Source organism: Oncorhynchus kisutch, linkage group LG26 (genome assembly GCF_002021735.2).
Source record: "Oncorhynchus kisutch isolate 150728-3 linkage group LG26, Okis_V2, whole genome shotgun sequence".
Lineage (NCBI taxonomy): Eukaryota > Metazoa > Chordata > Actinopteri > Salmoniformes > Salmonidae > Oncorhynchus > Oncorhynchus kisutch.
This window is the reverse complement of record NC_034199.2, coordinates 17,372,259-17,660,616: the sequence shown is the minus strand read 5'-3', so window position 1 is coordinate 17,660,616 and position 288,358 is coordinate 17,372,259. Positions and strand designations below refer to the sequence as shown.

Sequence of the window (288,358 nt, the reverse complement as noted above, 5' to 3'; positions counted from 1 at the left end):
TTGGTTACTGGCCCAATGCTCTTAACCGCTATGCTACCTGCCGCCAAAAGCTGATAGTATTTCAACCACATAAAATACGCATCCAAGCTGAATTAAAATATTATCAAAAACATGTTAGGTTTTCACAGATTTCTATTTTCCTTCCAGTCAAACTGATGTCATTTGGAGAACAAACAAAAAAAAACTATTTTTGAGGGGGTTATTACATTTTCTCCCAGGTGCCAAAACATATTTGCTCTGCAAAAGAAGGAGAGATCCACAAAATGTACATGTGAACAACACGTGAAACACACATAAACACATACTGTTATAGCATGCCAGACAGAGTGGTAAACCCATTGCTTGGAGCTGGAAGGTGGTGGGTGACCACATACTTTTTTTGCAGCTTAAACCGCTTACACGCACACACACACACACTCAATTAACCAAGGCGGTTGTGAGGGTCCCAGATGAGGCCCAGAGAGATGGCCAGAGTCCCCGAACTCGGGCCTCATAACCTGGGTCCCACTGACAGAAAGTTGGCCCCGTAAAGCTGGAGCTTGACGTGACACATCTCCGAATGGTCCAGGGCTCTCGTTAACAGGGTTCGGAACAGCTAGTACCACACCTTCCTGCTTGTGTTTGGGGAGCTAGCGTATCTGTCCCATTTGAGATACAGGAGGGGATTCCCTCAGGCTTCGGGTCAAACTGATATTGGAGTGTGGTGAAGCTCTTTTAGCATGGTTTCTAGAGTATATCTCCATCTGAATGACTCCTGATTGCAGTAATACAGTACATGGAAATGGTTGTTGCAGATGTCTTCTGTGGAACTGACAAATAATGGTTAACAAGGACCATAATTCCTTTCCATTGTTTCTATATTTTTCACTCCAGTGGTGTAATATGGTTCTTTAACAGCATAATTTCCTTCACTCTCTTATTTCATGATCTTGCTCTTTGGTGCTCTTCTTTGGGAAATTACAATCACTAGTTCTTTGTAGCATAAAAAAATCTAAAAGCAATTTAGAAAAGGTCTGACATTCTACCCACCACATATAAATAAAGAGGTTTGGACAATTATTCCCTTCCAGTATGTTTGTGTACCCTGCTCCTTTTTCTGCAGCCTGGAATGACCTGAAAGGAAGGTGGAAAAGAGACATGCTTCCAGACTTGGGCCAACTCCAAGGACCGAGGCTGTTTCAGGAAGGGAACACAGAGGAAAAGTCAAATGTATTACAAAGAATTAAACACATCTCCCTAAGATAAGACTGATAGTCTTAACCATTGCCATGGACAGAGCACATGAATGGAGAACTGTGCAGTCACCTGTGTTATGCATTGGTACAAAATGCTGTTGAAAAGGATTAGTGATACTTTAGTGATACTTCCTTTACTTCTGGCAAAGGGATGTAATTCTGTCCTTTCTCTGGTATAAGACCTATGTCATGTAACATTTCTCAATCCATTTTCAAATTTTTGTTCTTGGTAAGCACTAATGCACCTGAACTAATAAAGGGCTAATTAGACAGTTAAAATAGACGCCCCAAGGGCACAGCATTGGTGTCAATTGTTATTCAATAAGCCCCAGCTATTCTAGTGTTAATTAGCTGATTAGTTGAACCAGTTGTGTTAGTGTGGGGCCAGGTCAACAACAGTATGCACCCCCCCCCACTCCCAAGGAATAGATTAAGAAACACTGACGTAAAGTATGACCAGACAGTGTCTTATACTGTAGCAGAGCGGGAATCCAGATGGGTCCTCTCTTCCTCTGTTACCTGGCTGTGTACCTAGACAGGATCCATCTTTCCTATCCTTAAGTCCCCCAACTCCACTCCTTCTCCTAGCCTTCAGCACACATCCTTTCCCCGTTCCCTCTCCCTCTCTCTCTCTCTCTCCGCCGGGCCGATGCAGCAGTGATGACAATCCCAGATGTGGCTTAATAAATACTTGGTGGCCTGCAGCTTGAACCCCAGATTTTATTCAGGGCAGTTCACTGGAGATAGAAGTTCAAGGCATCCATAAGGGTTTGAGTTTTAAAGATGGAATATGTTTTTTAATGTCTCTCTACAGGAATAGAGTGTACGGAGGGACAGCCGCACGCCTGCATGTTTCGTATTAGGGACACATCATATTTTGTGTATTTTTATCAAGAGGATGGCCAGGCCGCCTCAGTTTGCTTACCGCATGCTCCCGCAAGCTAAAAATACCTTAATGCACACCAGTCAAGACCGCAGTACGCCCATCGCATGCATTGAAATGATTTAGCGTGTATCAACGTCATCAGCTGAAAAAATATGAGTTTTTGGACATGGCAAGATTATATAACACATGGCCTTGTAGCCTGTCAAAACTGGAGGCATGTGTGGCATATCTGGAGAAGGGAGAATGGATGTGACAATATTGTTGTTGTTTTGTGTGTGTGTGTGTGTGTGTGTGCATGTGTGCGTCTGTGTCCGTGTGTGCATGTGTTTATCAGCATCTGGTTATCTGATAAGTGTTAGACTTGGGGGAGAGCCCAACTGCCTCTATATCACATTTTTGCATTATATTCAGTCAACTTGACATATGTTACAGACACACACAGGGGCCTGCAGGACTGCATCTGGCTAGTGTTCAAGAGGTGGACCACCACTGCCGGTGCTCTTTCTCTCTCTCTCTCTCCTTAGGAGATTCATATGGCTTCAGAGGTCCTTTTCTGAACAGCATCGTCTTGAGATACGCCTTAAAGGAGGACAGAGACTATGCAGCCCTAATAGTGTCTGGAAGTGTGTTCCACGGCCATGTAGCCACCTCTATATAGTGCCATCTCTGCCCAAAACACCTCAGTTCCTCAGCTAGCTAGCTAGTTACCCCCCTGCAGTGCAATCACACATAACTTCTGCTAGGGCTAGTGGTGTAAGGGTTAGTTGAACTGGGAAGTGGACATGAAGCTAGGGTTATGGTTAAGGTTAGGATTGTGGTTGATGCTAAGGTTAAGGTTGAACCGGGATGTGGACATGAAGCTAGTGTGAGAGTGACGGTTAGGGTTGTGGTTGAGGCTAGTGTTAGGGTTGAATGTAGACATAAAGTTAGGGCTCACTTACAGTGCATTGGGAAAGTATTCAGACCCCTTGACTTTTTCCACATTTTGTTACGTTACAGCCTTATTCTAAAATGGATAAAATCTTTTTTTGTCTCAACAATCTACACACACTACCCCATAACGACAAAGCAAAAACAGGTTTTTAGAAATGTGTGCCAATTTATTAAAAATAAAAAACGGAAATATTGTATTTACATAAGTATTCAGACCCTTTACTCAGTACTTTGTTTGTATTTATTACAAGTCAGCAGCTACTCTTCCTGGGGGTCCAAACTCATCAAAGCTCCCACGTTACATATGAAACAAAATTTAAAACAATGAACTATGTTTGTACTGAATGAGCTAAAGATTTGTTTTAAAATCATATAACATCCCTAAACCACCACGTATCCACCACACAACATGTTCAATACCACATCACAACAGTATCACAATGTGTGCATATGCATGTGTCTGTACCTTTGTGTGTTTCTCACCACAGTCCCCATTGTTCCATGAGGTGTATTTTTACCTGCTTTTTAAATCAGATTCTACTGCTTCCATCAGTTACTTGATGTGGAATAGAGTTCCATGTAGTCATGGCTCTATATAGTACTGTGTGCCTCCCATAGTCTGTTCAGGACTTGGGAACTGTGAAGAGACAGATGCCAGGGTGGTGTTTGCAGATGCCAGGGTGGTAACAATGCAGGACACACGGTGGTGGTGGTGCTTTCATTGGACCTGAGCCCTAGGACCATAGCCCAGGATTACCTGACATGATGACTCCTTGCTGTCCCCAGTCCACCTGGCCGTGCTGCTGCTCCAGTTTCAACTGTTCTGCCTTCTTATTATTCGAACATGCTGGTCATTTATGAACATTTGAACATCTTGGCCATGTTCTGTTATAATCTCCACCCGGCACAGCCAGAAGAGGACTGGCCACCCCACATAGCCTGGTTCCTCTCTAGGTTTCTTCCTAGGTTTTGGCCTTTCTAGGGAGTTTTTCCTAGCCACCGTGCTTCTACACCTGCATTGCTTGCTGTTTGGGGTTTTAGGCTGGGTTTCTGTACAGCACTTTGAGATATCAGCTGATGTACGAAGGGCTATATAAATAAATTTGATTTGATTTGGTGGCATGTCTTGTAGTGTATGTATGGGTGTCCGAGCTGTGTGCTAGTATTTTAAACAGACAGCTTGGTACATTCAGCTTGTCAACACCTCTTACAAAAACAAGTAATGATGAAGTCAATCTCTCTTCCACTTTAAGCCATGAGAGATTGACATGCATGTCATTAATGTTAGCTCTCCGTGTACTTTTAAGGGCCAGCCGTGCTGCTCTGTTCTGAGCCAACTGAAATTTTCTCAAGCCCCTCTTTGTGGCACCAGTAGTCTAGGTGCGACAAAAGCAGTGCCTGTAGGACCCTGTTGATAGTGTTCTTAAGAAGGCAGAGCCGCTCTACTATTATGGACAGACTTCTCCCCATCTAAGCTCCTGTTGTATCAATGTTTTGACCATGACAGTTTACAAACCAAGGTTACTCCAAGCAGTGTAGTCACCTCAACTTGCTCAATTTCCACATTATTCATTACAAGACAAAGTTAAGGTTAAGAGCTTAGAGAATGATTTGTCCCAAATACAATGGTTTTAGTTTTGGAAAGTGTTAAGACTACCTTATCACTTGCTACCCATTTCAAAACTAACTGCAGCTCTTTGTTAAGTGTTGGAGTCATTTCAGTCTCTGTAGTAGCTGGCATGTATAGTGTTGAGTCATCCGCATACATAGTCATACTGGACTTACTCAAAGCCACTGGCATGTCATTAGGAAAGATTGAAAAAAGCAAGGGGCCTAAACAGCTACCCTGGGGAATTCCTGATTCTACCTGGATTATGTTTGAGAGGCTTCCATTAAAGAACACCCTCTGTGTTCTGTTAGACAAGTAACTCTTTATGCACAACATAGCAGGGAGGGAAAGCCATAACAAATACGTTTTTCCAGCAACAGACTATGATTGATAATGTCAAAAGCTGTCCTGAAGTCTAACAAGACAGCCCCCATAATAATTGTATCATCAATGTATCTCAGGCAATCATCAGTCATTTGTGTAAGTGCTGGACATGTTGAGTGTCCTTCCCTATATGCGTGCTGAAAGTCTGTCAATTTGTTTACTGTGAAATAGCATTGTATCTGGTCAAACACAATTTTTTACAGAAGTTTACTAAGGGTTGGTAACAGGCTGATTGGTCGGCTATTTGAGCCAGTAAAGGGGGCTTTAATATTAGGCTTTACTATTCTTGGGTAGCGGAATGACGTTAGCTTACCTCCAGGCCTGAGGGCACACACTTTCTAGTAGGATTAAATTGAAGATGTGGCAAATAGGTGTGGCAATATTGTCCACTATTATCCTCAGTAATTTTCAAACCAGATTGTCAGACCCCGGTGGCTTGTCATTGTTGATAGAAAGAAAAGAAATCACCTCTGACTTTACGGAATTCGAAAGTACAATTCTTGTCTTTCATACTTTGGTCAGATATACTTAGACGTGTAGTGCCTGCGTTTGTTGCTGGCATGTCATCCCTAAGTTTGCTTATCTTGCCAATGTTGAAACATCTTGAGCAGCGATTACATCCTCAAGTCTTCTCGGTTATGACGCTACAAGCTTGGCACACCTGTATTTGGAAAGTTTCTCCCATTCTTCTCTGCAGATTCTCTCAAGCTCTGTCAGGTTGGATGGGGAGTGTCACTGCGCGGCTATTTTCAGGTCTCTCCAGAGATGTTCAATCAGGTTCAAGTCTGGACTCTGGCTGGGCCACTCAAGGACATTCAGATATTTGTCGCAAAGCCAATCCTGCATTGTTTTGGCTGTGTGCTTAGGGTTGTTGTCCTGTTGGAAGGTGAACCTTAGCCCCAGTCCAAGCTCCTGAGCGCTCTGTAGCAGGTTTTCATCAAGGATCTCTCTGTACTGCTCTGTTCATCTTTCCCTCGATCTTAACTTGTCTCCCAGTCCCTGCCATTGAAAAACATCCCCACAGCATGATGCCACCACCATGCTTCACTGTAGGGATGGTGCCACGTTTCCTCCCGACGTGACGCTCGGTATCCAGGCCGTAGAGGTTTCATCAGACCAGATAATTTTGTTTCTCATGGTCTGAGAGTGCCTTTTTGCAAAGTCCAAGCAGACTGTCATGTGCCTTTTACTGAGGAGTGGCTTCCATCTGGCCATTCTACCATAAAAGCCTGATTAGTGGAGTATTTGGTGGTTCCAAACTTCTTCCATTTAAGAATAATAGAGGCTGCTGTGTTCTTGCAGACCTTCAATGCTGCAGAAATGTTTTGGTACCCTTCCCCAGATCTGTGTCTCACCACAATCCTGTCTCGGAGCTCTACAGAGAATTCCTTCGACCTCAGTGCTTGGTTTTTACTCTGACATGCACTGTCAAGTGTGGGACCTTATATAGACTGGTGTGTGCCTCCCATATCATGTCCAATCAATTGAATTTATGACAGGTGTCACACGCTGGTCTTAGTTTTTGTGTTTTCTTTATTATTTTGGTCAGGCCAGGGTGTGACATGGGTTATTTATGTGGTGTGTTTTGTCTTGGGGTTTTTGTAGGTTATGGGATTGTGGTATAGTAGAGTTGTCTAGGTAAGTCTATGGTTGCCTAGAGTGGTTCTCAATCAGAGGCAGGTGTTTATCGTTGTCTCTCATTGGGAACCATATTTAGGCAACCATATTCTTTGAGTGTTTCTTGGGTGATTGTTCCTGTCTCTGTGTTTGTTTGCACCAGATAGGGCTGTTTCGGGTTTTCACGGTTCTTGTTTTTGTATATTGTTCATTTTATCATCTTCATTAAAGATGTATAAAGATAACCATGCTGCATTTTGGTCCGATCCCTGCTACACCTCTTCAGAGGAAGAGGAAGAAAACCTTAACAACAGGTGGACTCCAAGTTATAGAAACATCTCAAGGATGCTTAATGGAAAGAGGATTCAGCAGAGCTCAATTTTGTCTCTCATAGCAAAAGGTCTGAATACTTATGTAAATAAGGTATTTCTGTTTTTTCTTTTAAATAGATTTGCAAAATTTCAACAACAAAAAAGCTATTATCAATTTTACGTAACAAAATGTGGAAAAGTCAAGGGGTCTGAACATTTTCTGAATGCACTGTATATTCCGATGTTGCTCTGACTAATTGACCCTACTTTCAAGACTTCGATGCACAGATTACACTCGAGAACAATTGTAAAAGGTTTTTACGCCAGCAAAAAGCCACACATCTAGTGTATCAGGGGGAAAAAACGACTGTTTTCCCAATGCCCCATTGTAGCTCCTATGTACGTCAATATGGTGATTTATTGACACGTTCCATTGTCTGTAAGGTAGTCGGTGTTTGGATTGAGAGAAAAAATGGGAACCAGTGCTCAAAGGCATAAACATTTACACTCTTGTTTCATGGAAAGGGTTTTTATAGAGGAAACGCCAAAGAAATCCCCAAGTAAGAAAGAAGACTAATCACTATGTGTTTCTCAGTGTAACAAAACATGCCATTGCCTAGGGACCTGCTCAAATGAAAACACCTTAAATGAGTAATACATTATTAGGATGTTTAATAAATATCACTTGATACATTATGATTAGATGCGTGTTTGTATGAGAACATTGGAATGACACCATGCTTGTAAAGTATAACCTTTTTAACTCCAATAACATTACACAACAGGATCCAAATCCGCAAAGAATGCCAAACAGGGTGTTGCATGAAATGTATCACCCCTGTATTTTCTCTGCCCCTGCAGACATGAACAGTCCAATCAGTCTAATGAGAATACACACATGGAATACAGCGCTGGGTCGAAATGATATTTGATATAATTTCTAATACTTTATCTGAGCTTGATTGAGCTTGCCCAGTACACTGTAATCAATAGAAACGTCCCAAGAGTGCAATCCCCGCCTTTTGGCACTCCAGGCAGGATTAACCCCTTACACTTGTGGGAATTGGCCTATATTGACAACGCTATATTTAAATGTTTCTAACAGACGAAATATGGAAAGCATATGCATAGCCATGGTAGCAATTTTAAAGGGAACAGTTTGGAGATTATGTGAAAATTATTAGACTAAAGGTGAGGAGACAACAGTTCACCTGAGACTGAATCCAAGCATTACATTGTTGATTATATGTGAATTTGACATTTACTGTTGTTTTCACCACATTTGTTGATAATGAACATTCAGTAACATGATAATAATATTATTGGGAAATTTGGAATAGGTGCAACATCAGACAAAATGATGACAAGGGTTTGAGTGAGAGGTCTAACTGGTGTTTCCAAGTGGTCACACCTCTCCAAAGTGTGCACAGCTCCTAAGTAACTTCAGTGCACTTTTATGTGTCAAGAAAGTCTTCATCTATAAGGTGCTTTTGAGGAACTCGAGCAAGCACACTTGTAGATGTTTTGTTTGGAACACAGCCCTGCATCCCCGCCTTTACACAATTACTGTTGTTGTTTACGCAATCCAAAACCAGTTCATTATAAATCAAAAACCTGGCTCAGGTGGGCATAATTTCCATTGCCAACATGACTAACTAAATCATAAAATACAGTGTTAGGCTTTCAGGAGGCAATTCAGAGAAGCAGATCGTAATTTTGGTGCACATAGAATGGAGTCATCATTGCAGTCTTCTTTGTCTACACCCATTAAACCCTTAGCCACACCCATCTCTTTAAGGATTCACATGTGAGGCATTTGCTAAACAGACTGATTAGTTTAGTAAACAACCTAAGATTTCAAGACTAAAAGTGTTGAAAGTACTAGCCTACAATATGGAAAAACTGCAGGTATTCCCTGGCCGATCTCCTAATTTGACTTTGGTGCAGGTCATGTTGTTCTTCACATTAGCATCTCTGATAAACACACACCATATCAAATCAAATAAAAAGTTGATTTGTCACATGCACAGGATAAACAACGTGTAAACAGAACAGTGAAATGGTTGCTGCATAGTAGCAATATCAAAAACAGAAAGTGTCCAGATAGAAATATTTTATAATTATTAGATGATGCTTACCTGACACACTTGTCTAAATTGATGGGTCATGTGAAGGAAATGCTATAACCAACCCCCAGACACATCTTGTTAAGTGCCTGGGTCACTATTGTCTAGACATGCACAAATGTTCATGAAGTACAATAGATGGCCGTAATCACCCCCAGACACACCTGGCTAACTTGATGGGTCATGTAATCACCTGGTGAAGTGTTTTGTTTAGACATGTAGTCAGCTAGCTAGCTAGGTAGCCAACCAGGTCCAATGTTAGCTAGCTAGCATTAGGCTGTAAATAAGAATACAAATGGATTTTGTAATAATATTACTACAGAGATCATACACATAACATTAGCAAGCTAACATCGCTAGCTAGTGAACTGTACGCTTAACTTGCAATGAAAACAACTTTCTGACAAAATGTGAAACTTATAATATTTCTGAAAGTAGCAATACTCTATACTCTTACATGGACGAACGCTACATGGCAGACTTGAACCATTTAACACCATTTTTTTTTTAGCTACATCTTGTTTGGTCAGCGCCGTGTCAAGTCACTCTGGTTCACACTGACCGCCACGGTGAAGAAATGTAATGTAACAATTTTATTTATATTTTCCCTGACACCCAAAAGTACTCGTTACGTATTGAATCGAATCAAATCAAATTTTATTGGTCACATAAACGCGTTTAGCAGATGTTATTGCGGGTATAGCGAAATGGTTGTGTTTCTAGCTCTAACTGTGCAGTAATATGTAACAATTTCACAACATGTACACAATATACACAAATATAAGTAAGTTAATGGAATTAAGAATATATAAATATATGGTTGCTTAGCAGGACACAACATTTTTCTAATTCACACACTTATCAAGAGATCATCCCTGGTTATCCCTACTGCCTCTGATCTGGCAGACTCTGTCATGTATACTCCCTCTCCGGCCTCTAGGTCATCAGGCTGCTGATTGTCCCGCACATCTGTCACCATCGTCTCACGCACCTGCGCCTCATGACACTCACCTGGACTCCATCACCTCCTTGATTATCTTCCCCATATCTGTCACTCCCCTTGGTTCTTTCCTCAGGTGTTATTGACTCTGTTTCATATTAGTTGTGTTTTGTGTTTGTTTTGTTTATTTTTTTAAACACTCATGCCCCCGGACTAGATTCCCGTCTCTAAGCGCACTCATTACAGACTCACTAAACACAAATGCATCATTTGTAAATTATGTCTGACTGTTGAAGTGTGCCCCTGGCTATCCGTACATTTTTTTTAAAACAAGAAAATCATGCCATCTGGGTTGCTTAATATAAGGAATTTGAAATGATTTATACTTTTACTTTTAATATTTAAGTATTTTTGCAATTACATTTACTTTTGATATTTACGTACAGTATATTTCAAACCAAATAGTTTTAGACTTTTACTCAAGTAGTATTTTACTGGGTGACTTTCACTTTTACTTGAGTCATTGTCTTTTAAGGTATCTTTACTTTTACTCAAGTATGACAATTCTGTACTTTTTCCACCACTGCGTGCAACATACGCCTAGTTTCCGGAAACGAGTCACATATGGGTATGCGTGTAAAGGGCTAATCAAACTCAGGTGTGTTAGAGTCCACACCCTGGTAACTCCATGTTTACCGTTGTGCGTACTGTATGCAGTATATCATGTACAGTTCAGTAGTCACAGTAAGATATTTTTTAAAAACCTGTTAAGGCTAGGGCAGAATACTGCCCCCGTTGGTGAAATGTGTGCCCATAGTAAACAGAAAAAAAATCTGTAAAAAATTGCTAATATATGCATATAATAAATATTATTGAATAGAAAACACTCTAAAGCTTCTAAAACCGGTTAAATTATGTCTGTAAGTAAAGCAGAACTCTCAGGGCACTCATTCTCCCAAACTCTCTCTTGTCATCCAAAAAGTTGGCCCAACTTTGACGTCATCGCCCCCACCCTTCCCAAGCACCTACAGTCCTGGGAACAGTTCCTATGCCTTCAGCGCGGTGTCCGCTTTCAATGGGGCTTCTCATTGTGTGATTCGCACGCTCCGAAACCTTTCGGTCGCGTGAGAAAACAGGTTACTCTCACGCGCATTCTGTCTTTCTTCCAAGATTGATTAAACGATGTGTGTGTTTCTCTTTGTCCTGAGAATTGCGGTGAAGCTATATAGCATGCTAACGCTGTGTTCTGAACCAAGTTTGACAAGTTTAGTCGACATATAATATGTAATTTCGACGTTTTGGTGCGAACTAACTTTACTTTTTGGCTGCATTTCAACCGAAATATGTCGTGTTTGATAACCGAAAGACACAGACTTCAAAACTAAAGCTGTTTTTGGTAAGTATAAACCCTGCCAGGTCTTCTGATGGAAGAACAGCAAAGGTAAGGGAACATTTATGTGTTAAATTTGGGTTTCTGTGGAGGAGCCAAAATGCTAATTCCTGAGCGCCGACTCACATTATAGCCTAGTGAACGAACTCTGTAAAGTTACAAATAAATGTAACACAGCTGTTTTATTAAGAAGAAGTGTATCTTTCTAAGTATATGTAGAACATGTATATTTAGTCAACGTTTATGATGTGTATTTCTGTTATCTGGCAGAGTTACCATAATTTCTCCAGGCATTGTTGTAGCATTTTTTAGCCATGACCTTCTATGTAAACCGTGATTTATGGATATAATTAGCATATTATTGAAAAAAACATAAATGTACTGTATAACATGTCCTATTCCTGTCATCTGATGAAGACTTTCAAAAGGTTAGTGAATTATTTTACTTTTAATCCTGCTTTTGTGATTGCATCTATTGTTCTACAAAATGGCTATGTAAATTAGCCTATCTTTGGTGGTGGTTTGACATAAATATGTGCTATGTTTTCGCCGTAAAACATTTTAGAAATCTGACTTGGTGGCTAGATGAACAAGGTGTTTATCTTTCATTTGAGCTATTGGACTTGTTAATGTGTGGAGGTTAAATATTTCTAAGAATATTTTTTGCGTTCTGTGTGCTACTGTGTCAGTTGAGCAGTGGGGGGAGGTGCCCTAGCGGGACGTGTGGTGCCAAGTAGTTTTAAGCAAGGATATATTTTTCCATTAGGTCAAATGGATGACCAGACAGAAATACTGAAACTAAACAGGAAATTAACCAACTCCTCTTTATCCACCCACATCCTTCATTTCTGGGGTTTGTTCACTTCCATATTTATCTTTCAGAGAGGCGGAAATGCGTTCAGTGAAATTAGCAGTGTGCTCAAGATAAATAAAGCATGTATCGCATGAAAGGTGAATGTTGTGTAAGAAATATGTCAAATGGCTGTTTGAAGGCTGTAAAATGCAATAGTAACAGGAAGTTCAAACCTACAGTATCATGATGTCACCTCTGGCCCTATACTGTCAGTCCGGTAAAGAGAGATAAGCTTAGGAACGCGGTGTGTGTGTCTGTGTGGGTGTCTGCATGCGTCTCTGTCTGTCTGTGTCTTATGTGCTTGTGTACGCATGCATGCATGCCTCTCTGTGTGTGTGTCTCCGTCTCTCTGTGTGTGAATGTTTATGTGTGGGTGTGTGTTTGTGTACAGAGTGTGCTTGAATGTCAACAGGGACGGCAAGAAATAGCCACATTTTCCAATGGAAGTCCTTTAAACCAACGATGCCCTCAATTTGTTTGGTAGCTCCTGTCAAACTAATGAGGTGAGTGAGTGAACAAGCCCTGGTGGACTAGGGGTCAGCCAAGAGCCAGTTCTGCTTCAGTGCCGTTCCTCTGTCCACCCCGCAGCCACCCCAACAAGACCTGGCACACACACATCACACCCGTCTGTCTGCCCCCACTCAACAGCATTCAACAGCATTCAAAGGTAGAAACTCATACATGCACACACATACACACACACTGTACAGCCACAGCAGGCACAGTGGATGCTTCAGTGCATGCGTCCATGTGAGTAATACTTTTAATTGTGGGTGTTGTGACTATATCTGATGCTAGTTTATTTCCTGGACCCTGTTCCAGGTATTGGGTCATTCTCACAGTGGGAAGCGAAATCTGTTTACAATTTAAATTCCTGGAGGGAGTCAACTTTTTTTTCTCACTTTGGTTTGTTTTCAAATATCAATTAGGAAATCTATATGACAAATTGGTTATGTTCACCATTTAGTGTGAGTGTTGTCATTTAGGAGAGACTTCAAACTCACTGGCTACATTTAAGTGAAGCTAGATTTCAAAAGGTTTTGGAATTAGTCACACAGAAATCCCACTTTCAGTGAACCTTTTGCAGTCATAACACACAGCTGTCAGGCTAACTTAATCCTGACTTCAAATTAAGAAGGTTCATGGTCTTTTTTATAAAAGATACAAGGTCTGTATTTAAACCTACAACAATTAAGCTGGACTTCACTGAGACCTGGAGTACTGACGCCCAATGGCTAATCAAAGCTACGGTTTTGACAGGTTAGTGATGTCAGTAGCCTTGGGGTATGTTGTGTTACTGAGACCGCTGGCTTGAATCTCAGGTCCATTGAAATATAGATGGTCACTAATATTAAAAGTGATCCATATCTCCCTTACAACCTTATTACAAACCCCCACAAGTAGACCCCAAACAAAGTCACACACTCACAGTGTCACAAACACACACTCAAACCTCTTCCTTCACGCACACTCATACACACACACTCACACACACACACACACACACACACACACACACACATGCATACATATGACAAATATACCCGTGCTCTTTGTGTAAAGAGCACAGGTATAATGCTGCCGGAGCCTGGAACAGCAGCTCTCCCTCACTTGTTTCAATTTGAGAATACACAGAGCTGGTAAAACCAATTTCTGGGAAATTAATTCTGATAAATTCAAAATAATAATATTTAATTACCACTAAAATTCCATGAAAAACTATAGAATAACAAACCAAATAAATATGTATAGCGGCCTAGAAGTAGGTAAATGGTGGTTCCTTCCCTGTCTTCTCTCTGGCGGTGGTGAGAATGATGAACTATATAGGCTACAGGTGCGCACTGCTGAGGTCCATCGGAAGCTTGGCCACTTTGGCCAATCAGAACGTCGTAAAATAATACAAATTATGTTCAGAAAGACACGGGGTCCGTGGACTTATCTACTGTCTCTAGTTTTACGTAGTGGAACCCCCCAGAATGATATGTGACCATTTGGTTACAGCGAAACCATTCTGCTGAGGACACACAAACCAGAGGAGCCTGACCATTTCTGGAAGTTCCTGTAGTCCTGCTTGCGATATTTAGCCTCTACATTGAACATTTGTTGAGACTAGTGGAGACTGCAGAAGGGAGGACGGCTCATAATAATGTCTGTAATGGAGTCGAATGGAAAGGTATCAACCACATGGAAACCACGTCTTTGATGTGCTTGATATCATTCCATTGACTATGTCAGGGTGGGGAATTGGGAATGTGAGTAGGGCCAAGTTAGAGGTAATAATGCATTTAGTTTATAGTTTATTGAGATGCATGAATACATCACACCAAAAATGTTGATTTATGGCTATTTTAATTTCCTGCATAATCCTGCAATTATACATAGTGATTTATGTTCACTACTTGATCAATTGATTTGATAGCATGTTTAATCTATTTACACACTGTATTATAAAGAAGCTTTTATTTTATTCTATAATAGGGTACATGGTTACCATGTGTTCAAGCTAATAAAATCAAAGTTTAATTATGATAGTGTGCAAGCTATGCAAAAATGCCTACTCGCTATAAAGCTCTCCTCGCAATGATAATGCAAGGATATTAAGCTAAACTCATCAAAAAATAGAAACGTCCTCTCACTGTCAACTGCGTTTATTTTCAGCAAACTTAACTGCAGCCGCTGTCTATTCCACAAGCTACCACCAGCTAATGCCTATTTACTCTGTTCCATCTGACTGCGTAATTCACTGTCTCTCAATTTATAAACTTGATCTCCACTATTAAAAGCATCTAGACATCATCTCACATCTCTTTTAAACTAGCATGTAGTTTTCAGCAGCGGGAGATTTGTATAAACCTTGCAGTCTGTCTCTCTGACATCCACCAACATTGTTTCAATATTCAAATTTGATTTCCAGCTGTTCCATAGTAATGAACGTGTCGGGAGTTGGGATGAGACAGACAGACAGGCAGGCAGCATTTCTCAGCCAGTCGAAATCATGAATCAGCTGGCATCATTTTTATGAATCTATACAAAGAAATGTCAATTGTAAAACGGTGAAACGAAACAAAGTGCAGCTAGTTTGCTGTCTTTCCAGCTTGTTTGAAGTGATTGTGTTAGGTGGGTAGTTGGCTAGCTCCTATGAACAACAGTGTCCTGACGAGTGAGCACATTTTCTATATCAGGCAAAATCGTGCCTCATTAGCGCATTATGGATGTATCCAAATGTCACTAGAAAACCGCTTAAACAAATGCAAATGATGCTACTGCATTGTTTGACATGACTGTAAGTTAGTCACAGTTGGATATCTAGTAAACGAGGGATAAGAATGTTGCGAGCCAGTATGGCAATGGAACATTTAGAACGAACAACTGCGTCGCGTCCATAGATACAGAACAAAAAGACTGAACAACTGGGTCGTGTCACTGGCAACCGAACCGATAGAATGAACGACCAGCCGTTTTGGGTAGCAACCCTAGATTTGTGTCTGGACTATATCTTGTGGAAGGATGAAATAATATAAATAAATTCATCAAAATAACACTTTTAATGAAAATGATGTCTATTTTTTTAAATATGTTGTTATCCCATAAAAATGATAATGCCGGTGTTTGGTGAAGCCAGTGTTTGAGGGATATATTGGGACAGTTTGCCAGCCCTCGACTTCATCTCAAGCCTAACAACACCCGTGCCAATATATCCTCCAAACACCGGCTTCGAGGGCATTATCACTTCAATTGCATAGTAGGCCTATACCGTTCCTGTTACACCAAAAGCACCTCCTTATTTCTAATGAGATTGTAGGATGGTTAGCTGAAGGTAAATAGTAAACAAAAACATTATCATGCTACATCTGTCGGTACAAACTTTGAGGAAATTCTGACAATAAAAACAAAATAAATTCACCTAAAACAATTGCACTACACCACTGGTGAGGAGAACATTACTCGCCCTCGTCCTATTCGTCATTGCGGTGAAAATGAGTCAACCCACCTGCTGGGGCTAACTGGGCATGTGAGACTAAGTCGACAGGTACAGAGGCCAAGGGGTCAGCCATCCAGGGTTGCACAGCTGTTTGTGCTTGTAAATTTATCTGAAATAGAAAAGACATGATGGATCTGGGGGCAGGACCTTTTACTACTGACCAATCAGTTCCCTCTGCTAAAATCACAGCAGCCGATTGCTGCAACCATTGGCTAGATTGTTCCATCAATGAAATCTCAGGAAGAAGCTACCCTCAGCACAGGAGCTGGAAGATGAAGAGAAGTAATTTTTCTACAAACTACTTCTCGGCCTGAAGTACTCAAATAAAATACAAATCTATCTACCTAAAGGTAATTGTCGCTTTTGTGTGTATATAAAAAAAATTGTGAATGTGAAATATAATGGTACTTTTCAGACGAACTCCAGACCAGCCATTGCATTGACAAAAGCTAACGTTAGCTAGCTGGCCTCTGACATTTAAACTAGCTTTACTATCTACTGGCTAGTTTTATCAGGAAGCTTTTGATGCAAGGGAACAATGTATATATTTGCTAGTTAACCATTTGATTGATAAAGTTGATAGCTATAAATGCCCTTTGCTGGCTAGCTAAATTTAAAATGCTGGGGGAAGCATAGCTAAATAGCAAATGCCCACCATCATCACTGTAGCTAATGTTAGCTAGTTTTCTAGAAAATAAAAACTATACATTTGCTAGCTATATTTTAGACTTGTTACAGTGACTTTTGAACACGTTTTGTCAAACTACTGTACTTCATTCCACTGTCTGTTCATTTATTAACTGGTGACTGAAAAAGTCAAGAAAAAATGCCCTTCCTGATTTCACAGCAAAAAATACTAGCTAGGCTATTGTGGAGAACACAATGTTTGGAGTACGAAATTATCAATTACAGGGGAATTTAACCCTGTGGGAATCTGGGCTTCTTTTCATTGTGTCCAAGGCATTTCTATGTCAGTGAGATGTGTTTCACACATAATTGCCTAGGAAAAAGGCATGTCTGGGCTTCATGTGCTGAATGATACACCCTATGATGGCTTCCGGTGTATTGATGTGGGTCGAGATCTGAAAATAAATGTAGTCCTGCTTTGTGGCATTTCACGAACGCAGCGAATGCCAGCACCAAGAGGGCAGATGACAAATACGGTGGCTAGCTAAGTAAGTCATTTTTCCTGCAAGCTACTTAGCTAGCTAGATAATTTTAGTTGATCTACTGAAATTCATATTGTTTATTTCTGGCTAACTTGTTACAGTAGGGGGACATCAAATTATAAAATTATCTTTCTGCTTGCTAGCATAGGTAGCTAGTTAGCTAGCTAGTCTAGCTAGTTAAGTTAGCTAAACAACTACAGGTAGCCATATCTAATACCAAAATCAGTAGAGGTTTTACAATCAGTGATCTATTGTATCTTGATTGTCTTTTAAGTCGTAGATATGGCTACTAAACAGCAAGCTACAATGTTACAATCAGCCACCTAAAGCTAGGTTTACCAGCAAATATTAGCCCATGACTGGAGTTGACTTGCTAGATAGCCTGGCACCTGCTAACTTGTTATGCATCACGTTTCGCGTTTGTAACCTATTAGCAAATATGTGTAACATCAGCAACTGTAAAAAAAAATACTAGCTAGCTATGTAACATAATTGATGAGGGGTGTCATTGTTTATGATTATAACTGTGGATGCATTTCAATCCCAATCTCAGCTAAGTTTACTAGCTAACAGTGAGGAAAACTAATATAATACAACAATCTGACTGTTGTAAAACTGATAAGCTGGTTTTGCTGTAAAAAATATTTGCCTGAGTATGCCTGATAGACATGCCTGTAGCAAGATACTGTCTTCCATCCTACTTACAGTACATGTACAAATTACCTCGACTAACCTGTACCCCTGCACATTGACTCGGTACCTGTACCCTTCCACCTCCCTAATGTCCTCTTCATCCTCCCCAGCCATGTCAAGGTCAGGGAGCAGGTGTGCTTCCTCGGTGATCCCTGGGGACATCAGGGCTGCAGTCTCTTGTGGTAATTAGCCCCACGAGCCAATCATGTCTGTGTCCTCCTTGTATTTCACTGGTGAGAGCCATTGCAATCCCAGCTCAACCAATCACAATGTGCTCTCCTTTCCCTGCCTAACCCATGATTCCTTCTCTCCAACCAATCAGAAATGTGGTCAATCACCTCAATCTTCACATCATAATGCTACCAGTAACCATGTGTCCATCCACAGTTTTATGCGTGTAAGATCATACCGCATATTTAAAAAATATCACAACAGCTGTGATGGAAACAGGAAGTTTTTTCGGACAATTTTACAAAATATAAAAACTTGCGTCATACTGCAGCACACCTTGCGCTCTGCTGTAGAATTCTATGGCACGTTATTTAATTAAGTGTCAGTCATTGTTGCCATTAATGCTAGTTTGACCACCAGAGGGCATCTTTGAGAATTTGAGAATTTAAAACCTTTTTTGAAAGAACATAGTATGTGGGATTGATTTCAAGAAATGTTGCTTAATTAATTTGCTTAATATTATGGTGTTTCTATTCCAAGAAAAACGACCCTCAGGGTTTCCGTAGAACATGATCCGTTGGGGGTAGGCTAAGGTACTAAGAGCAAAATTATCCTAACATTTCCACACCCTAATTGTAGTCTAACTCATACCCAAACGGAGATTCAATTAAAATAAAAATCTCATTGATTTATCCCTTTTCTTTTCAAGTGAATTGTAGAGTTACCTTCCATGACTGTATTTGTTAGTGACAGAGACATGGTTATTGAATTATTTCATTTCAATAGGCCTATGGTTTTCTCCAAGTGAGTATATACAATTGTTCCTTAATTAAAAGTTTTGAGATTATGCCGTGGGATTTAAGAGGTAATTTGTAGTTCAGTACGTTACCCTGCGTCACTGCTTCATTCCTCCAGACCACATCCTATTACCAGAATTTTAAGAAGCATTTTACTCTTCCGTTTCTTTTTTTAAAAACCTCCCTAGTACTTGCCGATGACAAGCATACCCATAATATGATAGAGCCACCACCATGCTTGAACATATTAAGAGTGGTACTAAGTGATGTGTTTTGTTGGATTTTCCCAAAACAGAACGCATTGTATTCAGGACATAACATGTATTTATTTACCACATTTATGGTAGGTTTACTTTGATGCCTTATTGCAAACAGGATTTGGAATATTTTGATTTTTGTTCACATTTATTTTTTATACAGGCTTCCTTCTTTTTATTCTGTAATTTCAGTTAGTATTGTGGAGTAACTACAATGTAGTTTATCCATCTTTAGTTTTCTCCCATCATGGTGAAATCAGTTTTCTCCTATGGTGAAATCCCTGAGCAGTTTCCTTCCTCTCCCGCAACTGAGTTAGGAAGGACGCTATATCTTTTATAGTGACTGGGTGTATTGATACACCATCCAAAGTGTAATTAATAACTTCACCATGATATTCAATGTCTGTTTGTTATTTTACCCATCTACCAAATAGGTGGCCTTCTTTGAGAAGCGTTGGAAAATCTCCCTGATCTTTGTGGTTGAATCTGTGTTTGAAATTCACTGCTCGACTGTGGGACCTTACAATTATCTGTATGTGTGGGATACACAGATGAGGTAGTCATACAAAAATCATGCTAAACACTATTGCACACAGGGTGAGTCCATGCAACTTATTATGTGACTTGTTATTAAGCAAATTTATACTCCTGAACTTATTTAGGCTTGCCATAACAAAGAGGTTGAATACTTACTGACTCAAGACATTTCAGTTTTGCATTTTAATTCATTTGTAAAAATGTCTAAAAACATAATTCCACTTCAACATTATGGGGTATTGTGTGTAGGCCAGTGACACCAAATCTCAATTTAATCCATTTTAAATTCAGGCTGTAACACAACAAAATGAGGAAAAAGTAAAAGGGTGTGATATTTTCTGAAAGCACTGTAGCCCAAAGGAATTCTATTGGCTTGTGTTTGTGTTTTCATAACGCACCTGCCTCCATCTGCCAACGCAATGAGACTGTACCAGTCTTCATTCAGTGCGGATACCAGCCTGCACGGTAACACGAGTTCAACATTAAATCCTAGATTTCAGGACGCCATGTCCTCTCCAGGCCCTTATTTAGCAGGGTCTAACGCCGGTTCCTCGATTACACTGGATCGTGATCGGGGGGGGGGTGAAATAGTGAGGGAATGAGAGCTGGGAGAGATTGACTTTGGGAGTTGGAGAGTAAAGGCTATGCCTAACCCTTCTTGCCTACGAAGCGTCTAGACGCAAATCATCGCCCAGGCCCGTCCCAACCCATATCGGTGGTCCTCCCTTCACCCCTTGGGTTCTGTGCGCCCCCTCTCTCATCCCCACCACCAACCCCCAAAATACCACTCACCCTGCTTACACCAATCACAACTTTCATCGCTACATTCTTTTCAGTGTCTGCAATGCCAGGAATGGGACAGACGGGTGATACTTTCTCCTAGCCAGGGAAGGGAATTCCCTGACACCAGAACCAGATAAAACCTTTGCAATGTGTGTCCAGGCCCACATCCTCTTACATACCTACTCACACAATCATGCACAAACACACCTGGTTTATAGTCTTGCATATACAACTAGGCTCCAGAGTGATATTACCTATTCAAAATCTGGTCATGCCCCTAAAGCATACTTGAGTGAAAACACTCACAGGTGAGAGAGAGAGAGGTAGCATGTCTTACAAAATCTCTGGTCACAAGATCATCACCTAATCAGATACCATAATACCTGGTATCTTTAGGAGAGGGAGTGGAGGACCAATGTTTTGTTTGTGTGGTAGAATGCAAAAGCTGTGCGGTAGGAGATCATGTGTCCTCTGTGACTAGAAATTTTCTGCGAAAACTATCCCCTAAACTCATTCACAAAACAAACAGACATACAGACAGACGGCAATAAATGGGAGTGACTGATGGTGCGTGAGGGTATGATGGAGTGTGAGAGAATGATGGAGTGTGTGTGTGTGTGTGTGTGCGCACGTCACTGATATCTCTGGGAAAGCGCTCTTCGCTCCAACCGGATCTCTGCTCGCAGATGCGTTTGCCTGTGGGACGGTGGGATGGGGGGGGGTTGACGGTAATTGTTGCAATTACTGTAAACAGGCACACTGGTATTGAGTTCTTCCTCTCTTGCAGTGTATTTCCTGGCCTGACAGGGTCCTTTGCACGTCAGAGGCGCCTGTGTGTGCGCCTGTGGGAGTGTGAATCCCTGTATATTTGTGTGTACTGGTCTGTGTGTGAGAGATACTGACCATCAGGCTGTGTGTGTGTGCATTTGTGCGTATGTGCAGGTGTGTGTGTGAGAGAGAGAATGACCTTCACACTGTGAGTCTTTCCGATAAGCTTTTCTGTCTGTGTATCTCACTATGTGTAGCTATAGATTTGGTGTGCCTACAGTACAAGTGTCCAGTAATCATACATTGAGCATATCCTTATTCAGTATCCAGATTCAGAGGTTAGGTTAATAGGATTTTCTGTTACGTCACCATACCTGCAGCATTCCACAGTCCTGATAAGCCATTACAATGGCTCATAACATCTGCCATGTCATGCTATTTGTAGCATAAATTCAGCTTTATGCCAAGAGCTTCAAGTGGTGGATATGGGCATCATTGTTCACCTTTGGACCTAGGCCACTGGTGACTGTTGGGGGAGACCCTGTCCCTGATCCCAACATGACTGGAACAGGCCAGACCCCTCCAGCTCCCAGCGCAATAAAATCCAGCTGATATCACAAGTGTTTCATTAACTTAATGAGCCCTCTTTCTTTCTCTTTCCATACCACCGAAAGCCAGAGAGTGTCAAAAACTACACAAATCCCCAACAGGAGGGATTGAGTGACACCAAGGTCCTGCCGGGTCTGTCAAGGTTGAGGTTAGCCTTTAACTTCACTAGGGTAGGGGGCACTATTTTTACTTCCGGATGAAAAGCGTGCCCAAAGTAAACTGCCTGCTTATCAGGCCCAGAAGCTAGGATATGCATATAATTATTGTCCGGGTTGAAATATTATTGATTATTTAGGCTAAAAACAACCTGAGGATTGATTATAAACATCGTTTGAAATGTTTCTACAAACTTTACAGATACTTTTGGGATTTTTCGTCTGCCTGTTGTGACTGTGTTTGAGCCTGTGGATTACTGAACAAAACATGGGAACTAAACAGACGTTTTAGGATATAAACAGGGACTTTATCGAACAAAACAAACATTTATTGAGTAAATGGGACTGGGATCATCAAAGGTAAGTGATTAATTGTATCACTATTTCTCATATGTGTAACTCCCCTACTTGGCTGGTAACTGTTTGTAATGATTTATCTGCTGGGTGCTGTTCTGAGATAATCGCATGGTATGCTTTCGCCATAAACCTTTTTGAAATCTGACCCCGTGGTTGGATTAACAAGAAGTTAATCTTTAACTTCTTGCGTCGAGCCATCCCGGATCCGGGATCGTGAATACAGCCTCAAGCTCATTACCATAACGCAACGTTAACTATTCATGAAAAGCGCAAATGAAATGAAATTAATATGCTAGCTCTCAAGCTTAGCCTTTTGTTAACAACACTGTCATCTCAGATTTTCAAAATATGCTTCTCAACCATTGCAAAATAAGCATTTGTGTAACAGTTCGCGCGGCTAGCGTAGCATTTAGCGTTAGCATCAGCAGACAACATTTTCACAAAAAACAGAAAATCATTCAAATAAAATCATTACCTTTGAAGAACTTCAGATGTTTTCAATGAGGAGACTCTCAGATAGCAAATGCTCCGTTTTTCCTGAAAGATTATTTGTTTAGGAGAAATCGCTCCGTTTGGTGCGTCACGTTTGGCTACCCCAATTTTTTTTTAATTCAGTCTTCAAAACGGCAAACTTTTTTCCAAATTAACTCCATAATATCGACTGAAACATGGTAAAAGTTGTTTAGAATCAATCCTCAAGGTGTTTTTCACATATCTCTTCATGATATATCGTTCGTTGAAAGCCTCCTCTCTCCTCTCAATCACTGGATGACTGCGTGCAGCTTGTAGATTACGCACCAATTTAGACAAAGGACACCGGGCGGACCCCTGGAAAATGTAGTCTCTTATGGCCAATCTTCCAATGATATGCCTACAAATACGTCACAATGCTGCAGACACCTTGGAGAAACGATAGGAAGGGCAGGCTCATTCCCGGCGCATTCACAGCCATATAAGGAGACAATAGAAAACAGAGCTTCAAAAATTCTACCCATTTCCTGGTTGAAGTTTCATCTTGGTTTCACCTGTAGCATGAGTTCTGTGGCACTCACAGATAATATCTTTGCAGTTTTGGAAACCTTAGAGTGTTTTCTTTCCAAAGCTGCCAATTATATGCATAGTCGAGCATCTTTTCGTGACAAAATATTGCGCTTAAAACGGGCACGTTTTTTTTATCCACAAATTAAAAGAGCGCCCCCTATATCCAAGAAGTTAAACTGATGTATAACACTTGTATGTTTTATGAATTTTTATAATGAGTATTTCTGTTTTTGAATTTTGAGCTCTGCAATTTCACTAGATGTTGGCCAGGTGGGACGCTAGCATCCCACGTACCCTAGTGAGATTTTAAGCTAATGGCTCTCCCAAATATCATGCCTTGGGAATTTTGTCAAACTGTCCCAATGCAAACAAATCATGGAAGAGGAGGTAGAAGAGGAGAGAGAGTAGGAGGTGGGACCAGGGTGTCCAAATAACCCCCTGAGGGGCTCAGAGCAGGGACTGGGGCGAGCTATGACTATTTGGACTGGGATCGTCTTTCTTAATAGGAATCCCGGTATTTCATATTTCACATAGCGTGGAGAGGAAGCCATGGTTAGGGTGGCGGTGCTAGAATGTACAGTATGCCCCAAGCATGAGGGTGTCACCTGGCCTGATGGGCATCGCCAGGTGGAGTACCCCTACAGGGGCAACCAGCTGCCCAGTGCCCTCATAAGCCCAGCTAATCAGTGTTGGCAATCTTCCATCTTCCTTGCCAACCTGACTAGGACATGTGCCAGCGGGGTTGCATCAGTATCAGGGGCAGGGAAGGAACAGTCTGTCCATGCTCACCCACCAGACCAATGCCGGTAATACAGTAGGACTCTGAGACTAGGGTCGGGTGTCAATTCCATATTTAGATTCAGGAAGTCAAGATGAATCCACGTACCAGGCCATTGGTTTAGTAGATCCAGCTAAATATGGGCAAGCCCAAATGAATGGAAACGATTGGCACGGTTGTACAATGCTTATCTTTTCTGACAGTATCTGATAGTTTTCCTCACTTTCTAATCAGCTACAGATTATGAGCTACAACGAGTAGGCTCTGAAGTCAACTGTTGACTTCTAACTTTAATAAATCTATTAGGGGTGGGAGGGGCGACAAAAGAGCAGCAGACACCACAACCTTCAAAGTCTTAACCTGAGTACCTGTTACAGCACTCCACAGCATGGCAGTGTAAGCTATACTATAGTCTCTCACGGCCTGATCGGTTGCTGTTGTCCGTATCAGTATGTGCCGTTCTCCTATTCAAGCTCTATCACCACCTTACACTCAAAGAGTGTAGTCAGACACCCGATATCCCCAGCCGTCACAGTTGACTGGCCAGGAGGAGGCCAATCGGCTACCCGACACCCGTGTCACTCGGATGGGATGATTGAGAGGAGGGAGCTCCTGGTATATCCAAAGCACGTAGGACTGTTGACTGTCCTCTGTTGCTGGGTGTTTACAATCTTGCACCAGGGTCAAAAGAGCAAACATTTGGCTAGAATTTTATAGTAGGTGGGTGAGTGAGGAGATTGGGGGGTTAGGTGATGTTTCTTGGAAATCGTGGGCTGTTCATCAAAGTTGATGTGGTCGTGAGCTTGTTGGTGTGGATGGAAGAGAAGGAGATCACCGAATATGGAGGTTAGGGATATCGAGGGATGAGGGAGAAAAACAGTGGACAGACTACAGCTAGATCTTAGTGAAGGGAGAGAAACAGAGAGGACAGAGGTTAAAGATTAATCATGATACTGTCGAGGACTAAGCTCAATGAGCATTCAGTCTACACATTCACATTTGCTTTCCTTGAACTTTGCCCACATTTGTTTTGCTCCCTTAACACAAGGCTCTCTCAAACAGGTGTGTGCGAATGCTGAGTGAAGCAAATCTGTAATCCACTTGTTCGGGGCTCGTCCAGGATGGCCAACTGGCTGCCAATTTTGTTCCAAAGCCTGACCATTTGAGGGATTGGAGGGGCAAGAGGGGGGCTTGAAGGCCACATGCTAGCCCCCCAACTGCACATTGACAGGCACCAGTCACGTAACAACAATCACAAACACCACTGCCCAGCCTAACCCCTCATGACCCCCTTCGAGAACCTTCTAACCCCATACAACCCTACAGCCATCTGGAGGTGCTGGAGGGCGGTGTTGATTGGGTGGGGTGGATTGGGGTGAGGTGTGGTTATGGGTAAGGGTGGGGATTGAAAAAAACGAGACTGCCAATAAAGCACCCGACCCAGATAGGGTTATGGCTCCTCTGCCTGTGAATGATATCTCTGATGGGGGACAACTGAGACTAGACGTGTATACTGTATGTGTGTTCCAGATCCCTGTTTTGGGGGGGGATGGTCCATTGACAACAAGTGTATGGTGTGTGTCATATGCTTTGAGTGTGTATGACATGATAGGTGTGTTTTCTCCATCTACAAGGTTCCCTCCCGACAGGGGCTCACTCAGGTGTTCTCTCTCCCACCCTCCCCCTCTTCTGCTCTCTCTTGTGGTGTGGTCAGAGGTTGGACCTTCTCTGGTTATGAAGAGCCACAACAGTTTGTGCAGGCATTTGTTTCACCCCAGCTCTGATTCAAACACACTTCATTCAGATAATTGCAATGATTTGAAACTGGCATGACTGCATGCTCTAAACTTAAGCTTGCTGATATCAACCCACAGCAAGTAAAAAGTATGTTTGATTTGGGATTAGTAAACTGGTATACTTATCAAGTATCAACTGTATATAAATCAGGTGTGTTGAGTTGTCACTGGGCAGGAATAAAATCCTGCACACACTGCGGTTCTCCAGGACCCAAAGTAGGCTGTACTTAGGGCTAGATTCAATCAGATTGGAGCTAGCCGACACCAGCAAGCTGTTGTTTTGACATGTCGGGGGTGGAACTGCGTTAGAGATGCTCCCGGAATTATACATATCCAGGACATTATAATTGGCTGCAGGGAGTAACATTAGTAAACATCTCATGCAGCCTTGTTTTACAAGTTTGAAAATTGGAAATACAATTTGATATGACTTGATTTGAATGTGTTGTGTAATTCACACCTTGATTAGGCTGATAGAAATCCTCATTATTTTGTTGAATGATTTTCAATGTGAGTATCATTATTTTTATATAACCTACACTTTCTCATATTGAACTTCTAACACTGGTGGAATGTGTGGTGGCATCGGTGACAATGACCACAATCAGCCGCTCACCGATTTTGACAGCTCCAACACAGTTACACCTCAGACACCGTCAAAACACCAGCTATGCAGGTGGTGGCTAGCGTGGGTTAACGCTTGATCTGATGGAATTTAAGCCTTGGACTGGGCATCTGCAGTAGGCTACTTTCTCTAAATAACAATAAAGGGCAGTAACAGAGAGACTATCGAATACTGTCTTATCTCATACTCTTGCACTCTTCCATGAATCCAAAAGACCAAGCAGTTCAAGCAGGGCAGGGTCCAGGTATAAGTGACCCCTGGGCGCTAGGGGGTTTATTTATTGGTAAGTTCGTCTAGCCAGCTATCTCAACTTGTTCTAATCATGGCCGAATACTGATCGGCACACAGGGCATGTGCCCAGGGGGCCTGACCTCCAGGGGAACTCCATTGATTGTGTTAGTCACTCTTACTCAAATATTATTAACAATTGAAGGAAATTTGCTCTAAAATGGCAAAAATGTCTCTCCACCCCATGGCAAAGTGGTTTAAATTTCAGGAAATTAGCTTTCAAATGGCACATTTCTTCTCTCAGCCCCATGGCAAAATGTGTAGAATTACAGAAAAAATTGCTTAAAAATTGCAAAAGAAATTGTGGTGTAGTGGGGGCTATACGCAGGTACATGCTGTATCCCCAAAACATGTCAGTGGGCATAGCATATACTCCGTTCTTAATCCCCACAGATGCATATCAAAGTTGTGTAGTGGAGTTTTATACACTGTATCAATTCAATAGTACAACAGAGAAATCATACACAATCGCAAAGGATGTGAAATATTTCACATGCGCGCCTCACACACAGCCTAGTTTCAGCATAATATCATCAGGCAGCAAGAGCACGCAGCTCTGAACTGGTTGTTGCATGGAGCAGAAGAACAACATTGGTAGCCGGTAAGTGTAGGTAGGAAAGATCTTTTCAACTTGTGATATCGAGGCGAAGTGAAGTCTTGGTTGAATCTTTGCATGCCTTATTCAGTCATCATGCACTGTTTGAATTAACATTTCTAAAGGCTTTCCCACCAAAAAACTTCAAAATAAATGTTTATTGCAACGTAGGCCTACCTACTTTTAAGATGGTATTAAAATGGCACTGGAGGGGATGGGTGCTGGTTTATGGGCTCCTAACCCATTGTGCAATTCTATATTTTTTTCACATTGTTTAACATTTTTTGTACATAATATTTCTTACACTGTCTCTTATGACCGTAAAGAGTTTCAGGACATCAAAACAGCGATTACTCACCTCGGGCTGTACAAAGATTTTTTCTTTAAATAATCGAAGGCGCAAGATTTACCGCTCCTCCCGGACCAGGCCCAAATCCCTGTCATTCGCATGAAGAGGAGACGCGAATACAGGATAATTAATTGGCGAGTGGATAATCCACCTTTTCCATCCATCCTACTGGCAAACATATCAATCACTGGATAATAAACTGGATGAGCTCCATTGGAAACTATTCTATCAACAGGACATTAAAAACTGTAATATCTAATGTTTCACCGAGTCGCGGCTGAACAAAGACATGGATAATATACAGTTGGATGGGTTTTCCATGCATCGGCAAGACAGAACAGCAACCTCCAGTAAGAGGGCTGGTGTGCGATCTCTAATATTAAGGAAGTCTCAAGGTTTTGCTCTCCTAAGATAGAGCACCTAATGATAAGCTGTAGACCACACTATTTACAAAGAGAGTTTTAATCTTTTCCCAACCAGAAGTCATGGATTACAGGCAACATCCGCACTGAGCTAAAGGGTAGAGCTGCAGCCTTCAAGAAGTGGCATACTAGTCCAGATGTTTATAAGAAATCCCACTATGCCCTCCGACAAACCATCAAACAGGCAAAGCGTGAATACAGGACTAAGAGAGGAAATAATAAATAATACTAACTGAATCCTACTACACTGGCTCTGATGCTCGTCGGATGTGGCAGAGCTTATAAACTATTACGGACTACAAAGGGAGACCCAGTCGCGAGCTGCCCAGTGACATTTTCAAACTCTCCCTGACCGAGTCTGTAATGCCTACATGTTTCAAGCAGACCACCATAGTTCCTGTGCCCAAGAATGTGAAGGTAACCTTCCTAAATGACTACTGCCCCATAGCACTCACATCTGTAGCCATGAAGTGCTTTGAAAGGCTGGTCATGGCTCACATCAACACCATCATCCCAGAAACACTAGACCCACTACAATTCACATATTGTCTCAACAGATCCACAGATGATGCAATATCCATTGCACTCCACACTGCCCTTTTCCACCTGGACAAAAGGAATGCTGTTCAGCATTCAACACCATAGTGCCCTCAAAGCTCATCACTAACATATGAACTCTGGGATTAGACACTTTTTTTTTGCAACCAAATCATGGAATTCCTGACGGCCCACCCCCAGGCGGTAAGGGTAGGCAACAACACATCTGCCACGCTGATCCTCAACACAGGGCCCCATCAGAGGTGCATGCTTAGTCCCCTCCTGTTCACCCATGCATGACTGCATGGCCATGCACGACTCCAACACTTTCATTAAGTTTGCTGACAACACAATGGGGGTAGGTTTGATCACCAACAACAATGAGACAGCCTACAGAGAGGAAGTCAGAGACCTGGCAATATGGTGCCAGGACAACAACCTCTCCCTCAATGTGATCAAGACCTAAGAGCTGATCGTGGACTACAGGAAAAGAGGGGCAGAGCATGCCCCCATCCACATCAACGGGGCTGTAGTGGAGCAAGTCAGGAGCTTCAAGTTCCTTGGTATCCACATCACTTACAAACATCACGGTCCAAACACACCTAGACAGTAGTGAAGAGGGACTGACCTCCCTCAGGGGACTGAAAATATTTGGCATGGGTCCTCAGATCAGAAGTTGTACAGCTGCACCATCGAGAGCGTCCTAACTGGTTGCATCACCGCTTCATATGGCAACTGCTCGGCATCCAACCACAAGGAGCTCTAGAGGGTAGTGCGTACAGCCCAGTACATCACTGGGGCCAAGCTTCCTGCCATCCAGGACGTCGATACCAGGCGGTGTCAAAAGGCACAAAACATTTTCAAAGACTCAAGCCACCCTAGCCATAGATCGTTCTCTCTGCTACCGCACGGCAAGTGGTATCGGAGTGCCAAGTCTATGTCCAAAAGGCTCCTTAACACCAAGCCATTAACACCAGTTAATCAAATGGCTACCTGGACTATTTGCATTGACCCCTCCACATTGACTCGGTACTGGTACCCACTGCTAATAGCTTTGTTTTGCCAACTCTGCCATCACATGCCATCATTTTTCTCCTGCTGTGGTTTAAGCATTGTCGTGGGCTGAGAATATATATTTTTTTTAGTTTTTAAATTTAGAAAAGTGTGGTTTTGAGAGTAAAAACCTGAAAAACAAAGCAAAACACAGCATTTTTCACACACGGCACCTTCCCTTCTCTGGGCAGCCTATTTTTTTTGGGGGGGGGGGGGGGTAACTTTAGACTGTACCCACTTCTCCAGGCACCAGTACACCACTGAGTTCAGGCAGTTCAAGCAAAACAAACATCGCACAAATCCCAAAAGTTACCTATCATAACCAGGAACTGACATTAATTGAAGGAAGCTAATTGGGTTGCGCTATTAAATAATTACAATGTTGTGTTTCTCAGCAATTTCACTTCTCTTATTTATGGAAGGAGGGGAAAAAAAACATCCCAAAGGCAGAAAAATTTAAGCCAGGCACGCATGTGAGGCTTTGCAATAACATCCTGAAGCATGTATTTTTTGTCAGGAAGTACTAGAGACAGCTCAGGAGGGCCTTGCTGTCCGGACCAATGGCAGTCAGATGGTTTAGGGAGCGTTGGATGGAAACTTTGGATATGGAGTGACTCATATATGCCAGTCTCTCAGGATGGACAGCGAGGGGAACAGTGTCACTCACACCTCCGGAACACACACACACACTGCTGGGAGAATACACAAAGACGCACACACACACACACACACACAGACATACACAAGTTTGAGTAATAATATGGCTGACTTGTATGCACGTACTGTACATGATGTCTTAACTTTCTGCTATCACTTGATCAAATGACAGCTGTGTTAGGCAAGAGTTACATAGTGTCCTCCATTCTTTAGCACGACTCAAGGTCTCTTGAGCCTACCATGGCTTATACCAATGGCAGTCCCTGATACAAAGAAAACAACCTTGAGAGCAATGAGTTGTTATACAACACTGCTCTTCGAAGGAGAGACTTCTCTGCTTCAAGACGTGCCATGTTTTCATGTGTGACGACGGACAAGAAGCTTTACTTTAGCAGGAAACGGGACACCTGTTACCCCCGTGCCTAGATTACTGCGCTCAGGAACCAGACGAAATATTGATTTTCCGATTTTCCTCCCTGGCGCACAAAGCCCACTTAGATTAAATGGGGTTATCCCCCACTCCTGCCCCCACCCCCATACAGGCCGCCTAATGCGTCCCATCTTGTCATTTGGACCACCTGCTGGGAGCAAATTGCCATTTTCCTCTAGTCACATTGATATTCTGGGGGGGAGGGGGAGTTCATCCTTGAGGCGGAAAGCCACGCGTAACCTAGTGTTCATTTCTGTTTTACTTTTCCCATCAGCCTGTAACTTGGTGGTTGAGTATTGTATTGTTCAGAATTTAGAACTCAATTCATTCATTCAGAAATTAACTCATGCACACTCCCACTCTCACACACACACACTTTTGCACCCGGAGGTACTTTTGCACCCGGAGGGACTTTTGCTTAATCTTGCACACGGAGGATGGAAAAAAGGAGAAGCCTTGTCCCTTATGCTGATAACTCCTTCCTGACCCTTATATATACATACATGTAAACACCTACACGTGCATGCACACACACACTGCTCGCCACACACACATATACACAGCCACACACACACACACACACACACACACACACTTGATGAGTACTGGCTCTAAGCGTGATTGCACAGCCTTACCACCGATCATCACTCTCTCTCTGGAAGAGAAACAGTGACATCAAGAGGCCTGGGGAGTGTGTTACAAGTCCAAAATGGTTAGGATAATTTGTTGGTGCACAATGTGCAATTCAGCTTTGGTTCTTCATTTCAAGGTGCTTTTTCAATGTTATATGTACAGTTAGTTTCAAAATATTAGCAAAATGTTAACTTTGGTGGACTGGTTTGGTAACCCGAAATGTGTGCAATAAGAAAGGACTGGACATCATTGTAAAGGTCTCTAGCAAAGTAATTGAAATGCAATGGGCAGAGAGAGCAGTGACACAGTTTACAAGGGGGAAACACTCACAGAATATAGGTGGTCAGGCATCGGCCAGGTAGAGGAGTTGGGATTCCCTGGCTTGGGTCAGGAGATAGCCTGCCCTTATGTAAACAACATATGTGATATTTCACATGTCCCTGGAAAATCATAGTGTTTTCAACATACATGTTTGACACACAATAAGATTGTGTACGTGTATTCATACAGTAACTATTACCAACACATCCTCACCTGGGATTTGAACTCACAACCTTTGAGTTACCAGCATGCAGATCTTCCTGCTATTCCTACACTTTTGACTTTAACGTAAATCTTAGCTTTGTTGATAATACACTCAAGAAAAACTATTCTATTTATCATAGGGATTCAGGAGTCACATTTAAACAGAATAATATGCCCCAGCAACATTGAACAGAAAATCCTCAAATTGCTGAAATAAGTCAACTAAATCAATGATGAGAGAATAGTCAGATTAACTGATAACTAAAAGAGCAGCACAGATGGCACTCTTTTGCTAAGCGCAGATATGTATTATAGGTAATGAATCTGGACTGCTGTCTTTATCGCGCAGCAGAACGATCAGTGTACCCCTAAATCCAGAAGTTGTGACTTCAAATACCAGGTGGGGTCAGGGTTCATATGATCATATTGATTTAAGATGTTTACACTATTTTAGATGAACAGTGTACCACTTACTTTAAATACCCTTATACCATGTCATTGCTTTCCTTAAGAAAAAAATAAATGTTTCATGTGCAGTTTCACATATGGATATCAAATAGGCCTAGATGTTGTATAACGGCCTTATTATAAAATTGATTAAATACTTTCCCCCCCCATCAGTCAACACACACTACCCCATAATGAAAAGCAAAAACCCATTTGTAGAAATATTTGCAAATGTATAAAAAAAATTGACGTAAGTATTCAGACCCTGTGCTATGAGACTCGGAATTCAGCTCAGCTGCATCCTGTTTCAATTGATCACCCGTGAGATATTTCTACTTGATTGGAGTCTTCCTATGGTAAATTCAATTGATTGGACATGATTTGGAAAGGCACACACCTGTCTATATAAGGTCCCACAGTTGACAGTGCATGTCAGAGCAAAAACAAAGCCATGAGGTCAAAGGAATTGTCCGTAGAGCCCTGTGACAGGATTGTGTCGTGGCACAGATCTGGGGAAGAGTACAGTGGTTCCTCCTTTAAAAGGAGAGTTAACACCTAGCTCAGCTATTAGACTATTCTTTAGTAAAAGTTGAATAGTCTATTGTTCAGCTATTAGCCCTCCTCCTCAACTTGCAACAAATTGCTGTTCCCATCTCATTCAGGGTAGCCTAGTGGTTAAAGTGTTGGACTAGTAACTGGAAGATTGCAAGTTCAAACCTCCACGGGGACAAGGTACAAATCTGTTGTTCTGTCCCTGAACAGGCTGTTAACCCATTGTTCCTAGGCTGTCATTGAAAATAAGAATTTGTTCTTAACTGACTTGCTCAGTTAATAAGGTAAAATCCTTTCCCTCTTCACGTGTCATCATTCTGCTCCTGTGTGGCTCACATGTGGGTGTGCTGGCAGGACATCTTTGGTTGTGCGTGAATTCTGCATACAGTTGCATGAAGGTGTGATTATTCACAGGAAAATTGTTATATTCTATGGAGCTAGTCTTTTTGTCAATCCAAAATAATTGTTCTGAAAGCAACTGTTTTCCGACAAACAAAGGAAGTCAAAGGCCACACCTATGAAGATGGCATCTCAGGTAAGCAGCACTGGTATTGGCGTATCCTAAAAATGACATCTGCTGCTTTAGATTGAACAGTCATATCTCAGTTATTGTTTTCATATCTATAAAAAAATATGCTGTTTTCTTTCCTTTCAGAGAGCGAGCTGACCAAGGTGTCAAATGTACATATTGCCAGATGTTCACTGTCCGAGGAACAGGCCGTGGAAGCTGTATTGCTGGCAAAAGTGTCCATAACCGGAGGTAATTAAACTGTTCTGTGTTCTTTTTCTCCATCTCTGCCTGTCTTTTTGTACATGGAACCTGTCTCACAGCTGCTAATTTTCAGATTTACACCACATGAACACAGCCATTTTCACTGGACTATCTGTTGCTGCCAAGTCATGATTTCCCTGGGGGTTAGCTTTGCCAAGTGTTAAAGTCAAAAAACCAAGTGGTGAGACACATAGCCCTCTATATTCAAATGTTTCAGGTACACTCTGATAGGTGTCTGCGTCACATACAGTATCTTCTATTGACATTATGTTCTATTGTTTGTCCTCATGTGTCTGTTTTTCAGCATAAAGTACTCTGTAGCCACTTAGTGTGTACACCAGGTGAGACCACACACACACAATAACAGTTTCTCTTCTTCACTCCATCCCTCTCCCCCTTCTCCCTAAATCCTCTAGGTTATATCAGCTGTTATGGTGAACCCCTCCTGCATCTGAACTGGCTGACAGAGGGCACAGCATGATCATAGGTGAGATGTCACTTGGTCAGGTCAACAGGAAGTATTATTAAAGAGATGCTTTACATTGAAATAAGAATACATTGTAATTTTAAAAATGGCATAATCTCTGCATGCATCTGTCACTCGTCTGCAGGTATGTTTTGATGTGAGTGAGGAAGCCAGTCCCGTCTTCGCCACCTCACCCGCTCTTAAGATAACCTTACAGGGCCAACTGGGGGCCCAAGGCTGGTTAGGAAACACTACAATTGTGATGAACTGAGAGAATATTAGGGTAGCACTCTAATTCATTAATCATATGTTGTCTGCCGCTGTTCTAACCTCTTTCCCTTTCTGTCTTCTACACCTTTCTCCCCACCTCGTCTTTCTTCCTCGTTCTATAATGCACATCATATGTGCATTGAAGTACAGATTGAACTTGTATTTATAATATTACAATTATCATAATTATAATGCATTCATGTATTTATAACACCTGGATAATGAACTTCTTTCAATAAAGAGTTTCACATTCTCCACTGGTTGAAATTAAGTATCTGAAATTGTAATTAAACACTGTTGAAGTGTATAATTGTAATTCATACATGCAGACACAGCATCATTCAAATAATGGAGTTTAATATGACTGAAAAAGATACCTGAAGATACCTGAATCGCACCTTTATTTGCCAAGGAAGAGTACATCAGTGAATGTATTCAATGTACAGGCTACAATGTGGGAATCTCAAGGGTGGTAATAACTACAGTACATGTGTATGTAGGACTAGCATCCTTGGCACAATATATTCTACTCTATCCATAGGCTTCATTAATGCCATTCAGACTTGAAGTTTATACAACAACTATAATAGCTGAGGTTCATAGATTGGAATGAATATTAGTTCAGAACCTAACGTTTTAAGCTCCATACACAGATCGACTACACACTGTAGCTAGCTACACATCCATAGGCATACAGTTATTTTTATCCTCCACTACACAATAGGCAAGTAAATAGTCAGCTAGCTATGTTACTTCAGCTGCATTGCAAGGCAAGCTTACACAATTGTACATTAAATTTGCAGTAAGTGCTTTAGCTAGTTTGATTTTTTACATCCCCTGTTTCACAAGATGACAGCCTGGTTTGCTGGTTTTCTCAGGAGTCCCTAAAACATTAAACAACACGAATTACAAATTCATTATCCTAACACTAGCTAGCTGGCTAATGTTATCTAGTCAGAACTTGCTAAATAGTGATTTTCGTAAATTAACTTCATGACAAAAAAATATGCACAAACGTTTGTCTCAAAATTAACTAGCATATTCCTCACAGTTGTACATTTTTTGCTTGATTGGTCATATAAAACCTTGCATACCCAAATGCATAATGAGTGCTCTAACTCCCCCTTGTGATGGTCTGGAACAAAGCCATGACGCTGGGTACCTATAAGACCCGCGGTGCAAGCTCGCAACTTTTAAAGGAGGGGAACCACTGTACCAAAAAATGTCTGCAGCATTGAAGGTCCCCAAGAACACAGTGGCCTCCATCATTCTTAAATGGAAGAAGTTTGGAACCACCAAGACTCTTCCTAGAGCTGGCCAAACTGAGCAATCGGAGGAGAAGGGCCTTGGTCAGGGATGTGACCAAGAACCCAATGGTCACTCTGAAAAGCTCCAGAGTACCTCTGTGGAGTTGGGAGAACATTCCCAAAGGATAATCATCTCTGTAGCACTCCACAGATCAGGCCTTTATGGTAGTGGCCAGACAGAAGCCACTCCTCGGTAAAAAGCACATGACAGCTCTCTTGGAATTTGCCAAAAGACACCTAAAGACTCAGACCATGAGAAACAAGATTCTCTGGTCTAATGAAACCAAGATTGAGCTCTTTGTAGAACTGAACTGTAGAACTGAACGCCTTCACCTGAAATGTGTCTTCCGCATCAAACAAAACCCCTCTGAATCAGAGAGTTGCCGGGGGTTGATGTCTTAATCAACAACCACATCTTCAGCGCCCAGGGAACAGTGGGTTAACCGCCTTCCACATGGGCAGAACAACAGATTTTGACCTTGTCAGCTCAGGGATTCAAACCAGCAACCTTTCGGTTAATGGTCCAACACTCTAATCACTTGACTACCTGTCACCCTGAATGCCAAGCATCACGTCTGGAGGAAACCTGACACCATCCCTATGGTGAAGCATGGTGGTTGCAGCATCATGATATGGGGATGTTTTTCAGCACCAGGGACTGGGAGACTAGTCGGGATTGAGGGAAAGATGAATGGAGCAAAGTACAGAGAGATCCTTAATGAAAACCTTCTCCAGAGCACTCTGGACCTCAGACTGGGGCGACGGTTCACCTTCCAAAAGGACAACGACCTTAACCCTTGAGCAGTCTTAACATTCTGTATACCGCCCTTGTCACAAGGGTAAAAAAAAAGAAGAAAGTAGCAGAAATACACAAAGTTTGGAATGCATTTTATTGAAGGGAAACAATATCAGTCTTGAACGTTTTTGGCAACATAGTGATAGATTCTTATATACTGTACAATGAGGAATTCAACCACAAAATACTAGTCTTCTCCCCTTTTTTTAACCATTGCCCCCACCCACAAGGTGTATAAACAACAATAAATATGAATAAAACAAGATAATAGATACAAAACAAAAACGTGAAGAACATAAATCAATCAACTCTAATTAGCACATGTAGGACAGTATGTAAGTCTGTGTGCATGGACTTTGCAGATGTATTTCTCACATTTGCAGCAGATAGTACTTGTTTTTACAATCCTCCTTTGTGGGGCAGAATTGGCATCTCCTCCTCTTGCCTGCCCCAGCTGCAGCTTCAGGTGTATCAGGACAAGATTCAGCCCCCTGAACAGCTTTCACATGCATTGCAGAGGCTGCTGTGCGGTGGATGCGCTTCCTTCTTTGAATGTGTGGGGTTACACATGCCTTTCCCAGCTGCTCCAGGAACACACTCCTCTTGTTCCGCTTATCAGGCATCCAGGTAGGATTGATCTTGTTCCATATCACGAAGGCATTGTATGAGGACACATAAATGATGTTATGGAAGAGGACCAGGGGCCAGCGGGCAGTCATCCTCCTGCAGCTGTAAGCTCCAATCACCTTGTCCAGGTTGTCCTCACCTCTTTTGTTGTGGTTGTAGTCCAGGGTGATGGCTGGCTTCCTGCCCTCATGATCATTGATCTCAGCTATTTCGTGCAGTGTGCTCAGGGGGACCGCATTCTTGTTCCTCTTTGGGATGTAAAAAACTAGAGTGGTGGTGGGGGCGAAGGCAAAGTTTGAGAAGGCCCCCCTCTCTCCCCCTTGTTGCGAGGAGTGCAGGAGGGACCTCAGGCTTGTTCTTTCTAACTGTGCCAGCCATGGTGATCTTCCTCTTCAGGAGCTGCTGGCTGAGTTCAATCAGTAGCACACATTATATCAATTTCTCTCTCTCTGTGTGTGTGTGTGTGTGTGTGTGTAAATTATTTTAAAACTGTCGGATCAAAAATGAACCTAAGACAATCTTTGTACCCTGGTGGTGTACAGCTTTCATGGAAATATGAAAAAAGGTGATGTTTCACTTTTTCTAATGTTGGGGTCACTCTAGGAAAAGTAATCAAATGTCAAGTTGAAAAAATAACATTTTGGGGTTTTCTCTGCTGTTAAACATAGTGGTGGGTCATTTTGACACTTAAGACAACACAAGGGTTAAGCAGACAGCCAAGACAACACAGGAGTGGCTTCGGACAAGTCTCTGAATGTCCTTGAGTGGCCCAGCCAGAGCCTGGACATTAACCCGATTTAACATCTCTGGAGAGACCTGAAAATAGCTATGCGGCGACGCTCCCCATCCAACCTGACAGAGCTTGAGAGGATCTGCAGAGAAGAATGGGAGAAACTCCCCAAATACAGGTGTGCCAAGTTTGTAGCCCCATACCAAAGAAGACTTGGGGCTTTAATCACTGTATATTGTGGTGTAGACGTTGAAGTTTTGTTATCTGTATTGCCTCAGTGTTTATGTTTGTTGGTTGTGTCATATGTTCAGGGGGTTCCCCGCAGAAGTAGTCCATCTTTCTATTTTTGTTTATTGAAATATTGTAATATGTACTGAAATTGTAGTTCTTTTTTTTTGTTGTAATTTGTGAGAAAAAATATCTATACATTTTTATCAACTGTCAGACAAATAAAATGTTTTTATTTTATTATATATTTATTGTATGTGCATCAAGATTGGAGCCAATTCCAAGTTAATTTGAAATTCAAATGAAATTCTTGATTTCACTAATGTGGATATTGCACGTTATAATGAACTAAAATATTAACGTAACATGTAAAGTGTTGGGTTTCAGGACCTCCACATCCGGCTTTTTCACCTGCGGATCGTCTGAGACCAGCCACCCGGACAGCTGATTAAACTCTGGGTTAGCACAACCAAATTATTTCTGCAAACTGTCAGAAATCGTTTCAGGGAAGCTTAACGGTGTGTTCGTCATCCTCACCAGGGTCTTAACCTGACGGCAGTTCGGCATCATAACCAACTTCATTGGGCAAATGCTCACCTTCAATAGCCTCTTGCACACTGGAGAAGTGTGCTCTTTACAGATGCATCCCGATTTCAACTGTAATGGGCAGACAGCGTGTATGGCGTTGTGTGGGCGAGCGGTTTGCTGATGTCAATGTTGTGAACAGTGTCCCATGGTGGTGGGGTTATGGTACAGCAGGCATAAGCTGCGGAAAACAAACACAATTGCATTTTATCAATGGAAATTTGAATGCACCGAAATACTGTGATGAGATCCTGAGGCCCATTGTTATTTTTTTAAATATTTTTTTTAACCTTTATTTAACCAGGTAGGCAAGTTGAGAACAAGTTCTCATTTACAATTGCGACCTGGCCAAGATAAAGCAAAGCAGTTCGACAGATAAAACGACACAGAGTTACACATGGAGTAAAAACAAACATACAGTCAATAATGCAGTATAAACAAGTCTATATACAATGTGAGCAAATGAGGTGAGAAGGGAGGTAAAGGCAAAAAAGGCCATGATGGCAAAGTAAATACAATATAGCAAGTAAAACACTGGAATGGTAGTTTTGCAATGGAAGAATGTGCAAAGTAGAAATAAAAATAATGGGGTGCAAAGGAGCAAAATAAGTAAATAAATTAAAATTAAATACAGTTGGGAAAGAGGTAGTTGTTTGGGCTAAATTATAGGTGGGCTATGTACAGGTGCCATTCATGCCATTCATTCGCAGCCATCACCTCATGTTTCAGCATGATAATGCAAGGTCCCTTGTCGCAAGGATCTCTATCTATACACAATTCCTAGAAGCTGAAAATGTCCCTATTATTTCATGGCCTGCATACTCACCAGACATGTCACCCCATGTTTGGAATGCTCTGGATCGACGTGTACGACAGAGTGTTCCAGTTCCCGGCAATATCTAACAACTTCACACAGCCATTGAAGAGGAGTGGGTTAATATACCACAGGCCACAATCAAAAGCCTGATGAACTCTATACAAAGGAAATGTGTTGCACTGCTAACGATGGTCACAACAGATAATGACTGGTATTCTGATCCACATCCCTAACTTTTTTAAAGGCATCTGTGACCAACAGCGAATCTGTATTCCCAGTCATCTGAAATCTGTATATTAGGGCATAATGAATGTATTTAAATTGACTGATTTCCTTAAATGAACTGTAACACAGTAAAACCTTTGAAAATGTTGCATTTATATTTTTGTTTCGTGTACAGTTGAAGTCAGAAGTTTACATACACCTTAGCCAAATACATTTAAACTACATTTAAACAGTTGTTCACAATTGCTGACATTTAATCCGAGTACCAAATTCCCTGTTTTAGGTCAGTTAGGATCACCACTTTATTTTAAGAATGTGAAATGTCAGAATAATAGTAGAGTATGATTTATTTCAGTTTTTATTTCTTTCATCACATTCTCAGTGGGTCAAAAGTTTACATACACTCAATGAGTATTTGGTAGCATTGCCTTTAAATTGTTTATCTTGGGTCAAACGTTTCATGTAGCCTTCCACATGCCTCCCACAATAAGTTGGGTGAATTTTGGCCCATTCCTCCTGACAGAGCTGGTGTAACTGAGTCAGGTTTGTAGGCCTCCTTGCTCACACATGCTTTTTCAGTTCTGCCCACAAATGTTCTATGGGATTGAGGTCAGGGCTTTGTGATGGCCACTCCAATACCTTGACTTTGTTGTCCTTAAGCCATTTTGCCACAACTTTGGAAGTACGCTTGGGGTCATTGTCAATTTGGAAGACCCATTTGACCAAGCTTTAACTTCCTGACTGATGTCTTGAGATGTTGCTTCAATATATCCACATATTTTTCCCTCCTCCATGATGCCTTCTATTTTGTGAAGTGCACCAGTCCCTCCTGAAGCAATGAACCCCCACAACATGATGCTGCCAACCCCGTGCTTCACGGTTGGGATGGTGCAAGCCTCCCCCTTTTTCCTCCAAACATAAAGATGGTCATTATGGCCAAACCGTTTTATTTTTGTTTCATCAGACCAGAGGACATTTCTCCAAAAAGTACGATCTTGGCCTCATGTGCAGTTGCAAACTGTAGTCTGGCTTTTTTTAATGGCGGTTTTGGAGCAGCTGTTTGCCTTTTAGGTCATGTCGATATAGGACATGTTTTACTGTGGATATAGATTCCTTTGTACCTGTATCCTCCAGCATCTTCTCAAGGTCCTTTGCTGTTGTTCTGGGATTGATTTGCACTTTTCGCACCAAAGTACGTTCATCTCTAGGAGACAGAATGTGTCTCCTTCCTAAGCGGTATGACGGCTGCGAGGTCCCATGGTGTTTATACTTGTGGACTATTGTTTGTACAGATGAACGTGGTACCTTCAGGCATTTGGAAAATGCTCCCAAGGATGAACCAGACTTTTGGAGATCAAATTTTTTTTTTCTGAGGTCTGGCTGATTTCTTTTGATTTTCCAATGATGTCAAGCAAAGAGGCACTAAATTTGAAGGTAGGTCTTGAAATACATCCACAGGTACACCCCCAATTGACTCAAATGATGTCAATTAGCCTATCAGAAGCTTCTGAAGCAAAGACATAATTTTCGGGAATTTTCCAAGCTGTTAAGCCTACCCCCTACTTTTTCGAACATTCTGTTAAAAATCGCGCAACATTTCGGCGTCCTGCTACTCATGCCAGGAATATAGTATATGCATATGATTAGTAATGTGTGGATAGAAAACACTCTCACGTTTCTAAAACTGGTTAAATCACGGCTGTGACTATAACAGAGCGTCTGTTTAATCGAAAAGCGCAAGAAAAACTGATCACTGAAAACTGGAAAAAATATCCGTGCGCCACTTGCATGAATTGTTTAAGGGGCACGAAATTAAATGGGGCCGAGATTGCAAGTCCTACAGCTTCCACACGATGTCGCCAGTCTTGTCAATTGCCTTCTCGTTGTTTCTTGGTCAAACGAGGTAGAGAGACCACTTTCCATCCGGTCTCCGACAGGAAGTTTTGGAAGAGCGATTTCGGAACATGATTTGAAATCGTGGAGCTATTGAATACACATCGCCCTGTGATCAATTTGTTATATTATTAACGTTTACTGATACCTAAAGTTGGATTACAAAAGTATTTCAAAGTGTTTTGTAAAGTTTATCGTCGACTTTTTTAATTTAAAAAAATGACGTAGCGTTTTGAAACTGTGTTTTTTTCTGAATCACACAGTTTCCATAGATTGATATTTTGGGTATATATGGACCGATTTAATCGAAAAAAAAGACCCAATAGTGATGTTTATGGGACATATAGGAGTGCCAACAAAGAAGCTCGTCAAAGGTAATGGTCATTTTATATTTTATTTCTGCTATTTGTGTAGCGCCGGCTACGCTAATTCTTTTGTTTACGTCGCATTCAGGTATTTCGGGGTGTTGCATGCTATCAGATAATAGCTTCTCATGCTTTCGACGAAAAGCATTTTAATAATCTGACTTGTTGGCTAAATTCACAACGAGTGTAGCTTTAATTCAGTACCCTGCATGTGTGTTTTAATGAACGTTTGAGTTTTAACGAGTGCTATTAGCATTTGGCGTAGCGCATTTGCATTTGCTGATGGCTAGATGAGACGATTGCGTCTCGGGTGGGCTTAAGAGGTTTTAAAGGCACAGTCAACTCAGTATATGTAAACTTCTGACCCACTGGAATTGTGAAACAGTGAATTATAAGTGAAATAATCTGTTTGTAAACAATTGTTGGAAAATTACTTGTGTCATGCACAAAGTAGATGTCCTAACCAACTATAGTTTGTTAACAAGAAATTTGTGGAGTGGTTGAAAAACAAGTTTTAATGACACTAACCTAAATGTGTGAAAACTTCTGACTTCAACTGTAGATTTGAATTTTAACAATGTTCATATTTTGAAACTGGAATTACACTGTTTGGACTTTTGGAATTGATTTGGAATTGTAAAAACATTTCATTGTTGGAATGTCATATTTTTACATTTCCCAGTTAATGGAATTAATGCACATAAAATATAAAGAATTGACTGTTATTTTTTTAATCATTTCAACCTGTATTCATATATTTCCAGCATAGCTAGGGTGTCTGAACAGTGACATTTTTATTAAAATTTGAATTTCTGAAATTGTTGGAGAAGTAGAATTCAGAGGAATTCAGAGGAAGTGAATTATCAATTAATTCAAAGACTGACCTGAAATTTTAATTGAATTCAATTTAATTTACAGGGAGGGAGAATTGAATTAGAATTAAATTTGTGGAATTGATCCCAACATTGTCAATATACTATACAGGTATATTTTCCCTTTTTTCAAACCTCAGGCATTACAAGACTGCATCATATCTAATTTGAATATACAGTACTATCAAATAAATAATTACTCAATTTTAAAAGGACTACATTTGATTTTGTAAACAAATTATATCTCGATGATTACATCAGTGCTGTTCTCAAATCAAATGTTTTGTAAGTACAGTAAGTAGCCTTGGTTTGTGCGAGCCCATTCGGCTCATATGAGCAGGAACCTGTTTCTGTAGCAAGAGGCAGCTTGATGTACACCCCCTGGACAGAACACTAGTCTTTTGCAGGGTCTTGCCCATAATAATTTTCCTTAATAATGCTAAGTGCCAAGCAGGGATGCATCAGACGTTCTATATACGTCTCTCAGAACTGTTATCTGAACTGTACACCATAACGCATCATAAACATGATTTTGCAAGATTAATAATGATTGAAGCCTAGTGAATGTATGAATGAATGCAATCATAGCTAAATACACTAGACAAACCATGTCAAATGTTTTCTGTCATTATGGAGTCTGGCCCATGAGACCTGCTTGCCTTCTACCACTAGGGTCTTAAGCCACAGACTTAATAAATCTACTTGGCACCACACGTCCCGCTAGGGCACCTCCCCCCACTGATCAACTGACACAGTAGCACACAGAACGCAAAAAATATTCTTACAAATATTTAACCTCCACACATTAACAAGTCCAATAGCTCAAATGAAAGATAAACACCTTGTTCATCTAGCCACCAAGTCAGATTTCTAAAATGTTTTACAGCGAAAACATAGCACATATTTATGTCAAACCACCACCAAAGATAGGCTAATTTACATAGCCATTTTGTAGAACAATAGATGCAATCACAAAAGCAGGATTAAAAGTAAAATAATTCACTAACCTTTTGAAAGTCTTCATCAGATGACAGGAATAGGACATGTTATACAGTACATTTATGTTTTTTTCAATAATATGCTAATTATATCCATAAATCACGGTTTACATAGAAGGTCATGGCTAAAAAATGCTACAACAATGCCTGGAGAAATTATGGTAACTCTGCCAGATAACAGAAATACACATCATAAACGTTGACTAAATATACATGTTCTACATATACTTAGAAAGATACACTTCTTCTTAATAAAACAGCTGTGTTACATTTATTTTTAACTTTACAGATTTCGTTCACTAGGCTATAATGTGAGTCGGCGCTCAGGAATTAGCATTTTGGCTCCTCCACAGAAACCCAAATTGAACACATAAATGTTCCCTTACCTTTGCTGTTCTTCCATCAGAAGACCTGGAAGGGTTTATACTTACCAAAAACAGCTTTAGTTTTGAAGTCTGTGTCTTTCGGTTATCAAACACGACATATTTCGGTTGAAATGCAGCCAAAAAGAAAAGTTAGTTTGCACCAAAACGTCAAAATTACATATTATATGTCGACTAAACTTGTCAAACTTGGTTCAGAACACAGCGTTAGCATGCTATATAGCTTCACCGCAATTTTCAGGATAAAGAGAAACACACACATCGTTTAATCAATCTTGAAAGAAAGACAGCATAGGCGCAGATTGCGCGTGAGAGTAACCTGTATTCGCGCGCGACCGAAAGGATTCGGTACGTCATTAATCTCGTGAGCGCGCGATTCACACAATGAGAAGCCCCATTGAAAGCGGACACCGCGCTGAAGGCATAGGAAGTGTTCCCAGGACCGTAGGTGCTTGGGAAGGGTGGGGGCGATGACGTCAAAGTTGGGCCAACTTTTTGGATGACAAGAGAGAGTTTGGGAGAATGAGTGCCCTGAGAGTTCTGCTTTACTTACAGACATAATTTAAACGGTTTTAGAAGCTTTAGAGTGTTTTCTATTCAATAATATTTATTATATGCATATATTAGCAATTTTTTACTGATTACTTTTCTGTTTACTATGGGCACGCATTTCACCAGTATTCTGCCCTAGCCTTAACAGGTTTTAAGGTCCAAATCAGCAGTTTAAAAAAAATCTCAATATCAAATAATTTCTGGGTAACAATTAGGTACTGTGATTGTTTTCATTTTAATCTGAGAAAATAAACAAAAATAGCTTCTTAGCAAAGAGCAATTTCACAAGCAAGAATTTTGCTAGGACTGTCTGGGCGGGGAGGGGAAAAATGAAAAGTAGCTGCTGTTGTCAGAAAGGTTTGAAACTCTCTTTCTTCATAGTCTATTTACTAATTTACTGACTGGTGATGTCACCAGACAGGCCAAACTCCATCCCAACAAAACAGGCTGACATTTTCAAACAGCTCTTACACTAAAAAGTCATTATCATCATTTTATAAAAATGGACAGTGTTATTCCAACCTCATAGTGTGGAAAAATATATAAAACACAGAACAATCATGTTTTTGACTGCATTGGGACTTTAAGGTACTGTGCCTTGGGAAAGTATTCAGACCTCTTGACTTTTTCCACATTTTGATAGGATACAGCCTTCTAAAATTGAATAAATCTTTTTTTCTCCCTCATCAATCTATACACAATACCCCATAATGACAAAGCAAAGACAGGTTTTTAGAGATATTTGCTCATTTATTAAAAATTAAAAACTTAAATAATACATTTACATAAGTATTCAGACCCTTTACTCAGTACTTTGTTGAAGCAACTTTTGCAGCGATTACAGCCCCGAGTCTTCTTGGGTGTGACGCTATAAGCTTGGCACACCTGTATTTTGGGAATTTCTTCCATTCTTTTCTGCAGATCCTCTAAAAATCTGTCAGTTTAGATGGGGAGCGTTGCTGTATAGCTATTTTCAAGTCTCTCCAGAGATGTTCGATTGGGTTCAAGTCAGTAATCTGGCTGGGCCTCTCAAGGACATTCAGAGACTTGTCCCGAAGCCACTCCTGCGTTGTCTTGGCTGTATGCTTAGGGTTGTGGTCCTGTAGGAAGGTGAACCTTCACCCCAGTCTGAGGTACTGAGCACTCGGGAGCAAGTTTTCATCAAGGATATATCTGTACTTTGTTCCGTTCATCTTTGCCTCGATCCAGACTAGTCTCCCAGTCCCTGCCAGTGAAAAACATCCCCACAGCATGATGCTGCCACCACCATGCTTCACTGTAGGGAGGGTTCCAGGTTTCCTCCAGACGTGACACTTAGCATTCAAGCCAAAGAGTTCAATCTTGGTTATTTCAGGCCATGTTTCTCATGGTCTGAGAGTCTTTAGGTGCGTTTGGGCAAGCTCTCGTTTGCCTTATAGGAGTGAGGAGTGACTTTTGTCTGGTCACTCTACCATAAAGGCCTGATTGGTGGAGTGCTGCAGAGATGGTTGTCCTTCTGGAAAGTTCTCCCATGTCCACAGAGGAACTCTAGAGCTCTGTCAGAGTGACCATTGGGTTCTTGGTCACCTCCCTGACCAAGACCTTTCTCCCCCGATTGCTCAGTTTGGCCGGGCGGCCAAAGTTTGGAAAAACACCAAGGTGGTGGTTCCAAACTTGATGGTTCCAAAAATGATGGTTCCAAACTTTTCCATTTAAGAATGATGGAGGCCACTGTGTTCTTGGGGACCTTCAATGCAGAAGAACATTGTTAGTACCCTTCACCCGATTTGTACTTCGACACAATCCTCGGAGCTCTACGGACAATTCTTTCGACCTCATTGCTTGGTTTTTCTCTGACATGCACTGTCAACTGTGGGACCTTATATAGACAGGTGGACTCCAGTCAAGTTGTAGAAACATCTCGAGGATGATCAATGGAAAAAAGATGAGCTCAATTTCAAGTCTCATATCAAAGGGTCTGAATACTTATGTAAATAAGGTATTTCTGTTTTTATATTTTTCATACATTTTTTTTTACATTTATGCTTTGTTATTATGGCGTATTGTGTCTCGGCTGCTGAGTTTTAAAAAATGTAACCAATTTTATAATAAGTAATGTACCAAATGTAATGTACCAAATGTGGAAAAAGTCAAGGGATCTGAAATTTTCCGAAGGCACTGTATGAACAACGATTTAATTTAACATAGTCTGCGTTAACATAGGCAGCCCAATTCTGACCTTTTTTCCACTACACACAGACCAGCCTTGGAGGCTGCAGGTGAAACTGCTAGCGTTGAGGCCCACCAGTCGTCAAGGCCTCTAAGTACACGGATCAGCTTGGAAGGAGCCTGCATTGTGTTAATTAGATTCAAAGATATATTTATCTCACCAGCCAGCTAAGTGTAACTTAGAGCTTGCTCAATGTTTTATAGAAAATAGGTAGCCAAGCAGTTTGTAACTGTTGTAGCTGTGCTTGCTGCATCATGTAGTTAAGATGAAAAACATTAGCCCAAATAGCCAGCCATATGCAACTAGCTACCTAGCTATCTAGCAACCCAAGTTACCTAATTTGAAAAGATAACTAACCAGGAAAGCAGCTAGCTAGTCTAAATATAAGCTTGTATCATTTGGAATTAGTCTCTGCAAATAGTCATGATATCTCAGTGCTTTTGGACACAAACCTTTTTTCAGCTGCATCAGTTGGGCACCTCCGCATAAATGATCTAAACATGGGTCTTGCTGTCCCTCTGTCTGCAATTTGAATTTGATTGGCTGATGGTAAAGAATGGGCGCGCCAGGCACCTGTACCGCTTGTGCACTGATTCCTGGATGGTGATTCCTGTGTTTGACCACCCTTACAGAAAAACCACAAAACCACAGGAATGTCTCATGTGATCACGTGTAATCTGATTTTGACGTTAATGTGATAACATGTGTCAACATTTTAAAAGGAACATGTGAAAACATAATCACATGTGGGATAAATGTGACAACATAGGGAGGCAACATTTCTAAATGTGATACAATGAAAACTTTTCACATTTCACATTTCTTTTCAACTTTCACATTCAACTGCAAATTTGATTTCGACGTGAGTGTTTTTCACACGTGAAAAAGTAGTGTTAACATTATGTATAGCGTAGAGAATTATTGTACCATCTAAACTGCTGTGAAATACATTTTCATTAAGCCAAAATACTGTATTTTCAGCTGTTTAACGCTGGTGTCCAAAACCGAAAGTAAAATACCTAAAATACGAAAATTAAGAATGGGAGCCATAGAAATAGAGTATATAGAACACATATACGGCTTCTTATACTTGCTGTCAATGAGAATGACAGATCTATACTCACATATTTCTTTGTGAATTTGAGCGGCTCGGACAAAAAGTTACATATTGCAGCTTTAACCGCAACATTTCTCCCAGTTTTCACCATCATTGTAAAGTCCTATTTATTTTGTTGCATTCAAAGTAATTTATTTAATGTGATTAGTGAATGAATTTGTCCGTCCCTCATTTTAAGGTCAACCCTGTTATGTGAATTGAACTCTTTTTAATATGGTGAAACTATACTTTTTTTACATGTCAAAAGTAACATCTAATAGTCAAATCATAGTGTAAAAGCAGGTGAGCTGGTTCTACTCTTTTTGGAAATGTTCTGGTGTTGTTATGGTGGAAACTAATCAGCCTGAGCATAACACATCAACCCTGTTACCCATAGATTGGTAAAGCATTTCTATTTCATTTTTGTTGTTGTTGTGAAACTTGCATTCAATTACCACAAAGGGATTTATGACAAACTTTTTTCTGTCAACCCTGTTAATTTATTTGGCACTTAATAGGCACTTACTATAGTACATTTTTGTATGTTAAAATGGGAATGCCCTTTGAACCCTTGTTTTTTTATTAAGTTGAACATGTGCTCTCTATGACAGAATGTCTAGTAAACGTGTGCTCTCTAGTACGCGTTTTTAGTTTACTCTAATAACCTTGTTGCTATCTGATTTGAATTTGATTGGCTGATAAGAAAGAATGGGCTGCATGGTATGACGAAGTGACGCGTACAATGTACATATTAGGACATACATCAGATGGGCTCCTGAGTGGCGCAGTGGTCTAAGCCACTGCATGTCATTGCTAGAGGTGTCACTACAGACCCTGGTTTGATTCCAAGCTGTATCACAGCCGGCTGTGATTGGGAGCCCTGTAGGGCAGCACACAATTGGCCCAGTGTCGTTAGGGACTGGCTGGGGTAGGCTGTCATTGTAAATAACAATTTGTTCTTAACTGGCTTAGTTAAATAAAAATGTACATAGGTTAAACATAGCTATTTTGTGGGTCCTATGTAAGAAGTAATCGTGGTCCAGGAGTGTGTTAACAAAGGTCAGAAGTTATTATTACTTTTTCATATGAACAGATATCCTAAATGTGAATAGACATTAGACAAGCACATAACATTCCCAAGGATGCTTTAAACATGGAGTGATTTGTATTACTTTTTAATGTGTTTTTTTTCTTCTCAGAAACAATAAAAGCCATACTGTAAAGCAAATCAAAATACATAAAGGTTCTGTACAGGCATAGTAGCACATTCACACATTTTAAGTCTAGGCGATTTCCTCAAAGTGGGCACACACATCAAAGGAGACGTCCTACACAATTGGTTTTCGTTGACAAACATTCATTTTGTGGTAGAGGGTGATTTACTCCACAACCATTTATCACAGGTTGATCATACACAAATGCAGAATCTACCATGTTTTTTTGCCACATATATTGTTACAGTTGTGACTATCAAACACAATAAATACGATTCAGTTCAAACGGAGGGATTCTCATTGAAGAGGAGTGAATAGTTGAACAAGCAAAGAAGCCACGGGAGAAGACAGTTGAGCTTGAACAGAAAATACCTAGTTGATACAAAACATTGAGTTAAAAGAAGTGGACTGAACATGCAAACTATTTCTGTGTATTTTGACATGACAGAATCCCATTTATAAGTGCAATGTATTTTATTTTTTTACTGGAGTATATTTGACCATTGAGTTACGGCTACCCTGCTCCAAACAATTGAATTGAAGGACATTCACGAAATAAAAACGGCAAAATATTGCCCTAATATTTGGGCATAAAAGTCTTCCTCATTCAGTAAATGATCATTTAAACTCAGCACTGCCCATTTGAGTATTGCGTGTCTACTAAAGGCCATTGCTGAAATCACAGTTGAAACTCTACAGTAAAAACACAATGGGTAGTCAAAATGTGTTTTACCACAAGAGGGCAGTAGGCCCTATATAACAAAATGTGGAATTGCTCAGGAAAATAATTCTGGTGGAGATTTACTAATAAATGTTAGATTGAGGATGTAATCAAGGAAGTAATATTTAGCCTCTAAACCTTCTGAGAACATACACAGCAAGTCTGTTTACATGAAGTAGTCATTTCAATCATCTCACTGTTTTGCCAACTACAAATGGGTGTTGATATTTCACATGAAAATATTTGCGTTTAACTCTGACCATTCCATTTTTAGGCTGTTTCATTTGGACATGAGCGTAAAATGTCGTCTCCATTTAGGATGAATCCATGACTTTTGCAACAAAGAACTTTCCTAGCCGCTCTTTCTCCCAACTAACAAAGGACGTTTCCTACAAAGACAAAGTAATGCAGTGGAAAAACATACTCAAAACAACAATGACAAGCTTTAAAATGCATACACTTTACATCACATATATTTTGATGCACTTTTTTAAAACTCTTTCAGTAATCTTGATGTAGACTATACAATATATGTATACAAGTAATATGAGTTAACATAGAGCGACAGAGCAAAAAAATAAATATTTTGAGTTTTATATATATCTATATATGTATATAGCTTACTTGTGGGTATGATGTGGGTGTTACAAGTTTGACAGGCTGATGTGTAGGGATAGTGGCCTTTCTCGATCTAGACTAAGATGGTTGCAAGGGTAGAATATCTGCAAACTTCCAAAGGAGAAGAGAGAGAGAGAGAGCTTGATGCTGTAGCAGTGACAACCTGGGACATAAGCTCTCATTGCCCAAACCCGTCCGCCATTCAAAAATCAGCAGTGAACTCTGTTCTTCCATGATGCTCATACATGCACAGAGAGGAGTGGCAGTTTTTCAATGTTAAAGACACAAAGGGTAACCATTCAGCCTAACCAACATTTCTCCATAGAGGGGTGCATTGCAGGTTGGTCTAATAGTAGGGTAACAGCAGATTTCAGCTACCAAAGATATTATGGGGTTAAAATACCACTGTGTAGGTGAATAGTTGGACTGAACTGGACAAGCTTCTATCCATCCTCCATCCGTTAAACAGAAGAGGGAAAAAGAACAATGGAAGTTGGAGGAGAACAGTGTGTTTGCCCATTACAAATTTGGTCTGTATGTAGAAGAGAGCAGGTATGCTTCTTTCTTTCTCTTTCCATTTTTTATTACAGAAAGCAAAAAAACAAAACAAAACAAAACAAAACAACATTTCAGGCCCCAAGTCATCCACGCCTTACCCAGAAAGCACTCCGTGATATTTACATTAACTCAACTCACCAGCATGCAAAAATGTCCTGGAATACGCTTTGCGAAGAAGGCAAAGATGCAAACTCTTTAAGAATAACATACATACAGTATCAGTACTTGTATATAGAAAGTAGATGTAAATGATTTTTTTTTTATTAACACATTTTTTTTTACAAAATATAATTTCCAACAGACCTTCCGACAGTGGAATACTCACCCCTGGCTACTTAAAAAAAATCTTTGGTTGACCAGTCCAAACGCCTGATAGCTTAACACTTCTACGTCACACAACCTTACTTCTTCTTCTCTTTTTTTAACGAACCATGCTCACTGACATCATCATTGACATAAATGTATCCTTCCTGTTCTTGTGTTACCCTGCTAGAGAGATCACAATGGCCCCCCAAAGCCAACATCCCACATAGCCACAACCACAAAATGCACTTCCTCTATCCCCCTAGTTAGCGCCACACAGGAGTCCTTCCAAGAAGAACACTCACAAGTAAAAGACAAGATCAGAAGGAAAGAGGTGACACATAAGATCAGAACAAAATAATACAAACAAAATCCAAAATGGAACATACATTTCCTCTGTGGTTAAAAAGAACAAAAAAAACAGGGGTCGTCAAAAGTTCAGCTCATTGTTTCTGCGAGCCGATCATCACCTTGGAAACAAAGTTCACGATAGCGCTGGCGGGCTGATCGGGGTCCATCTCAGCAAAGAGGTGACTGACGTTGTCAGTTGTGCTTCCTTGCTTCCGAGCCACGAACCCAAAGAACCTAAAAAGAGAAGGGAAACTGTCAATGGGTCTCCTCCAATCAGTATCTTCTGTTTGGCTCGTTCTGAGTCTGAGAGGACTGGATTGGTGAAATGAATCTGTAGGACATTATATGAATCATATATGGAAAGTGTGTGTGTGTGCACCAATGGGTTTGAACCCTGGTTGTCTTCACATCACAAAACTGTGTTAGCCCACTGAGCTAAAGCCTATTACTTCAGGCCTTAGGCAAGTTAACTCATCACTCAAGCATGGTCCACCCACTTCCATTATCATTAATGCTTTTCTGTATACATTTAGATATATTGTTATGCTCCATTTTTGTTTTTTCCATCTCTATAGTTATGTGGTCAATCTCTAGGGGGTAAAGACACACCATGCCACTGTTATCATTTTTACTTATTTACTGCATTGATGTAACCAGGGCCTGAAACTAACTTTTTAGTCTAGGAGCCAGTGATGTAGCCATATTCTCAGGGTATATTCAACCCACCTTCATCAATTCAGAGAAGATTTTGAGAACTGTCTTAAACTGAATAAGAAGGTACTTTACATACTACGTGCATTTCACATGAACATGCATCTGAAATCAACATTTTGGACCCACAGCCAGTGTTGCTGCTTTACCAGCCACTCAGACAGCTTTTGTCTGGAGCTACACTTCTGGTCAAAAGCTTTAGAAAACCTACTCATTCAAGGGTTTTTATTTCATTTTTACTTTTGTCTACATAGAATAGAATAATGGTAAAGACATCAAAACTATGAAATAACACATATAGACTCATGTAGTAAGCAAAAAAGTGTTCAAAATATATTTTTCTTTGCAGCAATGCGACCATGATTCAGGCAGTCTCCTCTGAACAGTTGATGTTGAGATGTGTCTGTTACTTGAACTCTGTGAAGGATTTATATGGGCTGCAATTTCTGAGGCTGGTAACTCTCATGAACTTATCTTCTGCATCAGAGGTAACTCTGGATCTTCCATTCCAGTGGCGGTCCTCACGCGAGCCAGTTTCATCATAGCGCTTGATGGTATTTGCAACTGCACTTGAAGAAACTTTCAAAGTTCTTGAAAATTTCCGAATTGACTGACTCTCATGTCTTAAAGTAATGATGGATTGTCATTTCCCTTTGCTTATTTGAGCTGTTCTTGCCATAATATGGACTTGGTATTTTACCAAATTGGGCTATTTTCTGTATAACCTTGTCACAACACAACTGATTGGCAAATTAACTTTTAAGAAGGCACACCTGTTAATTGAAATGCATTCCATGTGACTACCTCATGAAGCTGGTTGAGAGAATGCCAATAGTGTGCAAAGCTGTCATTAAGGCAAAGGGTGGTTATTTGAAGAATCTCAAATATAACATATTTAGATTTTTTTTTAAACCTTGTTTTGGTTACTACATGATTTCATAGATATTATTTCATAGTTTTAATGTCTTCACTATTATTCTACAATGTAGAAAACAGTAAAAATAAACCCAGGAATGAGTAGGTGTTCTACAACTTTTGAACGGTAGTGTATTTTGCTTGCCCTGGCTGTAAACGACAAATGTCTTATATTAATGATTATAATAATGTCATAGTGTTTGTCTACTTGATATACTGCCTTTAAAGACAAAGGAGTTTAATCCAATTGTGCCCTAAGTCTCATAACAGTAAATTCATAGGAACTATGATACCGGAGTTTAAAACCTCAAACCATGACATGTTAAACTCTAAAGGTGTGACTGCCAACATTTTGTTGGCATAACCTGCCCAGTCACCTATCCGTCCATCTATTCCTCCTCTCTGAATTATTGGTGGGGTACCTACAACCTTTCTTGTTTCCCCTCATATCATGGCTGAGCTCCAAAATATCGCCTTTCATTTGGCGCAGGTCAAGAACTGATGGTAAGTGAAATGTTTCTCCCAAAGACCATGGAGGTCAAGCTAAACAACTGATCTACCTATCCCTAGTTCTAACCAGTGAAAACCATCCTCGGACAACTAACTGAAAGTATCAAGCACCTCCACCGGTTAGCTAGTTTGCTTAACTTTATTCAGTGGCAAACGTTGCTCTCAGTCAAAGTGGTTGGGCTATAAACAGTATATGCAACTACATAAATAAATATACTAGGTTTAGGTGTATGGTACTCAGGTGCATGTATACTTACTTGGCTGTGCCCCCTTCAGGTTTGTTCCACCTGTAGAGAGAGAAATAAACAGTATTCTATCAGGTAACATTTTGTATGATGTATTCATGACATATAATATTATGAGGTCAAAGGCCCCATTCCTTTAAAAAAACAGAGATTGCTGCTTTTCGATTACTGGGTTTAATGATGAATGATGATTGGTTAAAACCGCATTCCAGACGGTGTCTATTCCACAAGTTACCACCGGCTAAATCTATGACATTAAATTGCCTATTTACTCCGTTCCATCTGACGTCCCAATCCACTGTCTCATCAGCCCAGCCAGGCAATTTAGAAACTTGATATCCACTATAAAAAGCATCTAGACATTATCTCACATTTCTTTTAGTTTTCAGCAGCGGGAGATTTGTATAAACCTTGCTGTCTGTATCTCTGACATCTGCAACATTGTTTCAATATTCAAATTCCATCTACAGCTGTCTCGTAGTAATGAAGGTAGGGGTCGGGAGTTGGGACGAGACAGACAGGCAGGCAGCATTTCCCAGCCAGTCAAAATCATGAATCAGCTGGCATCATTTTTATGGATGTATATACAAAGTAATGTCAATTGAAAAAGGTCAAACGAAACAAAGTGGAGCTAGTTTGCAGCTTCAATTTGAAGTTATTGTGAACAACAGTGTCCTGACGAGAGAACACATTTTCCTTGACAGGCGAACTCATTAGCTCATTGTTATGGATGTATCCAAATAAATGTCACTAGAAAACTGCTTAAACAAATGCAAATGATGCTACTTTGTTGTTATTCTGGCTGCACTGTTTGACGTGTCTGTAAGTTAGCCGTAGTTGGCTAGCTAGCAAGCAAGGTATAAGAACGTTGCCAGACAGTATGGCAATAGAACATTTAATACGAACGACTGGATCTCGTCCATAGATACAGAACAAATAGACTGAACGACTGGGTCATTTGACCATCCGGCTTGGGTAGCAACTATAGATTTGTGTCGGGACGATCTGTGGATGGATGAAATAGTATGAATAATTTCATTGACATATTTTCTTTAAAAACATTATTTGAATCATTACTTGAATATGCTGGTAACCCGTTGCATAAAAGTGATAATTCCATCAAAGCCAGTGTTTTGAGGATATATTGGCATGGTTTGCCGGCCCATAACTTCATCTAGGGCCTAACAACACCTATGCCAATATATCCTCCAAACACCGGCTTCGAGTGCATTGTCACTTAAGTGGACTCACTTTCTCTCCTGAGGGTCGATATCACAAAATGTGACAGTGTTGATGGGGTAGTGGCGCCGGAAGAAAAGCCTGTAGGGAAAAACTATGTTTCAGCACATTGCAATATAGCAATTCATAGGCTACTGCGTAACTAGCTACTACAACGCAAGTTGGATTGAACAGAGGCATAAATTGTAACCCTCGGTCAGAGTGAGCTCTATCTGGAAGTCAGTTTCAAATATGTTTTATTGTTGGGCAGAATTACAAATTCAATATACACTCTTGTGGTTATTCTCTATTTCATACACAAATGCCTGTGCATCCTACTCACTTCCTCTGGTTGTCGGTCAGGGTGATGCCTTGGGCCGACACCTTGAAGTGCACGATGGTTGCGGTGGGCGGGGACACGGCAGCCACCGTCTCCGAGATGGCCTTGGCGACGGCCTGCGGTCCCGTCAGAGACTCCATGTCCACCGAGTTGATGTACAGCACGTTGCATGCTGGGAAAAGAAGAGAGAGGTGTAGCCAATCAGAGACAGTGCATTTCACACTGGAAAGAGGCGAGAAGTGATGCCATGGGCTGTCTGGTTCTTCAATGATACAACAGATATGGGTTTTGTTGTATTGTTTTCTGTTGTGAAGTGACATGATCAATAGTTTACAATTGTTTCATGTATAGGATTTATCATGTATGCTTATGATCAGAGAAACATGAAAGAATCTATTACAAAACTCCATTCATCAGTGTATACTATGTAGCACAGCAGTTTAATGCAAAAAAGCAATCGTACATTCTTGACAGTTTTCAATGCAGTTAAGGGAATCATTTCATACATGTAGACAAGACATATATCACATTGGTATTAGTGGGTTTTAGGTCTGCACCTCAGCAGATATAACATTTTTAAAAAGACATCTGTATTTCCATGCAACACATTTCCATTGCTCTAAGGACGGCACATGCATTCTGGGACAAGGCTGGGGAAAAAAAAGACATCGGACAGAAAAGCTGGACAGGTGCATTGTTGTTGTCTATTAGATGGAGAAAGAGACAAACACACAGGCGCGCCCACGCACACTCACGCACACTCATGCACAGACTTCTGAGGTAGACATCAGGGATCTGGGCTAGAATGCAGCAGTCAGGGACCAACAGTCACATATCAGGAAGACAAATTAAAACGAAAGGACACAGGGTTTACCATGGGAGTCAGCAGGGGCCCTCTGCCCTATAGTGACACAGAGGTGATGTCACCAGTGGGGGGAGAACAGTGGAATGGTTCAGATTATGTCACAACAAATAAAGTCATTTCGATTATCTTTCTGTTACGTAATGCTCAGCAAAACTGCTGACTGAGCTATTGCTTCTTACCGGCTCCTTGTTTGAGGAGTTCAGCTGCTGGGTTGGTTGGTGTGGCAATATCCGGCACATCCTCGTGGATATCTGAAACACAACAGAAGCAGATTCTGCAGAAATTCCTCACACCACATTGTTGTATGTATCCATGTACATATTCATTCAAGAATACACGCACGCACACACACACACACACACACACACACACACACACACACACACACACACACACACACACACACACACACACACACACACACACACACACACACACACACACACACACACACACACACACACACACACACACACACACTCTCCTGGCCTCACCTCTGGTAGGTATGACCAGTTTACAGGGCAGGGCCTGTGGAGTCATGGCGTGCTGGTACACCAGAGCGGACAGACATCCTAGAGAGACACCAACACAAAGAGAGATTAGTATTAGCCGTGCCAACAGGACAAAGATTCTATAAAGATTACATATCCTGATCCAGACATGTAGATCACACACCCTGGACCCACACTTTCACACATACCCCATTCCCACACTCACACACCCATGGTGCATTTCCACTATGGATTTACCCCACTGTTTTACCAAAAAGCCTCATACTTTTGTGTTATTAACTCCACGGCCCAGCTCCTGGGACTCACTGGGCCATGCTCCTGGGACAGTGGACCTGCTCTGACTTGGTGCCAACGAAAGGCTGTTGGGGCATTTCAGGTGGCATTAACATACAGGTAACAATCACTAATTGTGAACATGGGTTTATGCCTTCCGACATTTAACACCTTCCCACAACTGTTTTAATTAAGCAGAGGTTGTTGATTCTGCCCTTCACAAGTCCTCACTCTCAGCCCTAGCTATGGAAACACTATTTCCTTAGTATAACATCAGGGTGTATATTGTAACACTTGTGTTACAGTCAAAAATCAGCAACAGTGTCTAATTTAACCCCACATCCCTCCCTTTAGAAAATTATCTGTCACGACGTGGCCCTTTTGAGTAGCTGTTCATGTTAAAAGCATTAGCATAGTTAGCATAGTGTAGTTATCAACTGTATTACAGTGAATCCTCTCTTTGTCTACCAAGCCGTCATATCGGCTTATCCCACTAGGGACTTTCAGTGTATTTTGTCAGTAACCAATGCTAGGGTTGCTAGGGTTCGTGCAGATATCCAATGATTTGTGACATTCAGAATATGACTGATGAAGTAATAATACATTAATAAGTGATTGTAATCGATAAGATATGAAAATATCTGAAGAATTATATTCGGGAAATTGTAACTCTATAAACAACAGTTTCCTGTGGTGCCCCGACTTCCTAGTTAATTACTATTCCGTGATTCGTTGAATTTCATTGATAATATACAGTCTTCACATTTAATGACGGCAAACGCTACGACAAATTCAATAAGTAGTCTAGAGGATAAGGTTACTTCAAGAGGCCCATTTTTAGACTGATGCTGGCTGACTTGTTAAGTCATCCCTAAATGTATTCTTGGGCCAGTAGCCATCTTCCTGTGGTTCTCAGTAAGAGGAGTCTAACACACACATGCATACAGTATTTCATATCTAGATTTGACACTGTGAAAATTGCCTTCATTTAACAACAGCTCAGATGTGGGAGGGAAGGTCGCTAGCTACCAGCTCTGGGTTCAAATACTATTTGAAATAAAGATTTCAAATAGTATTTGAACCCTGGTCTGGAGCTAGCTAGTCTCCCCCGCACCTTCTCAAGATGATCTTACACAAGGCTCCTGTAGCCGCATGCTTTGCAGCTTACGTAGTACGCCACCCAGCCCTATGTTGTCATACTTTTTTTGATCTTGCTATCATCCTTTTGCACCCGAAGGATGGGGGGAAAAAAGCCTTGTCCCTTATGCTGATAACTCCTTCCAGCCCCTCATTTATACACATGCAGTGGTGTAAAATACTTTAAAGTACTATTTAAGTATTTTTGTGGGGTATCTGTCCTTTACTATTTTATTTTTTTGGCAACTTTTACTTCACTACATTCCTAAAAACAATACTGTACTTTTTACTTCATACATTTTCCCTGACACCCAAAAGTACATTTTGACAGGAAAATGGTCCAATTCACACACTTTTCAAGAGAACATCCCTGGTCTTCCCTACTGCCTCTGACCTGGTGGACTCACTAAACACAAATGCTTCGTTTGTAAATGATGTCTGAGTGTTGTAGTTTGCCCTTGGCTATCCGTCAATAAAAAACAAGAACATTGTGCGTTCTGGTTTGCTTAATATAAGGAATTTGAAATTATTTATACTTTCACTTTTGATACTTACAGTGGGGCAAAAAAGTATTTAGTCAGCCACCAATTGTGCAAGTTCTCCCACTTAAAAAGATGAGAGAGGCCTGTAATTTCCATCATAGGTACACTTCAAATATGAAAGACAAAATGAGAAAAAAAATCCAGAAAATCACATTGTAGGATTTTTTATGAATTTATTTGCAAATTATGGTGGAAAATAAGTATTTGGTCACCTACAAACAAGCAAGATTTCTGGCTCTCACAGATCTGTAACTTCTTCTTTTAAGAGGCTCCTCTGTCCTCCACTCGTTACCTGTATTAATGGCACCTGTTTGAACTTGTTATCAATATAAAAGACACCTGTCCACAACCTCAAACAGTCACACTCCAAACTCCACTATGGCCAAGACCAAAGAGCTGTCAAAGGACACCAGAAACAAAATTGTAGACCTGCACCAGGCTGGGAAGACTGAATCTGCAATAGGTAAGCAGCTTGGTTTGAAGAAATCAACTGTGGGAGCAATTATTGGGAAATGGAAGACATACAAGACCACTGATAATCTCCTTCGATCTGGGGCTCCACGCAAGATCTCACCCCGTGGGGTCAATATGATCACAAGAACGGTAAGCAAAAATCCCACAACCACACGGGGGGACCTAGTGAATGATCTGCAGAGAGCTGGGACCAAAGTAACAAAGCCTACCATCAGCAAGGGCATTGAAGATGAAACGTGGCTGGGACTTTCAGCATGACAATGATCCCAAACACACCGCCCGGGCAACGAAGGAGTGGCTGCGTAAGAAGTATTTCAAGGTCCTGGAGTGGCCTAGCCAGTCTCCAGATCTCAACCCCATAGACAATCTTTGGAGGGAGTTGAAAGTCCGTGTTGCCCAGCAACAGCCCCAAAACATCACTGCTCTAAAGGAGATCTGCATGGAGGAATGGGCCAAAATACCAGCAACAGTGTGTGAAAACCTTGTGAAGACTTACAGAAAACATTTGACCTCTGTCATTGCCAACGAATGTATATAACAAAGTATTGAGATAAACTTTAGTTATTGACCAAATACTTATTTTCCACCATAATTTGCTAATTAATTCATTAAAAATCCTACAATGTGATTTTCTGGATTTTTTTTCTCATTTTGTCTTTCATAGTTCAAGTGTACATATGATGAAAATTACAGGCCTCTCTCATATTTTTAAGTTGGAGAACTTGCACAATTGGTGGCTGACGAAATACTTTTTTGCCCCACTGTAAGTACATTTGAGCAATTCCATTTACTTTTGATACATAAGTATACTTAAAGCCAAATACTTTTAGACTTTTACTCAAGTATTTTACTGGGTGACTTTCCCATTTACTTGAGTAATTTTCTATTAAGGTATCTTTGCTTTGACTCAAGTATGACATTTGAGTACGTTTTCCACCACTGTACACATGCAAACACACACACACACACACACAAACACACATGGAATGTGGTCTGCGGATTAAATTAGAGGGGGATACATTTGAACCATACTAAATTACTTTAACTGATCCCATACTATAATTAGGATTACACATGATGGGCTGGGAGAACGGATACTCTTTCAAAGGCTGGGACACGGGGAGCACAGAGGGGATCAGAGTCATTAGACCAACACAGCCAAGAGTAAGAGTTAGTCACCCCAACCACATCATGAACCTCATGTCTGGAGTGCACTCCTCCCCCGTTACACAATCTGAGAAACAAGCCATGTTGTTGTCAGAAGGACCGGTTCTGATAGGTCTGAAAAAAGATTCTATCAACGTTCTTGAATCCTTCTGTCCTCTCCCCACTTCCCTCTCAAAACGTCAGAGTGAAGCGAGGAGAGTATTGGGGGAGAATATCCGTGCAGAAGAAGAACCTTGGATCTCCTCCTCCAATGCTCTCCTCTCTTCCCTCTGTGTGTGTGTGCACATAGCCGCGGGTAATAGGGGTTCTGAGGGTGCTGTAGCACCCCTTGAAAGATAGGAAGAAACATTTTTTTTAAATTGGGGAAAAATCATTTTGTTCACAAAAGTAGTGCACTAGGCCTTTACTATACCTGTATTAGCAGACCCATATAGCTGTCTGTAGTGCTGGCCCTCCAAAAATGTCAGCACCCCCCATCAACAAAATAAATCACAGCACCCGCACCCCCAAACTATATACTGCAGCTATGCGCATGCATATGTGTGTGTGTAGAGGGTTAAAGGTGACTCACCAAAGTAAGGTTCGTTGGGACATCCCTTCAGCTTCACTCCCTTAGGACTTGTCTCAATCAGGAAGTGCCTCACCAGCTCATTAGTGTTGTCACCAGCTACAGGGGCACCCCAAGGGCAAAACAATATAGGGAACACAAAAGAACAACACACCGGTGAGCCCATTTATGGTATGTAGACATCACCTTATATGGGCAGGTATTATATATTATAGTTTTTATAATGACTTCTTTCTTTACCCCACCTGACAACAGGCCAAAATAGAGACTAAAATATGATTTTTAATGGAATGTTCTAGGATGAGCTAAGTGGCTAGTTAAGATTGGCCTCTTGGCAGAAAAATAAACTGTGCTTACAACATTCTCCTCCCTTCGTGTGTGTGTGTGTGTCCATGCGTGCACAGTGTTGACCTAGAACATTCTCTTCCCTTTGTGTGCACACACAAAAAAATGAGGTTTACTCAAGGGTTCTTTGGGAAAGGTGATGGTTCTAGGTGTAACCATAATGACTTTAGCTCATCAATGGTTCTTTACAGTTCACAAAAGGGTTATTTGCTCTTTTAATGATAATTAAAACGTAGGGGAGGTGGCTCACTAGAATATTTTGGGGCGTGGTTTGCGCTCAGACCTTTTTTGTGCAACCGTGAGTGAAAGTGTCATTCCAGTTGATCTAATGTGTTATGTTATCAAACATTATGGCCAGTGATGGTGTCTTGTGAAAGACTGAGAACAGTTGTGTCAATTGAGAACGGTTCACTAAATCAGTCAGTGGTGCTAAAATTCTCTCCTCCCGAACCACCAGCTGTGCCAGAGGTACAGTAGCTCACTTGATTCAATGTGTCAATTAACACAATAACACCTACGGAATTTTTACATTATAATATGGCCCACCAGAATATAAATCTCTGAAAAGTATCTAAAACAAACTTTTCAGATTGAGAGATGTTCTTTAAAGAACCATTCTCCATAAAGGTTCTGTAACTGTAGCATAACCCTTTTTTTGGTGCTATATATAACCTTTTTAAATAGTTCTTTATAGAACCTTCGAAAGGGTTATTTATAGCAGCATACTGGTTCCATTTAGAACCTTATGAGTATGGTTCTTTACAGAACCTTCAAAAAAAGTGTTCTATAATGCATCAAAAAGGGTTCTGCTATGGTTACAAGCCAAAGAACCCCTATCTGGTACTATTAAGAACCATTTTGTTTGTGTGTGTGTGTGTGTGTGTGTGTGTGTGTGTGCGCGCACAGGAAGACATGTGCAGGCGTCCACGTGTGTAGAGGAGACATTCCAATCCACTCCCAGTTATCCCTGCTCTTCTAGGTGTTATTGGAAACATCACAGGCACCTCATACCTTAATGACAGTACTAAGACCCAGGGTATATGTTTAGCAGTGCTGATCGACTGTACAGCCAGACTCTGCTGGAGTAACGATATGCTTTCATCGGGCCCCTCAGAAACACATGATCCACTTCAGAGTTTGTTGATTGATTGATTTAATACGTGAGAGTATGTGAATGTCATACAAAATGTGATTGTTCTTTGTATGATTTCACTGTGGACTGTATGTGTGCTTGTGTGTGTGTCTCCTTATATGTAGGGCCACAAGATGACACAACATCACAGAGGTGTAGAGGGCTAATATAATTTTCCATCAGCAATTACAGGTACAGTATATGAAAGCTGGAGCCCAGTTGGTGATCTAGTACATTTTACGTTTGAGTAATTTAGCAGACGCTCTTATCCAGAGCTATTTAAAGTTAGTGCATTCATCTTAAAACAGCTAGGTGAGACAACCACATATCACACTGATGTGTTCATAACAAGTGGAAAACTTGGAAGTACCTTTCTTGGTCTGCTGTACAGTGGGAGGAGGAGAGGCCACTTTCATGGCCAGGCCATAGGCCCCTCGGAAGGAGTGACTGTCCCGAATAACAAAGGCCCCGGGCTCTCTCTCTCTCAGCAGGCTGATGGCTGCAATACACAATAATACATGATTCAATAAATTAACACTTTATGTATCCCCTCAGGGGAAAGTAAGAAAGTATTGCCAGATCATACATTCCTTTGGATATAACACAGAGAGGAGAAGAAACAAGGACAAGGAAGAGGCAAGGAGAGGTCTTTGGGGGAGAGAGGGAGGGGTGAAAAATGATTCTGAAGAGGTGAAACGGGGAGGGTTGAAGGGCGAGGAGAAATAAAGGGATAGGTAGGATAGACATGGAAGATGGGGGGAGGGAGAAGGAGGAGAGTGGGAGTCGGAAGGGAGTGAGGAGGAAACTTTCCTTGAAAGGAAGGAAGGAAGACCTTTTGTGATCCCATATTTCAATGTAACTACGGGGGGGGGGAGTTATTAGCTGTTGTCTTGTTCAACAAAACAACATGTATTGCATCTCTAACATGCAATTCTATGTATCCCTATATGTCAAAATATGACATTTCATAGACTCTAAGTACGGTAGATATACATTACATGCAGATGTTCCCTAGCCACTTAGATTAATGGAGTACATATGGTGTGTGTGTGTGTGTGTGTGTGTGTGTGTGTGTGTGTGTGTGTGTGTGTGTGTGTGTGTGTGTGTGTGTGTGTGTGTGTGTGTGTGTGTGTGTGTGTGTGTGTGTGTGTGCGCGCGAGTGTGTGTGTGAGCGTGCGTGTGTGTGTGTGTGTGTGTGTGATGTCATCGCAGCGGAGCATGTGCTTGTGTTTAAGGCTATCTCCATTGACATTTTATTCATTTAGCAGACGTTCCATCCCAGATGATCTAATCCAATAAGAGAGTGTGAGCAGAAGCAGATGTAGGGGCCAACAGCAGTGACCTCACAGTGAAACATACAACAGAAGAGAACAGAATAGGGTCATTTAGGACATCTGTGTGTGGAGAGGATGTGTCAGAAGAATCCAAAAGGGTTTACATCAGACACACTAACTCTCTCCTGGTTACTAAATAAATAACATTCTCGGTCACATTTGACCTTAAATAGGTCTTATGCTAGAGGAACAACTAGTGGGATATCCAAGGTAACTGTTCTGTGACAAGCTAGTATCTACACTCTTAGAAAAAAAGTTGCTATCTAGAACCTAAAAGAGTTCTTTGGCTGTCCCAATAGGATAACCCTTTAAAGAACCAGTTTTAGTTCCAGGCAGAACCCTTTCCACAGAGGGTTCTACATGGAACCCAAAAGAGTTCTACCTGAAACAAAAAAGGGTTCTACCTGGAACCAATAAGGGTTCTCATATGGGGACAGCTGAAGAACCCTTCCCGGAACCTTTTTTTCTAGGAGTGTAGTACATACCATTACACAGCAGTTACTACTTAATACTCAAATTCGTTCCTATTTTCTTGGGAAACTGAATTATCATAAAACCTACTGTATGTGTTACCTTTAATCTCTTCCCTCTATGACAAGAGGCACAATTACCTTGTTCACGGGAGATATCAGGCTTGTACCAGAACTTGGAAGTGTCCTGAACAAACTTTACATTCAGCCTGGTCTCGGGACTCCCGTCTAAGAGAAGAAAGAACGAGTTGTGTTGAAACCATGTGTAGATTTAACCAAAATCATTTAGCCATTTCACCATGTGAATAGAGGTATGTTTATATGATACTTTGTAAATGCTGCATGTCACATTACATTGAATCAAGTCCAAAGTCTCAGTACCCTTATTTATTTTTACCTTTATTTAACCAGGTTAGACTCGTTGAGATAAAAAATACATTTTTCAAGAAAGACCTGGACGAAGACAGCAGCAGTGATGCTTTCGTGAAGGTTCATCCTGACCAAGACCAGATAATCCAATCTACATATCAACTGGACTTCCAAACAGTACATTAACAGCTCCTTATTGTGTAGAGATTAGCGAATCTGCGCTATTAGCAAGTTAGCTCCTAGCGTCAACCCTCGCAAACACGCCAGTATCTCTACCTCTCACAAAAACACAGGTATCTGTATCTGTGACCATATTAGTAGTTGCTGTTTTAACTCTTCTCCCAGTATACTCCAGAATGGAGCTTTGAAACCACTGCAGATGCAGAAATGGCTGCCAACCAAGGCTCTGGGCCAGATGCCAGTTCTATCTGAACCTAGCATCTGGGACTGGCTGGGCTGCCTGGGAGATGCATTCATTCCTTCATCTGCTCTGCAATGTGTTTATGGAGAAAGTAAGTGTGTCCAACTTATAAACCGCCTGCTCAGCTAAAACCATGCAAGTATGACCGCATTCACTTTACTTCACTATACTTATGCTGGCTCTACTCACTTCGTCTGCTTTCACAGAAAAATGTGTGTATGAAAACAGATGTATGTACATTGTACTTATATAGTTAGGTACTCGCGCAATTATAGTTTAGGTATGCATTGTTACATATGTACTGGCAAAGAATATACCCGTTTGCGGTTTGCATAAGTTTCATAAGCAATGTATTTGTAAAATAAATATATACATGTTTTAGAAAGAAAAGCACATTTTTTGTCCATTAAAATAAAATAAAAATGATCAGAAATTCAGTGTAGACATTGTTAATGTTGTAATGCTCCAGATACTCAACTAGCCTAAAGGAGAGTTTTATTGCTTCTTTAATCAGCACAACCGTTTTCAGTTCTGGAATGATAATTGCAAAATAGTTTTCTAATGATCAATTAGCCTTTTAAAATTATAAACTTGGATGGGCTAACAGAACGTGACATTGGAACACATGATGATTGATGATAATAGGTCTCTGTACGCCTATGTAGATATTACATTAAAAACCTGGCGTTTCCAGCTACAATAGTCATTTACAACATTAACAATGTCTACACTGTATTTCTGATCAATTTGATGTTATTTTAATGTTGTTTTTTTATGTCGCTTTTCTTTCAAAAACAAGGACATTTCTAAGTGACCCCAAACTTTTGACCGGTAGTGTAAATTGTGGCCAAACACATATCATACGTTGAAATATAGTTACTGAGAAGGTAAAATCAGCTTATTAAGTTGTTATTATCATGCAGTTTCACGTTAATTAACCGCTTTAAAGAATATACAGTGCCCTCCGTAATTGTTGGGACAGTGAAGCATTTTATCTTCTTTTAGCTCTATACTCCAAAAGTTTCTATTTGAAATCAAACAATGACTATCAGGTTAAAGTGCAGACGGTCAGCTTTAATTTGAGGGTATATCGGGTGAACCGTGTAGAAATTACAGCACTTTTTGTACATAGTCCCCCCATTTTAAGGGAGCAAAAGTATTGGGACTAATTGACTTACATGTCTATTAAAGTAGTAAACATTTAAGTATTTGGTCCCATATTCATAGCACACAATAATTTATTACATCAAGCTTGTGACTCTACAAATTTGTTGGATGCATTTGCTGTTTGTTTTGGTTGTGTTTCAGATGATTTTGTGCCCAATAGAAATACTCAACTTTTTACTACTTTAATACACATACACAGTACCAGTCAAAAGTTTGGACACACCTACTCACCTACTCAGTTTTTCTAAATTTGTACTATTTTCAACATTGTAGAATAATAGTGAAGACAACCAAACTCTGAAATAACAGATATGGAATCATGTAGTAACCAAAAAAGTGTTAAACAAATCAAAATATATTTTAGATTCTTCAAAGAAGCTGCCCTTTGCCTTGATGACAGCTTTGCACACTCCTGGGATTCTCTCAACCAGCTTCCCCTGGAATGATTTTCCAACAGTCTTGAAGTACTTCCTGCATACGCTGAGCACTAGTTGACTGCTATGCGGTCAACTTCACTATGCGGTCCAACTCATCCCAAACCATCTCAATTGGGTTGAGGTCAGGTGATTGTGGAGGCCAGGTCATCTGATGCAGCAATCCACCCTCCTTCTTGGTCAAATAGCCCTTACACAGCCTGGAGGTGTGTTGGGTCATTGTCCTGTTGAAAAACCTTTTATTTTTTACCTTTATTTTACTAAGTCAGTTAAGAACAAATTCTTATTTTCAATGACGGCCTAGGAACAGTGGGTTAACTGCCTGTTCAAGGGCAGAACGACAGATTTTGTACCTTGTCAGCTCGGGGATTTGAACTTGCAACCTTTCGGTTACTAGTCCAATGCTCTAACCACTAGGCTACACTGATAGTCCCACTAAGCGCAAACCAGATGGGATGGCATATCGCTACAGAACGCTGTGGTAGCCATGCTGGTTAAGTGTGCCTTGAATTCTAAATAAATCACAGACAGTGTCACCAGCAAAGCACCCCCACACCATCACACCTCCTTCTCCATGCTTCACAGATGGAACCACACTTGCAGAGATCATCCGTTCACCTACTCTGCATCTCACAAAGACAAGGCGTTTGGAACCAAAAATATCAAATTTGGACTCATCAGACCAAAGGACAGATTTGCATCGGTCTAATGTCCATTGCTCGTGTTTCTTGGCCCAATGAAGTCTCTTCTTCTTACTGGTGTCCTTTAGTAGTGGTTCCTTTGTAGCAATTCATCCATAAAGGCCTGATTCACAGAGTCTCATCTGAACAGCTGATATTGAGATGTGTCTGTTGACATTATTTGGGCTGTAATTTCTGAGGGTGTTAACTCTTCTTTTCCTGTGGCGATCCTCATGAGAGCCAATTTCATCACAGCGTGTGATGCTTTTTGCAACTGCACTTGAAGAAACCTTCAAAGTTCTTGACATTTTCCAGATTGACTGACCTTCACATCTTAAAGTAATGATGGACGGTCATTTATCTTTGCTTATTTGAGCTGTTCTTAACATAATATGGACTTGGTCTTTTACCAAATAGGGCTACATTCTGTATACCACCCCTACTTTGTCACAACACAACTGATTGGCTCAAATGCATTTAGAAGGAAAGAAATTCCACAAATTAACTTTTATCAAGGCACACCTGTTAATTGAAATACATTCCAGGTGACTAACTCATGAAGCTGGTTGGGAGAATGCCAAGAGTGTGCAAAGCTGTCATCAAGGCAAAGGGTGGCTACTTTGAAGAATCTCAAATATAACACAATTTGATTTGTTTTACACTTTTTGGTTACTACAAGATTCCATATGTTTTGTTTCATAGTTTTGATGTCTGCACTATTATTCTACAATGTAGAAAATAGTACAAATAAATAAAAACCCTGGAATGAGTAGGTGTGTCCAAACCTTTGACTGGTACTGTATGTGAATTTGTCCCAATACTTTTGGGGGGACTACGTACAAAAAGTGGTGTAATTTCTAAACGGTTAGCCCAATATGTATGAAAATACCCTCAAATGAAAGCTGCCAGTCTGCACTTTAACCTCATAGTCATTGTTTGATTTCAAATCCAAACTTTTGGAGTATAGAGTCAAAATAAGAAACAAATGCCTTACTGTCCCAATAATTACGGAGGGCACTGTATCATCCTTGAGAATACACTGATCTTCACTTCCTGTTTCGCTGGGGATGTCAGTGCTAGTTGGGGTGCTCTTTGCTACAGTAGTAGCTACGTTTTAAGAGGGTTTTCAAGGTGGTCTTACCAGACATGTTAAACTTGGAGAAGTCGGGCAGTGTTTGAAAGTAGCTGGTGCTGGGTGTGCTCCCTCCACTCGACATAGGTGAGGACATTTTCCCGTTCAGCGTCCCGTAAGAGAGCCCCCCGTTGGGCCTCTCCCCGCTCGACATGCGCCTCTTCTCTGGCAGCTGGGGTTGAGCCTGCGCCGGGGGAGCCGGGCTGCCCTGCCTTAGCCCCATCATCATCCCCCCGTCCAGGTAGCCCGCAGGGGAGAGGGGGAAGGAGGGCGTGGAGGGTGGGTGGTATCCTGAGGAGCTGCTCTGTCGGGACAGGGTGCCGTGCCTCTCGTCCGGGGTGGTGTAACCGCTACTATGCAACATAGGGTGTCGGTCCAGACTCGGACTGCATTGTGACATCTGGCCGAGGGACGGGTGGTGGTCCAGCACCGGACTATTACCACTGCCCTGCTGGTGGGTGAGGGACGGCTGTCGACTCAGCACCGGACTGCTCTGGATACTGCTCTGGATAGGCTGGCTGTAGGTGAGGGAGGGCTGGCGGCTGAGCACGGGGCTGCCCTGGGAGGCCTGCGTCAGGGATGGTTGTCGGCTCAGGACAGGGCTCCTCTGGGGCATGGATGGCTGTCGACTCAGCACTGGGCTGGACTGTGTCCCCTTGGAAACACACGGGTTATAGTGGTGGCGGCCCAACACAGGACTTCCCGCCATTACCATCCCAGGGATCCCAAACTCCACAAAGCCATTGGCAGGAGAGGGCTGGTGGCCCATGACAGGGCTGCCGTGATTGGTGGGCTGGTGCCGATGTTGGAGAGAGGGGCTGTTGGAGTCGTGATGCAGTGTGTGGAGACTTCCTGATCCTGGCGAGGGGTGGACAGCCAAAGGGCTTTCCCGGGGGGATACCTCCGGCTGGGCCTGGGGAGGGCTGGGGTCGGTGGAGATGTAGCTCCCCATGAGGCCATTGGGACCTAGGTAGGAGGGCGTGGTGGTTGGGGAGCACAGGTAGGACAGGTTGGCTGAGTTGGAGCTCGGGTAGGAGGGGGTAGGGGTACCCTGGGCTTGAAGGAAGGGAGATGGGGTTCCCAGGGCCTGGAGGTAGGGCTTGGGAGTAGCGACAGAGGTGGGAGTGGGGGTGGGGGACGCGCCCTCAGAAGGCTGGAAACGGAAGCCGGAGTCACTGGCCGCTTGCGAGGGGATGTTTGCACTGCTGTCAGCCAATTGGTGCTCTCTGAGGGAGAAAGAGAGATAGAGACACTTAAACACAGTGTATGGAAAGAAGACCACAGTAGAATTAACTAAATGCAGTATTAACACCTATGGATCCCTTGCTATCTGTAAACATATATTATATTTCAGGAATACTGGTTCCTTACCAATGTCATGTAGTGTAACCAGTGTATGTTTAATGTCATTTAATACACACTCATTGACCAATTTATTAGGTACACCCATGAAGTACGGTTTGGATCCCCCACTGACTCCAAAACAGCCTGAATACTTTGGGGAATGGAAACATTGCTCAATTGGTTTAAAGGGATCTAACGTGTGCCAGGAAAACATACTCCACACAATTACACTACGGCCACCAGCCTGTCGCATTGACACCAGGCATGATATGGCCATGGCCTCATGCTGCTTACGCCAAATCCGTATTCTCCCATCAGCATGACGCAACAGGAACCGGGATTTGTCAGACCAGGCAATGTTTTTCCACCCCTTAATAGTCCAGTTTTGGTGATTGCGAGCCCACTTGAGCCAAATCTTCTTGTTTTTAGCTGAAAGGAGTGGAACTGGGTTTTTTTGCCCACAGGACTGCTGCCGACTGGATGTTTTTTGTTTGTCGAACAGGAGCCCAGGAGGCCGGCCGTTTCTGAGATACTGGAACCGGTGCACCTGGCACCAACGATCATACCACGCTCAAAGTCGCTTAGGTCACACGTTTTGCCCATTCTAACATTCAATAGAACAGTAACGGAATGCCTCGTTGCCAGTCTGCCTGCGTTATATAGCAAGCCAGTGCCACGTGACTCACTGTCTGTAGGAGCGAACCATTTTCGTGAACGAGCGTACCTAATAAATTGGCAATTGAGTGTATGTATTAATGTTGTTTGCTTCGTACTCACCCCTCTGAGCTGTGGATTGGGCTGCTGCTAGACAGTGGGGGGTTGAAGGTTGGGGCAGGGTCAGTGGTCGTCTGTCTGGCCAAGATCTCTCTTGGAGGGGTGAGGGTCACAGGTGACCCTGGTGGTCCCCCGCCGGCCACCGCTGATCTGGCCACCGACTCCACGTAGCTCCGCGGCTCTGAAGAGATACAGACTTGGCCATTAAGTGTGATTTAATTTCAGTGTGTACTGTCGTTCAGGTGAAGTTGTCTTCACAGGATGGCTGCACTTTCCCCCTAAACAGTGACAATTCTGTTCTTGTGAACATGCCATTATCTATCAAATGTGTTTTCTTCACTGAATTCAGGAGTAGTGAGTTGTTTGGATATCAAGATTTACTGTACTTTGGGTATACACTGAAATATTATTGACATATTATTACTGACATATTATATCTTTAATATAATACTTAAACTCCTACAAATGGGACTACAGAGTTCAGAGTTAAGCAGTCCAGAGAACCTACGAAGCAACGATAGGCTTTAGGCTGTCGTTAAATTATTCCTCCTTCATTGAAATGATCATATTCAAGTCGTCAGCTGCAGCGCATCAACCAAACTGCAGCATCTTCACCGTTTCCCCATCAGGAGCTTGTCAACAGTGTGTTTGTCAAACAGACCTGCTTGTATGTACTCAGAGACATGTTCTATTGCCCCCTCGACATTCCAATGATGTCCACAAGAGCCTATCAAAAGCACAGTCTGCTAGATCTGAAACCCACGCTAGACAAGAATCTTCTGGAGGGAACAGTATTGCCCACAATGATGACTCCATGGCACATACAGTGACTGAATGGAGCAAGAGGGATGGTGACCATAACAGCAATGAGCAAACACAATACGGAACAAAGAAATGGAGAAAAAGTGCATCGTTGTAAGGAATTGTAAAGTCTCAATTGCGAAATAACACCTGAAATGGGTGGAGGACAGTTGGATGGGAGAAGAGGGAGAAAAAGAATGAGGCTCTGCGGTTGTCTATGACAAGGGCTCTCTGGGGAAGTAAAAAAAAAAATGCTTGATGATTGGGCGATGTTCTTACCTTCCTCGCCCTCACTATTGTCAGCGTCTGAGGCGCCGTGACGGACGGAATTCAAAGAAAAAAAGTGAAACAAAGAGTCAAGAACAAGAAGAGCGAGATAAAGGGAGGGTTGAAAGGAATGAGAAAGGAGGAAGAGGATGATAAGTAGTGTAAGGTAGCCAGAGAAGGTAGGGGAGGAAAAGAGGTTCATGGGAGAAAGAAAGAAGACAAAGTATGATGATGTGATAGATGGTGTAGAGAGGGAAGAAAATTTGTCAAAGTTATATTCAAGCATCTGTAGCTTAACTACAGATGTGTGTGTGTGTGTGTGTGTGTGTGTGTGTGTGTGTGTGTGTGTGTGTGTGTGTGTGTGTGTGTGTGTGTGTGTGTGTGTGTGTGTGTGTGTGTGTGTGTGTGTGTGTATAAGTCAGCGCTGGAATAGTCAGCGCAGAAGGAACTACTGAGCAGTGGGGTCCACATTTCGTGAGCCAAGTCAAACATCCCTCCGAGAGCCCAAGCACCTCATCCAGTAATGAGATATTATTGCTCCTGCCTCCGCTAGAACCAAACACTCCATAAAGGCTTAGAGTAGACAATAAAAAAGAGCGCATGTTCAAAGGAGTCATTTGTTGAAATTATATTTCTGGGGGCTCTCTCACATTTAGCCTGTCGGCTGTGTAAATATGGGACACGTCGCTTTGAAGAATGGATTAACATGCAACCCTATGAAGGTGAGCCATAAATCAAGCTTTCATTCACATTCCTAGGTCACTAAAATCAACCCCAATATAACCACATATGATACAAAAACACTGCTCAATTTACAAGCACTGGTGATCTCACTGGTGAACTGTTTCACAGAAAATGTATCTCAAGCTAAAGCTAGGTTTCTATGCTAGCCTTTCTAGCCCTCAATGGAATGGTGCTAGCTAGCCACACTCTCTAGATTTAGCCCTATGCTAACAATCGTTGAGGCCTCAAGGGAGTAGATAGATGCTATGTTTACATTTTAGCACTTTGCTGCACTATATATATAAAAGTATGTGGACACCTCTTCAAATTAATGTATTCAGCTATTTCAGCCACTTATTGTATTCAGCTATTTCAGCCACACATGCAATCTCCATATATAAAACATTGGCAGTAGAATGGCCTTACTGAAGAGCTCAGTGGCTTTCAACATGGCACCGACATAGGATGCCACCTTTCCAACAAGTCAGTTCATAACATTTCTGCCCTGCTAGAGCTGCCCCGATCAAATGTAAGTGCTGTTATTGTGAAGTGGAAACATCTAGGAGCAACAACGTCTCAGTCGTGAAGTGGTAGACCACACAAGCTCAGAGGGATGGGACCCCATCAAACACCTTTTGGATGAATTGAAACGCCAACTGCGAGGCGTTTTTTTGTTAAACTTTATTTAACTATGCAAGTCAGTTAAGAACAAATTCTTATTTACAATGACTGCCTACCGGGGAACAGTGGGTTAACTGCCTTTTTCAGGGACAGAACAACAGATTTTGTTTTACCTTGTCAACTCAGGGACTTGATCCTGGCTCACCGCTCTAACCACTAGGCTACCTGCCACCCCAACATCAGTGCTCGACCTCACTAATGTTTGTGGCTGAATGTAAGCAAAGCACCCGCAGCAATGTACCAACATTTAGGGGAAAGCCTTCCCAGAAGATAGGTAGCTATTATAGCAGCAAAGGGGGGACCAATTACATATTAATGCCCATGATATTGGAATGAGATGTTTGACGAAGCAGGTGTCCACATACTTTTGGTCATGTAGCATATGTATGTATTACAATATTATCAGAAAAAAATCATTATTCTTATACATGCGTTGGATAAAGCGTCTGCTAAATGGCATATATATTATTAGCATACACTGAAAAAATATATAAACAAAACAATTTCAAAGATTTTACGAGTTCATATATGGAAATCAGTAAATTCACTGGGCCCTAATCTCTGGATTTCACATGACTGGAAATATGCATCTGTTGGTCACAGATACCTTAAAAAAAAGGTTGGTCAGAAAACCAGTCAGTATCTGGTGTGACCACCAGTTGCCTCATGTAGCGCAACACATCTCCTTCGCATAGAGTTGATCAGGCTGTTGATTGTGGCCTGTGGAACTGGAACACGCTGGCGTACGCATAGACCCAGAGCATCCCAAAAATGCTCAATGGATGACACGTTTAGTGAGTATGCAAGACATGGAAGAACTGGGACATTTTCAGCTTCCAGGAGTTGTGTACAGATCCTTGCATTATCATGCTGAAACATGAGGTGATGGCGGTGGATGAATGGTACGACAATGTGCCTCAGGATCTCGTCACGGTATCTCTGTGCATTGAAATTGTAATCGATAATACGCATATCCGTTTGCTGCCGTAGCTTATGCCTGCCCATACCATAACCCCAGCCCACCATGGGGGCACTTTGTTCACAACGCTGATCAGCAAACCACTCACCCACAAGCTGTCTGCCATGTACAGTTGAAACCGGGATTAATCCATGAAGCGCACACTTCTCCAGTGTGCCAGTGGCAGTCGAAGGTGAGTATTTGCCCACTGAAGTTGGTTATGACGCCGAACTGCAGTCATGTCATGGCCTTGGTGAGGACGACGAGCACACAGATTAGCTTCCCTGAGATGGTTTCTGACAGTTTGTGCAGAAATTTGTTGGTTGCGCAAACCGACGTTGGAGGCGGCTTATGGTAGAGAAATTAACATGAAATTCTTTGGCAACAGCTCTGGTGGACATTCCAGCAATCAGCATGCCAATTGCATGTTCCCTCAAAATATGATACATCTGTGGCATTGTGTTGTGTGACAAAACTTCACATTTTAGAGTGGACTTTTAGGTCCCCAGCACTGTGTAATGATCATGCAGTTTAATCAGCTTTTTACTATGCCACACCTGTCAGGTGGATGGATTATCTTGGCAAAAATAAATGCTCGCTAATAGGGACATAAACACATTTATGCACAACTGTCACGGCTGGCTGAAGGACTGGACCAAGGTGCAGCATGGTAAGCGTACATTTTTACTTTATTTAAAAATGACGCCGACAAAACGAAGAAGAAATAAACAACCGTGAAGCTTTGGGCTATGTGCCCTGATCAACTACAAAGTTAACTTCCCACAAAACAGGTGGGGGAAAAGGGTACCTAGGTATGGTTCTCAATCACGATAGACAGCTGTCCCTGATTGAGAACCATACCAGGCCAAGACATAGAAATACAAAACATAGAAAAAAGGACATAGAATGCCCACCCTAGTCACACCCTGGCCTAACCAAAATAGAGAATGAAAAGCCTCTCTATGGCCAGGGCGTGACAACAACATTCAAGAGAAATAAGCTTTTTGTGCATATGGAACATTTCGGGGATATTTATTTCAACACTTTACATGTTGCATTTATATATTTTTTTACAATTTGTATATTTGTATATTTAAGTACATTTACACATACCCAGAATTTACCTTGGTGATATGGTGCTGCTAGCAAAAAAACAACATATTGAGACAGACTACAGACAAATTTACACAAAGTTTACATACAATATACTAACTAGATGAAGTGAACATAGCACTGTAAGATTATGCTAACATGCTAGAGGCTACATTATGCTATGCTTACAGGCTCTTCAAGCCCATGAGTGAAGCACAATGGCTAACAGGCTAAGGAGTGCTTGCTCACCTGAGCCACTCTGGTTGAGGTGGATCTCAGCTGGGTTGTGGGGTTTGAGGCCCAGGGCAGAGAGAGGGGTCTTCATCAGGCCTGGAGGGGAACGAGCTTGGCCTAGCAGGAAAAGAGCACAGCATGACTTAGCATTTAGCATGCTTCACTACAACAGTCTTAGCAGCAAACACCTGTGATGTTCATGTTGTAACTGTGTATGTGTGTGTGTGTGTGTGTGTGTGTGTGTGTGTGTGTGTGTGTGTGTGTTAGCTGGTTTGGGTCTATGTAAGGTATGTAACGGTGACTAACCCCATTCCGTACAAATTTGCACCACCGCAGCATTCAAACGAGGCTGCAATGAAAACTAATGGGACTGTAGCAAATGTATTGGCATCAAAATCTGGGGTGTGAACTAAGTTTTGATTCAGCGTTGATTTTCATGGGAATGGATTAATAGTATTCGAGAAAAGACTAACAAAAAACAGATCCCTCTGACGTGTCACGACGTAACGTACAGCATTTGGAACTCATTCGGTGTCGTACAGCCTCTTTCCACCAGGTGTAGCCCTTCTCTAGCTATATTGTTTCATTTACATTTTAGAGGTGATAAGTTGGACAAATCGGGTGACAAAAGCAGTTTCCCCAAACAACATATCTCCCCCCTTTCATTATCATGCAGTAGGTTTCGCATCCCCACCCGCCATTTTTAAAAAGACCAGACGGAACGCATCGCGTTCTTCAATCATGCAGAGACGGACAGCATGGAGGTCTCGTCATTGATTTTGCTAGAAAGGGGAGAAATTGTGCTTTACAATGGTATTCATGTCACAGTTGACCTGGAAGTATTACGTTTTTTGGGCGGTAAAATAAGGTAAATTGTACGGAATAGCGCAATGTTCAAAAGTGTGTTAGTTACCGTTACATGTATTCAATTGATAGGGCAATTTTTTAATTCCTGAATTCCAAGACAGGTTGTTCATTGCTGCACATGTTCTATGCCTCATATATAGGACTGACTGAAATGTGTAGCATGGAAATATTAAGGAATGTTTTCCGGGACCTAGAATAACACTAGTCCAAGAAGAAAAAACATGCTCAACAGAGAATATTGTTTGAAAGTTATTTTTTGTCCAGAACTAGGCTTAATCTGGGTCCGGAAACCAAATGTGTGTGTATACATATGGTACATACAGATGCTGAGCTGTCAAGACATCATAACAACAGAATGTGACACAGTGACACACGACAACATGGGTGATATCATGACGGACACAGCTAGATGTGGGAGGGGTGTGTCCATGCCTCGTGCTCTGTGGGAGGACCATGCAGGTGACCTATCACACTGTGACCAGCCTCTGAGCGACACGGTCACAACAAACATGGCAGGATGTAAGCAAAGGTGCGCCATGCACACATATGTAAATAACAACAGTAACTCACTGACATATGTATAAAAGACAAGCCTTATGTGGCTTAACAAATAAAGATGCTTGGGAGAAGTCGGTGCGTAGCAAAACAACAAAGTGATGTTAAAAGGAATACACACATGACAACAGTCACATGGAGAGCAGTACCTTAGGAGAGTGAGGCTTAGTTATTTTGAAATATGTGTGTTTGTGTGTGTGTGTGTGAGAGAATTAGTGTGGGTGAATACGTGTGTTTCCTTTATATGAGTAATTTAGTGTGGATCTCAAGTCTAGAAGGGGCTCTTGTGTCTTAAGAGGTACTGCTCTCCAGAGGCATGCTGGGTAGAGCCGTGCGGGGGGGGGGGGGGGCTATGATAGGCAGAAGGGGAGAGCTGGAGGTAACTTCAGGGTCGCTGAGCCTGGGCCAAGAAAGCCAATGTGGTCAACAGTGGGACTAGGGACGTGCATCATCCTCCACTTACCAAAGAATCCCAATCAATTCTTTGTTCTGTGTGGCAACCTAAATGCCTTACAATGTGATGGATCGTGTTGGGCAAATGCTTTTCATGGGAGGACACTCTAAAGGTCTAGAGCTGAGAGGGGTCTGTGGATGTGCCGGTGATAGGGATCTGGGTAACCCTAAGCGCTGGTCCATCAGCTTTCCATAACCCGAATTGTAACATTACCAATGGGAGTGATGATTCTAAACTGATACAAGGCCAGACTTGCAGGGCAACAGTTAACCACACCACTAGCTCCATAAAGAGAAAACCAACACAGCCTCCTATCTCGCAGTAAGTAATGTTTAGGGTTAGGGGCTAGAACGTCAGAGATAGACAGGGACAGACATACCCAGGGCTCCACCAGTCTATCTAAGTATCTGTTTCAGTTTCTATTCAAGACATCAAGTGTCAAATTAAGTTGAAGCATATTGAAAGTGGGATGCATACTTGAGTAGTAGCATACTACTAGTAAATCCCTAAATGCTGGTAGATGCATGTAAGTGGATGCATACTTGACTAGAATCTTCTTACATGGACAGAGATATCATAAATCGTCATGGTTTAGCCAGGAAAAATAAGTACTCAGTGCATTCCCGCTTTGCATGGAGTATTTTTTTTTGGGGGGGGGGTAACACCTTTGAGGGCGGTAAAAATGCTATGGGCTTTTTATGGGGTGTTTTTAGGGCTTTGCCCAGGGGGAGATGAGGTAACTCGTAGAGCTGGCAACTGACATGGTATTTGAAGGGATAGTTCACTCCATAATTTGTCAAGCGCTTGAAACCACAACTCACGCTATTGTTTCTGTGTGTAGATGCAGCTCAATGCCTTAACCCAAATGAATGTGGAAGATAGGCACTGAATAAAATCAAAAAATTAAACAGTGCCCATCTTTCATATGAAATGCGTGCCTACTAAATGTATCAGAAGACTGGTGGGATCCCAGGATATGTTGATCTGTAGATGGCAGCACATTCTCTAAACCCACTGAATTACTGCCTGGAAGGCAGGAGAGAAGTGTGATTCTTGTCTGATAGGATGACTCAGACTTTTCTATGAGCCGACACAATTGCAAACAGTGTGGCCTCTCAGACAGTGTGGCCTCTGCAGTTATTAGGATCTATCCTGCACTTCCTACAAATCTGTCTGAATGGGTTTGAAATGGATTTTGTCACGTGGGAAATATAGTTTATTGCCCTACATCTAAATGGGGTAGAATACTCGGGATTAGGAGATGTAGTCTATTATTTATTTTGAGAAGAAGAAGAAGAAGAAGAAGAAGAAAAATGTTATGGTCCAAGAATTAAAACCAACCAGACAGCGCTAGACTAATGCCACCATGACGTTATTGACCATAATATCAGTTGTATAGTTTCTACACTCTGAACCTGTACATGCCTGAATAAAACATGGTATTCTCATGTCCTATAATATCCTAGAGAGTTAAACTTTTGAGGTTTTCCCGATCAAGTCACATGGTAATGTAACTCCTGGTTAATTATTCCTGTAAATAACATCCTACTCCCTTCTTGGATAAATGTATTTAAATATGATCTCTGGTAAAAGCCTAAATTCCACTGAGTTCCACAGCGCCTACAGCCAGCCAGAGGGGAGACTTACACAGGTTGAAGTAAGGGGTTTGCGGCGAGATGGGGAAGGCAGGGGTTTGGGGGAACACCTCACCACCAACAGTGGGCGTGGGGCTGACGGAGCCACCTTCCAACTCCTCAAAGGCCTCTCTGTAGCTGTGCATGTGTCTCTGATGGAAGAGAAGACAAGGAAACACACACACACACACACATTCACGCACACACAACCAATATGTTAGTATTCATTATGGTCATCCTAATCATATATCATCCTATGTGAGACACACTAGAGAAGGTTGAGGCTGTGGGCAGAGCATTCTACCTCTTTGGGCCGCCCCCCAGGATTCAGATTTAAGGTGTTGACGAACTCCGGCGAGACACAGCGAATGGGGGAGCGGACTGGGGGTTCGTAAGAGAAGTTTTCGTCGTGGCCATTGTGGCATTGTCCTTCGCTGGTGGTGCGGTGACGGGGCAGGGCCAATGTCTCGTCCAATGACATCCCATGGGACTGGACACCTGTCCAGATCATACAGGGGTCACATTTTGTCAGAACAGTGTTTTGTAAAAAAAGAGAAAAAAAAAATATCATGCTGTATCATGTATCAGTATCATGCTCTTTGAAACACAATTTTTTACTTCAAACCAGCAATGTCTTGCACAGCCTTTAAATCCACAGAAACATCAGAATAAGGAAACAGTCACAAAGTGTTCAAAAGTGAACAGTAAGAAATGGCAAAGCTGAACTTTCAACATGCTACTTGATGTTGAACACTCTAACCAGAACTTTTCTCATTAAAATCAGGCACTCTGGATTGTTTGGAGGGGAACAGTAGGGATCAATGTTCTTGTTGAATGTCACTAGATTATCAGGAACTCGCAGGTACATCAGTGAAACAGTATAAATTTGTAATTATTGTTATCTGGGTAATACTCTGTGGCGGTAGCTAATGTTTTGGATGAACCTCAAAAGGCCCAGTAAACTCATTACAATGAGTTGGTTTGGAGGGAAAGAGAGGAAGCTGCCACTGCCAGTGTAAGACAAAAAGGATTTGCGTAAGATCTTATCTTAATGTGTTAGTTACTGCATGGAAACTTGTTTTTGTTCATTGCTAGTCAGAGACTTTGGGTTAATGTAAGCAAACTACACATTGGTTTTGTATCGTAGCCAGCCTTTCTTAAAAATATGTTTAACTTTTACCCTAGGTTCTTCAATTTTAAGGTAAAGATTATTCTCTTGGAGGGTCATTGAAAATTGTGCATAAACACGTTTTATGCAATGTACTCTGTAGCTAGCGCTGACTGTCTGCAAAAACAAACTATTCATCTGATTCATGGATTCTCCAGGCCTGAAGTTCTGACATACCCTCCCAAAGATGGAAAAGCATGCAAACACACCCTAGTTCGAGAGCTGAACGTTATGGAAACAGTGAAAAATATTTACAAGCCCTAGCTCAGCCTCTTTTGGCAGGATAAACCTGGGGGGGGGGGGGTGCGGCGAGTTAGAGATAGTTTCCCGCAGCTGCATGCTAATGCTAAGAGGCTAATAGTTACTGTCAGAATGGAGATGGCCTCTTTGGTCACACAAGAGTCAGACATGCCTTATGTGTTTACTCCAAATAATATCCATGACTGTGATGAAGCATATCCATATTCCACAATTGCTAGAGGTTAAACTGAACGTAAAAACTACAGAGAGATTTTGGAGGGAAAAAGTGGTATTAAAGGAGAGCAGTCTTCTAAGAGGTTAACTAACTTCCTGTCTGTCTAGTGCACAACAGTGTATATACTGTATATCAACAGAAATCTAGTGTCACTAAGTGTGCTTTGTTGGATCCCAATTTACAGCATAACAAAACAGTATCATGACAAGATCCAAGTATAGGCCTAAAACGCCAAACCTGCACACATGCCATTCATATGCCCATCTTTTTACGTTCTTGATTTGCCTCCAATGGAGCTGCTTCAGTCATGTCACATGTCTAGGCTGGGCTCTATTTTGATTTGTGGATCGAAGAGGGGCATTGTTGGATAAATCCTAAGCACTGGCACGTGAATGGCAATGGGCCTGGGATACAGCAAAACAGATGGACCCAGGATGCACTGCTCTACAGCAGAGCCTGTCAAACACTGTATCGTTGCCCTGGAGATGGCTAATAGCTTCCAGCTGTTACAGCAGAGATTCCCTGGACTGACATATCTGGGGAATTGTTTTGTTTCCCCCCCTTGTGTTTCAAGCATATAAACACAAATATATATATATATTTTTACATACTATAGGAAATGTTATCAGGAAGGGGCTATCGTTCTCTTCATCTCCATCCATCGCTCCAGTGAGGGTGGTGCGGAAGGGTTATCTGGGGTGAAATTAATCGGAATTCCCTTCAAAGAAATGTACTGAATAGATTGGAAACAGATCTACGTATGTATATAAATACCCAAATAGAGTGTTTTTTTTCCAGTAGACCAGGTCTGACCCCATTCTAAACGGTCTACACCGGGAATGTCCGGTCTACTCATGCTCCATCTTTGCTCCAAGGCCTGAGTTGTTGGAAGTGAAGCCATGTTAATAGAATGGATGTCATTGTGGTCATTCATTACGGTCCTTGAACTTCAAGGACTACTCTGGCTTTTGGGAGTACAGTGCAGTACTGCAGTCTGGATATCATTCCAGGCCCCTGACAGAACAATACAGTCTGCGTCCTTGTCTATCTCTCCCAACGGACAGATAAGGCCTTCAGAATATTTCAAAAAGGCAATCTTCCCCCTAGATTTAGTGCCCTTTGTCTGCGATGATAATATTAAAAACAGAAAGGGAAAAAGAGCAGCCTTGAAAGAGGCCAGTGTCTCCTGGCCTTGGGTATTGTTCCCTGGCTTTGGCACACAATATCTTGTGACATACACTCCGCTGCGAGTCCGCACAGAGCCATCTTTGTGCTTCCTCATCTCGTTCTTGTAAAACTTAAACATTAACCCAAATGCCATTTTTGGGTTGGGTCGATTCCTTAACCTTAAAAAATAAATATCAAACTGTCCTCTCCATCAATCACAGATGAAGGACGGTGTATTGGAAAAACTGGACATTAGAGGACATTGTTTGTTCTGTGACATAGCGAGAGAGACAACCAGAGGGAGGGAGTGAGGAAAAGAGAGCAAGGGAAAGACAGAAAAAAATTAGATAGATAATGAGAAAGAAAGAGAGTAAGGTAGAAACGGACAGAAAGGGCATAAACAGGAAGCAACAAATGCAAACAGCAAACTCAAACTGGCAGGCAGTGCCATGGATAGATACTCAGAAAGGTTGGTTTTGAAGAGGAGTCAGTGACAGGGGAAACAGGGAAGGAGAGGAGGAGGGGAACGAACCAGAGAGGGAGAGGGAGCGACGGTGCTCAGACTGGCCTCGCATTCTGGCTGAGTACTCTGGGTAGGTAGAGTAGGGGCATGATTGTAGTCGGCAGGAGAAAGAGGAGGATGAGGATGAAGATGAAGAGGAGAGAGAATGATGGAGAGATAATGAGATCGTCCACAGAAAGGGATAAAATAAATGAAGAAAACAGGTTATTTGCTAGTTTATGAAAATATATATTTTTTAAATCATAATCGCTTACAGAACAATGGAAATGTCAAACATCTATGATAAAAAAATTACTAAGAAATATCAGAAATAAGAACCAAGTGGACATGTCACATATGTTTCGGTGGACAGCTGCCTGTACATGTGGACAAAGTGGGCTTGTATCTCCTGACAACCACAAGATGTGATAAGGAAAGTCTACTATCAGTTGCCTTGAGCTGTCCAGAGAAGCAAAGTGCTTGTGTGACAAGTAACTAACAAGGACAGAAGGATCTCCCTGCTCGCTTATATTATTCCTGCTTTTTATTCTTCCAGCTTGTTTTTCTTTCATTTCCTTTATGTTGTTGTTTGACTGTAAAGTGCTTTGCATTTTTTTATGCACTTTATTTAAATTATATTTAAATTGATTTGTCTATAAAATCACAATAACAGCACTTTCGCTGTCTGGCCATAATGGGGTTTCACTGAAACCAATTTCAGAACCAAGAAGATGTATTTCACCATTACTGTGAGAGTATCTTTCTTGGACTTGTTTTCAGAGATGTCCCTTCACAGCTTGGCAATGTGATTCTGTACCACTACTTTTTGATTTATGACAGGTTTCCACACTGCGGACCTGTGTGTTCGGTTACGCCAGCGAACTTCCTCCATTGGAGACAGCTCATAACTGTCACGAGATAAGATGCACTGAAATTGTGCAGTTTGGAAAGGTTGTCATTTGCTGCGGTATATATGGTACTGCAGGTTGACGCAGGCTTGATTTGAAAGGTAGATGGGTTGTTCTCCAGGAAAAGGGTTGGCCACCAATATACATGCCGAAGAAGTGCATTAAAATGGTTTCATGATCTCACTGACAGTGTAACCTTGTCAACATGTGTTTGTTGGCATACTTTTGCCCCACTTGTCATAAAAATGTTTGTGTGGCCTTATTAAGAGCCATTTGCCCTGTAAAGTCCTTCTAGCTTCACATAAGTATCCTCCTATTGGACAAAAGCTTAGTTCTCTTAGCACTATTTACATGAAAAACAACATTATTTTACCAGGGTGCTAGATGCTTTAAGCAATGAACCATATGTACTAGTAGGTGTGTCCTCCATCTTGGGAGCAGTCAGTTCTGGGAAGCCTCAGTGCTTAATACAGTGTAGTGCAGGGTCTTACGGGGGATCCTCGAGCTGAGGCACTGTGTGTACAATGGCTTCATTGTGACCTCACAGGGCTCATATCAACGCCAACGCAGCCCATCATAAGGGCAGAGCTTTGAGCCAGGAAAAGTCAAGCCCGGCTCACAATGGATTTTCTGAGGATTTCATTTGTTACTCCGGGGGTTTTACAGTTCCATGTTGTACTGAGAGATGGTGTCTGTGTGGGCTGTTCATCTCTTTGTGCAGTAAACAAACTTGTTAAAAAAACTAAGTTTAGGAAAGAAAATGTAATAAATGCTCTGTTTTGGGAGAAAACTATCAAGATGTTCTCTGTTTGAACTTCATACATATTCATTACAGCTTTTTGTTTCTTTTTTAACATCCTAATATATCCTCGACTTGAGAATAACCTTCCTGTTTCCTTTGTATATTAAATCACACCTATATGCCAATGACAACACATGAGATCTGCAGTCTTACCTGCCACGCGCTGGGCTACTAAGCCCTCCACGTTGAATACTTCATCAGGCTCGGCATCTCTCAGCTGGGGCAATGAGGAGATGGCACTGAGACTCTGCTGGAGCTCTGGGGACAGGGACGAGGTCATTGTGCTGGGGGGGTACGTGTTAATGGGCTTCAGCTGCAGCTGGCCAACGGTAGTGGGGACCTGGGTGGGAGAACTGGTCCAGGCTTCCCCTTGGCTGGAAGGTTCAGTGAGGAAGCCAGGGACGGAGACTACAGTGGGACCAGGCTGGTAGATGGCTGTGGGTCTCTGGATGGCAGAGGGCTCTGGTGACGTGGACAGCTGGATGGGGGAGGAACTCAGCGGGACATTGGCAAGGCGAGGCGCATGGCTTCCCGAGATAGCTGAGTCGGCCTGGTAGGAGGGTCTGGCCTGGGTCTGGGAGAAGGATGGTTGCATGGTCACCACCACCCCATTATCCCCTGGCGGAGCGCTCAGGGACTTGGGCACCTTCCCCAAAGGACAGCCTGGGTCCAGGTCTAGCATCAGCAGGTTGAGGGCCTCAATGGACTGCTCAATCTCCTGCTGCGAGGCAGTCTGGTGGTGGGGGAACTGTGGCAGGCTGTGGTGGCTCTGTAGAGGCATGGAGGGTGGAAAAGGGCCAAAATGGACGCCGTCCATCACCGGCTCCTCTGGGACGCCATATTGCTGCCACACATTGAGCCCCCGTTGGACGGCATCACGACTACTGGTGGTACGTGCTGGAGCTCTGGGGAGGTGTTTCTGCTCTGCACCGAACGACTGCGAGCGATACAGGTTCCCGTTTTGGCTGAAAATGTAATCGCTCGCCGGGTGGATGGACTCGCCTGTCCCATCCTGAGCTGAGGATAGGCTTCGCATCAATGTGACGGGAACCTGAGCGGCCACATCCTGTGAGCGTATGGCGACATTGATGACAGCATTTTCCGGGGGGATGCTCCTCTCCAGATAGGTGACCTCGTGCTGCCCATTGATGACCGTCTCAGCCTGATAGTAGAGGTCTGCCGGTGTAGCTCTCCCTTCCAGGGACGACAGGGTGCCCAGGCTATCCATGCTGTTGCCCTCCTGGCTGGTAGGCAGTGCCACCTCGTCATCCAGAATATCCGTTTCCCTGTCCATTCTGCTGTTGTGGCCGTTCACGTGAACTTGGGCCGGCACCAGGTGAAGTATTCCTCCTCCTCCTCCTCCTCCTCCTAGTCCTATACTTGTCCCTCCACCTGATGGGGAGGACAGGTAGCCCTGGCGGTGCATGGGGCCCTCCAGGCCGCTGAGCAGCTGCTCCAGCTCCTGCTTCTCCTGGGGACTGATGGGCTGGACGGCCGGGTCCGTGCCCGAGTCTGCAACCTTTTCCTGGGTCGCTGGTGGCTGGCTCACTGCGGGGGCTGCTTGGGGTACTTGAGCTGCTGCTGCCGGGGCTGGCTCATCGGTGCGGTCAGTCTTGATAGAGGCGGTGGAGTTGCCAGAGTCGCTGCTCATAGACAGGGCTTGGTCGACCGTGGGAAGGACCTGGTCGACGGCAGGTAGGACGTGTTCGGTGGCGGCAGGCGAGAGGCCGTTGGCAGTAACCGAGCCTTCGATGGACTCCTTCTTGCGAACTTTAGCGTAGAGGCTGCCGTCGAGAGGGCCCTGTGTGTGTATGACGTCTGGAGAGAGAAAGAGACGGAAAGAGGGTGTTTACAAAGAGGGAAACAACACTGTACAGTATATTATGTACAATGGTCATCATTCATTCAAGCCAGTACACACAAAAATGTCATCAGTCAATGTATATCATTCAAAGTTTTGTGGACATTTGGTACAGCGAATATCATTACTTTTCAGCAACACAGACCTGTAATACCGATAAAGCAACTAAATCCAGTATAATTGAGAAAGCGAGAAAGGGAAAGAGCAGGGAAGGGACAAAAGAGAAGTAGGTGGGGAAAGTGTAATTTGTCAGTGTGCAGGCGATGCCAAAACAGCCGCAGTTAAACTGAATACTGGCACACTTCTGCCTATTTTACCAGCCTCTCTCTGACAGGAAATGAGAATGGGGCTGTGGCATGCGCTGTGGAAAATAGGATGAAATCACAGAAGCCTGGCTTGCACTTTCTCAAGCCAATCACCGCCACCTGAAACACATTGGAAATTAGTTTGTGTTTGTATACAGAGTATGTTATGTATTATCTATGTTAATGCACATCACCCGGTTCTGATGGAAAAAAACTGGCATGCTGACGATTGAGTTATTTTACAGAATGAGCTCAGAGAAAAGCAATGGATCATTGGTACATCATCCTGGAACACACAACTACACTTAAACATTAACGGATGCAGACATGCGCAAACACACACACACACTCACACACACGGCAGCCCCACCCCCTGTCCAGGGGACCTCCCAAGAGGTAGAGGGAGCCCCATCCAGAAGCACTGAGTCATCGTGGAAAAACTGCCTCACTAAGTAAGTAAGCCCTGAAGGCCTTTCCTGCCCCCTAGGAATAGAAGCAAAACATTTCCTACCACAGACAAAAAACGCAGAGAAAGACACACAACTCTAAATCACACGTACGCCATTCACTATTGTGCAAATGTGGACAAACACATACACACACACACACAAGTGCAGACACACACACACACAGACACACACACACACGCCCTACACTATTCCCATTGATTCCTTATGGTCAGGTCAATGTCACAATACATCAGTGAAGGGGATGACCACCTAAAACTACCAGTGGCAAACTGCTCTTCACAATGCCCACAGCAGCTGGCTCTATGCAGCATGACATTTAAACTGCCCTGCCATGCAAGCTCACATTGGGAACCACAACGCCAACAGTGCCATACAAAGATTCATATTTAGTCTCCCTTGGAGGAAGACAATGGAAGTTCAATGAATAATGCTTCTTATTACAACATATCATTAAAAAGCAGCACATTTCAGCATTCCAGCCTCCATCAGAGGGCATGAAGTGAGCATCGACAAAAAGTTATATCTGATTAAGCTTCTAGCTCCTCACCCCACACAGTTCCCATGAAGCTTTACAGGCTGGCGAGACAGCAAAGCCTGTATGGGTGAAACAGCAGTGTGTGTGTGTAGGTGTGTGTGTGTGTTGTGTGCGTAGGTTTTGTACATCTGGAAACAGCAGTGCACAAACAGAGCATGCCATTCTAAAAAAAAACAGTGTGAACATCACGAGCCTTCAGAAAACCTTCTGTGAATGGTTCTCTGTGAATTCCATTGAAGTCCATAGACCGGCTCTGTTGTTGTTGTTCAGCTGATCTATGAGGTTCTGTAACGTTTCCTTCAACAGATCTAGTATAAGATTCTCCTATTCCCAATCGTAACCTTAAACATCAGGAAACATCTGACCCTGTTTCAGTGGATAAGTGCAACTTCTACCTACTCTTGTGACGTGACCTTTGACCTTGTGTCCCCTGAAGCCACATCCTGCCAGATGCTACAGGTCACCTGGTGAGGACCATAATGCCCTGGTTTGACCTTTGAACCGGTCTCTGTGGGTTGACCCACCCTTCTCTGCAGGGTTGCCCATAAATCACTGCAAGGTCATACTTTTTCCCTCTATTATACCAGACTAAGCGCTCTAGTTTAACAAACCTAACGTAATGGTCAATCTAAGCGCAGTCGGTAATGCTATAGGTTCAGGGGTGAGTCAGACATCTTTGATATTTTCACTATCACAGTTATCCGCACACTTGCTGGCATTGGAGTGAAAGGGCTGGGTTTTGATGAATAAACAAGTTATGAGTGTGTGCAGGTTGGCCCCTCGCTGGCCCCTCGCTGGCCAATCAGAACGTGCTCCATGGCAAAATATGTGGTTGCTTCAGGTTGTGTGTATTTACAGACTTTTATAAATAAATTGCCTTTGAATCAACTTAAATTCCAATGTTATAGTTTGTTAAATGGCTTACAGAAATGAAATAACAAAATGTAGACCTATCCCATCTTTTCTAAATAGGTTAACGTAAAACCATTTAGTCCACATTGTAAGTACACGCATTTCTTCACACTGATATAGGGCTTGGCCTTTGGCATTGTCAATAAGCGAGATTCAATGAATTACTGATTACTGATAAGGCCTAAAAAGAGAACTAATCATTGTAATCAAATTATAAACAAAACAACAACTTGTTTTAAATACCTACAGGCACCATCATTTCTCCCTGTTGTCATATAATATTCAAACAATGCAGACTATGGAGGGTTTTACACACATCCAAATCGGGATCATTGGGTAGATAAAAAAAAGCCTTCGTTGAGAGGATGGAAGGCTATGCTTGGTTTTAATCAAATAAATATTAAGTATACAGACACCAAAGCACACCAAGGCTACTCTTGTTCCATGCGCATGTGGGCAGTATGATTCACGGCTGGATAGTCTCCTGTCACAATCCATGCCATAATCAACTGTGTTACTGCAAAAAAAACAGCTTTTGGTTGGTCTTAAATATCCCTATCAGAAATTAGCACTTCAGATCATGTTTTTAAGGACACACCTCCAATATTTCCACCCCGTCATCTGAGCGCTAGCGAGCTGATATAAGACTGGTAAATTACCGAAACTGGTGATAGGGTTTGAAAATGCCAGTGAGCCAGTTTTTACATGACAAAATTGCAAACGAACATGCTTTTCACACTAGCACCGCCTTAACGCCAAACGAAAATAGAGCCCCTATGTTAATCCTTCTCCTGTCTTTAAAGGGAAATTCCACCACTTTTCAACCCCCTTTTCATTATCTCCAGCCCAATACCAGTGCTTACATGTGTGAAAACAGTGCATCTATACATTTTAAAAACAGAGATTTTCATACACTATGAGATTCGTGGTGACATGGTGACATCCTCCCTATGGCTATAAATGCTTTGCAGGTTTTGAAAACCGCCGTGATGTCACAGAGAAGCATTTTTTAGGACTGTCTTTTTAACCACAGATCATAGAAAGGCGCCCTTTTCACATGTAGACACTGGTATGGTGCTGGAGAGAATGAATATGATGTTGAAAAGTGACGGAATTGCCCTTTAAGGTACAATCTGAATCTGGGATCTGAGAATCTCTTTAACGATCATTTCAGTTCATAGAAATGGGGTTGGCATTTTGCTGAACAACTTCAAACGTTTAAGCTTTAAACACAAGGACCCTGTGAAACTGCACTAAATAAGCTTATGTCTCTTTTCAAGGTTCAGGCTGATGTCTCGACAGCCTGCTTGTTTCCTTTCACCGGGCCTAGGCCACAGTCCAGGACTTCCTTTAAGAGCAGCATTCCTTGGAAAAAGGGATTATTTTCCCCATCGTCTACTCTGTTGCCGTGGACGACATCTTCCTTGACTGAGAAGTCTGGAAGGTTCTAGAGAAATAACTTAAGAATAAAACAGGCATAACATCTTCTACCACACAAAGAAAGTCACAGATATTGCACTCTGAATGGCCAAACTGACACAGTTGGCCGCATAAATACCTTTGTTGTCCCTCCGGCAGATGCAAACAGAAGAGTAGCAGACACCAATGTCACAGTGAAGTCTCCCAAAACTTGAGCTACAACTTCAACCCAGACGTCTGACCCTGACTGAAGAGTTCAACTCATAGACTGTGGTGCAAAACCAAAGAAAGGCGTCATCATCATGTCTTTATTTACCTCTTAGTGTCCCTTCTAAGGGTCAAGTGACCACATTAAATGGGATACGCACACATACGTATATGTCCTACAGACATAGATGTCCTGAAAGATGAGTAGCTCTTTGAGTAGATCTGTTTTAGCACCTTTTTTTAATCACCTGCTTACGGCCAAATGTGACACAACTGGCAACCGAGAGTAAATCAACTGGTGCAGCTCAACACATCATCCCTGAACAACCAGTATTAATAGTGAAGACGGACACACATGGCAAATCACTTGGGAAGGAAGTTACTTGTAGGTTCCAGATCTTTCTTTCAGCGAGTTTCCGATGTTACAAAATAGAAGGAATTCCAAAAGCACAACAGAGAAAGCGTGAAAGGAGCTCCCCTACCTTTGTGAATGCGGCCGTTGGTACAGTCCAGAGAAATATGGGAAAAGCCCTAGTGCTACCCTAAAGCGGAGCCCCCGGAGCAGAACATTGCGGAGCTGAATAGGGGGGATTCTCTTGGCTCAGGAGGCTAATCGTGTTGTGAGAGGCGCTGCTGTTGTGGACTAGTGGTGACTGGCTGACTGTCTAAGCTACTCTAAGTGAGCTACTGCTGTGAAGTCCCATGAACCTTTACAACAGTCTCTGTGTGTCTGTGTGGGGAGAGGGGCAGCCACACACACCATAGTATGTGTTTGACTGAGTGACATCACTTCTCTCTCTCCCTCTATTTCCCTCTCTCTCACACACACACACACACACACACACAGTCAAGAACCGAGCCACAGTCAACACACACAGAACCCCCCCCCCCCAACCCCCCCACCACACAAACAGACACTACTGTACACCTCCCACATCCCACCCACCCACACATTGAAATGAGCCACTCCTTATGTTGGCTCCTGTCACAAACGTTCATGCAATGGAAAAGAGCCACTAAGTCCAATGACTGACATTTTACTAGCTATCTGAGCCAGCACTAGGGAATAGAAAAAAGCTGTTCCTGTGAAAGAAAGAACCACACCCTGCATTGGGCTGGGAGGAAAGAATGAGAAGGAAAAGAAAGAGCGAGGAAAAGGTGATGAGCGGGGGCGATGAGAAAGAACCAGAAAAGAGAGATGAAGGTGAAAGTAAGAGGTGCTCAATAGTATCTGATCAGGGTGCAGGGTACCAATGAGATGACGGCACGGACGCACACACACACACACACACACACACACACACACACACACACACACACACACACACACACACACACACACACACACACACACACACACACACACACACACACACACACACACACAGCCTTTGCTTCTGCACATTCTAGTTTTGTTACATACACACAGAGTGCACTGTTATTTCCTTACTAAGCTCAAACTCTTCTGTTTGAGCTGCCGTCTTACTTAGCCATCTCTTAGGCATATCACAGTGGATTTATTGTGGAACAGAGAACAAACATACTTCTTCTCTCTTCCAATCTGATAACATACATGAAACTAAGACGAGACTCAGCGGTAAGCATAACTAGCCAACACACTAGTTCATGTGCTGATAAAACCTTGATACGCTAACACAGCACATTCAGCAGCAACAGAACACGAGGTACACAACATAATGTCAAATCGGAATCAAGACAGTCCCCTTCTCTTGGTCTCCCTCCTCTGTGTCCGATTTTCTCTCTCTTCCACTCTCTCATCATCATCAGCATTATCATTCATCATCCTTGTACAGGTCTGCGCTGCTCAGTCCACTCAGAGTTAATAATGACGATGGCAGACTATTCTAAGCTATAAAGTAAGTGCTGAAGATTATTCTAGGCTAAGATGCTCACAGGTCAGATTTAGCCATGCTTTAGTTCTCCCTCCTCAAGTTGTATATTAAGGGTCTTAAATTTAGGATAGTCACAGTAGCAGGAGGGGGGGGGGGGGTCAAATTCCAAACAGAGATAGAGAATCTACAGCCTATTTCTGTTTCTGTGTTTTCTTGACTCCCTCACTGCAGGAGGCAAATGCCTTTCTGTTTGATCATACCCATATTTGCAGGGGCCCCGTCATCATTCCTGACACCTTGCTCTGCCTAATTTCCCAGCAGAGAGATCGTGCCATGTCATATGACCTGTCTGTCTCAAAGTATTTGTCACCACATGATGTATGTATGTGTGTGTCTTTGATATCATGCTCCCTCTGAGATCACATCTCAAACTACTGGAAGTTAATTATTATCTTTCTAACCTCTTCACTCCGGGAGACCTTTACACAGATCTCCCATCGCTGAAGGTGACATCACATACAATGAAAACATATTTACCAGCCCTCCAGTTAACCTATTTGTGAGAAAGTTTTCCCATCACCGAAGGCAAATCTATAATCCGGAATGCCTTACCAGTTGTTTCGGGCTACACAATGTGTGAACTATGGTAGAAATAAACATTTAAATGCACATTTTCAGAAGCTCACTTACTAGTCCAAGCGAGATTACCGCATGATCCGAGATGGCAGTTCACCTTCAGGGAGATATGGTGTGAATTCAGTCAACTCAGGAAAAGTTGGACATAAACGTTTCTTTTCACACATTGTATAGCCTGAAAGGACTGGTAAGGCATTCCGGAATATAAATTTGCCTTCGGTGACAGGAGAACAGTGTGTCAAGATACACGTCCTCCGGAGCGAAGAAGCTATGACATACTTAGCTAATAATTCTAATGTCCTGTTTTGACTTGGATGTGAAGGTTTAGAGGTTCTGTCTTCCAGATGCTCCCCCAGTGTTACCTTTGACCCCGCTGTGTAATTGTGTGTGTGTGTGTAAATACAATCCAACTTCCAAACAAACCAGAACTATCGTGGAGGGTTCACGGTCCACTGGCCACCAGTGCTACATAGAAAATAATGTTGTGATGATGACTGCGTTCAGTGAGAACATAACCTTGGGCACTAATGGAATCAATCAACGGAGTTTAGAGTTTGGCATTGAGCCAAGCCATTCCAAGCCCCCCTAGAGAGCAGGCTACTTAGATCCCTACCTGTACATGGAGATGTTTTTGGCACAGGCTATATTTGGACAGAGTTAATGGCTGAACTATTGACTGGGCCTTCAGTGGCCATTGGCAGGTTTTTGTGAAACGCCGCTGTAACTGTTAAGCACAAGGGCAGATCAGGAGGGAGGACAATATGGTTACAGAGTGAGGAACAGATTTGGCTTTGAATTTACAGTAGATTAAATCCAGTCCACTTAAGTTAGGACAGAAGCCTGTGTGAATCAGATGCCTTTGCAAAACTGGGGCTGACTTCTGCTGAGTAAGTCCCTAGAGCATCATGCCTCTAAAGCCTTGCTGTATCTCCCGAAACACTTACTGTGCTGTCAGCAAAGAAGCCCACTCGGTGCTAATGGAGGCTTTATTTCAAAGTGGAGGACATTGAAAATACATCAATGATGGCTCACCTTCTAGATCTATGAGACAGCACTTGGAAAACGTGTTTGGGGTTTGGAAAGACAAGGTCTTTACAAAGGGGTTTCTTATAGAATGGTCAGATACCTTCAGTCAGTATTCATCTGCTGTATTCATCTTCCCACACACACACACACACGCACATGCACACACACACGCACGTGTACACAATCATGCGTCACAGCCACAGTCTCTCTCTCTATGTAGAGCTACGGTTTCACTCTGGATTAAGTTTTTTGTCTAAGGAAAAGCAATCAAGCTCCGTTCAACTCATAGCGCTGCATGGGAAAAGCCTGAGGCCCATTTGAGGCGATGCTTTGATCGGCTCGCCGTGGCTGGGACTGTGGTCTGGAGAGGACCCAAGGAGGACGAGCAGCCACTCATTCCACATCTCCTGCCTAGAAGCCGACTGAGGTTCATCCCTACTCAAAGCCATCAGACCCATTAAGTGCTGTTCAAATCAACTTCATTCTCTAACAAAAAGAGTACACTTGGTCAACATGTCCACTTTTGAAAGGCATCATTTCCATACACACAGCTTATACCATGATAGTTACCCTTGACATAGGCCTGTGTAATAGTGATAGGGCCCAATAGTGTACTTTGAAATTTGCAGAGAACCCAGTTACAGACAATCCACTCCGGCATTCAACTAAAAAGGACGATTTCCTCATGAAAAGAACCAAACAAAGTCCCATTTCCTCCATGGCTCCTGCCTGTTCAACTGTGGTCCCTCATTACTTCAGGCACATCATTGGACAGCAATTAAGCCATTCAAAGGACCCTATGCGGTGAAGCTGACAGAGGGAGACACGGCCATGACAGACTGTTGGCTGTGTGCGGTGTACGTACGGTGTGTGCGTCGTATGGTGTGTGTGTGTATGTGTTGCCAGGCTGTTGGCTGGGTGCAGCATGGGTGGTGAATCAGCAGTTTCTATTGTCCTAATATAGAACTAATTCCTCGGGCTCAGACTAGCTGGCCTTGTTCAGTTAGGGGGGGGGGGGTAAGAAGCGGATTCCATATCTTCATATGTACACTGTATGTTGTGTTTGAAGTGATGAAAAAGTTATGTTTCATGTTGGTCATTGTCTGTGACTGTGTGTAACCTGTTAAAATAAAACAGGGATGTTTTTGTCATGCGGGTGATGTGTATCTGTGTTAGATAATGTCCAGTGACAGAAAACAGGAAAGAGGAGGACGAGATAACCAAAGGCTCTATTAAGATAGAGTGATGGCAGTGTCGGGTTGCAATCCCCCGAGGAGCCCAAAGGATGTGTGTGTATGTACGTGTGCTTGTGTGGGAAAAAAATGACAAAATTGTCATACTTAATAAAGTCAAAGTAAACGCTGAACATCTAATTCCTTATATTTAGCAAACTAGATGGTACGATTTTCTTGATTTGAACATTTACAGACAGACAAGCGCACACTTCAACATCATTTACAAATGTGAGTCTGTCAGATCAGAGGCAGTAGGGAAGACTATGCATTATATTAATAGGTGAACCATGTTGCTGTCCTCCTGCCTGAGCATTTGAAATGTAATGAATACCTTTGTGGATCAGAGTAAATTTATGGGAGTAAAAAGTACATATTTTCTTTAGGAATGTAGTGGAGCAAAAGTTGTAAAAAAATATAAATAGTCAAGTAAATTACAGATACCCCAAAAAAACTACTAAAGTAGTACTTTAAAGTATTTTTACTTAATACTTTACACAACTGTGTGTGTGTGTGTGCATATGGCTATATGTTAAAACAGGGCTAAAGTGTAACATTGATGAAACATACAGTACATGCATGCTACTATGATTGTGTGGTTGCACATGTGTGCGGGTCTATGTTTGTGTATGTGTTGTGTATGTGTACCTATACCTCTTATCTGTAACCAAACAGTAAACCTTAGCCCTGTGTTTACCCATACCCAGCTCAGAGGGTTGCCTATTCAACAGGCTAAGTGACCCGTGCAGTATGAAGGGAGAGGAGGCCTGGGGAGCATCAAAAAGAAACAAGACAGTGGTGGCCAATAAAGAAAGACAGGGTGAGTTGCTGGTACTATCCTCCTCTTTTCCTCCTCCTCCTTTCCGCCCCTCCACCCACACCCATTTCCCAGAGGTAGTTAAGCCCAAAGGCAAACAGTGTTATGCCGTGAGCTGAGAGAGAGAGAGAGAGAGAGAGACTGTCTGGACACCAGCTGGAGTCAAGCTGTGAGCATGAGGGACCAATCAATCATGCACATTAGCACCTGCTAATAAAACATTAGCATCTGTGGCTAACGGCTAATAGCTATTGGCTAACAGTTAGCATTGTTTCTCTAAGACCGGCCTGGGTCTTCAGTTAGCCACTCCAGTGCCAGACATGCATGTCCCCCAGCACTGCTCACTCACTAAAACACCACACCAAATCCCCAAAGGTAAAAAAGAACTGTCCTAGAATAGGAGATATAGCTTTAACCCAGCAGTGGACCCGACCCTCTAAAACACTATTCCCAATCAGGCTCCATGTGCCACAATGCAGAAAGGCTCCATTGCTATGCCCTAAACCAGAGACAAATGGGAACAATGGACTCCACATAAGACACTTTGTTGTGCTTCTGTGTCTGTCGTCTTCTCCTAGAGGGCATTATTATGTCCTGGTCAGTTACGCAAGGGCCAATCCACAGGTGTGCAAGGAGCGGGGGATACACAAACTTGGGGGGCCCATGCACCGGTCATTGATGTCAATTTTCTATTTATGTAATAAATCATTTTGACAGTAACCCTCCAAAAAGTAATTCATAAACCTTTTTAATTTCCATATGTACTAGGAAGCTAAGTATTTGTTTCTTGGGCAAGAATGTGATGGATCAAAGTGCCTCAGGCCTTGAAAAATCTATAATTGAACTGATTGAAAGTAAGGGGATATTGGTGAACAAATACCATGGTCAAGGCTACGACGGCACCAGAGGTTACTCAGGTGTTCAAAAGCTCATATCAGACCGAGAGTCTAATGCTTCTTAGGTCGCTCTTTATGAGTTTAGAAAACGATCTCCCCCGCAGAAGTAGCAGTTAAAGGGATGGGTAAAAACAGCTTGATTACCATAGCAACATCATAGGAAACAGCTTGATTACCATAGCAACATCAGGGCGAACAGCTTGATTACCATAGCAACATCAGGGAAACAGCTTGATTACCATAGCAACATCAGGGGTGCAGCTTGATTACCATAGCAACATCAGGGAAACAGCTTGATTACCATAGCAACATCAGGGAGACAGCTTGATTACCATAGTAACATCAGGGAAACAGCTTGATTACCATAGCAACATCAGGGAAACATCTTGATTACCATAGCAACATCAAGGGAACAGCTTGATTACCATAGCAACATCAGGGAAACAGCTTGATTACCATAGCAACATCAGGGATGTTTGCGATTTTGCGATTTTGTTCATACTGGTGAACCGCCGTTGGAGTTGTCATTGCAATATAAACAGTCCATTATCTTTTTATGAAAGTTTTAGCAGCTAAATAACACCTAAATACTCTATATAGCTATAGATAGTAGGCTACACAACATAATGAAGCATTCCCTAGTAAGATAGTGTTTTGAGGGGACTGACTGTATTACTTGGCATTAATAGACTGGTTTCACGCACAAAAACGTTCTATCAAATCTGGGAGAGAGGACAAAAACATGCAGGCTCATGTCATGCAGGTTCAGGTAGGCTATACAGGACATCTATACAGAACAATCTATTGGCTGCTGATTAGTATGCTGTTGTACCAAACATTTATTATACAATCTGTAATGTTTGAATTTCCAACTTTAATTACTGAACAAGTAATTACATTTTTGCCGCCAACCAGCAGTCTAAATGGCAAACTTGCGACACCATGTATAGCTTCTTGAAATTATGTTAGGCTTAACATGAGAAAATGCAGACCAAATAGGCTTACCAATAAACATTTATCCATCAGCTAAAGTAAAGCTATAAGCTACATGCCCTGGCACCACAGAAAGCCCATCATCGATTCGATGGGCAGCCGCATAGACATGTCGCATTGTCAGCACCATGGACAGCGATTGGTAGTCAATACTTTGTGAGTGACTGTCTGGCTGACGCATAACATTTATTTTAGGGAGGGGGAATGAGGGAGGGAACACTGACCTTGCGGGGGGAAACTGTGTTAAGGCAGGGGCCCAACCGTCTTGAGTTTGGAGTCAAAGCAAAGAAATCCCCAAAGCCCCAAACAGACTGACTGAGACGGGGTAGTTTTGTTTCCAACACAAAGTCAAGAAAAAGCTAGGCGGTTCACCTCTCTGTGTCCTGTGAGATTGAGAAACACTGTGTCCACACAACACACATATCAATGAGATTTAATGAGAAACATTTAGATGAAGGATACAATGCTCTGCATAGTGAGATGCTGGTCAGATGCTGCTATATTCAGGAGAAGTATGGGTTGAAACAAGCTATCATATAATGTACATTATAAACTGGATGGTTCGAGCCCTGAATGCTGATTGGCTGACAGCCGTGGTATACCACGGGTATGACAAAACAGTTATTTTTACTGCTCTACGTTGGTAAACTGTTTATAATAGCAATAATGTTAAAGTGTGTAATGAATCATCTGGAGCAGTGTTCTATCATAGACACAGCATACTGTACATCCTGCGTGTCTACAGCCTACATCAACCTCCAGTCTCTACAGCCTACATCAACCTCCAGTCTCTACAACCTACATCAACCTCCAATGTCTCTACTGAAGACGGTGATGTAATACTAGTACCATAATGTAAGCCCGGGAGATGGAGAATAAACATTGTAACACTATTCACAAACGCACGCGCACACGCACACACAAAGCTTTCACGTTTCCACAATAGCAAACTTAAGTAAAGTTTGGGATTAACTTTAAATGGTTGTCACTAGAGAAAAAAAATGACGCTGTGATAAGATGAGAATTTCTCCCAGCAATGTTTTAGATTGACGCACTCTAAGTAACATCTATCTAATTGTGATGTTAAAATGCACTTTCAATTAAGTTTACTTTGATTCAATTTAAAAGTTCAGATGTTGCACTATGCACAGCTGGACGAAGTCTCAATCTAATTTTGTCTGATTTTGCATTCAAAAAGTCAAAAGTCCACATTCAACGTTAGATGACATTCTACATTCTACGTCAGCATTCAGTTGAATCATATTGAATCAGTTGAATCATATTTGTCTGAAAACAACCACAGGAGTAAACAAACTTGTTTTTTTTGTGAGACAAAATCGGAATTCAAAAGAAGCACTCACACAGGCTTGTAAAGACACAAACAGTACATAGCCTACTAAACCAAAAACTCACTGGTACAAAAACATCACCAAGTAGTTGGCGATTAAGAAGCCCGATGTCAATAAGTAATTCAAAAGTCTGTCAAGTGAGGACAATGTTCCCTATGTTATTCCCCGTAGAACTAAACGTTCACTACTCACTTGTTTTTGTTGTTGTTGTTTGTACAGTTTTTCTCTACAGTCAAATGTTCAGCCCTTTGGTCTGGTAGAACAAGTCCGGTCTTGACCATTGGAGGATGTCAACAGAAGAGAGTGTAACACAACTAGCCAACTCCAAGCAGCTCAGTGCCTGTTCATCTGTCTGCACTGAGCAGGATCTAAAACACACACACATACACATTCTGCATGCTCTGTCACTCCCCCTGTTACGACGCACCGCACAAAGGCCTACACAGGAGTGTGGAGGAGTGTGAGACTGTGTGTACTTGGTGACAGAGGAGATTGCGTTATAATTGGACACACACACACTCATCGCCCTCTCACCCTCAACTATTCTAGAAATGTTGTGGGTTGTGCAATAGCCAAATATGGTAGTTGAAGTGACAGTTGGATAGTAAACAAGACTAAGGAATTTTAGAAGACCCCTTGCTGAATCCTACAATGACACACCTTACCTCCATCAATCTCACCCATCTCAAACTACCTCTCACATAAGATCAGGAGAACATAGGAAATATCTCTTCATACTGATTGAAAGGATTTAGATAAATCTGTTGATATTATTTTGATGTTGGGGCTCAAATGAGTCATGTGGGCTGCATGCAGTACATAAAAACATAATAGTACGTTCAATTCAACGGAACCGGTGCTGTACTGAACCACCAGTTGAAAAACGGGGAGGGGTTAGGTTGTGGCTTTAAAATGCCCCTCTGCAAGCCCTTAAAACACGTTTCCCGGCACACCCACTGAACAGAGCAAACATACCTCAAAGTCTATTCAAGAACGTACAAGAACGTTTTGGGGAAACATGACGTTCAGAACAAGTCGTTCCGCAGCGTAGCAAAAGTTCAAGTGAACTGAACGCACCCGTAATCTCATTTATGTTGAGACATGTTGAGGGTAGGTAGCAACACATCTGCAACACTGATCCACAACACTGGAGCTCCCCAGGGGTGCGTGCTCAGTCCCCACCTGTACTCCCTGTTCACGCATGACTGCATGGCCAGGCACGACTCCAACACCATCATTAAGTTTGCAGACGACACAACAGTGGTAGGCCTGATCGCCGACAACGACGAGACAGCATATAGGGAGGAAGTCAGAGACCTGGCCGGGTGGTGCCAGAATAACAACCTATCCCTCAACGTAACCAAGACTAAGGAGATGATTGTGGACTAGAGGAAAAGGAGGACCGAGCACGCCCCAATTCTCATCGATGGGGCTGTAGTGGAGCCGGTTGAGAGCTTCAAGTTCATCGGTGTCCACATCAACAACAAACTAGGATGGTCCATACACACCAAGACAGTCGTGAAGAGGGCACGACAAAGCCTATTCTCCCACAGGAAACGGAAAAGATTTGGCATGGGTCCTGAGATCCTCAAAAGGTTCTACAGCTGCAAAATTGAGAGCATCCTGACTGGTTGCATCACTGCCTGGTACGGCAATTGCTCTGCCTCTGACTGCAAGGCACTACAGAGGGTAGTGCGTACGACCCAGTACATCACTGGGGATAAGCTGCCTGCCATCCAGGACCTCTACACCAGGCGGTGTCAAAGGAAGGCCCTAAGAATTGTCAAAGACCCCAGCCACCCCAGTCATAGACTGTTCTCTCTACTACCGCATGGCAAGTGGTACCGGAGGACAAAAAGGCTTCTCAACAGTTTTTACCCCCAAGACTCCTGAACAGGTAATCAAATGGCTACCCAGACTATTTGCATTGTGTGCCTCCCCCAACCCCTCTTTTTACGCTACTGCTACTCTCTGTTCATCATATATGCATAGTCACTTTAACCATATCTACATGTACATACTACCTCAATCAGCCTGACTAACCGGTGTCTGTATGTAGCCTCGCTACTTTTATAGCCTCGCTACTGTATATAGCCTGTCTTTTTACTGTTGTTTTATTTCTTTGCCTACCTATTGTTCACCTAATACCTTTTTTTGGCGCACGTGACAAATACATTTTGATTTGATTTGACATTTGCCTCCCCTAAAGGCCTAGCTACAGGCTAGTCGGTGAAAGCTAAAATACCTTTAGCATAGCTAGCCGTGGGATTGTTTTTGAGTTGAGTTTCACAGGGTAACATTGATTGCAGTGATTGAAGAGTAATGAAATTTATTTTATTTTACCGTACTGTGTTTTGTATTTCAGAGAAAGTATTTTGTAAGAGGTGCCGGTACTCAAGTAGTAGAAAATATGTGGTGATAAACCACTGCTTTGAAGTGACCTGCAGGATTGTGGCCCTGAAAGGGAAGACACTAGCCTTGAGAACATCTAACAAGCAGAAGAGCAGCTGTTAGCCTGTTGGCTGAAGCTCGGGGTCATGTTCAGATAGAAATTTCACAAATAGAGTGGACATGATGCCTTACTCCACAGATTAGAGAGGCATGTCTGATCTACCCAATATATTTCTATCTGAACTAGTATACACAGCGGTGTGCTCTATTGAACACAGCCTTGGTCAAGGTCAGTCAGTCAGTGGACATGACTTGATACCCAGCTAGCACATTTGGTTCCTTGGAAGTTGTGGGAACATGTGTTTTTGGTTTCCCATTGGTTCTGGGAAGGAAGCCATAAGTTTCCTGACCGGTAAAACTGAATGTATGGGAATGTTAATGTTTAGGTTGCAAGGAAGTTCTGAGAATATTTTACTATGGTTCTCTGAAAGTTTTCTTGGGAGGTTTTATAAAAATTTTGAGAACGGAAATTATAGGTTATTTTAAGGTAATTAAATAACGCTCTGTTTGCATTTTCAATAAGACCTGCAGAAAAAGTTATGCTGAAATTCCCACAGAAGAATGTTGTTTCTTAAAAAATTCCTATGGATATCCATGTTTTTTTCAATTTTCGCCTAAATGACATACCCAAATCTAACTGCCTGTAGCTCAGGCCCTGAAGCAAGGATATGCATATTCTTGGTACCATTTGAAAGGAAGAGTGACTGTAGGAGAATATGACACAATAGATTTGGAAGAAGAAAATACAAAGAAAAAACCAACAGGTCTTTTTCTACCACCATCTTTGAAATGCAAGAGAAAGGTCATAGTAATAGCCATCACTCTGGTTGTACTTCTTATAGTGTCCACAAGATGGGAGCAGTGTATGTGCAAAGTTTCAGATGGATAAATTGAAAAAAAATTGAACAACAAGACTTTTTGTGTCAAGTTCCCAGGTACATTTGGGCAAATCGTGAATGAGACATTAGCATTCATATTCCATTTTTCTGCAAGAATATCGTGAAATCTGTATACTTGGACTTTGATTTAGCTTTCCAAGTATAAGTAGCCATATTATAAGTTCAACATTTGCAAAACAACCAGTTTCATTGACTTCAAAACTCTGTGTCCAAAAGGAAAAGGCATGCTGTCGAAGGTTAGCGAAAAGGCATGCTGAAAAGGTTAGCGCCTCCCGTAAAGGCAACTCCCGTAAAGCCCAGCTCATTGGCTATCTAACTAGCTCTGTTTGACCCCGATTGGTGCTTATTTGACGAAGATACAGACCTTCAAGTGATGGCCGCCCGCGTCATCGGCGTGGCATGAAGGTGTCGCTCTCTGACTAAATATGGTGTCCTATAGGATATGCTACAACCCTAATGAAATAGTGAAGTCTTGTTACCTTCTAGGATCTCTGAATGTGATTTGACTAGTTCAAACAGCTTTTAGGGTGAGATATTCACAGATTTCTTTCTTTGAAAATTGAACGAGTGGAAATACAAAATCGATTGCGTGTGCTATTTGGACCTTTTTAGGATATGATCAAGAATTTATTCTAACAAAACGATACTTCATGTTATCTCTGGGACCCTTTGGATGATAAGTCAGAGCAAGATTTCAGAATGTAAGTACACATTTCACCTTCAGTGGTGAATTTATCATACCGATCCCGTTGATAAAAGTGTTTTGTTGTTAGGAGCTCTCCTCAAATAATAGCATGGCATTTTGTTGCAGTAATAGCTACTGTAAATTGGCCAGTGCAGTTATATTAACAAGAATGTAAGCTTTCAGACGATATGAGACACTTCTATGTACCGACATTTGTTGTTACTCGAAAATCTGTCCTGTTGACGGAACGCGGATACGTTTTTCTTAAGTTTTTCTTAAGGTTCTCTGAATGTTCTGACTAAATAGAAGCATGAGGAACACTGTAGAAAACGTTATGCTGAAGTACTGGAATTCCCACCTAAGAAACATTCGGTTCTCATAATGTTATGTGTTACCTGGGTAACCTGCACCATTCCCAGAACGTTGTGGGAAGGATGTTTCCGCAAAATAACCATTGGACAACCACGCTCTCACCAATCTCTAAGAAACATATGGTTCTCAGAATGTTATGTGCTAGTTGGGTAGCCTATTCCGTTTAGTACCCTCATGTGTCTATCCCAAGGTTGTGACAACCCTTTACCCCTAGGAAAAGGTTTCGGTCCTGGGGCCCCCCTGGGTGCACGTTGTGTTTTTTGCCTGATTCAAATAATGCCCTCAAAGCCGGTGTTTGGAGGATATATTGGCACGGTTTGCCGGCCCTAGATGTACCAATCTATTCTCCAAACACCCTGGCTTCGAGGGCATTATAACTTTAATACCACGGGTTACCAACATAATCATATTGATTGACATATTTTCATCAAAACACGTTATTTTGATGAATTTATTCATACTATTTAATCCTTCCACAAGATATAGTTCCGACACAAATCTATGGTTGCTAACTAGCCGGCTGGTCGTTCCTTCTATTGGTTCGGTTACCAGAGACAAGACCCAGTTGTTCAGATGTTTTGTTCTGTATCTATGGACGAGACCCAGTCGTTTGTTCTAAATGTTCCATTGCCATACTGGCTAACAAAGTTCTTATCATTTGCTTGCTAGCTAGCCAACTACTGGCTAACATACGGTAATGTCAAACAATTAACAACAGTATCTGCCTTTGCATTTGTTTTAGCTGTTTTCTAGTGACATTTATTTGGATACATCCATAACAAAGAGCCAATGAAGCACGATCTCGCCTGGCATAGAAAATGTGCTCTCTCGTCAAGACACTGTCGTTCAGAGGAGCTAACCAGCAACACAGCTAACACAATAACTTCAAACTGAAGCTGGAAAGACTGCAAACTAGCTGTACTTAATTTTGTTTGACCTTTTTCAATTGACATTTCTTTGTATATATCCATAAAAATTATGCCAGCTGATTCATGCTGTCTGTCTCTGGCACAGAAATGCTGTCTGTCTAGTTCCGACCTCTATGTTCATTACTATGAACAGCTGGAGATCGAATTTGAATTTTGAAACAATGTTACAAATGTCAGAGAGACAGACAGCAAGGTTTATACAAATATCCGCTGTTGAAAAGTAAATGTTAGTCTAAAAGAAATGTGAGATAATGTCTAGATGCTTTTTATAGTGGAGATCAAGTTTAGAACTTGCCTGGATGGCTGATTAGACAGTGAATTGCAGAGTCAGATGGAACAGAGTAAAGAGGCATTTTAACGTCACAGATTTAGCCGGTGGTAACTTGTGGAATAGACTCCGGCTGGAATGTGCTTTTAACCAGTCAGCATTCAGGATTAGATCCGCCCATTGTATAAGATGTGTACATGCCACAGTATCCCATCTTAGATCATCCTAGATTTCTCATAACCGGAATACAAACCTTTTCAGGTTATTGTAAATGGGATATGTCTATATGAGTCAACTCCAAAAAAATTATACTTGAGTATCCCGAATAATAACAGGATATTGGTGTGCATGTAAAACATGGTCAATGAGCTCATTTTCAATGGCCTACCCTTACATCCATCTCGCAGTTTTAAGTCAAAGGCTTGGAGATACATTGGGCAAGACAGATGATGTCTTACATCCTCAGAATGGAATGAATAGTTATTGTGTTGAATGAGTGTGTGTGCGCGCGTGTGCACTGACAGATGGACACAAGCACGCAAATACACACACACACACACACAAGCTGCAAGAGGAGAGCTGGACCCCTCTTATATTTCTGTGACACCTATTTAAAGCTGTAGATGGGTGTGACGGTGTGAGGGGATGGACATTTTATGGCCAGAGTGATAAAGAAGATAGTCATGGGCATGACCTCTGCCCTCCCATTTATTCAGAGGACCAAGAAAAGGAACCTGGGAAAACATGTAGGAATGCTACGAGAAAGGGCCAGAAACTGAACAAAAACTATTTCAGAGCTCAGTACAGAGTTATCTTGGATGATCAGTAATAATGATCACACACTGAAAAAACTGAAATCTATAGATACCCTAGCAGTCTGTCACATGTGTATTTCTGTTCCATATGATTCTATATGAATCAGCAGTAATACTGTGACAGGTATTATATCCAAATGTATAATTCAGAGACAAACGACTAGAAAATGAATATCAAACTTGATTGATTCATTGATTGATTGACATATTTGCAACAAGCGATTGGAGAATCACAAATTCTGTCTCCAATAGGCAGTGTGAGAGAATATTTTGAAGACTGAAAGAAGAGAATAACAACAACCCTATCACACCCACAGGATGCAGCGCTTCCATTTTGGGCCGTGTGCAAGTATCAGTTTGGTCAGAGAGTGACCATCACTCCAGGATTAGGAATATCAGGAATGTTATGTTGCCTGTTGCTACACCTCAGAATGTCTCACCCTGGGAATCCTGAAGAGCTGGACATGTTTAACTATTCTTGTGGGGAATAGTTAAATAGTTAAGTCCCCACAAGAATAGTACAAAAACAAAAAATGGACCAACTGCGGACATTTTGTTGGTTCCCACAAGGTCAAATACTATTTATAGGGTGTTCAGGGTTAAAGTTAGAATTAGTGTGAGTGTTAGAATTAGGTTTAGGGTTAGTTTTAGCGTTAGGAGCTAGGCTTAGGTTTCAGGTTAGGGTTAAGGTTAGGTTTAGGGGTTAGGGAAAATAGGATTTTGAATGGGACTGAATTGTGTGTCCCCACAAGGTTAGCTGTACAAGACTATGTGTGTGTGTGTGTGTGTGTGTGCGCTCCTGTTGTTTCATAGTCCACCAGAAATACCAGAGGAGTGTAAATGTAACTGAAGACATATCTTAGACATGACTCCATAGCCATGCCTTCGAGTGACTGCCTGTTTACAAGGCTTGTTAAGGTAACAACCTGCCTGCCTAGATTCTACCTGCCTAGATTCTATAAGTCTCTGGAACTCTATGGGAGGGATGCGACACCATTCTTCCATGGGTAATTCCATCATTCTGTGTTTTGTTGATGATGGTGGAATCCGCTGTCTAAGGTGCCGCTCCAGTATCTCCCATAAATGTTCAATTGGGTTGGCATATGGTATACATTGTTTTCATGCTCATGAAACCATTCAGTGTCCACTCATGCCCTGTGGATGGGGGCATTGTCATCCTATGGGGGCATAGCCATGGTAGCCAAAATAATGGCCTGCCCAGCATTTTTATACATGATCTTAAGCATGATGGGATTTTAATTGCGTAATTAACTAAGGAACCAAAATACATTGACTCAAGTGTTTCCTTTATTTTGGCAGTTACCTGTATCTTATCAATGTCCCCCGAAAGGCAAAGAACAGCAAAAAATAGCCAAGGATTAGAGAGGGTAAGACCATCTTATCCACTAGATAAACAGACTCTTGGAACTTGGTTCTGGTCATTGTTTACCAACAGGTAACATATCTAGATCTCACACAACTGGAACCTAAGCATAAACCTCAGGTTTAGAGGGGCATTTCAATTTCAACAGAATTTACTGAATTATGTAGAAGGCAATTACTTCAATAGATGGCTTGCATGACACAAGTCCTCTGTGACCTGGGGTTGACCTGCCTAGTCCTGGAGATTAGAGAGATGAACGTGTGTGAATGTCTCTCAATTCCATTAAGGCTTTGACAGAATATCTATTTTCTCCCTCCCTCCCTCCTCCTTTCTCTCAAGCACACAGCAAACACCAAAGGACACACAGCAGACTATGAAGGAGTAGACACAAACAGCCTTTTGTTTTGTGTGAGTGTGTGTGCATGTGTGTGTGCGTGTCTGTGAGTTTGGGACAACAGTACGTCTTGATGCTTGAGATTATAGTCGGGTTGGCTTGTGTGTATGTGTGGCCATACATGCTTGGTTAACTTCTGAATGTCCCTCCTGGTCATTTGAAATTAGAAAGAAACATGGATTGTGGGGGTGTTAAGAGCCAAAGTCATTAACAACTCCTGGACTCAGACTTTAAAACAGGGGGAGTGTTGTGTGGGGGAGTAAGTGAGTGTGTGTGTGTGTTTGTGTCCTGGCTGTAGACAACGTGTGCATGTTCTTATGCAAGACCATCAACAATTGATATTAGAGGTCGACCGATTAATCGGTATGGCCGATGGCCGATTAATTAGGGCCGATTTCAAGTTTTCATAACAATCGGTAATCTGACTTTTTGGACGCCGATTCTGGCCTAATACATTGCACTCCATGAGGAAACTGCGAAGCAGGCTGCCCACTTGTTACACGAGTGCAGTGTCAAAAGGACCTTGTGGCTGCAAGGAGACAAAGTAAGTTGCTAGCTAGCATTAAACTTATCTTATAAAAAACAATCAATCTTAACATAATCACTAGTTAACTACACATGGTTGATGATATTACTAGGTTAACTAGTGTGTCCTGCGTTGCATATAATCAATGTGGTGCCTGTTCATTTATCATCGAATCACAGCCTACTTCAACTTTGCCAAAAGGGTGATGATTTAACAAAAGCGCATTTGTGAAAAAAGGACACTCGTTGCACAAATGCACCAAACCATAAACATCAATGCCTTTCTTAAAATCAATACAAAGTAGTATATATTTTTAAACCTGCATATTTAGTTAAAAGAAATTAATGTTAGCAGGCAATATTAACTAAGGAAATTGTGTCACTTCTCTTACGTTCAGTGCAAGCAGAGTCAGGGTATATGCAACAGTTTGGGCCGCCTGGCTCGTTGCGAACTGTGAACTAATTTGCCAGAATTTTACATAACTATGACATAACGTTGAAGGTTGTGCAATGTAACAGCAATATTTAGACTTACATGCTGACAGGACATGTCGCATGCTCGAGCGTCGCAAAATAAATGTAGGAATCCATGTTATTCAATTATTGCACCCACACTGCTCACGCGCGCCAACAAGCGTCTGCGATGCCAAGGGCAAAAATAGAACTCCTTTCTATTTCTGACGCAGATCCCGCTGAAAGTCCTGACTCTCCCATCTCCTCATTGGTTTATAGAAGCAGGTACCCACGTGTCATCTCCTCATTGGTTCTATCCACATGGGTGATTGAAAGACGAACTGTTTTGCCGGTAGTCGGGGTAATACTGTGAAAGTTTAGAAGCCATTCACCATATACAGTGCCTTGCGAAAGTATTCGGCCCCCTTGAACTTTGTGACCTTTTGCCACATTTCAGGCTTCAAACATAAAGATATAAAACTGTATTTTTTGTGAAGAATCAACAACAAGTGGTACACAATCATGAAGTGGAACGACATTTATTGGATATTTCAAACTTTTTTAACAAATCAAAAACTGAAAAATTGGGCGTGCAAAATTATTCAGCCCCCTTAAGTTAATACTTTGTAGCGCCACCTTTTGCTGCGATTACAGCTGTAAGTCGCTTGGGGTATGTCTCTATCAGTTTTGCACATCGAGAGACTGACATTTTTTTCCCATTCCTCCTTGCAAAACAGCTCGAGCTCAGTGAGGTTGGATGGAGAGCATTTGTGAACAGCAGTTTTCAGTTCTTTCCACAGATTCTCGATTGGATTCAGGTCTGGACTTTGACTTGGCCATTCTAACACCTGGATATGTTTATTTTTGAACCATTCCATTGTAGATTTTGCTTTATGTTTTGGATCATTGTCTTGTTGGAAGACAAATCTCCGTCCCAGTCTCAGGTCTTTTGCAGACTCCATCAGGTTTTCTTCCAGAATGGTCCTGTATTTGGCTCCATCCATCTTCCCATCAATTTTTACCATCTTCCCTGTCCCTGCTGAAGAAAAGCAGGCCCAAACCATGATGCTGCCACCACCATGTTTGACAGTGGGGATAGTGAGTTCAGGGTGATGAGCTGTGTTGCTTTTACACCAAACATAACGTTTTGCATTGTTGCCAAAAAGTTCAATTTTGGTTTCATCTGACCAGAGCACCTTCTTCCACATGTTTGGTGTGTCTCCCAGGTGGCTTGTGGCAAACTTTAAACAACACTTTTTATGGATATCTTTAAGAAATGGCTTTCTTCTTGCCACTCTTCCATAAAGGCCAGATTTGTGCAATATACGACTGATTGTTGTCCTCTGGACAGAGTCTCCCACCTCAGCTGCAGATCTCTGCAGTTCATCCAGAGTGATCATGGGCCTCTTGGCTGCATCTCTGATCAGTCTTCTCCTTGTATGAGCTGAAAGTTTAGAGGGACGGCCAGGTCTTGGTAGATTTGCAGTGGTCTGATACTCCTTCCATTTCAATATTAGCTCCTTGGGATGTTTAAAGCTTGGGAAATCTTTTTGTATCCAAATCCGGCTTTAAACTTCTTCACAACAGTATCTCGGACCTGCCTTGTGTGTTCCTTGTTCTTCATGATGCTCTCTGCGCTTTTAATGGACCTCTGAGACTATCACAGTGCAGGTGCATTTATACGGAGACTTGAATCCACACAGGTGGATTGTATTTATCATCATTAGTCATTTAGGTCAACATTGGATCATTCAGGGATCCTCACTGAACTTCTGGAGAGAGTTTGCTGCACTGAAAGTAAAGGGGCTGAATAATTTTGCACGCCCAATTTTTCAGTTTTTGATTTGTTAAAAAAGTTTGAAATATCCAATAAATGTCGTTCCACTTCATGTTTGTGTCCCACTTGTTGTTGATTCTTCACAAATCTTTATGTTTGAAGCCTGAAATGTGGCAAAAGGTCGCAAAGGTCAAGGGGGCCGAATACTTTCGCAAGGCACTGTAAGTTCAAAGATGAAAAAGCCTGGAAGGAGGAGAGATGACTAGAAACAAATCAGTTTTATGTGTGGTTTAATTGGTGGAGTAGAGGAGCTTGTGCATTTCAGGTAAAATAACACCCCAATGTTTATGTCCCAGGACAAATTAGCTAGCAACAGCAAGCTAGCTAAATAGGACAAATTAGCTAGCAAGTGCAAGCTAACTAGCTAAATTGCCATACATGTTTAATTATTTTCGACCTGTCCCCAAATTAATGTCATTGGTTCAGTTGTTTTTGCTATTTTAACCTGTGTGTCGTGATCGCGTTTGGTGTAGGGGGACAACATAAATTTATGCACGATAGCGCACGATGGCGCACGCGCGCAGCCAGTTTGGGTTCCAGTTTGGGTTCCTGGTGGGTTGCCACCAGATCGATAAAATACGGAACGGTTCCGTATTTCACTGAAAGAATAAACATTTTGTTTTCAAAATGATACATTTCCGGATTTGACCATATTAATGACCAAAGCTCGTATTTCTGTGTTTATTATATTAGAATTAAGTCTATGATTTGATGTGTGATAGAGCAGTCTGACTGAGTGGTTCTAGGCAGCAGCAGGCTCGTAAGCATTCATTCAAACAGCACTTTACTGCGTTTGCCAGCAGCTCTTAGCAATGCTTGAACCACAGCGCTGTTTATGACTTCAAGACTATCAACTCCCGAGATTAGGCTGGCAATACTAAAGTGCCTATAAGAACATCCAGTAATCAAAGGTATATGAAATATAAATGGTATAGATAGAAATAGTTGACATGTCATAATTCCTATAATAACTACAAGCTAAAACTTTTTAACTGGGAATACTTAAGAACTGGGAATATTGAACCACAAGCTTTCATATGTTCTCATGTTCTGAGCAAGGAACTTAAAAGTTAGCTTTTTAAATGGAACATATTGCACTTTTACTTTCTTCTCCAACACTGTGTTTTTGCATTGTTTAAATCAAATTGAACATGTTTCATTATTTATTTGAGACTAAATAGATTTTATGTATTATATAAAGTTAAAATAAAAAGTGTTCATTGTTCATCCAGTATTGTTGTAATTGTCATAACTACAAATATATACATTAAAAAAAAATCTGCCGATTACATCGGTATCGTTTTTTGGTCCTCCAATAATCGGTATCGGTGTTGAAAAATCATAGTCGGTCGACCTCTAATTGATATGCAAGACCATCAACAATTCATATGCAAGACCACCAGATAGTTCTGGCCACGCAATATGATTAGTTGAGAGGAGCATGAAGCTGTGGCAACCAAAACCATAGCATGAAAACAGTGTACATCCGGGAAAAGGGAGACCTCCAGTAAGCATGCCAAGTGTTAGTACTCACCATCCATAGTGTCCTCACAATGCTGATTGAAGTTCTCATTGGAGTCCCAGCGGATTAGAGCATCTTGGGTATTGTAGTCCACTGAGACCGTGGGCCCATTCTCCAAGTGGTCCATACCTGGGAGAAAAAAAAAACATTAAAAGAAGAGGTCAAACGTCTTAATTCAGGTGACTTCTTTCTGACAATGAATTACCAGAACATACTGTACTTTATCATTGACCAAAGCTATTCTCATAACATAAGTTATGTATGTCAAGTTCAACACATTTCTCTTTCTAAATGAGCTTTCATTTGCTTGGAGAAAATGGAGGCCAAAAAAGAGAAGCAGGTATGCTTACCATGGATTTTTTCTGGTCCAAAGGAAAATACAAATTCCACCTTTCCAAAATCCGGGAATCTGTCATCTGGTTTGAGGATGAGATAAAAAAAAACAAAGACAAGAGATTTCAACTTATGAATGTAATGAATGTACTGGCAAATACGCTTATCAAATAGGTTTAACAGATATTGTATGCATTATGGTTTGTTTTCTGGACATTTAGGAATGTCTTTACCCTTGAAGGTCTCGTCCAACTCGTCCTTCCCAAAGACGATTCCCAAGTCATGCACAGCGCAGGTATGGAACTGCACCCGGAATATCACATCCCGCTGTGGGCTTCTGAAGTGCTTGTGGTAACATTTCAGCTGGAGGGTACAACAAGATAAATACTGTATTAAACGAGGCCTTTCTGGTTTAAGGAACACAGACTTTTTTGGAGTCCCAAAAATAGACATTATCAAGGCTTTCGTAGATTTCACGATCCTCAAGTCACAAAGATCACCTAGAGACCTTAATTAACTTTCTGTTGCAGACTTCTGAGGGACTCCATTGTACCGGGCAAACCATTTTCTTCTGTCAGATGGCATCATTCTGTCTAGCAAATCGTGGAACTCAGACTGACACTCACTGGCTAGTGGCTACTACGACAAAACATGCTCGATCAGAATAGCAAACTTGTTCCCAGTTAACAGCTCAGTGCTAGCATGTTTGAATGACCATTAGTGTAGCTACAGTAGTTTGCCAACTTGCTGATGAAGTTGTATTGCATCAAAGTTATGGGACTGTTCTAAAAATAAAAAATAAATCTGCATGTGCAGAATCTGACTCTAGTTTTTTTCATTATTGGTAAGATTAACTCTGACACTTTGAGGATGAAAGGGGGTCACCTTGGTAACATAATGTTATGACAGCGTATTGTAGCCAGACTACATTTCTTTATCTATAGTGTCTGCGAGTTATCAGACAGATCAGTGCAGACGGCCATCTGACGTAAGACAATGTTGGGCAAACTAAAACTAAATCCAGAGCAGGACCCAGAGCAGGACCCAAGTCTGCAAGCTACATGTCATTGTGAAATACCTGTGGATAACATACCAGCTAGATTCACAGCACAATCCTGTTTCAGGGAATTTGGCAGTGTGCTAGAGAAAGCAGTTTTGTTTTTATATATAGCCCTGTAAATGTATGGCTTGCCTTCCCAAACAAAAGCACTATTATCCAGACCATTGCTATCCACACAAGAGCCTTTTAAAGCCTTGTAAACCCTACACAGGAAACTCTTCACTCTCTACCCCACTGTGATTCACCCTGGCTACAGGTTGGCCAGAACTTTTACAAGGACCTCACATTTACAGGTATACAAGGAATATTTAGCTTTTGTGCTTAGCCCAAACGAAACACTGCACAAACAACTGTGGCAGAGCTGGGCTTGGAAACTGGAGTAAGCGTACTGAACACCTTTAAGGGTATACAGTAAGCCTGAAGAACACTTCCATTTGTCTGGAATTATTGTTTATTTAGCCTCATAACCCTGATAAGATAAGTGTCATGTTCATTAGGCACACATGGGAAAAAAATGACTGAAACAGGGAGGAACAACAAAGACTTGTCCAATTTGGTTTTCAGTTGCAGAGCATTCAAAAACCCTTTCCATTGCATGGCCTAATCAATGTCCATGATTACTTAACTTACTTTGAGACATTGTTGGCCATAGACAGCCACTGTTCATCATGGAACAATATGCTTTGGTGTAAATGTTACACGTCTAGTCTGGTTAAACCAAGCTGAATGCTGCACTCAACATAAGTGAAGTGAAACCATGATGAGCACAGGGTTCAGTCTGGTTATTGTCCTAGACACATGACGGAAACAGTCACTTCCCCGGACAAGCCTTCCTTCGCTGTAATTAAGGCTATTGGGTTGAGGTTGGAGGAACTAAAAAAAGAGCAGGATTTTATTTGCAGAGACAGAAGCAAAACAAACAACTCTAGATGAGGAAAGTGGGGGAACTGAGCCAAATGGCCTGTGGCTTCATGAGATATGTATACCTCCCATTGGGGGTCTATTTAAGGGGGGGTACCATACTAGTGAGCCAAGTTTGAGGAGAAGCAGAAGAAAAACACAATGACAAACTGATTCCGACTGTCCTTCAAGATGAAATATGTACAGTGCCTTGCAAAAGTATTCACCCCCTTGGCATTTTTCCTATAATGTTGTATTACAACCTGTAATTGAAATGGATTTTTATCTGGATAACATGTCATTTACATAAACAAAATAGTCCAAATTCGGTGAAGTGAAATTAAAAAAATTACTTGTTTCAAAAAACAAAACAAAAATTAAAAACTGAAAAATTATTTGTGCATATGTATTCACCCCTTTGCTAGTAAGCCCTTAAATAAGATCTGGTGTAACCAATTACCTTCAGAAGTCACATAATTAGTTAAATAAAGTCCACCTGTGTGCAATCTAAGTGTCACATGATCTCAATATATACACCTGTTCTGAAAGGCCCCCCTTTCTTCAGAGGCAGGGACTGGGAAACTGGTCAGAATTGAAGGAATGATGGATGCCGCTAAATACAGGGAAATTGTTGAGGGAAACCTGTTTCAGTTTTCCAGAGATATGAGACTGGGACGGAGGTTTACCTTCCAGCAGGTCAATGACCCTAAGCATACTGTTAAAGCAACACTCGAAGTGGTTTAAGGGGAATCATTTAAATGTCTTGGAATGGCCAAGTCAAAGCCAAGACCTAATAGTTATGCACACTCAAGTTTTCCGTTTTGTCTTATAAAACATATTTTGCATTTTCAAAATGGTAGGCATGTTGTGTGAATGATTTAAAAAAAAGATAAATAAATAAATGATAAAAAAACATTACAAATATATTTTAATTCCAAGTTGTAAGGAAACAACATAGGAAAAATGCCAAAGGTGTTGAATACTTTTGCAAGCCACTGTACAATACCCCATAATGACCCCATATTTTTATTTATAAAAAAACTAAACACATTTACATAAGTATTCAGACACTTTACTCAGTACTTTGTTGAAGCAACTTTGGCAGCGATTACAAATTCAAGTCTTCTTGTGTTTGATGCTACAAGTTTGGCACACGTGTATTTGGGGAGTTTCTCACATTCTTCTCTGCAGATCCTCTCAAACTCTGTCAGGTTGGATGTGGCGCAATGCTGCACAGCTATTTTCAGGTCTCTCCAGAGATGTTAGATCGGGTTCCAGTCCGGGTCTGGCTGGGCCACTCAAAGACATTCAGAGACTTCTCCATTCCTGCATTGTCTTGGCTGTGTGCTTATGGTCATTGTCCTGTTGGGAGGTGAACCTTCTCCCCAGTCTGAGTTCCTGAATGCTCCGGAGCAGGTTTTCATCAAGGATCTCTCTGTACCTTACTCCATTCATCTTTCCCTCGATCCTGACTAGTCTCCCAGTCCCTGCTGCTGAAAAACATCCCCACAGCATGAAGCTGCCACCACCATGCTTCACCGTAGGGATGGTGCCAGGTTTCCTCCAGATTTGACGCTTGGCATTCAAGCCAAAGAGTTCAATCTTGGTTTCAATCTTGGTTTCATCAGACCAGAGAATCGTGTTTCTCATGGTTTGAGAGTATAACCCTAACTCCAAGCGAGCTGTCATGTGCCTTTTACTGAGGAGGGTCTTCCGTCTGGCCACTTTACCATAAAGGCCTGATTGATGGAGTGCTGCAGAGATGGTTGTCCTTCTGGCAGGTTCTCCCATCTCCACAGAGGAACTCTGGAGCTCTGTCAGAGTGATCATCTGGTTCTTGGTCACCTCCATGACCAAGGCCCTTCTCCTCCGCTTGCTCAGTTTGGCCAGGCGGCCAGCTCTCGGAAGAGACTTGGTGGTTCCAAACTTCTTCCATTTGTGTTGTCATGTGTTGCTGCCATGCTATGTTGTTGTCTTAGGTCTCTCTCTATAAAGTGTTGTTTTGTCTCTCTTCTCGTGATGTGTGTTTTGTCCTATATTTTTATTTAATTTATTTTTATTTTTAATCCCAGCCGCCGTCACTGTAAATAAGAATTTGTTCTTAACTGACTTGCCTAGTTAAATAAAGTTTAAATAAAAATACAATAAAAAAAATGATGATAAAGTCCACTGTGTTCTTGGGGACCTTCAATGCTGCAGATATGCTTTGGTACCCTTCCCCAGATCTGTGCCTCGACACAATCCTGTCTCGGAGCTCTACGGACAATTCCTTCGACATCACGGCTTGGTTTTTGCGCTGACATACAGTACACTGTCAACTGTGGGACCTTATATAGACAGGTGTGTGCCTTTCCAATTCATGTTCAATCAATTGAATTTACCACAGGTGGACACCAATCAAGTTGTAGAAACATCTCAAGGATGATCAATGGAAACAGTATGCACCTGAGCTCAATTTCGAGTCTCATAGCGAAGAGTCTGAATACTTATGTAAATAAGATATTTCAGATTATTTTTATACATTTGAAAACATTTCAAAAAAACTGTTTTTGCTTTGTCTTTATGGGGTATTGTGTGTAGATTGATGATAACTTTTAAAATGTAATCCATTTAGAATAAGGCTGTAATGTAACAAAATGGGAAAAAAGCAAGGGGTCAAAATACTTCCGGAAGGCACTGCATATATATACTACATAGCCATAAGTATGAGGACACCTGCTCATCGAACGTCTCATTGCAAAATCAAGGACATTAACATGAAGTTGGTCCCCCTTTTGCTGCAATAACAGCCTCCGCTCTTCTGGGAAGGCTTTCTACTAGATGTTGGAACATTGCTGCGGGGACTTGCTTCCATTCAGCCACAAGAGCATTAGTGAGGTCAGGCACAAATGTTGGGCAATTTGGCCTGGCTCGAAGTCGGCGTTTCAATTAATTACAAGTTGAGGTCAGGGCTCTGTGCAGGCCAGTCAAGTTCTTCCCCGCCGATCTCTCGATAAACAATTTCTGTATGGATCTCATTTTGTGCCCAGGGGCATTGTCATGAAGAAACAGGAAAGGGCCTTCTCCAAACTGTAGCCACAAAGTTTACATTTCACATTTTAGTCATTTAGCAGACACTCTTATCCAGAGCAACTTACAGTAGTTACTGCATACATTTTCAAAGTTGGAAGCAGAGAATCGTCCAGAATGTCATTGTATGCTGTAGTGTTAAGATTTCCCATCACTGGAACTAAGGGGCCTAGCCCGAACCATGAAAAACAGCCCCAGACCATTAATTCCTCCTCCACCAAACTTGGCACTTTGCATTCGGGCATGTAGTGTTCTCCTGGCATCCGCCAAACCCAGATGTGTCTATTGGTCTGCCAGATGGTGATGTGTGAGAACGTGTTTCCACTGCTCCTGAGTCCAATAGCGGCGAGCTTTACACCACCCTAGTTTACGCTTGACATTGCGCATGGTGATCCTAGGCTTGTGTAAGGCTGCTCGGCCATGGAAACCCATTTAATGAAGCTCCCAACAAACAGTTCTTGTGCTAACGTTGCTTCCAGAGTATTAAGTGCTGCAACCGAGTACATATGGAATGCATTTCCAACAGTCTTGAAGGAGTTCCCACATTTGCTGAGCACTTGCTGGCTGCTTTTCCATCACTCTGCAGGCCAATTAATCCCAAACCATCTCAATTGGGATGAGGTCAGGTGATTGTGGAGGCCAGCTAATCGGATGCAGCACTCCATCACTCTTCTTCTTGGTCAAATAGACCTTACACCGCTTGAAGGTGTATTTTGGGTCATTGTCCTGTTGAAAAATACATGATAATCTCACAAAGCGCAAAACAGATTGGATGGCGTATCGCTGAAGAATGCTGTGGTAGCCATGCTGGTTAAGTGTGCATTTAATTCTAAATAAATCACTGACATTGTCACCAGCAAAGCACCACCATACCATCACACCTCCTCCTCCATGCTTCACGGTGGGAACCACACATGCTGAGACCATCCGTTCATCTACTCTGCGTCTCACAAAGACACAGTGGTTGGAACCAACAATCTCAAATTTGGATTCATCAGACCAAAGGACAGATTTCCACAGGTCGAATGTCCATTGCTAGTCTTTTTTGGCCCACGTAAGTGTCTTCTTATTATTGGTGTCCTTTAGTAGTGGTTTCTTTGCAGCAAATCGACCATGAAGGCTTGATTCACACAGTCTCCTCTGAACAGTTTATGTCGAGATGTATCTGTTACTTGAACTCTATGAAGCATTTATTTGGGCTGTAATCTGAGGTGCAGTTAACTCTACTGAATTTATCCTCTGCAGCAGAGGTAACTCTGGGTCTTCCTTTCCTGTGTGTGTCCTCATGAGAGCCAGTTTTATTTTTGTGGGTTTTTGAAATTTTCCAGATTTACTGACCTTCATGTCTTTAAGTAATGATGAAACGCTGTTTCTCTTTGCTTACTCGAGCTGTTCTTACCAAGAGTGTGCAAACCTGTCATCAAGGCAAAGGGTGTCTACTTGAAGAATCTCAAATATAAAATATATTTTGATTTGTTTAACACTTTTTTGGTTAGTATAAGATTCTATATTTGTTTTTCCATAGTTTTGATGTCTTCACCATTATTCTACAATGTATAAAATACTAAAAATAAAGAAAAAGTGTTTCCAAATGTTTGACTGTTACTGTATGTATATATGTATTTATATATATATATATATATATATATATATATATATATATATATATATATATATATATATATATATATATAATGTTTTTAAGTAAAATGTTTTTGTATTTTTTTTATTAATTGAAGTGTTCCACACAAAGAGCACAATGCACAAAAACCTGGTCCTGAGTCAGTCTCCATGACTACAGATGGAAAAAAGTAAAGTAATAAAGCAGAAAAGTGTTTTCAGTCAATGTTATATTCACAGGCATCAGCATCCATTAGGGTTCCATTATTTAGCAGATACAATGTACGCTTTAGCTGAAGCATCTGCCAAAGTATCTGTTTTGGGGCCAAGTGATATTGCCTACGGTAAGTGCTGCTTTCAAATTGCTTTGACACAAATTATGTCACCAATGTGCATGCCAAATCAATCGGTGCCTTATAGAACAGGCAACTGAAGCTATATGCTTTTTGTCTGTGCTAAAGACACATTTTCATTGACTTGTAAGGAACATTTACAATAAAGTATTCTTATTCTTGCCTTAAAACTCGAGTGCAATTGAACTATAATATTTCCAGCATCGTTTTGAAGGGGAAGTAAGTCATTTTTACATGCTAGCAATTTGAAAGCAGCACTTATCGTAGGCAACATCACTTGGCCCCAAAACAGATACTTAAAGCGTACATTGTATCTGCTAAATAATGGAACCCTAATGGATGCTGATGCCTGTGAATATAACATTGACTGAAGTAGTCATGGAGACGGACTCAGGAGCAGGTTTTCATGCATTGTGTATCAATTAATAAAAAATCATATTACTTAAAAAACATATATATATATATATATATATATATATATATATATACACACTACTGTTCAAAAGTTTGGGGTCATGTCCTTGTTTTTGAAAGAAAAGCTGATTTATGTCTATTAAAATAACATCAAATTGATCAGAAATAGTGTAGACATTGTTACAGCCTGCATACTGTGTGTTATAGGGGGTAGTGGGCACATGCCAACTGTCCTTACCTCTAGTTTTTACAGCATTGCTGCTTTCATGAATGGGGCCTATTAAAGCATTAGGGACAAACATACTGTATTTGCACATAATGTAAAGCATTTGGACTCAATGTGGTTCAAATAAATTGCATTCCCCAACAGAGGTCAATCCACTATCCTCTCATTTGAGGGGGTTAATACCGTAATAAACACTCCCAAAATCCATGTACAGTACACTTCTCCATGTCACTCAGTGAAGAGCTGATGTTCCTTACCAGAATGTCCCCCTTCAGCAGCAGGCCAGGCTCAATAGTGATGCAGATGCTGGTCTGGCTGTCTCCCTGGACATTACTGTAAACACACATAGAGAGCAAAAGAAGGGTTACTCTTGTTAACACAACATCACACCACATGATGCACATTATCATGGTACAATTTAAAGGCAATGCTACCAAATACTAATTGAGTGTATGTAAACTTCTGGGAATGTGATGAAATAAATAAAAGCTGAGATAAATCATTCTCTCTACTATTTTTCTGACATTTCACATTCTTAAAATAAAGTGGTGATCCTAACTGACCTAAGAAAGGGAATTTTTACTAGGATTAAATGTCAGGAATTGTGAAAAACATTTTAAATGTATTTGGCTAAGGTGTATGTAAATTTCCGACTTCAACGGTATGTCTCTTTTATTTGTAGTAATACTTGGGAAAATATTTCTTACATATTAAACATGTTTTGCTGAATTCCTGGTAATTTTACAATATTTTTTTAAACCAAAAACTAAAATGTGCCTGTTGCCGTCTCCTGACCTACACACGCACGTATGCACACACCACAGGAGGTTGGTGGCACCTTCATTGGGGAGAACGGACTCGTGGTAATGGCCGAAGAAAAATTAGTGGAATGGTATCAAATACATCAAAACACATGGTTTCCATGCATGACGTCCTCCCCTCAGCAGTCTCCGCTTGCACACACACACACCAGATATACAGTACATGAATATACTATACATTTGATAAATACATAGACTAGGAAGGAAGGACATGTAAAGTGGAGGGGACCATGTAAGGAGTGCCACCTGGAGTGCCCTCATTTGTCCTGCCATCTGTGGGTATGCCCTCCTGTATGCTCAAACATCTGCACAAAGCTGTATAATTCATCATTTCCTGCCTGGGTCTCTGTAGGGGTCCTTCAGCAAGGCCCTGGGGTGTCCACACACATCCAAGTCTGCTTATTTCACTGGCTCCTCCAGTTACTAATAACACTACTACTGATCATAACACCAGGCTGGAACATCGTGGGCTGGGGAACTAGAGACGGGGGCTGGGGAACGAGAGACGGGGGCTGGGAAACTAGAGACTGGGGCTGGGAAACTAGAGACTGGGGCTGGGAAACTAGAGACTGGGGCTGGGGAACTAGAAACGGGGGCTGGGGAACGAGAGACTGGGGAACTAGAGACTGGGGAACTAGAGACTGGGGCTGGGGAACTAGAGAATGGGGCTGGGGAACTAGAGACTGGTACTGGGGAACTAGAGACTGGTACTGGGGAACTAGAGACTGGGGAACTAGAGACTGGGGCTGGGGAACGAGAGACTGGGGCTGGGGAACTAGAGACAGGGGCTGGGGAACGAGAGACTGGGGAACTAGAGACTGGGGCTGGGAAACTAGAGGCTGGGAAACTAGAGACTGGGGCTGGGGAACTAGAGACTGGTACTGGGGAACTAGAGACTGGGGCTGGGGAACTAGAGACTGGTACTGGGGAACTAGAGACTGGGGAACGAGAGACGGGGGCTGGGGAACGAGAGACGGGGGCTGGGGAACGAGAGACGGGGGCTGGGGAACGACAGACGGGGGCTGGGGAACGAGAGACGGGGGCTGGGGAACGAGAGACGGGGGCTGGGGAACTAGAGACGGGGGCTGGGGAATGAGAGACGGGGGCTGGGAAACTAGAGACTGGGGAACTAGAGACTGGGAATCTAGAGACTGAGCTGGGAAACTAGAGACTGGGGAACTAGAGACTGGGGCTGGGGAACTAGAGACTGGGGCTGGGGCACTAGAGACTGGGGCTGGGGAACTAGAGACTGGGGCTGGGGAACTAGAGACTGGGGCTGGGGAACTAGAGACTGGTACTGGGGAACTAGAGACTGGGGAACTAGAGACTGGGGCTGGGGAACGAGAGACTGGGGCTGGGGAACTAGAGACAGGGGCTGGGGAACGAGAGACTGGGGAACTAGAGACTGGGGCTGGGAAACTAGAGGCTGGGAAACTAGAGACTGGGGCTGGGGAACTAGAGACTGGTACTGGGGAACTAGAGACTGGGGCTGGGGAACTAGAGACTGGTACTGGGGAACTAGAGACTGGGGAACGAGAGACGGGGGCTGGGGAACGAGAGACGGGGGCTGGGGAACGACAGACGGGGGCTGGGGAACGAGAGACGGGGGCTGGGGAACGAGAGATGGGGCTGGGGAACGAGAGACGGGGGCTGGGGAACTAGAGACGGGGGCTGGGGAATGAGAGACGGGGGCTGGGGAACTAGAGACGGGGGCTGGGGAATGAGAGACGGGGGCTGGGAAACTAGAGACTGGGGAACTAGAGACTGAGCTGGGAAACTAGAGACTGGGGAACTAGAGACTGGGGCTGGGGAACTAGAGACTGGGGCTGGGGCACTAGAGACTGGGGCTGGGGAACTAGAGACTGGGGCTGGGGAACTAGAGACTGGTACTGGGGAACTAGAGACTGGTACTGGGGAACTAGAGACTGGGGAACTAGAGACTGGGGCTGGGGAACGAGAGGCTGGGGCTGGGGAACTAGAGACAGGGGCTGGGGAACGAGAGACTGGGGAACTAGAGACTGGGGCTGGGAAACTAGAGGCTGGGAAACTAGAGACTGGGGCTGGGGAACTAGAGACTGGTACTGGGGAACTAGAGACTGGTACTGGGGAACTAGAGACTGGTACTGGGGAACTAGAGACTGGGGAACGAGAGACGGGGGCTGGGGAACGAGAGACGGGGGCTGGGGAATGAGAGACGGGGGCTGGGGAACGACAGACGGGGGCTGGGGAACGAGAGACGGGGGCTGGGGAACGAGAGACGTGGGCTGGGGAACTAGAGACGGGGGCTGGGGAATGAGAGACGGGGGCTGGGAAACTAGAGACTGGGGAACTAGAGACTGGGGAACTAGAGACTGAGCTGGGAAACTAGAGACTGGGGAACTAGAGACTGGGGCTGGGGAACTAGAGACTGGGGCTGGGGCACTAGAGACTGGGGCTGGGGAACTAGAGACTGGGGCTGTGGCACTAGAGACTGGGGCTGGGAAACTAGAGACTGGGGCTGGGAAACTAGAGACTGGGGCTGGGAAACTAAAGACGGGCTGGGAAACTAGAGAATGGGGCACTAGAGACTGGGGCTGGGAAACTAGAGACGGGGGCTGGGAAACTAGAGACGGGAGCTGGGGAACTAGAGACAGGGGCTGGGAAACTAGAGACTGGGGCTGGGAAACTAGAGACTGGGGCTGGGAAACTAGAGACTGGGGCTGGGAAACTAGAGACTGGGGCTGGGAAACTAGAGACTGGGGCTGGGGAACTAGAGACTGGGGCTGGGGAACTAGAGACTGGGGCACTAGATACTGGGGTACTAGAGACTGGGGAACTAGAGACTGGGGAACTAGAGACTGGGGCTGGGAAACTAGAGACAGGCTGGGGAAATAGAGACTGTGGCACTAGATACTGGGGTACTAGAGACTGTGGCACTAGAGACTGGGGCTGGGAAACTAGAGATGGGCTGGGGAACTAGAGAGGCTAGCTAAACATAATTATGTGTGGCAAGCTTACAATGGATTTACTTGCGGGGGCAAATGTGTGTGTGTGATATTATTATCATTGAGCCATTGTAACCCTGCAGACCCAGGCATCTGGCCAGTGTTGTGTGAGTGAGAAAACGGAGACTGAAGGTGTGTGTGTGTGTGTGTACTTACTAGATCCCAGATGTGTAGACTGGCTGCATGGCTTGGTAGATCTTGAGGAAAGGGCGGCATCCTGAAAAACCATCACAGAACATTGAGTAAAAACAAGCAGGTGTATGTGTGTGTGTGTGTGTGTGTGTGTGTGTGTGTGTGTGTGTGTGTGTGTGTGTGTGTGTGTGTGTGTGTGTGTGTGTGTGTGTGTGTGTGTGTGTGTGTGTGTGTGTGTGTGTGTGTGTGTGTGTGTCAACTTTCACCTCCTTTGGACTCAAAGTTGGGGATGCCGTGCATGATGACATGGTGAAGGAACAGGGGTTTGTTGTTGATCTTGATATGTCCTGAAAGAAGACCACTGAAGTACTGTACATACCTGAGAGAGAAAGAGAGAGAGACAGACAGAGAGCGAGACAGAGAGCGAGAGAGAATTCAGAATTTCAATGTTTTGTTAACAGAGGAATCAGCATGCCATTGGTGTACACTGGACAGTGTGTGCATGTAAACATGTCAAGTAGATAAATGGAGATTCTATCTCTAGGTATGACCTTTGCAAAGAAAACAGCAGACGCTTACATCATACTCATTCACTTATGACTTTCAGTCTACAGATGGATCTCGACAAATTAGGATGCAAAAAGGAGGAGGCCTCCGTTGCCCCTCTAAAAAAGACAACAAACTGAAAGAAAGAGTAGGAGAGTGGTTGAGACAACAAGGTGAACTTAAACCCACTAAGATCTGGGCGTAACTCATAAAGAGAAAATTAAACAGGAAATGGTATTTGGGTCAAAGAGGTAGTAGAGGGGTCGGACAGGAAGTGGAGGGAAACTGACCTCTTCTGAGATGGCTGACCCACAGGAAGTACTTTGTCTTCATAGAACCTCTTCATGGCAAACCTGTCCAGGGCCTGATCAGCACTAAGCAAACAGAGACACACATCTGGTTAGCACCCGTACCCTGCCTACCGCTCAGTCATATCTTCACACCTCTTCAAAGGACTCTATTTTGATCATGTTAAAAAAAAGAGAATGTGACCCAAATACAACCAATAGCAGATTGAGGGAAAAAGCTGGTACTCTGAGAACATTGGACCTTTACGTGAACTCAGTGTTGTGTTTCTTTGTACTGTATGCCATTGATGGAATTAGGGCCTGCTTTGTGGAAGAAGTCCTGAACACTGGTGCACAGTTGGAACATGTTGGGTGGGGAGGGGGAATGTGATGATCGGCGGATAACATGAATCTTGTGACTCTTCATCATCTGTTGATTTGTTGACCGCCCTACTCTGCTCTAATTTACTCTTTCTCTCTCTCACTCCCCTCTCTCTCTCTCTCTCTCTCTCTCTCTCTCTCTCTCTCTCTCTCTCTCTCTCTCTCTCTCTCTCTCTCTCTCTCTCTCTCTCTCTCTCAGTACCCTCTCGCCTCTTTCTCTCACCCTTCTCTCTCGCACTCTCTCTCTCGCCTCTTTCTCTCAGCCTTCTCTCTCGCTACCTCTCTCTCTCTCTCGCACCCTCTCTCTCTCGCACCCTCTCTCTTTCTCGGCACCCTCTCTCTCTATATATATCTATCTCGCACACTCTCTCTCTTTCTCACACCCTCTCTCTCTTTCTGTCACACTCTCACACCCTTTCTCTCTCTCGCACCCTCTCTCTCTTTCTTTCAACCTCTCGCACCCTCTCTCTCTCTTGCACCCTCTCACTTTCTCGCACCCTCTATCTCGCAAACTCTATCTCTCTCGCACCCTCTCTCTCTCTCTCTTTCTCGCACCGTCTCTCTCTCTCTCTCCATCTCGCACCCTCTCTCTCTCTCTCTCGCACCTTCTCTCTCTCTTGAACCCTCTCTCTCTCGCACCCTCTCTCACTCTCACACCTTCTCCGGCACCCTCTCTCCCTCCCCCCGCACCCTCTCTCTCTCGTAACCTCTCTCTCTCATATCTCTCTCTCTCTTAACCTCTCTTTCGCAACTTCTATATCTCTCGTAACCTCTCTCTCTCGCACCCTCACCCGCATCCTCTCTCTCACACCCTCCTTTTCCCCCTCGCACCCTCTCCCTCTCTTGCACCCTCTCTGTCTTGCACTTTCACCCTCTCTCGCACCCTCTCACACACCCTCTCTCACCCTCTCTCTCTTGCACTCTCTCTCTCTCTCTCGAACCATCTCTCTTTCGAACCATCTCGCTATCTCGCACCCTCTCTCGCACCCTCTCTTGCACCCTCTCTCTTTCTCGATCCCTCTCTCTCTCTCAGATCCTCTCTCTCTCTCTCTCACACCCACTCTCTCTTTCGCACCCTCTCGCACCCTCTCCCGCACCCTCTCTCTCGCCTCTTTCTCGCACCCTCTCTCTCTCACCTCTTTCTCTCACCCTTCTCCCTTGCACTCTCTCTCGCCTCTTTCTCACCCTTCTCTCTCGCAACCTCTCACTCTTCTCGCACCCTCTCTCTCTCTCTCTGTCACCCTCTCACACCATTTCTCTCTCTCGCACCCTCTCTCTCACACACCCTCTCTCTCTCGCTTTCTCTCGCACCCTCTCTCTCTCTTGCAACCTCTCTCTCTCTCGCACCCTCTCTCTCTCTCGCACCCTCTCCTGCACCCTCTCTCTCTAGCACACTAACTCTCTCTTTGACCCTCTCTCTCTCGCACCCTCTCTCTATCGCACCTTCTCCCGCATCCTCTCTCTCGCACCCTGTCTTTCTCTCACACCTTCTCCGGCACCCTCTCTCCCTCCCCCCGCACCCTCTCTCTCTCGTAACCTCTCTCTCTCATAATCTCTCTCTCTCTTAACCTCTCTCTCGCAACTTCTATATCTTTCGTAACCTCTCTCTCTCTCGCACCCTCACCCTCTCTCTCGCACACACTGTCTCTCACACCCTCCTTTTCCCCCTCGCACCCTCTCCCTCTCTTGCACCCTCTCTCTGGCTTGCACCCTCTCTCTCTTGCACTTTCTCCTTCTCTCGCACCCTCTCACACACCCTCTCTCACCCTCTCTCTCACACCCTCTCTCTCTCTCGCACCCTCTCTCTATCGCACCTTCTCCCGCATCCTCTCTCTCGCACCCTGTCTCTCTCTCACACCTTCTCCGGCACCCTCTCTCCCTCCCCCCGCACCCTCTCTCTCTCGTAACCTCTCTCTCTCATAATCTCTCTCTCTCATAATCTCTCTCTCTCTTAACCTCTCTCTCGCAACATCTATATCTTTCGTAACCTCTCTCTCTCTCTCGCACCCTCACCCGCATCCTCTCTCTCGCACCCTCCTTTTCCCCCTCGCACCCTCTCCCTCTCTTGCACCCTCTCTCCCTCCCCCTGCACCCTCTCTCTCTCGTAACCTCTCTCTCTCATAATCTCTCTCTCTCTTAACCTCTCTTTCGCAACTTCTATATCTCTCGTAACCTCTCTCTCTCTCTCGCACCCTCACCCGCATCCTCCCTCTCACACCCTCCTTTTCCCCCTCGCACCCTCTCCCTCTCTTGCACCCTCTCTCTTTCTCGATCCCTCTCTCTCTCAGACCCTCTCTCTCCCTCTCTTGCACCCTCTCTCTGGCTTGCACCCTCTCTCTCTTGCACTTTCTCCTTCTCTCGCACCCTCTCACACACCCTCTCTCACCCTCTCTCTCACACCCTCTCTCTCTCTCGCACCCTCTCTCTATCGCACCTTCTCCCGCATCCTCTCTCTCGCACCCTGTCTCTCTCTCACACCTTCTCCGGCACCCTCTCTCCCTCCCCCCCGCACCCTCTCTCTCTCGTAACCTCTCTCTCTCATAATCTCTCTCTCTCATAATCTCTCTCTCTCTTAACCTCTCTCTCGCAACATCTATATCTTTCGTAACCTCTCTCTCTCTCTCTGCACCCTCACCCGCATCCTCTCTCTCGCACCCTCCTTTTCCCCCTCGCACCCTCTCCCTCTCTTGCACCCTCTCTCCCTCCCCCCGCACCCTCTCTCTCTCGTAACCTCTCTCTCTCATAATCTCTCTCTCTCTTAACCTCTCTTTCGCAACTTCTATATCTCTCGTAACCTCTCTCTCTCTCTCGCACCCTCACCCGCATCCTCCCTCTCACACCCTCCTTTTCCCCCTCGCACCCTCTCCCTCTCTTGCACCCTCTCTCTTTCTCGATCCCTCTCTCTCTCAGACCCTCTCTCTCTCTCTCTTGCACCCTCTCTCTCTCCCACCCACTCTCTCTTTCGCACCCTCTCGCACCCTATCCCTCGCACCTTCTCCCGCACCCTCTCTCTCAAGCACACTAACTCTCTCTTTGACCCTCTCTCTCTCTCGCACCCTCTCTCTCTCTCGCGCACCTTCTCCCGCCTCCTCTCTCTCGCAGCCTCTCTCTCTCGCACCCTGTCTCTCTCTCTCTTTCTCTCTCTACCCCCCCCCCATCTCTCTTGTGTATTGTGCCATTAAGTCTCATGGGCTATATGTTCACCTGGCTGATATGTTGCTGTAATGCATGTATGCTGCCACCACCACTCCTGTTCGCCCTCGGTTCCCCTGCAGAAAGAACATCAAATAAGGATTAGCAATCAGGAAGTATTGCTTTGATTTATTGGTCATTCAGAAGATACAGTTGAAGTTGAAGTTATTTCTTTCATCACATTCCCAGTGGGTTAAAGTTACACTCAGTTACCTTAAATTGTTTAACTTGGGTGAAACGTTTCAGGGAGCTTCCCACAATAAGTTTGGGGAATGTTGGCCCCTTCCTCCTGACAGAGCTGGTGTAACTGGTGGTGTAAGTTTGTAGGCCTCTTTGTTCCCACGCACTTTTTCAGTTCAGCCAAAAACATTTCAATAGGAATGAGGTCAGGGCTTTGTGATGGCCACTCCAATACATTGACTTTATGTATGCTTGCGGTCATTGTCCATTTGGAAGACCCATTTGCTACCAAGCTTTATTTAACTTCCTGATTGATGTCTTGAGATGTTGCTTCAATATATCCACATAATTTCCCTGCCTCATGATGCCAACTATTTTATGAAGTGCACCAGTCCCTCCCTCAACAAAGCACCCCCACAACATGATGCTGCCACCCCCGTGCTTCACGGATGGGATGGTGTTATTCGGCTTGCAAGCCTCTCCCTTTTTCCTCCAAACATAACGAGGGTCATTATGGCCAAACAGTTCTATTTTTGTTTCATCAGACCAGAGGACATTTCTCCAAAAAGTACAATCTTTGTCCCCATGTGCAGTTGCAAACCGTATTCGGTCTTTTTTTAATGGCGGTTTTTGAGTAGTGGCTTCTTCCTTGCTGAGCGGCCTTTCAGGTTATGTCGATATAGGACTCGTTCTACTGTGGATATAGATACTTTTGTACCTGTTTCCTCCAGCATCTTCACAAGGTCCTTTGCTGTTTTTCTGGGATTGATTAGCACTTTTTGCACCAAAGTACGTTCATCTCTAGGAGATAGAACGCGTCTCCTTCCTGAGCGGTATAATGGCTGCGTGGTCCCATGGTGTTTATACTTGCATACTATTGTTTGTACAGATGAACGTGGTACCTTCAGGCATTTGGAAATTGCTCCCAAGGATGAACCAGACTTGTGGAGGTCCACAATTCTTTTCTGAGGTCTTGGCTGATTTATTTTGATTTTCCCATGATTTCAAGCAAAGAGGCACTGAGTTTGAAGGTAGGCCTTGAAATACATCCACAGGTACACCTCCAATTGACTCAAATGATGTCAATTAGCCTATCAGAAGCTTCTAAAGCCATGACTTAATTTTCTGGAATTTTCCAAGCTGTTTAAAGGCACAGTCAACTTAGTGTATGTACACTTCTGACCCACTGGAATTGTGATACAGTGAATTATAAGTGAAATAATCTGTCTGTAAACAATTGTTGGAATAATTACTTGTGTCATGCATAAAGTAGATGTCCTAACCGACTTGCCAAAACTATAGTTTGTTAACAAGAAATTTGTGGAGTTGTTGAAAAACAAGTTTTAATGACTCCAACCTAAGTGTATGTAAACTTCCCAAGTCAACTGTATATATTGGGAAGGAGACAATTGCCTGAGAACGCCATCTACTGTCTCAGAGCAGCATAAACAGTACAAAGCCCTGATACGTTTGTATGACAGCTGCAATGTTTCTCAATATGCTTGTGAGGGCTTTAGATAGAGTACAGTATCACTGTCTCACCTTGTTGTGTATCACCACCACATTGTGACTGTCTGCGCTCAGCCAGGTGTCCATGGCCTTACAGATACTGCAAATCTTATCGAGGGCAGGAGCGTGGTGGTCTGGCCAGCCAAAGTCCAACACCTTTGGATTGAGCTGGTTGATGTCATACCGTTTCTCGCTGAGGTTGAAGAGCTGAAAAAGTTTCAACGTTACAATATTTTCTTTTCCATTTCTTTCTTTTCTTTTTACTCTACTGCGAAACAAACACTTTTCCAGAGGGGACTGATCCCCTTTAAGCCTATGTATTGGTAGGGCGAGCTGATCCTTGATCAGTGGGGCAGCCCTTACTAGGTAGTTGTCTTGGTGTTTGGAGCGCAACATGGAGGCCACCTCGCGGAGGTTTGAGGCGTAGCTGGTCTCCTCCACGCAGCTGGGGAAGGAGACGGAGATGATCCGCTCTGTGATGTAGACCAGGTCCACCTCATAGCTCTCCTCCAGGGCCTGCAGCAGACTCACACTCCTGGGGTAGGGAGAGGGGAGGGGAGAGAGACCAACTGTATTTTTTACACTTTCCATGGCAATAAAGCTTTGCAAATTAAATTACTAAATTACAGTAAGGGAGGCAGGGTAATGTCAATGTCAAGTCAATTTCAATGACAAGTTGAAAATAGTTGACTTAGAGCTACTTTTCTGTGTGTATTGCATTGGTTTGGCAAAATTAGATTGTTCCTTCAATGCCAATAAAGTGTATTTAGAATGTAATACAGAGAGAGAGAGAGAGAGAGAGAGAGAGAGAGAGAGAGAGAGAGAGAGAGAGAGAGGATCAAGATAAAGACAGAGAGAAAGAGACTGTCTGCTATGAAAAGTGCTATCCATAAAACCCACTATCTGCAACTGACTGAATACCGGCCAGAGTCTTTGTTAAATCCCATTTCTTAAGGACATGACATCACTAAATCACTGTGGGGTCAGGGTAGCCTCCAAACTCCAACAGCTGTCCAGTACATTAAACACACACACGCACAAAATGCAGTACATTAAACATGTATGTTTCGCTTGGGAGCCGCTCGGACGAAAACAGTGGAAAGAGATTGATTCGAGGGATAAACAAAGCCTGATATGAAACTATTCCGCATTCCGTGAGTGTGAGCCTCAGCAAACCAAACAAAACATTTTGCTCAATCGCGAAGAATGAGTTGGGGCAGAGCGGCCACATGCCTTTTCCCCAATGTGATGTGTCCGGACTGCAATCGGGAGCAAGCCTGAAACTGACTGGGAGAGCATATGGCTCAGAGAGAGCGATTGAGCGTCTACTAGAAATATTTCCCACGTCTCAACTCTGGAATGCCGATTTGGAGGATATTGCTCATGTGTCTGCTACCGGGAAATACACTGGTTTAACAGTGCAAACATGTTGTACATCTGGCACTATGAGAAACCACCTTATTAGTCAAAAGAAATACTAGACAAAGCAATATATCAAAAAGGTTCTCTGCTAAACAAATATACTGTATGATTCGTCCTCTCTCACTCTCCCTACTCTTATTATGTGCTTTATACACTCTCTTATCTTACTATATTTCAGTCCCCCTCCCCCATAGTCTCGCAATTCTCTCTCTCCTACTCTCCTTGAGGGTATACAGCTTATAGAGTTGCGGTTTGGGTCTCCTCCAGGTACACCAGCATGCACTGGGCTCCAATCTGCTTCTCATCAGCGCTGCTTTAGCTACAGACCAGACCGACAGCCTTCACTTTATCAGTCCAGCGCATATCTCGCTGCGCTCAATTACGCAGCTGCACTGATCGCATTTACGCATTTGAACAAACATAGCCGGTGGAAAAAATAGCTCTGCTATTGCCACTGCAGATAACACGTTCATGATAGACATCCTACATAGTGTGTGATGAAGGTGAATATGTGTGATAATAATTGTGTGTGTGTGTGTATGTTGCTTTGACGGCAATGTGGCGAGCCAGAGGGAGCACATGATTGGTTGATTTTGTTTCTCAATGTTTTATACAGCTGCATCATTATTAAAAACATCACCTCTGCTGTATCTTTGTCTTGTAGTATATGCTAGTAAGGCACAAAACTGACAACATATGTTATGCCAGGAAGAATCTTACATATAAAAGAGTAGGCTAGCTATATATCTGCACAACAGCTTGGCTAGGCTATTTCCAGGGCTTGCTGGTTAGCTAGGGGTTGTTCCCTTGACACAAATGGATAATATCAACTTCTGTTTGCTGCATGCCTCTCTCACAATGCACTGCTTCATATTTGGAGCTCCGTAAAAATGTCTAACAAATGGTCTCGGAAATCTCAAAAAAGTACACAGCAGTGCTATATTACATTGCTGCTTCACCCTATGATGTTAATGCTTTTCTTGGCAAGGAAACAAAAGAGTCCTGTATCCAAAATAAGCTCTGCACATTGATAGCTGCTACAGAGACAGACCAATAGGGTCTAATAAAATGGACGCAAGCCTTGGTTGACATCCTTGGTGGGGTTAATGTGAAAAACGTATAGGCCCTGTCAGTAAAACATGGGATAAGACCTGCTATCCTACAGATGTCGGATCTTAATATGACCCATTTCGTCGCAGGAGGATTTTAATGTTCATTTAATATTTAGAATTGATAGCCAGCGGGCAGCTGGAAGCGGTGCTTGTAGGCTATACAATAATTTAGACTGCAGATCCACTGGGCGTCAGTTCAAGTAGCCTATGTAGGCTACGTGCAGGCTACAGCGTGTCTCGTGTGAATTCGTATGTGGATTATAATAAATTGACAATATTTGTAGGGGGTAGACGTATTTTTCATAAGGGAATATATATATATTTTTTTACATCAATTGTTTTATTATATGTTCAAGGCAAGCAAGAGGCTAAATAAATTCATGGTTATCTCAGTGCCTGTTTGTCCAGTAGGATACAGCTGCTAACAACTGCGCACATATGCCAGAGTGGGCATGGGCATAGGTTCAAATCCAGTCTACTAATACCCTTAAATATTTTGGAGGAAGTAGTACTTTTGTAGTTACTCTCTGTGCACTGTACTTGCACTCGTACTGAAGTAATTTCTGATGGAAGTAACTTACGTTTTACTCCGTTACAACTTACCAAATATGTCACTTTAGTTACTTAGATTTATATTATTATATTGTTGCTGTCGGATTAAATACTCCTAAACCAAATGTTGTGATATATATTTATTTTCATTAATCGATATTATTGGTTTCCCTTTTTACGTCTGTACTGTATGAACGTTTCACAACCCCTTGACCAATGAAATGTAGTCAAAATATCTTGTCATCAAAACTCTTCATGTCCCTCGGCTCTCAACATTGTCCGTCAAACACAGTTTCATCTCCGCCATGGCTCTTGAAGTGAGGCACATATTTCTTGTCTTAATTTTTGTCCTCAGATTTATTTTTCTTGGGTTCTTAGCCAGACTCGATCAGAGGTAAGTCACACTTTAACTACCTTCTGCCTTTGTGATATATATTTCTGGAGTAAGATAAGAATTTCAAAGATATCAGTCTGCTGTTGAAATTGTGTTTTGAGGATATCAAATGGCTAGTTAGAATCTGACAGAAAAAGTTGATTCTCCTGTTTTTAGCTTCTCATACGATCTCTGTCCTGAGCACTCTGGAGCAGGTTTTCATCAAGGATCTCTCTGTACTTCATCAAGGATCTTCATATTTCCCTCGATCCCAAATACTCTCCCAGTCCCTGCCACTGAAAAACCTCTCCCCCAGCATGATGCTGCCACCACCATGCTTCACTGTAGTGATGGTGCCAGGCTTCCGCCAGACGTCAGTGACGCTTGGCATTCAGGCTAAAGAGTTCTATCTTGGGGAAGGAATACTTTACAAATGCACTGTACTTGAAATTATATCATTCTACATTAGGTATATATCTGTCAATCAACTGATGGCCCAAATCAGCTCATCAATTTAGTCAGGGAAACACAAACAGTAGATTATTGTGTTTCACACCTTTTATGTGACTATTGATAGGCTAACGGATAGCCTACAAAATGTAGCCTATAGGAATATAATGAATTAACAATGGGCCAATTACAACCATCGATGGCACTTGATTATAACCAATTGATGTCTCGTTAAACCATCAATATGCACTAGATTCACCCGCACAGCTGATCTCAATTGCAACCATTATTGGTCACTTCTACCACTCCCTAAAAGGTGATGTCAGTGTTACCTTAGTAAGACATTAGTATACAATGACGAGATGCTCATGTCTCCGCCCTAACAATATGAACCATCCCAAAGGCAGGAATGCAGGCGACAAGCTTAGGTCTGCATATCAAGACCATAGAAACGGTTTGGGCTTATTTGGCAAGAATGACCCATCTCGCTTTGCCTCTTCCTCTCTGCCTTAGTCCTGCTCAAAACCAAAGTCTTTCAAGATACGTTTGTCCTCTTGTTGGTATTATCAATGGAACAATGTAGTCCTTTTGGAACAAAGGGCAATTTGTCTATTTTACATGCATTCTGTACAATAGAAATGAAGTATTTCCTTGTTTACCACGGCAATCTATTGTGACACTGTATGAATGAAAACTAATATTGGCGTACTGTTATTTTATTTGTTTACTATTTATGTTATCTAAAAGTGTCTGGTATGCTAATTTCTTATCAAGAAAAATAAGAAATGACCCTTGCCTGTCCATATTTAAAATGTCTAACTACATCGAGTCAATTTGGAGACTGCATTATTTGTGCCAGAAGTACTCGGGCCAGAATTGAACCCACACAAACACGCTAGGCCTACAGTATATGTGTGCGCTGAAGGCAGTGGCCCTAATTGCTAAACCACCCCAGGCCACAATTGAACTGAATTTTGACAGTTAATTCGTAACCTTAGGATACACTAGACACTTGTATGTCGTAGCCTAGTGGAAACCAATAACTATCTTGTGTTGTTAAGCTATATTTTACTACAGGTGTTGATGTGTATGGCTGAATTTCAGATACATTTTTGTTCATTTGAATGTTGCAGTAATAGGACCTAGGCCTATTGAGAGCAAGAGAGAACATTCTTTTAAGATAGAGAGCCCTGATCCCAATGACTCGAATGCTCTCGAATGGAGAGAAAGAGAACTGTACATTTTTAGCCAATCACAAGGCTCACTTGAACTTCCTGATTCATCAGCAAAATTCTCCAAAACAAAAGAGTGATCAAATTAAGATCCGACATCTATACTGTGCGTGGGAGCGATTCAATGAGAAGGAAAGAGTGAGCCGTAAAACTACCTGCACGGAAAGATCCCTGAAGAGTGAGTCTACTTTCATATTTTCATTGCATCCCCCTTTTCATGGTTCTTCATATTGGTGAAAGACAGGATTTAAACCGTTTCGAAGTCCCTGTGTGGGGACTTGGTTTCCTCGGAGGGAGGAGGGAGGGAGAGGAGAGGACAGGAGAAGAGAGAGGAGAACCTTGCAGAACACCATGTGATAAAAGGGTCTTACCTTGATGATCTGCGTCGAGACTCCATACTCTTTGTGGACTTTGTTGAACCCTGAAACAAAAGCAGACATAGAAGCCATTATAGTGAAAATTCTTAATAAGGAGACTTAAGAGTTAGATATCAAACCCAACATACAGTTAAGCTGGTTGACAGCGAGAAAGACCAAGCACCCAAAATACCCTTGAACTCATAAATCACCAAAAGCATTTCTTTCGCACAAATTATTTTGGTGTGTGAACACATGTTTTGGGGCAGATCCAGGGGCAGTTATTATAATTTACAACAAATGGTTATTTCCCGAAATGGATTTGAAATTATTGTTTTTTACACACACACAGACACACACACACAATAAAAGTGAAGAATACACACAAACAATGTATCGTAAGTAGATGAAGAATACTACAACTAAGAGCAAAACAGTCATAGACTAAGAATCATCATTATCATGCGAAACACTCTCATTTCCCCCCAACACACAATATAAGAGAGGACTGCATTGTACAGTAAGTAGTCTCTGTTTTTACTTTTTACTGTCTTTGTTTTTACTCTCTTTGGGCCAGTTTCCCAGACCATTTAAGTGTTACAGTACTATACACATTACAGGTATAACTATAACGGCATTTCTATGGCTGCCCTCCCATCCACTCCCATAGAGTTCAAAGATCAGAGAGACTTATACACTCCTCTTGGGAAGGGGGAGGCAGGGTCACATGAGCTCAGGTGAAGACCTGATGTTATCTATCATCATCCATTTCTTCAGTCTGGCTGAGGGTTTGGCGATATGGCCAGAATATCATATCACTGTATTTAAAAAAAAAAATGGATAGTATTACTGTATTTGACACTATTTTATGTTTTTGAAGAATAAACGTTGTACATTTTCTTTATGATAGTCCGTAACCCTAGGGTGGCAACACATATACTCTAAGTGATTTGAATGGATATTTCTCCATTCTGATTGTTTTAACTTCAACCCCCCCCCCCACCCTCTTGCGATTTAGAGCAAAACACTTGGGTGAACTGTTGGAATCATGGAAATAGAATGACTATTCTAATTCTATAGTTAGAATATAATAGTGAGCACTTTGAATAGAGTGTTGTTTGACATGGCAATGGATGAGTTAATGTGACAGGGTAGGAACTAAAGTGTTGATAAGTATTTCCTAGGGGACCCTATAATCTTTCTCTCTCTTAGCTACTTCATGTAGCTAACATATTCTTGCTCTGTGTATTCCTCTTTGATTTAGAAGATACTGTTATACAAACAACATGATGATTTAAGTCTACACCTTCACTGGTATTAATAGGCTGTATAGCTCAATATGTTTGTGCTTACTCAGTACATTTATTAGCTAGCTAGATATTAGCATTAGTGCTAACAATTAGCATTGCACAAGATTCAGGCCCAACTTGCCAAGAAAGGATAAACTAGCTGTTTGCAGATGTAAGAAACAAACTAATAGTGTCATTATAGAACGCTAGTGGATTTATAATAAGAAGCAAAGTGAAAACAGCATCGTTGTCATCGACGTTGCATGTGCTGCATTGACCATGGAGACTGAACGCAAGAGTCTCGTGGTCTAGGAACAACAAATGCACTCCTTGAGTGACAGGGGGCGTGGCTAGGTCTGTGTGGAAAGCGCCATGGAGAGAGAGAGAGCCGAGAGAGATGACTCAAGTAGCGAAGTAAATTATAAACATGGACGATACACGGCGTATCACATTTAACAAACGAAACACTCAAATACCCTTATAGAGGATAAAGTAAAAAACCTAAACCGGTCCCTGCATTAATACCGGTATATCATAAAATACGGTATACTGCCCAGCTCTAGTCTGGCTAACCACACTAGTTCTTAGATCTCTCTTTCTCTCTACCTCTAACTCTTCTCATCTTCTCTCACTCTCTTTCTCTCCAACCCTCTCTCTCTCATTAGTACCCTGCAGAGACAATTTGTTTTGACAACTTCTATCCCTTATTCCCAAGGCCCTTTTCTTTAACAAGTCCCCCGCGTACACATGTGGCTAGGCCGATTGTAGCGACACAAAGTGTAGCCCCAACATCTGTGTCTCTCTCTCTCTCTCTCAAGCTAAATGCTTCAGTATGTCGGAACGCAGGACGGCTATTCAAGTGGAGAGAGAGAGAGAGTCGCTAGAGGAGGACAGAAACAAATGAAAGAGAGAGAAAGAGAATGAAAGGACTATCTTGGGTAGGACAGATGTAACCAACAAGGCGGACCAAAACAAACAGTCTAGCCTACAGCTTGATGACTAAAAACTAAGAGAGACACTGTAAGACTGGGGACGTTGAATTGTGGGAAAGTGATTGGTTCCTAATTAGTCAAAAACAATGACTGTACAGTTTTATGAGTGTGTGTGTGTGTGGGGGGGGGGGCTGTTCTGGTGACATTCCAATACATACAGGCCTAAGTGAAATAAAAGTCTACCTATTTCCAACATTTCCTCATCACAGAACAACAACCAACTCCAAATCAAATGTCCAGACAATGTTCACTTCATCATACTCCAATCACCCCCCCCCCCCACCTATAACCCCTTGAGCAACAACTAGGAGGAGGGTGGGTTTGGGGAGGTAGCAAGTGGGGGGTCTCCATGGAACCCTGATCAAAACCATCTGGGAGCCTGGCTTTACAAGCAGGCCTTACAAATGAACCAACAGAAAGAAAGAGGTGGGGAGAGAGGGAAAGGATGGGGGCTGGTAGGTCTAAAAAGGGAAATAAAAATAAAAGTTTCACAACAAAATACCCGAGCATGGGCAGAACAGGAGGAAAGATGGGAAAACTCAGACGAAAAACAAAGAGACACAAGACAAGAGAACGGGTCATTCGTGTAGCCTACCTCGCTCCCTTCACAGGTACCCCAACCCTCTCCCTCATCCCTTCCCTCCATTCCTTCTTTCCTACCGTCCTAAACAGGTAGCCTGTACTCCATCGCCAAGCCCCCCGTAGGGAGGACAGACGTCTTCGCAGGGACCCTCCCCGGTTCATCTCTGGAGAGGAGTGAAAGTCTCTCTCTCGCCTTCTCTTCCTCTGTCCTTCTTTCGCTCTCCTGTTCCACCCTCGTCCACAAAACTCTCCCTTTCTCTTCCAATGGAGGAATAAAGAAGAAAAAAGGTTTCCGCTATTTCGGTCGAGAGGTTCCAACGGGGCACCACATGCCTATAGCCTCCACCAGACTCCACAGAGTGTTTGCTCTCGTTCTCTCTGGGTTTGTTTTCTCCCTCTTTCCCTCCTTCCCTCCTCTCTCTCTCTCTCTCCCTCCCTTTCTCACACACACACATCCTTGCCCCCCTTTCCCACTCCAAACCACTCTTCCCTCCTTCCCTCTCCCTCTGTATCTCTTCATCTTCCCCCTTTTGGTCTCTACCTCTCCTCCCTCTCTCCTCTCTTCCATGCTGTGATTTTGTAACACTATGCCCCCATGTTCTTTCCCTCCCTAGGGTTAGACCCCTGTCAGCTGACATGCTGCCTTCACCCACTCTCTTCCTGCTCTTCATTAACCCCACTCTTTTCTTTCTCTTCATTAACCCCACTCGCTTCCTGCTCTTATTTAACCCCTTCCTGGCTGTGTGTGTGTGTGTGTGTGTGTGTGGTGTAAATCATGGAGTGTCCTCTTACTTGTGTGACAGGACATCCGTATAGTTCTTGACAAGGGTAAACTAACTAACAGTCCAGACTGTCACAGGCCCAACTGAACGAGGTCAGAAACAACAGCAATACCCTTTGGCTTGACATAGAAATCACAGATGACCCCTATCTTGACCTAATCTCCCATGCTGTGATACCTCACTAGAGTTCTTCAATTATTGTTCAGCAGCATTTGTCTAGTCATTGAGCTTATGTCCCAGTCCAAGTAAAGAGGGGAAAAAACAGATGACAAAACACTAACAACAAAACACTAACAAAACTAGGACAGAGAAGTGGGTATTGCACATGTAATCATATGATAAGCTCTGATAGACTGAGGGGCCCAGGAACACTAGTGAGACTGAAAGACGTCAGTGTAACCACAGAGCTAATGCTCATGACCGGCCCTAGGAGCTACGTGTTGCAGTACACGTCCCATGATGCTTTGGGCTTTGGCAGACACTTTCTGTTCATCTGTACAGACTTCAATTATGCCCTCAGCTGGAAAAGTCAGACTCAGTATGAATCTGTGCATTGTACTATAAGCAATACGGCAGACGTGCACACACACACAGAGATACATACACACATATACCCACAAACCTTCCCCCCCACACACAACCTCCCACCTCACTCAACAGCCATACTCCCCCAAACTCGTCCACAAAACAAAGACAAATGGAGCCAAAAGGTTGACCACCTCCTCATCTCTCCTCATCCCTCCTCCTCAGACAGACACAGATCCTCACAGTCCATTTGTTTCAGAGGGATCTAACCCAGGATGTGCATCAGTCAGTAGATCAGGGGGATTTGGCCCACAGTGAGGCCATTAAATTAAACACGGGATGCCAGTGGTTTAAGCCCCCAACATCAATGATTGAATCATAGCTATCTGATTACATCTGAGCTTTAGCAAAATCTAAATGCATATTTATGGCCAAATAGGATTCCGAGTTGTAATAGTAAGTGTGTGTGTCTGTGTAGTGTTGTGTTTGTGCGTGCGTATGTGTGTGTGTGTGTGTCTGTATGTGTGTGTGTGTCAATTTGTTTGATTAGTGGGAGAAATACTGTAGACAGAAGATAAACTCACTCTGTTACCTGTGAAATTGTGAAATGTACAGTATGTATGTACACACATAGAAGTACACACACAAGATAATGGCTCACGTACAGTACATACGGTACATTAAGCATTTCCGATTATAACTGACTGCAGAGTCCCAATGGAACAAAGATAAAGTCTTGCATCAAAATTATACGTTCATCCATGTTTCTCAACTATCAAATTTCGAGAGTTGTTGCAAAAGTCAAGGGATTTTTTAAAGATAAGGGTCAAGGTTTGGGATAGGTTTTAAGCAAAAATCTCAAAACAACATTTTATCACTGGATTCAAACTTGCAACCTTGGTAATCAGAGGCAGATGCTTACACCCATCTTCCATCCCTGTCCACAATCCCTGTAGCAAATCCGAAGGTAATACCCTAGTGGTCAGTTTCCATGTCAACTCCCAATGTCCTCAGACGTGGATGGACGTCAAATACTGACTTGTATCGCTGGTGACCTGGCTGAGATAAATAGCATAAAAGTCTGCAGGCATGCACAAACACACACACACACACACACACACACACACACACACACACACACATAGCTCTGGATAGTGCTTCATTTTCCTCCTTAAATATGGGCTGCGTCTTGGCTTGGGTCATTCAACTTTCTAGAGTTTTCCCTGTTAGTTAACACTATCAGTGTTTCCATTTACTGTGGCAATTGTGATCAAATCACTGCAATATTAGCCACTTTCAATGCAACATACTGAAACATAACGAGCAATGCAAGAGATTTTGTTGAAGGCACAAGGTAACGGACTAGAATTCTATTGCGCACGACTCAGCCCGTACTCTACACAGACCGATGCGGCATAACTAATCAGAGCTACGGTAGGCTTACATCAAATCAAATCACATTTTATTTGTCACATGTGCCGAATACAACAGGTGCAGACCTTACCATGATATGCTTAATTACAAGCACTTAACCAACAATTCAGTTTTAAGAAAACAGATTTAAGAAAATATTTACTAAATAAACTAAAGTAAAATGAAAAAATTTAAAAGTAACAAAATGAAATAACAATAATGAGGCTTTTTACAGGGGGTACCGGTACAGTCAATTTGCGGGGTACAGGTTAGTTGAGGTAATTTGTACATGTTGGTAGGGGTAAAGTGACTATACATAGATGACAAACAGCAAGTAGCAGCAGTGTAAAAACAGGGGGGGTGTCATCAATGTAAATAGTCCAGGTGGCCATTTCATTAATTGTTCAGTAGTCTTATTGCTTGGGGATAGAAGCTGTTAAGGAGCCTTGCGGACCTAGACTTGGCGCTCTGGTACCGCTTGCCGTGCGGTAGCAGAGAGAACAGTCTATGACTTGGGTGACTGGAGTCTTTAACACTTTTTTGGTCCTTCCTTTGACACCGCCTGGTATAGAGGTCCTGGATGGCAGGAAGTGTGGTCCCAGGGATGTACTGGGCCGTACGCACTACCCTCTATAGCGCCTTACAGTCGGATGCCGAGCAGTTGCCAAACCAGGCCGTGATGCAACTGGTCAGGATGCTCTCGATGGTGCAGCTGTATAACTTTTTGAGGATCTGAGGACCCAATGCCAAATCTGTTCAGTCTCCTGGGGGGGGGGGTATTGTTGTGTCCTCTTCACAACTTTCTTCGTGTGTTTGGACCATGATAGTTTGTTGGACACCAAGGAACTTGAAACTCTCGAGTTGCTCAACTACAGCCCCGCCGATGTGAATGGGGGCTCAACTACAGTCCCTTTTCCTGTAGTGCACGATCATCTCATTTGTCTAGCGAAAAATATACCATTTTCATAAATGGATCGGTGCCATTTACTTTGAACTGGACTGTTTACAGCTGTGGTCGTGAGTAGATGCGCTTGTTTTGAGATCAAAGCAAGATCTACATGTAGCCATGTGTGTGCATTTTGTTCATATCCTTTGCTAGTTAGTGAGTTATTAGCCCAGCTATAGATCATTTGTAGTCAACAATAGGGAATTGATTGCTTCCTATAAGAGCACAAAACAATTTCTAGACATCTTTGAAAAGCAAGTCAGATATAGAGCTTTTTTTTGTCTTAAAGGGGCAGTGTTGTATTTTGAGACAGGCTTGAATAAGCTAAGTAGCCAATAGACAGAGGGTAGCATCATTTGTCTGATTCTCTGCAATAATGGTTTGGGAATAATAATACATTGTATTTTGTAAAGTGGTTTCTTGCATCAAACAACACAACAACATTTTCAGTCACCTCCTTGTCTGAAGGACAAGTGGATAAACAGATGAATGCCCTGCATGTTTTTCAAAAGTCTCATGGAATGTAGGTCTACATTGAACACCACACATTGGCTGCTACTGTAGGCTGAATGATATAACAGCTATTTCCATGATAAAATGTTATGGGAGGCATTTTCTCCATAGTTTTTTTATGGTAGGCCACTCTGGTAGTCCTACATTATGATCAAATAGCCACAGTAGTCTACTTGGCCACTGTTAAAACTGTCACTTAAAGCAGGTACAGCCCCAGTGTTCACAATAAAGTGCGCTAGAAGTTGCACAGAACTTCACAATGTTCAATTTTGCACTCAGCAGATGTGCAATTTGCTCAGTGCCTAAAAAAAAATTGAGGGAACATTAGTCATAAGTCCCCATCTGTAACATGATACTTCCCTTCTCAGACTAAATAAGACCCATTCCAAACCCAAAAGGAAACGTGTCATAGGCAACCTATGCTGTATGCTTGGCTATAATACTTGCATGGCTGGCTCTGTACTGGATACTGAATAGACCATAAAAAAAACATACATTCACAAATGCAAACATACAACACACAACACAAATGTAGTAGTAGCAACTAATACAGACAGTCTCTCTCATTGTATGTGTGTGCACGTGTGTGGGTTAGTTCATGCATGTGTGCGTGTGTGTGTGCGTGCATGCATGCGTTCGTTCGTTTATGCATGTGTTTACATATGTGTGTCTGTGCGTGTGTGTCTGTGTGTGTGCACATGTTTGTACGTGTGTGTGTGTAACAGCAGGACAAAGCTCAAAGTGTCTCACTACCCCCTGAGGTTGTGTGGTCAGTGATACACCATCATATGGAATTCAGCTGAAGAGAGACTAAACGTTTATTTGGATCAACGCAGAGTGCAATTACTCATACACAGCTGTGACTGGATCACCGTGTGTTTGCATGTACACTGCATATTGCATTCATTTGTTCAGTTTCTTTGTGTTTATGTGTATTTCGTTATGTTCTTTTATGAATGAACACAATAGATGAATGTGTATGTACAGTACCAGTCAAAAGTTTGGACACACCTCCAGGGTATTTCTTGATTTGGACTATTTCCTACATTGTAGAATAATAGTGAAGACATCAACACCATGAAATAACACATGGAATCATGTAGTAACCAAAAAAGTGTTAAACAAATCAAAATAGATTTTATATTGGAGATTCTTCAAAGTAGCCATCCTTTGCCTTGATGACAGCTTTGCACAATCTTGGCATTCTCTCAACCAGCTTCATGAGGTAGTCACCTGGAATGCATTTCATTTAACAGGTGTGCCTTGTGAAAAGTTCATTTGTGGAATTTCTTTCCTTCTTAATGCGTTTTAGTCAATCAGTTGTGTTGTGACAAGGTAGGGCTGGTATATAGAAGATAGCCCTATTTGGTAAAAGACCAAGTCCATATTATGGCAAGAATTATCATGTTTTAGGGAATATCCAGATGCAGACAGTGTCGAAGTAACAAAAGTGTATTAAAAAGTGTATTACTAGAACAGGGGGCAGGCAAAACGACAAGTCGAGGGCAGGCAGAGGTCAGTAAAGTCAAAAGTCCAAAAGGTACAGACCGGCAGGCAGTCTCAGGGTCATGGGCAGGCAGAGGTCAATAAAACAGTATGGTGTGAAAAGGTACAGAATGGCAGGCAGGGTCAGGGCAGGCAGAGTGGTCAAAACCGGAAAAACTAGAAACAGACAGGGGCAAGGGGAAAACCGCTGGTAGGCTTGGCGAACAAAACGAGCTGGCAACAGATAAACAGAGAACACAGGTATAAATACACTGGGGATAATGGGGAAGATGGGTGACACCTGGAGGGGTGGAGACAAGCACAAAGACAGGTGAAACAGATTAGGTTGTGACAAAGAAGAGCTCAAATGAGCAAAGAGAACGACAGTCCATCATTACTTTAACACATGAAGGTCAGTCAATATGGAAAAATATTCAAGAACTTTTCAAGTTTCTTCATGTGCAGTTGCAAAAACCATTAAGAGCTATGATGAAACTGGTTCTCATGAGGACCACCACAGGAAAGAAAGACCCAGAGTTACCTCTACTGCAGAGGATAAGTTCATTAGAGCCTCAGATTGCAGCCCAAATAAAGAAACCACTACTTAAGGACACCAATAATAAGAAGAGACTTGCTTGGGCCAAGAAACACGAGCAATGGAAATTCGACCTGTGGAAATCTGTCCTATGGTCTGATGAGTCCAAATGTGCGATTTTTGGTTCCAACCGCAGTGTCTTTGTGAGACGCAGAGTAGGTGAACAGATGATCTCCTCATGTGTGGTTCCCACCGTGAAGCATGGAGGAGGAGGTGTGATGGTGTGGGGGTACTTTGCTGGTGACACTGTCAGTGATTTATTTAAAATTCAAGGCACACTTAACCAGCATGACTACCACAGCATTCTGAAGTGATATGTCATTCCATCTGGTTTGCACTTAGTGGGACTATCATTTGTTTTTCAACAGGACAATGACCCAAAACACACCTTCAGGCTTTGTAAGGGCTATTTGACCAAGGAAGGTGATGGAGTGCTGCATCAGATGACCTCCAGAATCACCAGACCTCAACCCAATTGAGATGGTTAGGGATGAGTTGGTCCGCAGAGTGAAGGAAAAGTAGCCAACAAGTGCTCAGCATATGTGACTCACCACCTGGATTCGGTATTATGTAGCAACATTAGATTTTTTTTTTTACATTGAATAAAATTAGAGACTCATAGCTCCAAAATGGTATATCATACACTGCATTTGAGGAAACACTGGGAAAGTAATTATGCTTTGAAAATTGATCAACTTAAACTCACTTTTGAGAAAACCGTCATTCAATGTTTTTGTACAACTATTGGAGAGCCCAATAGTTTGTCAAATCAAATCAAATTTTATTTGTCACATGGTTAGCAGATGTTAATGCGAGTGTAGCGAAATGCTTGTGCTTCTAGTTCCGACAATGCAGTAATAACCAACAAGTAATCTAACTAACAATTCCAAAACTACTGTCTTATACACACAAGTGTAAGGGGATAAAGAATATGTACATAAAGATATATGAATGAGTGATGGTACAGAGCGCCATAGACAAGATACAGTAGATGGTGTCGAGTACAGTATATACATATGAGATGAGTATGTAAACAAAGTGGCATAGTTAAAGTGGCTAGTGATACATGTATTACATAAAGATGCAGTAGATGATATAGAGTACAGTATATACGTATACATATGAGATGAATAATGTAGGGTATGTAACATTATATTAGGTAGCATTGTTTAAAGTGGCTAGTGATATATTTTACATCATTTCCCATCAATTCCCATTATTAAAGTGGCTGGAGTTGAGTCAGTGTGTTGGCAGCAGCCACTCAATGTTAGTGGTGGCTGTTTAACAGTCTGATGGCCTTGAGATGGAAGCTGTTTTTCAGTCTCTCGGTCCCAGCTTTGATGCACCTGTACTGACCTCACCTTCTGGATGATAGCGGGGTGAACAGGCAGTGGCTCGGGTGGTTGTTGTCCTTGATGATCTTTATGGCCTTCCTGTAACATCGGGTGGTGTAGGTGTCCTGGAGGGCAGGTAGTTTGCCCCCGGTGATGCGTTGTGCAGACCTCACTACCCTCTGGAGAGCCTTACGGTTGTGGGCGGAGCAGTTGCCATACCAGGCAGTGATACAGCCCGCCAGGATGCTCTCGATTGTGCATCTGTAGAAGTTTGTGAGTGCTTTTGGTGACAAGCCAAATTTCTTCAGCCTCCTGAGGTTGAAGAGGCGCTGCTGCGCCTTCTTCACGATGCTGTCTGTGTGGGTGGACCAATTCAGTTTGTCTGTGATGTGTATGCTGAGGAACTTAAAACTTGCTACCCTCTCCACTACTGTTCCATCGATGTGGATAGGGGGGTGTTCCCTCTGCTGTTTCCTGAAGTCCACAATCATCTCCTTAGTTTTGTTGACGTTGAGTGTGAGGTTATTTTCCTGACACCACACTCCGAGGGCCCTCACCTCCCCCCTTTAGGCCGTCTCGTCGTTGTTGGTAATCAAGCCTACCACTGTTGTGTCGTCCGCAAACTTGATGATTGAGTTGGAGGCGTGCGTGGCCACGCAGTCGTGGGTGAACAGGGAGTACAGGAGAGGGCTCAGAACGCACCCTTGTGGGGCCCCAGTGTTGAGGATCAGCGGGGTGGAGATGTTGTTGCCTACCCTCACCACCTGGGGGCGGCCCGTCAGGAAGTCCAGTACCCAGTTGCACAGGGTGGGGTCGAGTCCCAGGGTCTCGAGCTTGATGACAAGCTTGGAGGGTACTATGGTGTTAAATGCCAAGCTGTAGTCGATGAACAGCATTCTCACATAGGTATTCCTCTTGTCCAGATGGGTTAGGGCAGTGTGAAGTGTGGTTGAGATTGCATCGTCTGTGGACCTATTTGGGCGGTAAGCAAATTGGAGTGGGTCTAGGGTGTCAGGTAGGGTGGAGGTGATATGGTCCTTGACTAGTCTCTCAAAGCACTTCATGATGACGGAAGTGAGTGCTACGGGGCGGTAGTCGTTTAGCTCAGTTACCTTAGCTTTCTTGGGAACAGGAACAATGGTGGCCCTCTTGAAGCATGTGGGAACAGCAGACTGGGATAGGGATTGATTGAATATGTCCGTAAACACACCATCCAGCTGGTCTGCGCATGCTCTGAGGGCGCGGCTGGGGATGCCGTCTGGGCCTGCAGCCTTGCGAGGGTTAACACGTTTAAATGTTTTACTCACCTCGGCTGCAGTGAAGGAGAGGCCGCATGTTTTGGTTGCAGGCCGTGTCAGTGGCAGTGTATAGTCTGCCTGGGAGCAAGACATCCTGGTCCGTGACGGGGCTGGTTTTCTTTTTGTAATCCGTGATTGACTGTAGACCCTGTAGACCCTGCCACATTCCTCTTGTGTCTGAGCCATTGAATTGAGATTCTACTTTGTCTCTATACTGACGCTTAGCTTGTTTGATTGCCTTGCGGAGGGAATAGCTACACTGTTTGTATTCGGTCATGTTACCGGTCACCTTGCCCTGATTAAAAGCAGTGGTTAGCGCTTTCAGTTTCACGCGAATGCTGCCATCAATCCACGGTTTCTGGTTTGGGAATGTTTTAATCGTTGCTATGGGAAAGACATCTTCAACGCACGTTCTAATGAACTCGCACACCGAATCAGCGTATTCGTCAATGTTGTTGTCTGATGCAATACGAAACATATCCCAGTCCACGTGATGGAAGCAGTCTTGGAGTGTGGAATCAGATTGGTCGGACCAGCTTTGAACAGACCTTAGCGTGGGAGCTTCTTGTTTTAGTTTCTGTCTGTAGGCAGGGATCAACAAAATGGGCGGGGCAGGGCCTTATATGCGTCGCGGAAGTTAGAATAGCAGTGATCCAAGGTTTTGCCAGCCCTGGTTGCGCAATCGATATGCTGATACAATTTAGGGAGTCTTGTTTTCAGATTAGCCTTGTTAAAATCCCCAGCTACAATGAATGCAGCCTCAGGATGTATGGATTCCAGTTTGCAAAGAGTCAAATAAAGTTCGTTCAGAGCCATCGATGTGTCTGCTTGGGGGGGAATATATACGGCTGTGATTATAATCGAAGAGAATTCCCTTGGTAGATAATGCGGTCGACATTTGATTGTGAGGAATTGTAAATCAGGTGAACAGAAGGACTTGAGCCATGTTTCCGTGAAGCAAAGAACGTTACAGTCTCTGATGTCCCTCTGGAATGCTACCCTTGCTCGGATTTCATCAACCTTGTTGTCAAGAGACTGGACATTGGCGAGAAGTATACTGGGGAGTGGTGCACGATGTGCCCGACTACGGAGTCTGACCAGAAGACCGCTACGTTTCCCTCTTTTACGAAGTCGTTTTTTTTGGGTCGCCGGCTGGGATCCATTCCGTTGTCCTGGGTGAAAGGCAGAACACAGGATCCGCTTCGCGAAAGTCATATTCTTGGTCGTACTGATGGTGAGTTGACGCTGCTCTTATATTCAGTAGTTCTTCTCGACTGTATGTAATGAAACCTAAGATGACCTGGGGTACTAATATAAGAAATAACACGTAAAAAAAACTAAAATCTGCATAGTTTCCTAGGAACGCGAAGCGAGGCGGCCATCTCTGTCGGCGCCGGAAGTTGTCTATACCCATTCAGCATTGTTCACACCCCTTTAAGTCTTAGCTCCTCCCATTTATTAAAGTGTTGATCCAACCATTCTGTACTAACTTGCCAGCTACTTCCAGACATCTAAGAGAGAGAGAGAGAGAGAGAACAGCTCACGGAACATTAATCGCCCTATCGCGTTCAGAGCGCACACTGGACGCTCTACCTAATAAGTAGGGTTGTTCAGAAAGCTCTGACCTTGCAACTACAGTCAAGCACCCATGCGAACTGGCTAACATTGGCTCGCTACTTCCAGACACATAACAAATGTATTTTTATTTTTTTGAATTTTACCCCGTTATCTCCCCAATTTCGTGGTATCCAATTTTTTAGTAGCTACTATCTTGTCTCATCGCTACAACTCCCGTACAGGCTCGGGAGAGACGAAGGTTGAAAGTATTGCGTCCTCCGATACACAACCCAACCAAGCCGCACTGTTTTTTAACACAGCACGCATCCAACCCCGGAAGCCAGCTGCACCAATGTGTCGGAGGAAACACTGTGCACCTGGCAACCTTGGTTAGCGCGCACTGCGCCCGGCCCGCCACAGGAGTCACTGGTGCGCGATGAGACAAGGATATCCCTACCGGCCAACCCCTCCCTAACCCGGACAACGCTGTGCGTTGCCCCACGGACCTCCCGGTCCAACCCAGAGTCTCTGGTGGCACAGCTGGCGCTGCAGTACAGCGCCCTTAACCACTGTGCCACCCGGGAGGCCCCAGAGAACACCCACACTGACCATTTTACTCACCCTAGCAGAGCTGTTTAGGCTTTTTTCATGTTATCCAGAGCGTTGGTGACTGTAACTGTGCTCCTGGCAACAATTGAATGATGCTTTGTTGCTGACGTTTACTGACACCAGACATATTCAACGGGTTTTGAGCGTTCAAAAATGCATAAGTTATTCTGCGCTCTGGCACACTAAGACGAGAGTCTTTTGTTAAGAAATGTAGCTAGGTAAATAATGAATCCCAATGCATGACATAACGTTAGTTAGCGAGCCTGCCAACTAACGTTAGTTAGCTAGCTAACAGTACACTTGAACTAAAATGAAAATACTTTGTCAAAATTAGAGTGGAGTCTTTTGTTAAGACATGTAGCTAGCTAGCTAAACAGCGGGAAGGTTGCACTTTTTCTGTGTTTAAACCAACTGGGCTCATAATTAACAATTGTATTCGTATTTACAGATGGCATACAAGTTTGATATTAAGGCACATGAAAAGTCACATATGCCAAAAAACGCATTATGTTAAAAAAATATGTTTACATTCAAACAGCTCTCCTCTGAAGTTGTGACTTGCGACATACGCCTAGTTTCCTGAATCGGGTCACATATGTGGGAACGCCTTCCAGACTGTTGGAAAATCATTCCTCATGAAGCTGGTTGAGAGAATGCCAAGAGTGTGCAAAGCTGTCATCAAGGCAAAGGGTGGCTACTTTGAAGAATCTCAAATATAAAATATAGTTTGATTTGTTTAACACTTTTTTGATTACTACATGATTCTATATGTGTTATTTGATAGTTCTGATGTCTTCACTATTATTCTACAATGCATAAAATAGTACAAATAAAGAACCCTGGAATGAGTAGGTGTGTCCAAACTTTTGACTGGTAATGTATATTTTGCATATATCTGTTGTTTTTACCTGAGCAACCAAAAGCCAAAAGTATTGTGCATTGTTAAGAGCTTAAAGTCTTGTATATCACAATGATAATAACACAATGGAGCAAAAGCATTCTTCATCCTACCTACTACCTGGCATGAGGACTCCTTGCTGTCACCAGTCCACCTGGCCGTGCTGCTGCTCCAGTTTCAACTGTTCTGCCTGCGGCTATGGAAACCTGACCTGTTCACCGGACGTGCTACCTGTCCCAGACATGCTGTTTTCAACACTCTAGAGACAGCAGGAGCGGTAGAGATACTCTTAATGATCGGCTATGAAAAGCCAACTGACATTTACTCCTGAGGTGCTGACTTGCTGCACCCTCGACAACTACTGTGATTATTATTATTTGACCATGCTGGTCATTTATGAACATTTGAACATCTTTGCCATGTTCTGTTATAATCTCCACCCGGCACAGCCAGAAGAGGACTGTCCACCCCTCATAGCCTGGTTCCTTTCTAGGTTTCTTTCTAGGGAGTTTTTCCTAGCCACTGTGCTTCTACACCTGCATTGCTTGCTGTTTGGGGTTTTAGGCTGTGTTTCTGTACAGCACTTTGAGATATCAGCTGATGTACGAAGGGCTATATAAATAAATTTGATTTGATAAATTTGATCCCTCTCTTAACGGTTTGAGTTGTTTAAGCTAGAAAAATGAAATAACACACACCCAACCAAATAGAATATAAGATGCAGCTCAAACTCACCATAGTCTCTACATACTTCAGGGGTATGTCGTTACCAGGTGCCTAAAAGAGTAATGGGAGAGAGAGCGAGAAAGAGAGAGAGAGAGAAGGTGAGACCACTGTAAATACAGTATACAACCTGCAATGGGGAAGCTTGGTTGTGATTATACCTTTTGTAGACTGTTTGCATTAGCACTGTTTTATATACACTATATCCTTGCTATGGGGGGAGGAGGGGGCAGGCTGTATCACATCCGGCCGTGATTGGGAGTCCAATAGGGCGGCATACAATTGGCCCAGCATCGGATTTGGCCGAGGTAGGCGTCAATGTAAATATCTTGCCTAGTTAAATAAAGGTTACATAAAAAATGATTCCACATGTGTTATTTCATAGTTTTGGTGTCTTCACTATTATTCTACAATGTAGAAAATAGTACAAAATAAAGAAAACCTTTGGAATGAGTAGGTGTGTCCAAACTCTTGACTGATACTGTATTTGTTTTAATAGAACATTTTATACATTTAAAAAACAAATATATATTTTATATATAATTTTATTTAAAAAATGTAACCCATTTTTCTACCCAATTAGTAAATACAGTCTTGTCCCATCACGTACGGACTCGGGAGAGGAAAAGGCTGAGAGCCATGTGTCTTCCGAAAACACAACCCTGCCAAGCTGCACTGCTTCTTGACACACTGCTCGCTTAACCCACAAGCCAGCCGCACCAATGTGTCGGAGGAAACACCATACAACTGGCGAACGGGTCAGCGTGCATGCGCCCAGCCTGCCACAGGAGTCGCTAGATCGCGATGGGACGAGGACATCCCGGCCCGGCCAAAACCTGCCCTAACCCGGACGACGCTGGGCCAATTGTGCTCCGAGTCTGGGTCTCTCTGACATGGCCGGCTGTGACACAGCCCGGGATCAAACCCGGGTCCCTAGTGATGCTTTAGACCTCTGTTTCACTCGGGAAACTCTGTAAATACACAACTTGAAGCAACCACATATTTAGCCATGGAGCAAGTTCTGATTGGCCAGTGAGGTATAAAGCCTTGACACAATTTGTTCATTTATCAAAACCCAGTCGTTTTGCGTCACCACCAGCTACTGCGCACATAATTTCAGTTGTGAAAATACAGATACGCACCCTCAAATCTGTAGCGGCACCGCCAGCACCAAGTTTGTTAAAATAGTGCACTAAGAGACACATCTCTTCTGTTAGCCCAGCCCAGAGACCATCTCCATCCCCACTGCTGCAGCACACCCATCACAACCATTTACAGCCATGGAGAGAGTGAGAGAGAGAGAGAATGAGAGAATGAGAGAGACAGAGAGCGAGAGAGAGAGAGAGATATGTCCAAAAACATTGTTTATTTATAATGACCCAGGCCTCAAGGAATCCATGATGTCATTGGTCAGGGTGGCTCTGGCTAGCTTCAAATTGTTAGAGTGATATGAGGAGCCAAGGAGAGGGACGATAGCCTATATACACACAAACTAAGTAAGAAGCCCGGAATTCAATAGTAAAGAGGTGCGTATCAAAACCTTCTGCGCTGGGTTCAAAAAACTAGGACTTGGAACGATATGGGATGTATGATTCAAATGTATAATACAGCTACAGACACAACCACGAAGGATATGTGTGCATGTGTGCAAATTATCCGTCTCATTGACTCAAAGGGTTACAGTTAGGGGTTCATAGTTCACAGAACAGAACAGAACAGTTCTAACACTAAGGGAACAGTCCAACACATAATTTGGGGAGTATAGCCTACAAATCCCACCAAGTTCAGACAGCGCCTGAAAGAGACAATACTTGGTCCGGCGTGGATTATTTGGCAAGACTGTAGGGCTAGCAATACCATGGTTGAGGGTTCATTTGCCACAAGGATCACATACACGTACAAAAAATGTATGCACTGTACTGTAAGTTATTTTGGAGAAAAGTATCTGCTAAGTTTAGTTTAGTTTATTAGTATCCCCATTAGCTATTGCGCGTACAGCAGCTACTGTTCCTTGGGTCCACATAAAATGTACAAATACGTGACAAAGTACAGAGACAACAAGAGACAACAAAAATACTATTTACACAGTATTCATATATACATATTCATATTATTATATACAGTACAGTTGAATTAGATATTTAGAAAGAGGAGAGGCACTGGGGATACAATACACTACATGACCAAAAGTATGTGGACACCTGGTCGGTCGAACATCTCATTCCAAAATCATGGGCATTAATATGGAACAATTGGATGAACTGACTTGTTGGAAAGGTGGCATCCTATGACGTTGCCATTTGAATGTCACTGAGCTCTTCAGTAAAGACATTGTACTGTCAATGTTTGTCTATGGAGATTGAATGTCTGTGTGCTCAATTTTATACACCTGTCAGCAACGGGTGTGGCTGAAATAGCTGAATCCAATAATTTGAAGGGGTGTCCACATACTTGTGTATATATAGTGTATGTTAAACTTGCTTCTGCCGCAGTAACCTCTGGTGGTAGAGGGTTCCACGATGACACGCCTCTATACAACTGGGCAACGCATTAAATCTGTTTTTGGTTTGGGTACCGTGAAGAAACTGGTATGTCTGGTGGGCTATGTATGTCTGTTTAAAGTGCATGCAATGCCATGAGGGATACCACACTGTACAAGCTTCCATTGCATAATACTCTGTAGTTCTATTGGATAAGTAACTCTCCAACCATGTGATACAAGTGGTTAGGCATTTTCAACTCACAAATATTTATTAAAAAGACCAGAAGAGAAGTAGTCAATTTCTCCACAACCCTCAACCATGCAAGACTATCATGCATGTTGTAGATGTTAGTTCTGTGTGTGGAGATAAGGGGAAGGCGTGCTGCTTTGTTTTAAGCCAGCTGCAGCTTTGCTAGGTCTTTCTATGCTGCACCCGACCATATTACCGGACAGTAATCAAGATGGGACAAGATCAAAGCCTGAACAATTAGTACAGTTGATCTTTGTGTCAAAAATGCAGAAGAATATTTTTATAACAGACAAATCTCTCCCCATCTTCACAACAACTTTGTCAATATGACTTGGCCATGATAACTGACCATCTTGTTCAATGGTTACACTCTTTCTCCAGTTGAGGTTTAGGTCCAAGAGAATGCTTTGAATCAAAACAATGCTTTTGGTTTTAGATGTATTTAAGACCAGTTTATTGTTAATTACACATTCTAACACTGACTGTAACTCCTTGCTAAGATTCTCAGTGAGATCATTGGCTGAAGGTGCTGATGTGTAGAGTGTGCAAACGTGTAAGACAAGTGGCAAATCATTTGTAAAAATAGAGAAGAGTAAGAGCCCAAGGCAAGTGCCATGAGGGATACCACACTGTAAAGCGTCCATTGAAGAATACTCTCTAGTTCTTTTGGATAAATAACTCTCCAACCATGTGATGGCAGGTGATGTAAAGCCATAAATAAGTGAGATTTTCTTCAATAAGAAATTATGATCAATAACATCAAAGGCTGCACTGAAATCTAACGATACAGAATATAACACCATAACCCAAATATGAGGAAAAAGCCAAAAGATCAAAACAACAAACTACAAATAATAAAATACACTACTGATCCAAATGTAGGAGTGTCACGCAATCTCTGGTTGGCCAAGTTGGCTAAATTGTCTCCTCTAGTGAGAAGGCGTGTCAGCTAGGGGAAATTTATTGGTAATGGACAAGAAAACACGTAGTGATCCTCGCAACAGTACAACTGGTCTGTGAATTTGTATCCAGGCCAAATTCCATGGCCAGACATTTTCTTCCCAAAACAACATTTGGCCACACCGCCCTATTGTAATAGAGAGCCTGGAGTCTAGTTACCGAACAAAGGCCTGTGTGAGATCATACTGTACACACACATACTGTAAACATCTGTGTGTGTACAGTACACATGCTTTTACATGGTTTTCATTGTGTAGTGTCACAGTATGTAGAGGTCCAACTCACAAAACACAGCTGGTTAGTAGAAAGACAGATGTGGAATGGCAGTGAAATGGTATTCTAGCCATAATGTTACACCGTGAAAACTATGACAAAACAGACAGAGGCTCGGTATGAAGTCGAAAGTTAGATCGAAAGGTGTGATGTCATAGACTGGGTTTATTGTGTCTTACAGAGGAGTTGGGACAACATAGACTGGGGGTATGAGGTCATAGACACTGAGCTGGAAGGTTAGAGGCAGAATATATGATGTCAGAGAGACTGTTGGTATGATATCATAGAGACTGTGTGCATGGTCTCATAAACTGAGAGTGCAAAAGGTCATAGAGACATGTGGGTATGAGATCATAGAGACTGATAGGGTATGAGGTCATAGCGACTGAGTGGATATGAGGTCATAGAGACTGAGTGGGTATAAGGTCATCATAAACTAGATTCAGCCGTGGGCCGATTTGTTATTTCGCGGATGGTCATAATGACAATAATTTGTAGACAGCAAATTGACTGCAGAAGTCCAAACAGATATAATATTTGAGTAAAACATAATAATTTCAAACCTTGCTTACATTTGTAAACGATCACATAGATTATGTGTGGGAATACTTTGGAACAGATTTCCTAAATTAAAATAACTTGCTGGTGTTCTTACAGTTTTTTATGTCCAACAATAAATAACTAAAATATACAGTATACATAAATTTTTTTGCTCAGAAAACATTGCGGGCCAAATAAAATCACACGTGGGCCAAATTCAGCCCTCTGGCCACCAGTTGAGGAACCCTGTCATAGAGACTGAGGGGTATGAGGTCATAGAGACTGAGTGGGTATACTCCAAGTCGATTTGAATGTACTAATAAGAAATTCCCCTCAACCATGCCCAAAAATTGAGGAAAACAAATATTTTTCCCCATTCATCCCCACTGTAAAAGAGCCAACTTCGTCGTCAATTTATTTTGTTCTGCAGAAATAGCAAAACACGCCAAAAAAAGCTGCTGTGTTGTTCAATGTACGTAACCAGCTATGTGTGAAAACATTTCATCACAGGTAAGACAGTTAACAATTTTTAGCTGTATCGTCCGTTTGTTTGTGCTATTGGTCTTGGCTAGCTTAATGTTCTGGTAGGTAGCTAGCTAGCACTCACTCATGTGGCTGCCAGCACCATCATGAAAAGGGGAATGAGGGATACCGGTACAACATTAAGTTTTTCAAAATAGTGAGAAAAGTCAGGAGCAGGCAGTGTTAATAAGTCATCTTTAGACATGTTGTACTTTTCATAAATGCAGTTTTGTAATTTACTAAAACAAGCAGACAATAAAAGTGCGTTTGGAAAAGGTCAAGTTTTTGCTGTGAGCCAATGGGGTGACCTAGGTAACCACATATTGTTTTCTCCACAGGCGGGAATGGCCGCGACGTTCTGTCTAATACCGACTGGGACTATGAGGTCAGAAAGACTGAGTATGTATGAGGTCAAAGGGTCATATAGACTGAGTGGGTATTAGGCCAGAGAGACTGTGGGTATGACGTCATAGACTGAGAGGGTATGAGGTCAGAGAGACTGGGTGGTTATAATGTTAGAGAGTCTAGAGACTGAGTGGGTAATAGGGTGTCATAGAGACTGAGTGGAAGGTCATAAAGACAGAGTGGATATGAGGTCAGAGACTGATAGGATTTGATGTCATAAAGACTGAGCAGGTATGAGGTCAGAGAAAGGCCTGGACACCTGACTTAATCACATGCAATTGCAGTGTGTCTGTGATAAGTGTGTCTGTGACATAAACATGTAAGGCCAGTATTCAGTCCATGTGCAACTCACATGGACTGTACATAGAGCCTCCTTTGATAGATTCACATAACTCAAATAATTATAAGTCACCCTTGGAAGCGCCCAAGAAGAAAGGTACAGTGTAGGGAGTTTCCCAGTGTGAGGACACAAATATACCTAAACAGTCTCCTTGGAAATGACACACAGCTAAATATAATCACCAGGCCAGCTCATTTAGATGCCACATCGCTAGCGAATTCAGCTAGAGATGGTCAGTCTGGATCCAAACTAGGAGCTAAACTTTGTGTGTGTGTGTGTGTGTGCTGTGGGCAGACTCATGGTCCAGGGTATGTACTACATCTCTCATCTCTTTCTCCCTCCTTCCTCCCTGCTCTCCTTCCTCCCTCCTTCCTACTCTCCTTCCTCCTTCCTTCCTACTCTCCTTCCTCCCTCCCTCCTTCCTCCCTCCTTCCTTCCTACTCTCCTCCCTCCCTCCCTCCTTCCTACTCTCCCTCCTCTCTCCTTCCTTCCTACTCTCCTTCCTCCTCTCCTTCCTTCCTCCTCTCCTTCCTCCCTCCCTCCTCTCTCCTTCCTTCCTAATCTCCTTCTATCTTTATTATATCCCTATATGGTCACCTCAATGTTTTTTCTAGACCATGGTGCTCTTTTGAGATTTCAAAATACATACTGTACCATCTGCGTTGGTCTATGTTTTATGAATACATCCTGTACAGTCACAATACATAAAAACTCCTCATGATGCTGTGTGTATATGTGTCAATTGAACTGTTGATACTAAAACCTTGATTGCCAATTCATTTTGTTTTTGGTCTGAGCAATGTCGTTCCCAGTTTTCTTTAATGAAAAGGAGAGATGAAAAGCATGGGTGAATGCAGAATCACAGGCTATTTACCCCTAAATCATTTTGGAAAGCCTAATTTGCGAAGTTATGAAACACGTCAAAACGTATATGTTTTTTAAGGGTTTTCACATTCTTTGCATGACATTCTACAGATTTATGCCCCAATGAAAATTCCTCAATCCATGCAGGTTCAAAAATGTATCCCATCAAGGGAGCATGTGCTTTCCTTTACATTTATTACTTGGGATTGGAGAAAATGGCCTGTTTCATTCTCACGTGTTCTCCCATAATCATTTGTTTCTAGACAGAAAGCAGTATAGTTATGGTAGAGAGGGAAAATGTACAATCGACGAGTTGAGTAAAATGATCTAACGCTACACTGCCTCCTGCTGGTGAGGATAGGAACTGCAGCCTAAATACAAAGCAAGGCTACTGGAATTGGAACCAATCTCTAGTGTCAAACTCATTCCATGGAGGGCCGAAAGTCTGCTGGTTTTGGTTATTTCCTTTTAATTTGTGTTCAAAGAAGACTCAGACAACCAGGTGAGGGGAGTTCCTAACTAATCATGACCTTAATTGACCAATCAAGTGCAAGAGAGGAGTGAAAATCTGCGGACAATCGGCCCTCTATAGAATGATTTTGACACGTGCTCTAGACCCTACCCTCTTGACAGTTGTGTAGATCTGAAAGGATTGGATGGGTGTATTTTATGGCAGAAATGTCACCTGTCAGAACTACATGAAGTGTGTACTGGGGTTTACCGTCTAGGGGCTGTCTGGACAGCCTTCAATGTTTTAAAAATAGAACTTTAACCCCCCTGCCAAGCATGCTTTCTTAAACCACGGAGCTCAAGACATCTTTCAACTTCTCACACATGAATACACTTTTATTTATGCTTCTGTCAACAACATTGAACATTTACCTTAGTTTTGGCACAATCATGAGGGAGGCAACAGAAAGAAACTGTTTGTTTACTAAAATAAGGACAGGATGGCTGTTTGGCAGGAGACAAAGTAGATGTGTGTTCCCTGTCAAAGCCCTCTTATGTCTGACACCTAAAAAGGCAATGCTGTTTCGCCTGTCTCAAAGCTGCATCCAAGCCAATTACAGGTTGATTTAAAACCCTAGGTTGACGTCCAGACAATGCGGAATATGTGATGATTAATAAATAAACAGCCCTTCAAATTCCTCATGGACTGTTAAGGGAGCTACCTGGCACTGTCCCCAGTGTTAATAATATAATAGTTGGTGGGCGAATATCACACACATACTGCACACATACTGTACACATGCTCAATTCCATTTCCACAAACAACCACATACAGAAAATTCAAGAAAACGTTTATTTCAAGCAAGTGAATGGAGACAGAGACAAACACTTATAAAAAGTAACACACAGGCACAAGCACAGACCTATAGGTACAGTCGCTCTGACAGACACAAATTTAAACATGCAAACATACATTTTAAATACACACACATTCCCCCCTAACACACAAACTGTATCAACCCCAACACACACAATTTACCCACACACGCAAACATCTGCTAGTCTCCCATGCTTAGCAGCCCCATCTGCAGCATTTCACAGAACATGGTTTAGAAATGTAAACATAAACGATGATGGAGAGAGGAGGGGGAGGTGGGCTCCCTGGTCTTTAGCTCCCACTCATACACAATTCAGGGCCTACGATCTCATGGTGGGTTTCTATGGAAACAATCCAATGCTGGAATTCAAAACTGAGCCACGCAGAGCTGTGGGAACCTTCTGAGCCAGCAGTGTCCATAAACGACCTCTGACCTCTCTCAAAGTTTGCACTAGGACCCGGACGGATGGAGGTCACACGCAGGCCAGCCAGATCGACCCATCCCAAATGGACTCTTCAGCTCTCTCTGTTACATAACACATGACATTCTGGTATGCACGAGAGACTAGGGTTCTGTGATTATAAACAACTGTGGGGGACGACAAAGACACACCCGTGGGGACGGAGTGATGCTAGTCTGCTCATTCTCACTCAGTTTGGAATGTGTTCTCGCTTTCCTCTCTCTCTCTCACCCTTTCTTTCCCTTCTCTCTCCTGTCTCATGTCCTATTATGGCTAACAGGGTTCGGTCACTGATACCACCACAGCATACACAGATGATGACGTAACCCAATGGCCGACGAGGACTTCCATGACTTCCAATCTGAGCCAAAACTATGAGGGCTCTGTGTTTTCCCCCATTGTTTGTTTTCCTGTGTACAAATATGCCTAGCTGTCTTTCGCCTTGTATATTTGGACGGGTCAAAGAGAGAGTGAATCAAAACGTTCCTGAAGAGAACAGTTCTACACGCAACTCAGTGGAGTCCAGCTGTATCCATATACTACACAAAGCACACCATTGGCTGTTTTACCTAAACTCTTGTCCTCCGGGGACTTTCATTTTTGAAGTCAAGGCACTTATTGTGAAGAAAAACAAGAATGCTAACCAGAAAAATCTTTCATATGGCCTAGCTTCAGCTGACACATGCACATTAACACACAATCAATACTTGTCATCAATACTGGTCGACATCTTTCAGTTCATTATATAATGTGTATGTACAGCTGGTAAAAAGAAACATCCATCTTTCACTTGGCATATACAACATGGATGGCCAACCTTACGTGGTTCCCATGTATATGCACATGCCTACGAGATAGGAATCACATAATATTATGGGATACTTGGTCCTGTCCTGTATACAGAACGTAATATGGCATATCAGCCAAGTATGTGCAGCTGTAAACACTGGGCTAATTGAAAAGATCTTGCCCATCTCTGCGCCACAGTTAGAGTCATTACACAGCAATGCACTGGCACAATTCCCCAGCCGTGGTTTGTGTTGGTTTTGTGTGTGTGTGTCTGGATGACGTAGGTGTCGGAGGCATTGACTGAGAACCAGCTTTGAGTCGATGCAGGTAAACACAAGCCTGAGGGGATTGTATAAAGGTGTATGTGAATCGTTACGTGTGTGAGTGCTGCATGTGTATGTATGTCTGTGCGTGTTTCAAACCTAAAACCAGTTTACTATGGCTACTTTCTGCTCTCTCTCTCTGTCTCTCTCTCCATAATCTCTCTCTCTCTCTCCACACTCTCTCTCTGGGAAATGAAATCGCAGGCCCAGCGTAAGTTAACATGAGGGCACGTCTCAGGAATGTACTACCCAGCATGCCCCACTCTACGCCACGCACCTCCAAGCATGGGAGCATGGGAGTCCTGCTGGGGGAGCTATCGCCTCATCACTCACTCTGAGGACATCCTTATCGCACCATGATCAAACCAGAGCTTCCACAAGACAGCTCACATTGGACACCCCACTCTCCAACACACTGGAGTCCACAGAAATGGATTGATGCTATTGATCTCTATGCTGTAGTGTCGGCTCTATAGGCTACATCCCTTTGCTGGTTACATCCTAACTATGTACTTCTCCCTCACATAGGGTACTGTACTTTCAACTCATGACTTCACTATATGGACCTCACTCTCACACACTCTTCCAAACATGACAGTCACAGCATCTGCATAGTGCCTTCGTGTACAACAAGTTAAATACTCATATTCTCTGGTGTGTGTCTCCCAACACACCAAATCACTAGAATCACAATAAGTGACTTTATATGTAAAATACTATGTTAATTGAACCCCTCATCATTTTAGACATGAAGCGATTTATGGTGATCTTCCCTCTGTTCTGCACCTAGACAACACGAACTGTCGAAATCAGTTCTCTCTCTCTCGCCCTCTCTCTTTCTTCTAGAGGTGAGGAATTCACCAAACATGGAGCTGCCTGGGATGGGAGGAGAGAAGCATCCTTCAGCCAGAGAGCAGCCAATGGCTGAAAACACACACACACACACACACACACACACACACACACACACACACACACACACAAACACACGCTACTATTTTACTTACCTATGGCTCATACAGTACCACTGTGTATAACAATCAAACAGCACATTTTAGTTCTTCCCAACCTAATAACAAATAATTACGTTTTGAGAACGCTAATAAACTGCCATGACATGGAGTGGAATGCAGTGTTGTTTCTGCAGGGTTCTGTTAAATGTATGATCCAGAATGGAAAAGAGGGGTGAGTATAAGAGGTACAGGAGCGGTGTTTTATCAAGAAAAGTGGTGTGGGGGTGGGAGGTGGGAAGTACAGCCCTAAGAGGGTAATCCCTCAGCAGCTATCCAAAATACTGCAGAGGTCCACTTCCTCCACACACACAGACGCACACACACACACATCAAACGTAAAAGAAGTAGCCAATCATGAGTCATGTAGCAATCACTCTGAAATCCATCACTCTGCCTAGTTAGAGACTGCATAGCCTACTTACTCATGCAATGAAGCAAATTCAGAGGGAGAAAATAATGTATGCAAACCAAACATCTGTACAAGCAAATGGTACGAGTGTGAAGTTGTGGTATTTTCTCCTGTTTCCTGCTCTCTGTAAGGCCCTTTCGTCCAGCTGGACTCAGTTTCCTCTGGTAAATACTGCCACTGTTGTCCTTGAGAACCATATTTTGTTTTCACAACACAGCTGCTGTAGGCCTCCTGAGTAGCTTGCCGCTCTGTGTGTGTGTGTGTGTGTGTGTGTGTGTGTGTGTGTGTGTGTGTGTGTGTGTGTGTGTGTGTTTTCATGCGTGTGTGTGTGTGTGCACTTTTTCTCTTCTCGGTCGTAAAAAGACCATATGTCAGTGAATGTTTTACATCTTAGCTAATTAACGTTTAAGTGAGCAATCAGCAAGATGTTGGGTGTGATGTCTACCTCTGGGGTGAGTTGTCTTGGCATAGGGAGAGAGAGAAAATTACATGGAGGGCCATTTCACAAAGTGAAACTCCCCTGTAGATGACATACTGGTGAAGGAAAATAGATGAACCCCCTACTTTTGCCCTCAGAACAGCCTCAATTCATTGGGGCATGGAGTCTACAAGAAGTCGAAAGCGTTCCACAGGGATGCTGGCCCATGTTGACTCCAAGGCTTCCCACAGTTGTGTCAAGTTGGCTGGATGCCCCTTGGGTGGTGGACAATTCCTGATACACACGGGAAACTGTTGAGCGTGAACAACCCAGCAGCGGTGCAGTTCTCGACACAAACCGGTGCGCCTGGCACCTACTACCATACCCCGCTCTTGCCCATTCACCCTCTGAAAGGCACACGTACACAATCCATGTCTCAATTGTCTCAAGGCTTAAACATCCTTCTTTGACCTGTCTCTCCTTCATCTACACTGATTGAAGCGGATTTAACAAGTGAAATCAATAAGGGATCATTGCTTTCACCTGGATTCACTTGGTCAGTCTTTGGCATGGAAAGAGCAGGTGTCCTTAATGTTTTGTATACTCAGTGTACATTGCAGGCCGCTCTGATTAGAGTAAATGTATACACGGAACGTGCAGAGAGGGCAGATAATTCCACATCCAACAGAGAATCTCAAACCCAGACCAAAAAAGGTAATGCAGCAACATGATGTTGTTTTTATTGCCCTTGCTCATTCGCTGGATTCCCAGAACCCATTCCCTGGATGTTTGGATGGCATTCTGAAGAAGAGATTACTCCACAATACATACATGGACACACTATTACTGACAGATTTACATTGAGCAATATATATATATATATATATTTAAAAAAAATCTTACCAGCTCATAGTTAGTGGCAGGAACACAGGACGAAGACACCTGGAAAAGAAAATGAAGAAAATGTTGTATGTTGCAGATTATGCATAAGCGCATACAGTATACAGACAGTTGATACCTGATTTAAACTCTCAAAATTTGACCTGTGTGATCCTGAACATTAGTCCTTTGTTTTTACTGTATGCTTCAACATAGTATATAGTACATTTCCCAAAACTAGTACATCTTATGAATGTGTATCAATGTGTCTATAGGTATATCACAGGAAGAATATGACAATACCCTAGTAATCAAAATGTCTTAACAGAGATACAGACAACAAACCTAAGAGATGCTGTACAGTTCATTTTAGAATAAAATGATTGGCCCAGGCTGAGAGGCTGGGAAAAGAGAACAATACGTTAGCATTGAGCTCTGTGCCAACCTCAATGGACAATATAATAACAATTTCCAACTGTGTAACAGTATGCAACAAGTGAAAGGTAGCCTAACTGCTAACTCCTAACAGCAGTTAACTAGCTTATCTTAGCACCAGAAAGTCAATGATGTTTAAAGGCGATTGTGAAGCCTACTGGAACCCATGATCAGCCAAGGTTGGCGCTAACCTCTAATCCGATTAGCGCTCTAATGGCTGCGACAATCAATCCCAGAGTTCCCGAGCAGAAGCACGAGGACTGCGAGGGGGTAAACAGGAAGAGGATAATAACGAGGGACTCAAATAGAACACTGAGGTGAACCGTTTCCACATGAGGAACATCAGCCAAACAGTAAGTTGTCAGTGATGTTCCCTTCCTAAAAAAAGTCAATCTTTCACTTATTTTTCAAACAAAAGACTATTGTTAGGAAAGGCTAAATTAGAAGCAGGAGACAGTAACTCCGATTCAATCAGCTGTTGACCTTTTTCACTTGCTCATCTCTCTATCTCTCTTTGCCTTACACCCCCCCCCCCCCCCCCCCACACACACACACGTTCTCTCTCTTGCTCTCGTAACAGGGCCGCCCGTCAATGCTGGACCACTATCTCTGTTTTAGTGCTAAAAGGTCAGCTGTAGGCTATCGGGGCTGTTAGCCTTTAAAAGCCCTGTCATACACAGAGGCAAATCCTTGACTAATTGTCCCTTGCGGTGTGAACAGAAGACTTATGGGTTCTTGGGGTCTGCTTTATGTTTACGCTAAAGCTAGCACATTCCTTTCTGTCCACATAAAAAGCCTGAACAGTCTCTAACAGTCCACACCAAAACTCCCCAAATGTTGCTTCAGGCAATGTAAAGCACCGCAAATAAATACAATGGGACAAATCTGTCACGGCAGAGAGTAAATCAAGGATTATCCATTGCTAAGCCCATACAGTGGTTGATCTGCAATTCTAATACCGAGCGTGCTACTTCTTTGTACTGTAAGCAAAAGCCTCATTCCATAGCGCAGTTGTTTTCACAATGCATGGCAGCAACGACTCAATGCTTAACTCTCTCTATTGTGTCTGTTTCTGATTTCTTTGTTCATAAATCAATGGAGTTTTATTCGTGAATCTATAAATGGAATGTGCAGATTTTCTAAGCTGACTAAGGCATTACCTTAAAACGTTGGGACAGTGAAGGTATAACTGCGACAGTGGTCACTAATTTGCAGTGAAGTTTCACAAACGCACAAGAGGCCTACACAAATTCACCTGAGTGCCCATTGGTCCTTACAACAAAGCAATCTCAAGATCTTCAGGGAGCTCAAAGTCAACTGGATGTTTTCAAGCTAGAAATTCACACTGGACATTGCTAGTGTGACTATACAGCCAATACACACGTTGATTCGATCAAGCTAAAAGCATCACTGGACGGTAGCCATTGGGGTGTGAGTCGGCTTAGTGGATTCACAAGGTTGTATCGGATGCGTGGGTCACGTTGGGTCATCAAAGTCCTTGTCGTTTTGGAGGCCGTTACTCAAAACCCTGATGGAATAGAGGAATGCGGACTGTAAACAGGAAAGCATTGCTATCTGATACCAGCAAAAAGAGGTGCATAGTAGTTAGTTGAGCATGTATAGAATGTAGCATTTGTCGGGAACTATTTAAATACAGTGTAAACCAAAATAAATGCTGTATCTCTGACTAATGACTGACTGTAACCAGATAAATCAAGTAGCATGAGGACAGCTCCATGGAATGCCACTTGTCTCTTGGGAAAAGCTGCAGTTATTATTTAGAGGTGCTGTGAGTTGACAAAGTACAGTATCTCAGCCTGGTTCAAGTCTCCGCACTGTTACCCTCCTCAAATCACCTCAACCATGCCTGCCCATGTCTGCACCTCACCCCCCAACCCTCCCGTTCACTCCACACACTGACAGCTGCCCCCTCCATGCCTCTCAGCTCATCCAAGGACTCCAAGGGGCCTGGGGAATGTCTGAGCCCCGCTGAGGTGCCTCCTCGCTGGGCCTGGCCCATCTCTTCACATGGCCCCCACATCACCCCCAGGCTCCTGCTGCTAATAGTTAAGTCCACCTGCAATCAATAACCACTCCGACACCTTGTGGGTTTCACCCGAAATTCCCGCGCATTTCCACTTGCCCTGCAATCCTCCATGACCCTCCCTGGAGTGAGGAATTTTAAGGTTCGGATTGGTATCAAGGATGTGCTTATCGAGGTTGCCGTGAATGGCATATGCTGGTGGGGGAATGGAAAGTGGTCTTTGGGATCGGTTCACAAATCAGTAACACTTGACAAGTGTGTTAATTCCCCGTACTGGCCAATTATTATAACGGCGATTCTGATCCAACCATTAGTTCAATATGTAGCTAGCTGTAGAAGGCTAATGATAACTAACTAACGTTGCTTATGAATGGAAGTTAGGCTAGCGACCAAGCATTTTAGCCAGGTAGCCTAGGACAACAAAAAATAAAAGTATGTACTGTATGACAGTGATAGACCGTTTTGTCAACATGAAAGAGAAGAGGATGGCATTGACGTTTCTCTACAAGTAGGGTGAGTCAACATGTTTTTCTACGCACACACATGCAAGCAAACATAAATCAGAACCATGGACATCCACATCATATTTAGGTTATGTTGATTAGACTAAATTGATGTGATTTGATGATGTTGAAATGTTGATGTTGAAATGTTGCTTGAATAGTGGAGGCAGCTCCATTTTTCTTTGCAACTTGCGGTAACTCTCCGTGGTTCTAAATCAATAGTTGTTAGGCATATGAACTAACAGGTTATAGAGCAAACAACACAATTATCACAACACATTCAGTGTTGTATTATGGCTTTTTTTCAGGGGGGACTTGGCTTCCCCAGTGATTTTAACCACTCACCGCTACTGACAGGCTGACCAATGCACTATGAATCACAATGAATTCCTGTGTGACAAAGTTCAATGATGGCCCTCAGCAAAACATTTATTAAACATGAATGCAATTTAATGGATTTTAACACAGCTGGAGGTGGAGGGACATAGACTTACTTAGTGAGTAAGTTCGACAAAAGACCAGAAGAAAAGGTAGAACAATTGACACAAAGCCAAAAGGGCATGCATGTGGGTCTATTCAAACACTCCCTACAGCAAAGTGATGGCATTTCAGATGTGAGACAGTGTGTATGAATTCCAATGGGATGACGACATTTGGACTAATAATCTTGTAAATGCGTAATCCTTGACCCCTTCGGGCTCCTTACTTGGCCACAATAATGAGAACCCACAATAGGCTAGATTGAGACAGAACGGAAGAGGTCTACCCATAAAATAACTCAGATTCTACCCTAGGTAGCCATTTCCATTCAGTTGTACTCTTGGCTTTAGAGGCCAACTGTAGCACATAGTTTAGCATGCATTCTGTAGCCTGGCAGGTGGTCAAAGAATAGGCACAGAGACTGTTAAGAGAAGGACCAGGTGAACACTTAGCATTGGGCCCACCGCAGGTCAAACCGTGGGTAACCGCACCGAGAAAATATTAAACTGACACTGAAAACTAGAAGTAAGTAAGTGCAGAAGAGAGGGAGAAATGAGTAAAAAAGAGTTGGAAATGTGAACAGATTTGCAGGTGGAGAATGGTAAGGTGTGTCATAAAGAATGGAAGGAGAGCCTCAGTGAGCCTCCAGGTGACTTTGAGAATACAGGTGAATAAATATAGTTGCATTCATAATGATAAATTAAAAAATATGTCATACTGTAGAGCAGGGGTATTCAAAGTCGGGGTCGCGACCCCATAAGTGTCAAGGCTGTGGGTAACTGGTGAAAGTAGTCAGGCTCAGGAGAGCGGAGATACGTGGACAAGGTATGTAATACAAGATAACACCAGTATAAACACAATACAAATGTGCGGGAAAAATACCGGTACCACGAAATAAACGGGCGTAATTACAAAACCCGGCAACAAAATACCAGCCGTCAGTAACAGCCTGAACAATAGAACAAATACGCACACAAACATGGGGGAAACCAGAGGGTTAAATAATGAACATGTCATGGGGGAATTGAAACCGGGTGTGTAGAAAACAAAGACAAAACAAATCGAAAATGAAAAGTGGATCAGCGATGGCTAGAAGGCCGGTGACGTCGACCGCCGAACGCCGCTCGAACAAGGAGAGGGACCGAATCCGGCGGAAGTCGTGACAATAAGGGGGAAACGAGGTGGGGTCGCCCCAAAAAACAAATAACTACATTTTATGAAGAGTTCAGACTATTGTATGGGACAATATACAATGTTTTTGAGAAACGCAATTCGACAATTATTTTGAGTAAATGTATTTATTGGTTGCTTTTCATTTTGACAAGAGATTATTTGCTGATGTAAAAATCTAAATTTGCAAATGTTAAAGTTGTATCATTAAATATGGGGTGGGGTCGCAAAGAAATGATTTGGTGGAAAAAATGGGATCCCCGCCGAAAAAGTTACCTTCTTTTCTCTTTCTCTCTCTCTGGTTACTTTCTATCAGGACATTGTCATGCCTTTAAGGACCTGGGTAACAGTTTCAAGTGGAGTATACAAGTACTACATTTACAGTGGTGGAAGGAGAGGAGGGACAAAACGTTTCCAGTCCACTTTAGTTAGCATGGGGGAAAAACATAAAGCCTTTGTCAGTGTATGGGTGCAGGGCCTCACCCAATGCGGTACGGATCTGCAATTTGTATTCCTTATTACTGTACAGAGTGCCATGACCGTGTGTTGATGCCATCGAATGTGTACGAAGAGGTGTAATATAATCAAGGGTAATTGTGTTGTTGCATTCTGTACATGCTTGTGTTAACAACATTAAATCACGGTCAATTTCCCGCAGACAAAAGTCCATGGCTAATGGCTCTGTCAGTACTGGATATACAGTCGTTCCTTGCTTACAGGGGAGGATGTACAAACATTGTATTGTGTTGAGCTACTACAGATAAACTACAATAGATAGATTTGACTTATCTGGTTATTGATTTTAAAAAACTGTTTAGGATTGCTCAGTTTGGGTTGATGGCTCGGGATCATGGCCTAGCTTGCGTTGATAGTCCCGCAGCCACAAGTGGTCAGAGAAAATAAAGTAATCAATCCTTCTCTTCACAAATTGTTTGATTGTGGCAGTGTGACAGGTGAGCTGCTTGTGCACTCCAGGCTACCATTACAATGTAATGAATCAATCGTGGTGGGTCAGGTGAATTTCCACAGCGACAAAAATGGGGCATATCACCACTCAAACCTTCAATCCTCTGGCACTGGCATAAACACAAGGCCGCTCCTGAGTGCTTTAATGTTTACCCAGACCCAATACATCTATGCATCTGGCAATTCCTCATAGAAATATTCAGTGTGCAAATTCAATTTACTTGGCGTAACCAATAACAGAGGGCTTTCCGTAGCAGGGGTATCTTAGTTTGCAAGATTCTGTGTTAGTTTGGACTTATTGGGTATAAACAATAGAGGAAGGAATGAAGTGGAATCGCTGGCCCATGTGCCAGTGCCCATTCCCCCTTCAGAAAATTCCGTCTGAGCAACAGCTATGCGTTCCTTTCTCTTTTTTCTTTCAGTGTGAAATGTCGAACATCTTTAGCTGACTGCCAAGCTCTGATCCATCCCACACTGACTACATAACATTGTTTCCCTTCTCAAAATGTATTTAGCTAGTATTTTTCATATATATCTTATTCTCACTTTCTATCTACAAAGGAACTAAATATACTTTCCTGCAACCGGCCTCACCCAATGCGGTACGGATCTGCATTTGCGGTACGGATCTGCAAGTTTTATTCCTAATTACTGGAACTTCCATCAGAAGCAAGCCAGCTAACTAGCTTCTAGTCTTTGTTAGCCAACGGCTAGCGGTCTTCACCTTTTTCTCGGTTACCAGCCAGCCAGCTTTAGCTCAGCCAGCCTTAGCTCGGACAACACCTGCCAGTCTGCACAGTGCGATATCAACCCAGAGCATATTGGACTGATTCTCTCAACCATATCACCGGATTCCTGCCACTCTGGATCAATACACCGGATTATTGCAGCTAGCTAGCTGCAAATGAGTGGCAACTGTTAGCTAACGCCTCTGTCCTGAAACAATCCCAGCTAGCCTTGAGCTAGCCTCGAGCTAGGCCCATATACCAGCTAAATCTAGGGCTAAAATACCTCCTTTGCCTATAGGCCTAGACCATTTATTGTCGACACGGACCCTGCCGATCCATTACGACTGGACTGCCGACGTGATCACCCGATGTGGTCTCAACAGGCTATTCTATTACGATGTCGCCGAAGAACCATCTCCTAGCCCCTGAACGCTGTGTCCTCTGCTTGCCTAGCGTAGTAGTGACTAGCGAATGGCACCCTGACTCACCTATTGACCTTATGATCACTCGGCTACACAGCTAAAGCCCCCTGGACTGTTTCAATAACATGGTACCTCATTTTGTTTACCTGTTGGCCCCAGGCTCAAACTCAGGTCCTGTATGTACCTAACTGACCCACTCTGCCCATTCATTGCCATTTACCCGTTGTTGTCTTAGCGCTCCTGATCAACACCTGTGATTGCTTTACGCCTCTCTCTAATGTCAATATGCCTTGTCTACTGCTGTCTTAGCTAGTTCTTATTGTTTATTTCACTGTAGAGCCCTCAGTCCTGCTCAAAATGCCTTACATAGCTCTGTTGTCCCACCCCACACACATGCGGAGACCTCACCTAGCTTAACTGGTGCCTCCAGAGACAAAACCTCTCTCATCGTCACTCAAAGCCTAGGTTTACCTCCACTGTACTCATATCCTACCATACCATTGTCAGTACATTATGCCCTGAATCTATTCTACCACGGCCAGAAACCTGCTCCTTTAATTCTCTGTCCCAAACGCACGAGACAACCAGTTCTTATACCCTTATCCTACTCCTCCTCTGTTCCTCTGGTGATGTAGAGGTTAACCCAGGCCCTGTAGCCCCCAAATCCACTTCTATTCCCCAGGTGCTATTGTTGGTTGACTTCTGTAATCGTAAAAGTCTTGGTTTCATGCATGTTAACATCAGAGCCTCCTCCCTAAGCTTGTTTTATTCACTGCTTGAGCACACTCCACCAACTGTGATGTCCTAGTCATGTCTGAATCCTGGCTTAGGAAGGCCACAAAAAATCCTGACATTTCCATCCCCAAATACAACATTTTCCGCCAAGATAGAACTGCCAAAGGGGGTGGAGTTGCAATCTACTGTAGAGATAATCTGCAGAGTGCTGTCATGCTATCCAGGTCTGTGCTCAAACAGTTTAAGCTTCTACTTTTAAAAATCCAAGTCTCTTGCCGCTTGTTATAGACCCCCCTCAGCCCCCAGCTGGGCCATGGACACCATATTTGAATTAGTTGCCCCCCATTTATCTTCAGAGTTTGTACTGTTAGGTGACCTAAACTGGGATATGCTTAACACCCCAGCCGTCCTACAATTTAAGGTAGATGCCCTCAATCTCACACAAATTATCAAGGAACCTACCCAGTACAACCCTAAATCTGTAAACATGGGCACCCTCATAGATATCATCCTAACCATCCTGCCCTCAAAATACACCTTTGCTGTCTTCAACCAGGATCTCAGCGATCACTGCCTCATTGCCTGCATCTGTAATGGGTCCGCGGTCAAACGATCACCCCTCATCACTGTCAAACACTCCCTAAAACACTTCAGGGAGTAGGCCTTTCTAATCAACCTGGTCCAGGTATCATGGGAGGATATTGACCTCATTCCGTCAGTAGAGGATGCCTGGTTATTCTTTAAATGTGCTTTCCTCACCATCTTAAATAAGCATGCCCCATTCAAAAAATGTAGAACTAAGAACAGATAGAGCCCTTGGATCACTCCAGACTTGACTGCCCTTGACCAGCATGAAAACATCCTGTGACGTACTGCATTAGCATCCAATAGCCCCCACAATATGCAACTTTTCAGGGAAGTTAGGAACCAATATACACAGGCAGTTAGGAAAGCAAAGGCTAGCTTTTTCAAACAGAAATGTGCATCCTGTTGCACAAACTCCAAAAAGTACAGGGACACTGTAAAGTCCATGGAGAATAAGAACACCTCCTCCCAGCTTCTCCCAGCTGCCCACTGCACTGAGGCTAGTAATCACTGTCACCACTGATAAATCTGAGAATTTCAATAAGCATTTTTCTACAGATGGCCATGCTTTCACCTGGCAACCTCTACCCCGGTCAACAGCTCTGCACCCCCCACAGCAATTTGCCCAAGCCTCCCCATTTCTCCTTCACCCAAATAGCTGATGTTCTGAAAGACCTGCAAAATCTGGAAACTTACACATCAGCTGGGCTAGAAAATCTGTACCCTCTCTTTCTAAAATTATCCGTCGCAATTGTTGCAACCCCCATTACTGGCTTGTTCAACCTCTCATTCATATCGTCTGAGATCCCTAAAGATTGGAAAGCTGCAGCGGTCATCCCCCTCTTTAAAGGGGGAAACACTCTAGACCCAAACTGTTACAGACCTATATCTAGCCTTTCTAAAGTCTTTGAAAGCCAAGTTAATAAACAGATCACCGACCACTTCGAAACCCACCGTACCTTCTCCGCTATGCAATCTGGTTTCTGAGCTGGTCATGGGTGTACCTCAGCCACGCTAAGGTCCTGAACGATATCATAACCACCATCGATAAAAGACAGCTGTGCAGCTGTCTTCATCGACCTGGCCAAGGTTTTCAACTCTGTCAATCACCACATTCTTATCAGCAGACTCATCAGCCTTGGTTTCTCAAATGACTGCCTAGCCTGGTTCACAAGCTACTCAGATAGAGTTCAATGTGTCAAATTGTCTGGACCTCTGGCAGTCTCTATGGGGGACTCTTTTCTCTGTATATATCAATGATGTCGCTTTTGCTGCTAGTGATTCTCTGATCCACCTCTACGCAGACGACAACATTCGGCCCTTCTTTGGACACTGTGTTAACAAACCTCCAGACGAGCTCCAATGCCATACAACACTCCTTATGTGGCCTCCAACTGCTCTTAAATGCAAGTAAAACTAAATGCATGCTCTTCAACCGATCGCTGCCCGCACTCGCCCTTCCGTCTATCATGAATACACTGGATGGTTCTGACTTAGAATATGTGGACAACTACAAATACCTAGGTGTCTGGTTAGACTGTAAACTCTCCTTCCAGATTCACATTAAGCATCTCCAATCCAAAATTAAATCTAGAATCGGCTTCCTATTTCTCAACAAAGCCTCCTTCACTCATGCTGCCAAACATACCCCCATAAAACGGACTATCCTACAGATCCTTGACATCGGCGATGTCATTTACAGAATAGCCACCAACACTCTACTCAGCAAATTGGATGTAGTCTATCACAGTGCCATCCGTTTTGTCACCAAAGCCCCATATACTACCCACCACTGCATCCTGTATGCTCTCGTTGGCTGGCCCTCGTTTCATATTTGTCGCCAAATCCACTGACTCCAAGTCATCTATAAGTTTTTGCTAGGTAAAGCTCCGCCTTATCTCAGCTCACTGGTCGCCATAGCACACACTCCAGCAGGTGTATTTCACTGAAAGAGCCAACTCCTGCTTTGGCCGCCTTTCCTTCCAGTTCTCTGCTGCCAATGACTGGAACGAAATGCAAAAATCACTTATATCTCCCTCACTAAATTTAAGCATCAGCTGTCAGAGCAGCTCACAGATCATTGCACCTGTACACAGCCCATCTGTAAATAGCCCACGCAACTACCTCATCCCCATATTGTTAAAATATTGTTTTGCTCCTTTGCACCCTAGTATCTCTAATTGCACATTCATCATCTGCACATCTATCACTCCAGTGTTTAATTGCTAAATTGTAATTATTTTGCCACTGGCCTATTTATTGCCTTACCTCCCTAATCTTACTACATTTGCACACACTGTATATAGATTTTTCTATTGTGTTATTGACTGTACATTTGTTTATCCCATGTGTAACTCTGTGTTGTTTGTGTCGCACTGCTTTGCTTTATCTTGGCCAGGTCGCAGTTTTAAATGAGAACTTGTTCTCAACTAGCCTACCTGGTTAAATAAAGGTGTTCTCAACTAGCCTACCTGGTTAAATAAAGGTGTTCTCAAATGACCTAACTGGTTAAATAAAGGTGAAATAATAAAGAAATAAAAAACATTTAGCAACACTGAAGGGCCAGGCAAGGGGATGGATGTGAGTAACATCTGAGAGAGAGAGAGAGAGAGAGAGAGAGAGAGAGAGAGATAGAGAGAGACAGGGACAGGCAGACAGACAGAGAGAGAGAGACAGAGAGAGAGACAGAGAGAGAGAGCGCACATGGCAGAGGGGTGAAAGAGGGGTGTGGAATAGAGCAGGCTTTGACACACTAATTCCCTGCCATGTTTATTCTCCCTGGCGAGGAGAGGCCTGCTGCGTCTTCAACAGGGCCGCCTGTTCATTCTCACTCCATCTTTGTTTGGCAGAACTACTGTCACACGGCAGAGAAGCTATGCCTTGTTTCTTTTGTTCCTGCACAGTGAGGTCACACTTCCTCCAGACTCTTCAATGTGACATGTGGGATCAAGTCTTATTTACCAATGAGGTGATTTGCACATTGCCATGTTTTTATTGTTTGGCAAATGGCCAAGCATTGAGAACCCCATGGAGACAGTGAAAGAGGGGAAAAGGGGAGGCAGAAACAAGGAGAGCAAGAAAGTGGTAGCCTGATCACAGATCTGTATGTGTGGCCATAGGAGTTGGCAAGACAGCACAAACTGATCTGGGAACAGGCTAAAAAGGTTGGTTATTGCTTAGGATACAGATAACAGAGGGGAAGGTGAAGGTTCATCTCCAATCACGAGGGAGACTTGTGTGTATGAGGGTAATAGTGGATTCCTGCCATGAAACAATATCAGAGTCACAAGTTATTTGAACATGACCAAGCAATGGAAAAACATAATGCCCATATGATCAAATGTAAGAAAGTAAAATGCGATAGGTACGTGTATGAGTATTTCGTTGTAGTACACCTTATTGTAAAATTGCAATGTATTGTATCGTGTTGTAGCTTATCATAATATGTGTAAGTCTAAGTCTATTGGGATATGGCAACATTAGATTACTCACCCTTGGTTCCCCTGAGCTGACATACAGTACTATAACTCAATTTGACTATCATTGCCTTAGTCAAGCCTTGGAAAGCAATAGTTATTTTGTCTCTCAGGGAGCTGTGGCAGGCTGAGACAGGCTAGCACTGACAGGCAGGCAGCCTGGCTGGCATTTAGCACATTTGTGGAGAAGAGTTATGGGGATACAGAAATCCCCTTCGCGGGCAGGTGGGCTGGTTTGATGCTCCGGGTCTAGTTTTGGAAACACGGTGACAGCAGACTAACTGGCACAAAACATGAGTTATCTCTCATTGGCGTCTGAGGTCTCTGGTGAGATAGATGGGTGAATGTCTATGTCTTTCTCTATCCCTCATACAGACATGGGTGCGCCACACGACAAAGACACGCGTGCATACACACATGCTGAATAAGTACAAACTGTTCACACACACACTCCCTTATAACCACAATTTTGTTTGCACACAATCGCTCAGAATTGCTGATGTGCAAATAAATAAGTCCATAATTGACTCCATTAGAGCAATATTGATACAGTACATACACATCTCTGGGACGCCAACTGCATACCTTCGCTCAAATAAGCATTAATCACCGCAGTTTCATTCCAGAGCCAATATTGAAATGTTAGTGAGCAGTGCAAATAAACTCTTCCATTTGGGGAACATAGAAAGAGTTACACTTTTCAGTAAAGTTTGTGGGGCCTGTCTCTGTTTGTGGTTCACTTTATGGAGTTTGGAGAAAACACATCTATGCTACACAGACACACACACAGAAACACACACACACAGAAACACACACACACAGAAACACACACACACAGAAACACACACACACAGACACACACACACACAGAAACACACACACACAGAAACATACACACACAGAAACACACACACACAGAAACACACACAGAAACACACACACACACACATACACAGAAACACACACACACAGAAACACACACACACACACACACACAGAAACACACACACACGCACACACACAAACACAGAAACACACACACACAGAAACACACACACACACACACAGAAACACACACACACAGAAACACACACAGAAACACACACACACACAGAAACACACACACACACACACCGAAACACACACAGAAATACACACACACACAGAAACACACACACACGCACACACACAGAAACACACACACACACAGAAACACACACACACACACACGCATATACATGCAAACACAATGTACAGCATACCTGCTTGCACACTCAAAGACTAATACTGTCATTGAACTTTTTATACAAGTCTCCATTTCTGCTCCTGGAAGGTAAATCATAACATTGTACTGTATGACACTGTTGCCAATTGTGACTATAATATCGCAGCCGAATGTGAGGGCAAGAGTCTATGTCAACCCCAGTTTCTCTGTTGAAGATCAGTTGACTGCTCCATGCTGGCTGCATGACCAGCCCTGTAGTTTTAGTGCTACTGGTCTGGATGGAGAATATTTGCAGCATGGAAGGATCCAGACCTGGCAAGGTATTTCCTGCCTTTTTTCCAATACTAAAGTCCCTCCATCAATCAAGGTAGAAAAAGCAAACAAGAACACAAGGGCTTTCTGATGAAACCGTGGAAACAGCTAGGGCCTGCATTCCATAAACATTCCACAGGGAGACTGAGGGCCGGATAAGAGAGAGTGAGAGAGAGAGAGACCTCATGGGAGGGGATGTTACGTGGAACACAGCCCCCCTTCCCCGCACTAAACTGTTGGCGCGCACCCATGGTTCCCAGGGAGAGAATATTTCACATAGCGTTCGGGGAGTCGTCTGGAGTTTTGGGAGGAGTAGGGGTGGGGGATGCACATGCTGGCTGATGATAATGATGGGTGGGATAGGGACAAAGCAAGAGGGTACCTACCTTCTACCTAGCCTCTCTAGCCTTTGCAAGAAAGTGATAATGTATATGGAGGGGCTAAGGGTCTATACAAGGGCATTGGCAACATGCGGGCAAGTGATTTTATTTGGCCCCCTAAAATACATATTTTTTTTTTTTATCATTATGTTCCGGCACCTTGACCATCTGCTCCAGACAAAAACTGCTGAACAAAAATATAAACGCAACATGCAACAATTTCAAAGATTTTACTGAGTTACAGTTCATATAAGGAAATCAGTCAATTGAATTAAATTCATTAGGCCCTAATCTATGGATTTCACATGACTGGTAATACAGATACGCTACTAATGGTCAAAGATACCTTGAAAAAAATAGGTGGGGCCGTGGATCAGCAAACCTGGTGTGACTACCATTTGCCTCATGCAGCACGATACATCTCCTTCGCGTAGAGTTGATCAGGTTGTTGTTTGTGGCCTGTGGAATGTTGTCCCTCTCCTCTTCAATAGCTGTGCGAAGTTGCTGGATATTGGCGGGAACTGGAACACGCTGTCGCACACATCGATCCAGAGCGTTCCAAACATGGCCTCAAGATCTTGTCACGGTATCTCTGTGCATTCAAATTACCATCAATAAAATGCAAATGTGTTCATTGTCCGTAGCTTAACCCCAACGCCACCATGGGGCACTCTGTTCACAACATTTGACATCAGCAAACCGTTCGCTCACACGCCCACACGATGCCATGTATGTGGTGTGCGGTTGTGAGGCAGGTTGGACTTACTGCCAAATTTTCTAAAATGACATTGGTGGAGAAATGATAGAGAAATTAACATGGTTAATAATTAACATTCTCTGGTGGACGATCTTGCAGTCAGCCTGCCAATTGCACGCTCACCCTCAAAACTTGCGACATCTGTTGCATTGTGTTGTGTGACAAAACTGCACATTTTGGAGTGACCTTTTATTGTCCCCAGCACAAGGTGCACCTGTGGAATAATCACGCTGTTTAATCAGCTTCTTGATATGCCACTGCTGGCAGGTGGATGGATTATCTTGGCAATGGAGAAATGCTCACAAACAGGGATATATACATGTATGAGAGAAATAAGCTTTTAGTGTGCATAGAACATCTTTTCAACTCATGAAACATTGGACCAACACTTTACATGTTGCATTTATATTTTATAACTATAGATTCAAAACAATCACTGTACACCAAAACACAATGTTCAGGACATAACCACCATGAATGTGATCTTATATAGTTTCTATTCTACTCCCTGGGGTCGTCAGAGAAGTCACTTTCAATAAGCATAATGGTGCAGTCATGTGAGCCGGTCTCCATATTTGACTGACGGTGTCCCAGGAGGGTCAAACAGGGCCGTGGATGACTCAGTTCTACTACGGTGGTGGGATGTGGTTGAAGAGACAAAATACAGCGAGCCATTGATTCTGACAGAACTGGCAACCGACAGGGCTGCCATTTTACTGTAATCAACGGGGACAATGTTACCCGCAGCCGCAAATGTAAACCCCCTTGTCAAGTTTACAGGCCGCGGCAAATGCTGGGATTGCGAACAGAGGAGCGGAAACAGGGTCTCGTTCTCCTCTTTTATCCCTTTCCTTCACTCCCTTCCAGCAGCAACCACTGGTCAATAAAGAGCCGTTATGCGAGGCGAGACCGCCGTCTTAATTGCATGGAGGCATTTTGGAGAAATCAGCTATTATTAAATGTCTGGGCCCCATTAAGGGGTATTATAGGGTCTCTGGATGGCCTTAGTCTTGAGAAGCTGGCATGACACTAGACTATGTTGGTGGAGAACCGTGAGACGTTTAGATCACATTGTGCACCATGTGTGACTAGAGTATAGAAATAGGATGAGATTGAGCCCTGACACTGATCTAAGGTCAGTTTTAAATTGTGCTATGTACAATTTGTTACTTTTACAAGTCATTGGGCAATCTTCATAACATATGATGACGATGGGGCTGTAGGCAATATAATTACTTCAGTCCTGCTCTTCTTTTAAGTGTTACCAAAACACACACCTGTAAAGCATACCAGACAACACATGGCATGACATTAATTTGCACAATTACTGTCGCTATGGATTTTTTGTTTGTTTGTTACAGTACACCATTCTCTTGAACAACATAGCATTATTATACTTTAAAAAAAAAACATTTTCATTACCTTTTCATAGACACGTGAGTGGGCATATTTTGGTCACAGTTGGCTTTTCACTGTTTAACTGGCAACTCTTAGTCATGAGTTATCGTGACCTTCTTTAAGGTTACTTTGCCATGAGATGTTCTGACCCTCTGTCAGGTGACAACTGAATGGACAACTATTCACTATGCCCAAAACAACACACAGGATGTTTTCACCCAATCTCCTTAACAAACCTCCCTTTAGGGTCGGTCAACAGTTTTACTGTAGAGGAACCAAAAGTCTTTAAAGTAGCCATGTGTAACATTAGCTTATCCCCCTTCAAGTATATGGGGCCTTCAGAAAACATGGCCCTGTGCCCTCAAAGATTTTATTCATCTCACTAAAAGCCAGACTGTAAACAATTAACCGTTGACACATGTATTAGTGCAGTGCTAATGTCTGCCTCATAACGTGTGCCAACGTTAAAGCAGCGTTGAATCTGATGGAGTGCATACCGAGGCTGGTTGTGTTTTTCAATAAACTGGGCACAGTATATGATGACGTACACTGTCTGATGTGCTGTCGTTTCTTGTCTCTCTCTGGAACAATATCGACTTCAGGCCTCAAACTCAAGCCAATGTGTTTACTTCTCCTTTGTCCTTTCCTTCTAATCAGCAACTTAGAATAGAACAGTCTCCCCCGAGCCAATCAATGATTGTACAATAATATATCAATTACGTGCCACAGAGGAGAAAAAACAGACTCTGTTGTGGCCCTTGCTTGCTCTCACCTTTGGAACCCTACAACTAGCATTTTAGCACGTTAGCACCTTCTGTGTGAGTTTCCCCGTATGATGCAGAGACTCACACTTTTGGTCTCTGGAGAGAAACACATGTTGAACTAATTTAAGGGGACACTATGAGGATATGCATGACTTCCATATGGACAGGCATGACTGTCTCTGAATCTCTTTAAGGAAGGGTGAGGAGTTATAGAGGCTTAGATTGTAATCTGATCCCTGGGTTAAAAAGACATTCCCCTACCAGTAACTATGTGGGGGCCAGGTGTCCACTAGTGACAGCAGGTAGTTGTTGGAGAGGTCTCTCGTCAAACTGTTCCTGTAAACCAATCACAGTGTATCTGGCTTATAACTTTAAAGTGCTGGAACATGTTTAAAACAGGAACAGAAAAAAATAACTCCTAAATAACTTCTACCAGATCATAACAAACCGTATGTTTTGGATGATTTACCTAATGTTGATAATAGGATAGCACTATGTTCTGTAGAGACATTCAAATGGTGGACCGTTATCTTTCCTGGAGAGGGATTGAAACACATCCACACGCACAGACTGCACCGAAACATAGATGACAGACGTGATTAGCCATCACACACAGTACACTTGCACGCGCTTCAACACACACACAGAAGCTGTACTTATGTTTACCATCTAGGAAGAGGAAAATAACACGGTGCGGGAGGGGAGGAGGAATGAAGCTGGTGCTGCTAAAATACACAACAGGAATGTAAACAAAGTGGTGCCGCACAAGATACGGTGTTCCCGTTTTACAGATACGGAGTGAGGGTCTACAGATGTAGGATCTTAATTTGAGCCAGTTTGCTACATTAGGAAAATAATCCTGCACTAACAATAATTATTATGTAAATTATTATGTGGATTATAATTGATGTACATTTTTGTAGGGGTTGATACATTTTTCCTAACGGATAATCTCATTTCAAAGTGGAAATTCTAAGCTTTAGAAGCCTTTCTAAACCTCAAATACACTACAAGTTTAAAATGTCCTGTCCATTGCAGGAAAGTTCTCCAGCAACAAGGCGATCAAATTAAGACCCTACACCTGTATGATAAACTCTTGTTCCCCTGATTGCAGTGTGTGTGTGTGTGTGTGTGTGTGTGTGTGTGTGTGTGTGTGTGTGTGTGTGTGTGTGTGTGTGTGTGTGTGTGTGTGTGTGTGTGTGTGTGTGTGTGTGTGGGGGTGTGCGTGTGTAGGGCGGCACACAATTGGCCCAGCGTCATCCGGGTTTGGCCGGGGTAGGCCGTCATTGTAAATAAGGATTTGTTCTTAACTGACTTGCCTAGTTAAATAAAGGTTAAATAAATAAAAAATTATATTAATAAAATGAAATGCAACAAACCCCAAAGTTCCATAATGGGACATTTTTAAACAGACATTCATCAAACAACATTCCTTACCACACAGTACAAAGCATTGCTCTGCCAAAATCCTCATCCAAATGTTTTAGGGGCAGAGTAAAATGGTGGACCTGGAATTCTAAAGTGCTCTTAAATCACAATTAGAGGCAAGCAGCGCAAATCAGAAGAATGCTCTACATTCTACAGGATCTCAGTATACAGTCTATGTGGTTATAGGACATGATGTGAGACATTTTCACACACACACACACACACACACACACACACACACACACACACACACACACACACTCTCTCTCACACTCAAAACTCACACACCCCTTCATCACCCGCTCTCGCTCTAAAACGCAACTCTACTATTCATCTGTTTCCCTGGCTCGCTCGGTGATACAGTATTTTGTTGCATGGGGACATCTGTCGTGACGTGTCCGATGTGGACTGCAGCAAAGCTTGGCTAACAGACAGAACGTGAAAATAAATATGCTTCTACGACAAAACTGAAACCAAGTCTCTCTCGGGTTCCCTGCCAATGTATGCTATAGGTACTGTATTCCCACACAAAACAAGCTTCATCCCAATGTTCTAGTGAGACAATCCATATTGGTTCACATTTCTCCTGGCCATACATTACCAAGGAATTCCTGATATGGTGAGGCAAGCGGGGAGGAATTCTGTCCAGGACTGGGCTAATAATGGGAAGAAGCAAGAGGAGGAGAGATACATGGAGACTGATGAACAGGGGTGTGCCACACTCAAACACAAACACACACACACAACCACACACACACACACACACACACACACACACACACACAACCACACACACACACACACACACACATCCGCACACACACACACAGAATGTTGTATACATTACCTCTGGGATGTCTTTAAGAGCAAACACTGCTCATTTCCCACGAGCTCCAAACTCACTGATGAATACTCTCTCAGTTTTCTCCCTATGCTGTTGCTCTTTCCCCCCCCAATTTGAGGCAAATTGGATGCAATTGCATCTGCTATAAGAGCCAAAAATTCCCAAACTGCTGTTAGTTTCTCACGGTTGAGACAGAGTGACTGTGGTTATTATTGGACAGGGAGCAGGGTCAGGGTCTAGTGTTGGGTGCTGCGTGGACACACACACACACACACAGCTCTGACTTCTCAAACAACATACACACATACACAGCTTATACATTTAAGGATAATGACTTCATGCAGTATGTCTCACCTCACAAGCATTATAAGGTATTATTTATATATATATGGATGGACCCACAACTACATATATGGAGCCTCTTAGTCAAAAGGGGAGTGAGCTACAGTAGAGGCAGAGATAACGGTACAGGGGAGAGGCAGGTCCGGCAGCACATGCAGACCCAGACGCACACACACAAACAACCCTCAAGGGGAACACCTATTGCCCGCCACTTACAGCCATATTTGTCATTCCTGTCAGATACACACATAACTCTCCAACTTCCCCTCATTTTCTCTAACACACACCATCAAAGAAGACTCACACACACATACACACACACAAAAGATCCCTCAGTGAAGGGAGCAAAAGCCATTTTATGTCCTGAGAACAAGCTCTGAACAGTTTGACAACACGGGACCACCCAAAGCATGCTAAATGGACCATAACAAGATGGTACCAATAAACTAACTACTGTCTACCACATGGAAGTGCATGTAGTGAACTGAAAGGTGATTCTCTATTTCACATGGACAGTACACACACTCCTGTTCCCTTCTCATTCTGTCTCATTATTCTCGTTATGCCTGTCTGTCTGTCTGTCTGTCACACACACATCTGAGAGCACTTAGAACTTGCTGTTTCTTTATGCAGAACAAGCAAACACAGTGTGCCACTGCCAGGGGTTGCTATTCCATTCACCGCTGGAGTTGCACAACCTAGACCGGAGACTACCTAGCTGAAATCCCAGACATAACTACCAGGTAAACAAGCGCTCTCCTCACAAACGAGAGGAGCGTGGGACCAGCCTGTTCTTCTTACCTGATACACAGCCGTAGCCATCCTCTCTCACTGTCTCTCTCTCTCCCTCTCTTTCACTCGTTCCTTCTTTTGCTGTTTCCACGTTTAGTGCGACATCGTCCTTTCTTTCAGTGTGCAGAGAGGCAGAGAATAGCTTGCTTTGTCGGCGTGCACACTAGATGGGGTAATCCAAAGGCTGCCTACCTAGGCTGGAGAGATGGTGGAGGTGTGTGTGAGAGAGAGAGAGGTGTGTATTTTTCTGGCTTCAAAAGGCTCCAAGCTAATAGCTCTGGCTTTTCGTTCCTTTCTCCCTCTTGCCAGAAAAATGAGCATAGAAATGTCTCAAGTCTCTTTATACGGTCAAGTGCCACGAAGAGGGCCAAATAGTGAGCCCTAACACCCAAGATCTGGAACAGCACACTGCAGCACTCAGCACCAACAAATTGGGAAAGTCTCGCTGCGGGCTATTGCTAATCCCCCCTTTCTCTCTCTCCGCTCTCTCGCTATTTCTCTCCTTGCTCTCCTCCCTCTCACTTAGTCACTCCTTCCTCCTTTACTCTCTCTCTCGCTCTGAGCACATGCTCGCAAGCAAGGAGAGAGGGAAAAAAAACATCAGAAGTATATCTAGGTAAATTTCCCAAGGAGTGCAGGGGTTGGACTTGAGCTTGACACAAGACGAAAGCCCCCTTTTTTTCTCCCTCACGTTGTTATCAGGTTCTCGGGTTACAGGTTAAATACGAGTTGACAAGCTCATGTCTTGCCTCTCTCTCCCTCTTTCACACACACATTCACATTCACAGACACAGTCACAAACACACACACACACACAAACTGAGAAGCTTCAGAAAAGCTCCAATATCCCTTGAAACAATAGTTTAGTCCTGTAGGGTCTTTCAAATGACTAAAATAGAGCCTGTGTAGTAATAATAATGGACCTACATTCATACAGATGTTGTTTACTGTATCCAGCTTGCTAATAATCACCTAAATGAAAGATAGACTACCAGGGAGCGTATAACGTTTTTTTTAAATGATGGATAGAGGATACTTTTGGGGAAATTTTGACGCAGAGGAAATATTACACATTTTCAGTGCATCCCCCCAGACCTCATTGAAAATCAAATGTGGCAAAATGAGTTTGTCACCCCTGGTTTAGTCCCTTGTGTTCTAGTGATCTATTGATACTATGATTCTGTTTCATAAGGAAACAACAACAGACTTTCAGCTACTAAACATTGTGATTTACATTTAATGTAGTGCTTTTTCATGAAATCTAGTCAAAAATCTAAATCAAATTAGTGACAATTATCTACAGATTAAGGTAGCATAGAATACAGATAAACTTTAAAGCACCCCCCAACCCCCCAGAGGAAGTTGCTGCCACTATTTCACCTGTCCTAGAGAGGAAATCCACGTTAAGGTTTCACCTCAGACAAACTACTTATTCATGAATTGGGTGTGGTAATTTCCACAAGGAAATGATTTCCACAAGGAAATTATGGCACTGACAGTAGTCGTTGTAGCTAGCTAGCATGCTAACCTTATCTAGCTAGCTAGATTGCTAATCTTATCTAGCTAGCTAATGTTATCTGTTGTTGCTGGGTTTTGACTTCCTCATCTATTGTTATCTCCAACGTTTTCGTATCTTCTGTACATTGCAGATGTGAATCCGCCATAGAAATAGTTTGAAATAATAAAATGAATCTCCGGTAATATGGATAGTCATGCAAAGATAGCTGATATGCGTTTTTCGACATTGTAAAGGACAAGGTGCAACCTTTGGTAGGTAAGCTGTTGGTAGGTTTCGGCCACGGTACAGCAAAGCCAAGCCAGCCCATGCAGGATTAAATGAGAGGTAAAACCCTGAAATTAAACAAATGTAGGCTGAAAATAATTAGTATATCATATCACAGGACAAGACACCGCATTCACATGGAATTGCACAAAGTGCACAATTCAGATTTGTCACTTCAAGCCCAAATACAGTGGGGAGAACAAGTATTTGATACACTGCCGATTTTGCAGGTTTTCCTACTTACAAAGAGTGTAGAGATCTGTAATTTTTTATCATAGGTACACTTCAACTGTGAGAGACGGAATCTAAAACAAAAATCCAGAAAATCACATTGTATGATTTTTAAGTAATTAATTTGCATTTTATTGCATGATATAGGTATCTGATCACCTACCAACCAGTAAGAATTCCGTCTCTCACAGACCTGTTAGTTTTTCTTTAAGAAGCCCTCCTGTTCTCCACTCATTACCTGTATTAACTGCACCTGTTTGAACTCGTTACCTGTATAAAAGACATCTGTCCCCACACTCAATCAAGACTCCAGCCTCTCCACAATGGCCAAGACCAGAGCGGGTGTAAGGACATCAGGGATACAATTGTAGACATGCACAAGGCTGGGATGGGCTACATGACAATAGGCAAGCAACTTGGTGAGAAGGAAACAACTTTTGGTGCAATTATTAGAAAATGGAAGAAGTTCAAGATGAAGGTCAATCACCCTCAGTCTGGGGCTCCATGCAAGATCTCACCTCGTGGGACATCAATGATCATGGGGAAGGTGAGGGATCAGCCCAGAACTACACGGCAGGACCTGGTCAATGACCTGAAGAGAGCTGGGACCACAGTCTCATTGAAAACCATTAGTAACACACTACCCCGTCATGGATTGAAATCTTGCAGCGCACGCAAGGTCCCCCTGCTCAAGCCAGCGCATGTCTAGGCCCGTCTGAAGTTTGCCAATGACCATCTGGATGATCCAGAGGAGGAATGGGAAACGGTCATGTGGTCTGATGAGACAAAAATAGAGCTTTTTGGTCTAAACTGTTTGGAGGAAGAAGAAGGATGAGTACAACCCCAAGAACACCATCCCAACCGTGAAGCATGGAGGTGGAAACATCATTATTTGGGGATGCTTTTCTGCAAAGGGGACAGGACGACTACACCATATTGATGGGAGGATGGATGGGGCCATGTATCGCAAGATCTTGGCCAACAACCTCCTTCACTCAGTAAGAGCATTGAAGATGGGTCGTGGCTGGGTCTTCCAGCATGACAACGACCCGAAACACACAGCCAAGGCAACTAAGGAGTGGCTCCGTAAGAAGCATCTCAAAGTCCTGGAGTGGCCTAGTCAGTCTCCAGACCTGAACCCAATAGAAAATCTTTGGAGGGAGCTGAAAGTCTGTATTGCCCAGCGACAGCCCCGGAACCTGAAGGATCTGGAGAAGGTCTGTATGGAGGAGTGGGCCAAAATCCCTGCTGCAGTGTGTGCAAACCTGGTCAAGAACTACAGGAAACGTATGATCTCTGTAATTGCAAACAAAGGTTTCTGTACCAAATTTTAAGTTCTGCTTTTCTGATGTATCAAATACTTATGTCATGCAATAAAATGCAAATTAATTACTTAAAAATCATACAATATGATTTTCTGGATTTTTGTTTTAGATTCCATCTCTCACAGTTGAAGTGTACCTATGATAAAAATTACAGACCTCTACATGCCTTGTAAGCAGGAAAACCTGCAAAATCGGCAGTGTATCAAATACTTGTTCTCCCCACTGTATATCATACTTGACAAAAATTATAACTATTGACTTCAATTGTTGAGCAACATCATGGGTAAGCTCTGGCCATCGTCTTTCAGCTGGAAAAAGTGGATTTCTACTGGTGTGGGCTTTTAAGCCTACAGGCGAAATAAATAATAAGCATAGTATAGGCAAAGAACCACAATGTCCAAAGCGGTGAGTCGACACATAACAGTAATATGTTAACCATCCTTATGTTGTAGTAGCTGTCATATCCTTTGACAATAACAATGACATCATATTTCCATAACCTCAAGAGTATATTTGACAACTACAACAAACAGTAGTCAACTCTCAACAAGCACGCTACCACTTATGCTTATATGGCAGACATTTTGGAACACACAATTACACTATGTTCCGCATGGAAAGATTGACCATCTTCTTTGAAGTTGGGTCGGAATAATTACATGGCAGCACTTTCAAAGTAACACCTAGGCTAGGAGTTCATTCCTGCAGTTGTGTTCACCAGATGCCTGTTCTGTATGTGTTGTTTAATCCACAATTAATGACAAGGAGTAGGAAGGAAGGAAGGAAGGGTGGGTGGGTGGATGGGTGGGTGGGTGAGTGGATGGGGGGAGGACACAATGCTTGTTGTATTAGCAACAAAACAACATGGTGGTTTACGTCAGCTAGCTAGCAAATACCATCATGTACAGTAAAGTAAATGAACGGACGAGACTCAATGGGTCTGGGAACTTCCCTGGTTTTTAAGGAGTGTGAATGTGTGTGAAGGCTATTCATAGGTGTGTTCAGTATCTTGGTGAGGTATGTGCAGTGTGTGTGAGAATATGCCTGAGTTAAGTGCTAATATGTTATGGGTCTGGCATATTTCCTGTGTCCTGGTTTTTATTAGCTGTATTATCCCCTTGTAGCTGCCTGTAATCAGCGCTGACACTGCCAGGACTCACCGTCAGGGAGGGAGGTGTCTGATGGGAGAGGTACAGTACAGTACAGCATCAGGGAAGAAAATACCAGTGTGCTTGTGGTGTGAAGGTATGAGCAAACAGACGCCTGCCGGAGCAAAATAGAATAAAGATGTGCATCCCACAGCTTTGCATTCCTGGAATGCCATCGAGAGGAAACATATAGAAACAGAATGACTAGACTAGACTAAACAGATTTATATTAGGAAAGTAAGACCATAGAACCTCTTGCTACACATCACCAGAACATCTTGCTACACATCACCAGAACATCTTGCTACACATCACCAGAACATCTTGCTACACATCACCAGAACATCTTGCTACACATTACCAGAACATCTTGCTACACATTACCAGAACATCTTGCTACACATTACCAGAACATCTTGCTACACATTACCAGAACATCTTGCTACACATCACCAGAACATCTTGCTACATATCACCAGAACATCTTGCTACACATCACCAGAACATCTTGCTACACATCACCAGAACATCTTGCTACACATCACCAGAACATCTTGCTACACATCACCAGAACATCTTGCTACACATCACCAGAACATCTTGCTACACATCACCAGAACATCTTGCTACACATTACCAGAACATCTTGCTACACATCACCAGAACATGTTACTACACATCACAGAACATCTTGCTACACATCACAGAACATCTTGCTACACATCACCAGAACATGTTGCTACACATCACCAGAACATCTTGCTACACATCACCAGAACATCTTGCTACACATCACAAGAACATCTTGCTACACATTACCAGAACATCTTGCTACACATTACCAGAACATCTTGCTACACATCACCAGAACATCTTGCTACACATCACAGAACATCTTGCTACACATCACAGAACATCTTGCTACACATCACCAGAACATCTTGCTACACATCACCAGAACATCTTGCTACACATCACCAGAACATCATGCTACACATCACCCGACCTTTTTATGACACTATCATAACAATAATGTGAGGTTTGTGGATTGAACTGATTGGGTAAAAGATAATATAATTAAATAGAATATTTATTTTTGTTCATTGTCAAATGGAAATGTGTCTTTTATTGTCGACCCCCTTGACACTGCACACATACATATTTCTCCAAGATGGCGTAGCAGTCGGACGTGTGTGTTTGTCTTTGTCTTATCCCGTGTCTTATCCCATGTAAATAGACAGGTTTTTTGGGATATATCTTATTCTCACTTTCTATCTACGAACTAAATATACTTTCCTGCAACCCGCCTCACCCAATGTGGTACGGATCTGCTATTTTATTCCTTATAACTGGAATCTCCATCAGAAGCTAGCCAGCTAACTAGCTACTAGTCTTTGTTAGCCACGGCTAACGGTCTTCACCTTAAGCTCGGTCACCAGCCAGCCTTAGCTCGGACAATACCTGCCAGTCTGCAGAGCGCAATATCAACCCAGAGCATATCGGACTGCTTATCTCTACCACATCACCAGATTCCTGCCGCTCTGGATCATTACACCGGATCATCTCAGCTAGCTAGCTGCAAACGAGTGGAAACTGTTAGCTAACGCCTCTGTCCCGAAGCAAGCACCAGATAGCATTGAGCTAGCCTCGAGCTAGGCCCATATACCAGCTAATTCTAGGGCTACAAATCCTCTTTTGCCAATTGGCCTGGACCATTTATTGTCGACATGGAGCCCCGCCGATCCATCACGACTGGACTGCCGACGTGATCACCCGATGTCACCGAAGAACCATCTCCTAGCCCTGGCCCGCTAGCTTTCTGAACACTATGTCCCCTGCTTGCCTAGCGTAGTAGGGACTACCGAACAGCACCCAGACTCACCTATTGCTGCTCTTTTGACCCTGTGATCACTTGGCTACACAGCTGATGCCCACTGGACTGTTTCAATAACATGGTACCCCATTTTGTTTACCTGTCGGCCCCAGCCTCGAACTCAGGTCCTGTATGTACCTAACTGACCCACTCTGCCCATTCATTGCCATTTACCCGTTGTTGTCTTAGTTCTCCTGATCAACACCTGTGATTGCTTTATGCCTCTCTCTAATGTCAATATGCCTTGTCTACTGCTGTCTTGGCTAGTTCTTATTGTTTTCTTTCAATGTAGAGCCCTCAGTCCCACTCAACTTGCCTTAGATAGCTCTTCTGTCCCACGCCACACACATGTGGAGACCTCACCTGGCTTAACTAGTGCCTCCAGAGACAAAACCTCTCTCATCGTTACTCGACACCTAGGTTTACCTCCACTGTACTCACATCCTACCATACCCTTGTCTGTACATTATGCCCTGAACCTATTCTATCACGCCCAGAAATCTGCTTGTTTGATTCTCTGTTCCCAATGCACTAGACGACCAGTTCTTATAACCTTTAGCCGTACCCTCATCCTACTCCTTTGGTGATGTAGAGGTTAACCCACGCCCTGTAGCCCCCAGGTCCACTTCTATTCCCCAGGCGCTATCATTTGTTGACTTCTGTAACCGTAAAAGCCTTGGTTTCATGCATGTTAACATCAGAAGCCTCCTCCTTAAGTTTGTTTTATTCACTGCTTGAGCACACTCCACCAACCCTGATGTACAAGTCGTGTCTGAATCCTGGCTTAGGAAGGCCACCAAAAATTCTGACTTTTCCAACCCAACTACAACATTTTCCGCCAAGATAGAATTGACAAAGGGGGCAGAGTTGCAATCTACTGCAGAGATAGTCTGCAGAGTTCTGTCATGCTATCCAGGTCTGTGCCCAAACAGTTTGAGCTTCTACTTTTAAAAATCCACCTTTCCAGAAACAAGTCTCTAACTGTTGCCACTTTTTAAAGACTGGGCACGGGACACCATATGTGAATTAATGAGAATTAATTTCCCCCATTTATCTTCAGAGTTCGTACTGTTAGGTAACCTAAACTGGGATATGCTTAACACCCCAGATGCCCTACAATTTAAGGTAGATGCCCTCAATCTCACACAAATTATCAAGGAACCTACAAGGTACAACCCTAAATCCGTGAACACGGGCACCCTCATAGATATCATCCTGACCAACCTGCCCTCTAAATACACCTCTGCTGTCTTTAACCAGGATCTCAGCAATCACTGCCTTATTGCCTGCGTCCGTAATGGGTCCACGGTCAAACAACCACCCCTCATCATTGTCAAATGCTCCCTAAAACACTTCAGCGAGCAGGCCTTTCTAATTGACTTGGCCCGGGTATCATGGAAGGATATTAACCTCAATCTGTCAGTAGAGGATGCCTGGTTATTCTAAAAGTGCTTTCCTCACCATCTTAAATAAGCTTGCCCTTTTCAAAAAATGTAGAACTAAGAACAGATACAGCCCTTGGTTCACTCCAGACTTGGAGTGAACCAAGACTGCCCTTGACTAGCACAAAAACATTCTGTGGCGTACTGCATCAGCATCCAATAGCCCACGAGATATGCAACTTTTCAGGGAAGTTAGGAACCAATATACAGAGGCAGTTAGGAAAGGAAAGGCTAGCTTTTTCAAACAGAAATTTGCAACATATAGCACAAACACCAAAAAGTTCTGGGACACTGTAAATTCCATGGAGAATAAGCTGCCCTCCCATCTGCCCACTGCACTGAGGCTAGGAAACATTGTCACCACTGATAAATCTACGATATTCGAGAATTTCAATTAGCATTTTTCTACGGCTGGCCATGCTTTCCACCTGGCTACCCCTACCCCGGCCAAACGCTCTGCACCCCCCACAGCAACTTGCCCAATCCTCCCTCACTCCTCCTTCACCCAAATACAGATAGCTAATGTTCTGAAAGAGCTGCAAAATCTGAACCCATACAGATCAGCTGGGCTCGACAATCTGGACCCTCTCTTTCTAAAATTATCCTCCGCAATTGTTGCAAGCCCTATTACTAGTCTGTTCAACCTCTCTTTCGTATCGTCTGAGATCCCTAAAGACTGGAATGCTACCGAGATCATCCCCAGCTTCAAAGGGGGAGACACTCTAGACCCAAACTGTTACAGACCTATATCTATCCTGCCCTGCCTTTCTAAAGTCTTCGAAAGCCAAGTTAACAAACAGATCACCGACCATCGATTCCCACCGTACCTTCTCCGCTAAGCAATCTGGTTTCTGAGCTGGTCATGGGTGCACCTCAGCCACGCTCAAGGTTCTAAACGACATCATAACCGCCATCGATAAAAGACAGTACTGTGCAGCCGTCTTCATCGACCTGGCCAAGGCTTTCGACTCTGTCAATCACCGCATTCTTATCGGCAGACTCAACAGCCTTGGTTTCTCAAATGACTGCCTCGCCTGCTTCACCAACTACTTCTCAGATTGAGTTCAGTGTGTCAAATCGGAGGGCATGTTGTCCGGACCTCTGGCAGTCTCTATGGGGGTGCACAGGTTAAATTCTCGGGCCAACTCTTTTTTCTGTATATATCAATGATGTCGCTCTAGCTGCTGGTGATTCTCTGATCCACCTCTACGCAGACGACACAATTCTGTGTACTTTTAGCCCTTCTTTGGACACTGTGTTAACAAAGCTTCAATGCCATACAACACTCCTTTCGTGGCCTCCAACTGCTCTTAAATGCAAATAAAACTAAATACATGCTCTTCAACCGATCGCTGCCCGCACCCGCCCGCGGGTGTGTGGACAACTACAAATACCTAGGTGTCTGGTTAGACTGTAAACTCTCCTTCCAGACTCACATTAAGGATCTCTAATCCAAAATTAAATCTAGAATCGGCTTCCTATTTCGCAACAAAGCATCCTTCACTTACGATGCTAAACATACCCTCGTAAAACTGACTATCCTACCGATCCTCGACTTCGGCGATGTCATTTACAAAATAGCCTCCAACACTCTACTCAGCAAATTGGATGTAGTCTGTCACAGTCTGTTTTGTCACCAAAGCCCCATATACTACCCACCAATGCAACCTGTATGCTCTCGTTGGCTGGCCCTCACTTCATATTTGTCGCCAAACACACTGGCTCCAGGTCATCTATAAGTCTTTGCTATTTAAAGCCCCGCCTTATCTCAGCTCACTGGTCACCATAGCAGCACCCACCAGTAGCATGAGCTCCAGCAGGTATATTTCACTTGTCATCCCCAAATCCAACTCCTGCTTTGGCCGCCTTTCCTTCCAGTTCTCTGCTGCCAATGGCTGGAACGAATTGCAAAAATCACTGAAGCTGGAGACTTATATCTCCCTCACTAACTTTAAGCATCAGCTGTCAGAGTAGCTTACCGATCATTCCACCTGTACACAGCCCATCTGTAAATAGCCCACCCAACTACCTCATCCCCATATTGTTATTTATTATTTTGCTCCTTTGCACCCCTGTATCTCTACTTACACATTCATCTTCTGCACATCTATCACTCCAGTGTTAATGCTAAATTGTAATTATTTCACCACAATGGCCTATTTATTGCCTTACCTCCCTAATCTTACTACATTTGCACACACTGTATATAGATTTTTTCTATTGTGTTATTGATTCTACGTTTGTTTATCCCATGTGCAACTCTGTGTTGTTTGTGTTGCACTGCTTTGCTTTATCTTGGCCAGGTCGCAGTTTTAAATGAGAACTTGGCCTACCTGGTTAAATAAAGGTTAAATAAATAAAAAAATATATAAAAAAATACAGTATACAGTTGAGGGCACTAAAAAGTTAAGTCACATTGGCAGAGCAATTGCCGCAATGCTTGTGCAACACAGAGCTCGATGATCTACCAGTGATGGGTCAGCTGTAGTTAGCTGACCGGCATGCATGACCGCTCAGAACATGATGGCAGACAGAGAGATGGAGAGAGTTTCTGGGCGAGGACACAGGACACAGCTGTCTCTGTTCTAAGGCAGAGTCTCCTGAGGCTGACTCAGGGTTTCTCAACAACAACACCAGTCCCCCCGTGGAACATCAGAACAACGCCCAGGCAATGCTAGCGTGTCACAGCAAGTGAATGTCAACACCAGGGCTACAGTGTACATTATTCAGGCCTGGTTGAATGAACTGTCGCAGGATGGTTGCGTAAGTGAGGGGGGATTAGATATAACTCATCTTTAGTCAGGCTTTGATAGGTAAACACATTCAGTATTCAATCAGCATCAATCAGTATCAATTCATGGTCAGGTTATCCCATCTTTCATCATACTTCTGTCTCTGTCTTTCTTTCTCTTCTCTCTTCTTCTCTCCCCCCCATTCATACTCTTACTCACTTGGCCTCTTTGCATTCTTTCCAGAGACTCTTGATTACTCCATCTTGCCAAAGGTTGGGCGTTTCTGTTTGTCTTCTCTCCTGCATCTATGCACGTGGCACGTTCACTTAGAAAAGACGCAGCCATGCGCTTACAACTCAGCACCGGAAAAGACAGAGGAGAGGAGTGAGCAGAACAACTAAACATATGTATTTCTTCTTGGTGTACAGTTGACTTGAAAGGCCAGACATTCTATGTGCAATCATTCTCCACATGTGTTACAAGGCCCTGCCTGTACTGTAGGCAGTGAAAGTTATTTGAACCCTAACACAGTGACATGTCCACTAGCACAGTGGTTCTGATTCCCTTACTAGGGATCTGCCAGGTGGTGCACATTTTTGTTCGAACCCAGCACTAACACACCTTATTAAAATTGAACCTACAGTTGAGTCTTCAAAACAACAGGCGTTCAGATATCGAATACAACCTTAATACCCATTAAAGCATCTCTTCATAACTCAATAAGAATCACCAAACCCTGTCCATATGACTGATCCCATGGCCAATGTGTTGCTTTGTTCTTTTGTTTCCTTTGGAATGAACAGGACACCACTGGGCAGAGGCAAGAATGACGCCCTATCCCATGACTTCTAATGAAATGATCTTTAAGACTGTACCAGATTGTTGATTTGATATAAAGACTGATAACGCCTGATGTAGATGGCTGGTCACTTGAACAGATCTCTCAACTTGCTGATCTTGTGGCAAAGACCCAATGCATTCACAAAATATTTTCCCTTCTCCTTTCTGCTCTTCCCCTTCACCAGCTCGCAGTCCCGCCCATATCCCACATGGATAGCAACTTCCACACCCATTTCCTGGGTATCACGTTTTCTCTGCAGGAGATTACACCCCATCACCCCCCACCTCCATCCCTTTCTTCACTCTATCCCAAGTGAGTGCAGTCTCAATCATACAAAAGGAAGGAAGTTCTCAGCGCTGTTCCTCGAAGGATTCCACCAACAGCTTTTGGACTTGAAGGCATGGGCACACACTCGAAACTAGATGGGGGTCGACCCAGTTGAGTTGTTCGACTGTTTGTCTTTCAACTCACTGTTACCTAAGAGGAATGAAGACTTATTACAATGGTACATGATATCTATCTGATGATATGGTCTTTGTCTGAGGGGAGAGTACAGATGTAGGATCTGAATTTGATCTCCCTGTTGCAGGAGAACTTTCATGCAATGCAAAACTTTTTAAATTTGTAGTGTATTTTAGGTTTAAAACTGCTTATGAAAAATGTATCAACCCCTACAAAAATGTCCATTAATTATAATCCACATAATAATTCCTGCAGGATTATTTTCCTTCTGTAGCAAACTGGCTCAAATTAAGATCCTAGTTCTGTACAGTATTGTCTGCAGTGTGAATAAACACGCCCTGAGATGAGGAAAAAGGCCCTGCTTCTAAAACCATTGTTTTCATGTGTTACCGACTAACATAGATCATTTTGATTTGATCTGATTTTTGGGGGGGTGTTAAACATTCAAAGAACACAAGTAGAGAGAGTAGCATGGGTGTGGGGCTGGGGGTTGAAATTGGGAATGAGACGATGGGATGGGTGAGACTTGGGTCCAAAGCTGTTTCATAGGACTTCTTGGGTTTGGGTGACTAGCATTGAGGAATAAAGAAGAAACAATGTTTTTTTTAACTGAACTTGGAAACTGAAATGGGGGCAGAAGCAGAGAACTAGGGTGGGTCGAAAAGAGGAATGAGAAGCAGAACATCCTCTGGCACATTTCCTCTTACGCATTTCTCTTTGCCATTCTAAGCAGAAACGATACATCCTTCATGCCCATTCTTCTTCCATGCCAAACTCTTACTCTGGCCAAAATCTAAGATAATGAAAAAGCTTCCCTCGTCCTCTGCAACAACGACACAGCTTTCCAATTACCCTCTGCGCGATAAATCAGCCTCCAATGGCAAAGTATCGTATCTGAGGTAAGTCGCTGGAACAGGAGAGGAGCGAGCACATGCCAAATGATCTTGACAGCTGCCGTTACAGGAGGTAAGTAAAGAGCAAGCAAGACGGAACAAGAGATTAAGGAAGGACAAGACAGACTCTTCTGGGGTTGTGTTCCAAAAACTTACCTCAGAGAGGATGAGACACTCCAACTAAATACTGGTGGGGCCTGAATCTAAATGTACTGTACGTATATATTTTAGGACGCCCTCAGCCTCACCCTGCTAAAATATACACTGCACTGATTCACTTGAAGGAGCTCCTACAAATTTGGGGTGTTTTCTTACTCAACATTTTTTGATATATCAACTGAAAACACAGGGGCTATCTAGATTTATACATGTACCAAGCTTTGTCAGCAGAGGAAGTTCGCTGGCAGTGAAGTTGAGACAGCTAGACACAGACATATAAATCAGACTTCTGTTCCCTTCAGGTGAGTAGAAAGCTGGGCCAGCTAAAGCAACCAAACCACCATATCAAAGACGTGTCTCTGAGCTTACGTGTATATACAGGTGCCTGGATTTGTCAAAAAAGGGATAGACAGTAAATAAAGAGAAAATAACGGACAGTCATTGTTCTCATGCCAATTAGTGTTTACATTTTTTTTTTAATTACCACCAAAACAGAGAAAAATGCTGAATAGAACCATCATGCTATTATAAATACAGATAAATACAAATACATGAAATTGGAAAAGATTCAGAAACAGTCTTCGTGTTTTTTCTCTCTCCCCTTTGACTCACAATGGAAAAAGCATGTGGACAGCACATGGCAACTGCAAATGTTTGGGCCAAACCAACTGGGTTTCAGTCATTGATGTACTGTATGTTCAACTCTGGGCCACACCTAACCATGACAAAGGTTCCATGTCATCATGAGACTACACCTAGATCTAGACTCCAAGGATTACACACAAGATGACTCCAGTTGATATGTTTTGGGAGCTAAAGACGGGCTATTGCGTATTCTGGCAAAGCACTGTCTTCTGTGCCCCGTGTCCACAACTGAACATTGAATGCTGAAGTTGACCAATGGTAGTTCCAGTAGCAAGAGGAGGGGAGTGTTATTGACTATAACAACACAAAAAGCTTGATACATGGTGGGAGCATTCGGCTAACACCACAGTCATCCAAGCTACCACTACATTTAGCTAAACAAGACGCCAGAACTGCAGCTCTTCCAGTGGTAAAAACAATAAACAACATGGCCATAACTCTCTCATTATCAGCGGGTAATATAATTAAACTAGCTCTCGGGCCGGGACCTATCTGGCCAAGGGAAACGGAGCGAGGAGTAGCAAAAACAGCCTTCCAAAAGTGCCCAAAATGGCTGTCCAGTCCAAACAAAAACATGCTTTTCTTTTGAGGTTAAAAATACAGAGATGGATGGTGAGGGAATTTGTATGGGAGGCAGGAGAAAATGAAAACATACTTCATCAATGTGGAAGGAAGAAAGAAAGAAAGAATAGGTAGGGGTTAAGTAGATAGGAGGTAGGTTGGTAACCTAGCCTAGCAGGTAGCCTAGCAGTTAAGAGCATTGGGCCAGTAACTGAAAGGTTGCTCGTTCAAATCCCAAAGACAATAATCTGGTGATGTGCCCTTGAGCAAGGCACTTAACCCTAATTGCTCCTTTAAGTCGCTATGGATAAGAGCGTCTGCTAAAATGTAGGAGGGGTGATCAGTTAGTGTGTATTTGTGTTCTCGCACTCTGCTTTCTCAGTCCTGCCTACTCATTTCCTTCCAAAAACACACTTTATGCCAGTAGCTGTATCTCTGGCCCGGTTGGTACTCCTTTCAATCCAGACTAACTCCTATGAAGGTCTACAATGTTCTCTGGAAATTGGCTCAACTTCAAATAATGCAACAAGTAATTTAATTGGCAGAGCATTTTGGCAAGGACTATAGTCAACTGACAACATGTTTGGCGAAGGAAAAAATGGAGTGGCAGAATCAGACTTGAATCATGAATGTTTGTTCAAAGAACAATTATTTTGCCATGGCTTGTGTACAGTATGCAGACCGCTACTACACACAGCTCCATTTAGATTTTTTCTCAGGCTTTTTAAAGTCCTCTTTTCTTGCACATGGCCCATCTTGTAAAATCAAACTGACAATCGAAACATTTAAAGAGGAAGGATTTAGCCAGGCAGTGACTGATTCCACAAACAGTAATTAAGTCTGACGACTCCGGCTGGATATAAGACCCTTTGAGTTTCTAATCTACACACATTTCTCTGGCACGTCCGATAGCGGTTCACTCTAGCATTTCTGGCTCCCGCCAATGGCCGCCTAATGCTTTTTATGAACCTCCTGTCTGGGTATGGACGGAGTAATACCCTCAACCCTACTCAACCCCACCCAGCGGAAAAAAAGAAAACTTCCCACAAAATGTTTTCATCTGCTTCCCATTTGGTTGTGTGATAACGTTACTACGACCCTTGTAGAAACGTTTTGGCGAGTCGATAATTGTTCGTTGGATACACACTCTCGCCACAGCCTTCCCAATAATGACTCACTTCGGGGGAAAGAGCCTAATGAATAATTGTGCTTTCCCTCTTAACTCCATTCACCTATATTTATGATGCACTGGAGACATACACTTCATTTTGCTCGCCTTTGGAATGAACATCAGGTCCAACCCACAGACTAGCCCCCCTCCAAGGCAGTACCACTGAACCGTTACTGAACAGCTGTATTTATTACAGTAGATACAATTACTGATGGTGTCACCTCCGACAACTAGAATCTGTGTTGCGGAGTTGACACGCATCAAGCTGAAATATAAAGATGAAATAAGCAAGAGAGATAGCGACCAAAATAGACACTCTAAAGCTGGTAGTACACCATTCTAGTCTGCCATCAAAACTCCACCAACCAATGAAGGCCCCTCCACCCATAAACCCTAGTATAGAGACTAATGTTGATCACTCCACCTCAGTGCACCACAGCTCAAAAGGTACCATTGACTTCATAGCAGACACCGTCGGTACTCCACATTGCCACTCCATCTACAGCCTGTGGGAAGGGACAGGCTGTATTATGTCTGATTAAGAGCTATGTAGAGGCCCTAGGTTTTACCTTCCTGAACTGTTCTCACAGCGGTGGAGTGGGAGAGTCCCACACAGACTGGCTCTTCCTTTCTGTGGCCCGAAGATCTCCAGAATAGTGTTAACAAGGAAAACATGGAGGTGTGGCGTAAAGGGTAGTGGAAAGGTTCATTTGTCACTGGTATTTTACTCGTCGATGACATGACAGCACAGAGCAAACAGCACCTGTACACAGATATAACTTCGCTTCTCCATCTCCTTGGCACCAGACAGCAATATATACACAAACATCGAAGTGACACCTCACATTGGTTTGGGTAAAGCTCTGTTTCCCATGGGTAACAGTGGAATGACAATCCTCTCCCACAAGTCCTCGTCCCACAAATCTCCATCTGCTGTTTCTGCTGCCTCTATTCATCTTTCCACTCACTCTCTCTCTCTCTCTCTCTCTCTCTCTCTCTCTCTCTCTCTCTCTCTCTCTCTCTCTCTCTCTCTCTCTCTCTCTCTCTCTCTCTCTCTCTCTTCTCTCTCTCTCTCTCTCTCTCTCTCTCTCTCTCTCTCTCTCTCTCTCTCTCTCTCTCTCTCTCTCTCTCTCTCTCTCTCTCTCAAACAGAAAACAGAAAACATGTACACAGTCACGAAACATACTGTTGTTACACTCAGTCTGACCATTTGTTTTTAGTAGCGGAGGTTATGCAGGGAGTACGTGTAAGTCTAATCTAAATATGGATGTGGAGATTTATCCCTGTAGCGAGTCAGTGTGGAAACTGTCTCCGCATTAGTGATTTATTACCACCACTTGGATTCCAAAAGTGCAAGATCACATATGAATCAAAACGGAGCATGGGGGGCAATGGGACCATCTTAACCTCACTTCTTTGGTTGGAAATGATTAATAATTAACTCAGGTCCTCAGGCCATGCTGGCTTGATTGACCACTGATTGCGATCAAGCTAGCCTTTATCAACTATCATTCATTACATTAAAACATGTTCATATCAAGGCTAAAAGTGAATTGCAAGCTGCCAAGGATAATTGCAGAGGGAACATTTCTATGATTAGAGAAAAGGGAGGTTTGTCTATTTTTTTCCATGTTTGCTGATTAGGAGTATTTTGAATCGTACTCGCATCACAATTTAATGAAGAAAGAGCATCTGCGTCTTCACAAATCAACCTTGGCTTCACAGAATTCCCAAACACATTTCTTCCTATCAAAGAACTCCAACAACAACACCAACAAGAGAGAACACTATTTAATCTAATGTTATTTCAGGCTTTATACAGTATTGACCCCCCCCCCCCCCCCCCCCCCCAACTGAACTTGGAAACTGAAATGGGGGCAGAAGCAGAGAACTAGGGTGGGTCGAAAAGAGGAATGAGAAGCAGAACATCCTCTGGCACATTTCCTCTTACGCATTTCTCTTTGCCATTCTAAGCAGAAACGATACATCCTTCATGCCCATTCTTCTTCCATGCCAAACTCTTACTCTGGCCAAAATCTAAGATAATGAAAAAGCTTCCCTCGTCCTCTGCAACAACGACACAGCTTTCCAATTACCCTCTGCGCGATAAATCAGCCTCCAATGGCAAAGTATCGTATCTGAGGTAAGTCGCTGGAACAGGAGAGGAGCGAGCACATGCCAAATGATCTTGACAGCTGCCGTTACAGGAGGTAAGTAAAGAGCAAGCAAGACGGAACAAGAGATTAAGGAAGGACAAGACAGACTCTTCTGGGGTTGTGTTCCAAAAACTTACCTCAGAGAGGATGAGACACTCCAACTAAATACTGGTGGGGCCTGAATCTAAATGTACTGTACGTATATATTTTAGGACGCCCTCAGCCTCACCCTGCTAAAATATACACTGCACTGATTCACTTGAAGGAGCTCCTACAAATTTGGGGTGTTTTCTTACTCAACATTTTTTGATATATCAACTGAAAACACAGGGGCTATCTAGATTTATACATGTACCAAGCTTTGTCAGCAGAGGAAGTTCGCTGGCAGTGAAGTTGAGACAGCTAGACACAGACATATAAATCAGACTTCTGTTCCCTTCAGGTGAGTAGAAAGCTGGGCCAGCTAAAGCAACCAAACCACCATATCAAAGACGTGTCTCTGAGCTTACGTGTATATACAGGTGCCTGGATTTGTCAAAAAAGGGATAGACAGTAAATAAAGAGAAAATAACGGACAGTCATTGTTCTCATGCCAATTAGTGTTTACATTTTTTTTTTAATTACCACCAAAACAGAGAAAAATGCTGAATAGAACCATCATGCTATTATAAATACAGATAAATACAAATACATGAAATTGGAAAAGATTCAGAAACAGTCTTCGTGTTTTTTCTCTCTCCCCTTTGACTCACAATGGAAAAAGCATGTGGACAGCACATGGCAACTGCAAATGTTTGGGCCAAACCAACTGGGTTTCAGTCATTGATGTACTGTATGTTCAACTCTGGGCCACACCTAACCATGACAAAGGTTCCATGTCATCATGAGACTACACCTAGATCTAGACTCCAAGGATTACACACAAGATGACTCCAGTTGATATGTTTTGGGAGCTAAAGACGGGCTATTGCGTATTCTGGCAAAGCACTGTCTTCTGTGCCCCGTGTCCACAACTGAACATTGAATGCTGAAGTTGACCAATGGTAGTTCCAGTAGCAAGAGGAGGGGAGTGTTATTGACTATAACAACACAAAAAGCTTGATACATGGTGGGAGCATTCGGCTAACACCACAGTCATCCAAGCTACCACTACATTTAGCTAAACAAGACGCCAGAACTGCAGCTCTTCCAGTGGTAAAAACAATAAACAACATGGCCATAACTCTCTCATTATCAGCGGGTAATATAATTAAACTAGCTCTCGGGCCGGGACCTATCTGGCCAAGGGAAACGGAGCGAGGAGTAGCAAAAACAGCCTTCCAAAAGTGCCCAAAATGGCTGTCCAGTCCAAACAAAAACATGCTTTTCTTTTGAGGTTAAAAATACAGAGATGGATGGTGAGGGAATTTGTATGGGAGGCAGGAGAAAATGAAAACATACTTCATCAATGTGGAAGGAAGAAAGAAAGAAAGAATAGGTAGGGGTTAAGTAGATAGGAGGTAGGTTGGTAACCTAGCCTAGCAGGTAGCCTAGCAGTTAAGAGCATTGGGCCAGTAACTGAAAGGTTGCTCGTTCAAATCCCAAAGACAATAATCTGGTGATGTGCCCTTGAGCAAGGCACTTAACCCTAATTGCTCCTTTAAGTCGCTATGGATAAGAGCGTCTGCTAAAATGTAGGAGGGGTGATCAGTTAGTGTGTATTTGTGTTCTCGCACTCTGCTTTCTCAGTCCTGCCTACTCATTTCCTTCCAAAAACACACTTTATGCCAGTAGCTGTATCTCTGGCCCGGTTGGTACTCCTTTCAATCCAGACTAACTCCTATGAAGGTCTACAATGTTCTCTGGAAATTGGCTCAACTTCAAATAATGCAACAAGTAATTTAATTGGCAGAGCATTTTGGCAAGGACTATAGTCAACTGACAACATGTTTGGCGAAGGAAAAAATGGAGTGGCAGAATCAGACTTGAATCATGAATGTTTGTTCAAAGAACAATTATTTTGCCATGGCTTGTGTACAGTATGCAGACCGCTACTACACACAGCTCCATTTAGATTTTTTCTCAGGCTTTTTAAAGTCCTCTTTTCTTGCACATGGCCCATCTTGTAAAATCAAACTGACAATCGAAACATTTAAAGAGGAAGGATTTAGCCAGGCAGTGACTGATTCCACAAACAGTAATTAAGTCTGACGACTCCGGCTGGATATAAGACCCTTTGAGTTTCTAATCTACACACATTTCTCTGGCACGTCCGATAGCGGTTCACTCTAGCATTTCTGGCTCCCGCCAATGGCCGCCTAATGCTTTTTATGAACCTCCTGTCTGGGTATGGACGGAGTAATACCCTCAACCCTACTCAACCCCACCCAGCGGAAAAAAAGAAAACTTCCCACAAAATGTTTTCATCTGCTTCCCATTTGGTTGTGTGATAACGTTACTACGACCCTTGTAGAAACGTTTTGGCGAGTCGATAATTGTTCGTTGGATACACACTCTCGCCACAGCCTTCCCAATAATGACTCACTTCGGGGGAAAGAGCCTAATGAATAATTGTGCTTTCCCTCTTAACTCCATTCACCTATATTTATGATGCACTGGAGACATACACTTCATTTTGCTCGCCTTTGGAATGAACATCAGGTCCAACCCACAGACTAGCCCCCCTCCAAGGCAGTACCACTGAACCGTTACTGAACAGCTGTATTTATTACAGTAGATACAATTACTGATGGTGTCACCTCCGACAACTAGAATCTGTGTTGCGGAGTTGACACGCATCAAGCTGAAATATAAAGATGAAATAAGCAAGAGAGATAGCGACCAAAATAGACACTCTAAAGCTGGTAGTACACCATTCTAGTCTGCCATCAAAACTCCACCAACCAATGAAGGCCCCTCCACCCATAAACCCTAGTATAGAGACTAATGTTGATCACTCCACCTCAGTGCACCACAGCTCAAAAGGTACCATTGACTTCATAGCAGACACCGTCGGTACTCCACATTGCCACTCCATCTACAGCCTGTGGGAAGGGACAGGCTGTATTATGTCTGATTAAGAGCTATGTAGAGGCCCTAGGTTTTACCTTCCTGAACTGTTCTCACAGCGGTGGAGTGGGAGAGTCCCACACAGACTGGCTCTTCCTTTCTGTGGCCCGAAGATCTCCAGAATAGTGTTAACAAGGAAAACATGGAGGTGTGGCGTAAAGGGTAGTGGAAAGGTTCATTTGTCACTGGTATTTTACTCGTCGATGACATGACAGCACAGAGCAAACAGCACCTGTACACAGATATAACTTCGCTTCTCCATCTCCTTGGCACCAGACAGCAATATATACACAAACATCGAAGTGACACCTCACATTGGTTTGGGTAAAGCTCTGTTTCCCATGGGTAACAGTGGAATGACAATCCTCTCCCACAAGTCCTCGTCCCACAAATCTCCATCTGCTGTTTCTGCTGCCTCTATTCATCTTTCCACTCACTCTCTCTCTCTCTCTCTCTCTCTCTCTCTCTCTCTCTCTCTCTCTCTCTCTCTCTCTCTCTCTCTCTCTCTCTCTCTCTCTCTCTCTCTCTCTCTCTCTCTCTCTCTCTCTCTCTCTCTCTCTCTCTCTCTCTCTCTCTCTCTCTCTCTCTCTCTCTCTCTCTCTCTCTCTCTCTCTCTCTCTCTCTCAAACAGAAAACAGAAAACATGTACACAGTCACGAAACATACTGTTGTTACACTCAGTCTGACCATTTGTTTTTAGTAGCGGAGGTTATGCAGGGAGTACGTGTAAGTCTAATCTAAATATGGATGTGGAGATTTATCCCTGTAGCGAGTCAGTGTGGAAACTGTCTCCGCATTAGTGATTTATTACCACCACTTGGATTCCAAAAGTGCAAGATCACATATGAATCAAAACGGAGCATGGGGGGCAATGGGACCATCTTAACCTCACTTCTTTGGTTGGAAATGATTAATAATTAACTCAGGTCCTCAGGCCATGCTGGCTTGATTGACCACTGATTGCGATCAAGCTAGCCTTTATCAACTATCATTCATTACATTAAAACATGTTCATATCAAGGCTAAAAGTGAATTGCAAGCTGCCAAGGATAATTGCAGAGGGAACATTTCTATGATTAGAGAAAAGGGAGGTTTGTCTATTTTTTTCCATGTTTGCTGATTAGGAGTATTTTGAATCGTACTCGCATCACAATTTAATGAAGAAAGAGCATCTGCGTCTTCACAAATCAACCTTGGCTTCACAGAATTCCCAAACACATTTCTTCCTATCAAAGAACTCCAACAACAACACCAACAAGAGAGAACACTATTTAATCTAATGTTATTTCAGGCTTTATACAGTATTGCCCCCCCCCCCCCCCCCCCCCCCCCCCCCAACTCATCATATTGGTTTCAATCTTATTATTAACAGATTAGTCGTGGGGTCATGAATGTGAAAACAGGACGTGTGTGTATTTGTTGCGGGGAGTGTTGATTGAAATACAGTTTGTTGTCATTTTAAGAACCATCAGACCGTGGAGATAAGAGGTCACATGGGCTGGTCATTACTCACTGCTTCAGAACTTTCCCTCAAAACAATGGGCGGCTATTTATTTACTTACGTATTTAATCATTTATCTGAGTTGGTCAAAACTGTATGCTATTGTGGTGCTCGTGAATTTTCTTTCTTTTTCGACTTCAGACCAACATCGTTTTTTTTTTTACATTGACAATCATCCACCAGATGCATTGCGCTTTAGCTTGTGCTAATTTGTCTTCACCACTCCTATGAGACTGACTGGTAAACCATTGGCACCCTTTGCCCCCCTTGCCAAGCCGCTTTGCACCCCTGGTATTTCCTGTCGGTCCGAGCTGGAGTAGGGTGGTGGGTAGAGCTGGCAGCTCCGGACCATTTCAGTAATGGCTGCCAGATGAAGGGCGGTGATGTATGGTCTGGGTGTGTTTGTGCGTGTGGGTGTGCGTGCATGTGTGCGTGTGGGTGTGCGCATTGAGGAGGGTGGGTGCTATAAGTCTAAAGTCTCCACACCCAGCCCTCCCTCCCTTTCTGTTTCTCTTTCCTCCACTCCGTCCGATCTTCTTCTATGTGCCCCTGATTCAACAACAAAAAAGTCCATCATGTAACAAGTCAGTAGACAATGCAGCGAGGGCTTCATTTTTAGAAGGGGGTGATCTCGAACATGCAAGGGTTCAGCCAAATCAAACACATGCTGGGACAGCTTGGAGTTGTTTTCAGATTCCTCCGATGTTCGGAGTGCAGGAACAGTGTTCCAGGCGAGGCTCCATCCGCCTCATCAACATCACATTTCCTTCTAATAACCTCTGCTTGGCTTTGGTGGAGAGAGAGAGAGAGAGAGAGTAGAGCTCACCAGAGCACTACGCGCCAACAGAGGATAATAGTCTTCGTACAGTTACACTTGGAATGTTCTGTCACAATGCCTACATAAGGCTGTCGTGCACTTGAATTAGAGATGGGATGTGATGGCATAAGTCGGAATGACAGTTTATGACAACCTACAGTACATCTAAAAGCCATAGCTGTCTAACAAGACTGCCTTCCTATTGCGTTGATGCAACACAAGAGTGTTGAAATGTCTATGTGTGCATTGCCTGGAAGATGAGAAAAGCTGTTGCTCTTACCTTTATTTCACATTTCTTGTGGCAAGTCAGCCGGCACACTAGGAGAAAAAAACAGAAGTTTACAGTTAGTTTACATTTCCTAGAAATTCAAACATACATTTCTGAGAAATTAAATGTAAACATTGCTGAGCGTAATGAAACGTGACATTGAGTAAATTAAAAGAGAGTATTGGAATGCTAGGTCCTCGTCCAAGTTCCTCAACATGTTTACTCAAATATTATTGGCTGTTAAAGACTGATGCTGTCCAGTACTGGGGTCTGAGGTTTGGTGCTCTTGGGCGTTTGGCCTTGTATCAGAGACATGGGTCATACACTGTGGATGGGGTCTTGGGTGTCTTGGGTCTGCACATCATTCCACCTTACTCAGCTTTGAGTGGTTGATATAAGAGAGAACCCCAAGATCAGAAAGACTGGAAGGGTTATTTTGGAGTGTAAAACCAACGTATGACATGCATGCAAGTACAAGTGCAAATGAAAGTTGACAAAATGGTGAGGGAGTGGGAAGTTGAGTTACCCAAAAGACAGTATGTTAGGCGGGATTTGGACCATTCGGGATCTCACAACAGTGGCCTGCTAGCCTCTCTTTCTCTCCCTCATTCCCTCCCTCCTTCCCTCTCAGTGATTCCCTGCTATTTCTACAAATGGGGGGGATCAACAGGGGAAAGCACCTGGCCCAGCAGGTCATAAATTGTCAGCCACAGATGATCCCCTCAAAGGTTTGAAAATCAAAAGGCCGTTCAGTGGGCTCAAAGCGGACGCTTTCCAACTCAAGTATGAAAAGTCTATGCTTTCTCTGGAACCACACCACACCTTATGTAACATGTGATTCTTCCTGAATCTCGCCGCAAGCCACATTTTTTACATGTGAGTGTAATATTTACTATGATTAGCCCTTACAGGGGTAGTTCGGGATGTTGGCAATGAGACCCTTTTCCTACTTCCCCAAAGTCAAATGAATTTGTGGATACCATTTGTATGTTTCTGCGTGTCGTTTGAAGGAAGTTGCTCACTAGAGTTAGCGCAATGACTGGGAGTCTGATGGAACAGCTAGCATGCACACTTCCAGTCATTCTGCTAACCCTTGTTGGCATTGGCTCGCGAAACTAGCACTAACTTCCTTCATACTAACTTCCTTCAAAATGGTATCCACTAGTTCATCTGACTCTGGGGAACTAGATAAAGGACCTCATTGCCAAAATCCCGAACTATTCCTTTAAGTCATTGATTTGAAGATTAAAGACGGCCCCTCCCCTCATTGTGTGAAATGGGGTTCCTATCGAGTTAGAAGCTAGAGGGGAGGGAGGGGGGCTTCACGGGATGTTTTTGTTAGCATGTGGCCTCCTGTGCTAACCTTGGAGTTGGATTATGGTAAATGTGCAGGGCCTGGAGAGAGTTGTGCAGGGCCTGGAGAAATTAGTATAGCTAGTCTAATTTGAAGTATGTGCAGGGCCTGGGGGTCTGAGAGCTGAGATACTTGTCTGGGTTTGGTTCTAACCACAGGGGGAGAATCATCCAAGCTGGAAAGAGATGCACCACACTCCAAATTACACTAACCATACTAATTTTAGACCATATTATACCATACCAGTGGGTCATGTGTGTACAACATATGACTCACAGGATTACAGATACCATCAGTGCTCAGGACTCACTTTATCTTACTTCACAAAAAATACTACGAGATCATTTTTACCTCGCAAGTAAATCTGAATGAATATAAATAGCCCAACCATCTAATTAGTTCATAGAATTGTGTTTATATTTAGGCACGTCAGACTACATTTGCACACGAGGGGGTAACATTTGAGAGCCACTTTGAGTCTTTAATTAAAGGCCTTATTGGGAGGAGTGTGGCAGAGTGAAAACCAACACCATGATGCTCCAACCCAGAGGAGACGCTGGTTCCCAGGGTCCAGCACAATGGACTTATTTTATCCAGTCAAAGAGCACGGCACTGTTTAAATACTAAAAGTAATTCACCTTTACGTGTCGGTAAGAACAACTCCATTTACATGTGACTATATTCTTGATATAGCGCGGCCTCTTGTGCCTTATTGCTGAAGTATAGCACACAAGAGATTGAGCAAGAGCTCAACTCATGTACTACCAAAAAGAGAAAACACTACACTATATTTGTCTCTGGAATACCACCAATCTATGCTCCTCCCACCTCATCACACGGTGCAGATACACTGACCAGCTCTGTGCCCAGCACGTGATCCCTGAGTAAGCATACTCCCCTGGGGAAGAGTGAAAGACAGCGAGGGGAGGACTTCCATATTGGGTGTGAAGGTGGCCAGCTCAGAAGGGCCCGGTCAGGCTTTTGCCTTGTTAGGAAGTTAGAGCTCTGCAGTGTAAACAGGGGAGAATTAAAGAAAGAAGGGGGACGAAGGAGAGGGTTAAGAAGGGATGAAGATGAGGGATAGAGTTGTGGGTAGAGAGGAGAGGCCCGAGTAGAAGAGATACATTGAGATATGATGGGTTAGAAAAGCAGAGGAGGCAGTGGAGAAGACAAGGGAAGGATGGATTAGAAAAGGTCACAGAGACGGAGGTCCAAAACCAGGGAGATGAAAACAATTTGTGACTAGCAAAGAAAGAAGGGGAGAAAGTGAAAGAATATGCGAGAATACGCAAGAAAATAAAGAAATGGGGGGAGAGGATGGATATAGGATAACCATTAGCAAGCAATGGGAGTTGGGTGTTGGTCCACATGGAAGAGATGATGAGGAGCATTGAGGGGCTGGTTCCTATCTGACTCATGGCTTGAGGAATGCTCTTTAGGAGGGAGGGAGGGAATGGGGCTAGGGCTATTTCCTCACCCGGGTCCTCTGTAATGGGTCAGGACTCCCAAAGGGATGGGCTAAGCCCAGCGAGAGAGAGAGAGAGAGAGAGAGAGAGAGAGAGAGAGAGAGAGAGAGAGCACAATCAAGAGAGCAGGGCTCTCTCATTCACACACACAGACCCTATAGGGCACATACAATATACACACAAACAGTCCTTTTCTCACACTTACAGTACTTATACACAGATGAACTAAATACACACACACCATGTACCATCCACTGTCCTGCCCCCTACAGTACATGTAAACATCCTGCTCTGCCCATTACTGTATACTATGACAGACACTTAAACACACTCACATGCATGTACTTAAATACACGCACACACACTTTGCACAGGATTACTTTGACCTTTAATACTTAGGCCCAAACTATGTGCTTAGTATACCACAGCTACACAAGTTTCCGAATCACCATCCCTCACCGGGGCAGCAGTGTATCTACCAGAGTAAATGTTTACCTCCTGCTGTTTGTGCTGCTAACATGCCGAGTAGCCATACAAACAAACCAGCCACACGCACTGCTGCACTGTTAGCAGTTTTTGTAATTTTATCAGTAACTTACTGTATTACTGATAGTATGATACTGTATAAACTGAATACAGTAGACTATTGTAGAATCCACAGTAAAATACGGTACATTTGTGTTACAGCACACTATAAGACCTTTCTGTAAATTCACAGCAAAATGTGTTTTACAGTATTAATGATGATGCATTGTGGGAAAATTGTGTGGGCAGGTAAATAGTCTCTGGCTCATTAACATATTTTAAGGTGTTTGTTGTACCCATGAGTGAGAATGCTGTAACCCCACCGAATACAGTCATATACTGTATCTGAGGAATTCTATAAACCCTTTGAACACTAGTGGGTGCATGGTATTGTTGTGTCACACTCATGAACATACTTTGAGACTTGTCTCACAGTAGGCTATATGTGTTGCACTCGTTAGTGAGAGTGCTGTACCAATTGCAGGGATACGTGGAAGTAGTTCCCTAACAATTACATGTATACTGTATAGGAAACAGATCAGTGGCAGCAAGTCTGTAACCTTTAATGGTTGAGTGGCACGCCATATCCTTTATACAGGTTTTGCCCTCTAGTCACTTTCAGTTCAGAAGCTTTGTTAAAGGCATAAAGTGCAAGTAAAAAAAAAAAACTATCCGTTGGTATGCTGTAATGTATAATTTAATATTCTCTATTAGCAATTTCTGATTTTATTATCAAAACAATTAAACAATAATGTATTGTATCACTGTTTGCAGTATATATTTACTGCAGCATACTGTAAATGATGGTGCATTGTAGAAAACAAATATTGTGGTAGGAGAAAGAATCGCTGTCTCAATATCCTATTTAAAGGCTTGCCTTGTAGGTAGCCGTATTTGTTGCACCTGTTAGTGAGAGTACTGTACCAGTTTAAAGGGATAGTTTAGGATTATGGCCTTTTATCTACTTCCCCAGAGTCAGATAAACTTGTGGATACCATTTTTATGTCACTGTGTCCAGCATGAAGGAAGTTAGAGGTAGTTTCGCAGTGTTTGGAAACCAAGGCTTTCTGAAGGCTTCAACACATTTACCAAATTATGCCAGAAAACGGTTCATTACTCAGAGCTTCATTATCTGTTCACAATGCATATCTGCCAGTCAGCAATAAATAGCAGCGTGTGATTATCAGATATAAAAATAAAAAAATCGCAACTGCTTTCAACAAAATTCTTTGGCGCTGCAGTAAAATCGTCAGCTTTATTCATCTATAATCAGTTGGAATACCAAGATTACTTTAAAGGTTGAAGTAATCTTGTGCAATGTGTGTGTGTGTATTTAATGCTTTACTAGTTGTTTTTTAATCTATGGCATTATTTAGGATGCTTAAGACAGAAGCTTATACTATACTAAATCAAATAAATTATTTGAACAGTACAGAAAGTGTGGTTTAACATAAAACAATATCAATGGGATTGGACCTCATACCCTCACATTCCTGAATGTTCCATAGTGTCCTACTCTACCTGCTAAGCTACTGGTCAGGTGAAACAACATGTACAAAATCCTGTCCAGTAGAGGTCGAAGTCTGAAAGAAGCTGGAAATCGAAGAAAGCACCGAAACCACGGCAAAACCGGTGGGATCTCGCATTTTGCGAGAAAAAAACACAAAATGAAATGAAGATTCGGTTGTCACGGATTAAGTACTTCTGATAAAGTGATACACACATCGGCACACTGTTTCGAAGTTAGCCGCTTAGCTATTTCAAAGCATACCTTGGAGCTCCGGTATCAAATATAACATCACTAGTTTCACAATCCAATGCTAACTAGCTTTAGCAGAATGATTGGAAGTCTATGGGTATCTGCTAGCATGTTTTGTCTAACCCAAGGAATTCGGTCTAATATACAACAGCTGTCAGCCAATCAGCATTCAGAGCTCGAACCACCAAGTTTATAATGTAAATTATATTACAGTAATTTTGGGTACCATAAAATTGATTACCATAACATGGATTTGAATAGCTGTACTGTAAAATAAATTGCAGTAACTTACTGGAAAATATCTGTTTTACAGTTTGACTAACGGGGGTGACAGGTGAGTGTGTGTGATGGGGTGTGATGGAAGCATGTGTCACGCCTTGGTCAGGCCAGGGTGTGACATGGGTTATTGTGGTGTGTTTTTGTCTTAGGGGTTTTGTGGGGTGTCTACGTAGTCTATGGCTGCCTGAGGCGGTTCTCAATCAGAGTCAAGTGATTATCGTTGTCTCTGATTGGGAACCATATTTAGGCAGCCATATTCTGTGAGTGTTTTCGTGGGTGATTGTTCCTGTCTTTGTGTTTGCACCAGATAGGGCTGTTTCGATTTTCGTTATTTTTGTAGTTTCTGCTTGTATAGGGTTTTCCTTCATTTAAATAAATCATGAATCATCATCACGCTGCATTTTGGTCCGATCCTTGTTCTACCTCTTCGTCAGAGGAGGAGATAGAAGAGAGCCGTTACAGCGTGTGTGTATTTGTATGTGTGTGTGTGTGTGCGTTACGAGGTCTTAGCTAAGCCTAATAATAACCATACCACACCAAACCTTCACAAATGTTTTGTAACTTTATTAGGGCAATATCAAAAGTAGGCATAAGTCAGGTCATTGTTTATTGGGAAAATACGAACAAGTTATTCAATTGCGGCATTAAATTAAGTTGTGCATCGCGCCAGTGGAAAAACAGACCCAAATAGACCAGTGCTGGTTCGGATACGAGAGACCCGTTGAGATCCGAGAGTAGAAACAGACAGAGAAAGAAACCTCTGACCGAGCGCTGTCAGCGCCATCAATAAACGAGCGATATTGGCCAAATGATCCACAGTTACTTGTGCTTAAAATCTGCCTATAACAAATGACAAAAATATATTTATTACATAGTTTTGATGTGTAGCATATAAATATAAATACAAAGGAAGAGAAGCTTAGGCCTAGAGAGACCGAGAGAAAGATGGAGATATGCCGGGACACATTTCCTGACACTGACATGCATTTCTTTATACTACAGATATAGGTGTACAGAAAGAGGATAATTCCTTAATTTTCGATCAGATTTTTTTTAAACATAAAGATAAGCATTATAACATTCTCCCTCACCTCAAGTTCAACTGTCGGAATCATTTGTAAAGCTGGTGCGCACTGCCTTCATAGGCCTGCAAAGCTAAGCCTAACAATAGCCATAAGACAATAAAGTTTCATAATTTTATTAGGGTAATATCAAAAGCGGGCCTAAGTCAAATCACTGTTTATAGGGAAAATACGAACAGGTTATTATACACTGAGTGTACAAAACATTACGTTTTTGATTGAAGTGGATTTAACAAGTGACATCAGGAAGGGATCATAGCTTTTACCTGGATTCACCTGGTCAGTCTATTTCATGGAAAGAGCAGGTGTCCTTAATTGTCATGTGTGCTCCGTCTCCGGCCTCTAGGTCACCAGGCAGCTCGTTATGGCGCACATCTGTCAACATTGTTGCACCTGCATGTCACTAGACTCACCTGGACTCTATCACCTCCCTGATTACCTTCCCTATATATGTCACTCCCTTTGGATCCTTCCCCGGGCATTATGGTTTCTGTTTCTTGTCTGTGGGTTGTGGGTTGTTCGTGTTTCCTGTTTTGTATTATGTTCCGTTTATTTTATTTAAACACTCACTCCCTAAACTTGCGTCCCGACTCTTAGCGCACTCGTTATATTCATGTTTTGTACACAGTGTATTGCAGCATTAAATTAAGTTTTGCAACTTCTGGAAAATGAATAATAATAATGTATTGCTATTTGTATTATCATAATTATTATTATTGTACTTTTAATATCATCATACAGCTTAAAAAATACAATTAAATGAACTACATCTAGACCTATCAGATCAACATAAAAATTTGGCCAACGAAAATGTGTCAACAAAATGAAACAAAACAGTTTTTTCATGTGGAAAGACCTAGTTTAGATGTGTCACGCCCTGACCTTAGTTATCTTTGTTTTCTTTATTATTTTGGTTACGTCAGGGTGTGACAAGGGTGGTTGGTTTAGTTTTTGTATTGTCTCAGTGTTTTTGTCCTGTATTCGTTAATTAAAAGGAGAATGTATGCTTATCACGCTGCGCCTTGGTCTCATCAATATTACGAACGTGACAGAATAACCCACCAAACCAGGACCAAGTGGTGTGAAAAGGAGGAACAGCGCTTAATGGGGAAATGGACCTGGGAATAGATATTAGATAGAGCAGGACCCTGGACACAGCCAGGGGAGTATCGCTGTCCTAAGGTGGTGTTAGAGGCAGCGAAGCGTAGCGGCGATACTACGAGGAGAAATACAGGAGAATGGAGGAACAGCGAGGATACGTGCCAGCGCTCTGCATTTGCAGGGTGAAAATAAACATCCAGCCAGGACAGGTTGTGTCAGCTCTACACTCCAGACCTCCAGTGCGCCTCCACAGTCCAGTACGTCCTGTGCCTGCTCCCCGCACTTGCCCTGAGGTGTGTGTCACCAGCACGGTACCACCAGTTCCGGCACCACGCACCAGGCCTACAGTGCGCCTCGGCAGTCCAGAGCGTCCGGCGACAGTACCCAGTCTAGAGCGTCCGGCGACAGTTCACAGACCAGAGCGTCCGGCGACAGTTCACAGTCCGGAACCTCCAACGACGGGCCACAGTCCGGGGTCTCCAGCGACGGTCCCCAGTCCGGGGTCTCCAGCGACGGTCCTCAGTCCAGAACATCCGGCGATGATCCACGCAGCGAGGGTCCCCAGCCTGGGGCCTACGGCGAGGATCCGCAGTCCAGAGCCTCCGACGATGATCCACGGGTCAGTGATACAAGAGCGGACTCAGTGTAAAGAAGGGGAGTGGCGTCCAGAACCAGAGCCGCCACCGAGGTTAGATGCCCACCCAGACCCTCCCATATAGGTTTAGGTTTGCGGCCGGGAGTCCGGACCTTTGAGGGCGGGAGGGGGGTGACAAGGGTGGTTGGTTTAGTTTTTGGATTGTCTAGGTGTTTTTTTTAATATCTAGGGGTTTCAGTATGTCTAGGTATATGTAGGTCTATGGTGGCCTGAATTGGTTCCTAATCAGACAGTTGTTTATCGTTGTCTCTGATTGGGGATCCTATTTAGGTTGCCATTTTGGTTTTGTGGGTTATTGTCTATGTGCAGTTGCCTGTCAGTACTCGTGTTATATAGCTTCACGTTCATTTTGTTTCTTTGTTAGTTTGTTTAGTGTTTATTCGTTAATTAAAAGAAGAATGTATGATTATCACGCTGCGCCTTGGTCTCATCAATATGACGAACGTGACAAGATGCTTAAATACTGTAGGAGTATACACCCCACACAAGTGGCTCAGGTAGTGCAGCTCATCCAGGATGGCACATCAATGCGAGCTGTGGCAAGAAGGTTTGCTGTGTCTGTCAGCGTAGTGTCCAGAGCATGGAGGCGCCAACAGGAGACAGGCCAGTACATCAGGAGACGTGGAGGAGGCCGTAGGAGGGCAACAACCCAGCAGCAGGACCGCTACTTCCGACTTTGTGCAAGGAGGAGCAGGAGGAGCACTGCCAGAGCCCTGCAAAATGACCTCCAGCAGGCCACAAATGTGCATGTGTCTGCTCAAACGGTCGAAACAGACTCCATGAGGGTGGTATGAGGGCCCGACGTCCACAGGCGGGGGTTGTGCTTACAGCCCAACACCGTGCAGGACGTTTGGCATTTGCCAGAGAACACCAAGATTGGCAAATTCGCCACTGGCGCCCTGTGCTCTTCACAGATGAAAGCAGGTTCACACTGAGCACATGTGACAGACATGACAGAGTCTGGAGAAGCCATGGAGAACGTTCTGCTGCCTGCAACATCCTCCAGCATGACCGGTTTGGCGGTGGGTCAGTCATGGTGTGGGGTAGCATTTCTTTGGGTAGCATTTCTGTGCTCGCCAGAGGTAGCCTGACTGCCATTAGGTACCGAGATGAGATCCTCAGACCCCTTGTGAGACCATATGCTGGTGCGGCTGGCCCTGGGTTCCTCCTAATGCAAGACAATGCTAGACCTCATGTGGCTGGAGTGTGTCAGCAGTTCCTGCAAGAGGAAGGCATTGGTACTATGGACTGGCCCGCCCGTTCCCCAGACCTGAATCCAATTGAGCACATCTGGGACATCATGTCTCGCTCCATCCACCAACGCCACGTTGCACCACAGACTGTCCAGGAGTTGAGATGCTCAGATGAGTTAGCGGATGCTTTAGTCCAGGTCTGGGAGGAGATCCCTCAGGCGACCATCTGCCACCTCATCAGGAGAATGCCCAGGCGTTGTAGGGAGGTCATACAGGGACGTGGAGGCCACACACACTACTGGGCCTCATTTTGACTTGTTTTAAGAACATTACATCAAAGTTGGATCAGCCTGTAGTGTGGTTTTCCACTTTAATTTTGAGTGTGACTCCAAATCCAGACCTCCATGGGTTGATACATTTGATTTCCATTGATGATTTTTGCGTGATTTTGTGTGATTTTTGTGTGATTTTGTTGTCAGCACATTCAACTATGTAAAGAAAAAGTATTTAATAAGAATATTTCATTCATTCAGATCTAGGATGTGTTATTTTAGTGTTCCCTTAATTTTTTTGAGCAGTGTACAATAATAAAACAAATGATAATAAATATGAAAATAAATAAATGAAAGCTGCATCAAACCTGAATAGCGAGTTGCACACACTTTCCATTTGGCCGCACCAACGTTCTTCTCACCTTTGTCCACTAAAACATGTCCCAGAGGATATTCACCTTGTAGGCTTCTTTTCACTATACTTTTTCTCTTAGAACTTTCCTTTTACTTAAATTAAAAAGGCCATCTTTACAATCAACAGTAGCCAAGGCCAAAGCTCCTTTCACTCACTCTCTATCTCATCAGCAGCAGGCGCACGTGTGGTGAGCAGCCAGAACCAGTTTCAGCTGTACATAAGCTATATGTTTTATTGAATTGCAATTGGCTGACACAGTTTACAAGCTCACACAGTTCTTATCACCTCACACACATTAAATTAACAGCGGATGGGTCCACTCGGTACATTTTAATTGCACATAACCAAGACTCATGGCAATTATATCAGACCTGACCCAGATCTGAGACAAAAGCCAGAATTTAGTACACGGGCCCACTTGGGTACAGGGTCGAGTCTCTGAATGTTGGGTCTGTTGGACCCGTGAAGACCTCTGCATACTTTTGTCTGCATGTACAAACATTCCTATGTCATACCCCTACCTCCACCATTCTTCTGTCCTGAGTCATACTGCTCCGTCCTCTACACACCTACAGTATCATCAGTCAACAGTCCTACGTTGGCTGGCCACCCCCTTGTCCTTGTTAACTCAGGTTTTGACTGACCGAGGCGTTTCTTCCCGTGAGGTTTCGAGGGGGATAGGTAATATCCTGAGAAGAATATCTCCCCCAAACCACGTGGTGGATGGGAGTTGGCTGTGGGGAGAATTTTGTAGAATAGGAAAGTGCAGAACATTTGTTTCCATAACTAGATTTTCTATATGGATTTCCAGAGTATAGGGTATATCAAAACTGGTTTGTTTAACCAGCTGTTTCCTTTGATACATTTTCCAGTCTGTCGAAGGGGCTGCTTCTTACACAAGTGTTGTGCAGTGTGTTATTTCAGTAATGAAATGGGAGTGTTGCAAATGTTCTCAAACTAGCCAATGTAGTCTGCATAGTTCACTATCAATCCCTTATTTGATGTTTATAGCACAGCTCACGTTGGAGCCATGAGGTAAAGGTGCATTCTCTATACAATATGTTTGTTAACTATTAACTACACTGAACAAAAATATAAACTCAACATGTAAAGTGTTGCTGTTTCTTGAACTGTAATAAAAGATCCCATAAATGTTTCATATGCACAAAAATGTATTTCTCTCAAATTACATTACAGCCTTACTATAAACTTGATTAATTGTTTTCCCATCAATCTACACACAATACCCCATAATGACAAACAAAGACAGGTTTGTAGATTGTTTTTCAAATTTTTGGAGAAACAAAAACTGAAATATCACATTTATGTAAGTATTCAGACCCTTTACTCAGTACTTGTTGAAGCACCTTTGGCAGCTATTAGATCCAATAATATTATTGGGTATAACAAGCTTGGCACACCTGCATTTGGGGAGTTTCTCCCGTTCTTCTCTGCAGATCCTCTCATTCTCTGTCAGCTGGATGGGGAGCGTCACTGCACAGCTATTTTCAGGTCTCTCCAGAGATTTTTGATTAGGTTCATGTCTGGGCTCTGACTGGGCCGTTCAAGGACATTCAGAGACTTGTCCCGAAGCCACTCCTGCATTGCATTGGCTGTGTGCTTAGGGTTGTTGTCCTGTTGGAAGGTGAACCTTCACCCCAGTCTGCAATCCTGAGCGCTCTGGAGTAGGTTTTCATCAAGGATCTTTCTGTACTTTGCTCCATTCATCTTTCCCTAGATCATAACTAGTCTCCCAGTCCCTGCCGCTGAAAAACATCCCCACAGCATGATGCTGCCACCACCGTGCTCCACCTTAGGGATGGTGCCAGGTTTCCTCCAGACGTGACGCTTGGCATTCAGGCCAAAGAGCTCAATCTTGGTTTCATCAGACCAATTCTGCATAGAAGGCCAGCATCGCCGAGTCCCCTCTTCACTGCTGACGTTGAGACTGGTGTTTTGCGGGTACTATTTAATGAAGCTGCCAGTTGAGGACTTGTGAGGCGTCTGTTTCTCAAACTAGACATTCTAATGTACTTGTCCTCTTGCTCAGTTGTGCACCGGGGCCTCCCACTCCTCTTTATTTTCTGGTTAGAGACAGTTTGCGCTGTTCTGTGAAGGGAGTAGTACACAGTGTTTTGCGAGATCAGTTTCTTTGCAATTTCTCCCATGGAATAGCCTTCATTTCTCAGAACAAGAATACTGTTGAGTTTCAGAAGAAAGCACTTTGTTTCTGCCCATTTTGAGCCTGTAATGGAACGCACAATTGGTGATGCTCCAGATACTCAACGAGTCTAAAAAAGGACCGTTTTATTGCTTCTTTAATCAGCACAACCGTTTTCAGCTGTGCTAACATAATTGCAAAAAGGTTTTCTAATGATCAATTAGAATTTTAAAATTATAAACTTGGATTAGCTAACACAACGTGCCATTGGAACACAGGAGTGATGATTGCTGACAATGGGTGTCTGTGCGCCTTTGTAGATATTCCATTTAAAAAAATTGTCAGTTTCCAGCTACAATAGTCATATACAACATTAACAATGTCTACACTGTATTTCTGATCTACATTATGTTAACAAAAAATGGCTTTTCTTTCAAAAACAAGGACATTTCTAAGTGACCCCAAACCTTTAAACGGTACTGTACATGTGAAAAGTAACCTTTCTGAGCACAGATGAAATTCATGTTTATAATCCACTTTATTCAAGTAGTCTCTGCACCGTCAAATACCTATGTGGGTGGGCAGTCTGTTTGCTGCAGTATGGCGGGTAAGGAGAGGTCGTTTGTTCGGCTGGCCTGTAGAAGCAGCATATTTGTTGTTCTGCTCCCCTCTGGTGGTGGACTTCACTCAACAGCATTTCTGAATGTCTTAACTGAACAGCAATTGTGCCAAGATTGTCCTTGGAGACCACAATCTGCTATCTTTCAGCCGTGTCATGTTATTATCATGTTATTACCTGAAAACAGTGTTATAAATCTAAAACAGCATTATGATAGGGCCATTGACCTGTAATGTCTAGAGAAATCCAGTAGGGGGCATTGGAAGTATAACGTCAACAAAACAGAAAGGCTGTTTTCCAATAAGGACATGGAGGTCCAATCAACCGCTTGTTGGGGTGAGTGTGAAGCTGAGGCCCTACAGCTGTGTGTGTGTGCGTGCATTTGTGCATGTGTGGGTGCATATAAACTGCTTAGTGCTTTCTTAAAACCATCTCCATAATGTTACATAATAATTCCCCTCCTATCTTGCCATTATGGTAATCTCAGCATATGACCGTTTAACTGATTATGATAACGACATTACACTGAGGAGACAACGCCAATCCATCATGCAGAGACGAACCAATGGTCATGATCATCCATCTGATCTTCTCATTTGGCTAAGGACTAGGAAAGGGAGGGGACCAACACAAAGATGCTTCATACAGCAAGTGACTAAACACGTTAGAGTAAGAGTGTGTGTGTGTGTGTGTGTGTGTGTGTGTGTGTGTGTGTGTGTGTGTGTGTGTGTGTGTGTGTGTGTGTGTGTGTGTGTTTGTGTGCATGCATGCATTTGTGGACTTATGTGTACTGTATGTTCCCATGTTTTTTCAAGCCTGATGTTTTAATGTATGTATATGTGTAAGCTCATGTTTAAGTAAAAACTTTGATGTACTGTGTGTTCCCCTGCATATATTTATACAATAGAGAAGCACAAGCGTGAGTGGACACATGTGGTTGTGTGTCAGTGCCTACAGTTGTGTTACACCAGATGAAAACCTGAGTTCTAACCTCGAGACAGAAAAACTAAGTGAAACAGAGGTGTGCATAGAATGTTAAAGATCCTAGCTCTGGAAAATGTCTTACTGAATAAGACACACATGATGTACTGCCACAGAGAATGAGAAAATACTAATGAAAAAACAGCAGAGCCTATTTAGAGTATATACAGCAACAAGTAATGTTTAGACAAGTTAATACAATCTCAATACTAAATCAATACACAACGCCGAACAGCTAATGGGTCCGTATGTGGGAGTGTGTGTGTGTGTGTGTGTGTGTGTGTGTGGGTGCATGTAAACTGGTTAGTGCTTTCTTAAAACCATCTCCATAATGTTACATAATAATTCCCCTCCTATCTTGCCATTATGGTAATCTCAGCATATGACCGTTTAACTGATTATGATAACGACATTACACTGAGGAGACAACGCCAATCCATCATGCAGAGACGAACCAATGGTCATGATCATCCATCTGATCTTCTCATTTGGCTAAGGACTAGGAAAGGGAGGGGACCAACACAAAGATGCACAAAGATGCTTCTGCCCTGGAGGCAGGGTGTTCTCCTATAGAGCTCCATTTTCATGGAATGGTCTGCCTATCGATGTGAGAGGCGTTGACTCGCTCTCGACCTTTAAGTCTTTACTGAAGACTCATCTCTTCAGTAGGTCCTATGATTGAGTGTAGTCTGGCCCAGGGGTGTGAAGGTGAACGGAAAGGCACTGGAGCGACGAACCGCCCTTGCTGTCTCTGCTTGGCCGGTTCCCTCTCTCCACTGGGATTCTCTGCCTCTAACCCTATTACGGGGGCTGAATCACTGGCTTACTGGTGCTCTTTCATGCCGTCCCTAGGAGGTGTGCGTCACTTGTGTGGGTTGAGTCTCTGACATGATCTTCCTGTTCGGGTTGGCACCCCCCTCGGGTTCGTGCCGTGGGGGAGATCTTCATGGGCTATACTTAGCCTTGTCTCAGGGTAGTAAGTTGGTGGTTGAAGATATCCCTCGAGTGGTGAGGGGGCTGTGCTTTTGCAAAGTGGGTTGGGGTTATATCCTGCCTGGTTGTCCCAGTCCGGGGGTATAGTCGGAAGGGGCCACAGTGTCTCCTGACCCCTCCTGTCCCAGCCTCCAGGTAATTATGCTGCAATAGTTTATGTGTCGGGCGCTAGGGTCAGTCTGTTATATCTGGAGTATTTCTCCTGTCTTATCCGGTGTCCTGTGTGAATTTAAGTATGCTCCCTCTAATTCTCTCTCTCTGTCTTTCTCTCTCTCTTTATATTTCTCTTCTCTCATCGGACCTAAGCCCTAGGACCATGCCTCAGGACTACCTGGCCTGATGACTCCTTGCTGTCCCCAGTCCACCTGGCCGTGCTGCTGCTCCAGTTTCAACTGTTCTGCCTGCGGCTATGGAACCCTGACTTGTTCACTGGACATGCTACCTGGTCCCGGACCTGCTATTTTTCACTCTCTCGCTCTCTCTACCACACCAGCAGCCTCTAACTCCGAATGATCGGCTGTGAAAAGCCAACTGACATTTACTCCTGAGGTGCTGACCTTTTGCACCCTCTAGAACCACTGTGATTATTATTATCTGACCCTGCTGGTCATCTATGAATGTTTGAACATCTTGGCCATGTACTGTTATAATCTCCACCTGGCACAGCCTGGTTCGTCTCTAGGTTTCTTCCTAGGGAGTTTTTCCTAGCCACCGTGCTTCCACATCTGCATTGCTTGCTGTTTGGGGTTTTAGGCTGAGTTTCTGTATAGCACTTTGTGACATCTGCTGATGTAAAAAGAGCTTTATAAATGAATTTGACTGATTGATTCAGTCAGCAAGTGGTGGCTAAACATGTTAGAGTAAGATAAATAAAGAAATTGTGTGTGTGTGTGTGTGTGTGTGTGTGTGTGTGGGGGGGGGGGTGGAGTGCAGTGGAGGCTGCTGAAGGGAGAATGGCTCATAATAATGGCTGGTACAGAACCTGTGGAGTGGAAACCATGTGTTTGATGTATTTGATACCATTCCACTGATTCTGCTCCTGCCATTACCACGAGTCTGTCCTCCCCAATTAAGTTGCCACCAACCTCATGTGGTGGGGAGGTGTGTCTGAGTGTGTGTGGGTGTGTGCATGTGTGTTTTGTTTATCTACGTGTCTGTGTGTGTGCGTGTGTGCATGTGCGTAGGTGTTCAGTGTTTATGTCAAGATTTATTGCAGTGTGTGTTCTCATGTTTTTGCACACCAGATGTTTCAATGTTTGTATACTGTACGTGTATGCTCATGTTTAAGTAAATACTTGGATGTACTGTATGTTCCCCTGCATATATTTATACAATAGAGAAGCACAAGCGTGAGTGGACACATGTGGTTGTGTGTCAGTGCCTACAGTTGTGTTACACCAGATGAGAACCTGAGTTCTAACCCCGAGCCAGAAAAACTAAGTGAAACAGGGGTGTGCATAGACTGTTAAAGTTCCTAGCTCTGGAAAATGTCCTACTGAATAAGACACACATGATGTACTGCCACAGACAATGAGAAAATACTAATGAAACCATAGCACAGCCTATTTAGATACAGCAACGAGTTTAAACATGCTACAGTTTATTTTATCGCTTTGGTGCCATTTTCACAAGTTTGTGGAAAACTCAAAACGGATCATCAAAAAGGCAGTTGTTTCGAAATTCTAAGCACATTTTCAATTGACTGATAACACACAAAATCATGCAGTCACTTTTCACCAAATTTGATCAGTGTTTAATTTAGAAATGCATGCTTCGGGCCTCCCGAGTGACGCAGGGGTCTAAGGCGTTACTACAGACCTGGGTTCATTCCCTGGCTGTGCCACAACCGGCTGTGGCCGGGAGTCCCATGGGACGGCGCACAATTGGCTCCTTGTGGCGGGTCGGGTGCCTGCAGGCTGACCCCGGTCGCATGTTGAACGGTGCTTCCTCCGACACATTGGTACGGCTGGCTTCCGAGTTTAGCTGGTGGGTGTTAAGGAGCGCAGTAAGGCGTGTCAGCTCTGACGAAGGCTGTGAGGCCGATACCTAAGCTCATTAAAGATCAGTGATACTATCAAGAGCAGTGTGCAGTTTCCTTTTTCCTTCTACTTGTTCAACTGATACAATGCACCTGCAAAAATGATTGCTCAGGTGTGCGAGTGCCTTTTGAATTTCGAAAGGCTGCAAAACAACGAAATGTGAAAAAAAACAAGGGGTGTGAATACTTTCTGAAGGCCCCACTAGCTAGCATCCAAATTGACCCTAATGCATCTACTGTATGCAGTATAGCGAATAGCAGTCATCATCTCCAATGCATTCATACGTTGAAATCAAGTATTATAACATTTTTAACACACTCACATCCATGCAGCGAGTATGGTAGGCTAACATGTCAACACATCCACCCGGGCAGTGATACAGTAACCCCCCCCCCCCCCCACACACACACCCCCACACCTCCCCAGGACGACATCGGCCAGAGGGACGGCCCCAAGGATGAGGAGCGGGCCGGTCCGGGCGGCGAAGGTGGAAATCACGGATGACGTTGGGATCCAGAATGTCCTCCCCTGGAACCCAACACCGTTCCTCTGGGCCATAACCCTCTCAGTCCACCAGACACTAGAGCTGACCCTACGACGTCGGGAGACCTGTAGAGGTCTGACGGCACACACTCACATCCATGCAATCTCACTATTAGCAGTGAGTATGGTACGCTACACATCCATCCGGTCAGTGAGGGTAGGCTACACATCCATCCAGTCAGTGAAGTCTAGGCTAGCCTTCCAGACATACTTTTCCCTGACAGTCTGGTAGCATTGTGCTCATCTATTTGAGCGGTCTTGTCAACTTTACCTTACAAAAAATGACCATAGAAGTTGGCAAGACAGCACAAACAGATTTGGGACCAGGCTATGGGTCTAGTCTTTTGACTGGAAACAAACACATGCTGAATAGACCTGCGTCACCAGCCAGGATACGCTCCTATTGTCATGGAGCCTAGCAACGTATCCTGGCAAGAGGCGAGGAAGTGGTGGAGCTGGGATGATGATTGGGAACCCATGTGACTGATGAGTGTTTGTAAACAGAGTTACGGAAGGGATGGGGGTGTTGGGATGGGTGGAACATCTGAACATGACTTCACATTACCTCAGAGTGCTCGCCGATGTACTAATAACTCTGAAACCCTCTCTGGGTCATTCCTACCAAGCGGTGCCTTTTCTGTCCCCAGGGAATATCATGTGTGGATTCCAAAAGGCTTTAAATATAAGGTCTGATGTCTTTACCTTAAAACAGAAAAATATGCATCTTCAAAGGACATTTGATGCATTTTCAACACTTTTTCAGTGGATGTGGGTGTTTTTTCTCCAGGTGTTATTCATCAACTTCCACAAGAAATATAAGCCATAAAATACTAAATATGTATTCATTATTTTATAGTCCTACCTAAAAATTTTTTAAATGATTATAGTATTTATGATTGTTTTATTTAAGCTTTTCTGTGTGTCTCTGATATCACTTTCCATCGTGTTAGTTCAAATCAAATCAAAAACTATATTGGTCGCATACCCAGAATTGTAGATGTTATCACATATAGTTTGTTGTAATTCTCCATTTTAGAAAACAACCCCTTCCTGCAATGACACCTCAGTCAGGAAGTCATCATCGTTTGCTGGGAAAACAATGGTGCAAAGCTAAATATATATAAAAACACTGAATTGGATCCATTTCCTCATGTTTGTTATCGTTAGTCGGTATGTCCCACTCATAAATGTCCACCCTGTTAGGCTAAATTTGAAAGAAAATTAACCACATGAACCAATATTTGGCAAACTTCATTAAAAATAGTAAAGGAGAACTCCTTATCTGAATCCTTATTCGGAGATTCATGAACAGATTTGTTCACTCCGTCCTGAGACAAGACCAATTTCAGTGATTCATCGGTGCTGGCTACTCCAGGCTGTGTCCTTGTATGGAGTGTGTTAGCGTGTGTGTTGCTGTCTGAGTGGGCCTCTATTGTTCATTTTGTACTTTCCTGAGAGCCTACTGGCTGGCCCTCGTAAATCTGCTCCAACCAGACAGGACACACACACACACACACAGACGTATTTAAACTCTCTCTCACAAACACAGGAAAGCATAGACATAAAACACAGACTTACGTACAAACACGTGCAAACAGACACACGTGCACACACTACCATACTCAGTTGCCTCTATGGAACCAGCCATGTTGTAGTCAATACAGCAGACAACTCAATACCCAAGCCTCTGTTACCATCTATTTACAGTATACAGGCTGACTGACAGGGGAGCTATCCTCTGTTACCATCTATCTATACAGGCAGACTGACAGGGGAGCTAGTCTCTGTTACCATCTATCTATACAGGCAGACTGACAGGGGAGCTATCCTCTGTTTAATTCTATCTATACAGGCGGACTGACAGGGGAGCTATCCTCTGTTACCATCTATCTACAGTATACAGGCTGACTGACAGGGGAGCTATCCTCTGTTACCATCTATCTATACAGGCAGACTGACAGGGGAGCTAGTCTCTGTTACATTCTATCTATACAGGCTCTGACAGGGGAGACATCCTCTGTTATCATCTATCTACAGTATACAGGCTGACTGACAGGGGAGCTAGTCTCTGTTACCATCTATCTATACAGGCGGACTGACAGTGGAGCTATCCTCTGTTACCATCTATCTACAGTATACAGGCTGACTGACAGGGGAGCCATCCTCTGTTACATTATATCTATACAGGCGGACTGACAGGGGAGCTATCCTCTGTTACATTCTATCTATACAGGCTCTGACAGGGGAGACATCCTCTGTTACATTCTATCTATACAGGCTCTGACAGGGGAGACATCCTCTGGAACGGTGGTGCTGAAGTGTCATGATAAGCCTCTCAGCAGGAGTCAAGGGCTCTTGCTTCAAGTAAGGCCAGATACACATTTGCTCACTACAACGACACACAAAGAAAAAGTATGCACAGACATGCACAATAAGAGGGAAAAAAGTAGCACACACAGAAACACATCAGAGTAAGTGGCTAAGAGGTTGACCCATGTAATAGTGAAGCGATTGTGGTCTATGGGGAAATGATTGATCCTATGCATTTTGGCTACCCTAACAGGCCATCCCTTTGGGAGAGCAGGAACAGACAGCTGAAACACCCACAGGACCCAGCATAGAGGACTGTAAATATATATATAAGAGACGGCCATTTCAGGAGGATAATAAATCATGGTAATATAATGGGAAGAGACTACAATACAGTTACCAGAAAAACAACAATCTTTCAAAAGGACATAATGTAGTTACTAGTAATGTAGTATTTTTTGTGGGGAGCAGCCAGCCACACGATTATGTATAAATGTCTGCTTTCTAAGAGGACAGTACAACTACAAGGTAATAACAAAAATGCATGCTTATTGTATACTAGGTCCTCTCAGAGTTAAACACTAAGCCAAGAGAATGCCTCTGTTTCACTTTACTGTGAATAAGATATCCATACCGTGCCAGGAGGAAGGGAAATAGGCAAGCCAAATCTTTCCCTTCTGGATACTAGGCCAAACAACCTGCCAGCATACCGATGCAGCACTATCAGCAGAAGCAGACATGTCCACTAGCCAAGTAGCAGTGAACAGCCAAGCCCAGTGTGTCTACTGTCTAGCCTGTAGGTTTGCCAACGCAGTGGATATAGGGCTATCCACTGTTGATGATTCACAGAGCTATATTATTATATTGCTTATATTTTCTCTTTACATAGTTTTTTTTAATCTCTAATTCACTCAAAAACTTAGTCACTTCAAATGCTCAATCCTCAGTACCCAGCACCTAGCACTCAATCGGCTTACTAAACAAACTACAGGTAACTGTCAAAATATAGGAAACATCAACATAAAGTATCTTAATAGGGTGTTGGGCCACCATGAGCCAGAACAGCGTCAATGAGCCTTGACATAGATTCTACAAGTGTCTGGAACTTTATTAGAGGAATGCAACACCATTCTTGCACAAGAAATTCCATCATTTGGTCTTTTGTTGATGGTTGTGGAAAACTCTGTCTTAGACACCGCTCCAGAAATTCCCATAATTATTCCATTGGGTTGATCTCCAGTGACTGAGAGACTCACGCAATGCTTTTAACCACCTATGCTCATTTAAGACCCCTTTTTCAAAGTCACAGAGATCTCTTCTTCTAGCCATGGTGGCCCAAATAATGGGCAACTTTTATACATGACCCTAAGAATGATGGGCTGTTTTATTTGCTTAATTAACTCAGGAAACACACGTGTGGAAGCACCTGCTTTCAATCTATTTTGTATCCCTCATTTACTTCAAGTGTTTCCTTTATTTTGACAGTTACCTGTATCAATCTAATCAATGAAATTAGTTAAAAGCCTGATTAATAAACTATCATTGAGTGAATTAAAAACCTGCCAACCCTTGACATCCCCTGAGCTACTTTAATGTAATTACTCAGAGTGACCACAACGGTGACCTTGGGAGACCCCAAATGACCCTTTGATGACCCCAGATGACCATGGTTACTGTGGTAACACTCAGGCAAGGTCAGGACTAACCTCTGCAGATGAGCCCCTCCTGGCTGACGGTCTGTTTGCACACCCCACAGTGCTTGCTTTTCTTAAATGTCTTCGCCCGGAAGGTGTGTGAGTGAAGCGCCTCGAACTCTTCAGGCTGCAAATGGAACAGATAAAGAGGAGAGAGTTAGTGTTCAATTGCAGATGGCTCAGTTGATCGGGTCATGGTGGTGTCAATACAAAGATTGTGGGTTCAATTTGTGCATACGCCACGGTATACGTAAGGGTTTTTTGTGGATAAAGTAATTTGGACTTTTGTCACAGGCAAAGAAAATGGAACAATCAACCAAACTAGGAATAAAACAAATTGTCTGTCAGTATAAATTAAAAGCTGTGCATCTATAAGGATAGTCCACTACACTATACTTATTTCATTTGCAAAGATAATGAACATAATATTAATCAAATAGACTTTAGCGGTAGGAGAAGTCTTATTTGCCCTAACTTGAGATGAACACACAGAACCACATCACAGACTGAAGATTTGCACAAAAGTGCAGAAATGTTAGCATTTGGCTCAACAACTGTAGAAATGGTACACTCCAGCTGCCCTCTACAAAGAAGCAGTTCCCACTTTCTCTACTCTGAGAAACAAGAACAACCACGTCACCCCATGCCCCTCCGTCCCCCCCTCCTTTCCTAAGGCTGCTGCTGTTATGCAAGCCCTCTGAGATAATTCCTATCTGACAGCGTCCATAGCGTAGCCTCATCTGAAATGACCCCCCTGTCTCCAGCCGGCATGTGTTTTCCTTCTCCTATAATTACATCTCAACTGTTCTCCCTTTTTCCTGTCTTCCTTCTAAACTGAGCTCGTTGGCGGGGGTCAGGGTAACAGAAATCTCAAAGCGAAGGACAACCATCTCGCTGTGAAACCTGTGTCTTGTTCCCTCTTTGTGGTCAGCGTCTCAGCGTCACCCCGTAATGGACGACTTTGGGGGATTTGGACCGGTGACATCACTTCCTCTGTGTATTTTCTCAGCTGGTCCCCATTTTGGGCTTTTCTGGGATTCGGCTCGGTGGGATATTGGGCCCTACTAACACACTGTCTGTGGGCCCAACATAGCAATATTGAGCTCATATAACAAAAGTACTTTAGAAGTGAAAGAATCACACATGGCCACACAAGGAGATTTGCTGCATATACGTCACCTGTCTGAAAAGTGAATCAAGACTAACACGTAAACAAGGAGGAAAGAATGTATAACAAAGAGACCTGGGGACCGAGTCGACTCACAATGCATTATGGGGAAGCACAGATGTAAAACAGACCAGATTCTATAGCCTACACCATTTGTTTATGGTGTAGTGTGTGTGTGTGTGTGTGTGTGTGTGTGTGTGTGTGTGTGTGTGTGTGTGTGTGTGTGTGTGTGTGTGTGTGTGTGTGTGTGTGTGTGTGTGTGCGCGTGCATGCACAGCTGCCTGATTCTTAACCATATTCTTTATGAGGGTTACTGAACGCTTTTCAAGGCAGGAAATGCAGGCCGGAATGGATTTATAATATCCATCAAATTTCCATTAAGGCAGTGTGTGTGCGCTCGCTGGACAGGGCTCAAAAGGCCATGTGGTTGGCACATTGAGCAACTTTAGAGAGAGACTTTAGATGGCAGGAGAACGGAATGGAGCTGCGGTGTACCACCGAGAGAGAAATCCCAGACCAGACACTGCAGCCGTACCAGTAATGACGTTATGTACCTCCTTTGGCCATCAATCCCAAAGAGTCGGTGGATGGAATGCAGTAAGGCATAGACGTTGCAGGCCAGAGTTAGAGGTAAGCACTTCAGCTGACTCTAGCTGGCTCTCCCACTCTGTCTATCTATTGTATATTCATAGTGCCTTTGGAAAGTATTCAGACACTTTTTTGACTTTTTTTGACTTTTTCCACATTTTGTTACGTTACAGCCTTATTCTAAAATGGATCAAATTGAGAGAAAAAAAATCCTCTGCAATCTACACACCATACCCCATAATGACAAAGTGAAAACAGGTTTTTAGAAATGTTTGCAAATGTATTAAATTACAAAACAGAAATGCCTTATTTACATAACTATTCAGACCCTTTTCCATGAGACTCGAAATTGAGCTCAGGTGTATCTTGTTTCCATTGATCATCCTTGAGATGTTTCTTCAACTTAATTGGCGTCCACCTGTGGTCAATTAAATTGATTGGACATGATTTGGAAAGACACATACATGTCTATATAAGGTCCCACAATTGACAGTGCATGTCAGAGAAAAACTAAGCCATGAGGTCGAATGAATTGTCCGTATAGCTCTGAGACATGATTGTGTCGAGGCCTAGATCTGGGGAAGGGTAGCAAAAAAATGTCTGCAGCATTGAAGATCCCCAAGAACACAGTGGCCTCAATCATTCTTAAAAGGTATACATTTGGAACCACCAAGACTCTGCCTAGAGCTGGCCGCCCAGCCAAACTGAGCAATCGAGGGAGAAGGGCCTTGGTCAGGGAGGTGATTCTTTTTTTATAAATTAGCAAAAATAATCTAAAAACCTGATTTTGCTTTGACATTATCGGGTATTGGATATAGATTGATGAGGGGAAAAAAGCAATTTAATACATTTTAGAATGGACTGTACAGTACTTTCTCCTTTGGTCTTGATCCCTTAGAACCTCTTTCACTCGCTCTCTTTATTTCAACTTACTTTCTCTTTTGTTATTTCTGGACATCTCTCACTTTCTTTGTCTCTGTCAGTCTCTCTCTCTCTTTCTTTCTCTCTCGCTCTCTTCCTCGCCTCTACCATCCTCTCTTCCCCAATAGTCTACCTTGCTAACTCCCCCACTTAGCAGAGAGGTAGATTTATGGATGTCTGGTGAAAGCAAAAGGTCTGGTTCCCATGATGGGCAACAAATAGTGTATTCTCCCTCCAATCAGAAGCAAACTATCAGTCAAATGACCATGACAGAGGGAAAACAACTCTAGACCAGCTTTACTCCACACACAGAGACGCGTACAAACCTCTCCATCACCCTCCATTTGGAAAATCTGACCATAATTCCATCCTCCTGATTCCTGCTTACAAGCAAAAACTAAAGCAGGGAGGACCAGTGACTCTGTCAATTAAAACATGGTCAGATGAAGCAGATGCTAAGCTACATGACTGTTTTTCTAGCACAGACTGCAATATATTCTGGGATTCTTCCGATGGCATTGAGGAGTACACCACATCAGTCACTGGCTTCATCAATAAGTACATCGATGACGTCGTCCCCACAGTGACTGTACGTACATACTCCAACCAGAAGCCATGGATTACAGGCAACATGCGCAATGACTCGGCTTCTCAAATGGCACAGTGGTCTAAAGGCACTGCAATGCAGTGCTAGCTATGCCACTAGAGATTCTGGGTTCGAGTCCAGGCTCTGTCGCAGCCGACCACGACCGGGAGAACCATGGGGCGGCGCACAATTGGCCCAGCGTCGTACGGGTTAGGGGAGGGTTTGGCCGTCAGGGATGTCCTTGTCCCATCGCGCACTACTGACTCCTGCGTTGGGCCCGGCGCAGTGCATGCTGACACGGTCACCAGGTGCACGGTGTTTCCTCCGACACATTGGTGCAGCTGGCTTCCGGGTTAAGTGGGCATTGTGTCAGGAAGCAGTGTGGCTTGGTTGGGTTGTGTTTCAGAGGACTCACAGCTCTCGACCTTCGACTCTCCCAAGTCCGTACGGGAGTTGCAATGATGAGACAAGACTGTAATTACCAATTGGATACCATGAAATTGGCGAGAAAAAAATAAAATAATGTTTATTACCCAAACAATGTGGGGGCTGAATTTTTAACCGCACACTCACGCATGCCAACACACACACACACACCTCTTGGCCACCTGGTTAGTCAGGTGACAGGGTTACTATAGAAGCATGGGTCCTGGGATCTCCTATGTGGGCTCTCATCAACAGTGTAGTTTTGGTTCATTACAAGAGATGTACAGTAAGATGTTCCCACCTCATGAGAAGATGAGGGCTCAAGACAAAATGTAAACAAAAACAACTATGTTATCATGCCTACACAGGGTAACATCTATTCAAACATTTATACATAATCTATCTGACATGTAATTTTCCCATGTGAACATACATTACAGAATAGCAAATAAACTGACTGAAAGTCCCTCTCCGCACATGGGCTCTGCAGCCTACTACAGGAATGTAACTGTAGTTTAGTTTCTTTCACGCTGCAGACAGAGAGGGAGACAATGTGAGGGACACACGCCAGACATTAAAAATGTCTCAATCTCAGTCTATTCAGGCCAGGGAGTACCATCGTCTTTGGCCCTCTCAGAGAGAGGAGCTGACCCCCAAATAAAACACTTCTAGTGTTCTCCCCCCTATTCATCAGGCTGTGCAACAGAATGGAAGAGACTCCAGCAAAACACTTTTTAAATACTTCATCCCTCCTGCCTGGCCTCCAATGTCAGTCACTTGTCTCCCCACCTTTGGGTGGTGAATGTAGGAGAGGGGGGCACTCAGATCTCAGCACAATACCTCATGGTTTAATTCCCATTAGCAATTTGGACTGGAGCCATAAGTGCTCATCCTCTTTTAGAAACCAAACAAACAAGCCCTCCTCTGCTTCGCACCCATCTGAGGCCTGGCCTCCATTGTTTACTCCAAATACTATGTAAATAAACGGCACAAAACAATATAGGGGAGCTCCCTTCATGGGGCCCGACCCTAATTGGTTCCGTTCATTAAGAGGGCCGCCACTGCTTGCAGAGTTTGTTTATTGTTTGTAGCGGGGAGGAAAGTGGGGGATTCTGGGATACATGGCGCTATGGATTTGGAGGGAAGAGATGAGAGGGGTGAGGGGGTGTACGGTAATCATGGGGGTACGTTCACATTCACAAGAGACAAGGTCTCTGGATTATAGTTCAAAGTGATGCCAACCATGCAAATGCCCCTGGTCCTACCGTGGCTCTTTCCATCGCCTCCCTTTTCTCTCTGCTAGACTGACACAAAGGCAGACGGCTTGAAACAGGCATCATTGGACCCCCAGGGGACAAGGCCAGTGTACACACAGCCCCCTTGCTGAGACGCTAAGCTCCTGGGAACAGGGTCCCATCCCTCCAAGCTACTCATACACACACGCACATACACACAATGGAGACCCCTAACTCTGAGGGAGTGGGGAGCGTGGTTTGGGGGCGTGGCTCCCAATGGGCTGATAGGGTTTAAGGCAGGGCTACAGCACTCTGGGAAGAGTGCAAGGGTGCATTTCAGTAGGTATAAATGGAATCCATTCCTCATCTCCTCTTAATATACACCATGATTCACCAACTCATTAAAGGGTCATTGAGAGCTACTGGGTGTGCAGGCTTTTGTTCCAGCCCTCCAGTACCACACCTGGTTCAGCTTGTGGTGGCTCAGACTAAAAACTGGTATTCGATTTTTTTTAATCGGGTGTGTAAGTGATGAACTGGGATAAAAACTTGCACAGCGCAATATCACTGAAGACTGAAGTTGGATAACTCTCAAAAATCATGACAGGTGAAAGCAGTATGGTGAATGCCTGCTGGGAATGTATTAGTCACCTGTCCAGGTCAAAGGTCAATCACACCAATCCAGATGGAGGAAACTATGAAAGGAAAGGCAAAAAATTCCTGCTGAATAAGGTCACTTCGAGAAGCTTTTTTTCATCCTTGACGCTAAAAGCGCTGCATTCGATGGCGCCCCATCTCTCACACACACACTGATACACATATACTGAGGAAGCAGACTGATTTCAGTCCGAGCTGCATGTGAGGATAAATCCCTCACCTCATTAGTTTACAACCCTATGCAAAGTACACACACACACTCCAAAAGGGTTCTTAGCAGAGCGATAGGGTCATACCAATAACCATTTTGATCTGAAGAACCCTTTTTGGAAGGGAAGAATGATTCTTTGGAAGGCAAGAACGGTTCTAAATAGAACCATACTGTATAGAATGTTTCCCAGCATGCTCTATTGCAGTGAGATTTTCAGAATTGTTTGTTTTTACTGTAATATCTGTGTTTTGGCATGTACATTGATTGGTTGATGAATTTTATGCTACAGGAAGATAAATAAAATACAGTTTTCTAAACTAACCCAATCTGTTAGCAATTGGATTTGTTGGAACCATTACTGAGATGGTTGTTCTAGTTTAGATGATTAAGGTAGTTTCAGTGTTCAATTTTTCCTACCCCGCAGTCATTCTGAATCCAGGTAGCAGGTGAGTAACAATTCCACTTGTTGGATTCCTATCTCTGTCGGGCTCCAATAGGATTTACACATCACTTTGCAAGCCAGCATAATGTGACTTGCAGCACTGACGTGACCTGTAATCCAGGAGTTTCGTAACGCCACAGTGTTAGGGTATAACTAGGCCTTCAAAGAAAGGCTCTGCTAAATGTAACGTATTGTCATAAATAATTGGAACTGCTCATAGAGGGTTCTAGGAAGAACCCTCCAAATATAAAAGGGTTCTCGGTAGAACCCTTCATAGACGGTTCTAGGAAGAACCTTGGGATGATAATATGGTTCTTGGTAGAACCCTTCATAGAGGGTTCTAGATAGAACCCTCTGAAAAGGATTCTACCCAGCACCAAAAAGGTTTCCCCTATGTAAACAAACTGAAGAACCTACGTGGTTCTACTTAGCACCTTTTTTTCCCCCCGAAAGTGCACACTTCAGAAAGTATGTACATTAGTCCACTGTTACACAGTCCCAAACGGTTTTGAACGTCAGCAGTCAAGTTATCAAGAGGATTTTCTAGAAGCAAAGTGTCACTTGCCACATCAAGATGATGATTTGTTTTGCATCATATGATGCATTTTGTATCATCATGATGATGTGGCAAGTGACACTTTGCTTCAAATCCAATATCTTGAAAACTTGACTGCTGATATGCAAAACATTTTAGGACTGTATTAACATTGGACTAATAAAGAAAATCTATAAATTCTATTTACCGCACACACACTTCAGCAAGTCTGTGGCATATATGGCTACACACAATGTAGTTTGGTAATGCTCTAGGAACGTTCTTCAACTGGTTTGACATTGGGAATGTTCACAAACTGTTTTAAACAACGTTCTCCTGTGGGAATTTCAAGACTTCACAATAAAGTTTTCTGCAGGTTTCCTCATAGTTCTATTTAAAGTCATGTTCTCAGAACATTAAGGCAACTTTCGATCAAAATCACAAGCAAACATTAGTAACATTACTGTACATTCTGTTCTCAGCATAGGAAAACTGCTTTGTGTTTTGGCCGCATCCACTATTTGGCCACACCTGTTCTTAATGAGTGCTTGTTTCCTTTGAAATTGGGTCTGTTTGAATAGACTAAAATGAACAGCTTGGTAGGAGGAAGAAAAAAAACATGGCATGCTAGCTCCATCCTGGTGGCGCAGGGGACTCCAATGGATAGAGAAAAGAAGATCATAGCTTTGAATCATAGCTTTGAATCTCAATGATGCCGTGCCACAATACAAAATACATGTGTTTGCTTGATTAATGACTAAGCAAATTCATTTACTTCTGTCCTATCTGTGCTTTGATTAAAAACCTCAAAATAACCTACGTTCTCAGAAAGTTAATAAAATATCACAGGAAAACTTTCCGTGAACCATAGTAAAACATTCTCAGAAACTCCATGTAACCTACAAAATGTATGTTCCCAGAACAGGCAAAATGTTCACTTCCGTTCTCAGAACGTTTTTAAAAAAAACGTCAGTTTTACCAGTCTGGAAACGTTTGGCTTCTTGAACCAATGGGAAACCAAACATTTTAATTTCATCAATTCTCAAGGAATAAAATGTGATAGCTGGGATGTGTTCAGCAAACCTGCTGTCAAGCTTTTTTTTTTACCCACTTAACAAACTCTGTGGAGTTCATTTAATTTGGGGGTTTACTTCATTTGGTATTGGCACCGACTAAGTTTGTTGGTGTGTCTGGGCAATGAATCCATCCTTAGAGCCCACTACAAAAGTGCATTACAAGGAGGAATGAAAAGGTTTTCAGATAGTGTCTTGTAACAAGACTCTAGAGCTTGATAACATTATGAACTTAACCCTGTGCAGATCCATATTATCTTATGCCCTTCAAGTAGGGTGTGTGAGAGAGAGAGAGAGAGAGAGAGAGAGAGAGAGAGAGAGAGAGAGAGTTAGATTGAACATTAGATTGAAACTCAAACCTTATCAGTAGTGATCCCATCCAATCCATCCATTCAACTGAGATAATAACCTACTTAACACAGCGTCTCTCATATGGGACAACATGTGTTTGGGTGAGATGTTAACAAGACACACAGTGGGGTCACTGAGACAGGTCCCATCTGCTACTATGGGAAGTGTGTGTGCATGTGTGTGTGTGCCCTCTGTTGCTGGAACATCCCTCGCGCTCCTACCCCGCCCTTTCTCCAATAACCCCATTCTTGTCTCCTCACTCTCCCAAACCGCCCACCCCCTCCATGCATGTTTTCTCCCGCAAGGCTATGATTCTTCAGCTCACAAAACGCAAGCAGGCAGGGGCGTCTCACCCTTGACCTATCTCATCTCCTTCCACTCAGTCTGGCCTGACCCCACATCCACACAGAGGCAGCCTCTACTCCCTTCATCTCCCTCTCTCACCCTCTGTCTCTGTCTCTCAGTCTCTCTCTGTCTCGCTCACACACTCTCAAACACTCTCTCTCTTTCTTTTGATCACGTGAGTACAATGGAGCCCCCACATGGAGTTTCAATAAAGGGCCACTGAACACTGAACTCTGACAATAAGAGGAGGCCAACCCCGGGATTGTACCAGCTATTGGAACATTTATGTGAAATTCCCAAAGATTTTTGACAGGCATGCTTTTAGGAGAATCCACTGGTGGTGGCTAACTGATAGTTTTGTAAGAGAGCCAATGAATTCTTCATCCTTATCACACACACAAAAAAGAGAGGAATGAGAAGAGGAAAGAGAGACAGGAAAGAGTAAGAGAGAGGAAATAAAAAAGAAGGGTGGATGAAAAGAAGGAAGAAAGGCAAGGAGGTGGGGAAGTGAGTTTGAACGTGCCCCCCTAAGCTGGTATCCATAGCACAGCCCGTCTCAGGGCAGGAATTCCCTCGATGGTAGGGTCGTTGACGGTCAGAGACAGTTGGCGAAGTGTCCTGTCCTTCTCCCAAACCCTGTCATTCCCAAACAGGGAGTCAACAAGCTGAAGAAGTGAACCTAGTTATTAGATAGCTGTCTTTTCCATCAAAACTGCTATGGAGTTTCAAATTAGCGTTTTTGAAAAAATAAATAGATATGTTTGAATGACACTAAATGTTACTTTAAACCCTTGCAGTGCTGAAATATTTTGGTATGAGAAGTGATCATAATTTAACTTACATGCTTTGACGTGGATAAAGAAACAAGTAAGTCACAGGAAGATTTACCGTTATGTAAGTAGTAAACACTTCATTTAAATTACTTTTAGAAAAAATCTGTACATTTATACAACCCAGTGAAAATGGAAAAGTACGTGAAATGTGGAATAGAAAAAAAGTCCTGTCCGTTGCCTGTGAGGCATCTGCTCTGCAAAGACCAGATTTAATAATTCATGATGCATGTGGGACTACAAGGCACTGAGCAGCAGTTTCAAAGGCTAGGGAAGATAAACTCTCTCCGCAAACACACGAGAAGAGTTGGTTTTGTGTCCACCAGCCTCATTGTCGTGTCTCTAGATGCACTCAGATGCCCAGATCTCATCTTCATCATCGATCCTTTGTTTCATACAAAAGGTTGTAAAAAGTAGGGCTCATAACAGCTGGCTAGGTTTTCGGCAAGATAGAAAAGCTGCCTCCAGTAAGACAAAGGGGTGGTGATCTGTGTCTATTTATAAATGACAGCTGGAGCACGAAATATAAGTCTCAAGATTTTGCTCGCCTGAGGTAGAGTGTCTCATGATAAGCTGTAGACCACACTATTTACCAATAAAGTTTTCATCTATATTTTTCTTTGCTGTCCACAAACAGATGCTGGCACTAAGACTGCACTCAACGAGCTGTATAAGGCCATAAGCAAACAAGAAAATGCTCATCCAAAGGCTGCACTCCTATTTGCCGGGGACATTAATGCAGGGAATCTTAAATCCGTTTTACCTCATTTCTACCAGCATATTACATGTGCAACCAGAGGAAAAAAACTCTAGACCACCTTTACTCCACACACAAGAGATTTTGTAAAAAATATATCCCTCGCCCACCAAATCTGACTATAACTCTATCCTCCTGATTCCTGCTTACAAGCAAAAACTAAAGCAGGAAGTACCAGTGACTCGCTCAATAAGGAAGTGGTCAGATGACGCAGATGCTAAGCTACAGGACTGTTTTGCTAGCACAGACTGGAATATGTTCCAGGATTCTTTCGATGGCATTGAGTACACCACATCAGTCACTGGCTTCATCAACAAGTGAATCAATGATGTTGTCCCCACAGTGACCGTACACACATACAGTGGCTTGCGAAAGTATTCACTCCCTTGACATTTTTCCTAATTTCTTGCCTTACAACCTGGAATTCAAATTTATTTTTGGGGAGGTGTATGTATCATTTGATTTACACAACATGCTTACCACTTTGAATATGCTAAATATTTTTTATTGTGAAACAAACAACAAATAAGACAAAAAAAACAGAAAACTTGAGCGCGCATAACTATTCACCCCCCCCCCAAAGTCAACACTTTGTAGAGCCACCTTTTGCAGCAATTACAACTGCAAGTCTTTTGGGGCATGTCTCTATAAACTTGGCACATCTAGCCACTGGGATTTTTTGCACATTCTTCAAGGCAAAGCTGCTCCAGCTCCTTCAAGTTGGATGGGTTCCACTGGTGGACAGCAATCTTTAAGTCATACCACAGACTCTCAATTGGATTGAGGTCTGGGCTTTGACTAGGCCATTCCAAGACATTTACATGTTCCCCTTAAACCACTCAAGTGTTGTTTTAGCAGTATGCTTGTCCTGCTAGAAGATGAACCAGTCTCAAATCTCTGGAAGACTGAAACAGGTTTCCCTCAAGAATTTCCCTGTTAAACGCCATCCATCATTCCTTCAATTCTGACCAGTTTCCCAGTCCCTGCTGATGGAAAAACATCCCCACGGCATGCTGCTGCCACCATCATGCTTCACTGTGGGGATGGTATTCTCGGGATGATGGGAGGTGTTGGGTTTGCGCCAGACATAGCATTTTCCTTGATGGCCAAAAAGCTCAATTTTAGTCTCATCTGACCAGAGTACCTTCTTCCATATGTTTGCGGAGTCTCCCACATGTCTTTTGGCGAAAACCAAAAGTTTTTGTTTGCTTATTTTTTTCTTTAAGCAATGGCTGTTTTTCTGGTCACTCTTCCGTAAAACCCAGCTCTGTGGAGTGTACGGCTTAAGGTGGTCCTATGGACAGATACTCCAATCTCCGTTATGGAGCTTTGCAGCTCCTTCAGGGTTACCTTTGGTCTCTTTGTTGACTCTGATTAATGCCCTCCTTGCCTGGTCCGTGAGTTTTGGTGGGCGGCCCTCTCTTGGCAGGTTTGTTGTGGTGCCATATTCTTTCCATTTAAAAAAAATGGATTTAATGGTGCTGAAAGTTTCTGATATTTTTTTATAACCCAAACCTGATCTGTACTTCTCCACAACTTTGTCTCTGACCTGTTTCGAGAGCTCCTTGGTCTTCATGGTGCCTCTTGCTTGGTGTTGCCCCTTGCTTAGTGGTGTTGCAGACTCTGGTGCCTTTCAGAACAGGTGTATATTTACTGAGCTCATGTGACAGATCATGTGAGACTTAGATTGCACACAGGTGGACTTTATTTAACTAATTGTGTGACTTCTGAAGGTAATTGGTTACACCAGATCTTATTTAGTGGCTTCATAACAAAGGGTGTGAATACATATGCACACACTACTTTTCCGTTTTTTATTTTGTAGAATATTTTGAAACAAGTCATTTTTTTTAAATTTCACGTCACCAATTGGGACTAATTTGTGTATGTGTCATGTCCTGACCATAGTTCCTTTTTTATATCTCTATTTTAGTTTGGTCAGGGTGTGAGTTGGGGTGGGCATTCTATGTGTTGTTCTATGTTTTTGTATTTCTGTGTTTGGCCTGGTATGGTTCCCAATCAGAGGCAGCTGTTTATCGTTGGCTCTGATTGAGAACCATACTTAGGCAGCCTGTTTTCCCACTATGGCTTGTGCGTAGTTGTTTTCTGTTTCTGCACCTGACAGGACTGTTTTGTTTTCATTCATTCTCTTTGTTATTTTGTTTTGTGTTCATTTTAAATAAAAAATAACATGAACACTTACCACAATGCGCTTTTGTCCACACCTTCTTCATACGACGACCGTTACAGTATGCCATAAAATCCAAATAAAAATCAATTTAAATTACAGGTTGTAATGCAACAAAATAGGAAAAACGCCAAGGGGGATGAATACTTTTGCAAGGCACTGTACATGCACATATTACATCTATTACCTCGACTAACCTGTGCCCCCGCACATTGACTCTATACCAGTACCCTGTGTATATAGCCTCACTACTGTTATTATATTGTTGCCCTTTAATTATTTGTTATTTTTCAATTTTTCTTATTTTTTACTTAAGTTTATTTTAGTAAATAGTTTCTTAGTTAACACTCTCAAAACTTTAATTTAACCTCTTAAGTATCAGACCTTTTTTTAACCTAAAATTACATACCCAAATCTAACTGCCTGTAGCTCAGGAACTGAAGCAAGGACATGCATATTCTTGATACCATTTGAAAGGAAACACTTTGAAGTTTGTGGAAATGTGAAATGAATGTAGGAGAATATAACACATTAGATCTGGTAAAAGATAATACAAAGAAAGAAACTTGTGTTTTCTATATATATATTTTAAATGCAAGAGAAAGGCCAGATAGGAGTATAGGTGTCATTTAAATTTGGCCATCAGGTGGCAGCAGTGTGTGTGCATAGTTTCAGACTTATCTCGTGAAGAATTACATTACTGCAATATCAAGTCAAAAATGCTATGGTAATAAAAAATTTACGTTTATACACTCCCAGGAATGTCATACATGATGGATCAATAGCTTATACACTAACTTTCACACATCTAGATGGCCGGGCCTGGTGGGTGTGGAGTCAGAGACAGCAGGGGTTCAAACTGTAGAACCCAGTTCCTACATTTGAACATAAACATTTATTTTATCAAATAAAACTATGCTACATTTTATCTCTGGGACCCTCAGGATGACAAGTCGGAGCAAGATTACTGAATGTAAGTACATTATTTATCTTCAGAGGTGAATGTATCAAACCAGTTGCTGTGATAAAAGTTATTTGTTATTGTGCACTCTCCTCAAACAATAGCATTTTTCATTGTAAAAGCTACTGTTAATTGGACAAAATTGCAGTCAAGATTAACAAGAATTTAAGCTTTCTGCCCATACTAGACATGTCTGTGTCCCGGAAAGTTGGCTGTTGTATACAATGTCATTCTAGTCACATTAGCGCACCTTAGCAACAACCGTCCCTGTTTAGGGACACCGATCCCGTAGGGCTTGTAATTAAGCATTTCACTGTAAGGTCTACACCTGTTGTATTCTGTGCATGTGACAAATAAAATTTGATTTGATGAAGGGAGGAATTTGACCTTTTCTTTCTCTCATCTCCTCCTCCTCTACGACTCTCCTTTCCTCCATCCACCGGCCTCACAATGGACGGTCACCTGATTTCATTTAGGGAGAAATTCACCTCAGGCATTCCAATCTTTCCCTCTCTCGCTCCCTCTCTTTCTCTCAACATGCATTTTCATCTCAGTGAGGTGGATCCCAGGGAGAAAATGACTCAGTCATCCAGAAGTGAAGAGAGAAAATCACCCATTTTTTCACAGGCTAATCAACAGAATGGAGGGAGAGAAGCATTAAGTACAGACTTTGAATCTAGTCTCAATCCACTATCGAGTTATGTTTATTTATTTAACCTTAATTTAACTAGGCTAGTCAGTTAAGAACAAATTCTTATTTACAATGACTGCCTATCCCGGCGATGCTGGGCCAATTGTGCATCGCCAGATGAGACTTCCAATCACGACCGGTTGTGATACAGCCTGGAATCAAACCAGGATCTGTAGTGACGCCTCTAGAACTGAGATGCAGTGACTTAGACCGCTGCACCACTCGGGAGCCCATGTAAACAGCGGTTGTATGTGAAAGTCAGTATGCATTAATAGAGTGCATACATCTTGCATAAACATGTTACATTTATGAGTCACAAATGTCTGTAAAATTGTACTTTACACTATGCAAACACACCACATCTCACTACCAGAGTTAATTCAGTGTCAACCCACAACTGCTTAAGATAAACACCACTTTAGGTCTATATCCATTTAGACAACAACAAATCTATAGTCTGAACTTAAGTCATTAACAAGGTATAACATGAAAAGACAGCTGAAAGTCTCTCAACTAAACTCACTGAAACCCAACTTCTAAACAGAACATTGACTTTGAACAATAACAATGCTTTGGTTCTCAGTCTGCAGGTATCTGCAGGGATGGTTAACTCAAGTATGTTCCACCCCCAGAGGCAGACTGGACACAGTGGCTTCCGGTCACGTCGTCCTGTCCCGACCCGGGAGAAATAACAACCCACACTCTTCGGGAAATGATAACCCGTTGAAGAACTCTTTTTGGTTCCAGGTAAAACTATTTTGGTTACAGGTAGAGCCCAATTGAGTTCCATGTAGAACCATTTCCCCAGAAGGTTCTACATGGAACCCAAAATAGTTCTATCTGGAACCAAAAAAGTGTTCTTCCTGGAACCAAAAAGGGTTATCCTATGGGGACTGCCAAAACAACCCTTTTGGAACTCAGCCACACTCAAAAAAAAAAGTACGTAGCAGCATCCTGGCGTCATGGCATCTACAAGCTCTACAAGAAAAAATTAAACATTTCCTGGTGCTTTCCCAACTCAAATTTAGTGCAATGCTGAGATAAAATAAAGACTTATTTCGGAAAATTCCACAAAGATAAAGAGACTATGATGATTAAGTTGAGAGAAGAGAGAGCAGGGAGTAAGGCCATTACACTATTAAAATGGCATGTCATTGCTTTTGTTTTGAATTCTTTAACCATTATTTAATCATAACCATGCACGAAAAGCAGTTCAATTGGACTTGATATTGAATGACATCACCTAATTCGTTTGGCGGAGTCGGCACTTGTTTCGCAAAACCAGAACATCATTTTCTCCCAGAAGCCGTAGAGACATTGCAGCAAATGAAAATAAATGTCAGAAATTGAGCAACACTGGAGAAGCACGCCCCAAAAACCTCTGTAAACCTCTTCCCGCAAGCAGCCTGCTTTAATGGTCCAAATCCATGCTCAGTTTAAAGTAACCAAGTTCATCATCAGAAATGAGCTCTTTGCCCAGAAAAGACAGCATGCATGCTTTCACCAGTGCTACAATTTGGCTTGATGATTGACAATTGATGAGGCTTCATAACCCCGAAAGTACTTTCTTTAAACTGACACAGACCTTTGCACATAATGGAGTGGGTGGTGGTGACATAAACCACGGCCTGCTCCACAACTTGTTATAGTACATAGGCCTAACGGTCATCCCGCGGAGAACAACCACCTCACTATACGCCTCATAAAGGCAAACACGCCCCTGTGGGACTTAGTCTCTCTTATATCCCATCATAAATAATGAAGTTACACATGTATCTTACACAGAGGTCTCATTTTCGCACTCGTAACAAATTCCACACAGGAGATTTGTAGAATCTGATAAAGAAGGCTGTTTTATCTCAAGAAGCAGACACTGAAATACAACATGGTCTTTCTGTTTTGTGGCAACAGAGCTCCTCAAATGAAAACATTGATGATAAAGCTAAGGGCATGAATTATGGTCGCTTCAGATTTTCTGCAAAGAGTAATGTTGTAACTGACAGACGCAGAAGCCATTGTTTTTGCTACACTCTTTTCCCCCATAAGTCGGTCAGACAATGCCTCCTTGGATGCTGGCAGCATGGGAGGAGCTGGCAGACTACTGTATTCAGCTAGTGGGCACCTCGCCCAGCCTCAGACACACCTGTATCATTGCTGTTGTTGTTATCAGGGTGTAAAATCCCTGGCTGTCAGCAGACTAGCCCAATAATTTACTACTGGTTAGGGGAAGAGAGGCATCAATAATAGGAGCTGAAGAGCTTTATCAAGCAAGGAAAAACAAACTTGGGGCTCTTTCTCAATTGTCTTAAGATCTGTCCTATTCTCCTCTTCTTCATCTGCACTGTTCTGAGAATATCTGATCAAGAGTAGGAAAGCCTAATGATGAGTTTCCACCACATTGTTTTTACCTTTTGAGCATTCTCTAGAAGAAGGGAATGAGATAATGGGAACGAGCTGGGGGGGGGGGGGGGGGGACTTTTGGACAATTGAGAAAGAGCCTTAGAATTTACAGCTCGTCACGGCAGTGGAGGTCTATTGGGCGAGTATTCATGTTGAAATGTTCTGGCATGGCTCACACTTGATTCAGGTGCTGAATGTATCAGAAGCTCAACATGGCCATATACGGTGAAGGCAGTGTTCACAAGCAAGCCAGAAAGTGGAGTTTATAGACGCAACAAGGGATCAAAACTGAGGCCAAAATCCCTCACAATACAGGAACAATACAGGAATGCGTGAACCTTCATATTGACTCACACATAGCAGTCCATTTGTTTTAACACACACACAGACACGCACGCACGCACGCACGCACACACACACACACACACACACACACACATACACACACCTACATACACATATAAGCTCAGTAGCCTATGGTATGTAGCCAAGGCCAGTTTGTGATGAGTTGTGAATGATTGCGGGAGGATGGAGGATGGAGGAGGTCTGGACTCTCGGCTCTCATTTATGTCTCGCCCCACAGACATGTCTGTGACATAGGACATAGGGCTAATTACACACATACACACACACACACACACACACACACACACACACACACACACACACACACACACACACACACACACACACACACACACCTACATACACATATAAGCTCAGTAGCCTATGGTATGTAGCCAAGGCCAGTTTGTGATGAGTTGTGAATGATTGCGGGAGGATGGAGGATGGAGGAGGTCTGGACTCTCGGCTCTCATTTATGTCTCGCCCCACAGACATGTCTCACTTCCTGTTCGATGAATCCTGACCTCCACTGGAATCAGGTCCAGCCTAACCAACCCCGTATGAGTGATGTCACCTGCAAGGCTTTATTGAACTCTCTTTCAGTTGAATTCCGCAGTCTACAGAGCAAAATGGCTGTGGAGCATGTTGAAATACCATACTGTGTTTCTCAAAGCAACGCATGTAAATTCTGGAATGTAAAACTCTGGTGCTGAATGTAAAAATGTTTACGCAAGTGGGCTCAAGCCGAGCCTTTCCGCAAAGAAGCATATTTTCAAGAACTGGCATTCACAGAATGCATGCTCAGTGGAGAATGTGATTTTTTTGTCCAGGAATATGCTTTACCTGGTTCCGGGCAGCCGGCCACTGAATGTACTAAGCACATAGTGCTCAAAGGATAACTGCCCACTGACCAAAATAGTATTTGGTCATAGCCTGCACTCTATCACTCAATCTATCTTATGCAAGCAAACTTGACCCGTTTTAGCAAGAGACGACCAAGAGAGTATAACCCTATCTGATAATGCTAAATATAAGGTAGGAGTCTTCTCACATGCAACTCTAGTCTCCAGGCAAATCCCGTAGCAGACTGGACGCAGCTCAGACCTGCAGAGAATTCCATAACACTTCATAAATGGCTTATTCACCTCAATTGCCTGCCTCGGTCTCACTGCACTCATAAAGGGAGACCAAACTCAACTGAAGTCCTTGCTAGTGATCCTAATAATGTGGTGCTATTTCGTCTCCATAGCCACAAGGGATTTTGTTTATTGGGGAATGATTGACGCTGGTGATCAGGCTCTCTCTGAAGGATCATGGTCTGTTTCTATGACAAACTATGGGTAACCCCAAGTGAAACAAAACAACTAAGCCAGAAATAAACCTGGGAAAGGTTAAATAGTTAAAGCCACAAGAGGAACATCAAAAGCTCCCCATATTAAAGCCAGTGTTTGGGAACTCAGCCAACGCTCAAAACAGTTGTTGATGAGTGACATGAACCATCTATGGAGAGTAGAGGATGGCAGCACTCTACACACATCTGGGTTGTTTTCTGTGGCAGCATGTGTGGACCCAATCCTCCACATTTTTTCTGAGGGTTGTCACAAACTATCAGCCTGTCTCATCAGAACACTTACTTCTGCTATTGATCCAATACAACATTGAAGCCATATTACAAAACAAAATCAGAGAAAAGAGGACATGCATAGGGGAAAAAACTAGTCAAACCGCTAACTAAAGCAATATTGAATCCCCAAAACAGGATATATTAGGGAACTGGAAGACAGATGTTCTTTCCTATTGATCAGAGTATCTCTTTCCCACAAGAAAATGTGACAAACCCAATACAGGTCTTCCAGCCAGAGCAGGGACGGGCAACTTTGATGGTGGTGGGGCTCACAAAAAAATCAGAACTCATCATGAGGGGCCGCAGTGGCCCGCGGGTCTGCGTACCCGCATCCATACCCACATATTCACTCAGAGCCTGTCCTAGCCTTTTGGGGGACCTAAACAAAATGTTGCCCCCCCACCTTGGGAGCAAAACATTTTAGCGGCCCCCCTCTTGGCAGCGGAGACAGCACAGTTTTTAATATGATATCTGCGTGAGAGCGACTAGCAAAATCAATTTGCACCCCCGGCTGGAGTGTTTACGGACATATTCAACCTCTCCCTATGCCAGTCTGTTGTCCCCACTTGCCAACCCCAGGTGGAGATGGTAGGCAACAACACCTCCGTCACGCTGATCCTCAACACGAGGGCCCCCCAGGGATGTGTGCTCAGCCCCCTCCTGTACTCCCTGTTCACCCAAGACTGCACGGCTACGCACAACTCCAACTCAATCAACAAGTTTTCTGACAACACAACAGTAGACCTGATTACCAACAACGACCAGACAGCCTACAGGGAGAAGGTTAGACCCAAGGTGGAGTGGTGCCAGGATAATAACCTCTCACTCAATGTAAAACAAACAAAGGACCTGATCGTGGACAACAGGAGACAGAGGAGAGGGCCGCAGTGGATAGGGTCAAAAGCTTCAAGTTCCTTGGCATGCACATCACTGAGGACCTGAAATGGTCTAGCCACACCGACACCGTGGTGAATAAAGGCGCAACAGCGCCTCAGCAACCACAGACGGCTGAAACAAAATCGGCATGGCCCCTAAGACCCTCACAAACTTCTACAGATGCATATTGAGAGCAGTCTGTCGGGCTGAATTTCTACCTGGTACGACAACTGGACCGCTCTCAACCACATGGCTCTCCAGAGGGTGGTGCGGTCAGCCTAACGCATTAACGGGGGCACGCTGCCTGCCCTCCTGGACATTTACAGCACTCTGTGTCAAAGGAAGGCCAAGAAGGACATCAAGTACCTCAGCCATCCGAGCCATGGTCTATTCATTCTCTTACCTTCTGGCAGACAGAGATGTAACAGGACATGTGCATCACAGCCAGGACTGAGAGACTGAAAAACAGCTTATATCTCCAGGCCACCAGATTGTTGAAAAGCATCACTAGCCGATTACCTGCCCAGTACTCAGCCCTGCACCTTGAGACAAATGCCCACTGTAAACTCAGCAAAAAAAGAAACGGACCTTTTTCCGGACCCTGTCTTTCAAAGATAAATCGTAAAAATCCAAATAACTTCACAGATCTTCATTGTAAAGGGTTTAAACACTGTTTCCCATGCTTGTTCAATGAACCATAAACAATTAATGAACATGCACCTGTGGAACGATCGTTAAGACACTAACAGCTTACACAATTAAGCAATTAAGGTCACAGTTATGAAAACTTAGGACACAAAAGAGGCCTTTCTACACCAAAAGAAAGATGCCCAGGGTCCCTGCTCATCTGTGGGAACGGGCCTTAGGCATGCTGCAAGGAGGCATGAGGACTGCAGATGTGGCCAGGGCAATAAATTGCAATGTCCGTACAGTGAGACGCCTAAGACAGCGCTAGAGGGAGACAAGACGGACAGCTGATCGTCCTCGCAGTGGCAGACCACATGTAACAACACCTGCACAGGATCGTTACATACGAACATCACACCTGCGGGACAGGTACAGGATGGCAACAACCACTACCCGAGTTACACCAGGAACTCACAATCCTCCATCAGTGCTCAGACTGTCCGCAATAGGCTGCGAGAGGCTGGACTGAGGGATTGTAGAACTGTTGTAAGGCAGGTCCTCACCAGACATCACATCGCCTATGGGCACAAACCCACCATCGCTGGACTAGACAGGACTGGCAAAAAGTGCTTTTCACTGATGAGTTGCAGTTTTGTCTCACCAGGGGTGATAGTCGGATTTGTGTTTATCGTTGAAGGAATGAACTTTAAACCGAGGCCTGTACTCTGGAGCGAGAGCGATTTGGAGGTGGAGGGTCCACCATGGTCTGGGGCGGTGTGTCACAGCATCATCGGACTGAGCTTGTTGTCATTGCAGGCAATCTCAACGCTGTGCGTTACAGGGAAGACATCCTCCTCCATCATGTGGTACCCTTCCGGCAGGCTCATCCTGACATGACCCTCCAGCATGACAATGCCACCAGTCATACTGCTTATTCTGTGCGTGATTTCCTGCAAGACAGGAATGTCAGTGTTCTGACAGCATGTCTGGGACCTGTTGGATCGGAGGGTGAGGGCTATTCCCCCCAGAAATGTCCAGAAACGCCACCATGGCCTATTTATTGCCTTACCTCCCTTATCTTACCTCATTTGCACATACAGTATATATACTTTTTCTACTGTATTATTGACTGTATGTTTGTTTATTCCATGTGTAACTCTGTGTTGTTGTATGTGTCGAACTGCTTTACTTTATCTTGGCCAGGTCGCAGTTGCAAATGAGAACTGGTTCAATAACGGTGAAATAAAAACAAAAAGAATTGTTCAGGGACACATTATTCCATTTCTGTTAGTCACAAGTCTGTGGAACTTGTTCAGTTCATGTCTCAGTTATTGAATCTTGTTATGTTCATACAAATATTTGCACATGTTAAGTTTGCAGAAAATAAACGCAGTTGACAGTGAGAGGACGTTTCTTTCTTTGCTGAGTTTATATAGTAATTGAAACGCTGACCACCTCATATTCTGTTTATATACTGTTGTTTACTCACTCTGTATGTATTTACTGTATTCTCAACATACCCCATCCTAATATACCTACTACATACCATTTTCTTTCCAAATTATATACTGTTTATACACACCACTTATTTACATGCTGGATTCTGACACATGCTCACTATAGAAATATACTCTGGATTGTTAATTGTCATTTCTTGATTTCTTGTTTAGATGTTTTGATTATTTGTGTTTTTGTATTGTATTTGCGAGACATTCTACTGCATCGCTGAATCTAGAAACAAGCATTTCACTGCTCCTGTTATAACATCTGCAAACCTGTGTACACGACCAATAACTGTTGATTTGATTTAAACAACAAGCTGGGACAGGAACGTAGAGCCATTCCAGATTGGAGTTCTAATCCATGCGGAGATGGCGAGAGGGCCAGGGAAGGCTGAGGGCCAATCTTAAACACCCTTTTATGTAGTGAGAAGGAGTGGTGGTCTACACTTCGGAACGCCGCTCAGAGTTTCACTGTTCCGCTCCATTGCTGCACCCTGAACTAATGGAACGTACACCACACACAGAGTGGAACTCCGAGATAAAGCATGTGTCCGATTGAACGCGATTGGGAATGATGAAATGGAGGAGGCATGCCGGAAAAGGGACTGCATGGCAAATCCATTATGTCTGCAAAGCATTGGGGCAACGTATAGCCAGATGTTGCAATTACAGAAACGCTGCCATATTTCAAAGGGGCCCCACATGTGCAACTCTCTTTCACTCAAATCATAGGTAATCCTATAGGAACTGAGGGGGGGGGGGCAAACCAGCTACAGGACAAAGAGATAGAAAGAGGGGGAGACTGAGGTAAATGAGCAGAGAGGGGAATAGATTAAAATAAAAGAGATGGTGTTAAAGATGTAGGAAATAAAAATCCTCAACCAACCCACTAAGCACCGTATCTGACACGTGTGTACCCCAGACTGGGGCCTTTGAGATACTGACCACGACAACACCCCAGCATGAGCCTGACTCTGACTCTGGACCTGCACTGAGAGGACTATACTGTCCTGGTCTCCCCCTGACTCTGACTCTGGACCGGCACTGAGAAGACTATACTGTCCTGGTCTCCAGATTGACTAAATGTAGGTTAATGGACATTGATCATTCCATTAAGCTATTTGACCACTTTGACAGCTTGGAGGTTTAGGCAAGGGTCAATATTTGCTTTGGCTTATAGTTGTAGGTGACACTCTGAAGTAGTGTTGTTTTAAATCAGAGGCTCATGGCAGCAAGAAATGTTTACTTTAAAATCCTTCGTAAGCCCTTGCATATTGGTAGAAGTGGCCATTAATACACCACCAAAGGTCCTCTTTAAATCTGTACACTTTGCACTTAAAAAGGAATTTCAATCATAAATTGAAATCTGAGGTTTTGTTCTTAACCTTCTGATACGTTATCAGCACTTAAACGGATGATGTCACAGGCTTATAACCACTCCCATTAGTACCGCTAAGGGTCATAGAGTCGAGCAGAGGGAATGTACCCATGTGACATCATACTTCTGGGCGGAGTTAAGTCCTTTTTCTGTAGTGTCGGGGCTCAAACAATGTACACTCTTTATAACAAGTATTCTCTTCCAGTCACCTTGCTCATGAAAGACTTATGCAACCTAAGAATGACCCTCACTGACAAGATTATGTTTCTTGGCATATTTTCAAGCCTTTTTGGAGGACAGTTGATTTGTTTGCCATTGGCCTTTTCTGAGAAACTCTGGAAAACTGTCCATAAACCCATTGTGGATCTTATCAATAATTCACAAGTGTATTGTGGAAGAACATCCTGAGATTGGTGTTTCAGGTATCGATGTTGTCCTCTTGCAAGGTCTTCTCTCGCGCCTTCTTATGCCATCCCCTTTTCACTTTTCCCTTCAGGTTGGCCAGTGTCTTCTGCGACTTCATTTCCTGCGTCTTGACTGTCATCTTCTGTCATTTCACGTCATTTCATATTTTCTGAAAGCAACTGTTTCTGTCTGTAGCAGAAAAATCTGAATTCAGCCAAGACAGTTCAGACGTTCTGGGCTTTCGGGGGGGGGGGGGTCCTCCTCTTTCTGCTTGCCTAGCAGATAGCGCCAGTCTGTTTCATAGAGGAGGTCCGTTTCCTGCATCTCCCTTCACTAGACAGTAACTGCTTCTGCAGCTGGAAACACATAACTCTTCATTGTGGCCCTCACTCTTGAGCTTGGTCTCCAAACCACCTCAGCCTAAACTCCGTTCCCTGACTTTACCAACAAACAAAAAACGGGAAACATACCTTATTAATGTATGGCTCAAATAGTGAAATAAAGTCACAGAATGACTTTGAAGTACTGATAAATAGACTCATTGGTAGACGCTTCCAGGTTTCATAAAAAGACGTGTGCCTGGCAACGGTTATGTAAACAAACATTCTTCAGGAACGTTTACTGAGAGAGGTTTGATTGAATTTCACCCTGAAGTAAGTTGCATTGTTATACAGCCTCCTAAAAGCAGTCAATCAGTGACTAGGAGCTTAGCTGGTGGGCTTTGGTGTCCTTTAACAAACCCCCTCCCCTAAAGGGAATAATGCTGATGAACTAATCAAGGGGTCAGTTAAGTCTCTCCAGAACCATAGTTTGACAGAGGAGCAGAGATAGACCAAAGGGCCATCCCATCATAGTTCCATCTCAATCAGCTGCACCGTGGTTCTCCTCTCTCGATTAAGTTCTTCGAAAAGTATATGGGTCGATCTGAAAACAGAGACTACCAGTATGGTGGACATGGCCACTATGGAGACTTTGTTTCCACCTGTCCAGTTATTTCACGTCACTGATGTAGGGTAATGGGAAGAACGTAGTACAACATAGTTCACAAAGGTAAAAGACACACCTTTGTGCACACCTCCATACCTATGAGCATTTGGACATTCTCAGCACAGCTCCGAAAGCACACACACATACACACACACAAACCCCTTGCAGAGAGCAAACACACGTTGGATTAAATTATACAAGAGAGAGCAAAAATAGCTTTGTGTCTCGGCCAGGCAGAGAGAGAGGGAGAGAGAGGGAGGGAGAGAGAGAGAGTCAGACTGAACCAGCTTTTAAGGGAAGGGTAAAGATGACAGGAATGGGTCAACTCAGAGATTAAGGGAACAGAGTCATCCCTCTCTCACAACTTCTCTGACTGAAGTTTCCCCCCTCTTCATCTCACCCCCCCAACAATCCAGCACCCTAATACCCTCACTCCCCATTGGCAGTGCAGACCACCCAGACCACCCAACAGGCCCTCAGACCCCCATTCCACTTCAATGGGTTGACCACCCTACATAATCCCCTTGGGAAGTGTAGTCCATCCAGTTTACCTGGAGAAATGACATGAAAACAGACCCCCAAACACAAAAACACACACGCACACACACACAAAAACAGACCCCCACACCCATACCCCTCACATACACCCACAAACACACACACACCAATACAGTCTCACAACCCACCCACACACATTTACAGACAAACACAGCTCACCCAGAACATGCAGGAGAGGCAGACCCAGGTGCGGGCTTGCCCAGCTAGGGCTGCGGGCAGGCTGAGAGACACAGAAGGCATATTTCCTTCCTTCTGCTGGATGCTGCTATTGCTCTTGTTACTCCAGACTGACCACTGGATTCCCAACTAGTTTTCCAGACCTGCCACAGGATTCCCAACTAGTCCAAACAGGAGGGATATCCAGCACCGCAAATCCATGACACGTCAGGGAAGACCAGAGAGGGTGACTGCTGCAGCTCTCCTTCTTTCTCTCTCAATCTCTCTCTCACATGCGTACTTGATCCCCTTCACTCTCTCTCTAACTCACTTGCTTCTTGTTTATATTTAGTTCCCTATTCTCTATGTTCCTCTCTGTCTCTGTCTCTGTCTCTCTCCGCCTCTGCAACTCAACTTTGTCCCTCCTCTCACTTTCTTTTCCCCAACTCTTATTTTATCCCCAGTGCCTCTCCTTTCTCTTTTCTCCAGTGTCTCTCTTTCCGTCTCCCTCCACTGAGGGAACTTTCACAAAGCTTTTTGGGGTCAGGCTGCTCCTCTCCACGGGAGCAAAGGGGGAGGTGTTCAGAAAAGGGGCTCCGTTTATCCTCCACCCCCCCCCCCCTCTCTTAGCCACCCGCCCCTCTCTCGACCCCCTCTCCCCTCTCTTCATTCTTAATTTCATTCATTCCTTGAACTCTCCCTCCTCTCCACTCCTTCCCTCTTTCTCACCTCCCCCATCCCTCGTTCCCTGGTTTTCCCTAGCTAACTGTGCTCACTCATGTCTGTGCTAACGTTGCTTAAATTTTTCATTAACTCCCTTTTTCTTTCCCTCTCTTCTTCCCTCCCTCCCTCCCTGCATCCCCTATATCCACTCTCCTGCTTGTTTCAACTCCACTTCACTGTCCGGACCATCCTGGCTCCCTCACCGTACCGTCAAACTCTTGACTGAAAATCTCTTCTGCTCGGTGGTCTCATCTAGTTTGCTTCCTCCCCAAAATAAACCAGGACCAGGCCCGGGAAGACGCATTGCTTTTACTCTTTGCTTTCAAGGCCACAACAATCAAAGAGCCCTCCTCTAAAAGAGAAAGAAAAGACTCTGACCCCCTACTATAGAGAAAGAACACAGCGGGACTGGGAAGAAAAGCTGCTTCATTAAGTTCTCAATGGTCATCAATGGGCCACGTTAGCCCTGGCTTTAAGTCTCTCTGGTCTCCCCTGTGCGTCTTTCACACATGCACACTCACACACCCTTTCACGTCTTTCGCATGCATGCACGCACACACACACACACACACACACACAGTATGAAAAAGGACTAATCCCATTGTATTTCCTCTCAGTCACCTTATCGAGATGAACCAGCTCAGTGTTAAAATGTTTCAGTGTTAAAGTCCAGAACCCTTCCACTAATGTTTCACCTACTACACCACAATGTTCACGTAGTGCTCTTGACTAGAAGAGGGTAGAATGGGCGCAAATACATTCTATCAATTCGTTGTAGTTTTCAATCGTTTTTTAAGTGGGGACACAATAGAACTATCTTTATGGGGCAAAGCAATTGTTGGAGTGAACAATCTCGGTGATGACTGTTTGACCTTTCTATTCCAGACAGTATTCCTTTCCACTATAAGCTCTGATAAAGAAAATGAAAAAGTGCCCACCAGTGCCCTTTCAGTGGGATTACCTCTCCCTCTTCTCTGGTCTCTGTGGCGGCGGAGAGCGTGGACGTAAAGTGCTGTGAAATCATGAAATACTCTCTGCGTGTGTGTGATCGACGACATGACTGTCGGAGGGCGCAGAATCACTGATCAACAAATCCCCTTGCATCCCAAATAACTACTCATTATGTGGTCAAAATGTGCAAATAATAGACTAGCCTTGCTCAAACTCACCCTCTCAAACACACGATCACATGAGGGGCCGTGGAGAAAAGGGTGTAGTAGTTTTAGGACTACATCAGAGTAGAGGTTGAGTCAGTGTAATACTAGGTGTTGACTTCCTCTGATAGAGATTAGTTGTACTTGTGTACATGCCATGGTCATTGAAGCAACGCCCCTCGCTAACCTTCTCCTCCTACCGTCTGCAGTTCCCACCTGGTCACTCCTGTGTGGGGTTACAGGGGTAAACGTTCTGTTTGTTTACTTCATCCTCATGTGTAAGGGCTCTGACCCAGTGGTAAGGGACAAGAGCTGGGTTTAAATACTATTTGAAATCTTTCAAGTTCTTTTAGCGTTTGCTCTAGCCTGCCTGCAATGCCAGGGTTGGCGGGGTTGCAGTTTTGTGACTATTCTATTGGTTCCTTTGTGCCAGGCAAGCTCAATCAAGCACAGATAAAGTATTTAAAATGATTTGAAATAGTATTTGAACCCAGGTCTGTTAAGGAGAACTTCCCACTTAATCTTTGTGGGACAGCAACAACATAATTCCATAGGGTCAAGGGTCAAAGACTTTGGATCTAACCATTACAACCATAAGATGCACCCTTGGGAACACAGGCATAGCCATGAATTGGAAAGGGGGGGCACACCAGCGAAACACCAGTAAAACATTGACAACCATTTCCCGGGTGTCCTGTACGCTAAAAATCACTGTCCCGTCTGCAAATCAAATCAAACTGTACTTGTCACATGCGCTGAATACAAGTGTAGATCTTACCATGAAATGCTTACTTACAAACCCTTAGCCAACAGTGCAGTTCAAGAAAGAGTTAAGGAAATATTTACCAAATAAACTAAAGTAAAAAATAATAAAAATGTGAGGGAGTACAAGTTAGTCGAGTTTTGTACATGTCGGTAGGGGTGAAGTGATTATGCATAGATAATAAACACCGAGTAGCAGCAGTGTACATGTCGGTAGGGGTGAAGTGACTATGCATAGATAATAAACACCGAGTAGCAGCAGTGTACATGTCGGTAGGGGTGAAGTGACTATGCATAGATAATAAACACCGAGTAGCAGCAGTGTACATGTCGGTAGGGGTGAAGTGACTATGCATAGATAATAAACACCGAGTAGCAGCAGTGTACATGTCGGTAGGGGTGAAGTGACTATGCATAGATAATAAACACCGAGTAGCAGCAGTGTACATGTCGGTAGGGGTGAAGTGACTATGCATAGATAATAAACACCGAGTAGCAGCAGTGTACATGTCGGTAGGGGTGAAGTGACTATGCATAGATAATAAACACCGAGTAGCAGCAGTGTACATGTCGGTAGGGGTGAAGTGACTATGCATAGATAATAAACACCGAGTAGCAGCAGTGTACATGTCGGTAGGGGTGAAGTGACTATGCATAGATAATAAACACCGAGTAGCAGCAGTGTACATGTCGGTAGGGGTGAAGTGACTATGCATAGATAATAAACACCGAGTAGCAGCAGTGTACATGTCGGTAGGGGTGAAGTGACTATGCATAGATAATAAACACCGAGTAGCAGCAGTGTACATGTCGGTAGGGGTGAAGTGACTATGCATAGATAATAAACACCGAGTAGCAGCAGTGTACATGTCGGTTGGGGTGAAGTGACTATGCATAGATAATAAACACCGAGTAGCAGCAGTGTACATGTCGGTAGGGGTGAAGTGACTATGCATAGATAATAAACACCGAGTAGCAGCAGTGTACATGTCAGTAGGGGTGAAGTGACTATGCATAGATAATAAACACCGAGTAGCAGCAGTGTACATGTCGGTAGGGGTGAAGTGACTATGCATAGATAATAAACACCGAGTAGCAGCAGTGTACATGTCGGTAGGGGTGAAGTGACTATGCATAGATAATAAACACCGAGTAGCAGCAGTGTACATGTCGGTTGGGGTGAAGTGACTATGCATAGATAATAAACACCGAGTAGCAGCAGTGTACATGTCGGTAGGGGTGAAGTGACTATGCATAGATAATAAACACCGAGTAGCAGCAGTGTACATGTCGGTAGGGGTGAAGTGACTATGCATAGATAATAAACACCGAGTAGCAGCAGTGTACATGTCGGTAGGGGTGAAGTGACTATGCATAGATAATAAACACCGAGTAGCAGCAGTGTACATGTCGGTAGGGGTGAAGTGACTATGCATAGATAATAAACACCGAGTAGCAGCAGTGTACAAAACAAATGGGGGGGTGTCAATGTAAATTGTCCGGTGGCCATTTGATTAACTCTTCAGCGGTCTTATGGCTTGGGGGTAGAAGCTGTTACGGAGCCTTTCCGGTCCCACTTGCCATGCTGTAGCAGAGAAAAGTCTATGACTTGGGTGACTGGATTCTCTGACAATTTCTTGGGCTTTCCTCTGTTTTTCATATGACGTGATTGAATATGATCTTCATGACTGAAATCTTATGTTTGCGACACAAACTGAAGACACAATTGTCCCAAAATAGGTTTATTCCCACTTATTCCCATGCCCCTGGTGGACATTTGCTATATTCTGCCAAATTCTGGTAAGGCTGCATGTGTCCAGAAAACAGGGACATAGGGCTAATTACACACATACACACACACACACACACACACACACACACACACACACACACACACACACACACACACACACACACACACACACACACACACACACACACACACACACAGCATCGTCTCCGGAAATCACCAGATCAGTGCACATTACAGGCATCCCCGTGTGCCTTTGATAAGGACAGAGTGTGGACAAAGCTATCAGCAGGACAGCTATGATTACCCCCTTTATCCCTTCAGATCAGTGCCCCAGTCGCCAGCAGTCCCTGCTCCCCAGCCTGGCGAATGAAACAGGACACATGTCATCAGATGTGACAGTATCACAAACCATCATCTACAGAAGCATGGATGGAAGGCATACAGGAATAGAGATAAAGAAGGACAAACACATCCTCTTTATGTGTGTGCATGCGTGTGTGCAAGCGTGCGTGTGTGTGTCAGTGAAAGATCCTCAGAGAAGGAACATTTCTGAAAAATGTAAGTAGTGAAACATTGAAAAAAGTTTTAGATAAAACTACACTAAATACATTCACGTCACCAAATAATTGATTAAAACACACTGTTTTGCAATGGTCTACAGTAGCTACAACAGCACCCTCTAGGGTAGTGCCATGGTTACTGGGGCGGCAGTGTAGCCTAGTGGTTAGAGCATTGGACTAGTAACCGAAAGGTTGCAAGTTCAAATCCCCGAGCTGACAAGGTACAAAATCTGTCGTTCTGCCCTTGAACAGGCAGTTAACCCACTGTTCCTAGGCCGTCATTGAAAATAAGAATTTGTTCTTAACTGACTTGCCTAGTAAAATAAAGGTAAAAAAAAAAAAAAGCCGAAGGCAGCTATTTTCCATCCTCTAGGTACATTGAATTCAATACAAAACCTCAGAGGCTAGTGGTTCTCACCCCTTCCATAGACTTGCACAGTAATTATGACGACTTCCATAGAACGTCCTCCAACCTATCAGAGCTCTTTCAGTATGAACTGACATGTTGTCCATCCAATCAAAGGATCAGAAAATGTATCTAGTAGTGATGGGTTGAAAAATCAATAAGGTTACATATGGATATTATTTTTTAAGATATATTGTATCTTATCATTTTGACAATATCACAATATTACTTTTGCGGTAGTTGGCTGTATAATTTGTTCTCCATCTTCTTTTAAAATAGAAGCCAATTTGTTTTCAGCTCTTTTATTTCCATGACTGATCAAAACAAATTTCCTCATTGCATCCCTCTGCAGCAGACATACAATTTGGTGAGAAATATGTTTGCAAAACATGAAATCACAATAAAATGACAGCACAGAATCTTAAAAGGATCGGGCCCTTTTTTTTTTTTCTCCCTAAAATGACAACTATCTATAGCTCAGGACCTGAAGCAAGGATATGCATATTCTTGATACCATTTGAAAGAAAACACTTTGTTTTCTCCAGTTTCAACTGTTCTGCCTTATTATTATACGACCATGCTGGTCATTTATGAACATTTGAACATCTTGGCCATGTTCTGTTATAATCTCCACCCGGCACAGCCAGAAGAGGACTGGCCATGCTCTCTCTAATTCTCTCTTTTTTTCTCTCTCTCGGAGGACCTGAGCCCTAGGACCATGCCCCAGGACTACCTGACATGATGACTCCTTGCTGTCCCCAGTCCATCTGACCGTGCTGCTGCTCCAGTTTCAACTGTTCTGCCTTATTATTATACGACCATGCTGGTCATTTATGAACATTTGAACATCTTGGCCATGTTCTGTTATAATCTCCACCCGGCACAGCCAGAAGAGGACTGGCCACCCCACATAGCCTGGTTCCTCTCTAGGTTTCTTCCTAGGTTTTGGCCTTTCTAGGGAGTTTTTCCTAGCCACCATGCTTCTACACCTGCATTGCTTGCTGTTTGGGGTTTTAGGCTGGGTTTCTGTACAGCACTTTGAGATATCAGCTGATGTACGAAGGGCTATATAAATACATTTGATTTGATTTGATTTGAAATGTGTGGAAATGTGAAATGAATATAGGAGAATTTAACACATTAGATCTGGTAAAAGATAATACGAAGATAAAAAACCGGTGTTTATTTGTTGTTTTTTTTGTTCCATCGTCTTTGAAAAGCAAGAGAAAGGTCACAATGTATTATTGCAGTTTATGCACAATTTAGATTTTGGCCACTAGATTGCAGAAGTGTATGTGCAATGTTTTAGACTGATCTAATGAACCATTGCATTTCTGTTCAAAATGTTGTATCAAGTCTGCCCAAATGTGCCTAATTGGTTAATTGATATATTTTCAAGTTCATAACTGTGCACTCTCCTCAGAAAATAGCATCGCACTCTTCCACTGTAATAGCTACTGTAAATTGGACAGTGCAGTTAGATTAACAAGAATTTAAGCTTTCTGCTCATATCAGAAATGTCTATGTCCAGGGAAATGTTCTTGTTACTTACAACCTCATGCTAATCACATTAGCGCACATTAGCTCAACCGTCCCGATCCCGTAGAGGTTAATACATATAGAATCGTGAGAATCGTGAAAATCCCAATACATATCGTATCGGCACCTAAGTATGGTGATAATATCGTATTGTGAGGTCCATTCCCATCCCTCGAATCTAGTACTGAAAGCATGAGCTACAGCTAGCTAGCACTGCAGTGCATAAAGTGTGAAAAGTAATTGACTAAAAGAGAGAGAAAGACAATAGCTAAACAGTTAAGAATAAATGAATTTATCCTAGCTCGTTGGCTAGCCAATACTGCAACTCTTACAAGTCAAGCAAGCTTTTGGTTTTATTAATTTATTGCTACCAGGGCCCGCCGGTGTAACTGCTTGCTTTACACTGTACTGCATGATTGTACACATGGATTGGATTGTGGATTTACTAACACGTTAGTTCTAGTTTGTTGACTACCTTTATAACATTAACCTTTTCACAGGTACCAACAAACAGGTGTGATCATTCTACGGTGGTCCCTGCAGCGTACGCTCAAACCGGTGTGATTAGAACGCTTATTTAGAACGTCCAGTTTCAATTGACGCAACAATCAGAATTTGGGCTGGAGAAACTGTTTTTTCACAGAAACATTTTGCACAAACACAGTCCTTAAAAAGTTATGTCCAGAATGTGACCAGTTAATTTTTGGATAAAATGTTCAGACATCCACAGAAGTAGCTACAGCATAACACAATCATCCAAACCGGAAAATGTAGGCTACATTTGTCCTAGCGCTAACTGAGGAAAGATTGACATAACACAAGCGGTCATATATTTATAACTCTCGGCTGACAGAAACTACAATATGAATTAGCTAATAGCAATTACTATTATTAATTAATCACAGCTGAGCTCACCATTGATCTAAATAATTGAGTAAAATACTTTCTAGAAATTTAAAGTACACTGATGATGGGTAGTTTATGCACGACTCCCAGCCTTGTGCAGGTCTACGATTTTAACCCTGATGTCCTTACACAGCTCCCTGGTCTTGGCCATTGTGGAGAGGTTGGAGTCTGTTTGATTGAGTGTGTGGACAGGTGTCTTTTATACAGGTAATGAGTTCAAACAGGTGCAGTTAATACAGGTAATGAGTGGAGAACAGGGGGGCTTCTTAAAGAAAAACTAACAGGTCTGTGAGAGCCGGAATTCTTACTGGTTGGTAGGTGATCAAATACTTATGTCATGCAATAAAATGCTAATTAATTACTTAAAAATCATACAATGTGATTTTCTGGATTTTTGTTTTAGATTCCGTCTCTCACAGTTGAAGTGATGTGATAAAAATTACAGACCTCTACATGCTTTGTAAGTAGGAAAACCTGCAAAATCGGCAGTGTATCAAATACTTGTTCTCCCCACTGTGGATACTTTTCTACCTGTTTCCTCTAGCATCTTCACAAGGTCCTTTGCCGTTGTTCTGGGACTGATTTGCACTTTTCGCACCAAAGTACGTTCATCTCTAGGAGCCAGATTATTTCACGTATAATTCACTGTATCACAATTCCAGTGGGTCAGAAGTTACAGTAATTTACCCTAAATTGACTGTGCCTTTAAAAAGCTTGTACCTGTGGATGTATTTCAAGGCCTACCTTCAAACTCAAACTCGGTATGACGGCTGCGTGGTCTCATGGTGTTTTTTGGGGTCTTGGCTTATTTATTTTGATTTTCCCATGATGTCAAGCAAAGAGGCACTGAGTTTCAAGGTAGGCCTTGAAATACATCCACAGGTACAAGCTGTTTAAAGGCACAGTCAACATAGGGTAACTTACTGTAACTTCTGACCCACTGGAATTGTGATACAGTGAAACGACAACGCGATATACAGAAAATAAGGAACTATTATTATTTATAAGGAAAACAACAAGGAGGGCAATGTGAGCGCCAGCCAGAAAATATTCCAATTCGTGCAAGTCTTTGCAAATGTCTGCAGACATCTGCTGCGCAAACATTGGTGAAGTGGTGGGCTCTCCTCGAAGAGTGAGGTTTGTCCGGCTCAGTAAAACCTCAAACTGAAATGGGCTGACTTGGACTACTTTTATGTGAATTAATGAGGAGGTGGAACACACCTTAATTCAAGCTGTTGTTAGAAAATACAACTTGTTAGAAAATAATTTGAAATTGACAAGTTGATAATTAGCAGGCAGCACGTGTTAACTGTCCTGTTGCGTAATAATCACATTTTGAAACAGTGATTACATTCAAACAGCTGTAAAGTTGTGCACTGAAGTCCAAGCGAAGGGAAAATGTGAGAGGAGGAGAGCGCGTAGATGCGTGAAGGAATTATACAACGAGAAAAGTGATGATGCTGTATATGGTAGCTATGAAAGTGAACTGTGTGTGCGGGTGATTAGGGGTGTCTTCATTCCGCTTCTGTTGCAAAAGGTTTCTTAAACAGAAACAAACGGAATCAAAACTAGGAGGGACCTACCTGAATTTGTCCAATAGAAACTTTCGTTTTAGTTGCAAAACGGTTTTGCACTGTCTCTCGACCTGTGCACCTACATTATGAACTTTCATTTGTAAGCTAGGTTGTAGCAATCTTATGATGGGTATAGGGCGAATTCGAATATCATGTAGTTGCCTAAACCTATCGCTGTTACATTGAGCTGGGTGAATGGAATATGAATGACAGTCATCCAATATGCTGTAATAGAAATAAGGACATGCTCATAAAAATAAAAAAAATCATTCTCCCTAATCTTAAACGGCACCGACCTCCATTAGTGTGTGTGTGTGTGTGTGTGTGTGCAGGGGGGTATAAAATAATATTTCCCAGGCTAATCAAATCCATAATGGCCTCGCATTAGTATGACTTTGACCTTCAGCTCTGGCTGTGCTGGGAAATCAGCTCACGGCACAGCACTGAGAGATAGTGGTAACCGCTATAAAACAGGCCTCTCAGATTGAATGATACAACAGAGGACAAGGAATATTTTGCTGTCTAATAACAAACACACAAACAGCTTGAATACTCATACTCACCCACAAAAACACACACACACACACACACACACACACACACACACACACACACACACACACACACACACACACACACACACACACACACACACACACATATCTAACCAATAAATTCATCCAGATATGGTGTGTGTGTGTGTGTGTGTGTGTGTGTGTGTGTGTGTGTGTGTGTGTGTGTGTGTGTGTGTGTGTGTGTGTGTGTGTGTGTGCATAAAACAAAAGTGGGGAGTGGGGCATACTCTGCTATTCCAGGCCTCCTCTTGGCTCAGAGCCTAGAGTCCAGTAGATGGGAGGAAGTCCCCCCCACCCTTCCCTCCTCCTTTCCTCCCCATCCCACCGGGTCTAACTCCAGACCCCCATCTGTGGAAAACAATACAGACACACCCTCCCTGGGCTCGGGCTCACATGGGTATGCACGTTTTTTCCCTCTCCCTAGCTTTGAAGAACAGGATCCTGTAGGGAGCAGAGAGTGAGAGAAAGGGACATGCCTCTGTACCAGACCTCCCTCACCAGAACGAAAGACTACCACTATAACACTAATGCCACTATAACACTATAACACCACTATAACACTAATGCTAATGCTAATGGTTTGCATCAACATAGCACTCTTCCAAAGGTATCAAAGCACTTTTGTGTAGCAGGACACACCAATGCCTATCCCTCTACTTCCCAAAACATTATTGGATTCCCTTTCCCGTTTGTTTCAGACCCAAACTTTCACCAGTCAGTCATATTGTCCTCTCCAAACGTTAATTTATTCTGTACTTGTTACGCTCAAGAACAGACTATCATAAATAGACACTGTTCCACAAAAACACAGACCACACTGTTGTCCCTTAGGACAGTCTTCCTCAGTTCAACCTAATTAACGAGACATCCTTTAGCACAAATGTCATTTGTAATAGTCACAGACCATTTTCTGTCCCTCGCATTGTAGCTGAAATAATGTTCCCCACACATTGCCCATACTAAATCTGACGATACCAATAGTGTCCATATGTTGCCCATATGTTCCCTATACGTTTCTCCCCACATGCAACAACTCTCCTCAGCCTGTTCTGCAAGTCAGTGGCAGAATCTGGCCGTTCTTTTCAGAAAGCTCTGTAGTTTCAAAGAGCAATTTTTCACTTACTCTCAGGGATCCAGTTCTTTTTAATCACTTGCATACCAAGGCAGCTGGTGCCAAGTTCAACTGACATAGCCCTCAGCTTATGTCAAACTGATCTGCTTTTAAACCCAGGAAACCTACAGCCAGGAAATCTCTGTCAATTATCGGAGACATTCTGTGGTTATTAGGTCATATCATTCATCAGCACTTCAGTTTGGTGGGGAGGTGTCATGCGATTTCTGAGTAGCTATGGTTTAGTCCCTAACAGAAATACAGTGTATCTCATTTACAGGGACATTCACGCCATTGAGTCAATACATCACCTTTGGCAACGTGTACAGCTGTAAGTCTCTAAGAGCTTTGCACACCTGAATTTTTCTTCAAGCTCTATGAAATTGGTTGTTGATCATTGCTAGACAAACCCTTTTTAAGTCTTGCCATAGATTTTCAAGCAGATTTAAGTCAAAACTGTAACTCGGCCACTCAGGAACATTCACTGTCTTCTTGGTAAGCAACTCCAGTGTAGATTTGGCCTTGTGTTTTAGGTTATTGTCCTGCTGAAAGGTGAAGTAATCTCCCAGTGTCTGGTGGAAAGCAGAACAAACCAGGTTTTCCTCTAGGATTTTCCCTGTGCTTAGCTCCATTACGTTTCTATTTTATCCTGAAAACTTCCCAGTCCTTAACAATTCCAAGCATACCAATAACATAATGTAGCCACCACTATGCTTGAAAATATAGAGTGGTACTCAGTAATGTGTTGTATTGGATTTGCACCAAACATAACATTTTGTATTCAAGATAAAAAAGTGAATTGCTTGCAGCATTTTTAGCAATGCCTTATTGCAAACAGAAAGCATGTTTTGGAATATTTGTATTCTGTAAAGGCTTCCTTTTTTCAATTTGTCAATTAGGTTAGTGTTGTGGAATACCTACAATGTTGTTGATCCATTCTCAGTTTTCACCTATCACAACCATTAAACTCTGTACATTTTTTAAAGTCACCATTGGCCTCCTGATGAAATCACTGAGAGGTTCCCTTCCTCTCTGGCAACTGAGTTAGGAAGGACGCCTGTAACTTTGTAGTGACTGGGTGTATTGATACACCATCCAACGTGTAATTAATAAGTTCACCATGTTCAAAGGGATATTCAATGTCTGCTTTTTCATTTTTTACCCATCTACTACCAATAGGTGTCCTTCTTTGCAAGGAATTTGAAAACCTCCCTGGTATTTTTGATTGATTCTGTGTTTGAAATTCAGTGCTCGACTGAGTGACCTTACTGATAATTGTATGTGTGGGGTACAGGTATGAGGTATTTGCACACAGAGTGAGTCCAGCGACTTAAGAACATTTTTACTCCTGAACTTATCAAGGCTTGCCTTAATTAAAGGGGTTTAATACTTATTGACTCAAAACATTTTAGATTTAAATTTGTAATGATTTGTCAAAATTTGTCAAAACAAAATTCCAGTTTGACATTATGGGGTATTGTGTGTTAGCCAGTGAAAAAAACATCTCAATTGAATCCATTTCAAATTCAGGCTGTAATACAACGACATTTGGAAATAGTCAAGGGGTGTGAATACTTTCTGAAGGCACTATAGTAGCTAGGTCTGAGTGCAACAAGTTTAAAACGGAGCATCTGGTTTACACACGTGTGACCCGGTTCAGGAAGCTAGGCATATGTTGCATGTCACTACTTCACAGGAGAGGCATTTAAAGATGTATTTTTTATCAAAATGCATTTTTTGGGCAGAAATGCTTTCTGGAACATGCAAACTTTCATGTGCCTTAATAACAAACTTGTATTCCATCTATAAATATGAATTTGTTAAATTACGAGCCTAGAAATAAACACAAACATTCCCGCTAGCCATCATTGACTGAGATAATGGATCGGCTGGACATGCCGGGAGATGATGTTTGAATTGGTCTGCCATGTAGACTTCTGTCTACAATTTGAGCTGGTCAGTATGTGTTGATAGTCCTTTCTACCACAGCGTTTTTGAAAGATATAACGTTAGACATCGAGAACTACCAAAGATTTGCTACATATCTCAACAACATTGATGCCCTGAATTTAGGAGGCACTATCGTTAGATCAGTTGAAAAAATGTTGTGATGGGCAACTTTCTTTTTTATTTGTTACTATTATTTTTACCCTCTTTTTCTCCCCAATTTTGTGATATCCAATTGCGATCCAATTCCAATCTTGTCTCATTGTTGCAACTCCCCAACGGGCGCGGGAGAAGCGAAGGTCGAGTCATGCATCCTCTGAAACATGACCCGCCAAACTGCACTTCTTAACACCCGCACGCTTAACCCGGCCACCCCTCAACTGACAACAGAAGTCAGCCTGTAGGCACACCACAAAGAGTTGCTGCAGTGTGATGAGCCAAGCAAAGTCGTCCCCCCCGTGCCGCCCTATGGGACTCCCGGTCACGGCCAGTTGTGACACAGCCTGGGATCAAACCCAAGTTTGTAGTGATGCCTCAAGCACTGCGATGCAGTGCATTAGACCGCTGCACCACTCGGGAGGCCCGATGGGCTACTTTCTGCATACACCACGGTCAGTGTGAACCGGAATGACTTTACACAATGCAAACCAAATAACATGTAGCTACAACCAAAACGCTAAGTTAAATGATTCCAATCTGCCGTGTATACAGTTAAGAGTCTAGCTACATTTCCAGATGTTATACGTTTCTAATTTTGTCAGAAGGCCGTTTTCAATGCAAGTTTAGCGAACTTTAGCTTGCTGGCTCGCTAGCTAACATTATATGTATGATCTCTGTGGAAATATTATTTGAATCAGAAACATATTTGCATTGCTAGTTATAGCCTAGTGTTACCTAGCTAATATTGAACTTAGCTGGTTAGCTTTAGCTACCTACAGATTCATACTACAGCTATGAAAGCGTTTGTATTGGTAGTAGTATGAGTTGGTATTATGCCTGTTGATTGTTTAGCTAGTATGCCGGTTGATTGTTTAGCAAGCTAGCTACATGTCTAAACAAAAGACTCCACTTTGCCAGATGATTACATGACCCATGAAGTTAGCCAGGTGTGTCTGGGGGTGATTACAGCGATCTATTGTTTGTCATGAACATGTGTACATGTCTAGACAATAGTGACGCATCCACTTAGCTAGATGTGGCTGGGGGATTTCTGGGTAAGCGTCATGTAATAATGGTAAAATATTTTTATCTGCACACGTTCTGTTTTTGATATTGCTACAATGCAAGTAACCATTTCACTGTACCATTTACACCTTCTGTATCCTGTGCATGTGACAAATAAACTGAGAATTGATATGATATAGTGTTTAGCAGAGACGGTAACTAGAAGAACAACAGGATCTGCACCAAAGTCAGATTAGGATATAGGCCAAGGACTAGATAAACTTTATTGTTGCCTGGAGTTTTTCCTTATTGTCGGCTACTACTTTTACAACTTTTAGTCTTGAAACCTTTGGTTGTTTACTAAACTACTCACATGACCTCACATGTGAATCCTTAAAGAGATTGGTGCGGCTAAGGCTTAAGATGGTGTGAACGATGCTGAATAGGTGTAGACAAAGAAGAGCTCTCCAGTTTGTGTACCAAAACATCCAAGGGCCATTTTCTCAAAAGTGGGGTTACAAGTGGATCAACTTTCAAAGCAGAATTACTTTCCCATTGTTCCTCAACTGTACAGTAGTGTATGACATACCATTTCCTAGCTCTGAGAATCTACTTTTATCCCAATGTGAAAACACAATGTCAAATGTAGATACATAGGACTGAATCCAGGTGGTGTGTCACACATGCTCTTAGGAGCTTGCATCACTGCAAATGATTTGATGGAATTAAGACAAGGAGATTGGGGTAGTTTTCACTGCTGCCTTGAAGTCAGTGAAGGTGGCTTACAATCTAATCTGTAGCTCAGACTCAACTCATTGTAATCAATGAATTGTTGAGGCATGGCGGAACTTGGCAGACATTACATCTATCTAAGACTAGATACTAGTCAGTCCATATGGAGGTAAGGACTAGGGATGATATTAAAAGGAGCTCCATGTCGAAGTCAGTGTATTCTTTGCCAGGCTACAGCTGCACCAACAACATACTGTACCTGCACATCGTGGGGGTGCATTTCCATTGTCTGACGTTCCTACAAGGATCACATACACCAGTGGCAGTCGGTGCCGACGACGATGAGACAGCCTATAGGGAAGAGGTCAGAGACCTGGCAGTGTGTTGTCAGGACAACAACCTCTCCCTCAACGTGAGCAAGACAAAGGAGCTGCTCGTGGAATACAGGAAAAGGAGGGCCGAGCACGCCCCCATTCACATCGAGGGGGCTGTAGTGGAGAGGGTCAAGATTTTCAGGTGCCTTGGTGTCCACATCACTAAGGACTTATCATGGTCCAAACACACCAAGACAGTTGTGAAGAGGGCAAGAAAATGCCTATTCCCCTTCAGGAGGCTGAAAATACTTGGCATGGTACCTCAGATCCTCAAAAGGTTCTACAGCTGCACAATCAACAGCATCACCGGTTGCATCACCGCTTCGTATGACAACTGCTCGGTATCCAACCGCAAGGCGCTACAGAGGGTAGTGCGTACGGCCCAGTACATCACTGGGGCCAAGCTTCCAGCCACCCAGGACCTCTATACCAGGTGGTGTCAGAGGAAAACCCTAAAAATGGTCAAAGACTACAGCCACCCAAGTCACAGACCGTTCTCTCTGCTACCGCACTGCAAGCAGTGCCGGAGTGCCAGGTCTGGGACCAAAGGGGTCCTTAACAGCTTCTACCCCAAAGCCATAAGACTGCTGAATAGTTTATCAAATGGCTACCTGGACAATTTGCATTAACTCCCATATTTTATTCTTATTTCTTATCATTTTTTGCTCTGACTCTCTTGCACAGGCTGGAAGTACACTCACTGGACTCACACATAACCACACACTCACACATAACACTCCAACACTCATATACACACACACACACAAAACATTCACACTCACGCATACCTTTTTAATTTAATCTTTATTTAACCAGGAAAAGCCAACTGAGACCCAGAGTCTCTTTTTCAAGAGATACCTGGCCAAGAAGGCAGCAACAATCAATACATTACAGAATAAGACATACAACAATACAATACAACAACATGATACAGCCTAAAAAAAGCATTTACACTCTTCTGTAACAGTCTTCCATCAACATTTTAAATTAATTCAGTGGCACTAACATATCTAGATGAAGCATGGATTGTAGACTATTCCATGCCTCTGGTGCACAAGAAGAGAAGGCAGTCAGACTAATACTGTAAAGTCCTAGGGACTTTAAGTAGGAACCACCTAGCAAACCGGGTATGGTAACTGCTGGTGGTGAAGGAGACCAGATAACAGAGGTACATTTACCCAAAAGGGTTTTTGTAGATGAAGACATACAAATGTAGCTTTCTGCGCATATAAATTGAGGTTCAACCCACCATTTGGTACAATGTGCAATGGTGGTTGAGTGATTTGGCATTTGTAATAAATGATATACAGAGTCCAGTCTCTGTAAGACAGAGGAGCCCGCATGCATATACAAGTCACCCATAATCAATTACAGAGAGAAAAGTGGCCTGAAAAGGCTTCTTTCTAGCCATAAGCGGGATGCAAATAAAAACCCAATTTCTATTTAAGCTACCTCACAGTATTATCCATATGAACTTTAAAGGAAATGTGTCATCCAACCATATACCTAGGTATTTGTAGGATGACACATTTCAATGGATAAGCCACTTGACTGCAGTGACTGAAAAGCAGTCTGGAGCTCTTCAACAGCCTAACCAGAGAAGGAGCACATCCAGAGAAGGAGCACAGATGATACAGATGACTGTATCATCTGCATATAGATGCAACTTTGCTTGTTGCATCCCATTTCCCAAATCATTAATTACAATTGAGAACAACACAGGAGCTAAAATGGAACCCTGGGGCACACCTCTATTAATCTCAAGAAAAGAAAGAAAGGAAGCTAAACTTGTGATTGTCCGTTATTACACATTGTGTTCTGTCAGAAAGATAGTTCCTACACCAATTTACTGCCCCTTCACTGAGACCAATGTTACTGAGTCTAGCTGGCAACAATTCATGGTCAACTGAATATTGACGCCACATACACACACATTCACATTCCTAGCCACGCTTCACATACGCTGCTGCTACTCTCTGTTTATCTTGTATGCATAGTCACTTTACCCCTACCTACATGTACATATTACCTTAATTACCTCAACTAACCTGTACCGCTGCACATTGAATCGGTACCGGCACCCATTGTATATAGCCTCGTTATTGTTATTTTATTGTGTTACTATTTCTCCTTTTAGTTTATTTAGCAATTTTTTTTAACTTACTTTTTCAAAACTCAGCATTGTTGGTTAAAGGCTCGTAAGTAAGCGTTTCACGGTAAGGTCTACACCTTTTGTATTTGGCACATGTGACAAATACAATTTAATTTAATTTGCCGTTTAAGATGAGGGAGGACAGTATTTTTTTTATGAGCATGGCCTTATTTCTATTACAGCATATTGGATGACTGTCATTCATATTCCATTCACCCAGGTCAATGAACATTGATAGGTTTAGGCTACTACATGATACTCAAATTCCCCTTATATCCAACATAAGGTTGCTACAACCTAGCCTATGAATGAAAGTTTACAATGCAGTTGCACAGGTCAAGAGAAAATTTTAGCATCAAGGTGACAGACATATATGCAATACCGCCTTGTTCACTCTTGCCTGCACCTAGCTGAGCTAGGGTCCAAACAGTTGCAAATTAGAGTTTGCTTCCGTTTAAGAAATGTTTTTCAACAGAATCAGCAGAATGAATTCACCCCTGATCACATGCAAACACAGTTCACTTTCATAGCAGCCACATACAAATAACATGATCACTTTGCTCATTGTATAATTCCCTCTCACATCTATACACTATCCTCCTTTCACATTTTCCCTTCGCTTGTGGACTTCAGTGCACAACACAACAGCTGTCTGTAACCAGGTGAAAAAAACTTTCCAAGCCAAGCCTTCATACCATAACCGCTAAACACAACACAGCCTACATTGATGTCACCATATTAATCCTAGAACCGCATGGCCTTTCAGGCTTAAGTACCCACTAGAGAACGTTGAGAACATTGCTGGGCATCCCATTTAGCATACACATCAGTTGCATATCAACATGTAAAGTCAGCAAACATAAGCACCAAGGCCTGATAAATAAATAAATAAATACATAAGCAATTGTAAAGCATGAATTGCATGAAAAAATATTTGTGAAAATGTATCCATGTAAAAACATAACAACAATGGTAATTTGCTTAGATAGAGTCAAGGATATGTTTTGTATATTTCTACAAACTCGTACTAAAAAATGTAGGCCATAAGCCATATTTCGACACTTCTAGCCAATGACACATCAACATTCTAAGAGTCTAATAAATACATAACATTTTTTTTCTCACTTTATTTAACCAGGTAGGGTAGTTGAGAACAAGTTCTCACAAACAAGTCAATGACACAGTAGAGAAAATAAAGTCTATATACAGTGTGTGCAAAATGCATGAGGAGGTAGGCAATAAATAGGCCATAGGAGCGAATAATTACAATTTAGCAGATTAACACTGGAGTGATAAATGAGCAGATGATGATGTGCAAGTATAGATACTGGTGTGCAAAAGAGCAGAAAAGTAAATAAAATAAAAACATTATTATTATTATCTATCTCCAATAATTCCTTCTGTCCAAACTGAGATGGATACATCTGAAGTAAATATGCACCAACTGAAAAGGGAATCAAACATCTGCTCAATATTTTCTCTCAGGAGTAAGAAAGACCAAAAAGGGCCCATTCATCAAATGGAGCATAGATATCAGTTTTATTCTTTGGCTGTGCAGAGTGTGTGACTCGCTCGGAATTTATGGGCCGTGGGGACATTAGTTAAATGAGAGGAAAAGTGCTTAGTCTTCCACAATGATAACCACAGAGGGGGAACAGCATGCTGCGCTATCAAAATGCCAATGGAGGAAGATTAATGTCCGGGCAAGAGAGAAGTGCTCGCTAAGAACCCTGGTCCGCCTCACAATCCCTCTCCATGTCCCGACAGCCTGCCAGGGACAGAAAAGCTTCCTGCCTTAATTAAGTGTGTGTGTGGGTGTGTGGGGGGGGTTACAGTGCATGTGTGTGTGTGGGGGGGCGTGAGGGGGTTACTGTGTGTGGGGGGGGGGGTTATTGTGTGTGTGTGTGTGTGTGTTCTTGTGGACATTGAGTGGTGGCTACATGCACAGGGATAATGACTCTGTTCAGCAAAGCACAGACTATCTGGCAAGGTTCCATGGTGAAACTGATTCCAGGCAATATCCTGGCCCCATGGTCCTGTTTGTGTGTGTGCGTTTGTGTGTGTGCGCGTGCCCATGTGAGTGATTCTGATTTCCTTATCTCCTCTGTCCCTCCCTCATCATCCATTCTACCATCGGTGCACATTTCCTGGGCAGCTCTGCTGCTACTGGCATACACACAACCATTGTTTCCAGAGCTGCCAGACAGACAGCCAGACAGACAGCCAGCCAGCCAGACAGCCAGCCAGCCAGAAAAACTGGGAAGGCACGATAAAGAGAAGGGAACTGTGTGGCACAATAGGTGACACACTTTCAAATAGTAAACATCATAAAGCCTACTACATATTCCTATTTCAGCCTATTCAGATGAAAAAGTCCTGGATTGTTTGATCGATTGGATTTCATACACTTTTTCCACTTGAAATTTCACCTGCTATATTCCTGCCAGCAAACATACCAAATACAATAGCATTGTAGCTTGGATAACATTGTAACTGCTACCATGCTAGTGTAATACAATATTCACAACCCTGACATGTGTTCACAATGTCTGTATTTCATGACAGCAACGTTACAGTGATAATGTCACTCGTACACGAAATAGCTGAGCTGAGTTGCAAAATGACATCACATCCTTTCATTATGCAGCCTAAGCAAGTGATGTAAGCTTACCTTGTCTTTCCTTATCCTCCTAAAGGGAAAGAGGCAGGAGAAGAAGAACTTCCCCCAACTGAGGACCGTGGCCAGACACCAGCCTAGTCCAGCCATCGTCCTCACCTCCTCCTTCCTCTGTCCTCTACCACACTTCTTCGCTAACTCTCGCTCTCTCGCTCAATCTAATTTCAGATTTCTTGTGATACAACGCTCACAGGAACCATCCAGCTCTCAGCTAGCTGTGGAGGAGATGGGAGTAGGTCTTACATCCGTTCCCCGAAAAAGGTATCACCTTCCTGGGCTTCAGCCCCCTAGATGTTCTCCGAAAATGGAATGGAGGCCATCTTTACGAGTGAGGAGGCCAGAACCACACATGACATGGTCCCATCCAACTTCAGCTTTCCAAGCCTAGCAACCATACAGCATCCCTGCTTAGGAACACTCTCTCTCGCCCTCATTCTCCCTCTGTCTGGATGCTGCTCTATCCATTCATGGAAGAAGGAGGAGAGAACAGGGGAATGGGCGGGGGAGAGGGAGAGTGAACAGCCGAACGGAACGATAGACACTCACTGTGATAAGAAAAGGGGAGGAGGAGGGGAGTTCAGTAATTGGGAGTAAAGGAGGATGGCGGGCATACTAAGGCTTGGTCACTGGCGTTGCCTCTGATTGTATGTAGATACACCACATACAGTGTGTGGAGACAGTTTATGTAGGGAAAGAATTGATCAAATATAGATAAACAATTAAGCTACACAGAATATTTTTATCAAATGACGTAATGAGATGTCCTAGAAGTCCTTGCCAGCCAGCTGGAGTGATATGCAGCATTATGAAGGGTGACTGCACCAATACAATGGCTGCAGTGTTACGTTCGTCTGAATGAATGGACCAAGGCGCAGCGTACTTAGAGTTCCACTTGTTTAATAAATATGCAACTCACCAAAAATAATATAGAAGAAAACGAAATGTGACGTTCTGGGCTGCTCACAGGCAGCTACACAAAAACAAGATCCCACAAACAACAGGTGGGAAACGGCTGCCTAAATATGATCCCCAATCAGAGACAACAATAGACAGCTGCCTCTGATTGGGAACCATACCAGGCCAACAAAGAAATAGAAAACATAGATTGCCCACCCTAGTCACACCCTGACCTAACCAAACAGAGAATTAAAAGGATCTCTAAGGTCAGGGCGTGACAGTACCCCCCCCCCCCTCCCCCCAGAGGTGCGGACTCCGGCCGCAAACCTGAACCTATAGGGGAGGGTTCGGGTGGGCATCTACCCTCGGTGGCGGCTCCGGTGCGGGACACAGACCCCGCTCCGCCAACTTTGGTGGCGCCTGGTGCGGGGGTCATTCCCGGAAGCTCCGGACCGTGAATCATCGCCGAAGGAATCGAACCGTGGATCGTCGCCGGTGACTCCAGACCGTAGATCGTCGCCGGTGACTCCAGACCGTAGATTGTCGCTGGGGACTCCGGACCGTAGGTCGTCGCCGGAGGCACCGGACTGGGAACCTCCGCTGGAGGCTCCGGACTGGGAATTGTCGCTGGAGGCTCCAGACCTTGGATCGTCTCTAGAGACTCCGGGCCATGGATCATCACTGGAGGCTCCAGGCCATGGATAATCACTGGAGGCTCCGAGCCATGGATCATCACTGGAGGCTTCGGGCCATGGATCATCACTGGAGGCTTCGGGCCATGGGTCATCACTGGAGGCTTCGGGCCATGGATCATCACTGGAGGCTTCGTGCGTGGAGCTGGCACAGGACGTACCAGGCTGGAAACACGCACTGGAGGCCGGGTGCATGGAGCTGGCACAGGATATACTGGACCGTGGAGGCGCAGTGGAGGTCTAGTGTGTAAGAGCTGGCACAACTTATCCTGGACAAATGACCACCCTCGCACGGCAAGAGTGGGGAGCTAGCACACAACGCACTGGGCTGTGAAGGCGCGCTGGAGACACAGTACGTATGGCCGGCGCAGGATATCCAGTTGTGGTAGAATCTTCGGGTCACGCTCGTCTGAATGAATGGACCAAGGTGCAACGTACTTAGAGTTCCACATGTTTAATAAATATGCAACTCACCAAAAACAATATAGAAGAAAATGAAATGTGACGTTCTGGGCTGCTCACAGGCAGCTACACAAAAACAAGATCCCACAAACAACAGGTGGGAAAAAGCTACCCTAGTCACACCCTGACCTAACCAAATAGAGAATTAAAAGTATCTCTAAGGTCAGGGCGTTACATGCAGACAGATATTGAGCCAAAGTTCACTCACTCAATTGTATAAAGAGTCCCAAAGAAATGGTAATTTACTGGTCTATAACTGACTAGATACTGGGGCAAAACAAAACAGCTTCTACTTTTGGGAAAGTAACTTAGAAAGGGCTTGAAGCACACATGCACAAACACACCACCCACAAACAGAATAGAATAACTTTAATGTGCATTTTTTGAAATAAATTTGGCCACACTTGCATCAAACCTGCTGAGCTACATGTACAGTTTATCTGTTCCTGAAGGACACAAACTCTTAGTTGGAGAGAAAGAAAATCCCAGATATATCAATCAATGGCCAAGCCTTTTTGTTCCAGCTCTCCACATCTGTCATTCAACCACACACAGGATATTGTCCTGTTTTCTTTACAGGGAAGACATTAGTGAGGAGAGCCTTCAGGTTTAGTAGGGAGCACTTTTTTGGATAACCCCTGTGTTAAGGTGGATCTCCGCTCCTTGATTTTCCTATATATATATATATATATATGGCGGTGCTTTTAATGTGATATGTTTTATGACTGCTGCAAAATGAATTGCCTCTCTGGGGACATTCAAGTTTTCTGAATCTGAATATTATCCACCATTTAAGGAGAGATGTGAAGCACTCTCCTCACATGATAGAAAACTAGCATGAAGCTACAGTGTAGATATCCCAATATGTACAACTGAAGACTACTTTATAACAAAAAACATGATCTACATCAGGTATGCTGTGCAGGGAATGTAATGCAATAAGGACCGGGGATACAGTAGGAGCGATCGCACAATGCTGGCAAGGAGACAGAGAGAGGCATCGGAGAAGGGAACAGGACACTGTGCTGAATGCTGCACACTTCCTGTCTCCCCAGAGGGGAAAACAATGGGTTCTGGACACACAGTTTCACTTTAGCTAAGGTAGAGCCAAGCCTGTTCTGGGAAACCAGCCAAGAGGCTGGGGGAATTGGAGGACCATTGTTCCAGTGAGAATGTAAAGGGAAGTGGATGATGGTGTTTTGGAAGAAGGTGGGAGAGGTGTGGTCACAGCTGCTGGTTTGGTGGTTGAAACATATATGAATGCTAACTGTCTTGTTATCGCAATCATCTAAAACTGCCTGCCCTCCAGGACACCTACAGCATCCGATGTCACAGTAAGGCCAAAAAGTTCATCAAGGACAACAACCACCCGATCCACTCCCTGTTCACCCCGCTATCATCCAGAAGGTGAGGTCAGTACAGGTGCATCAAAGCTGGGACCGAGAGACTGAAAAACAGCTTCTATCTCATGTCTATAAATCCCATCACATTTTATATATATTTATACTCCGGACTCCGACATTGCTCATCCTAATATTTATATATTTCTTAATTCCGTGTATTGTTGTGAATTGTTAGATATTACTGTACTGCTGGAAGTAGGAACACAAGCCTTTCGCTACACCCAATAACACCTGCTAAATATGTGTGTGACCAATAAAATTGGATTTGATTTGATCTGTGCCGTGAAAGGAGATGCCACTACCACAGAGCAAACCACAACTATTTAATTTAGCCACTAGAGACAAGTTACCACTTAAACCAGCAGTGCGCATACAAGGAATTCCCTCGTCCAATTGCAGAACCTAACCCAAGGTCTCCCATAAGAGTTTTTCTAATGCTGCGAATCGCCACCACAGCGACTCATTTAGGACCGCCCGGTGATAAGGAGTCCCGCTGAGATATAATTTCCCCCATAATTCACCTGCCAATACAAGAGTTGTGAGGTAAGTCTGTGCTCCAATGACATCATGTGATGTGTTGTGCATACTCAGGCTAGTTAAAGAGCCCCATATGCTACTCATATATCACTGTCTAAATGGAAGCATTTCAAACCAAGCCCTGCAATGGTAAAGCTCAGATAAAATCCAAATTAATTACATTCGACAGGGTGAATATTTTATTTAATGTCCCAATTACTTTAGGTTTGGAATTAACTCGCCAGTGCCCCAGTCCTCAAAGTGTCTGTGATGAATGTATGCAATTAACCCTTTCCCTCCCTTTATTCATCCTGAAGCCCATTTTGAGGATTGACGGCTCTGCAAAATGTGTACGTGTGACAGAAAGACGGTCGGAATTAAATAACAATTTTCATTTCGCCATTTCTGAGGGCTCCAAAAACAACCTCTTTCTATCTTAAATACGCATATAGATGCCTCTGTACAAGCAGCAAGACTAATTCCAACCTTTTCCCCATCCAATACCGGGATCCCAAACAAAACACTCTACTTTTGTTCAGTTGGAGAGAGTGAGGGGTGAATGAGGGGGGACATAGGGCCAGCAAACATATCATGTGGGGCAGATTGGGGGGTGGGTCTGCAGGGTAGAATGGGGGTGGGTCTACAGGGTAGAATGGGGGTGGGTCTGCAGGGTAGAATGCTAAGAGAGGTGGCAGGGGTACAATGAAGTACCCTCTCAAACAAAATCCCTCTAATCCCTACAATTTACTCCACTAACCCCTAGGGAGTGGAACAAAGAGCCACAAGGGCCTCCTGGGAATCTGTGACATCACCGCCTGATTCTCTGACTAGGCTACACCTCAGGCAGGGATAGGTTTCATGTCTCACTACGGAACACAATACTGCGATACCACAGCCTTATCACGTGAAATGTTTAGTGTCTCCTGTCGAGGAAAGATAAAGGACATGCAGATTCCAAAATGGTTTCTGTCCCACCCTTTCATTTACACTCGTTAAGCAGGGCATGAGAGACCAGCAGCAGAGAGGGGAGACTGAGGAGTGGATGGGACTGCAAAGGCGCGGCCCCAGAAGTGGTCCAGCCTAGGCTCTGTGGTGGACTTAATTACGTCCTAATTGGCTATGCTTTGTTCCCAAAATGAAGGACTTGTACAGTAGAGTTGAAAATGGGAAAGAAAGGGAACGACAAGAAAGGAGAAAAAAAAGGAGGGGGAAATGAAAACAAGGTCCAAGATCTCCTGTATGAGGTTTCAACGAGTCGAGACATTTTGTCAGTTTTCATCACAGAAAGATACCCATCTTTGGGGCTGAAATGGTGTTCGTGTTAAGGCCTCGAAGGAAGGAACAATTCTTAAGAAATTCTAAAAGTATATTCCCTAGGTGCTCCATCATGTATAGGCCAATAATGTCAAAAGTCTGAGGGGTTCTAAGCAATAGATTTTTTATTAACTTCTACTGTAGCCCCATAAAAAAAATGTCAACTTACTTAGAGGCATTCCAGCCTGAGTCACCTGAGCAGCAAGTGTCAACCAAAATGGCCAAAGCTAATCATCAAGTCCCTCATGAAAGCTGACCACCAGGCACTTAGATGGGCGTGAGCGGCAGCAGCATGATGAAAGGCCCTGAGGGACGCATCACGGCTGCCCCCTCCGCACCAATCTCCATTGAAGCCCAGCCATTGTTGTTGAGAGAAGCCTGGGAGGTGCTCCAAAGGGAAAGCATGTCTGTGTTTGGACTATAGTGCTGGCTGACTGGGGGAATCAAGAGAGGGATCCCTTACACCACTGTTTCAATGTAGAGGCTAGGTACTGTATGTCAGTCAATCTTACTATGTTGTCACCAAGACACAATGACTGCAGCGAGTGGTGATATCACTCATGCTACATTTCACTGATAGTTGACTGACAACTTGCTCATTTCAAAGCAAATGAAAAACCCTATGACTACTAAACATCACTGTGTCATGCATGGTTCTGTAAAAGCTTTGCACAAAACAAAACAGATCTTATCTGCATTGAATAAGTCCCCAAAGGCACAGCGACCAAGGGAGCTCTTTGTGAACCAGATATAATCCAATTACAAAATTACAATCCTAAATGGGACATACCATTGTGACACTGATGGAGGGGGGAATCTAATGAGGGCTTCCTCTTATGTACAAACAGAGGTGAAGGACTTAGGGAGGACTGCTCCAGGGTCACTTCCAAGGGGGCCAGAGAAAGACCCCTTCTGAACCCAGCAGTTATTACTTGCCCTGGGTCCATAAAGTAATTAGCCGTTCAGCCGCCTCGCAGAGTGACAGGGGAAGAGGAGAGAGAGAGGGAGGGAGAGACAGAGTGAAGGGAGGGAGAGACAGAGAGTTAGACGATTTGAGGTCAACGCACCATGTAGGCTACAGTACCTTCAACACATATCTCCAATAAAATATCAACTGCATTGTACATCAGTCACCCAGTCAGAAATGTGGGTGACAAAAATAGTTTTTGTGATCATGTTCAGAATTTCCCCCTATGTAAGACAATTGCCATCACCATTCTGTATTGACCAACCAATGAAATTGTGTTTGCAAACCATCTACAAACAAATATATATTTTTGAATCATATCTGTGTGTTCTCTTATCAAGAAACATCAGACAGGAAGTGAGGTCACATGACCTTGTTGCTGTTTCTGATTTGAGGTCACATTACGTGTCATGAGCCAGCATACCATACTAACCACAGGGTAAAGGCGGGGCTATTGTTTTGTCTTGCTGGTCAGCCCTAATGTTAGCTGACTCTGACAGTGGTCACAAGAGTTATGCACCCCTGAGCTAAGACATCCTTCCCAGCCTGTTGATAGAGATATGCTCCACTTGAGGGGCTCTGTACCATGAGCCCTAACTGGAAATGGACTTATATGTGAGTCAAGCACTGTGACCTGGAATGAAAGAAATGCAAGGGGTGAATACATCTAAAACAGACCCATGAGCATGGATGGCTAAAGCAAAAATATTTAACCGTCGGACCATGCAATCCTATTGGACATTTTTTTTTCCTATTTGAAATCAAAATGAATCCTATTGAATTCTATAGGATTTTGTGTCACCTCTATCCTATTGGAATCCTATTGGATCATATGGATTTTGATGTCTTGTAGGATTTTGTCACCCCAATCAGAACAGTCCTATATTCATTTCGGTTTTATTCACCACCACAATATGGGATTGATTCAAGGCTGCAAGTTCAATTGCAGTATGACCACCAGTACAGGACAACTTTGTCAATAACTCACTTAAGTTATTTGATTTGATTGTTATTCATGCAACGTCTTGTCTTTGAATTAAAAGACAGCACAATATGACCACGATAATACATACAATGTTACAATAACACTGTTTTTTTTGTTTGGTTTCCCCTTAGAATGCACAACATCTCATGTAAATATATGGATGAACGATGGCTGAGCGGCATAGGCAAGATGCAATAGATGGTATAAGATACAGTATATACATATGAGATGGGTAATGTAAGATATGCAAACATTATTAAAGTGGCATTGTTTAAAGTGACTAGTGATCCATTTATTAAAGTGGCCAATGATTTGAGTCTCTATGTAGGCAGCAGCCTCTCTGAGTTAGTGACTGTTGTTTCGCAGTCTGATGGCCTTGAGATGGAAGCTGTTTTTCAGTCTCTCGGCCCCAGCTTTGATGCACCTGTACTGACCTTGCCTTCTGGATGGTAGCAGTGTGAACAGGCAGTGGTTCAGGTGGTTGTTGTCCTTGATGATCTTTTTGTGACATCGGGTGCTGTAGGTGTCCTGGAGGGCAGGCAGTTTTCCCTCAGTGATGCGTTGTGCAGACCGAACCACCGTCTGGAAAGTCTTGCGGTTGAGGGCGGTGAAGTTGCGTACCAGGCGCTGATACAGCCCAACAGGATGCTCTCAATTGTCCCTCTGTAAAAGTTTGTCAGGGTTTTAGGTGACAAGCCAAATTTCTTCAGCCTCCTGAGGTTGAAGAAACTGTCTGTCTGTGTGGGTGGACCATTTCAGTTTGTCTGTGATGTGTACACCGAGGAACTGTCCCTTCGATGTGGATAGGGGGTGCTCCCTCTGCTGTTGCCTGAAGTCCACGATCATCTCCTTTGTTTTGTTGACGTTGAGTGAGAGGTTGTTTTCCTAAAACCACACTCCGAGTGCCCTCACCTCCTCCCTATAGGCTGTCTTGTCGTTGTTGGTAATCAAGCTCACTACTGTTGTGTCGTCTGCAAACTTGATGATTGAGTTGGAGGTGTGCATGGCCACGCAATCATGGATGATCAGGGAGTACAGGAGAGGGCTGGGCACGCACCCTTGTGGGGCCCCAGTGTTGAGGGTCAGCAAAATGGATATGTTGTTTCCGACCTTCACCACCTGGGAGCAGCCCGTCAGAAAGTCCAGGACCCAATTGCACAGGTCGGGATTGAGACCCAGGAACTCCAGCTTAATGATGAGCCTGGAGGGTACTATGGTGTTGAATGCTGAGCTGTAGTCGATGAACTGCATTCTTACATAGGTATTCCTCTTGTCCAGATGGGATAGGGCAGTGTGCAGTGTGATGGCGATTGCATCGTCTGTGGACCTGTTGGGGCAGTATGCAAACTGAAGTGGGTCTAGGGTGGCAGGTAAGGTGGAGGTGATATGATCCTTGACTAGTCTCTCAAAGAACTTCATGATGACAGAAGTGAGTGATAGTAATTTAGTTCAATTATCTTTGCCTTCTTTGGTACAGGAACAATGGTGGCCATCTTGAAGCATGTGGGAACAGCAGACTGGAATAGGGAGCAATTGAATATGTCCGTAAACACACCAGCCAGCTAAACAGTTTATATTTGGCCATATTCCCATATTTCCATGATTAAATGCGGTGGTTCGTGCTTTCAGTTATGCGCGAATGCTGCCATCCATCCATGGTTTTTGGTTAGCGTAGGTTTGGTAGTGACAGTGGGTATAACATCTCCAATGCACTTCCTTATAAACTCACCCACAGAGTCAGCGTATAGATCAATATTATTCTCTGAGGCTACCCAGAACATTTCCCAGCCTGTGTGATTAAAAAAATCTTGAAGCATGTATTCAGACCAGCGTTGAATGGTTCTAGTCACGGGTACATCCTGTTTGAGTTTCTGCCTATAGGACGGTAGAAGCAAGATGGAGTTGTGGTCGGATTTGCCAAAGGGAGGAGGGGGGTGGGCTTGAATGCATCGCGGAAGTTAGAGTAGCAATTGTCCAGTGTATTGCCCGTGCGGGTACTGCAATCAATATGCTGATAGAATTTAGGTAGCCTTGTTCACAAATTTGCTTTGTTAAAATCCCCAGCTGCAATAAATGCAGCCTCTGGATATATGGTTTCCAGTTTACATAGAGTCCAGTGAATTTCCTTGAGTGCCGTCATTGCATCTGCTTGAGGGGGTATATACACAGCTGTGACAATAACTAGAGTGAGTTCTCTTGGGAGATAATGAGGTTGGCATTTGATTGTAAAGAATTCTAGGTCTGGTGAACAGAAGGACTTGAGTTCCTGTATGTTGTTATGGTTACACCATGAGTCGTTAATCATGAAGCATACACCCCCGCCCTTTTTCTACCCAGAGAGATGTTTATTTCTGTCGGTGCGACACATGAAGAAACCCAGTGGCTGTACCGACTCAGACGACATATCCCGAGAAAACCATGTTTCCGTGACCTATTGAACTCTAATGGGATTCTATCCTATATGGTTTTATCTTATAGGATCATATAAGATTCCAATACAGGAATCCAATAGAAAAATCCTACCAGATTTTGGAACCAGTTCTATTGGACTCCTATAGGATTCTATTCTGGTTTAGCGGTCTAAGCACCCGACTCCGGACAACTTAAGCTCCCTCAGCCGACTGTCTGTGCCCTTAACCACTTTCTGTACCCCTCTCTATAGCTGTCTTCCTGGCTGTACTCTCCCTATCGCTCCTGTCAAAAAATTTATAATAATACTCTGGTCTCCTTTAAAAATAAATACAAAATAATAATGTTTACCCAAGACAAAAAAATCATACAGGATTCCAATAAAAACACATCAAAATCCAAAAGAAAATCCTATCACATTTTGGAACCAGTCCTATTGTTTCTCTGAGTGCACGAAACTCTGTCTTCGTATGTCAACTCAACCATGTCAGGGTCCTTACTCCAGAGCTTGAAGAAGGTTGAGATGGGCAGCGGAGACACAGACCTCTCAAACTTATTCAAGGAAAGAGACAGAACCATATACAGTATCTTCTATCTCCATGGCTTTAAAACTGCACAACCAAGCCTTTGTTTGAGCACTTGACTCTAACATAGTTCCAAATCAAATGAGAGATTCCTCACCCGCTTTCGTTGACAAATATACTTTTAACTGTTAATTAATGGGAGCTGGGCAAGTCATAGGCAAGTCGTGAGATACATAAAAGTGTTGCAAATATGTTAACAACCTGGTACGCCTTTTGTTACATGTACTGTATGTCTGCAAAGCATAGAAGTTTTTAACTCATTGTTGAACTAATATGGAAAGATACGATGACACTAAATGAGATAAGCTGTCCAGTGACACAATCTTGAACAAAATGACAAATGTCCTCATTTTAACATCCTGAGACCTCATTTAGTTTACTTCAAAGAACTTTCAAAGAGCTGTTACTTCAATATCCAATAACTAAAATCCCCTGTTGCTGATCTGCAATTGGAAAGTCCTTGTCTAAAACATTGGAATAAATGTTACGCAAAACCGTGCTGCAGTTTCTCTCTAGTTGTTTACTGACTGAATGCAGCACTCTCAAGAGGGATTCAAGCCCTGACCCTCCTCTAGGTCCAAAGTGGTTAACAGAGCACTCACCAGCCAGAAGGACATTGCAGAGCTTTCAATGGGAAACTTATAGGACAACCACTCCTCTCTTAGGTCCAGAACCAGGTAAGGTCCAGAATATTTAATTAGGCTTCCCTGGAGCTCACGGGGACTGTGCCATAGTCCCTCTAGTAACACAAACTGAACTGAGAGACAGAGCCTGGCAGTCTAGCCTTTATCCTGACATATTTCCTGAGCTGCATTGTTAGACTGGGAAAGAGAAAACACACACACACACTCACACACACACACACACACACACAGACAGATACACACACTCACTCACACACAGACAGACCGAAACACTCGCACACTCACACCCACACACAGGCACAAGCGTGCACACACACACATACACTCATACTAACACACACACACACACACAGGCATGCTTGCACATACACACACAACACGCACAGGGCAGTGGAAATGTTGTCTCACTCTCGGGGATCACACCATGGAGCGACCTGCAGAGTGAGTCCAGTAGGAGCTGTTGTTCTTTCCTTTATGTTTTAGGCCAAGGTCACTGTTTAACCTGTGGCTGGCGGGGAGGCGGTAGCCTGCTCCCCAGGACGCTTCACGTCCTTGTTGATTATTGACAGAACATGGAAACCTTTCCAGCCTGCCAAGACTGAGCTCTCCATATCTCACCACACTGTTTGTTAAAAGGACCACAGCTCATTTACGGTCAGTTCATTATGGTAAAGAATAGATTTACCTTCAATCCATTAGGTATAGACACATAACCTTTTGTGTGTGATTTAGTGGCAATACGGGCGTGGTACTCTTCGCAGGATTTAGAGGCAAGGTCTAAAGCTGAGAGTGTGAGAGAGGAATGACCCAGAAATGCTATGGATAGGGGATCTGAGAGAAGGGTCTCTAAATTTGATAGAGTAACAGCTGTAGTTGAGAGACCAAAACAGAAACCCATTAGTTGATTTTAACTGACCTTTTAAACTTTTTCACATACTACGTTATAGATATGAAAGAAATATGTATTTTTTTTTCCATCGCTATGTTGAAACAAAAATGGATACATTTAAACCTGTATAGGATTTACACCATGAAGTCAAAGATATTTATTTTGGAGTACTCAAAGAGTGAAACATATAGATTGGGAGAATATAGAGTGTGATGGTCAGCAGAACCAGGGATGGGGTGGGGTGAAGAGGTCAGGTGCACAGCCAGGAGCCAATGAGGGGCCAGGGCAGGCTAGGGTCACCCTTTGCGTTATAGCAGGCACTAAATTGAAAAAGTTTCAACCTGACACATTTGTTGGAACTTTGACTGGTTCCTTAGTTTGCTACATTGACAACAGTGTCTTCTGACGGAGTTTGAGGGAGGGGATATAGGAGGTAAGTAATAACAACACTCTCCTATATCCACCATTGAGTGTGAGATGAGTTAGCGGCACGACACAGTGCTAACATTCAGGTCGGCTTGTCCTCCTTTAATGCTGAAATAGATTTATGGCACTTCCACAATGGAGTTGTGCTTTCATTTTCCCAGAGATTGCTTGGCAAATGCCTCTCCTAGCTAGTGATATCCTCAAGCGGATATGTCGGATTTCTATCCCCCGAATCTACAAGGCACCAGGAGAGAAACGATCCTGCATTCTCTTTCACACACACTAGACGTGTTGACATCTCTTATCATCATCGCCTTTACTGTAACGTCACGGACGCCCATGTTTTTATACGCCTCTATTCTATCACAACAACTACATAGAAATGGGTGATTTTCAGACAAGGCGAGATTATATCATGTAAAGAAAGTAGCAGGGGAGGTGTTAATATGGTGTTCAAGTTTTTGTGTGAAAGTGACCCAAAATGTGTGTGTGTGTGTGTGTGTGTCTGGTATAAACAAAGACACCCAGAACAATCTGTTCCCTAGCAGCAGCCAGGTCAGCTGGGGAAGCAGTAGAGCTGCAAGCGGATTGGATAGGGTGTGTTCTCCAACACCATCATGGATGGAGAAAAAAAAAACAGTTTCCATCAACAGGCTCTGCACAGGAAACACTGTGTCCCCAGCAGGAAGCGCCTGTACAGAACAACAGAGTGGACAGGGGGAACTAACTGCATGTGTGAGAGAGAACTGGATACTGATGTAAACACAGCACCACACCCCCTTAGGGCTGCTAGTCTCTGGGGTACCCTGTCACCTCAACGAGTTCACACCACACCCCTTTAATGAGGGCGCACCGTGGATTGCGTCATTTCCTGGAAGCTTTCCAAGAAACCAATGAGAGTTACTTGGCAGGTTCACATGTGGTCATACATTAAGTCAATACACTCCACATGTGCTATCCGTGACAACCATGTTAATGCAGCAATACATACTGAAGGCAAAGGGTAATGATGAGTGGGCAATGGACAAAATGTATGATATCCTATGCATGTAAATATATTATTACATCTTACAAAGCTTTTGGATTTATATTATACTGTGTTATGCTTTGTGGCGTTGTGCAGCGGCAAGTGCAGTGAGTAAGGAGTAGATATTTCAGCTCCTCCTGTTGGGATTGACACGGGGCATTGACAAGCCCATGCTAGTAGAAAAGACAGGGCTATTGGAGACTAAAACACAAGGAAAGTTTATCAGGACTCAGACCACGTTTTCGTTACATTGAAAGAAGGGGTAGGTGGGTTTGAAGGGGTTTGCCTTGTCACTCAACTTCTGACAAGTGTTTCTTCACAAGCGCAATAGTAACCGTAGCGATAGTGATTCTGTGCAATGGCGGTGCCTTATGCAAATAGCCCCATAGGCAGTTGTAAAGGGGCACGCTTGACTGGCTGCGAAACTGTGTCCATCACATTGGTTTTCCATTTCACATGAACTTCCCTTTGTGCTAAAAAGTCTGTTTTTGTATGGTTTAATTGAATTAACTCCTGTGGAGGAAACAGATGCCTCGCTTTGGAGAAGGGGGAGACAGTCCTTACGGAAAAAGCACATGAATTCACGTGATCACGTGATCTTATGAGAAGTTAATGTGATAACATACAGTACCAGTCAAAAGTTTGGACACTCCTACTCATTCAAGAGTTTTTCTATATTTTTACTATTTTCTACATTGTAGAATAATAGTGAAGACATCAAAACTATGAAACCACCAGTGAAGGAAAAAATACCCAACTGTCATACTTTAAAAGAAATACCTTAAAAGAAAATTACTCAGGTAAAAGTCACCCAGTAAAATACTACTTGAGTAAAAGTCAAAAAGTATTTGGTTTTAAATATACTTAATTAAGTATCAAAAGTAAAAGTATTAATCATTTCAAATTCCTTATATTAAGCGACCCAGACAGCACGATTTTCTTGTTTTTTTTTATTTACGGATAGCCAGGGACACGCTTCAACAGTCAGACATAATTTACATTCCTAAAGAAAATATTGTACTTTTTACTCCATACATTTTCCTTGACACCCAAAAGTACTAATTACATTTCTTAGCAGCATTTTCATTGACACCCAAAAGTACTAATTACAATTCTTAGCAGGATAGGAAAGTGGTCTAACTCATGCACTTATCAAGAAAACATCCCTGGTCATCCCTACTGCCTCTGATCTGGCACACTCACTAAACACAAATGCTTTGTTCATAAATTATGTCTGAGAGTTGGAGTGTGCCCCTGGCTGTTAAAATACATGCAAATTGTGCTTTCTGGATTGCTTAATATAAGGAATTTGAAATTGATACTTAAGTATATCTTAGCAATTACATTTACTTTTGATACTTAAGTACACAGCTGAAGTAGAATGTTTACATACACTTAGGTTGGAGTCATTAACCTCTCTTGGGTAGGGGGCAGTAATTTTCACGTCCAGATGAGAAGCGTGCCCAAAGTAAACTGCCTGTTACTCAGGCCCAGAAACACTATGGCAGGCGAAATTGTAGTTTTTCTAGGTGGCTCCCATTTTGGCTGTAGAGTGTCCAAGCGCGTGGAAGAGAACGCGTTCTTTGGTATTTTTCTCAGGTAAAGACAATAACGATTCTCCGTCTTAAATGTTATAGTTTATTTACGTATTAGGGTACGTAAGGTTTGATTATAAACGTTGTTTGACTTGTTTGAAAAAGTTTATTAGTAACGTTTGGGATTCATTTTGTATGCATTTTGATGGAGGGAAACTGGGTGGATTATTGACTGAAGTGCTCCAGCTAAACTGAGTTTTTATGGATATAAAGAAGGACATTATCGAACAAAAGGACCATTTGTGATGTATCTGGGACCTTTTGGAGTGCCAACAGAAGAAGATCATCAAAGGTAAGGCATTTATTATATCGCTATTTCTGACTTTTGTGGCGCATCTGCCTGGTTGAAATATGTTCTTCATGGTTTTGTATGCGGGGTGCTGTCCTCAGATAATTGCATGGTGTGCTTTCACCGTAAAGCCTTTTTTGGAAATCTGACACAGCGGCTGGATTAACAAGAAGTTCATTTTCATGTATTTATTTTCATGTATTACACTTGTGATTTTATGAAAGTTCAATATGTATAATTCTATAGTTTGAATTTCGCTTTATTTTCATGTATTACTACACTTGTGATTTTATGAAAGTTAAATATTTTAAATTCTGTAGTTTGAATTTCGCGCTCTGCAAATTCACCGGATGTTAGCCAGGTGGGACGCTACCTGCCCATAAGAAGTTAAAATTAGTTTTTAACCACTCCACAAATGTCTTGTTACAAACTAGTTTTGGAAAGTCGGTGCATGACACAAGTAATTCTTCCAACAACTGTTTACAGACAGATTATTTCACTTATAATTCACTCTATCACAATTCCAGTGGGTCAGAAGTTTACATACACTAAGTTGACTGTGCCTTTAACCTGAGTGTATTTTGATGTTTGGATGAAAAACGTGCCCAAATGAAAGATTAGGATTCAGATTAGGATAGAAAACACTGTAAAGTTTCCAAAACTGTCAAAATATTGTCTGTGAGTATAACAGAACTGATATTGCAGGCGAAAGCCTGAGGAAAATCCAACCCGGAACAGCCCTCTCTCTGGGCATGAGAGGACACATACAGGCCTAAAGGCCCTAACTCCCTATCCGGGAACAGCCCTCTCTCTCCGGGCATGAGTACACACATACAGGCCTATAGGCCCTCACTCACCACCTGGGTAATTCTTCAACATAAAGGCGTGAAACTACGTCTAAAGGCTGTAGACACCTTAGGGAAGACGTAGAAAAAGGAATCTGGTTGATATCCCTTTCAATGGACAATAGGGATGCATAGAAAGACAGGGGTTTCAAAATAAGGGTCACTTCCTGATTGGATTTTCTCAGGATTTCGCCTGCAATATCAGTTCTGTTATATTCACAGCCAATATTTTTATTGGAGT

The 288,358-nt window shown here is 43.0% G+C and overlaps 1 protein-coding gene across 12 annotated transcripts; it reads right to left on the bottom strand.

The window, feature by feature from the left end:
• Window positions 1-49,640: 49,640 nt before the first annotated feature.
• On the bottom strand, window positions 49,641-283,156 carry tns1b (tensin 1b). 12 transcript variants are annotated; one of them, XM_031806233.1, is made up of 33 exons: window positions 283,005-283,156; window positions 227,254-227,368; window positions 205,813-205,850; window positions 162,983-163,021; window positions 150,716-150,757; window positions 135,178-135,227; window positions 130,029-130,200; window positions 129,699-129,872; window positions 127,989-128,053; window positions 124,407-124,490; window positions 123,837-123,949; window positions 123,595-123,655; window positions 119,891-119,966; window positions 112,225-112,354; window positions 112,009-112,074; window positions 111,671-111,787; window positions 84,767-86,431; window positions 82,934-82,990; window positions 79,896-80,089; window positions 79,605-79,743; window positions 76,097-76,198; window positions 71,329-71,506; window positions 69,217-70,433; window positions 65,146-65,232; window positions 63,571-63,699; window positions 61,727-61,822; window positions 57,545-57,622; window positions 57,230-57,301; window positions 57,060-57,086; window positions 56,189-56,357; window positions 55,879-55,947; window positions 54,640-54,669; window positions 49,641-52,480 (listed from the first exon to the last, which is right to left on the bottom strand). In XM_031806233.1, exons 1-33 carry the CDS (start codon window positions 283,017-283,019, stop codon window positions 52,339-52,341), a joined length of 5,808 nt encoding a protein of 1,935 aa, XP_031662093.1. In that variant the 5' UTR covers window positions 283,020-283,156; the 3' UTR covers window positions 49,641-52,338. The 12 variants fall into 12 exon arrangements, with proteins under 12 accessions (XP_031662093.1, XP_031662088.1, XP_031662092.1 ...); XM_031806228.1 differs by lacking the exon at window positions 283,005-283,156 and adding an exon at window positions 252,068-252,600; XM_031806232.1 differs by lacking the exon at window positions 283,005-283,156 and adding an exon at window positions 252,068-252,600 and having other exon boundaries at window positions 79,668-79,743.
• Window positions 283,157-288,358: the final 5,202 nt, after the last annotated feature.

What these genes read in the sequence shown, in the direction of transcription:
- tns1b (XM_031806228.1), bottom strand. Translation starts at nt 252,148, where the DNA reads ATGCCTTCTGTGTCTCTCAGCCTGCCCGCAGCCCTAGCTGGGCAAGCC. An exon ending in GTCTACACATCTGGGATCTA is followed by an intron (nt 119,967 to 123,594) that starts GTAAGTACACAC and finishes GTGTGTTTACAG; the next exon opens with TAATGTCCAGGGAGACAGCC. An exon ending in TGATATCTCCCGTGAACAAG is followed by an intron (nt 63,700 to 65,145) that starts GTAATTGTGCCT and finishes TGTGTATTGCAG; the next exon opens with CCATCAGCCTGCTGAGAGAG.